This window comes from Dermochelys coriacea, chromosome 5 (assembly GCF_009764565.3).
Source record: "Dermochelys coriacea isolate rDerCor1 chromosome 5, rDerCor1.pri.v4, whole genome shotgun sequence".
NCBI classification, from domain to species: Eukaryota; Metazoa; Chordata; order Testudines; family Dermochelyidae; genus Dermochelys; species Dermochelys coriacea.
Genome location: NC_050072.1, coordinates 57485378 through 57714403, shown reverse-complemented (window position 1 = coordinate 57714403; position 229026 = coordinate 57485378). Strand labels below are relative to the sequence as shown.

The following is a 229026-nucleotide window of genomic DNA, read 5'->3' as shown; positions in this document are numbered from 1 at the left end:
CGAGAAGAAGAAAAGGGAAATTGCAAATCATTCCCAGTCTTGGAAAAAATCCTTATTGAAAATGAATTGAAAATTCTGCCTGATCTCATTGCTAACATAAGAGAACATTGCCTGAATTTGGTCACCAAGTTTAATGAATACTTTCCCGCCAGTGTGACAAATGAGAATTGGATCAAGGACCCATTTTGAATAGAAGAAGACACCCTACCAGATGGCTTCTTGGCAAAGGAATGGGAAGAGTTGATTGAACTGTCATGTGATGGAGGACTCAATCTTGAATTCAGCAAAATGGAGCTCAGTGACATTAGTTAAGTTTAGCCTGATATCAGACAGAGCTTTGACATTTTATACATCCTTCAGCACTACATGTCTCTGTCAGATGTTTTTTTCTAATCTGATAGCCATTGAAAAACAAGTACTGGATGAATCTCAATGCATAACCAAACCTTTGGCTGAAGTTCACCAATATCTCGCCTGACAGAAAAGCGGCAAAGAGACATGTGGCACCTTATAGACTAACAGACGTATTGGAGCATGAGCTTTCGTAGGTGAATACTCACTTCGTCGGATGTATTCACCTACGAAAGCTCATGCTCCAATACGTCTGTTAATCTATAAGGTGCCACAGGACTCTTTGCTGCTTTTACAGATCCAGACTAACACGGTTACCCCTCTGAAGCTTGACACCTGACTTAAAGCAACTATTGTCCTGTAAAACTAGATTAATAATATTCTTCTCGTTAACGGCACCTTCTTTGTTTTCTCTGAGAGCTACTCAAAATGTTTTGCATTTTTATTTATTTCAGTTTTGTAAAAAGATAAGCAAAGTGAATTTTGGTTTGCATTCAACAGTAATCCAGATAAGAATTAGCAGGAAATTCAGAATTCAATTAGACACGTTAAAAAGTCAAACCATTGATGTAGTTTGGCAACATGTCAAAATATATCAAGACATTATTTATGACATATTTAATTGTTTCTTGTAACACCAAAGACATAAATAATAATGGATACTTTGTTGTGTCACTTTTTGATTCACTGCCTAAAAACCTGAGGTGTTTAAAAGAGATGTAATAATCAAACATTTTAGTTTTTATTTTACTGTCAAGCATAGAAAAACTTAAGCTTATTGAAACCTAAAATAAATGTACACAAAAAGGAGAAATTTGCATGTGGTACTTCAAACATCAATTTTTTAAGAAGATGGTACATGAACCAATAAAGTTTGAGAACGTAAAAATATAAGGACGGCCATACAGGGTCAGACCAAAGGTTCAGCTAGCCCAGTATCCTGTCTTCCAATAGTGGCCAATGCCAGGTACCCCAGAGGGAATGAACAGAACAAGTAATCAACAAGTGATCCATCCCGTCGCACATACCCAGCTTCTGGCAAACAGAGGCTAGGAACACCATTCCTTCCCATCCTGGCTAATAGCCGTCAATGAACCTATCCTCCATGAACTTATCTACTTCTTTTTTTAACCCAGTTATAGTCTTGGCCTTCACAACATCCTCTGGCAAGGAGTTCCACAGGTTGACTATGTGTTTTGTGAGGAAATACATTGTTTTATTTCTTTTAAACCTGCTGCACAGGTTAATTTAATTAATTTAATTTTGTGACCCCTACTTCCTGTGTCATGAGAAGGAGTAAATAACACTTCCCTATTTACTTTCTTCACACTAGTCATGATTTTATAGACCTCTATCATATGCCCCCTGAGCCATCACTTTTCCAAGATGAAAAATCCCAGTCTTATTAATCTGTCCTCATACTGCAGCTATTCCATACCCCTAATCATTTTTGCCCTTTTCTGAACCTTTTCCAATTCCAATATATCTTTTTTGAGATGGAATGACCACATATGCATGCAGTATTCAAGATGTGAGCATACCATGGATTTATGTAGAGGCAATATGGTATTTTCTGTCTTATTATTTATCCCTTTCTTAATGATTCCCAACATTCTGTTAGCTGTTTTGACTTCCGGTGCACATTGACTGGAGAACTATCCACAATAACTCCAAGATCTCTTTCTTGAGAGTTAATTTAGACCACATCATTTCATATGTATAGTTGGGATTATGTTTTCCAGTGTGAATTACTTTTCATTTATCAACATTAAATGTGATCTGTCATTTTGTAATTCAGCCAGCCAGTTTTGTGAAATTCCTTTGTAACTCTTCGCAGTCTGCTTTGACTTAATAATCGTGAGCAGTTTTGTATCATATGCAAATTTTGCGACCTTACTGTTTACCTCTTTTTCCAGATCACTTATGAATATGTTGAACTGTACTGGTCCAAGTACAGACCCGTGGTGGACACCACTATTTACCTCTCTCCATTTTGAAAACTGACCATTTATTCCTACCCTTTGTTTCCTATCTTTTAACCAGTTACCAATCTATGAGAGGACCTTCCCTCTTATCCCATGACACCTTACTTTGCTTAAGAGCCTTTGGTGAGGGACCTTGTTAAAGGCTTTCTGAAAATCTATGTACACTTTATCCACTGGATCCGCCTTGTCCACATGCTTGTTGACCCCCTCAGACCACTACCAGCTACCAGAAAAGCATGCTGGAAAAGTGTTCTATAAAAGGGTGAACCCATGATGAGAAATTTAGTGATAATGAGGCAATTACAAAGGAAGCAGCTTCTGGGAAAAAGCCTAATTCCCAACTTTATGTGGCTAGCTATTTGAGTACAAGACATAACAAGGTTTTCCAAGCTGGGCCTGATATATTTGAAATAGAACTATTTTGTTTTCCATTGACATTTTCTACCTATAAGAAAAACTGAGGTCTTTATTGGACAAGAGCTGCTTCCTTGCTTATAATTTACTGCTTTATATACAAGTGTATATGACAAAGCTACAAAGAATTTCCAGCTGAGAGCCCAAGGCCGAAATATACAAGCTGGGGTGCTTTTAATTAGGCAGCTAAAAATCATATTTAGGCACATAAATAAATGTCGCCTGGCTTTTAGAGGTGCCAAACACTCACAGTCCCCCTGAGCTAAAAGGGAGTTAATGGGGCTCAGCACATCTGAAAATCAGGCCTCTTTTATTTAGATCTTTTACTATGAATTTTTGCCATTTGACTTTAGGCACCCATGCTTGTACATTCCTATCATATCATTCCTATCCAAGCCACCACTCATACCAAGTATGCCTCTCTTCACATATTTTTTTTCCTACCAGTGTCTGAGGACAGAAGCAGGCCTTCAAATGGAGAGCATATTCTCAAGTAGGTGCTTCAGTCATTAATATCTGGGAGAGAGGCAGCAACTAACTGGCATGTATCACATACAGATAGACACATTACTGAAAAGAGGTACCCCAATATTTATAGCCCTTCTGCAAATTTCATCACTTTACATGACTCACCGCACTTGTCCGGGCATCACATAGCGCATCCATCACATTTTTTCTTTTTAATCCTGGTTTTTAAAATTGCATTTATTGGTTGTTCAGCATCTCTACAATAGGTGTAAATCCAATACGCATGAAGAAGTCCATATGCATACTAAAGGTAATAAGCCAGGAGCTAAGAATGTCAAGCTTTTCTGTTTAGCATACCACTGCTCTGCCAGGAGTTTAATATTTTGAGGCACACCCAATCAACTTAAGTATAAACATGCACCTGCTTAAACATTCTGAAAGAGCAAGTTAAAATGAATAACTGCATAAATTACAGCTGCATGAGTGCATTTAAGGACAAGTGATTGATAGAATGAATGTGCACGTAGGAGAATGAGACAATATCAGTGTGTGAGTAAGTGTGGGGGTGGGAGCAGTAACAGAAGGGTGACAGATCTAGACCCAGGGATATATCATCACATACTGCTGCCCCACTAAACCTCCAGGGCAGAGCACAAAGACCAACTTAGGGGTATCAACACAGTGCCCACTTACTCATTGGGACTGTATACATCATGAGCAAAATTACTCACATATGTAAATATGTGCAGGAATGGGCCCTAAAACATCAAATTTTAAAACAGGCACTATGACATAAAAAGAGACTTTGTTTAGTAGCCAAGTCAGAGGCCCCAAAACCATCTTTATAAATAAACCACATTAAGTATGTTCAGGTCTGGGGGCATTTAATTATTTTTACCAACATTCCATTGGAATAGTTTACAAAGGGATGTAGTTAGATTCTTCATCTCTTGGAGTTTTTATATCAAAAGATACATTCTAGTTCAACCACAGGAATTACTGGGTGAGGTAATATGGTTTGTGTTATGCAAATCAGACTAGATGATCACAGATTCCAAGGGCAGAAGGGACCATTGTGTTGTGATCATTTAGTCTGACCACAGGGTTGCCAACTTTCTAATTGCAGAAATCTGAACACCCTTGCCCCACCCCCTGCTCCTTCCCTGAGGCTCCACCCCCCACTCACTCCGTCCCCGCTCCCTTTCCCTGACCCTGACCCTCACTCATTTGCTCATTTTCACTGGGCTGGGGCAGGAAATTGGGGTGTAGGAGGAGATGAGGGCTCTAGCTAGGGATGCGGGTTCTGGGATGAAGGGTTTGGGGTGCAGGAGGGGGCTCCAGGCTGGGGAGTGGGGCTGAGAGGTTGGGATTGTGGGAGTGGGTGAGGGCTCTGGCTGAGGGTGCAGTCTCTGGGATGGGGCCGGAGATGAGGGGTTTGGGATGCAAGAGGGACCTCCAGGCTGGGGGGTGGAGCTGAGGGGTTCGGAGTGTGGGAGGGGACTCTGGGCTGGGGCAGGAGGTTGGGGGCAGGAGGAGGTATAATTCCTAGATCAGCTCTTTTAGAAAACATCCAATCTTGATTTAAAAATTGTCAGTGATGGAGAATCCACCACAACCCTTGATAAATTGTTCTAGTGGTTAATTACTTTCATTGTTAAAAAATTACGCCTTCTTTCCTTTCTGAATTTGTCTTGCTTCAGCTTCTAGTCATGATGGTTCTTTCTGGCTTTAAGATCTATGAATATTTGCTGTGGTATGTTACGATTTTCTCAGAAACTTATCATGATCAGTTCACAGTAATGAGTAATGATAGTCATATCACTAATTTTCTAACCATGAAATCAGTGATAAGTTATAAACTGAAGGCAAATTAGAAACACATGAAATATGGCCAGGACAGAGAAATAAATAAAAGAATAAAACAGCAATCTAAATTTGTATTACCATAGTGCCTAGAAGTTAGCTGAGATTGAGGCCCTATTGTGCTCGGCCTTGTACAAACATAAACATATACATATACAAACACATTTCATCCTGCAAAGGCTTGTGCACCTCCTTCATTTTACACACTGTGTGAGTAGTCCATTGACTTTGATGGAACTAGTTGCAGTAAGTAAAATTAAGCAGGTTCATCAATCTGCAGGACCAGGATCATAGAGAAAGAGACACTCCCAAGAGCTTACAGTTTCAACAGATAAGACAAACAGAGCGATGGGGAAGCGAAATAGCTCATAAGAAGAGTGAACAGTGTGCAAACATCATTTCAGTTCCATGGATTTTTTAAAAATCTATTTTATACCTAAACAGTTCTAAATCTAAATTGTGAAAATTGAACAAACTTGTACCGTTATAAAGTGCTGGCAGTGTGCCTAACTATAAACCTATAGCCTGCATCACCACAGTATCAGAGTGGCTCACAAGTCTAAATGGCTGACAATTATTCATAAATGTCAGTAACTGTAATCAGTCTCTGGTTTATGACCTTTACATAATCATACCCTTACATGCCCTTTTAAGGAATATGAAATTGGAAAGATGGAGCATGGCTTCATAGTTTACAATTTCTCAAAACAACAAAGATGGTATGGGTTGATCAGGACAAGCAGGAGTCTAATAATTACAGAGGGATGAATTTTAAAGCATCAGGCCCCTCCTATTTACTTTTAATTTTAATGTTGGGAGCTAAACTGTCCCTCCTCTCCAAAAAAAATTACCAGTCATTTACTTGAGACCAGTATAGTATTAAATTGCCTCCATCCTATAGAACCAATATTCATGGCAGACTCCCTTCAGCCTAATCCCTAGGATTTGGCCCAATCCTGAAGTGTCTATACCCTCCTTCTGTAAGGGGAAATGTGGGTACACATAACGGATACCTCAGTATGCGAAGATTTACAGTTTCCCCTTCTTCTTCCGGCTAACAGGACCCACTAGTTAACTCTTAGGTCTCTCTCTTTTCTTTACTTCTGGGAGGTGGTCCCTTTGAGACTCACCTGCTCTGAACACTGGCTGCACATTCCCATGAAATTTCAAACTCCACCTATTAAATGCTGAGCATTTAAATTTCTGTCCTTATTCATTTTAACCAGCCCTCCAATATGCAGTATGGAAGGTGTAAAAACCTGCCAGACACCTTGTCAATCTTGCCCAGAGAAAAAAATTCCTTCCTGATACCAAACGCTGCTGATCGGTCAGACCCACAGCATCTTGGAAATGCCAGGCAAGCTATATCTCCCTTATAGGGCAAGAAAGGTGAAACATCAACCATAGCAGAATGCTTACTGCATGCCCTGAGAACTTCAGATACAGCAAGGGGAACAGCATGAGATACAGTTAACTTTCCCCATCTCGCACAGCTTGGATGATAGCAGCAGATGGAGGGGAAACCTCTATTCCTCCATAACCCTCATCACACAGGCATATGTCCACATGCATGCTGCGTTAGCAGAGGGTAGGCTCAGGAGCAGCCAAGCATAACTCTTCCTTCCCCTTCTTTTTCAGGACCTCAGCAATTGCCTCTCCACTGCCAGTCTGATCACACATTACTACACACACACTAAAACATGGGGACATTTCATTGTACTGGCATATTTTTATTAAGTTTTCACATGCTTTCCATATGCAAAATTATGTCAGAAAAATTTACCTAACTTGTCATGATTTTTCTTTTTTTAATATCCCATGTATATGAGAAGCTACTTTTTCCATTTTTAATTTTTCTGATGATATTTTTACATAACCTAGACTGTGGCGCATAAGGCAGATGCTAATATGTTAGTGTGAGAGAGTGATTAATAGATTTCCAGTGCAAAATCATTTTAATTAAAAAATAATAATAAACTGAGTATTAGTGGGGACATTCTACAGAGTGCTGCTCAAATGTCACTTTACATGTTTAAGAAAGCTTCACCATGGAGAAATGGGTTTGTGAGCATGTGCAGAATACTATATACCAGTATAAAGGGAATTCCACATAACTAAAGGCCCAATCCATCTCCCATTGAACTGCTCAATGGAAATTGGATTGGATTTATTAACTTTGTTTGCTCAGTGCTCATAGTTTTTGGCTTGTGTATTGTAGAGAGATTTATACTGATTGGGGAAATCATATTTTGTCATGTCTCTAGGTATTGACAGATGCAATGTCTCAGGAGTTCTTCAAATACATATAAAATTTATTAACACGTTAACTCTAAACAAGACTCAGCAGTAGCATATATGACCAATAGAGAATACTCGATCCAGCAAGCCCATAATATTTTCCTCCATGCTTAATACCAACTAGAATGCCTCTCCTATATCACAGTGATTATTGACAGAGGGCCAAGTCCTCAATTCTTCGCCTAGAGCGTAACTTCAATTTTACAGTGTGCACTGGGTTAGATGTGGCGTGCAGCTGCATTACCAAGAGCTGATCAGAAAATAAATTGAGACTCAAATCACAGTTCCTCCCCTGCTTCCCCTTTGCTCTGAGAACAAATAAATTAATTCATCCCTTTTGGTGGAACAATTTACATGGGACTGTGCTCCCAGCCAGATACTCTAGCTTGCAAGTAGGGGAGGCAGATCCAGTACTCCTCTCATCCCTCAACCCTCTCTGCCCCCTTCTTACCCACTTGCTCACAGTGGGAAGTATGAGTGAGTAGGCTCTGCTTTCCTCATAACACACAGAGCCACAGTCTGAGCCTGGGAGCGGGGGAAGACTTACCCACACTAAACTCAGTAAAGGCTGTAATAATCTATCTCTTTTTTTTAAGTATGCTATATACAGAAGAACTCCAATTGAAAATCAGGGGTTGACTTAAAACAAAGTGAGAACCTGAGGATTTTACCCACCTCAGTAGAAATATGCATCAGAAAGAGAAAGAAAGATCGCTAAAATTTGATTTACTGGTTCATTTATAACTCTAGAGACTTTATAACTTTTCATTGGATGAAACCTCTCTGCTGAGTAAAATCAGTGATTACTCTATTGATTAGATTTCACACTGGGCTCTCAACTTAGCTACTATAACTGGAGTCTGAAGCTTTGGGATCATTTGTTGTCACCATGTAAGTGACTGCAAAAGCACAAATCAAACTGTGCCAAAAGCTTTTGCATCAAGGACTCTACATCTCTCTCAAAGTTCTTAATCTCTCACTGCCTTAATATGCAGTAATTTATAGAAACACATTCTTATTCTTTTGTAATTGAAAGATTACTCACCCTGAGTCAAAAGGAAGATAAAATGGTATAAAGCAACAAGAAACGGTTAACCTCTGGAGAGCCACTTCACTTCATAGCTGCTTGGTCTATTTGCCTCCCTAGTTGCACCTGGGCCATCCACCTTCAACAGTTTTGACTAACCTTTTTCAGCTGAACTGAAGTCTATGGCAGAGGCAGTAATCCTTTGTTAGTCTAAGTCTACTTGTTTAGTTGCCAGTGTAACTCTCCCTCCATCTTTCCTCCTTGACCTAGCCTTTAATCATGAAGGCTTTTGTAGATACAATATATGAATATGAGCTCACATCGATTTCCTCTACCTAAGATAAACAGACCAACTACTGTTTCTAAGAAAACTTCTATAGTTATTCTGCCACAGGAGGTCAGGCCATGTACCTGAGCTCAATTTCTGAGAGTGCTAACGTCAATCATCCTCAGGAGAGCAATGAATAGCTGCTGAAGAGAGAGTGTTAGCCAGATCCTTTCTCTTCCCATTCTCTGAGGAGGTTGCAGATCTCTCTCCAATCTGGTAAAGGAGGAGGAAGCTAATTTTGCCAAATAGGGAAGAATTGCTAGACTCTCCAGGATGTTTTTTCTGCCCTGTTTTGAAGGAATATTACCAAATTACTTAAAATAAGCCTATTACTTTATCATTACCAAATGCACGTTAGGCCAGGGTACATTTAACCAATCAAAATGCAGGATTAATTTACAGTGTAAAACCTTCTCTATTGCTTGTTGTTGCAAATGTGGTCCAAAGTCTCTCTTCCCATACATACACTCTCTTTCCCATTGGGCCCCAAAAGTAGGAGGACAACATGGTTCTGTTGTACAGGGGAGTACACAATGCAGTGGTCATGCAGAATGACTCCCCACACTTGCCTGCTCTGGAGCAGTGCCCCAGGGTAGCATGCTCCACATCAGCTCACATGTGGACAGGGAACAGGGAAGAGAAATGGTGGAGATACAGCCTGTGTCCACACAAGTCCAGTGACATAGTGCCTAATGCAATGGTAAGGAAAACAAGTGCAGACACTCGTCACCCAGGGCCTGTAATATCATGCACAAAGTATATGCACTGGTACTCTCCATGCTTTCATTGGCCAGAGGAGAGTATTTTTTCAAACCAAACCCCTACTTAACACCTTATGCAAAGCTTATTTATTTAGACTTTGACAGGGAAGTAGTATGCGGGCATTTATTGGCATTCTTTGAAGTGCTGGCAATTCAAAGACATACCAAGAGTGTGCCACAGTGCTGTAGTTTGCAGTGATATAGCTGTGTTGGTCCCAGGGTGAGAGATGAGGTGGATGAGGTAATATCTTTTATTGGTCTGTTGGTAAAAGAGACAAGCTTTTCAAGCTTCACAGAGCTCTTTCTCAGGTCAGTAGAAGAGTTTGGCATCAGACACCTGGTGTGTGTGATTCAGAAGGAAATCAATTAATCCAGGTCTTGCTTTTGTCTCATCTCTTCTGTTGTCTGCAGCAATACCTGCATGTGCCTCACATTACAGTCATAAGAGCTTTACAATATTTTTAACATATAAATTCACTTCCTCACCACCCTTAAATCTCATTTCTAATACCCTGTTTTCTTTTAATGCTGAGGTAGTTCAAATTGATGTAAATATTGAGAAATTATACCTTTAATTGTGATAATACTGTGAGTGAGTAGATAGACAGAACCAATACTTGAAAAAAAATCTACATTAAAAGAATGTTAAGGTTGCAAAGTGAAGCATGCAAAGTCAGGAAATACTGAAAGATATGATGAAGTTAAGATTGTCTATGTCACTCCTTTTAGCTTCCCAGGTTGGGATTTTTGGAGAGGGCTGAAGATATGCTTCCTAGAATGATGGAGGGATGGAAAGGAGTTTTTTATAATGCTGGCTGGCCGAGTTCCTGTTTGAAATGATGACTTTTGTTTCTGGGATTTTATTTTATTATGAATTATGTGCTAGGATGCCTAGAGCCTTTATTTTCTTAATTATTATTTAAATCCATATAACTAAATACACCACAAATACATCCAGAAAAGGGATTCAGAATATCTGTCTCTCAACTTTTCCATCTTTGAAAAGTAATAATACAGTTGGGCACATTTTCATTTGTAGATCCCAAAATTGGCAACGGAGGGTACAAATAAGCATCCTCATTTATGTGTGGGGAAAATCAGTGACTTGGCCGAGGTTACATGCTGGCAAGGGGAATCCTCATGATCTGAGAGGAGGTCATGTCTATATTTAGAGCCAGTTTCTGACACCATTTGTGAAACTAATCCAACCTGGATTTGCAGGCAGAGAGGAAAAGACATAGTGCCAATAAAAGCTTTAAAAACATTTCTAAAATAGCTTGTCTGTCATGGTATGAGGCATATGTAGAATACAGGACTGTGGGCCACGCGGATATTATGGAGGTGATGGGTGGTTGTATGAGTGTGAGAAATCCCTGTGGCATGTAAAGATTTTATCAGCATCTGTTTGGGATGACTGCATCTCCCCCTCATGGATTTGGCTCTCATAGGTAATGCAGCCTTCCCCGCTGAGTCCTTTCTATCACATCATGTATCATACCTGACATACTTTATTGAAAACATTTCCAGCAACAGTATTCATATTAATCCCATTATCAAATGTGTTCATTGTGCTGAAAGACATGGTGGGTGAGCTAATATCTTTTACTGGATGAACTTCTGTTGGTGAATGAGATAAGCTTTCGAGCTACACCCAGCTCTTCTTCAGTATTTCCCAGGATAAGTACCTTTCCTTAGGGACAGGCTCTGCATGGTCCTCACATGGGTGCAGAGTAGGGAGGAAAGTACAAGGAGTGTGGCCCTCCTCCCACGCACACACAATCCTTGTGCATCATATGTACGAGTGAGCGAAACCGCAGCATATAAGCCTGAACCAAAGCTCATTGAAGATTCCCATCAACTTCAGTGGGCTTTGGATCAGGGCTTGTGTGGTCAAGGGAATGCATGGACTGCTCCCTCACTCATTCCCTGCAGATGTATTAGCCCCTAAAATGGTCGGGGAGAAATCAGAGCTATGTTCTTGTTTCCCTCTCTACTGGTTCAGGTTCCTGGCTGGCCATGCAGAGGAGGTCAGACTATACTCTGTAAAGGGGTAGAACACCCTGCACTAGTTCCCCTGCACACCAGCTCCCAGTTCTTCCTCTGGGTTGGTGAAACTCTGCAGCACCCCTTAATATAGACTGTGCCTTACAGGCATGATCTACCCCTTAGCCAGCTAATCCCTGCTCCTGACACGAGTTGCACAAGGAAAAATGACAAAGCAATTTAACAGTGATTTGAAAGCTCCTTGTGGCGCATGCCCCTAGTGGGAGCTTAGCATTGCTTCCCTCTTTAGCAATCCTATTTCCAAACTCTTAGATAAACAGCAGGAACTCCTTTCTTCTACTGAAGTAGGAACCTGTCAAAGTTGGGGAGGGGTATGATGTGTGTTGTGACACTATCCCACTGTTTGTATGATCTATAGTTCCCAAGTTTAGCATCACTGGAATGCCAGTTTTGAAAGTAATTATGTGCTTTTCTCTCTCGGTGTGGTTACCTTAATAACCATATGTTTTGATAGATCTGGAAGTAAAACCCTAGCTTAGTAATAGTCTCTATGGGCCCAATTCTGCCCTCACATACATGGATGCCTCTCCAACTGGGCAGAACAGCTACTGAAGTGGCCACTGCTGCTTTGGTAGTTGAACTAACATGTTTTTAGTAAACAGATAGCTCCCATCATCTCACTGGGTGAAATTTCTGGGACCTGAGTTATAAGAAAGTCTGTCTAAGTGATCAGAATTGTCCCTTCTGACCTTACAAATCTATGAATGGAAATATAATGATATTTTATGGATTATATTCCCTCTTAAAAAAGAGACTTGTTTTTCTGTGCTTTGCTTTGAAAAGATTTTGGGGATCAATAATAATTAAATCTGGGTTTGCACTTAATGGCTTTATAGCAAATATTCTACAGAAGGCACAAGGTATAATAATAAATAACGCATATTAAGTATCTTTATTACTTCATAACACACATTCAAAAACCAGAAATATAAATGTTTACGAGCAGACATAAATTTAATATAACAGCTCTGTCTCTGTGTAAAAACACTAGGAAATAAAAGTTTATGACCAGTGTCTGTTCTCTTATCATTGTGGTATTAGCGAGGGCACCATGTTAAAAGAACATGCCCATATCTCTCCTCACAGGAAACAGACCATATGAAAAATCCATCTGGATTCTCATCTTGGTTTTAGAATTTTATGTCATAAAATAAAACAATCAACAGAGAATGTGAATTAATATCCCCAGAAGTAAAATGTGTAAGAACATAAGGCAATGTGAGCTCATTAAAAGTGAAGTTAGGGCTTTATGTCACACTACAACAATAACCTGATTTATTTACACTGCTATGGAATTTTTTCTGAACTAATCATTTTCATGAGTTTTGAGGGCCTTACTCTCACATGTTGTATATGGAGTGACAGGATTTGAGAAGAGCCTGGATAAGAAAGAAAAAGGACAGGGGTGAGAATTGAAAATAATTCCAAGTTCGCAAACTTACGTGACTGTGAAGCTGTCAGTGGAGATGAAGAAAGTAGGGAGGGGAGATATTTTAGGTGGAAATTAAGTTAGGGCTGGTGTTAGAGTATAGAATCTTTGAATCATAGAAATAGAGGGCTGGAAGGGACCTCCAGAGGTCATCAAGTCCAGCCCTCTGAGCTGAAGCAGGACAAAGTAAACCTAGAGCATCCCTGACAGGTGTTTGTCCAACCTGTGCTTAAAACTTCCAGTGATGAGGATTCCACAACTTCCCTTGGAAGCCCATTCCAGAGCTTAACTACCTTTATAGTTAAAATGTTTTTCCTAATATCCCACCTAAATCTCCCTTGCTGCAGATTAAGCTAATTACTTCTTGTCTTACCTTCAGTGGACATGGAGAATAATTGATCATTGTCCACTTTATAACAGCCCTTCACATATTTGAAAACTGTTATCAGATCCCCACTCAGTCTTCTTTTCTCAAGACTAACTTTACCCAGTTTTTTTTACCTTTCCTTGTAGGTCAGGTTTTTGAAATCTTTTATCATTTTTAAAAAAGAAAAGGAGTACTTGTGGCACCTTAGAGACTAACAAATTAATTTGAGCATAAGCTTTTGTGAGTTACAGCTCACTTCTCAGATGCATCCGATGAAGTGAGCTTTAATTCACGAAAGCTTATGCTCAAATTAATTTGTTAGTCTCTAAGGTGCCACAAGTACTCCTTTTCTTTTTTGCGAATACAGACTAACACGGCTGCTACTCTGAAACCTTTTATCATTTTTGTTGCTCTTTTCTGTACTCTCTATAATTTGTCCACATTTTTCCTAAAATATGGTATCCAGAATTGGACACAGTACTCCAGCTGAGGCTTCACCACTGCTGAGTAGAGTGGGCCAAGTGCCTTCTGCATCTTATGTACAACACTCCTGTTAATACATCCCAAAATTGTATTAGCCTTTTTGGCAACTACATCACACTGTTGACTCATATTCAATTTGTGGTCCACTATAAACTTCAGATCCTTTACAGCAGTACTACCACCTAGCCAGTTATTCCCCATTTTTAGTTGTGCATTTGATTTTTCCTTCCTAAGAAATGTACTTTGCACTTATCTTTATTGAATTTCATCTTGCTGATTTCAGACCAATTCTCCAATTTGCCAAGGTCTTTCTGAATTCTAATCCTTTCCTCCAAAGTACTTGCAACCCCTCACAACTTGGAGTCATCCACATATTTTATAAGCACACTTTCCACTCTATTATCCAAGTCATTAATGAAAATGTTGAATAGTACTGGACCCAAGACTGACTCCTACAGGACCCCAGTAAATACACGCTCCCAGTTTGACAGTGAACCATTGATTACTACAATTTGAGTACGGTCTTTCAACCAGTTGTGCACCCACCATATAGTACTTTCATCTAGACCACCTTTCCCTAATTTGCTTATGAGAATGTCATGTGGGACTGATTTTAGCCTTACTAAAATCAAGAAATATCATGTCTATTGCTTTCCCTCTATCCAATAGGCCAGTAACCCTGTCAAAGAAGAAAATTAGTTTAGTTTGGCATGATTTTTTTCTTGACAAATCTATGCTGGCTGTTCCTTATAACCCTATTATCTTCTAGGTGCTTCCAAACTGATTGTTTAATAATTTGTTCCAATATCCGTCCACATATTGAAATTAGGCTGATTGCTCTATAATTCCCTGGATGATCTTTGTTCCCCTTTTAAAGATAGGTATTATGTTTGCCCTTCTCCAGTCCTCTGGGATCTGACCCATCCTCCACGAGTTCTTGTAGATAATTGCTAAAGGTTTTGAGATTGCTTCAGCTAGTTCCTCAAGTACCTTAGGATGAATTTCATCTGGCCCTGCCAACCTGAATACATCTATCTTATCTAAATATTCTTTAACCTTTTGGGTCCCTATTATGTCTTCTGTTCCTTCCCTCTTGTTGTTAATACTATTTATGTTGAGTATGTGGTCACCACTGACCTTTTTTGTGAAGACTAAAGCAAAATAGCCATTAGACACCGTAGTCTTCTTGATATTATCAGTTATTAGCCCTCCTTCCCCACTAAGTAGAGGACCTACACTTTCCTTCATTTTTTCTTGCTCCTAATGTATTTAAATAACCTCTTTTATTGCTTTTTATGTCCCTTGCTAGGTGTAATTCATTTTGTGATTTTGCCTTTCACTTGTCTCACTGCACTGCAGAGTCCTTCTGGGATTCCTCACTGTGACAGGGCATGCACACCCTGCACTGGGACTGTGGGGGTTAACCCCTCACTGTGGGCTGAGGAAGCCATACCCCCAAGGCCCTACTGGGCATGCTGGAAGTGCAACACCAGTGTAAGAGGGAGTAGCCTGGCTCAGTCTGGGCTGACTGCCGTAGGGGAAGGAGGTGTGCTGCCAGCTCCTGCTGAAGGGCCGTGGGCACTTTACGACATGGAGGCCAGCCAGCTGACAGCAACCCTCAACCCCCAGGCTCTGGATGCTACCAAGGGAGAAGGAATCGGGGGAACCAGGAAGCCACAAGATGTGGAGAAGTGGGTAGGAAGTAACCCAGGGAGTCCTTGTGGGGAGTTGGTTGGGCAACTGGAGGCTAACTCAGCATGTTTTGGCTGGATCACCACTGAGCTGGTGGCAGGCAACCCTGCCACCAACAGAGCACTGGATTCGGACGCGGTGGATAGGGAAGGCCCAGGTCTCCCTATCCTGGCCGCCGCCCATCCCGGGGTGGCAGCCCATCCTGACAGTGACTGACTCAAGCCATACAATTCCGAGCCTGGGGGCGGTTATTGACTCTGGTCACTAGGCTGTACAGCCCCGGCTGGGAGTGCGCAGACATGACCATGGGCCTATTCAGACTTGTGCCCTGCCCTGAGAGGGGATGGGGTGTGCCTGACTCACAACAACTTGGTGGAGAATGCAGGCAATGATTGGAGCCTAGCGGGAGGCCCACTGAAAGAGAGGCCTGCTACAGTCACCCCTCTTCTTTCCCCTGTTTTTTTTTCAGTGGTCGTTCTTCCTTTTGGCCGTGAGGGTCCTCTAGTGACCTACGGAGATGGAAGCCTAAAATGGCTTCTGGAGAGCCAGCAAAAGTAGGTGGCCCAACAGCAGCAGCATCAAGTGCAGCTTTTGCAACAGATGGTAGTTCAGCAGCAGCAGCAATTGGCCCAGCAGCAGGAACAGCAGCAACAGCTACTGCAGGAGGTGTCCACCGTACACCAGGCCCAACAGAAGCGCCTGATGCAACAGATGGCAATGTTATGGAGGCCCACCCCCACACCGGACACCCATGCTGGTGGGTTGGGAACTGAAGGGGGCCTGACTGGACTACCTCTACGTCTGGACAAGATGGGGCCTGGTAACAACCTGGAGGCATTTCTGGTCACCTTTGAAAGGGTTGCCACCATGGTGTGATGGCCAGGGGAACAATGGGCCACCCTCCTGGTACCTTATTTGACTGTCTCTGCACAGGCTGCCTACTGCAATCTAGACCTGCAGGATGCTTTAGATTACCAGAAGGTCAAAGCAGCTATCCCTGACCAGATGGGATAGCTGCTTTGACTTTCTGGTAATCTAAAGCATGGGAAGAGCACAAAAATTACAGACATCGGTTCCGCTGGGAGCAGTACCCACCACGGGCAGGACCCCCCAGGGCCATGGCCCAGAAGCTAGGGCCTACCTAGCTAGGGGTAGCCTAGGGGACTACCATTGGCGCTGGCTGGAACCAGAGAAGCATACGGGGGCTCAGGTGGCTGAAGTGTTAGTGCTGGAGCAATTCACAAAGATCCTCCCTTTTGGAGGGAGGGAGTGGGTGAAACGTCATCACCCAACCTCAGTCTCAGAGACAGTCACCCTGCTGGAAGACTACCTGGCTGCCGAAGGGTCGGAGGTGTGAGGTAAATGATCCGAGACCCCCAGGGACCCAGACCAACCTCCAAATTGAGTCACCCGCCCACACGAGCCAAGGGGTGTAAGCCCCCAACCCCCTCTGATGATAACTGGAGGGGTGCCTTCCAGAAAACAACAGAGTGACCCACCCCTCGGTCACAGGAGGAACGGGCTGCCCAAGAAGCCGGTGGGCCCAGTTGTAGAAGTCCCAGCCAAGGCGAGATGAGAGAAGTGCTACAAGTGTGTCCAGGAAGGGCATTTCCATCTTGACTGTCCTTTTATGGATTGCAACTATGGCCAAGCATTAGCTATGGGATCCCAGGCCCACCAAAGAGTGCCCGCCAAACTCCTTTTTACCCTGTCAGTGGAGGGCACCCTAGCGACAGCCCTCGGGATGTAGTCAGATGCTGGTGCAAGCTGATCTGGTAGACTTCCCCAATCCCGCAGAGGATCCCATCCTCATGCAATGTGTCCATGGGGATATACGATCGTACACCACTACTTGGGTATGGTTGTTGGATGGACACCGGGAGGAGGTGTGTCGGGTTGGTTTGGCCCAGAGGTTAGCCTACCCAGTGATCTTGGGGCGAGACTGGGAAGGGTTCAGCTGGATTGTCCAGAACTGGAGTTGCTGGGCACGCAAGGAAGACAGGGCATGTGCGATGAAGAGGGGGCTCATGGCCCAAAGGAGGTCAGGGCTCCTGGAAGGAGACACTACTTCAACAACCAGTACCTCCCCACAACCCGTCCCCGAGGCAGGGCCAGCAGGAGAGAACGAACCCGAATGGCTAGACACTGGAGGAGACTTTGTGACGGAACAACAGGAGGATCAAACACTGAGTAGGGCCTGGGAACAGGTGACAAGCCCTGACATGGATGGGGTGCCAAGAAACAGATTCCACAGGGACCCCGGTTTGAGGTCCGTGAAGCCCGTCTATACCAGGTGGTCTGGGAGCCCCAGAACTAGGAGGAATTATGGCAACTACTAGTCCCACGTAAGTACTGGAGGGGCCTGTTATGACTGGTGCACTCAGTGCCCTGGGCTGGGCACTGGGGGTTGGGAGAAGACCCTACAGTGAGTGGCCCAAAGGTTCTTCTGGCCTAGCATTCACTGTGAAGTGTAGGACTTCTGTGCAGCCTGTCCAGAGTGTCAACGGGCTGGCCCAAAGGAAGTACCAAAGTAAGCCCTTGATCGCCATACCCATAGTTGGAGTGCCATTTAAGAGAATTGGTCTGGACCTGGTGGGGCCCCTGGAAAAAAGCAGATCTGACTTCCAATATATACTAGTGATCCTGGATTGCATGACCCAATACCCGGAGGCGGTCCCGCGATGAAACACCACAGCACCAACTATAGCAGCCGAGCTCCTGAAAATCTTCTCCCCACTAGGAATACCTAGGGAGATACTAACTGATCAGGGGCCAATGTCTCATCTAAACTGATGTCCCAGTGCCCCAGGGGCAAATTGTTCCAGCCCTGGTGTTTGCGGTGCAGGAGGTTCCCCAGGCCTCTATGGGCTTTTCACCCTTCAAATTGCTGTATGGGCTACAACCCCAAGGAATACTTGACCTCCTGAAGAAGACCTGGGAGGAGCACGAGTCACAGGCCTCAGGCTCAGTCCCCTACATACTGCAGCTCTGGGAGCAGCTCCAGAAGCTTGGGGCATTTGCAAGAGAAAAGCTCCTGCGGGCACAGCGGACCTAAACGTATCACTACAATCAAGGGACGCGACTGCGCACTTTTGAACAGGGAGATAGTGTCCTCTTACTACTACCCTCTGCAGAGTCCAAGCTGCTGGCCAATTGGCAGGGGCCATTGGAGGTGGTTAGGCAGGTGGGGACTGTAGACTATGAGGTGCGGCTGCCGGGCAGATGGAAAGAAGTCCAGACTTATTACGTAAACCTCCTAAAGGAATGGAAGACCCAGGAGGGTATACTGATCACCCCATACCACCCAGAACCAGAACTTGGCCCCCTGGCCAGCAAGCTCCTGGACCCCATGGCAATCGCGATTGGAGTAGGACTGGACATGGGGTAATGGGAGGAGTTGTGGCAGCTAGTCGGGGCCTTTGCCACCATGCTGTCACCTCACCCAGGGCAGACTGAGCTGGTGAGTCACCACATTGCCATCCTCCCCAACCAGAAGGTCCGTGATAACCATTGGCCGCTGCCGAAGATGATGTGGGGGTTGGTCCAGAAGGAGCTCTAGATGATGCTGGACATGGGGATCATGTAGGAATCACGAAGCAAATGGTGGAGCCCTATCTTACTAGTCCCAAAATCCAATGGGACCATACAATTCTGCATAGACTTCCGGAAGGTAAACGCAATATCCTGGTTCAATGCATATCCAATGCTCAGAGTGGATGAACTACTGGAACGGCTGGGTAACATGGCAATTATCTCAACATAAGACCTCAATACTGGCAAATACCCCTGATACCCACATCCCATGAGAAGATAGCCTTCCCTACCCCATTTGGGCTGTACCACTTTGTCACCATGTCTTTTGGCCTGCATGGGGTTATGGTCATGTTCCAATGACTTATGGACAGACTCTTACAACCCCACCACCCGTACACAGCAGCCAGTATAGATGACATAGTGGTATACAGCCCCACATGGGAAGGACATCTTCAGCACCTCGCAGCAGTCTTGAAAGCCCTAGGAGAAGCTGGACTCACTGCTAGCCCAGCCAAGTGCCACCTTGGGCAGCAAGAGGTAACATATCTGGGGTATACAGTGGGCCGAGGGACTTTACATTCCCTGGTGGACAAAGTGCAAGCCTTACGGGACATGACTGCTCAACACCTACAACAAAAAGACAGGTAAGACAATTCCTGGGCCTGGCAGGATATTACCGCCACTTAGTGCTGAGCTTTGCTACACTCATGGCACCCCTGTCGCATCTAAGAAAGAGCTCGCAACCCCGCAAGGTGGTCAGCTGAGTGCGAGAAGGCCTTCCAAGAATTGAAGGACCGACTAATTAGGGAGCCAGTCCTATTTCACCCAGATTTTGACAGGCCTTTCATGTTACAGACCGACCCGTCAGAAGTAGGACTGGGAGCAGTGTTGTCCCAGGAGGACGAGGGAGAGGAGCATCCAGTCTTCTATTTGAGTAGGAAGTTGTTCCCCCAAGATAAGAGCTATTCGACGATAGAGAAGGAGGCCCTGGTGGTTAAGTGGACGATCGACGCCCTAAGGTACTACTTGCTGGGGAACCCCTTCCAGTTGGTCACTGACCATGCACCACTTTGATGGCTTAAGCAGTATGAAGTACACCAATGCCAGAGTCATGAGGTGGTACCTTTCACTCCAGCCATATGACTTTCAAGTCGCCCAGCGACCCGGTAAGGCCCACACAAATACAGACTTCTTTTCCTAGGTAGGAGGAGAAGAGGCAGAAGTGGGGCCACCACTGGACACCCTCTTAAAGGGGGTGTATGTGAAGGGGTGTGCACACCTCACGCTGGGACTGTGGGGTTAACCTCTCACTGTGGGCTGAGGAAGCCAAGCCCCCATGGCCCTACTGGGCATGCTGGAAGTGCAACACCAGTGTAAGAGGGAGTAGCCTGGCTCAGTCTGGGCTGATCGCCATAGGGGAAGGAGGTGTGCTACCAGCTCCTGCTGAAGGGCCGTGGACACTTCATGACATGTAGGCCAGCCAGCTGACAGCAACCCTCAATCCCAGGTTCTGGATGCTATGGAGGGAGAAGGAATTGGGGGAACTAGAAAGTCACAAGATTCGGCAAAGTGAGTAGGAAGTAACCCAGGGAGTCCTTGTGGGGAGTTGGTTGGACAACCGGAGGCTAGCTTGGCATGTTTCGGCCGGATCCCCACCGAGCTAGTGGCAGGCAACCTTGCCACCGAGAGGGCCCTGGGTTGGAATCCAGTGGAGAGGGAGGGCCAGGGTCCCCCTGTCCTGGCCACAGTCCACCCTGGGGTGGCAGTCCATCCTGACAGTGACTGATTCTGGCAGATAGACCGCACATCCCTGCAGGCCTATAAAGACCTGTGCCCCGCCCCAGGATGGGATGGGGCATGCTGACCAGCCACATTCACCATTGTGGAAGAGTGGCTGATAATTAGCCAGATAATGCTTCACAACTTCACTGTCCACATGGGTGACATATCCTTTGAATTTTATCTAGATTTCATAGCCACCAGGGCAATCATGAGGCTATCCCAGGTAACTATTGACTCCACTTAGAGCTGACCACAACTAGGATATGGTCTTCAGAAGGTGTGTGGTTCAGTGAAGGTAAGAGGGGCAGTTACAGGAGTGTTTTATTTTATGGTTATGTATTGAAGAATTATCAAGTAGTGACCAAGAAAAAAGATAGATGCTCCCTTTTAACAGATGTCTGTGTAAGTCAATATACATAAATAAATATTAGAATAAACGGCTTTCCTTTTCCCAAAACCATATTATTTGCTTTTGTTTGTTTCTAAAGGGAACATTCCAATTTTGCAGCTGGATTTTTCATTTTTAAAGGATTATCATTTAGCATCTTGACTTTGCAATCAAAAAATAACTTTTGGTTCCATCTTACCAGTTTTGTTTCTTCAGCAAACATTGCCTATAGCAGAATGCCACTTCTTCCTAACAAATGACTAACACAGATTAATCTGAACTTCACAAACTGTCTGATAAAATTGCCCCCAACTATTCTTGCTAGGGAGTTGGCATCCAAACATCCAGACAAGCATTCTTCTATTGACATCTGCTCCTGTTTCAGCTCATGAATTATCCTCTCGGGTTATCCCATTTTCAACTGCTTTGTCACTGATATCATCCAATCCAATTTACTTAATGTAATATTTCCTCCATCTTAACTGAACTCTCTGCTTCTCCACACTTGCTCCAGAACCAGCATTTCTTGATAAGCCTGCCCCACTATCACTTGTGTCAGCACAGCCTTCAAGGAAAATTTTAACTATTTTTGAATACCAGTATTAGTGACTAGGAATGCTGAGATTATTTTGCTGCACACATTGCTGCCAGATCAAACCTATATTATGAATTAATAGATTTTATGACCAGGAGAGAACATTAGACCATGTAATCAACTTCCTGTATAAAAGTTTCACCCACTTATTCCTATACTGAGCCCAAAAAGTTGACTAAAGCAGATCTTCCAGAAAAAAATCCAGTCTCAATTTGAAGACATTGGAAGACTGAAAATCCACCTCTTCCTTTGATACTTTGTTCCAATGGTTAATCACCCTCACTCTTAAAAATGTGTGTCTTCTTTCTCATTTGAATTTGTTTGACTTTAACTTCCAGCCATTGATTCTTGTTATTCCATCCTCCACTAAATTAAAGAACCCTTTACTACCTGGTATTTTCTCCCCATGAAAGTACTTATGCACCATAATCAAGTCACCTTTTGATTTTTTTGGTAAGCTAAACAGATTTGAGCTCCTTAAGTCTCTCAATGTAAGGTATTTTTTTCCAGTCCTCAGATCATTTTGTGGCTCTTCCCGGCACAACATGTCTTCCCATCATCCTTTTAAAAATGTGAACACCTGAACTGGATGTAGTATTCTAGTATCAGTCTCACCTGTCCCTATCACTACTCCCCTGTTTATACATCCAATGATTGCACTAACACTTTTTGCCACAGCATTGCACTGGCAGCTCATGTTGAGTTGCTGTCTGGAATCACCTCTAAATCCTTTTCAGAGTCACTACTTTCTGGGATACTGTCTCTCATTCTGTATGGTATGATCTGCATTCTTTGCTTCTAGATATTAGATCTTGCATTTGAGCTGTGTTAAAACATTTTGTTTGAATGGATTACCAATTACCAAACAATAAAACTACTCCATGTAACTTTGGACTCTGGATTGGAAGCGAAGATCTGATCATCTTTACTCGATACCACCAGGAAGTGACACTGGCAAGGAAAGGATAGCGTATCTAGTGCTATTGCTACAACTCTGACTCCATGTGACTGAAAGTTTTTTCATAGTATCCAAACATTGCTAAGAAAATGTGGTGCTTTTTCTGGATCTGCAGCTAACGAGGTACGTTGTTTTTCCACTCATGCTTACCTGAATAACTGACTCAAGACACTAAAAATGGATTTAAAATAGAATAGATCACTTTGGAAGACAGCTAGGCTTTCAACGATGGTTGCTTGTGTAAATCATTAGACATGCAGTTCATGGTCTTTCATAAAGATGCTGACAATGTCTTAGTGCTAATTTGCATAATGTTACTTAGTTGGTTACTGTTTCCATCACTACTACTCCCCCACATCCACTGCAGCTTCCGAGATTATCTGCTACTTTAAAGAGGGCTCTGGAAAGCAGAGGAAAGAACAGAGATGGACATGAGAAAAGCTCACCTCAACAAAAGTGGTAATTGGTAACTGAAAGGGTGGGAGCAGATTAACTCACCTAAGGGGTAAATTTATAGTGGGTGGGGGAGAAAGGACCCTGGCAACACACTTAGAGAACACCTTCAGAAAAGGAGAGGGAAAACAAGAATCCACTGAAGGCAATATTGAAGGAATGATCATTGAGCTAGAATAATCAGGAGAAGCCAGAGTCCCTGAAGCACAAGCAAAAGGGGATTTTGGGGAGAAGGAGCACAGGTGTAGTTTGAGGGAACAGGGGGTGTTCCCCGCCTAAACCTGCAAGCCCTGGGCAGGTGTGGAATTTGCCCCACCATGTGCAGCCCTGTTGGCTGACTGGGGCTTCCTTCCCAAATATAGAAGTCAAACTATGCCTATGAGAAGAAGGCTATCCGTAGTATCAGCGACACAACAAGGAGCCAAAGGTAGAGGCCATAAACTTGGTGAGGAGAAAGCTGACAGTTACTCTGTTGAAGACCAGGGGTCGGCAACCTATGGCACACGAGCCAATTTTTAATGGCACACTGCTGTCTGCCGGGGACAGCAACGGGCAATTAAAAATCCTGCCGGGCCCTGCCCATTCTTCTCCGCCCATCGCTCTCTCCTTGCAGGGCAGGCAAGCTTCCCTCTCCCCCTGCCTCTTCACCCATCATGCAGGGTTCATGCCCCTCCTTCTCTCTCTCCCTGCGGCCTATCAGCTGACAGCCTTTGCTACGGAGGGGAGAGGGAAAAGCGGAGCCGCAGCACGCTCTCTGCTCTGGGGACGTTGGAGAATCAGCATATCCCCTCCAGCCCCCCAGCCCTCTGCCCTGACCCCTGCACCCCCCTCACACACACCCAGCTCTCTGCCCTGACCCTGAACCCCCACATCCTCCTGCCCTCTGTCCTCACCCCTGCACCCCCACACACCCCAGCCCCATGCCCTTACCCCTGCACCCCCCCACAACCCCAGCCCTGATTCCAGCACCCCCTCACATACCCAGCCCCCCAGCCCCGTGCCCTGACTCCTACACCCCCCACACATACCCAGCTTCCCCCACACCCCATGCCCTGACTCTTGCACCCCCCACATCCACATCCCCACCCTGAGCACCAAGCGCGAGCTCCTGCACACACACATTCCCACCTGCACCCCTCGCACCAAATGGGAGCTGCCCAGGTAAGCGCTCCACACCCAAACCTCCTGCCCCAACCCTGAGTCCCATGCCTCATCTAGCTCCTGGCCAGACCCTGCACCCCAACCCCCAGCCCTAGTCTCAATGCACTCCCACCCTCATCTCAGTGCAGAGAGAGGAAGAGAATGGGCCAGAACCAGGGAGAAAGTAGGTACCTGCACTATGTGGACAGGGCCAGGACCCCAGACCAGCAGCGGGCTGAGCGGTGCTGGCAGCCGGGACCCTGGCTGGCAGGAGCTGGCAGACAGAACCCCAGACTGGCAGCAGGCTGAGCCACTCAGCCAACTGCTGATCTGGGGTCCCGGCCGCCGGTCCCGCTCAGCCCACTGCCAGTCTGGGGTTCTGGCTGCTGGCCCCTTGCCAGCCAGGGTCCCAGCCACATGCCCCGCTCAGCCCGGAACCCCAGGCCGGTGGAATGGAACCCCAGGCCAGCAGCAGGCTGAGCGGGCTGGCGGTGTAAGATCAGCATTTTTAATTTAATTTTAAATGAAGCTTCTTAAACGTTTTGAAAATCTTGTTTACATACAACAATAGTTTAGTTATATAATATAGAGACTTACAGAGAGAGATTTTCTAAAAAATGTTAAAATGTAGTATTGGCACGTGAATCCTTAAATTAGAATGAATAAATGAAGACTCAGTTCACCATTTCTAAAAGGTTGCCAACCCCTGCTATAGAATAACCTTTCAGAGGAGATTAGGTGAATCCACAATCTGACTGTCTTTAACAAGTGCTGCAAAACCTCTCTCTTCAAAAAGGCCTTTGCGCCATAAGATGACACCCCTTCAATCCAAAGACCCCAATCAACCCAAAAACCAACCAGAAAAGATTGGAAACAAATAAACCTTAAAAAAATCAACAACACTCAAAACAAAACAAAACTGACTTCATGCAGATTTTTTACCATCAAAAGGGGAGAATACCAGAGATTCCACAAGGGATTTCACTATTACTTTTGATTTTACATGGAAGATGCTCACATACTACAATAATGGATGGCAGTATAACACCCTAAATTAGACAGATAAAGCTGAAACAGTTATATAGGGTGGTTTTGCTATTTATTTGTTTTAAATAAAGAAGGCTTATTTAGACAGACACCAGTCCCTATATTCAAACGTTTTCTTTTCTTCCAAATATATTGTCCCTGTAGATTGTCCTATATTTTGAAAAGTGAATTTAGTGTTAATGAAAAGTATTAGTTAGGCAGCCTTGGTGAACAAAAGTTCTTAATTTATCTACGGAACAAGTATAACATTGGCAGTGGGACTGCAAGCTTTCCCCACCACAGGTGGAATACAACCCTGAGCTGGAGGGATTGTCTCTAAGAATGGAGTGGGCTGGAATCTGTGTTCATGACTGACCTTTTCATTTGCTGCAACTGATACCAGCCTTGCCAATTAGTACCAACTATGATGGAGAGGTATTGATCTCGGTGTAGGGCTTGAACTGTTCAGCAGCAAAAATGAAACGATCATTCTGAGATGGGTGTGACATACATTTTTCCTGGTCTGTAAGAATTACTGACCATTTTGCACAATCATTTCTACAGCTTTCATATTATATCTTGATTTGTTTGTACATTTATTTGATAAAACTGCCAAAAGATGGAAGTCTTGTTGATTGGCTCCCATCCCCTTTTGGTATACTTTCGGACATTTCTGTATTTCTCAGATGGTACTTGATGGTTGGGCTCTCAGATTAAGACTGCTGACATCCACATATAAAATATTCTTTCTATCATCATATTGTATTTGTGGTAAAGGCAGCTTTTTACCGCTTTCCACCATATTGTATCCAGTTTTGAAAAAAAAACATAAAGTGTCCAAACATTGATTCTCACGTTTGCTCCTGTCACTTCTAAGGTTATCATAGCACATTATGTTTAGCATTCTGTAACAGCTTTCTCTGCTAGTTGCTCACAGTTTGTCTCACAGTCAGAGGTGATGCAGACTTTGTTCTCCTAATAAACAGCTGAACACTTGCACTCTTCACTGCACCTTTATTCTCTTGTATTAAATATCCTGCTTCTTGAGTGTGCCATCTACTGCTGTTGTCTCATCTTCCTCTCACCCAGCTCCCATCTGGACTCCATTAATTAAGTTTACATCTGCCCTGCTCCACTCTACTGAAACCGTCTTAATAGCCAGATCACCCTGACCACAAAATCTTTGTCCTGTCCAGTGTAACAGTATCAGCAACCACTGAAGTCACTGTATACTGATTCCTGTCACACAGCAGTGGTAATAAATGTTTGTAACCCTGATCCATGTCAGGTGCCAGTGACCAGGAAATAGAATTCAGTTTCTTACCAGCACTCCTGTGTGTCACACCTTTATTACCAGCACCGATGTGTTCCACTGCAATAAATGCCAGCAGAAAAAAAATCAATTCATATTTTATAATATTTAGAATACTTTTAATACTTGTTGCCAATCAGTCCATTGGAAGAGTTCCACTCCCATATCGGATATTGCTCTTGAAGAGTAAATCCTGCTATCATTTCAAACTCCCTACTTTGTAAAATAAGGAAATCACATCCGATGAAGTGAGCTGTAGCTCACGAAAGCTTATGCTCTAATAAATTTGTTAGTCTCTAAGGTGCCACAAGTACTCCTTTTCTTTTTATTGATTTCTATATGTATGTGTAAATAATTTTAAAATGTAGTAAATGTTTATAATGTTTGTGTAACAACTCCTTCAAAATCATGATGATCTATTCTGTATTTTCTATCTATAAGGGGTTTGCAGGAAGAGCTAAAGGCCCAATCCTGCTCCTAGTGAAATCAATGGAAGTCTTGTCATTGACCTTAATGAGATAAGATCAAGCCATAAACCAGTAAGTCACACAGCACTCAGAAGGGGCATTGATCCTACTATATCAGCTCCAGGTCAGAATGTGAAGCTGTTATGATATTGATATAATTATGCACATGACAATTACAGTATTGCACTAGTACACACAGTAGTAGGGGAGTTTCTGACATTGTACCTCGGTGGAGCACCCTGTAAGCCCCATATTCCTCATTTACATATAATTGTGATATTGCATATAAAGCATGTCATGTGAGGTATCAGGGGAAAGGTTATGATCTGCTGAAACCCATCATTCCATATAAATATGAGTGTCACTAATGCATATAAAATTATAAGAATTGTGGTGTATGGTTTTCACTAAAATATGTTGTGGGTTTGGGAAGTGCCTAGATACTAGCTCTTCAGAGACTATGACAAGGGAAATGGTAACCAACGCCCAGGTGGGTGGTGAACAGACATCACCAGCATAGGAGTTACAATCAGGGGTGAAAGTGGGACTGTACGGGCCGGTATGGTGTACCAGTAAGAAGCTGGTACCAGCCCGTACACAGCCCATGTTAAAGCGCTGCTGTGCCAGAGCAGGAGCTCTCAGTTGAGCCAATTAAGCGGGGGCACATATGGAGCTGCTCCTGTGCTATGAAGGGTGAGAAGGTGGCTCGGTGAGGACAGAGCTAGAAAGGGAAGTACAGAGTGAAGCTGCAGGGACAGAGGGTCTTTGGCAGTGGTCCCTGAGGAAGGGAGCTGGGGATGGGTAAGAAGACTCAACTAAAAGGTTTGTTTTTCCTTTGGGAAAAGGTAGGCCAGCCCTTGCATCTTCTGTAGCTGCTTAGAGAGCAGGAGTGGACAGTAGTTCAGTGAGGAGGGGTTGTGTCATCTTGAGACCAGGTAGAAATGTGTTTGTGTTTGGAACTTCATGTTAGTAAAACCAGACCCCAAGAAGGGCTGTGAGTGGATAAGAAAGACTGGAGTTTGTTTAAGAAGCCCTGAAGAAGGGCAAAACAGAGGCAGGGCATGGCAGAGGCACCCTTGGTCACAAGAGAGTAATCTGGAGGCAGATGATCCTATTACACTAGTTCAGTGGGAACTATTTTCATCTTTAGAACCACCATTATTGTGGCCATTCTTTCTCTTCCCATTCCCCATCTCTGTGTCTCTCCTCTTTTCTTTCCACTCTGTTTCTTTCCCTGCCCCAAGTCCCAGTTAACTCTGTGTGCTTTGTTCCTTTCTCCTATTCCAGCTGATAAAATGATGGGCAATGAAATAATGAGTGCTGACAAGTAAAAACAGAGATTAATGGAAGAGGGGAGTTCACACTGCTCAGTCACTTTGTGAAGCTGACTGCAGATTCTGTAAGACAACACTGCATCAGTATCTCCCTTTGGCATTTGAAATAGTAACTTTGCCAACAGGAGGGCTAGAAACATACTTTTAAAAAAATGAAAGCTTAGATTCTGCAGGAAAGGGATCTTAAAGAGGAGAAGGGGGAGAATGAGAAAAGACCACTCCAAGTTGAGTGGATGGAGAGGCAAATAAGGCCAGTCAAAAATTCTCCTTCAAAACTTTTTTTTTAAATGGGTTTTTAACTAAACAAAGGTGTTTATGAAAAGTGTCTGCTTTCCCAGAGAGAGAGAGAGAGAGAGAGAAACAAAACCCCAAAATGTTCAGATGAAACCGCCCATCATCTCGGGCTGGATTTGGGGAGGAAGGCTGGAGGGATGTCTGACAAAAAATGGTTTTCAGTTGCTGAAAGCCATAACAAATTGGTTTTCAGATTTTCAATTAAAAGGCAACATTTCCTGCTGAAAACAATGAAAATGAACAAACAAAATCATGTTTGTTAAATTTTTCTGGAAAACAAACAAATGAACAAACTAAAATCCTCCATCCAGCTCTAGACCCAACAGTGCCAGGAGGAGGGAAAAGGAGAAGTGCAGGAGGGATGAGTACCTTTCCCAGACCTGAAGAAAAGCTCTATATAGCTGGAAAGTTTGTCTCTCTCCTCAACACAAGCTGGGCCAATAAAAGATACCACATCCCGCACCTTGTCTCTCTATTACCCTGGGACCAACTCCTCCAACAGGGCAAATAATGATAGTAAGAAACAATGGTGGATTCAGAATCAGGATTTGTGTATTTTAAGTGTAAAATTAAGACAAGCTGACTTTTAAATTAGGGGCAGTTTATAATCAGGCTAAGGCTAAAGAGGGCTTTGCAGTTTTCTGCTAATGCCACAAACTCGAAGTTTATTCTCAGTGGCAATGTAGTCTTGTAAAAGGGGAAAGATTGGTACAATCTGGGGAGAAACCAGAGGAGAGCCTTATAATTGACAGGCGTCTGTTCCCTGTTGTATAGATAATCTCCATTGATTAATATATTCCGAGTTCCGATCTCGGATGGAATTAGTTTTTCTTTTTTTTATAAAAATAGAGGCCAGGGCAGAGATGTGGGGGAAGATCTCCCATAACTGTGCAGGCTAATAGGAAGCAGAAATAGAGGGTACCTGCTTGTGTGCGTGTCAATTCACTTCTGAACTTCTTGTGGTTAAAGAACCCCATTCCAGAGAAGCAATTTGTAAACAGTGTGGCTATAACCTGTCATCGAATTTTAAACACAACTCCCCATTGTCTGTGATAGACAATTTCCATATATTTGGAAATTAGACCAGCAACTCTTATTCTGATCCACAGAACAATTTACTGGTGTTCTGCAGAGAGCTGGCTGGTCATGAGACTGAACTCTCCTTCTCCTTTCCATCTTCCAAATGGCATGAAAAGATGGTGAAAACGACCTTCGATACTTTCCTACTATGACTTCCCCCTTTAAGAAATTGTAGTTGCCCCAGTCATGAATGGGAGGGGAGGTGATCTGAACAACTGAAATTAGGAAAGGAGATGATCCACAAGACAATGTCTCTTATAAAATGAGGTCCATAGGGAAAAAAAATCGGAAAATCCTGGGCTAAACAGACAGACGGGTTATTTAATTAAGCCTAAGTATGTTGTGTTAAGCTATTTCATACATTTTATTATTATTTACTGATTATTACTAGTTACCAAAATATCTGTGCACAGAGAATAGCCTCCTCTTTTAAGATCTCCCCCTTGTTTGAGTTTTTCAATGATGTCGCAACACTAAGGACTCAATTCTGATCTCTGGTGCATAGCACCACAAGCGGGAGCACCACTGGTTTGGTGTTAATTTAGCAATGTTTTAGCAGCAGCATCCGCTCAGAACCATAGCTGTGCCAGGAAACGTCTGTCTGCTAAAAGGCAGATATGTTTGTCTAATACATTTGTAATGGAAGATTTTGAAGAGGGGTTGTGGTTTGATTAAAATTGGAAACTTTTAGTCTTATACATTGGTATATGCTTTTGTCTGAAATTAGTTCATCTAGAGAAAATGTAATCATTCCCCTGCTTACATAAACAAGATACATGAGTCTGCTCAACCGTATAGATTTTACACAATAGTGAGTTTTTACACGGTTTTGGGACATTCAGGGACACTCACGCATTCAGGGACATTCAGTGGCTTGTACCACTTTTAGGTGGGCTTTGATTCCACAAACCAAACGATCCATTGGACTCAGACGTAGTTTCCTAAAAGAAATTATAAGAAAAAACTCAATACAAGCTATTAGGACATAAGAAATAGCCATCACTATATGTAACTGTTCCAGACCGCATGAGAATGTATGAGAAAATACAAATGAATGGAAATCTCTTGTGAGGAGATATTATAGTATTTCATGGCATGGGACACCTATTTCTCTCTGAAATTAAACTTTTTCTACTGTGACATATCACAACTGAGCAACCAGTTTAGGATCGGTTCGGTCCTATCATTCCCTTTGATCCACTGTTGAAGAAGACTAGAAAGAACCTTGCTAAATACAACTCCGTAGATCTAAACTATCCTGCTAAGCGCAGGGAAACCTGTGACTTTAAAGTGGGTTAGAAATTTGCTTTTTGCCTTTGAACTTTCTCCAGAGAATGAATATCAAGGCAGGGATAATGATGATGGTGAGGGTGGTGCTTTAGCAATTCCTTCAATGTTAGCCCATGAACTCTTCAAATGCATTTCACTCTTTCATGCGGAACGTCCCCTTTCCTTCATCACACGTACTGGCACCATAATAGCGAGATCTTTTATGGAAGGGAAAAGCGAGAGGGGATCTTAATGCTGAGAAATCGGCTTCAAACGCTTGATGTGTGTGTCATAATATTGTCCACTGCTAGGAAAGTAACCAGAGACATAGCATGAAGTTCTAGAGAAGTGGATGCTTATGTCAGGGGCTATATATTCTGAAAACCCTTCAGCTGACTGGCTCTCCTGCAATCTCTGCACAGAGTGCAAGTAATTTTGGAAAAGAAGAAAATTGCAAATAATTCAGTCCTACATTCATTGTACTGAATCTGTTGGTTAAAACATGTGGATTTCCCCATGATAACCTGACAGGTGTTTCTCTGATAAATAAAACATGGATGATGGACTGTCGGTAGATTGATTTAGAGGGTGATGACTATTAAGATCTTTAATTCTAGATCATAGATTATTATTAGGCTTTAACCTCCCACTATTTGCATGTTTTAAAGAATCTCTGATCTATCCGCCTGCTCTCATTTAGTGCAGGTAAAAGATTCATGTGTCAGCGGTTCTTATCAACCCTAATGCAATTTGCCTGTAAATGGGAAAGAAAATGCTGTTCAGAAAATTCTCTACAGAGTCAGAAAAATAAGGATTCAAAGCCCACACCCTTCACTGCTGGCGTGCACGTCCCAACAAGTCTAGAATTTTTACATCTGTGGGGCAAAACCCGTTCTCTCTCCTTGTGGTAGTTCCAGACTTCACTAATGTGGGAAAGATACCTAACTACATGGATCTTTCCCCACATTGGTGGTGAACATCCAGAGTGTGGGCGGAGTTAATATATTTTGTCTCCTTGTTTTACAGAGGGTGTTTTTCTTTTTCTTTTTGTCAGATATTGGTTCCTTTATTTAAGAGCAAAAACCAGTTCTTGTCTGTCACAGTATAGAAAATCTATCAAATCTGTGTAGCTACTATACTTACTTTTTCAAAAGTTGTATCTTGGATCACACACTAACTATTTGGGTATTTCGATCAGTCTTTTCATTATACTGTTTATTAATAATAGTCCTTAATCTCTAACCTGGATCAAAACGACCCTGCCTCTGTTTAATTATTGAACCTGGAGGGCAATTTTCTGCCATGACTCGTATAAACCCTTGCTGGGTTAAACAGAAGATAAAAATCAATAAAATATGGGGAAGCTCTTCTTTTCTCCTAGCTGAGAGATTGTAAGGTTTCTAGTGATGGCTTCCCCTTCCCTCTCCGCATTCTCTATTCATCCTTTTCTTTATGAACCCATGCCATTATCTCAACAGTTTTACTTGGTTAATAGCAGTAAGAGCTCTTTGTGATTTTTTTTATGCTGAAATTGAATAAATGCTTTCGTTTCTCTAACTTTCCCCATACTTTCCCTACTTTTATTCGAGATCTGTAGTCACTTTTGTGTCAACTATTTCTGTTGTCTCAGTATTTTTCCAGGCAGCTAAGCTAACCGAAGTTTGGGACTTTTGTCCCATCTTCTTCCTACAGTACATTTGTTCACTTTTTAAGATTCCGAAATGTGTTCCGCCCTCCGAAGCGATCGGACACCTCCACTCCTTATTGGTGTAGTTTGCAAGTTTTCTCCTATACCATGTTTCCTTTCTCTACCTGATTAATTTGAGTTCCTGCTCTACTCGTCTTCTGTTTTCCAGAGCAGAGTTTTCTAAGTCAAGACATTAAAGACTTTTAATGACAGGTTTCAGAGTAGCAGCCGTGTTAGTCTGTATTCGCAAAAAGAAAAGAAAAGGAATGCATCCGATGAAGTGAGCTGTAGCTCACGAAAGCTTATGCTCAAATAAATTTGTTAGTTTCTAAGGTGCCACAAGTACTCCTTTTCTTTTTTCAAGACGTTTGAGTAATTCCATATCTAGTAGTAAGTGTACATACATGAGTCCCTTCTCATGCCCCGGCAGAAATCTCTCCTTTTTTTCTGCATTAGGATTAGCTAATAATTTACTAACAGAACGGCGCTTTTATATTCACGTTTTGAGACTGATTTTGATTTTAAGATTTTTGCAGAGAATGAATATTGAGAAATTGCCCTGGTGCTTACTTTTACTATTCACTTTACACTGGGTTTAATTTTCCACTGCGTGGTATTTTATGTATTTTCTTTCTTTCTGTCTGTCTTTCTTATGAATCTTAAAACTATTGCCTACAGCGAAAAGAAAAGTGCTAAGATCCAGATTGCAAGATGTGGGATAAAGGCACAAAGGGTCATACCTAAAAATGGCTGATTACAGTAAAGGTAGTTGTAAAGATTACCTTAAAATACTAATTATGATTTTTCCCCCAACTGTCATTTCCTGATACATTATTTGCTATGAAATGTAAATAAACTATTCAGAATGCTACATTAGGCATTTCCAAAAAGCCACAACCATGAGTTTGTTCTAAATGCCTTTTTAGAATGATTTTAACTAATTCTATCAGATTTTCAAAGTTTCGTTCTGGTTGTTATTGGGATCAACGAAAATAAAGAATTAAATAAGTGGTTAAGTTTAACACACGAGGTGTTTCATGTTGCAGATACACTCTCAACATGTATGCTCAAGCTCTAAATATGCTACAAAGTGGTTGCATCCATAAACTCCTTTCATATTCAAGATACCTCAAAGCTATTTATAATCAACATGCTCTGTAACTATCTGGTGGTTAAAATAATTTCCCATTCAAATATTTTTCTAACTTTTTAATAACCCTAATCGTTTCAATTTGGGGGAGGAAGGGGGGTTATGTTTGATAGTCACTTTTGTTATTTACACAAGTAATATTTTCCCTTCATTTTACTTGTTTAGTCAAGTATGCTCTTTACAATAAAGTCCTGACTGCTAATCTCTATTTGCTGACTGACATTTTTGTTTGTTTGTTTCCCCCAGGGTGATATTTGGGGAGGTAGCTTCTGATGCTGCAGCATGACCCTGGGTTGTGTTAACTGTGACCTCAAATGTCTTGAGCATTTCCCCCAAATGTTCCAAATCCTCCCTGCTCCCCTGAAAAAGTCAGTCAGTCAGAAATGTTGACGGTTATTTTTTTTTAACTGGCAGTGCAGCTAGATTAAGCCACTTGGGCTAAATCACATCTTCCGCGCTGGTGCTTTACACAGTTTATTCTTCCCAACTGGAGAACAGCACAGACCCTTCTACCCCACGTAAACTGTTGGAGTGGAAGGGGAAGATGCTTTGAGGAAATTTCCTGTCTATTCTCCTGTGATAGTTCATCCGAACTGTATGTCCTTGATTCTCCACTAGAGGTCACTGGCCCATCGCAGTCTTGCTGCACCTAGTTCCACCTCCATTTCCTCTTACTCAAATTAGCACCGCGTTAATTAACACTGTAGTCCATCAACGGGCGTTTCTCTGTACAGTACAGGAGCAGAGCTTATATAGACAAACCAACCCAAATATAAAAAGCACCTACCAAAACTCTTCATCATGTACAAAATGGGAAGCGCACGTCTGAGTGACCGGGGGCAAGGTACAGTGCCATCACTCTTTAACTTTTTGTCTTGTTTGCTTGCTAAGTTGCTGTGAATTCTCTTCTCCCGGTGCAGGATCACTGGCGTTTTCACTCCCCTCCGCTGTCTCTGTGAGGCTGCTGGCCGGCACACAAATTCAATGGTGCTCCCAGCCTCAGTTAAGAAAAGGTGCTAGGAATTTGCCCGTCTAGGTGTTGAAAAGAAACAGAAATCAACCGAAAGGGGGAACATTTATTAGAGAATGAAACGATGAAAGGTTTTAATGTTGGCTTTCAAATCGATGGGTGAAATCAATGCAACAAACGGCCGGGAATTTACGTCACTAAAACGAACAGATTTCTAATTCCTACTGTAAAACAATTCAAAGGGGCCAGACAAAGCGTATGATAACACTTATGGGAGCAATAGGTGCATACTTTTATTTTATTTTTATGTTCTGTCGCTGCCTGCTTCTGAATCCCCGAAAGGTCTTTAAATATCTGTATTTCGTTTGATACCTATGTTTCCAAAAGCATGTAAGGAGAATGTCCAAAGCATTTTCCACGTTCATTTGAAACAAGACCAACTGCTGGTCTCCGGGGGAATTTATGGGAGGTCGGGAGGTAAATTGAGTCATAGATTGGAATAAAAATTCCAGTGATCTAGCTTGCTTGATACAGACAAGTTTATTTAACACGTATTATTGAGTTTGATTACCTCTCTAGGGACAATAAATATTTCTGAAGGAAACAAATTTCAGCAACAATAATAAAGTGGAGTAAATTCAGAGATTACATACGAGGTATAAAGTTTGGGCCGTTGCGTTTTTCTTAGAGAATATACAGTAATCCTCTTGGATTGAGCATGACATGACCTTGAAATGTTCCACCTCTTACTGCTTGAGATTTTAAAAAACCATTTAGACTTTTTAAAAGGGACCTATGTCGTTTGTATTTAACAAATGTATTTAATTTACCATATTTATTTTCCGTGTTACCAAACCTGTTTAACAAAATGCTAGGCATATGCATTGTTTTTCTTTAGCTTTGTATTCCTCTCCTAGCAGACAGGGATAAATCTGGCTTTCCCTGCATTTTAGTTTTTGAAAAAAAGTGTTGATTACTTCGGTCTGTTTCCTTTTGTCCCTGGTTTATCTGGTGGGAAGCATTTACTGAAGATTAAGTGGGAAGTTGTCATAGGGTCCCTGTTTTAGCGGATAATTGTTTAGCTCTGTCCAAAAGAAGGAGAGTGACTTAGAGGGAGCAAATACTGATCTCTGGGTCACAGGGACCTTTATAAAGGGGAAGAGGCACTCGGATGTCAGAATCAAAAAGCAGCATAGCCCAGAGTAAAAAATGCTCATTTTTGTTTTCTGACCATGATCCTTGATTCTTCAATGGCACTTTGTGGTGAAGTTTTCGAAGTGAAACCTAAATCTGCCACATCACCACCTAGCTATAGATATATACACAGAGTTTTTAAATGTCTATATGCTATGTACAGTATGTGTATGTATCCATATATCATTTATAAAGATATATACTGCACGCAGCATACATGCACGCAATTTGTTTAAATGGTTCATTCTTCTTTTTCTGAAGATCTATCCCGCAGAACTAGCAAATTAAAATCTGATCCAGGAACATTAAAGCTTTGTTGCACAGGTGTCTGTTGTGAATAGCATTATGTCATAGATTTGCCCGAGACAGGCTCTTACCAGACGGAATTCAAGAGAATTCTCTCTCTCTTCCCCCCCCCCCCCCCACTTCCACCCTACCTCCTTTTTATGGGAATGTGCCTGATTTCCAGCAGGTATCTTTTGTTGGAAAATGATTAAGTGCAGAGTTGCTTGGGAACGTCTGTACAAGAGAAAGGACCCTTTCTTGGACGAGATGGAGGACAGCTCCTATTTCTTCACTTCTGATGCAGCGCATCTCAAGAGAAGACCCAGGTGCACGAAGGAATGGGCTCCCCTGGCAGGAGTTCTTGCAAGACACGTGCCCAGAATGCTTGCTCATTCCATCTTTGCACCTTTAAATAAGATGCTAGACGCTTAGCATTATATATGTGTGTGTGTATATATATATACACATACACATACACATATATAAAAGTGGGTTGCTGGTCTCGATCTCCCAAGTTGCTGAGCACTTCCTGCTAGACTCTAGCTGCCCTCAGTATCAACTTCAATGGATCTTAAAGGCACTAAGCACATTGGAGAGCAATTGTTTTATGCAATATCAGATACCTTTGTGGATATGCATTTTGCACAAAACCCACAGGAAAATCTTTGGGAAATGACGCTTGTCATTTCTTTCCCATGGGGGAAATCTCTTCTTCCCAGAATATATTTGGAAAGTGCTACCACCAAAAAAATTCCAACTGAAGTCTATTCTATTTAGCTGTTCACGTGCATCTAGCAATCACAACGATATCAAATAAAAGATATTAATTATAAAACTCAGATTTTGGTTTGATTTCTTCTAACATTTCGGATTAGAATGATCAGTTTGGTATTTTTCTATTTTGCAGTGTAATGTTCTCTTTTTAATTTGTTCAAACGCGGTATTTGTTTTATCTGGTCATAGAAAATCTTAATCTGTCATAAGGCCCTTTCTCATTTTCCATTCTGAATGTTATAAAGCACACCATGATTAGCAGGTATACCTCAGACACAGAAATGGACTCAACTTTTGGGGGGTAAACCAAATACAATTTAAAGGCCCTTCTTGCGGCCATTGAATTCAATAGGAATTTTGCCTTTGACTTCAGTTGGCGCAGAACTGGACCCACATGTGCAAATCTTAAAAAGTCAAATACTTACAACAAAGGAATTTTCAGAAATTCTCATTTTATTAATTACTTAACATATATATTTTATCACGACACGGAATGGCATTAACATTTAAATATATATATATAGGAGATAAATATCCTCAGCTACTCCATACATGTCCTGATTATAGCTACTGTACAATTAAGGGACTCGATCTTGCATTCCTTTCTCAGGGAAAACGTCAATTGAAGTTAATAGAAGTTTTGCGTCAGCAGAAATTGAAGGACGGAGCTCTATTTTTATTTGTGTTTAGCTACCATAGATGAAAATAATATATTTTACATTTCTAACTTATTTTTGTTTAATCGATTTAATCTTATGAAGACCGGAATAATATAGTGTCATCTTTTTAAAACTGTAGTCTCCGATGACTTCACAGCAGAGTTCTGCTTAAAAATCGATGACATGATATGACCAGTACTTACTAAGCAATACGATTTTTGCTATGGTATTTTTGCTGACTGCACATCGAGACTGTATTGTCCATAGAGAGCATCGCCAACTGCAAGCACAAATGCAAACGTACTAAGAGCAGAGTAAACCTTTCAATAGCCAAAGTAGTAATAGATAAGAGAGAACACAATTTTAAATAATTTCAGAAATAAAGCAGAACTTTAAAACTGGTTGGACTGTCTGTCTCCATCAAAACAGCTTCACAGAAAACTCATGGTAAATCTCATTCCACTTGATAAGATTCATTATACTTAATAAAAAGGTGAATAATATTATTAATGGACGAAAAAACCCAATACTATTAATGGACAGAAAAAACCGAGGTTTAATAAATCATGTAAAATTAAGCATTTTTTTCGTCTTAAATCTCGTTTGTAAACACTAGGAGGTCATTTACATTCACTTACATTTGCTTTTTAGAATCACGTCTCCAACTGTAATCATAAACTGGCTTTAGAACTACCATTTTTCAACTTAGAAGACATAAACTATTTTAGACAGAATCAAAGCAAATGGGCCCAATCCTGCTCCATTTTATTATTTTAAATGGAAAATCTCCCAATGACTTCAATGGCAGTAGAACCAATCTGATTATTTTTCTCCACCTTTTTGTCTCTTGAATTCTTAAAGATCGACAGCAACTCATTTCTCTCGTCGCTGCAGTTGACATGCCCAGAAACAGATTAGCTGTTTTTGAATGCTGAAAACAATATAGGCATATATTGAAAAGTATGATGTCGTTACTGTATATATAGGTACTGCTTTGGAGAAGAATAAACCTGAATGTGAACTACCTCAGCAAGAAATATACACCAGGCAACTGATGGTCCATAGTAAAGTTAATATAGTCATTGGGCATTTTTTATGGAACATGTAAGGAAAAATTACTCTGCTAATTCCCGGAGTTTGAATGATAATCTGTCGAAATGTTTCATGTTTCAGATTATGGCATGTTATAAAACAATATTCAGACATTCGTTATCCAGCAGTTTGCAACATATTAACATTTCTTTGTGGATTTTTTTTGGTGGGAGGAGGGGGGTTAAGCGAGTTCATCTTTAAAACTTAATTAAAATAAATTTTAGGAGTTGAGTTGAAAGACAATAAGTTAAATTAAGAGGAAATGATTAGATAACCATTTTATTTATACTCATTACGTTATGCACTTCGCATAATGCCAAAATCTGGGGGGGGGGGGAATAAAGATTGTCCTAGGTTTATAACATTATATAGAGGGTTAAATTATTTATTTCACAATGATTTAATTTTGTTTTCCTTCTACACCAAGCAAACGTCACTTTTATTTTGATATAACCAGTCTAGTTTTAAAATAAAACTAACTTCCTGTTTATCCATTTTACTTCACGATCATTGATACAATCGCTCTTTAATTTAACTCGGTTATTTTGAAATAGAAGATGCCAGGTAAATTCTTCTTAAAACATAGCGTCAAAGTCTTTGTAATTTAATGTTTGCATTCCCCCACTCTGTACAGACACATACCACTTACATAATTCGGCACGAACCACAATCTTGCAGATGTGCTATGCACACCCATCAGTTATTTGCCAAATCATATTGTGCCATAATTTGCATTATAGAGGAAAGGAGATTTTCTCTGATGGAATCACTTTTGTGTAAATTGTTAACAAACTGTGGTAAACGTAACAATTAGATATGTATGGGGTTTGTTTTCGAAGCGGGTTGTTTAGGTATTCTGTACTGTAACATCTAGGCTGACTATAAAGGTAAACAGGTTTTTGTGTAGATGAATCGTTTGTAAAAATATAGCAGTTCACCTGCAGTTCAACAAGGAAATCAAGAAGACAGTTAGTGTGTCTTTCAATACTGAAAGTTTCCACTGCTTTTTTTCTCTACCCTCCAACCCAAAAAAAGGTGTGTGTGTGTGTGTGTGTGTGTGTGTGTGTGTGTGTGTGTAGGTGAGAGAGCAAGCGAGGGAGCTATAATTCATAAAGCCTCCTATCGAATTAATGATGAGGCCTGCTTTGATTGTGTTTAACAGAGCACCGACTGTGGGTTAGCTTGATAAACAGACAGCTTTTTAACCAAATCTACAAAATTATTTGAGTCTCTGTCTATGCCCACTTTGCACTAAAAGCCCTTTGGCAAGATTTCCCAGATGTTATCTGTCTTAATTTGTTGTTTAAAGCACCCCCACCCCGCGCCTGTCAGTTTCCATTTTTAAATATCTTTTAATTTTGTGTTTTGTCTCCTTTCTCAAGACACATCTTGAAGGACTGGGAAAGGAGCGCTTTTTGAAACAACCGAGGTGCTCATTTGTTGAAACCTATCCCACCTGGACCTTGAGTGACACCTCTGCATTATCACTACAGTGCAGCAGTTTGTCTGCTGAACTCATTTGTGTGGGATCAAATCCCGGGAGGGAATGAACACACATTGTGTCGAGGTTACCTCCTCCCCGCCCCCCCCCCAAAAAAAATCCTTTAAAATAAATTCAAGAGGAAAAAGTCACTGAGCGTGTTGGGCACAATCTAAAGCTGTGCAGTGGGCCGTTTGCATGGGGCTGGAGGAACTGCCCTCGTTAGGGAGAGCATCCCCGACATGCAGGGGCTGCGGTGCCGCGGTGAGGGAAGGAGGCAGGAGAGGCGCCGGCTGCTGCTGCCCGGGATGTGGAGGGAGGCAGGGGTTGCAGGATCTCCCTCGTTAAACCGAGCTGGAGATGAAAGTGGCTCGCAGCCCCGCTCCCCTGGATTTTCCCACCCTTTCGGACGCCTGCATGCCTAATCAGTGGAACTGGCAGGAAGGGGGCCCAGCAGACAGGCTTTTGTATTTCCCCGGCCCTTGGTCAGCTCCGAGCTGACGTGCACATCAGGCTCCCCCCGAGGCTCTCCCCCCCCTTCCAGTCCAGGGGTGGGTGGTTGATGTCTGGCGAAGGGGGCGCGTCACGTTGCAGCCCGGTGAGGGCAGCATCCTGGTCCCCCCCCCTCCTCCCCTCTCCCTCGCTCTTGGCGAAGGCTGAATGAGCAGGGCTTGGCTCGGAAAGTCAATAATCTATGTGAGTGAGGGCGTGCGTGTGTCATGAGGAGAGGCTGACGAGAGGAGACAGGAGCTGAGCCTCTCGCAAGCAGGCAGCCTTGGGAGAGTGGGAGTGCAAGCGCCCCGGCCACCATTTACACTGGCATCGCTAGGGTAAGTACAAGGGCACCAGCCGCCGCCGCCATTGGGCACTGCCCATCACCTGGCAGGACTCTGATGGCCTTTCCCCTTAGTGCCCAGGCCCTAGGGGCAAGGTGTGTCCCGATCAGCAGGGTCCCCATGTGCTTTGGAGGCGGCGAGGCGAGGCTAACCCACTTGGTGGGTGAGGGTGGTTCGGGAGCTTTCCCCGCGCTGGGGCGGGGGGGGGAGAACGGAGGAGGTGGGCTGAGAATGTCGGCAGCAGCACCCCTTCCCTCCCTGCCCAGACCCCTCGCAGATAGCCTGGGTGCGCTCGGTCCCTTCGCCTACTTCGTAGGAAACGTGGATTTCCTGCCGACACGGAGAGAAAGTTTAGCGCTGGGCTCAGCGGGTTGCGCCGGGCGCAGCAGCAGCACGGGCAAGCTAGAGGCCATTTCACCAGCCGGGCTCGCATCTCCCTTTCTTTTCTTTTAATTTCTTACTGTTAATGACAAATCTTATTTACACGAAAACATACTATTGGATTACAAGCCTGATCACCTGATGACGACCTGCCTATAGGCGTATTTACACACACACACACACTGCGGGCTGTATTCAATGAGGGGCAGCACGTGTAGGGAAGAAGAATTTATACGCACACGGGTTCGGGGAGAGCTGGAACGCCCAGGATCATAGGCACACGTCGCCCATGAGTGTGAGACTGCGTGCGTGCGCATTATAAAGTCGCCATCCATCTAGCTGTGGTGTATTTATTGAAGAAATAAGGGCTGACTTTTGTAAGGGTGTGTAGCCGGGATGCCTGTGCGCTCTGGTGGGGATAAAGTTGACATTTGCCCTGTCCCTGGCATTGGCTACCTTTCTGTTAGCTGAAGGAAACAGAAACGCAACTGAGCCAAGTTCTACAGTCTCTGTGACGGTACTTCGGAGAGAAAGGGACAAAGTCGGTTCAAAGAAAGAAACGTATACCTTGCTTAGGCAAAACAGATATGGCTTCAGAAAGAACTTTCACATGAAGTGGGATGTTCCATTTTTTTAAAAAAAAATCCCTCCAATTCTGCACTGGGGCTGTTTCCCCTGGAAAGATGGGTTAAGGTGCCATGACCCTTCCTTCTCCCCGCAACATCAGCCTTTTGATCATCTGCAACCTACATCCCTTGGCCAGCCACTCCCAGGGTTTCATGCAATATGCCTGCTGCCACAATTAGCCTGCCCAGCTAGCACGCCAATTTATCAGTGGGAATTGTTAGAGGTTTACATTTTCATGTCTTGATTAATGCATGTCGACTGTGTTGCTGATCAGTAGCCCTATTTCTTTATTCATTCATTCCTACCCAAAAGCTTTAAAAGAAGAGAGGGGGGAAAACCTAATACAGAAAACGAGTTGTGTAGTTAACATATGGGAACAAAGGACAATGCTGATTTCGTGTGTTTATAGTATTTAATATCCCACGGTGTTTTCTTAAATAAAGTTACTATATTATCAGACACGACAATGCACTAAGAGATGCCAGAAAATATTTGTTAACACGCACACATACCCCACAACAAAAGATATTGTAATAAAGATACTAACATCTAGAACTAGTAAATTCTTCTGAAATGTGGAAATATATTAGAACAAGCCGATTGCTCTGCAACAGGATCAAACTTTAAATTCATATCCGTGTTGTTTCTAGGAATATTGTTAAATATGCTACAGTAATCCCCATGGATAGCTAATTTTTGGTGTGTAGGTTGGGGGAACTTGATTATTTTCAATGCAAAATGAAAGGTATTACATTTCTTAGTGCCAGATACAAAATCAACACTGTTTGGTGTCATTAAAACAAAAGAACAATAATCTCCACAAAAACATCCAGGCAAATAAACTGTTGTATTAACGGGAAAGCGGTGTGTTATTATCCATATTGCAGCAGGTGTGATCACCCAGTATTTAGATAACTCTTCGATACTTAAAGACCTATCTGATTTTCGTTTTGTTTTTGTGGGTATAGGTGAGATCCTTGACCAGATACAATATCTTTGTCAGTATCTTTCCTTTTTATTGTATTATATTTTCTAAAAAGAAAAGTTTACTATTATTATGTTATGGATATGGGGCTCATACAGACACAGATATAACGTAATTGAGAGGTAGCTAAGTTTTGTTTATTATCCTTAATGTATATTGAGAGCATACATGCTTAGGGGACCTACATCTGGATGCACAGAATGAAAGGAAGTTAAAGCCTCTGAAAGGTAGTTGTGGCACAGCCACGTTTTCAACAGCATATGTCAGCCATATTACCTTTTAAAATACATATTTAATAGGCCTGAGGCACACTCTTTCGTAATGGTTAAAGAGGTGGACGTTTTATTTAAAAAACTAAATAAGTAAGGAGAAAGAAAGAACTTTTGCACGTACATAGAAATGTCCTTGTATGACAGTAAGCTTGTTTTTTTCCCTCCTATGGTATTTTAAATATGAGCCTATTTTAAAAATAAATGCTAAAATGAAGTCTTGGAAGTCAATTACCAATCCAAACTGATTGTGTAAAGGCTCAGTTAGTAGACTACCAAAAATAACAAAAACATTTAAAAGCAATTAATCCAATCAAATGTACAATCTACATCTTCGTGTGTGTTCCCCCCAGCAGGCTAACAAGATTATCACTTCTAAACAGTGTTTACATTCGTAAACATATCTTTTTGGTAAGATTAACCTGACCCTTAATTTTAGAGTGGTAACAAACAAAACAAAACAAAAAAAGAGGCAACAAGAAACACTTCAGTTACTCAATGGACATTGGGAGTAGCTAGGATGTATTATTTCCATACAGTACCAACACAAATTAAATAAGACAAATTCTCTTTTTGAAGATTAAATACTAAAACTAGATTATTGTTTATGATATTATTGTCAAGGTCCTTCATCCCTCCTCAAATGGTTTGTGAAATATTGCAGCCTTTACAGTTACATTTACTGTTACATGACTATCTTTTGGTCCTAACATTGGAAAGCTAAAGTCTTGGGGAAATGTCCCTCCTGAAATGATTTTTAGAATATTCCTTCTTCCTTCCCTCGCCCCCATTAAAAGCAACAACCATAGCAGGACAAAGGCTCAACCTGGGCATAGTCGTGGGTGAATGAAAGGGTGAGATGGGGGCGATATGAAGGACTTGCCAGTGCTGCCCTTCTTCGGTCCTGGTACCCACTGTGTCTTTCACTAACTTCCTGGGAAGGACCTACTCCGCAGTTAAGGGTTTGAAATGATTCTCACCAGGTCAGTAATGTCTGAATAATATAATCCTGATCACCACTGAAAGAGGGAGCATTTTAACTTCAGACAATGTACGTTGGAGGTCGTATGACTATATATTACGGAGAGTAGGTGGATTTCTTTTAGAAGAGCGTTTCGGGAGCTGAATATCACAATCGCCTTTGACTCTCCAGTGCTTGTTTTTTTTTTATTTTTATTTCTGTTAAAATCTTTTGACGAGCCCCCTTGGCTTTGTTAAATTCTGAGTTTAAAGGGTTACACATATGAGCTTAGTTTCATTATTCCCTCCCCTACTGAGTGTATTCGATAGGAAAAGCGAGCCTGATGGTGGCTCTGCTTAAGCCTTTTATTTAAACTCAACCCCACACAGCCCCCCGCAACCATGTAGGTTTGTGTGGGCGACCAGTAGGTGTCGCTATCCCCCTGCTGGCCGGAGCCGTCCAAAGGCACAGATTGCCCCACCTGATCCCTTTCCCCCAGGGATCTATTAGGGCTGTAAATATTCTCCTAGTGACAGTATTATCTCACCTTTCTCACCTGCCCATAGTACTGGGGCTTTGTTGGACCGGGCCACAAAGTTGTGTCAGTTATTGGGAAGGGGCTTGAGAAATAAATGGGGTGAGGGACATGAATCCAACCTCTGTCCCACCCACCCCCAACCCCGCCACCTTTTCGCTTGATCTCTGTACAGTACTAGAAGATCAGCGGCGGACTTCAGCGACCCCGGTGGATTAAAAAAAAAAAACCAGCCAGGTTTAATCAGCATTTTGGGCAGATTATTATAGAAACCAGTGAAATAATGGGTCAGTTGAAATCTTAACTTTATTGATGTTTATGCCAATGTGTAAACTGATGAAGAAAATAAAACACAAAAGCCATCAGGAAAAAGTGGCTAATGCTTATTCCGTAAGTGCTAAAGCAACGAACACTGCGTGCATAGAAACACAGCTGCATTGGCTACTTATCCATGATTGATGCTGAAGTTAGCGTTTTGAAGCCTCACAATATTATTGACTCACTAAAATGTATCTAACAAAGAGTTTGCCGCACGTCACCCCACTCCTAGCCCCCTGGTTCCGAAAACTCTAACCATTTAGCAATTATCTGAAATGTGAATTAAATTCCCCGGTATTAAAATTCTTGTTCTCTCTTCTCCTGCCGCTGCTCTTGGTTTCTGCCTTGGGATGTCATGTAAGAGATTATTAATCAGCAAAAGGATGGGTTGTTTTGATTTTTTGTCTCCAAAGGAGAGGATTTAGCCCTAATGAGGTGTATTCACCGTAGTTAAGGGAAGCTTTTGTACAGGGAAATCACTGTCCCAATTTAGTGATGTTGTGGGGGCAATAAATTAATAAATAGACTTGTGTCTTATTGAAAAAGTGCAGGTGCTTTTAAAATGTAGGGCACTGATGTTCATTTTTTTTTTAATGCTTACATTGAGGGGTTTGGGTGTTGTGAAAAGGACAGTCCTCCAGAGCTGCATTTTTTCTCTCTGCTAAAATGAGCTGTAAAGAATGCCAAAAAATGAGTGCCCGCCTGTAAAGTGTGCCTGTACACGTCTTATTATTTACAGTATGATCGGGTGAAATACTGTATCTTTTACATTTAAAGAGCGAGCAAGCAAGAAACAAGAATTAAAGTTTCTTTTTACAAACACCTCGCTCCATCTCTTAGATCCAACGTTTATCCAGATTCTAGGCATTTTCTGCGTAAAATATGTGCAATGAGTAATGATCCTTCTGTGGTATTTTAAAAAACACAGGTGAAATGTATGGATGTGGCGCTAAATATATATCCCTGTATTTTTAGCTTGCAAATGCTCAGTATTAGGTAACTAACGTGTAACGTAATGGGGGGGGGAGAGCGATATTTATTGTTCATATTCGATTCTATTCGCCAAGTTAGTGTTAAAGTGGCAAGTGACTGAAGCAAGACAGCTGTCCCTTGCTCTCCCTGTGGCACATGCCTTGGAGGGGGGAGGGGCTGCAAGGTGCAGGAGGGCCGGGAAAGTGGCCCTTGCAGATAGAGCTGCGTGCGGAGGAGTTGGGGTTTGTGCTGGTTGCGGGGCTTATTCAAATGCCGCCCGCTGCTGCTGTGATTCGCAGGGACTCGACCTCCATATGGTAATGCAGAGCGAGGGGCGGGGGTGTGTGTGGAGGGGGGGGGGGTGTCGGGTGATGGGGGGGTGCTCAGGCACCGCTCTCGAGGCAGCCCGGCTGGGACAGAGCACCGGCACCGGAGGCAGCGCGGCAGCGGCTCTCCCCACCCTCCAGCGGCGGCACCCAGCGACCCAGCGGCCCCGGGGTAAGCAGCAGCACACGCAGCGGCAGCTAGCCATCCAGGCGCATCGGGCACTGCCCTGCACCACTAAGGGAGACCAGGCACAGAGAAGGAGATGATAGAGATATGGTTACAGCATCTATCTTCCCATATAGACATAACGTGTACACCACAGACAGATGTGTGACATAGAGAGCTGTGCATTATATAACAGTGATATATGTAACGTGCCGACCTGTGTACACGCATTCATACACACAGATGTGTGTCTATATGTACAAACATGTACCTGTGCACATACAAGTTAGGCGTGTTATTCACACACATATGTGCGTGCACGTAAGTGTGCATCTCCCTCTCTCTTCATACAGAGGCAGAGAGCTATGATTCACAGATTTTCATTCAAATCAGCCTAGAAGACTGAATTGTTTTAGCCAGCTAGGTGTCCCCAACGTTACATGTAAACGAGCGACTCTGCAATCAGTTGTGGAGTCCTACAGCTATTCATAAAAATGTGTAAAAAATGTACTTTCCTAATGTATTGGTGCTATATATGGTAAGGTAAGAACTAACCTAATGGATGGTAGTGCCTGTTTCCGTTCTTTCTTTCTTTCTTTCTTTCTTTCTTTCTTTCTTTCTTTCTTTCTTTCTTTCTTTCTTTCTTTCTTTTTCTCTCTCTCTTTTTTTTTAATGTTTTACGTGTGGCCATCTGACCACTTTTTATTGGGTGACATATCATATGAGCACTTTAGTGTAGGGCTGTAAAACTAGAGCAAGAGGCTGCGCTTGAAATACTATAAAATCGCTAAAGAATTAAAGTATACATGTTGTGAAACAGGTGCTGAATAATGTAGAACGAAAATTACACTCATATTATTTCGAAATATGTGCATTACAATCTTTGCGGAGGGCTAATTTTTGCCCTACTCGTTCATGCAGGTAAGTCATTCATAGTATAACTAATTACCTATGCATATGCTTAGACTTATTTAATTTTAAAAATGTGTGTGTACGTGCGGGCATTGTTCTTTTTATGGTACGAAATTCTACATTTTTAAAAGCATACTATTGCTAGAAAGACGGAAATATTTTATTTTTAAACAGTTTAAACTATTTGGTTGGGGGATAAAATATTTTCCCCCATTAAAATAAACTGAAAAAACCTAACATTGTTTTAACATACTTCAAGGCCTGTGGATTTTAGGATAAATAAAATGTATTGATATCGGCAATATTTAAAAATAACCTATGAAAATGCTTTTTCAATCACATAGGTGTCGGTTTGAAGCCACACAAGTTAAAAATAAAACGTAACACATTATTAATGTAGCCGTTAAGACAGAACGTACAACATGGTTGAAAATGTCTTCCTTGGAGAAAGCTGACCATACCTAAATCTACACAATTTAAAGAGAATATTTTGAAATCAAAGCTTCCTGAAATCAACAGAGAAATACGTGCGTATATAGGTAGTAATTCAGCACCGAAATATTAGAAATCGTTTGAAACAACTCCTATTACGCTCGTTATCTAGATTGCCTTGTCCCCTAAAATGGTATTTTTTCCAATATGAAGTTAATTAGGAGATCAAACTTTCCCTCGCGAGCTGCTGCCATTACAGCTGATCAAGGTACACGTCAGTAATATGTGCCTCTCCTTTTAAGACCAAACAAGAATGTTGTGCAGGTTGAATTGTATTAACAATGTGCATATTTGGTAACCTTATACAACCAGAAGCAGGGAGGAAATTGTCTATAGAGCACATACAGCAGAGCAGTCTTGCAAAAAAGAAAAGAAAAAGATTGCTTGGTTTAAATCAAGGAGGAAAATATAAAGAAAATGCGATAGCCTGTAACTTTCAGTAAATTAAAAAAATGCAAATATACCTTTACATATGCATCAGTATTAAAAATAATACACGCTGGAACCAACAGGAGCAGCAGCAGCAGCAGGAGGAGGAGAGGAGAATGGCGCAGCGGCGAAGCCCTGATTATGCATAGAGAGACGTCTGGAGCAGCCTCCTCTAACCTGTTCTCTTCTCCGTGCAGTGCTGCAGGCCGGCCGTCCTCAGTCAGCCACCGAACCGGAGCAGCAGAAACCTCTTCTCAGTGCCTAACAGATATTTGTCATTCGGGGTTTTTGGTTGTTGTTGTTTTTTGGGGGGACGCGGGGAGGGGGGTTGGTTTGTTTCTGTTCCTTTAATTACAATCTTCAATAACAGGGACGATCGCTGCGGGAATCTACAGTCTCTTCTTCAAGCAGCAGGATTTGCATATTTTTAATGCCCTAATTTCCTTGATGTATGTAAATGCAGCCGGACGTACAGTAAGACTCGAGCTGACGTCAATGGACGTGACCTCGCTGTTAAACCTTGAACGTGAAGCTGGGATGGGGAAAACTGACGGGAGAGAGAGGGGGAGATGCAGCCTTGCGGCTCCAGAACGGCACAAGCAGCAGAGGGGATATATTGCAGCGGCGGCAGGAGCCAGCCCCCAGCCGCAGCAGCATCTTGAGCTGCAGAAGCCGTGGAAAGGCAGCTGGACACGTGTGAAGAGCTTTCCTCGGCTGCATTGCTTGTCTCCATCCCCGTTTTGCAAGCCACCTGAGCCGATCAGCGCCTCCACCCCGTAAAATAGTTATAACAATTCCATCCCTCCCTCCCCTAAACAAGAGCAGACGTCCTGTAAATGATCCCACCAACACAAATGGGACACACTTGCTGCTGCTCTTCAGAAGCTAGTGAGCGGGAAATCTACAACGTCGGCATTCACTACCCCTTCCCCCCCCCCAAAAAAAACCCCAACAGTAGCAAACCCAGATATTAAAAGATAGACGTGAGTTCAATGGGTGCAGGTAAATCGGCAGCTTAAGTGATCAGTGTGCTTCGTGTGGTACCTGGTTAGTGATACAGTGTTCTGTACAGTGGCTGTAAGGGAGCTGCTGCTGACAATGTCGGTTTGGAAAGAAGAGACAGAAAGCAGAAGAATCGCCAGGCTCGTAGCGCTTCACCCTCATGCCTTGTAAACCTAATTGCTATACCCAGGGGTGGCACTGATCTGCAAGTGAATCTTGGTCATGAGCACTTCTCTTGGTTTTGCGTTCATTTCTCCCCTTTGAAGGGAGGCTGAATCTAAGGAGACCCTGAATTTTGAACGTGCCTTATTAACTAAAACGGAAACAGAAGAGAGCAGATGTCAGAGGGGCTTTCTGAAGCTGCGCTTCCCCTTCTCTCTGACTTTATCTTTTATTGCTCCCCCTATATATACGTAGGCCTGAAGAACCTTTACGGGCAGGGGGATTTCCCGAGATGAGGATTCAGAGTTAGAGACAGTCACGTTTTTGAAAATCATGGACATGTTTCCTTAATATCTAACTTTTCCTTTTCTCGTGCCACTGTGGTATGTTTCATGGCCTTTCTGTGGATTTCGACACCATCAGCCTTATAGTAAACCAGATGAAATATGTAAGCTGCAAGCTAGCGACTTCTCTCTCTCTCTCTCTCTCTCTCTCACTCACTCACTCACTCACACACACACACACACACACACAAATCTTTGTCTTCTCTCACAGGTGGGAAGCAGCACCTACGAGCCCCATGGTGTGGCTGTAGGTGTGATTGTGGCAGTGAGGTTGCAGTGGCGGCCACTGACAAGGACAGGAGTGACCGTCGTCCTTTGGCTACAGTTGGTGGGAAACCTGGGGGCAGAGCCCTCGGTGCTCTCAGCCTGCGTCTCTCATTACCGCCTCCCATCTTCCTGCAGCCACATTTCCATCCGCGATACTCATCTGGTTTTTGTTTTGGTTTGGTTTTTGGTTTTTTTTTTTTTTTTTTGTTACTTTGCCCCTCCCCCGCCCGCCTCCACTCGTCACAAATACCCAGCCCTGCACATAGACACACTCTTCACCCACACACTTCTTGACACCCACACATGCAATAAAGCAACCCACCACCATAGAGAAAACACTTATCCATGCACAGATACATTCTAAAACACACCCACCCAGAGACATATTTACACACACACACACAACCTTCCCCATCAACACACAGCCTTGCACACAAACATTCCTACAAACACACACCCTATACAAAGGTTCTGACAGCCTTCCTTCACAAACACACCTCCCCCCTACACCCCACCCCCATGTTCTCCTTCTCGCAAACAACCATGCTTCTACACTGTGAGTCCTCACCGTCTCACTAATGCATGTCCATATCTCCACACACACAATAATGCCCGGCCTTCTTTCTACACTCTCCACAAGCTCAACCCCTCCCCGCAACTTTTTAAAACACTCCCCTTCTAGCTCTCTCTCTTTGCAATGGCTCCCACTAAGCTCCATAAATCCATCCTAAAATCCATTTACTAAAACTGTCCATGCTGTCCCTCGTGTTTGAGCCAAAGCACTGAAAAACAAAACCAACCCTCCTTCCAGAAATCAATGCGATGACGAGAGGTCCCCCTGCAAGTTTGCAAGAGAAAGACGTTTTGGTTTCATTTGCTTTTGATATGGACAAAAGTCACACATAGCGGCAGTGCCTCCCGAAACAAGACGCAGAAGAAGCTGTTCCTCAAAAGTTAACTGGATGAAAACATGCTAGAAAACGCAACTTCTTGGGGCAATTTTTGTAAGTTTCCAAAGCAATGAGTGCTTCCCTTCTGCTATAGGAAAATGTAGCCATTGCTCTTCTCTAGACTAGACATTTCTAATTTGTTCCGTCTGTCAGAAGGGGACTATGAGAGGGTTTGGTGCAAATTCATTATCTCTGGCAACGCATAACATATAGTAGGAACTGAAAAAGACCATGGCAATGGATGAACAATAGGGCTTCAGTTCATCAGCAACAAAAGCGTTGGGGAAATTGGTTGAATTTCAGAGCACGTCCTCCTCAGCAGAGAGGGCTGGACTAGACCTTGGCCAACCCTCCCCCCTCCCCCCCCAAAAAAAACCAAAAAAAAACTTGCAGAGCCTCACGTACAACCCTTCACTTTCTACTCTGGGGCTTAGGAAGCAATATGGAAGAAAAACTTTTTTTTTTCTATTTCTTCCCTGTTTTTCTGGATAGAAGCTCTTTCTAAGTCTTTTAAAACCAACCATACAAGAATTATACCATGGAACTAAGCTGCAGTTTCAAATAAAGGTGATAATCTGCATTTCTGGAGACCTGAAGGAACCCGTTGTCTATGCTTTAAGGGGGGCTTGACCGTGGGATCTTTGTTTGCAGCCGGAGATTCATCCCTTACATCTAGATCGGGGGGTCAAATGTTTCTTATAAGAAAAAAAAAGTAAGTATAACTGGGGGAATATAGAGGATCAGAATTCTTTGTCAAATGGAGAAAACTGAATTTCATATCACACATGTGATTCCAGAAACGTGTCTTTATGAATCTGAGCTCGGTTAGTGTCTCTATGTCAGGTTCAGGGGCAGTAGCTGCTTCTTCTGGTAGCAGACTGGACACGTTGCCTTATTAGAACTCTCATAACTTGCAGTGATGACTGTGAGGGAAATCTGATTAACAGGACAGAGTTTCATGAGTTTACATGATGACTTATATTGGTTAACTGATTTAATACGTGCGATGCTAAACCTGTTGGTCCTGTACGTAGTTAGGTCTGTGAACTATTAATTATCAAACAGATTGACAGTAAACGGATAGCTTGAGCGTTTAAACAGAGAGAGATAAAGCTTTTTAGCAACGCCAGGATAGCTTCTGCAAATGTATCAACATAAAAATATTCTTCACAGTGGCTGTCATTAGCGCATTGTAACTAAAACTGATTGCTCTCAAATTTTCAAGTTTTTTTTAAATCTGATAATGAAAGCATATGCTTGTTTATGTAAATGTGAAAAGGGTTATTTAATGTAGTTGATAAATAAGATTTTTATATAACCGTGTGTAGTGGGGTAGCTCCAATCCGAGCAGCCATTACTTCCTGAGTTATCCAAAATGCACCCTAATCAAAATATGTATTATTTTGTGTCGGGCTGATTGGTAAAGGCTGCATGATATTATAACTATTCATATATTGGACAACCCAGCATAGGAAGCTATATTATGTTTAACACAGACTAAAGTCGGGTTCAAATCTACACCTGTCTGTAGTATGCCTATGCAGAGGAGTGAAATATTGTAGACGCCGAGCAATTAATTTATACTGGTGTATTTGCTGGATTTCCTATTGCTAGTGTAACTGTGGGTTATTGAGCAGGGAATGTCTGTGAGGGTCACTTCAGCAGCTGAATAGTTCAGAACTTGGGTAAGAGTTTCCCATAGGTCAGGGCCACGGTCAGAGGACCTTCCAGCAACTGAAGGCTGCTGCACAGGTTGCAGTTTAGGCCGAACATAGCGGACTATACAGTCCACAGGCAAGCTGTCTACCCCCAACCTTGATACTAGTAATTACAGCGCACACCCGGACTAAGAGCTCCAGTAGGCAGCATAATTGAAGGCAATACACTTATGCACTAGTGGTCATCTTCCAAAAGAAGAAAAAACACTGAGCATTCATGAAAGGGATAAAAAAAGAAATCCTTCAAATGCAAGTATAAAGGAATACATATCACTTTGCAATGAATGTCTTTGTTATTTTCTAATTTTTCATTCATTTCTTACTAATTTAACCGATATGATTACATTATTTAGATTCACACATACAATGTCTTGTTCAGTAACTCCTTAAATATAGCCTATATCTTTCTAATGATATTGATTTTAGGACATCACTGATGTAAAGCACCTGAAAATTCTGTCTTGAAAATATTGGCATAATGTGGTTTGCATATTTTGAAACTGGAGGCTAGGTGGAGCCTCTATCCTTTATCAAGTAACTGGCAGCTTACAGAATGCAAATATCTGATCTGCCCTCACAGTTTTGCCCCCTCTACTCAAAACCCCCCAAATATTTTTGCTATTCTTAATAATAAAATTCCTCCCAAAGAATTGTGGGTATTATCTCCCTATTATTAATTGTTTCCATTTAAATTTTAGTTACGTTTAACCCTTCAGATACCATAGTACACTACTCATTATATCTGCTTTATGGCATATTAGATCATCTGCAGGAACTATAGTGAGTTAAAGTATTTTAGTCAATTATTTGATTATATTAAATGTTGAGATACATCACATTTTCTGTACATATATATGTTTATCATAGTCAAACATCCTATACATACAAAATTCATGGACTGTAAGTGTTAAAATTATGATCATTTGCTTTTTTGGCTATTTTTCAGATTCAGATTAAGAAGAAGGATCACAAGGGATGGCAATCAACAAGAAATGGTAATTTTAAAATTTCATGTTTAATAAAATCCAGCCAATAGAATATACATAACATAAAAATAAAATACATATATTGGCTCTTTAACAGCCCATATAGTGTTTCCATGTAATTATTGAATGGGGTTTGGAATTTTTAAAATTATCAGTAGTGTAAGTTTCTTTCTTTCTTTTTGTAGTTTGCATTTATACTTTATAGGCCTCTGTATGTTATATATCAAACATAACAGAAATATAATCTGCAATTGCCTATAAAATTAATTCTGGGACACAATAAAATAATAGGGCACTTTTATTAGAAAGAAAATCAGTCAAGTGCCTTACTTGGGCTATACAAATAGCTATAATTGAATGGCTTTTATACAGGAAATAATTGCCTGGATTGTATTAGTGGACTGTGGTTTACATCTATGTGAATTACACACAAACTAAGTATGAAAAGGATATTCCTGCAATGACCTAATTCCTTATGTACTGCATAGAATATAAATAGAATTCCTGTATGCATCCCATACACTGGTAACAAAGTGGTCAGATTGGCATTAGAACAAAACTGTGATTCTAATAAGTACAAAATCATCAACTTTCTACTTTAATGTGAGAGACTGTTTATTCCTAAGAAATCCATGCAGGATGTTTCAACTTTATGTCACAGCCATCTGGAGACCTATAAAAAGATTAGAAAACAAGCATGGCAATCATATCCTCATCTACAGGCCATTAATGGGAATTTATTAGAGAGTGATCAGGCAAGTGTAATTGTTTGGATTCAGTATCTTCCAATATGCAGATTATTTCTAAATTGGCATTCTAACTGTAAAATAAGTTTTCTCTGATCAAGTAAATCAGAAATATCTGAAAACATGTTAACAATTGTTCTTGATAATTTACATTCAATATATGAAAGTAACTTCTGAACTGCAATTGCTTTAAACTTCTCTCATTTTAGACAGTAATACAGTCACTGAAAATGCATATGATCAGTTGATGTATAAATCTTTGTGATATTCAAAATAAGCAAGTATTTTTGGGCTAAGTCTTATTGGACATCTGTAGGTTTCTTAGAACCCTACTAGCTAACTGAAAGGTAGAACATTTAATTAATAATATGGCTAATGAACAGTGAGGTTATAATCCTCATGTTGGCTATTTTTACTTCCAAGAACTCCACTGAATCTACAAAATGTGACCTGGGTATTACAGTTTTTTATTAAGATAGTGTGTGATAAGTGAGGTGGTCTTTAGAATAGAACCTAAAGTGTTAACACTATGCTCTGTATCTTTCAGACATCTTGATTTAAAATAAAAATAATATGATGTATCATGCCTTGCATTTAATAATAATTCTATCACATGGTTACATTTTTAAAAAACATTAATTAATGTGGACATATGTGTATGTGTAGACATATACATATACATAGAAACATTATTTGAATTTTCATGTCTGTTACTTAAAGAATTCAATGCATCAGCTCACAAGCCTGTTGTATGTAATAGATGCTGATCACTGCTGCCTCTAGCCATTGGGGAAAATCTTTCTATCTGCCAATTCAGAAAAGCTCATTTGAGTTTTACATAATATCAAAATGATCAGGTACCTTTAGACATATCAAATGTCTAATTCAGTGGTCCTGTTGTTCCTGCACAGACTGGGAGATAGTGAAGCACAGTAACTACATAGTGCAGTGATCATAAGAATTCTAACTATTTTGTGCTTGATTTTGAAAAAGTGGGAAAAAAATCACAGGCATGACTAGCTCATACTGTCTTATTTATCATGCTTGGTTACCAAACAACCTTGTTTCCCATGCGATGCTATTTAATTACATATATTTAACAGTACAGTGCTCAGTTCAAAGGTTGAGAATCTCAAAAACACATGAATGGTTTCAGAAGTAGTGTTATTTCTGAATGCAATATTTGGCATATTAGTAATATATTCAGGTCACTTCTGGATGGCAGTATTTGAGTCAGTTAATTTTGGGTCTGGTCTTATTATTAAATTATTTTGATTTCCCATTTTCATGTTGTTTCGAACATGAATCTATGATCAGCTATTCAACTGCTTTATAAAGTTCTCATTTTACACTGGAAACACACACATATAGACACACACACACACACTCATATATAGATATGTATACACCTCCACATACATACACATGCACACATGAATATGCCTTACTTTGTAAGCAAGCTATAGAATTAATACAGCACGAGTTGCAATATAATTGTGCAGATTGTGACAGCAATGTTTACCCCAAATAAATCAACCTATGAAAATATAGGCTAATTTACAAAACATTTAAATTGACTCTGAAAAATTTCCTATAAATAACACTGCCATAAATAGTATACTACATTTTGTTTTATTTTACACCTTAAAAGGATAGTACCAGCATGATCTTTAACTCACAATTCATTTATAAATGGAGAGCATTCAATATTATATATCTGTGTTGAATTTTTCAATATGCATCTTATATAAACTGCAGCATGGATGAGCTGCTGAAGTACATTTTTTAATCTGAACAGTAAACATTGTAGATCTCAGTTGTAAAATTCATTGTGTCACATATAATTGAGAGACCTTTCAGAGTTTGCACTTTAGGCTTAAAAACTTTATACAATTATACTGCTACATAATTCAAAGTATAATGTATTTTTTCACAGAAGGGGTAGTTGAGAGATTTAAATGCTAAAACCGTACATAATGCATTTTAACAATTTAGAAATACTTGCCGTCCTCAGTTCCTTGAGTGATATAAGCATGTGGTTCTTCAATATATGTAGGAGGTTAAAAAACAACAATACCTTATTTTTATTAAGGCATTTCCCAAAATGATATACAATGTTAGAAAAATATTGCTGCAATGCTCACCTGTGTTGCATTCTAACAGAGAGAGAGAGAGAAAGAGAAAGAGAAAGAGAGAGAGAATAGATATTATAAAATACACTGGAGCCAGGCTGGAGTCTGCTGCTTGCAGCATTCAGAATCAACATTCAGAGCAAAAATGCACAATCGCCATGGTGCTAGTACCTGCAAATCACTATAGATACAAAACATGACTGAGATGTGAAGCCATTAAAACACAACACACCAGAGCAAATTGTCAATGTAATTACACATCGACTCACTGCCTAATACAGATCTGATTCCCAGTCTCAGAAAGCAAGGCCCTGCTTTAAGCAATAGCAAAGTGCCTCACATCTCCCTGCACAACCAGGGTCTGCCAGAAGAGAAATGCAGGCAAAGACGTTACCCAGATCTGAAACGCTTTTATCTGTCCTTAGAGAGAGATTTCTTCCAGTCTTTGGCTATTAGAGCGATCTACGCTAGCAACAAGGAAGGTAAAAGGCGGCGGGTTGATTTTTTCCTGCAGTCTGTAGTGCTAGAGGAGGAGATGTTGGTTGCGAGAATAGGAATTGTTCCAGTGCGGCTGCTGCTGTTGTTGATGGCGCGGGGCAGATTGCTGATCACTCATGCATATCAATAACCGTGTGTACTTGAGATTTCTCATGACATCATCATTACCTTGGTCTCCCGCGGTCCAGGACCTCTGACCTTGCCGGGCTGGTCCACATTTTGGCACTGAAAGCCCTCCAATGATGGCCCTTTTCTCCTTCTTTCAGACCGGGGGCAGCAGCAAGCCAGCAAGACCGCATCTTCTTCTCCCGAGCTCTAGGAGCCCTGAGAAATCGAGGAGCTTCCCCCCTAAAACGCACATACACACAAGATATTTACAATCAAGCTGCCACCATTTGGTAAAAAGCTCTATACCGTGCATAATCTAAACGGATCAGGAGCTGGATCCTCGAATCATCTTGTCACTTTCTATTGAAATGGGATTTTTTTTTCCTCCTTACACTGCGCTGGAAATTGCCGATGGCTTTACATCTTCATAGAGGCTAAAGAGTCTTTCTTGAGACTGAAGCAATTTACAACGCAAATAGAGGCCTGTGACGGGATGGATGCTTCCCACTCTTAACAGCTTCATGCACCTCAATAGCTGGTTTTGTTTTCTGATATTAACAGATGAATTGTTGGCTATCGCTGCCGGAAATTACTGGTTGAAAGAAAAAGTTCGGAATAAACTTTGAAGGCAACAGATCTCTTTTGGATGTGTATTAGCTGCACACCCACACAAAATCAGGTCACAATTGCATAAGAGGATGAATATTTTAAGGCACCGCTAGTACTTCTTGGAGGAAACAACACGTCTGTTTCTCAGAAAAAAATCTGGATTCTAGCAAAGAAATGTCTAAATAAATAAAAATCCTGTGAGGAAGCGAGTTGTTATCTTTGGTTATCTAGCTGTATGAGTGTGTTGGTCTTCATAAAGCTAGATAACCGAAAGTAAAAACTCCTTCATGATCATCGTGAAACCTGTGGAAATGAAAGACTACATCAAGAGACAGTAAAAACCGAGAAAGGTCAGGAATGCTTATTGAATCTAACATTTTTACAGCTAAAGGTGAGAGTGGAGGAAATTAGATGACATACATATTCCAAAACATGAAGTTGTCAGATGTCATAGCATGGGTAGTTATAAGCTGCAAAGAGGATATGGTACTAGTAAACAATGCATGTGCAACTTTTGCTGTTAAATAAAAAAAATAATATTTGAAGGGCTGAAGTAATTTTTAGAAAGGCATTTAGAAATGCCGAGTATCATTTTGCAAAATAATTCAACGCAATTAAAAGGCCTTAGTCGAAAAAAATAAAGATCTTAGTGCTGATGATGACAATAATATGAGGTGGACTAAATTGGGAAAATCTGCCTGGGAGGATTTTAAACAAAGCAGTTGGGGTTATATTTTAAATGATATGAAATCAGACTTTCGAAAAAGTTTACACTGGAGTGTAGGCAAGTTTAATAATTTATAGCTGCAGAGAACTCGGTGGAGCTGCACAAAGATGAAAAAAGTGATGGCCGATTTTTATTCTTCTATTCAAAATGCAAGCACAGATGCTTCTCTGTTCCAAGAGGGTTTCCTTGAGGAAGCTACTGAAGCAGAAAGACATGATGGAGAGGAGATCGCCTCCCCCCTTGTCAAAGTGTTAAAAAATGTTCTGTGTCTTACTCTGCGTCTAGCATTGGAAATGAAAGTGACATTTACTCCAAAACCCACGTGTGTGCCTCCTCTCTTTTTGTTTAAGGATGATCAGATCTATCCAGGAAACTGCTCTGGCATCCCAAACTGAAATAATTAGGACGTATATAGACCTGACAAAAATGGAAAGGGGGTGGGGAATCTGAGGGTCTGTCTTGCCTAATTGATTCCGTTAAACGGAATGCAGGAGATGTGAACGGCTGGACGCTCCCATTCCCACGCTCGGGGGCAAGTGGCAATGCCATGCCCCGGCAGCCTATGACAGACAGCCCTGTTGGGGGTTGGGGTATGAAAAAAACATCAAGTGCACCACACCATACTCATCTCCATCGCTTAAGAAAGTAGAGGCATTTCCCACCCACAGCCATCTGCAGGCTCCCAAGTGGGAACACCGACTGCTCTGGAGCTGCATACTGTCTGTTTCTGCTAATTCTATAACCACTCTTTAAGCTTCTTATAATCAAGTTTAGCCTTTCTTCTGTGGTTGAAGTTTCACAGAATATTTAGAAAAGAAAGGCAGAGAAACTAATATGAAGCAATTCTAAGAAGTCAATATATTTACAGTGTTCCTGTCTTCCACAGTCACAAATTCGCAGGCATAATGTTTTGGTCTTACAACGGTCCCACGTTTTTAATAAATGTCTCTTTATATTACATTTGCCATTATAATTCCCGCAGTTTGGGTGTCTTTTAAAAGTGCAACCGAACAGGATTAATTGTGAAGGGTAGCACTTGTGCTTGGCCTTGCCCTAACTATGTTTCCAATGGCACACTACGGTGTAATACTATATTGGAAACAGACCTTCTCAAAAGTAGATGAACATCAGATAAAAGAAAACAGTTCTCAGTCTTCTTCATAAACTGAAGGTCCAACCTTCTACAGACGGAGAATTTTTTTCAAAGTAGAAGGAACAAGTAATATATATGTGTATATATAATGTATATATATTTGCCTTGTTATATCATATCTGGTCACGTCACACATGCAGAGGGAAAAGGAGTGGAGAAATAGCAAAGAGTTCTCTAGAAATAGCATACATGAGCATACATATTGTGTTTATGGCTATTTCTATTTAAAATAGAAGATTTGCCTTAAAGGTCATTACATATTATCGATAGTTGTAAAATATATGTCATTTTATGTCTAAAAAGCGTACTAGTGTCTTTTAATTTAGTTTCAGCTAGAACTCCAGACAGACTTTATTTACATAAATTCCCACTTTGGCTGCTGCACACGTGCCAGAGTTTTACTACTGTAGTAACCGTTGAGAAGACCCTTGTTTATTTACTCTAGAAGCACTGTTTGTGAGAACAACCTTTCATTGTTAAGTGCTGTATGCCTTTCATTTACTGCATGTCCAGGGGTGCTATTTACCTAGAGCCATTGTCTAGTACAATTAACATTTACATTACAACGTGTGTGGGTTTTTCCCCCTCAAAGAGGTTCAATTAAGGCAATAAGATGTTTTCTGAGGAAACCTATTGTTTACTGAAAGCATTCAATTGAGTCAAATTACTTAAGCTTTTGCTTACTTCTTGGTCCTTTATGTAAATTTGTTAGGGAAAACACCTACGGAAAATGAACAGTTTTATAATTATGTGTTCGCCATTGTCATATCAAAATTGTTTTGTACCATGTGAATGTTACAGGACGATCAATCAATAAAATACGTCAATGTTGTATTATATGATTTTTATTATTGCTCTTCCACTGCTCCGCTGCAACGTCCCAGATTTTTCTTCGACATTTCACATTAAACTTCTGATCTGGGGGGAAAGAACTTATATTAAAATACTATAGAATGACCACCTAGTTTATGTTTACAGAAGTTCAAGTTGTAAATATTGTTTTATAAAATGATCTCTCAATAAGATGGGATTTCTTCAAAACCTAAAATATTCAAATATTATATACAATTTTAAATAAAAAGAACTGTAAATATCAGTTGTGTAGGCTTTTGAAGGCTAGTTTTAACATTGGCATAGCCCAGATCAAGTTTATTTAGCATACCACTGCATTGTAAAACAGTTGGCGTGAAGTTGCAAGTTGCGTGAGGATGCATGTTAACTAGTAGGAACCCAGGCTTATTCTTTGTGAAAAGGGAGTAGCAGATTGCTGTGCAAGGCCAATGTTAAAAAGGCAGCTGAATTTAACACCATCTGGAAGAAAAGATCCCTTCACGACTTTCTCACACCGTCAGACAAAACTAGTGTCTCTTGTTCTGAGCCCTTGTCTATGCAACCATACAATACTGAGTCATTATACTTTTGCTGAGAGAAAATTTGAGAACACAATATGGGTAACCAGTGAATGACCAAGTTTCATTGTGCCCGCTTAAGTCGATTGAAATCTACGTCTAGAGCCATGAATGGTAGTATTGTTTTCCTCACCGGGGCTGTACTAAATGTCAGCACAGTGTAAAGAAAAACTTGAAGTCTGCAAATAACTTACCAGATCTCAATTATAATATTTTCCCACACTAGAACTAATATCATTGCTAGGGTCTACAATGCACAAAATACAAAAAAGAAATGAAAAAATGAGTTCATTTACAAGTTATTTTGAGCACATACATTTTAATTTTCTGATGGAAACTTTAATTTGGCATGTAGAACTGAATAATCCTTTCCTGAGAAGTTCGAGTTACAAAACTGCTTCTTATGTAATTAAGAAAATAAACTATGTAAACAACTTGTATCCTGCAACTATTGCAACAGTCTAGCATGGGACCGTTAAAACGTTCATAGGTGTACTCTGTGTCACCCGGATCGCTTCTTCTTAGTTGAGTCTAGAGAAAGATTTATCTTTGAATATTTTAGAAATAAGGCTGAAGTTAACAAACACAATGGTGGGAAATATATTTCTGCAGATGTTGCAGAAATGCATCACTACTTCCCAGTTGAGATTCAGGTACCATAAGAAATGCTTCCAATTCTCTTACTTTCGATTATTTTTTTCACTTGATAATAAATTCTATTATAAGTGCTAATCAATTTAGTCTTGCATTTAGCATTCACATATATCAATTGGCAGCATACACAATGCAAACTGAGACAAGGAAATATTTTAAAAAGATTACAAGGAGTTATTTATATATGTTTTATTAGAATATCTATGTTTTAAATCTAATGGACTGTAATTTTGTTAGTGTGTCACAAAATGTCATACAATTCTTAACATGAAACTGGAAAACAATGAATAACTGCACTTTTGCTGAATAATACATCTTTGCCAGCCCATTACCTAGAATAAGCAGGAACATTAATTGCAGCATTTGACATTCAGAATCCAACTGTGTAATAATGAAAGAGAGACTAGTCAAAATGACTTGTAAAAAAGTTAATGTTGGAAAAGTTACATTTTCTTAACCAGTAGTGGTATCTTCTCTTGTAGCAACTTTTAAATTAAGAAAAATAGTAGCAATTATTAGCAATTATACAGAGAGCATAATGACATAGGTATAAAAATCAAATTCCATTCATAGTAGGTAGACAGAAGAGTCAAAACTTTTTAAACACTCTGCAAATCATGATGCTAATGGAACTGTTTGTTTGGCAGTAACCATAGAATAATATTGTACAAAAAATGGCGGACCATATTTTCCACTACAGAAAGTGTATGAATGGACATAATTGTAACTGTATCTACCCCTTACTAATGTTACCTTTGGTATTTATTAAAAATGAGATGAACTCATTATTAATATTTTTAACTAAACATTTCACTAAATCTGTTTAGTTGCACTGTGTAGTTAAACAGTGTGTGTTCTCTGTTAGTTGAGTTGTGGGATTTCTTGTTTGGATTGAAATGTTTGTTTCTCATTTCCTTTGGCTAGCCAGAAATGGGGGAGGGGCAGAACAGTCTTACAGAAATACTATAGAGAAAACTCCATTCATTTGTAAAAACACACACCACTTTCATAGATAGCACAACAAAAACACTTTTTTATTATTTTAACTTAGGAGAAAGGAAACATGAATATTTGACAATTGTAATTTCCTAGGAAATGCATAAGATTATCACACTGGGCCTATTTTGTTGGGAGTATAGAAGCTCTTTGACTTTGCACTTGTAATTTAGCAACAACTAACTTTTTTCCTTGAAGCTAGTACTTATTTTCTTTTACTATTAACTGAAATATGTTATAACATGTTATATCTGGATTGAACCAGCAGTGAAGATTGACAGCAAGGGCCAGATATTGCTTCCAGTGTAGTTTTGCCATTGACTACACTGGGGGCAGGACTGGGCCCCAAATCAGGGAAGTCCAACTGAAATATTTGGAACCCACTACTGCTCTCATTGAAATCAATAGGGAAATTCTCCCTGATTTCAATGAGAGCAAGACCAGGCCATTAATGAATCAAATCCTTGGGTCCAGTCCTGTCTCTACTGAAGTCTATGGGTTTCCCCCGCCCCCCCCCCCCCCCGCATTTACTTAAGCAAGAATAGGAAACAGGCTGTAAAAGTAACTGTTTACTTAACTGATTTGGGTGCCCATCCTGTATAATATTTGACAATATTAACTAGAGAAATCTGTTATAATCTATGTCTAGTTTGCTAGACTGAGTATAAGGTGTTTTTTGTTTTATTTTTCTAATGTATTGTCTTTTGCAGATAAACACTTGAGGGAGAGGAAACATATTTAGAACCCCACAAATAGGAAACAATATTGATTTGGCATATTGATTTGGGGGGGAAATCAGAATATTGGATTTTATTTTCTTTTTAAAATGTTGGTTGTCTCATAGCCTAGCAAGGAAATGAACTGACCACTGTTGCTATTATTGTCATCACACACTTCATGCTAGCTCTGCACTGGTCGGTGCAATGTCAGCTGAGTGCACTTCTTTGTGTAAGATGCTGTGTCATATAACACTGAAGGATGGGTAGACAAATGTGGCTAGCTGGCCTGTAGCAGTACAGTGGCTACCAGCAACGCTCAGGAGAGCAAAGGGAGAAGGCGAGGTGCTTCAAGTGTGTAAACAAGTTTACTCCGAAAACCTAACCACAAGGAAATGCTAAAAAAATACTGTTTTGTTCAGAACCCTATAGCCTGTTTGTCAATAAGTGAATGTATTGTTTCCTCCTAAAGCTGAGCAGGTGCAAGAGGTGCGCATGACTCAGAATGCAGGTTGCACTCAGCCTCCCACAGAGGCTGTTGCTCCTGCTGAGAGGGTTGGGGTAGCAGCAGCAGCAGCGAGCCGGTAGCTGGGCAGTACCATGTTACTGTGTGACAGGCACCAGTCTCAGCACCTCCTGGAGGAGCGATCCCCTGCCTCCCTGGCGAGAGCGCTGATTGGTGTTTCCCGGGAGACAGGATGGCTGATCTCTGGGACTCGACTTGTTTTCTCCTCCCTCCAGCGCACGCTCTGCCCCTGCAAGGGCAGCACAGTGGTTTACCAGTCCTCTGCCGCGTCAGGTTAGGCTTGTCAAAGTTCGCTCCCCCCTCACTCCTAATCTCCCACTCCCCGGGAGTTTCTTTCCACCACGGTAATAGTTTACCACTTTTTTTGGTTTGCAGGACTACGTAGTCTGCATTATTAATGACAACTATTAATTGTTGTTAGTGATCATTATTAATTATTTTCTAAGAGGCATTAACTTGTGTCTGCCAGTCTCATAAAAACCTTATCAAAGTCCCCTCCTCCTACCAGATATCGTATCGCAAAGTAATTGAGTTATTATTACTATTGATTTGTCATCATGTCAGTGTTTCCATTTGCATGTGGAAATCTCCTTCTGAGGATGAAGTGAAAAGAACAAGGCATTTCCCTGCCGGCTGCGCCTGCTCCTTATCCAATAGCCAAAGTCTAACCCCTTTCTTTTGGGACGACAAGGCTAGTCCTGACTTTCTCTATCACTCCGCCTGTGGTAACCCCACTGCAAAACTACAATTAACTCGACAAACAGTTTGCAAATAAACGATTGACAGTCTATAATGGCTATGATTCACGTTTACTGTGTGCAGTTATGCGAAACTTTGCAGACACAGTTGTGTGTTATTGCTCTGAACTGGAACATTAAATTGGGGTTCAGCGACGCTTCTCATAGAATTTCTCTCTCCTCCTCCTCCCACCCGTCCCAGCTCGTCTCTCCCTGGCATGGGATTTGGTGGAAAGATCGAACTTCCTGGTTGGTAGATACAGTATAACTTGTCCAGAGATAGCCTCTCCCCCCCCCCCCATCTGGGTCTTAAGTACTTACCAAAGCCAGTTAATAACATCATGCATGGACATTTAAACTTGTTGTAAATTCCAGAGAGGATTAGAGAGAAATCACGCTGTGCGCAGCTAATGATACCGTCTTAACTCTTTAGCTGGGAGCTAAATCCACCTCAGTATGGCAAACAGGCTGCCTTCCTCCTTGTCTGCGTGGGCCGAGGAGGACGAGGAGAAAAAGCAAAGAAGGCACCATGACACCTGTCCAGAGAGGGATAGGGAGAGGGATACTAAGTTGTTCTCAGTTCCAGATATTTAATACGCCTGTTAAATTTGCCAGTGTAAATATTGCAATAATATTCAGATTAATGTTGCGTTCTTAGAATACACCCTTAACGACTAATGTTGACTATTCAGCGGATAGGCGAAGCTGTTTCTTGTTTCATAGGTAGAAACAGTAGCAGATGGGATATATCATAGAATTCTGATTTACTGGGGTTTCGCAATAGATTGACTAGGAAGGCTAATTTTCTGCATACTAGATTGTTTTGGTTTAATTAACTGTGCGCAAGATTTGATACAATGGGAATGCTGTTTTTTTCTGAATCGTTAACAGTAACCGTTTCTGTCATTGGGTTTGCGCTGTAAGGGTAGGCCCAATTATATAGGGTGTTATGAACTTGAATTCCTGGCATACAAAAATACACATGCTCGGTATCATATAGGGGAAAAAGTAGTATTTTTCAAACGATGTATTATTGGTAACTCAGTGTTTGTAATGTTAACTATTTTTATACTGGTTACTTCTATTCTCTGAATTCGTTTGAAGTGTTATTGTAGTAGTGTTGGTTCAATATATACCTACCTTGATTCTCTGAATTTTGAAGAGAGAATTGCATTTGAGCATAAGGTCTAGATTCGAGGTATCTGTGAAATAATTTATAGTGAGATGCTTTGGAAATGATGTATACACGGGCGCGCCCAGGCAAACACACATTAGGAATACAGAACACAAACATTAATACACACCCACTAATTATACATTACAGGCATGCACAGAAAGTCCACGGTTAAAACTCGGTTGTTCTTTCAGGTCTTGACTAATTGTGTGTGTGGAGTTGGGAATGTGTCTTTCAATCCTTAGTAGTTCTACTAAAATCTGAGACACGTGCCATTGGAAAGCAAGTGAACATCATAAACTGAATTTTTTATTAGTTTATTTTACATACAGATTATGTATACATATATTTTTAAAGCGTGATATGGTACGAATAGATGCCCTTTTCTATTTGTTTCCTATTTTGGAAATGATTAGCAAATTATGGCCCCGATGATCCTGCAAACCTTTCGGCATCAAGTAAAGTTGTAATATGTAAAAACGCCTCAGTGAGCAGGATCGCCGAGCCCTATATGACAGCAGCAGCAGCTAAAGAAATTGCTCAAATATAAAAGATTTCCGTAGGGAACATCTGCTTCTCATTTATATATAATTTTAGGGGAAAATAGGAAACAGGACAAAAAGTTACAACTAAGAAACAGTGGAAAACGCACACTAATTTACCCTCGCTAGAAGGTACCTACCCCAGAAGGAAGTCTTGGGTCCTTCCCCATATGTTTACTAGAAAAACAACAACCCAGACTTTTTATTAAAAAAACAAACAAACCATTTCTTTTCAAATAGGATACGTTTACTCGGTTAATGTCAGTTTACTGAAAGGATTGTTAAAATAAAATACACTTCATTTCCATTATAATGTAAACTATCTTTGGGAAACAAGAATTTGGGGTGTTATAAAATAATATTATTATCCTGAGAGTAACAGTAATGGTTTAATGTAATTGGAATCTAAGACACAGTAACCTTATATGAGAAAGCCAGAGCAAGTTAGACCTACATCCGAAAGCCTGTAAAGTGAGGGTGGAATGTACATGTGTAATTTTTCCTTTACCTGTATAGCTCAGGAACCATTGGGCTATATCAGAAAATGTAAAATTAACACTATTTTGTACAACCTATAATTATTGTTCTGAGTCACCTTCTATTGTAGATGGCTGCTTCTATTGTAGCACCTAAGATTTCTCCATACTTGCATAGGAAGAGTATTGCCTTGTAGTATTAGGATTGAAATGGAACTAGTTCTAATTCTTGACAAATTTTTCAATGAGAAATGTGTGCTTCAAACCAGAACTTTTATAATCTTCTTCTTTATGACTTTATAAGCATTTGATGGAGCCATACATTATATAGGTTGTGCTTTGTTGATTACTAGAGATTTTATGAGGTACCAATATTTTACCAGTAACCATAAATATATTGTTAGAAAATATGAATATTATATCTTCATCTAATTATACATAATGCAAAAGTGGCAATAAATATGTTGATTTACATATTAAATCTTAGATTAATGCATGAGTATCATGGAGAAGGAAAAGATGCCTTTTTATTTTGTAAACATATATATGAACCAAATTGAAACCATCAGTTGTTGGGTGGTATAGGCATAAAGTGTATTTTCACCTTTAAAGACCCCATACTCAGTACCTGTTTGAAGGTGTTAAGAGAAATGAGTTTACAAAACCTTAGTGAATTGGGCAGAACACTGCAAATGTTGCAAACTTTTCTGATAAATTTACCTCTACATTTACTTTAGCTATTAAGAAAAGATACACAGTATGACTGGTAACACAGAGTCAGTTGCCTCCATTGCCAAGTTATATGGCTAGAAGACAGGACTTCCATTTCTCTCATGTACTGTCCTTTAACTTTCATGATCAATAGGATCATTTAAAACAAACAAACAAAATCAAGTAAATATTTAGAGATTATTACCCTAATAAAACAAATGTTTCCACTGATTGTTGGAAAAGTAAGACTTAGAGATTTTATGACTGATTATATTTAACTTTAGTTCTATTCTAGCAGAAATAATATTTTATTTGATATGGGGCTTTCTAATCTTATTTTGTACTTAAAAGTACATTTTGCATAGAATATAACTTAAAAGGAGATAACAATGTTTATAATTTCATCATTTAAATGAAAAAAATGATTCATCAACTTTAGCAAAGTTAGATATTATAACATCTTGCACATCACTACATTATTACTTTAATCTAATGCTCAGACTTATTACCACATTCATGGGTGTCTTTCTGATATCTCTCCGGTCCAATGGATTTTGAAGTGTGATTATGTAAATTTTTCACTGATAAATAAATTACTATAATTGTAGTTGAAATACTACTGAAATACTTAAGACCATTGCATCTAAATAATATATTATGCATTACTTAATTATTTATGGAGACTAATTCAAAATAACTGTAGGGCAAAGCATACATTTATTTTTAAATAGCCCTTTTTGAACCAGGTACAAAAATGATCCAGATTGGAGGGGGACATTCTTCTTACAGTGACCATAATACCAATCTGGTAATTAAAATATACATTCTGATAAAGAGATGTGATTTCTATTATCATTAGTACAAGAAAAGCACAATTAATATGGGGCATAAGAAGAGACTCCATAATCAGTAACAAAACAGTATCTGTTTTAACAGTCACACAGGTATAGTGGGGAACTGGCAGGATTTGAGTGTTTATAGATTCAGTCATAAAGACTAAATCTATAACAAAGCAAGCATTTCAAAATTAAAATGATGAGTTTTCTATATTTAAAACTGACATTCTGTACTAAGTGTGAAAAGTCACAGTGAACAGACAGACTAGTGACTATTGACAGCAGTAGACTGCTTTCAGAAAGCCCATTTCACTGCACCTTTCAAGGAACCTCATGTTTAGTCTTGTGCAAACTCTAATTCTAGATTTTATTCTAATCATCATGTAGAAATCATCATAGGTATCATAAGTGTCTAGTTTATACACAATAGTCTTTTTTCTTTTTCAGGCCACACCTTTATCTAGCTGCTAATGAAATACAGGAGATTGATTGCAGAAAACCTGCAAGGGCATATTTACTGTACCATATATAGTAAGCCCCATTTGGTGCATTAGCATTTAGCCATTTTATGCAAATTTAGTGAGAAAATAACTCATGTATATGATTTAATATGCATCAGCAATAACTCGTAACATCCTTATAAGAAGAAAGGAATTAAAAATTCATTAGAAAACTAGACTAATGTTGCTACATGGTTATAACATTATTAAAGTATATTTCAGTGTTTTGCTTACATTGGTGTTCTCATCATGGTGCCACCATTTCATGACAAAGACCATAGAGGAGAAAGCATTCAACTTAAAATGTCTGCTGGCACACATCGCTGGATTTGTGTGTCACTAAACAATGAACGAGCATAGCCTTGAATACCAACTATTTAATTAGCACTTTTGCCAGCCATGCATAGAAAATAGCTCATTTACATGCGTCATGCTTAGCGATTATTCCCATAAAAAGTTACCAATTTTTTGTTTAATGTATGTAGCATTCTACTACACCATCATAGGAAAATCAAAACATATGTTATTATTTAAAAAACCCTGAAATTCAGAGATTTAATTAAAACTTGTAAAGTCTTCATATTTCTCTTGGAGATATATTTTAATTATTTAATTTAACCGTAAGTGTGCCAAAAAAGATGGATACAACTAATAATTAAGAACTTCAAAGAGCAACAGAAACCCTCTAATGGCCCCCAGTTTAATTAAAGGCTAGTATTACAAACCTCTTGAACATACAGTTACATCTAATGACAAGTGGTGACTTGTAAACGCTGCATTTCAAAGATATGAATAGCTTATTCTAAATGCTATTGATAGATGATGCTACAACATGTATATTCACCCACTGAAATATTTTATTTTTTAACATCAATGCAACACTTTAAAGAAATTAAATATTTCCATCACTTTGAAAGTATGAGATTTTGAGGCATTTTGGTTAGAATCGTTCATTAGTTTTATTCACATCTGATTCAATCTGAAACAAACAGTATGTCAGTGAGGAAAAAATGTCATAGTTAATGTAAATGAAAGTCAGCCAGATGAGCACATTTTTTCTAATAACATTACGTATATATATATATATATATATATATGCATACACATACTGTACATGTGATACAGAATATAAATAATATATGTTTAACTTAACATTTATTTTAAAATATTGTAGCATGTTGGCCTAACAAAAATGTAAATTAAAATAGTAAGCAACTGTTTTAGCAAACAGAACTAATATACAACTTGAATACCTACAGGAATGAAGGGCAAAGAAACTGACAGATCAAAGGGCATTATAAAAGCCATTATTCAAATATAGGGCCCAATCCTGCAACCTTCAGTTACTCAAGTAATCATTATTTATGTAAATTACTCCACTAATTTAAATGGGACAGCTCATGTAAATCAATACTAAAGTAAGTACGGTGTCTAGATTGGGCCTATAGTATATCAAGTGAAAATAGTTTATTATTGCAAGAAAGGCTACATAATGTGAGGTTTAAAATTGAGTAAGGTAGCCATTTTTATCGGCTTTGTATATGTTTTCATCTACGTGGTTTTGCTATCTCAAATGAAACCCAATCCTCTAGTTAAACAGTCATTAACTAAATGAAATGTTAAAGGCAGAGAGGATATTTAAAAGCACATTTCGCAACATGTATATTCCAATTTACAATTAAATAAAGCACTATCTAATTGTAACATTATACCAGTCTGTAAATGAGCAACTGCCATTTTCAAAAACATCTATGAAATCAAATATTTATATAATATTAGATAAGTAGGAAATGTTACATTTATTTTATAGCCTACTATTTTGAATATATGTTAACATTTTTCTTAATCCCTGCAAAGGACAAAAGAGAGAATTTTTAAAGGGTGATGTGATGAATTATTTATTCCAGTGAAAGTTTTATAACATGTAAGTGTACAAAGTAAGATCCTTTAGCACTTCATATAACTAAATTATAATAGAGTGACAGTCAGTGGCTTTTGGGATATCTAGTTCTTATGATTATTGAATTTATAAATATGTATCTCCACTTATGTTGGTATAATTTACTATATTTACATCTTTATAATAATATGGAAGAGGGCATATGGAATAGAACATGAGTTACTAAATTTGGAGGCACTGTAAATTCCAGTGAGGAGATAGGCATAATAAAAACTAACCGAGAGGGGTTAGAAATATGGTCAAGAAATAATAAAATGGGTTTCAACTTGGTAAAATACAAGCTAATACACATCTGGGAGAAAATCTGAAACACAGATATTTAATGGGAGAGAGAAAGTTTGGAAGCAATAATGCTCAGGTGAAAGTGGGTAGCAAATTGGATATAAGGTTAAAATGTAGTATGGCAGCAAAACACAGACAGACACACACACACTATGCAATTCAATTTTATGCAGCATAGATAAAGGTATATATTGAACCTGGGAATTAATAAATTCCATATGGCTTTGAGACTGCATCTAGAATACCACATATAGGGCAACTTCAGGACAAATCTGAACCTGAAGTATCAACCAAATTGAGGGAATTCAGAAAAAAACCAAACCAAACCGAAAAACATAACATTAAGGGGCTGCAGGCACTGATTCATGATGAAAGACTGAAAGAACTAAGTTGACTAACTGATGAATAAAAATAGAGGGGAAAATGCCAAATCTCCAAGCCCTGGCAGAGTGTCAATTATGCCCTTGGTTGTGCATGCACATGGCTTTCTTTTGACATCAATTGAAGCCTGTTGGATTCATCTGAAAACAGAATTTGGTCTTCAAGAGGGGGAAGGAATTATGGTCTAAGAGGTTATAACTAGGACTAATATACTAGGAGAAACTGAACATAGGAAATTTAGGCAGAATATCTGGACAAATTCCCTAACAAGACAAACCTATTTGCTTTTGGAATAGCCTCTTAAAGGAAATAGTGGTGGCTCCTTTGCTTGAGTTATTTAAACCTAAAGTGAAGAAAGCTCCAGAGAATACACTGTAGGCTACAATCCTGCAGAGGAAAGGGATTGACTAGATCACCTAATAGATCTTTTCTATTTCTCATTGTTATTATTCTCTGTTAATTTGATTCCAAGTGATTTTATTGCCTACAATTAAATCCTCCAATAAAATATTGATTTTTAAAGATAACTCTTAATAGTTCATTTACATGGAGATTTTGAGAAACTCCAATGATAGAAGCCTATTGTGATAGTATTTGGTGCCCAGGTACCATCATGGGAATAATGGGAATACAAAGATTGGCCTGAAATATAAATTTAAAAATCAGAAATGAAAATGGCTGGTTTAAGATGCACAGCCTTATGCTGAAGATCCCAAAGGTATAATTATGTTAGACATAGGCACATTATTCCCATTTATTTGACATAGATAGATATGTAATGTCTTTGCCATTTTCACCATTTCCTATAAAACAGTTCCTCAGAATTATTATTTTATGTGAACAAGTGCATTACAAATACAATGTAAGAAAGATATATATTTATAAATGAAAGGAATTTAAATATACACTTTTCTAGTCAGAGTGTCCAGAGAATTTGTATTGCTCATTTGGGGCCAGCTCATGCTCTCACTGAAGTCAAGGGCAAAACCTTGCAATGGTGCAAGTTCAAGGCCTATGCATCTATATCTTCCATTGTGTTGATTTAGAAAGTTAACGTCATTCATTCTGGAATCATTTAAAAATAATTATCTATAGACAGACACTCACACAGTTCCAAGTCAGGTTAATTACAGATGCACCAGTCATGGTTCCATAGTTAAGTTTAGGTTTGCACTTAAAGAAGGGATTCAATCACTTTGTTATATATGAAGGACACAGTGTAAATGACTTAAAATTACAGCACTTCCTGTACTGCATGAATAATCTTAGAATTTACATGTAAATCACTTAATTAGTTTACTAATTAAAATTATTTTAAAAATGGATTCTGAAAGAAATTTAGCACCCTGTAGCAGATTATTTTTTTTGTCCTAATTTTCTTAATAACAGAATCACACAGACTCTTTAAACTTGCCATATATGCAAAACTCACTGAAATCACAGCCATTGTCTATATTTGAATAATTTTTATTAGGATCAATGGTCATTTTTACCTATTATTCTTCATAACTAAAGCAAAAGTTGAAAAATAATGCTCTAAAGGGAATTCAATAAAGAACTTCCCTCTTTCAGAATGGTTGCCCTCTCTTATTGTTCTCAGTGGGACTGAAGACACAGCTTTATGTAGGTGATGGCATTTTTTAGAAGAGTATTTCTGTCCCACAGTTTTCCGTGGGACTGGGTGTCTCTGCTTTCTAACTGCACAGGGATCAACATCTTGAGAGTAATTTGGCTTTACTCTAATTGAGAACACCACACAGAAGGCAACCCCCACCTTTAAAAGTCTTTACAAGTCAATTTAATCTAATCTGGGACCACAAACACTAAAATGCCTTAATCCTTTTGCATGGTGTCACTATAGAGCAGAGTTAAGGTTGTTTGGGTGCCCTAACTGTACATTTGCATACCTTTACATGTTCGAAGTTCTTTTAAATTTAATCTTAACTCTTAATTTCTGGGGTATAGAACGCTTGGTTTGGGAATAATTATAACATCACTACAATGTGCCCCCCCGGCCTGTTACAGATATGGACTCTTAAACTTAACTCCTTTATAACATAGGTTTTTTCAGGGAATTTCTATGAATAAGAATACTGAAGTCAATGGAACTACTGATGGTAATAAGTCCAATGTCCAATCGTATGCATTGGCCCAAAATCCTGGGGTTAAAAACTTTGTGGCTGAAAAGCAAATAAGCCCTGAAGATAAAAGAGCCTCAAGTTGTCATTATTTTACTAAAAAGAACAGGAGTACTTGTGGCACCTTAGAAACTAACAAATTTATTTGAGCATAAGCTTTTGTGGGCTATAGCCCACTTCATCGGATGCATGAAGTAGGCTGTAGCCCACGAAAGTTTATGCTCAAATAAATGTGTTAGTCTCTAAGGTGCCACAAGTACTCCTGTTCTTTTTGCAGATACAAATTAACATGGCTGCAACTCTGAAACCCATTATTTTACTGATATTTTAAATGAAATATTCACATTCTAAATCAAGAACAATAACAGAGGAAAAAATATAGGAGAAAAAGAAACATGAAAAATTACAGAAAAGAGTTGTCAGTCTGCTGAAAACTGCTTTAAAATGTGTTGTAAATCCACCCTACTCCACACCTTTCCCCACTGGTTTAAATCAGGAAGAGAATAAGGCTTCCCCTCCTCCTTCCATTCCTTTTATTTCCTTTCCCCACTGGCATTGCTTCCCTCCCTATAGGTCAGCAAGACTCTTATTTCCAGAAGAACTGCCGTATAATTTGTTTACATTGAGTTTAAAAAATGAATAGGGAAGGAGCGTCAGGGCTTCTCCCAATGTAAATAAGCAAGGTAAGCAAATATATAGCACTTACTCTGGGGATAAGAGCTTTGCTGACTTTGGGGACTGAAGGGAAGGGTGGGGAACAGGAGGGAGTCAAATGAAATCCCTGAAATGCAGGAGAAACACAAGTCACAGAATTTAACCTTTAAATACAAAGGCTGATCTGATCTTTCAATACTAGTTTGGTGCTGGTGTACCCTCTTTTAATAGAGATATCTTGGATTTGTGCTGATTTAAGTCAGATCAGAATCAAGCCGCATTTTTCATTTCAGCATTTCACCAGCCTCATTTTAGTTACATTTTACCCTTTTTAATTTTCTCTTCAATGGATAGTTTGCAGTTTTCCTGTTTCATCAGTAGGGAATGAGAAACTGAGGCAGCATCTCTGCTGCTGGCAATCAGCTTGAAAATTGTGTGTGCAGGAGCCAATCAAAGAAGAGAGATTGTAGCTGCCATAAGAATAGAGAGAGTGGTTATAGAAAAATAACCATACCGCTGTTATGCAAATCCCTGCTCTCTGATTGGCTAATCATATCTGTCAGACAGCATTCAGGGATTTGCATAATGTACTCTTTAAGAGGAAATAACTGTACAGTGATTATGCAAATCAGAACCCCTCAGCCAATCACAGTTCGGTGAATCACACAGCTAGGAAAAAACTGTATACAGTAGTTTAGAATCAGTAACTGTACAGCACCCCTGAACAGTGATTGCCAAATAGAATTCTATTTCAGTATAATTAGCAATAACATCTTATTCACTTGACAGCTATATGTGTATGAAAATATATTTTCATAGCTATATGTGGAAAAAAGATAGATTAAATTGTTTATTTTATTTAATTTACTGTAGTAGATAGGGCTAGACATCAGTTAATTTATTATTGTGTAATTTCTAAAGTTCTTAATCTCTACAAGTTAGTAAATAATTATAAATACCATTATTTTTTCTCTTCCCTATCTCTCAGTGTTTTAGGACTAGGTGAATTTAATAGTAAGCAGAAACCTAATTGATATGTTTTCTGTTTTTGCTTTATTGTCTTACTTCAAATCATACATTACTAATGAATCTTTGTACACTGTACATTGGAAGCAAATTACAGATGAATTAGAATGTCATAATTAAGATTTCAAGAGATAAACTGTCAAGGCCTTGTCAACAAAGATGAAAAACTAATAGGAAACAACCCCAAACCAACTAAACAAAAACAAGAGGCAGATAGACAAAAAATACTTGCAACATCTGAATCAAATGTTATGTGGTTTTGTGGGAAGAATATTGGTCTCTTTTTTTAACCTGCCCCCACGGGTCAGATCTGATGTAATATTTTAATATGAATTTTTAAAAAATATTTATTAAATTTTGTCCATCCTAAAATCTCTGCTGCATCCAAATAAAGGATAACATTACAAAGAACTGGATTATCTTCTTATTTACACTGGTGTATGTCAGGATGAGAATAAGGGCTACTGCCTTTCTTTATATCTAAGGACTTTGCAAATTATGCTTAATCATCAGCTGAACTGATGCTGAAAATGGCTAACTACAAATGTAGGTAGAACCAAATCATATTCAACTCTTTTTCAGATGCCCTAGTTTGATCCTTGCTTGGAGATGGCCTGAAAACATTCTGGTTCTCCCCAAACTTTCAGCTGAACTGTTTTTATAACTGTCTCGTTGGTACCTGTTGGTAACTCCTGTTGTCAGCAATGGGAAAATTTCAAAGTGTGGACAGGCTTATTGTGACCTGTGCAATTATGACATCACAAGTCAAGAAACTGAAAACTGAACAACACAGAGAGAAAGGGATTTTTTAATGAGACTTTTAAAAGCTCATTGTTTTTCGTTTGATTTTAAAATTTGCTTAATTCCAACAGCTAATGTACATTTCGGAAGAGATATCTTTGCTAAAATTTCATCTCCCCTGCCTCTTGAATTAAGTTACGATTGTTCACAGTACACATGCTCTTAGACTCTAAGATGTCCTTCATCAAAACCACGGAAAACTAAACTTGACATTCCTACCTTATTGATATTTCTATTTGTAAAAAACAAGCAGCCAAGTTTATGAATCAAAAAGAAGCAACAAACTCAATTCTTCTCAATTAAAGAAGCATCGGGCATCGACCTTTTAGAGAAGACAAAATACCTGTTTTTCATAGGCTTTTTATAATGTATGCAAGAAGAAAATAAATCGCTTTAGTTTCATATTTATTTCTGTGGGGTCCAATTAGATTAAGGTTTAAAAGAGCAAAATGTGATGTAGATTATAAGTGGTTCAAATGGTCCATGAAGATCTATAAAACTCTGTCAAGTTTGTGATCTTGAAATTCACTACAGAGCAGAGGACTTTAAGCCTGTGGATCCTCTTGATAGGGTCAAAAGATACTAGTGGAATGGTCATATAGAAAATAATACAGTGTATTGTACACCTTGCGTTAACAATGAAAGAAAACAGAAGTAAGGCCACAGAGGGTTAACAATAGACAAAGCATCCCAAACAACTGGTAAAAGTTAGTAGATAAAGAAATAGTAGGAAGAGTAATGAGTGATAAGTTTGCAGATGCAGCTTTGTTTACTAACATATTTTGTAGTTTGTAGACAGTTTAGGATCTGTACAGGGATTAGTTGCAAAAATTAGTAAACCAGTCATAAAATGTAATACAATGTAAAATGTAATGAGCATTCATTAGTCTATGTACATAATCGGATTTGTTATTATGTCCTTTTGGAGCTGTAGTAAATCTTTATTCCCACCCCACCTGCATTTGAGCTTGATCATCCCAGTGTAGTGTTGCTGTATGCCAATTAAAACAACAACAACAACAACCCCTAGTGTCAAGTCCTGATTCAAGCTAATTTCTTGGAAACCAAGTGGAAAAAGATTTCTGAGAATCCCAACATATACTGTCTTCTATATTTAGCTAAATCAGTTATTGATTTAGTTAAACATACAATAAAATTCTAATCTTCCTTTGCTATAATTCTTCATAAAAACTCTCAACTTTGGAGATCCCTGATATTATTTTTAAAAAAACTAAAAACATAAATAAATGAAATAAATCTACAGGGGATAATTATTCTGGAGAAATATCACCAACATCATTGAAGGAGAATGAGAGAAGCCTTAATTCAAAGGTTGTGTAAAAGCATATCTCACTTAAAGGCACCTGGAAAAAGCCTTTTGTTAGTACTTCCGACATAGAATGAAGGTTGTCAGGGACACCTTGAATGGTTGAATGGTTGTCCTCTGAGTAAGATAAACACAAGTGAAATTGGAGTTAAGGCCATATGCTGCAACTGTATCAGTAAATTAAGTAATGAAAGCAAATAACTACTTAACAGAATCTCCCTGTCACTGAAGTGTCTCACACATTCCAACAGACCTTCCCACAAAGCATGCATGGGCACAACTCTATGACTAGCTTTTCCAGGAGAGTCATCTCCCAGACCAAGAATCAAGAAACAGCTCTTCACCTATAGGAAGACTCAGGCTCATATCTGAAATGCCTTGTTTATAACCTTGAAGATCTCAACCCAGACCCTACTTTGATTTGTGAATTTAGCCTTCCTGGTCCTCAATCCCCAGCCCCATTAAGTTAATGAAGGCTAAACCCTCTAACATAATCACAAGGGGCTGTAGCTCCTAAAGTTATGACAATGAATAAAAGCATGTTATAATCAGAAAACCACCACCTAGTTCACTGTACAGACAGGACAGATCTAAAATCTCTTGAAAACATTTACAGTGCAGTAAGGTGAAGTCATTTTCCAATGGACCCTGCATAGTGTGTCTGCAAGGTACTACAGTGAATCTGCAACGGGCTGAGTATCTCCTGAGACTTGTTCACATTAATTTTAAAGAGTATTGAGGCTGTTCAGTACATTGCAATAAGTGTTCAGCACCTCAAAAGCCTTACATTGCATTCTCAAATGCAACAGGGGAAAGAAAGGGAAAATACAATCTCAAGACCAAGTCAATATGCCCCCTAGGAAATTTATTTTCCTGACCTAAATCTGGCAATCAGTAAACCTAATTGTATGACATCAGGCATCTCTGACATAGCAAACAGCATCAGAGATCCTATGAACTCTGATCTCTGCATTCCTTTCAGTTCTTTAACAACAATATGTGGCAACTACCAAATACCGATCAACAACAAAGAAAAGGGGAAGTAAGGTGAGTGGAAAATTTGCTGCTGGCTGCCAACATGGAGCTGGGATGGGCTTTTACATCTTGTCAGAAGTCTCTGTCTTTTGATGGAGGCACCTTGACTAGTTATATAGACTGGCTGAATACAAACAAATTTTCACACAGTGGTTAAAGGCTGTGTTATAGACAATGAAATCTCCCAGTAATCCCAGAAAGCTCAGCAAGTGTCCTCCCTATGGATGCAGAGAGCTAAATTATCACATATAATGCCCATTTTCCCCCAAGTCCTGAACCTTTATCCTAAACACAGCAGGGAGATCAAAAATTATTGTGCTGTGGTATAAATCCTTGCCAGAGCAAGAAGCAAATATTATGTAACTATAATTTATTAGAAATAATATGAAAATACCTAAACAAATCTATTTTATGTTTGTGATTGTTATACAATTGAATTCTTTATGTTAATAAACTGAAGCATGTTGGACACGTTTTAAATTGCAAGATCTGTATCTGATCTGCTGGTTGTGAATATTGTTCTATGGTTCGTCAAGAGCACAATAATTTCCACAATAATTTCCTTTCCCTAATACCAGAGTAGACTGCTTCTAGAGTGGGAAAATTGTGATTTTCCTAAATGTTTTTTGATTTTCCATTGGGAAAACTGACAAAGTATTTTGTTTCAGGTTAATTCAACATTCAACTGCATTTTTCTGTTATGCTTTGCCTCATTGGTGCTGTAATTTGGGACCCCACTGTATCCTGGCTGGATTACTTCTTCCAGGATGGAACGCAGTCTCCCCTCTGATCAAGCAGATACTAACCTCTCTCAAGTTGGCCAGCCAAAACTTGAAGGACTCTGAATCAGTGGCTACTTTAGAAAATGCAGGCATACGTAATTAAAAGCCAGATTTTGCCACCCTACATATAGTAATTAGTACTTTGAGATCCTACTGATTTCCATGTGAGTAAGGGTGGCAGAATCTGGCTCTAAAGGAAAAGGGTAACCTTGTCTGTTTCCTTTTACAACTAGTGTTACTCCGAGAATCCATTTTTACTTTTAACCATAGAATGGGGAGAGTCATATAAACGACTCTCCCAAACCCAGAATATGGAATCAGGCCTGCCTTTTTAAGGACATAAGAGCTGCCTTGCTGGGTCAGACTATGGTCTATCTTGCCCAGTATCCTGTTTTGGACAGCAACTTGTACCAGAACTTCAAGGGGAGTGAAGAGGACAGGGCAATTATGGAGTGATCCACCCCTGTCATCCACTCTTGGCTTCTGGCAGTCAGAGGCTTAGAGTCACCCCAAGTGATGGGGTTGCATCTCTGACCATCTTGGCTAGTAGTCATTGATGGACCTATCTTCCATGCACGTTTAAAAGTGCATGCATACTTTTGTGCATATAGTCCAATTCAGATAAGCATGTCTAATTTGTATTAGTCTGCACATTTTGCTTGCACAAACCTGGCTTGCCCTTGTGCATTGGGCATTTTGTACACGCAACTCTGGCACAAACAAAAGTGCTTCTGAACTTTTAAAAAGTGGCCTCAAAATTGAATTGGAATGTCTATTAAACATAGCCATTTTTGGTCTTAAATGCTTTATCTGCATGTAAACTTAAAATAAAAATGGAATTTTCTTGTTTATTTTTCTAGTCTACTATTTCAATAAAATGAAAAATGTTATCTGATACATGCTCACCTCACACAAAATGGACTGGTCTAAATTAAATAAGGAAAGAAAATATTTTTCCGGTTTGATTGTCATAGTCTTTGCAAACTTTATCTTGACATCAAGCAAAGAAACCAATTTGAAATGTTTAAATAAAACAAATTTTGTAGATTAAAATCATGGCTACACATCTTAGATATTAAAATCCTATTTTTAAAAATATATTGGTTCCTAGACAATGAGTTTCTGGATTTACTTTGTTTAGAAGCTAAATTTCCACCATCTTTTACATCACCAGCTTTAGGCACTGAGAAGGCCTTGTACTGGAATTGCATCCAGTGACCTGTAAAATAAATAGAAGAGTATCTTACATTATTGTGATGTTTATAAAACTTTCATAAGTATCAACAACCATTTAAAATTGAAACTGCTACCATTCTTCCACTTTTACTTTGGTTATTATTTATAAACCACAAAGAAAAGAAATAGAAAAATGATACTTACATTTTTCTCACTTCTAAATTAGGCTACATGGTTATTAATTATTAATACATAAATTATAATAATATAAAGTGATTTATACTGATTTACGTTACATATAATGTAAAATCAAATCTGGTGTGTTAAAGTGTTACAGTTGCTATGAAACAGTTGTTTTAATTACAAATAATATGTTTTACCAGCTGTAGCTCTGTCATTTTTTAATGTGAATTACACTTTCAAAATCCAGAACAGAGACATCTGTTGATGATTACAAGTACATTTTTGTGTCATAAGAAAAATTTATGGTCTAAAATACAGCAAATGATCTTCATAGGTAATTGATATTAATTTTATTTTTTGCATAGTCTTTGTTTTCTGTAACCAACTGAGGCCAAATCCAGCTTTCTTTTCTGATATTAGTTAAGCAAGTAGGGTTTGTCTCAAAAAAACTTTTAAGTATGAACACACTTTAGCATGACTGTCAGATTTTGGGGCTCATTCAAAACATCAATGTGGTCTGTTCATTCCATCTCTTTAGCAGGCATTCATTTGCTATTATTCTCAGAGAGATGTTTAGTAACATTGGACCAGATCATGCCATTGATTTCTAACCAACGCTTAATCGGGAGTTCTGCTTAAAATCAATGGCACGATCTGGACCATTGTGAGACTCTTCATAAGGAGCAAATATAATACCCTATGAAAACTAGAATAAGCTGGAAGTACTGATGGTGTGGCATCAGTCTATAGACTGAAATGAGAAAGACGGTTTGATAGCAAACAATATTTAGAAATAGAACCAAGTTAAAGGTGATGTTTTGGCTGCTGGGGTTTCTTCAGGCCATGGTCTAAAAACCAAAAATTTTTCTATTTCTTCGGCAGCCTGAGGAAGGCCTCAAAGACAAAATGTTGCCTTTAACCTTGTTCTGTATTCCAGCATGAATTTTAAAACTGGAAGAATGTTTTGGGGACAAAAGGGATTGGTTAACTAAAAGATCAGAAGAAAGCTGCCATTATTGGTAAATAAGACTGCTCCTGATTTCACTAAGCCCAATTATGGACCCAAGCATTCATCCCAAAACCTCTTTCTAAACAGTTCCCTAGTGATAATGTTTTTATACTTAGGATCTGATCCTATAATCCACATTTACACAAGCAGTCCCACTGAAATTAAAAGGTCAAATTCTGATCTCTTTTTTGCAGTGTGTAAATCTGGAATAAATCCATTAAGGTCAGTGCAGTTGCTTTAGATTTATACCAGTGTGAGATCCCATACACACGAATGATACCTAGATGAGTAAAAGTTACAGGCTTGGACCCTAACATTTTACTATTCAGATGAGGCTACTTTAAGTATATAAATTCTGAGATTAATAAATATTTTATGCTCCTACTATTTTTATATTTTTCTACAAGTTATTGATGGTAATCAAATACTCTTTAATCCATATACAAATTAGGCCTCTTTGATAAAATCTATACTTAAATGTTAAGGAAATATAGAGTGAAAACAAGGCAAAGCATTAACTCCTTAAAACAGTTTAGGACACTCAGTATATTTCCTAGGAAGGAGATCGTCATATAGACTCACTTCTGTAATGTATATGCTAACATGCGCTGCTAAAAATGGGTTTGCCTTTGACAGATATGGCCTTAGGCATGCAGAGATTGTGACATTCATGGGTATAATGTATGAAAGCCTAACACACAGAGCCTGCATCTTTCTGATTCTCTGAAAATAAAGTGATGGAATCACACTGAATTTCTAGTACATGTAACCTCAATAAAAATATATGTATTATTGTTCAGAGTTATAGGAATAATCAAGTCATTAATAATAATTCTTAGACCGTATACATTTTGTATGGTCACAGTTCTGCATAAACATTAACATATTAATCAATAATATAGATACCACCTTTTGGACCTGAGATAATCATTGCTTTTCGAGAGAATAATATACAGTATATGGCAGTGAACAAAATCATATCTCAGAACAATATATCGCAAAGGGTCTACATGGTTTTTAGTTCTGATTCATTCAGAAAATGTAGGGCAAAATTCAGTAGGCAGTGTATTATTATATAGGTGGCACACTGATTTGGGTTAAATTCTGTTCTCCAATGCCATGCCTAACTCAACTAAGTAACTGCACTTAATTCAGGTAGTTCACTGGGCACTCAGAATAAAGGGATCTCCCTCCTACCCCCTCTGTCCAGGCCTGGAGTGGCAGTGGAGTTGCTCTTTAGCCCTAAAGGCTGCCGTAATCCCAGATATTTGACAAGTAGCAATAGCTAGTAGATCTTTGTAGTGGTGAAGCCATTAGTCCTGCTCCTATTCCTCCCTCTGTCCACTCCCAAAGCCTGTGGGGTGTCGTTATGTACAAGGAGTTCCTGCAGAGGTAGGTTCCACATCATGGACAGAGGACAGTTCTCTCGGGATGAACTTCATCTGAGTAGGGAAGGAAATAGACTTCTAGGATTGAGGCTGGCACAACTGATAAAGAGAGCTTTAAACTAGGAATTAGGGGGAGATGGATGGAAGATGTCCACGAAATCTCCACGCCAGATTTTAGCATTGAGAGGGAAGAAGACGAAGTAAGAAAGGATACAGCCGTGGGAAGGAGAATGTATATAAGGAGCAAGGGCGGTGTGGATACTAGTCTAATAGGTTATACTGGCTGTAGAATGACTGTGCCTAATTGGGTACAAAATGTGAGCGAGGTCAAACAGCAAAAATTAAGATGTTTATACACTAATGCGAGGAGCCTAGGTAACAAAATGGAGGAACTAGAGCTACTGGTGCAGGAAGTGAAACCAGATATTATAGGGATAACAGAAACATGGTGGAATAGTAGTCATGACTGGACTACAGGTATTGAAGGGTATGTGCTGTTTAGGAAAGACAGAAACAAAGGTAAAGGGGGTGGAGTAGCATTGTATATCAGTGATGAGGTAGAATGTAAAGAAATAAGAAGCGATGCAATGGATAAGACAGAGTTCGTCTGGGCAAAAATTACATTGGGGAAGAAAACTAGTAAAGCCTCTCCTACGATAGTGCTTGGGGTGTGCTATAGACCTCCGGGATCTAATTTGGATATGGATAGAGCCCTTTTTAATGTTTTTAATAAAGTAAATACTAATGGAAACTGCATGATCATGGGAGACTTTAACTTCCCAGATATAGACTGGAGGACCAATGCTAGTAATAATAATAGGGCTCAGATTTTCCTAGATGCGATAGCTGATGGATTCCTTCATCAAGTAGTTGCTGAACCGACTAGAGGGAATGCCATTTTAAATTTAATTTTGGTGAGTAGCGAGGACCTCATAGAAGAAATGGTTGTAGGGGACAATCTTGGCTCAAGTGATCATGAGCTAATTCAGTTCAAACTAAATGGAAGGATTAACAAAAATAAATCTGCAACTAGGGTTTTTGATTTCAAAAGGGCTGACTTTCAAAAATTAAGGAAATTAGTTAGGGAAGTGGATTGGACTGAAGAACTTATGGATCTAAAGGTATAGGAGGCCTGGGATTACTTTAAATCAAAACTGCAGAAGCTATCAGAAGCCTGTATCCCAAGAAAGGGGAAAAAATTCATAGGAAGGAGTTGTAGACCAAGCTGGATAAGCAAGCATCTTAGAGAGGTGATTAAGAAGAAGCAGAAAGCATACAGGGAGTGGAAGATGGGAGGGATCAGCAAGGAAAGCTACCTAATTGAGGTCAGAACATGTAGGGATAAAGTGAGACAGGCTAAAAGTCAAGTAGAGTTGGACCTTGCAAAGGGAATTAAAACCAATAGTAAAAGGTTCTATAGCCATATAAATAAGAAGAAAACTAAGAAAGAAGAAGTGGGGCCGCTTAACACTGAGGATGGAGTGGAGGTTAAAGATAATCTAGGCATGGCCCAATATCTAAACAAATACTTTGCCTCAGTCTTTAATAAGGCTAAAGAGGATCTTGGGGATAATGGTAGCATGACAAATGGGAATGAGGATATAGAGGTAGATATTACCATATCTGAGGTAGAAGCAAAACTGAAACAGCTTAATGGGACTAAATGGGAGGGCCCAGATAATCTTCATCCAAGAATATTAAAGGAATTGGCACCTGAAATTGCAAGCCCATTAGCAAGAATTTTTAATGAATCTGTAAACTCAGGAGTAGTACCGAATGATTGGAGAATTGCTAATATAGTTCCTATTTTTAAGAAAGGAAAAAAAAGTGATCCAGGTAACTACAGGCCAGTTAGTTTGACATCTGTAGTATGCAAGGTCCTGGAAAAAATTTTGAAGGAGAAATTAGTTAAGGACATTGAAGTCAATGGTAAATGGGACAAAATACAACATGGTTTTACAAAAGGTAGATCGTGCCAAACCAACCTAATCTCCTTTTTTGAAAAGGTAACAGATTTTTTAGATAAAGGAAATGCAGTGGATCTAATTTACCTAGATTTCAGTAAGGCATTTGATACCGTGCCACATGGGGAATTATTAGTTAAATTGGAGAAGATGGGGATCAATATGAACATCAAAAGGTGGATAAGGAATTGGTTAAAGGGGAGACTGCAACGGGTCCTACTGAAAGGCGAACTGTCAGGTTGGAGGGAGGTTACCAGTGGAATTCCTCAGGGATCGGTTTTGGGACCAATCTTATTTAATCTTTTTATTACTGACCTTGGCACAAAAAGTGGGAGTGTGCTAATAAAGTTTGCAGATGATACAAAGCTGGGAGGTATTGCCAATTTAGAGAAGGATCGGGATATTATACAGGAGGATCTGGATGACCTTGTAAACTGGAGTAATAGTAATAGGATGAAATTTAATAGTGAGAAGTGTAAGGTTATGCATTTAGGGATTAATAACAAGAATTTTAGTTATAAGTTGGGGACGCATCAATTAGAAGTAACGGAAGAGGAGAAGGACCTTGGAGTATTGGTTGATCATAGGATGACTATGAGCTGCCAATGTGATATGGCTGTGAAAAAAGCTAATGCGGTTTTGGGATGCATCAGGAGAGGCATTTCCAGTAGGGATAAGGAGGTTTTAGTACCGTTATACAAGGCACTGGTGAGACCTCACCTAGAATACTGTGTGCAGTTCTGGTCTCCCATGTTTAAAAAGGATGAATTCATACTGGAGCAGGTACAGAGAAGGGCTACTAGGATGATCCAAGGAATGGAAAACTTGTCTTATGAAAGGAGACTTAAGGAGCTTGGCTTGTTTAGCCTAACTAAAAGAAGGTTGAGGGGAGATATGATTGCTCTCTCTAAATATATCAGAGGGATAAATACAGGAGAGGGAGAGGAATTATTTAAGCTCAGCACCAATGTGGACACAAGAACAAATGGGTATAAACTGGCCACCAGGAAGTTTAGACTTGAAATCAGACGAAGGTTTTTAACCATCAGAGGAGTGAAGTTTTGGAATAGCCTTCCAAGGGAAGCAGTGGGAGGAAAAGATCTATTTGGTTTTAAGATTCTACTTGATGAGTTTATGGAGGAGATGGTATGATGGGATAATGGGATTTTGGTAAGTAATTGATCTTTAAATATTCAGGGTAAATAGGCCAAATCCCCTGAGATGGGATATCAGATGGATGGGATCTGAGTTACCCAGGAAAGAATTTTCTGTAGTATCTGGCTGGTGAATCTTGCCCATATGCTCAGGGTTTAGCTGATTACCATATTTGGGGTCGGGAAGGAATTTTCCTCCAAGGCAGATTGGAGAGGCCCTGGAGGTTTTTCGCCTTCCTCTGTAGCATGGGGCATGGTTGACTTGAGGGAGGCTTCTCTTCTCCTTGAAGTCTTTGAACCATGATTTAAGGACTTCAATAGCTCAGACATGGGTGAGGTTTTTCATAGGAGTGGGTGGGTGAGATTCTGTGGCCTGCGCTGTGCAGGAGATCGGACTAGATGATCAGAATGGTCCCTTCTGACCTTAGTATCTATGAATCTATGAAGACTCAGCACAAACAAATCCCATCCTGAGACAGCAGAACTGCTGCCTCCACAGCAGCTGTACTGTACAAGAAGGAGAAAGATATGGAAAATGTGGATTATATTGGGTAAGGATTCCACCCCTTTCTTATGGGCACGGATACTTACTGATAAAGAGGTAAAAGATCAAACATCCCAGCGGAACCAGAGTTCCAGGAGCCCAAGATGTGATAGATCAGCAACTGAACTACTTGAAAGACCCTAAAGATGCTACAAAGATGTAACAGGCATTGGCAGAGGGCTAGTCCTGCTCCAGTTGAACCCAATAGGAATTTTGTCTTTGACTTTAGTGGGATAGGAATAGGTCCTGACTATGCAAAAAGGAGCCAAATACCTAAACTGGATAAAAAAAAACCTTTACAGAAATAAATCTGGCTCTTGAAAAGCTTGAAATCTGCTTTTTTTAAGCAGTGGGAAAGAGGGAAGAGTGTTATGATATGCAAAATGAATCAGCAGAAAAAATAGAGGTGAAATTTTTCACACTTCCTACTGCATCACACACACCCTGTATATCACTGTAGCATTGTTCAAGACCCATAAAACTGCTGTAGCCAGTCAGGGAAGAATTCTCCCAACACAGGCATCATGTAGGACAGCCGAAGGCTTACCATAGATGTACCATAAACATAAATCACAAACATTTGTACATACTAGTCTGGAGTGTCCAGACTAGTCTGTACAAACATGTTAATTAACTCAAGTTGTCAACTAATTAACTTGAATTTAAAAACTGTTGTGTAGACATACCCTTGGGATAAATGACTAACAAAAAGACAAGGTGGGTAAGGTACTATGTTTTTATTGGACCAACTTCTGTTTCTTATTTCAGATGTGAATAATTTTCAACAATAAAATTGAGGGGGACACCACATTTGAGTGGAATGTAGATACTCTGGGGACAAAAATGAGTGACAGTATTTGAAATGAGGAACATTTGGGGTATGCATACCTCTGAGGGATGTTGTGAATCTTAATTGATTTAAAACACTCTCTGATCCTCAGAAGAAAAGATATGATAATACCTTGCATTTATTTTGTCAGTTTTATACTGCTATGAATTACCTGTAAAACTTAACAATTTTCCCCCATATAAATCTTCAGTTATGGTTTCCATAAAAAATGTTTTTATATTTTTTCATTTTAAACTAAAATATGGCCTTCTAAATGTAAATTTTTACTTACAGAAACAGGGTGTTTCTATCTACTTTGGACTGAACTAATTGTTGAATAATGGGGACTCAGTATATTTCTACAGCTCGGGAATTATTGCAAATGTTTTCCATTATATTCTCTTGAATTTTTAATTAATATGTTTGCATCCCTTTATGCAAATACTTTAGGAAATTTTCTTACTGGTAGGGATGATCTCGGAAGCAGTGGGTTTTAAGCAAATATGGCAGAATGTTTGAAGTAAAGCAATTTTAGTCTGTAATCTCAAGCATTTGTACCAGAAGACTAATTTTAAGAGTTGTGTTCTTTCAGACAGGAAACAGAAACATATCACGGGACCTGTCCTAATGAAAGCAGCTCAGATTTCAAATATTCACAACTAGCTGTTCATAGAGCTCTCACTTGTGCCAGCTAGGCACAGCCCTTAGTAAAGGAAAGTGTGGAACTTGCACCTCCCCTGTGGGAACTCAGAGATAAATTCTGTGTCAGACAGTTTCTTGTGATTTCTTTTCTTATTTGACTTTCACACATCTCTTTCTTTCCAGTTCCATTTCCCCTATTATACTCCCCCTTATATTTTTCTTTTTTACTGAGACTCAGTGAAGCACATGCTTCCTTGTCCCCCTCTCCTTTGATCTTTCTCCTCTTCCCACTCAAGCTTGAGACAGAGGCCTCATCAAGATGATCCCTTTCTCAGTTTGTGAAGTATCTTTGAACCTAGATCGCCTACTCCACAAGGTTACATGGTGATCTGCTGTACCAACCACCAAATCCTAACATCAGTCTGTTAAAATCAGACCATTCTACACATGAGTAGAAATTGCTGGAATTATTATTTGAAGATGTTTCCAATTGTGACAAGAATCACAAGACCAAAAATCACAGTCTGTTTTATGTTTGCTTAACTGTCAGACAAGAAGTAAAAGGAGAGACAAATGTACAATCCTACATAGTACAAAACATCTCAAGATCACTTTGACATGTTCATATATATTCTAAAACTACAGAATATGGAGAATTTAAAGATGGGCTAAATCTTTTACCTCATTTGCTTTGTTATCCAAACAATATACTTAATTGGGAGTAATTTCATAAAATACTTTTCTCCATTCATGATTCTGTTGTGTCCCAGTTTAGTGGAAGCCACTTAAAGGAGAGATCCAGTAATGAGAAGTTATTTTACCTTTGTATTTGGCACTGGAATCTGTGAGTAAAAGGATAGCTAAATATGGCCTTTATTAATCTTGTCTGCTTTGCACAAATATTGACATTAAAGCTTTAAGAGGACCCTTCCTTATATGTTTCAAAGCCCTGGTCATGAATCTAGAGAGGATATCACCAGCACATTTCAGTTTCCAATTTCTAATAGAAATGGTTGAACCTCTTACTTCCCCCCAACTGCCCAAAATAATAGAAAAAGAGAGAATATTTTCTTCTCTCTTTCTCATCAAATTCTGGACAAAAATATTATTGAAATTCAGAACATTTCAATCAACTCTCTCACATTCACTACCAGAACCATGGAAAAAATGGATTTACTTTCATTTGTTAACCCAAATGCCAGTTACTTTTTATAGTCAGAATTTTGAGAGTCAAAAGACGTCTTTGCTCAGCAGAAGACGAGAGGAAGGGGGACAGAGGTAGCCACTTTTCTATCACTCTTATCCTGGGGGTATCTGAGGTTGGATTAACCTCCAGAGTAACTCAGGGCAGGCTGAGGGCCCCTAGGGAATCACCGAAACACAAAATGCTCCAGTCAGACCCATTCCCACTCTCTATGCAATGGGGGGAGGAGGGGAAGAGGGGAGAACAAGAATAAGTGGTGTAGTTATGTACACTGGCCTTATGCTACCCAGATAATCCCCTATGCAACGGGAATCCCCAGCTAGCTGTTTAAAATAGCTTGCCATTCTCACTGAGCTGCTCTGGCTGAGGCCCTACATTATGTATGCTATATGCATTCTGTTGGACATATCAAAGACATGGATTGAAAATTCCCCCACATATTTTGCACCAGTATAATTTTTAAATATATAGTAAAATGGGATTCCAGAGATTAATTTAAATATAATAGAACGTTAAAAATAATCACATCCTGCAATAATTTTGCCCTGCAAGACCTAGTTCTAGAACCATGTTGAGATCATGGATGAAATTATTAATGATGTTAATTATGCTAACAATAACAAGAAAGCAAGTGTGTCAAAAACATTTGAGTTTGGGCTCCATTGTACGTTATCTTTCCTTGATTGTGTTTTGCATTCTTTCTTATGTCGTTGCTCACAATAGTAACAAACTTAGGGAGAAATATCAAAAGCAAGAAACTAAGGGGAAAAAAAGTAATGTTTGCCAAACTGAACACAACAACACTGCCAGGGAAAGCAATGCTGTTTTCAAGCTTCTGAGTGAGAAATGAAATTCAAAAGATACAGAAGAGAATTTAATATTGTCTTATTAAAGATGGGTTATACCAGCTACAACTGTAAGATGTATGATGAGGAAATGTGCTACATAGTTAAGATAATTGCATCCCTACAGGAATGATCCCTGAAATTTTCTTTGTGGTAATTTAAGAAATGCAAGTGCAAGTATTATAACAATGAATCAAAGTGGAGTGAATGGCATGTACAGTACTATTGTGAAATTTTTCAACTACAATAGCAATCAAGACCTTGTACTGGTTGTGTGACATTTTAAATCCTGGCTATTGATCATAACCCTTCCCTTCAGTGAAAACCAGGATGGCCCAAATGAGTTTTGCTGAGCAGTCATATTATTCTAGAGAAGAGTGGCATCATGTGTTCAAAATAAAACCTGGAACTGAAGAACAGTGAGGAGAATATATGTTCCTCCACATGTGCCTTCCTTATGGTATGATAAGCTTTCCTTTTTAGAGAATGGCAGACAGAGTTGACAGAGTTCAACTTTCCTTCTGTAGGTCAGGGAGTTATGGTTATGAAAAGCTGCTCAGTGAACAATGCCATTTCTTCTACTTTCTCAGATTAAGGTTCATAGGTCTAAATCTGTAAATCCAGAAGTGATAACAGGTTTCAGAGTAGCAGCCGTGTTAGTCTGTATTCGCAAAAAGAAAAGGAGTATTTGTGGCACCTTAGAGACTAACAAATTTATTAGAGCATAAGCTTTCGTGAGCTACAGCTCACTTCATCGGATGCATTTGGTGGAAAAAACAGAGGAGAGATTTATATACACACACACAGAGAACATGAAACAATGGGTTTATCATACACACTGTAAGGAGAGTGATCACTTAAGATAAGCCATCACCAACAGCAGGGGGGGGAAGGAGGAAAACCTTTCATGGTGACAAGCAGGTAGGCTAATTCCAGCAGTTAACAAGAATATCAGAGGAACAGTGGGGGGTTGGGTGGGAGGGAGAAATACCATGGGGAAATAGTTTTACTTTGTGTAATGACTCATCCATTCCCAGTCTCTATTCAAGCCTAAGTTAATTGTATCCAGTTTGCAAATTAATTCCAATCCAGCAGTCTCTCGTTGGAGTCTGTTTTTGAAGCTTTTTTGTTGAAGTATAGCCACTCTTAGGTCTGTGATCGAGTGACCAGAGAGATTGAAGTGTTCTCCAACTGGTTTTTGAATGTTATAATTCTTGACGTCTGATTTGTGTCCATTCATTCTTTTACGTAGAGACTGTCCAGTTTGGCCAATGTACCTGGCAGAGGGGCATTGCTGGCACATGATGGCATATATCACATTGGTAGATGCACAGGTGAACGAGCCTCTGATAGTGTGGCTGATGTGATTAGGCCCTATGATGGTATCCCCTGAATAGATATGTGGACAGAGTTGGCAACGGGCTTTGTTGCAAGGATAGGTTCCTGGGTTAGTGGTTCTGTTGTGTGGTGTGTGGTTGCTGGTGAGTATTTGCTTCAGATTGGGGGGCTGTCTGTAAGCAAGGACTGGTCTGTCTCCCAAGATCTGAGAGAGCGATGGCTCGTCCTTCAGGATAGGTTGTAGATCCTTGATGATGCGTTGGAGAGGTTTTAGTTGGGGGCTGAAGGTGATGGCTAGTGGCGTTCTGTTGTTTTCTTTGTTGGGCCTGTCCTGTAGTAGGTGACTTCTGGGTACTCTTCTGGCTCTGTCAATCTGTTTCTTCACTTCAGCAGGTGGGTATTGTAGTTGTAGGAATGCATGATAGAGATCTTGTAGGTGTTTGTCTCTGTCTGAGGGGTTGGAGCAAATGCGGTTATATCGTAGCGCTTGGCTGTAGACAATGGATCGAGTGGTATGATCTGGATGAAAGCTAGAGGCATGTAGGTAGGAATAGCGGTCAGTAGGTTTCCGATAGAGGGTGGTGTTTATGTGACCATCGCTTATTAGCACCGTAGTGTCCAGGAAGTGGATCTCTTGTGTGGACTGGTCCAGGCTGAGGTTGATGGTGGGATGGAAATTGTTGAAATCATGGTGGAATTCCTCAAGAGCTTCTTTTCCATGGGTCCAGATGATGAAGATGTCATCAATGTAGCGCAAGTAGAGTAGGGGCATTAGGGGACGAGAGCTGAGGAAGCGTTGTTCTAAGTCAGCCATAAAAATGTTGGCATACTGTGGGGCCATGCGGGTACCCATCGCAGTGCCGCTGATTTGAAGGTATACATTGTCACCAAATGTGAAATAGTTATGGGTCAGGACAAAGTCACAAAGTTCTGCCACCAGGTTAGCCGTGACAGTATCGGGGATACTGTTCCTGACGGCTTGTAGTCCATCTTTGTGTGGAATGTTGGTGTAGAGGGCTTCTACATCCATAGTGGCTAGGATGGTGTTTTTAGGAAGATCACCAATGGACTGTAGTTTCCTCAGGAAATCGGTGGTGTCTCGAAGATAGCTGGGAGTGCTGGTAACGAAGGGCCTGAGGAGGGAGTCTACATAGCCAGACAATCCTGCTGTCAGGGTGCCAATGCCTGAGATGATGGGACCTATTCATGATGACGACAGCACCTCCTTTGTCAGCCTTTTTGATTATGATGTCAGAGTTGTTTCTGAGGCTGTGGATGGCACTGTGTTCTGCATGGCTGAGGTTATGGGGTAAGCGATGCTTACAGCAGGATTGTCTGGCTATGTAGACTTATATAATTATAATTGTAGAATTATATAAGGCAAAGATGGTAAAACCCCAGTTGTTCATCTAGTCCATTTCCTTGCTACTGAAGGATTATTCCTTTCAGTATATTCAATAGTAATTTTTCTGGTGGTGGTGTAAAGTCTCAAAGAATGGGAGTCCACCACTTTCCTTAGAGTTTTTTCCACACTGTAATAGAGCTCACCATTAGGAAGTGTTTTCTTTTGCACAGTCTAATTTTTTTTGCTTTTTGTTATTTCATGTTGTTACTTCTAATTATTATTAATGATAATCTAAGAGTTATATAGCATCTTATTTCCAGGTATATCCTGAGACACTGTGTGCCTGATCCTGCAGCCCTTACTAATGTGAGTTGTTCCATTGATATTGAAAATCACTAACGCAAATACAATCGTGCAAGGTGCTGAGTTCCTCACAAATGAGAGCCCCTCCACATTTATTAACTTCAATGAAAATTCATCATCAAATTAAAACTTCTTGCCCTTTGCAGCCAAGCATCTGCATAACATTGTCCCACCTTATTTGGCCTAGCCTCTTGATCTGTCCCTATCTCTTCTTTTCTGCCACTTAACCTTGATGCTGTTTGCTTCTCTCACAATCTCTCTGCACCTTTTCCCTTGCACCCCTCTGCATAAAAGAACCTCCCTAGACTGATTCACCAAACCTTACCCTTATTCAGATCTCTCCTTAAGGCCCACTTATTCCGCAAAATCCACCAAGTCAACCAAGACCATTTTTTTTAATCTTGGTAACTTTTTTATTTTGTAAATTGTAATATAAAATATAATCAGCCATGTTGTGGAAGTGCTTTTTCTGAATAATCACAATCTTTTGCTATGCACATTGTTTCTCCTCCTGCATCCTATCCTGACACTTTTGTCATCTTTTTGTTGCAGCATATATCAGAATGCAAACTCTTTAGGAAGGGACTGTGTTTGTTTCATGTAATTGTATGATACATAACACACTTTTGTATGCTCAATGAATATTAATTATTAATTATTATTATTATTATATTATTATTATTAATAGCCTGATCCTGAAGTACCTAAACAGGAGCTGTAGCTCACGAAAGTTTATGCTCAAATAAATTTGTTAGTCTCTAAGGTGCCACAAGTACTCCTTTTCTTTTTTTCTAAACAGGAAAAAATCTGTAGACTTTACTGGGCATTTTGCCTCAGCAGAGAGTTAGGTTAGGGCCTAATAAAGTATATTCTGATTATTTTGTTCATCACTGCAGTGCAGCTACCTTGAGGTGATATGTAGCAACTATTTTACAGTACACAGTAACTGTACACAATATTCTAGATATAGCATCATCAGAACTGCATAGATAAAAATATCACTTCCCAACTCATTTGATTTAATGACATTTTGTATACAGGCCAAGATAGAAGCAGCTTTCCCCCCACCCCACCAAACTGTATTGAAAAACCTTATTTCCAATTTCTTGTTGATTGTCAGCTGTATTTTCAGAGATGTAGGCACCCAAACCTTCTACTGAAGTAAAGGGGACCACCCAGAACTTTAGAAAACCAAACCATACATCTCTTGGAGCATGACTGCTTTCCCCATGTTTTATTTCCCTCCCACCGAATATCTGTGCTTCATTTTGTGTTTCTTATTTATAGGGCCGGGCCAATATTGTAAAAAAAATTGAGATCATCCATGCAACTAAAACTTGAAAATTTACTTTGATGATTGTATGTTCAGTTTTTTTTCTTTCCATTAATATTTGTATGAGCAAAGCTGCAGAAAGAGATCCATGGATATTTGAATACATATGTATTTATGTAAGTATTTGCAGTGGAAGTGCTTGCACAGCCATTTTGAAAGAAATGTGGGTTTGGAAAAGTGGGAATGGGAAGGAGGGAGGTTTTCACAGAGGACCTGGAGGAGGAACAAAAACATATAAATATAAAATGAACAGCAGTCTTGAAGAGGTGTGGGAATTGTTGAGGGCTGTGACAATAGTGTTCCTGCAGCACTTCTGGGATAGAGAGATATTTAATCCTCCTGTTGTTGCTTGGAGTACATCCTGGCCTTGTGATGGAATGATTGCCTCATAACTGATATTCTTTGGTACCACTTGTGAAGGAGGCATTTAAAGGGATGTGCTGTACTGTGTCCAAAACGGTCACTGCTCTAGTCACAAAGAGCTAGACAAGCTCCTTGCAATGGCATAGTGTGGTGGGAAAACAAGCAACAGCAGCACCAGAGTAGAAAGTAGGTGAGAAACCACATCAAGTGAATGTGGTGGAAGAAGATATACATGCTATGCTTAATGCCAGCATGTCATGTGTAACAGCACTCACTTGGCTATCAGTCTCATTGGAAGGCAGTGGAAACTTGGATGAACTTCAATGAAATTCTGAGGCTACTGTCACTGCAAAAACAGGTTCCAAAAGAGGTTCAGTGTCTGCAGCAGAAGCAGCAGGAAGTTGACATACAGGAAGGTATCGAAGAGGCCTTTCCTCTGAGGATGGCGATAAGGGATATATAACTCTGTCCTGAACTTGCTGCTAAGGAGCTCCCCTTGCTATGCAGGCTGGACCATATACCAGGACTGATTTAGCACTGTCATTGAAAAGGGATAATTTTATTTGTTTAGTACTGTTAGCTTTCCATTTTTATTCAGAAGGATTTTTTTAATTAAATTATTTTGCAAGATATTGTTTAAGTAGTTATAGCTCTACTTTAATATTAGTAGTTGTAGTTTAATGCTTTCCAGGAACTATTACACATCATTTGAAGTGATCTTTTCATGTGATCCATCTGCTGCAAACAAATTTTTTCCTCCTTTTTTCTTTTAAATATCAAAGGAACCTTTTTTATTTAGTTAAAGACATCCAGAATATAAGGGGTATCAGACAGACTGAGCACTGGTGTTTGCAGTATTTCATTTTCCAGGAGCTTGTGGGTTTCTTCTAACAACATATGAGAGAATGGGACTTTTCCAGGAATTGTTTTCAAGAAGTTAAAGAAATAGGATTCCTAGAATCTTTTGTATTTCTCCAGTCATTTAACTAACTAATAAAAACATTATGTATATGTGTGATAAACATTTTTAAAGTCTGTTAAATAACCTGTAAGTCAAATAAATCTTGTTTCTATTGAAGATATATATCTATTTCTTTCCTTCTGCCAGGAGGAACCCTAGTTTTTTTAAATCTAAGATCTACATACATAGCTAAGTATAATGCTCTTCTGTATGGAAAAGATTTAACATTGCCCAGAATTCCTTAAGCTTATTTATCTCCTGCTTACTTTCAAGTTCCCTCCCCCATCCCACCTTCCTGGGAGATTTCAAACCCCAATCAGCCCATCATCCTGTTTATAAAGATTTGGTCATCCAATCAGGAAATAGAAACAATACTATGTGAATTAGTGACAAAAATAACCTTTTATTCTTTTAGTCTTGCAGACCCAACATAGTTAAGAGAGACTGAGCTGGAGTCTATTCCTTCTTGTATATCAAAAATAGAGTTAAGCTCTGAACCTGCAAACACTAACACCTGTATTTATCTTTATAGAAGTTAATAGTCTCATTGAAGTCTATGCATAAAGTTAAGCGTATATGTGTTTGCAGCATCAAGGCCTTGTTTACTAAATTTCAATTGCAAGATCAAACAGTAACACCTGTGCAACCTTATTAAAGGCCTTCAGTTTCACAGGTGTAAATGAGGCCAGATTTTAACTTGTAAAACTTTTATTACTGATGAACAGATGTTATCCTATCCACTCTTAACTTTGAGATCCTAAGACAGAGTTTGTGAGAATGGTAGTTAGAAAAATGTTCCTTATAAACTGACTACATTTGATATTGAATAATTTGGAGATAATAAATAAGGAACTTGGGATGCTATGCTTATAGTTACGTCTCAAGGTAGAATTACATTTTAACTCTTTCCAAGTTTTTCTCTGCTACTATCAAGACCCATACCAAACCCCTATCTTTATCCGCAATGGTAAGTCTGGAAATCACTAAGGGGTGGCCTGTTTTTGAATATTATACACTCTGGAGCTTTTCCTATATTCATTGTTACCTTAAATACATTAACATGCCTCTGAGCAGAGGTACCCTTAGAGCACATAAGCTCTGAAAATAGCCGCTGACCCATCAAGTTATTTAGATAGACCTACTGAGATCCTGCACCATGGATTTTGTGAAATAGAGAGACAACTTTTAAAAAGAGCTTCTAATGCTCTACTCTTAGGCAAACAAAGACTTCAGGGGGGAGCTACGCGCTTGAGTAAAGATATGCATGAGCCTAAGTGTTATCAGAATCACCTAAGTAGCTGAAGGCTTAATTTTGAACTTAGAACCAGCTGAAAGCATAAAATTAGAAGCTGGACCAAGACTCTTTTAAACTTTTGGTCTATAACAGAGTAAAAACAACCCTTGGCTCAAAGTATATGGTGGGTTTGATAAAACTGCTTTTGAAAAAGCTTCTATTCTAAAATATGGATTACTGTATGCACAAAGTACCATGTTACATTGCTGATTATTTTCTTACAAAATAAATATTCCAACTTAATCATTTTTAGCAATAATGTTCTTGGGTGCTTCAGAGTGATGTACCATGTATGTGAATTGCAAAATGAGATTTTGGTCATTACATAATTACACAGGAATTTGTTTTGTTTCCTTCTGCTCCTCCTGTCTGTCTGTCTCTATATATGTTGTTTCTTCTCTCATAGTTGGATTGTAAATTCTTTGGGCAGGGACCATCTTTTTTTCTGTGTTTGTGCAGCACAGAGTACAATGAGTCCAGTTCCACAATTTCTTAGGCACCTGAGTCCACTGACTCCAGGCAACAGGTTCCCATTTTTGGATCACTAATCAGAAAGAGGCACATTCCAGCAGCCTGGACGTATGTGCCTATCTCTGAGAAAGAGGTAGGGTATAGCGCACACCCCATTATTTGGTATCTCCTTCCAGCTAATTTAGGTGGCTCCCCATACAGCATGCTGGCTTTTGTGGATCATGTCTAAGGAAGCTGTATCTCCCCATTTATAGGTTAGGGAGCACCTAACTCGGGCTTTGTAGATCACAGTGTTGCTCTTGTGATTTTTCTAGGCACCCTGATGCTCAACTTGCCAATACTTAAGTACCTTTGTAGATCCTACCCTGGGTCCATGACTGGGGTTCAAAGGCGTATCACCAGGGGTGAAAGTAAGGCGGTACGGGCCAGTATGGTGTAACGGTAAAAAGTGGCTGCCAGTACCAGCCTGTACAGCTTTAACATTGCTGCCCCTTTTGCTCCCCCCTCCCTTGTTGGTGGCCCTGCCGGATCCCTAGCGGCAGGGTGGTAAAAGAGGCAGCGACGTTAAAGCGTTGCCACAGCAAAGGAATGCTGGAATCCCGCAAAGGAATCCCGGCTGCTGATGGCAGGGGCAGGCAAAAGGAACAGCTGCCCTGGGGCCAGTAATTTAAAAGGGCCCAGAGCTCCAGCCGCTGCTGCAGCAGCCGGCTCCCCGGGTCCTTTAAATCGCTGCTAGACCACAGGTACCATAGGCCAGGCAGTGCAGATGGGCTGGCTGGGGGACGCTCACACCCAGCCCTGCCCCTTCCGCCTGAGGCCCCACCCTTCCGGGGGCGAGGGTGAAGCTGGCCCCCTACCAGTAAGAGATCAATTTTACTTTCGCCCCTGCTTGTCACAAAACAAATAATAGTAATAATAATGAGAAGATAGCACAGAAAAGTAGCTGAAAGAAATCTCCATTATGCTTCCGTTGGATGAGTAATCAAATTATATATCAAAATAGTACTTGGAAAAAGTAATCCTCTATTGCAAACAATTACTTAAAAAAATCTGATTACATTAACATCCTTAGTCAGCATGTTACTTCATTTAACTTACTAGAACCCTCCCAACATTTTGGGTTCTGTTAGGTGTTTGGGTGGAGTTCAGACCAATTCTTATTTTTTTCTGAGTTGTCTGATCATCTACGTAGATGTTTTATTCCTATCATTAAAATGTGCAGGAGAAAGAAAACATCAGCAATTTCTCTGTAACTGATAGTATTTCAAGAGGGAGAGTCAAATGGCTGTTTCAGTGTAATTAAATGTATAATCAGAAAAAATATCTAATTATATATTTTTTTAAAATTACACTAGTACAAAATGAAATAAAAAGAAGAAATCCTTAGTTTAATTATGGGTCAACTAAAAAGCCCTAGCTGAAATTACTTTTGTTTTAATGAATTGTGAAGGTGCCAATCCTGTAAACTCTTGGGCAGCTCGGCTGCAACTGATTAGCATGAGGGCAGACTATGTACCCACATGGAGTCCCAATGAAATTAGCAGAGATCTGTGTGGATTCAACACAGGAGTATGCCCATATGTTGTCACTTGCTGGATTAGGACCTTGCGCACATGCTTAACTTTACACACTTGAATCATCCCATTGAGCTCAAATGGGGGAGATGGTCTTATAAAATAGCTATGGCTGGAGTATAAATTATTATTATTATGGGCGTTATGCAAACACAGAAAAGACACAATCCTGGCTTTGGGGGGCTTACAATCTAAAATACACAACAGCCAAATTAGTGTATGAAGAATTCATACCAATTTTTTAGTTACATGTGTTGTTGGGGTTTTTTTCATCTCCAATTTACTTGCCAAAACCCACAAAGAAAAATATTTTAAAAATAGCTAGGATAGCGCTACAATTTCTAAGAAATATTTTGGATCTCTTGTTACTGTATTACATACTTTGTGAATCAAACTCACAGTACATAAATTTTGTAGAAAGGCAATATTTTGAGTGTGCAACATATTCCAGAGCAAAATGGTGAATCTTTTTGCATAAAACCTTGGTTAAAATATTTTGCCTTTTTCACACAGTGTATGATAGTAGTTAGGAAATGTTAACACTAATAATATAATAAATACAATTTATCTATTCTGTACGTGACTATATAAACCATTATAACCAAATGTTCTTATGTCAAAACAGTATTCAAATGCAATATTGTATTATGACTTTATTCAGTGATATATAATAAAACATTGTTAAATGAACATTTTTCTTAAAGATGTCCTAGGCCCAGGTATGTGTATTTTCTGACATTACTCAGACTATTCAAACCCAGACAAGAAAGTGTTTGATGAAAAAACTTAAGCTTTCCTTCATATATATGATTTTTGTAGTGCTACTTCCTACTCTCAGCTGTGGACCACAGTTAATTGTCATAATTTGCTTTTATTTTGTATGATGATTCAGTGTGTGTGAAAGGGTCTAGTCTATTTGACCAAAGTAGTAGGAGGAGCAACCCTCAAAGATGGGAGGGAACACACAGAGTTGTAGTTAGTCTTCTGTGGCCATAAGGAAGGAAGGCAGGATTTCCCCTTTGTCAATACAGTACTGTGCACTATCTTGTGCTATAAAATACTGCTATGGGAAATTTTTTTAAAATGCTTGACTTTCCTATATATACAAATGTTGTTCATTTACAAATCCATCTCTAATCTTTTCAGAAGTATTAAGATAAATAATCTTTAGCTCTGATATAACACACTTTTGTTTGTAGGTCTCAAAGTGCTTTACAAAGGAAGGTATCCTTACCCCTATTTTACCAGTGGGAAACTGAGACGTGATTTATTTCCCCCGAAGTCACAGCAAAATAATACTACCTTGCTCTTATATAACATCTTTCATTGGTAGCTCTCAAAGTGCTTCAGAATCTTTACATGTATTTCTCCTCACAACTCTCCTGTGTGGTAGGGAAGTGCTATTATTGCCATTTTTACTGATGGGAAACTGAGGCATGCAGAGCCTAAGTGACTTTGCCCAAGATCATACAGGAAGTCTGTGGCAGAGTAGAGAATTGAACCTTTGTCTCCCAACTTCTAGGCCAGTGCCCAAACCAAGGAAGAGAGCCCAGGTCTAATGGCATAGTTACTGGACTTCACTGCCTCCCATTTAAGAGGCCTGTTTTGTACAGAATATGTTACATTTTGGGTTGAGACACCAAAAATTAAGTGATTTTACAGATTTATTTCTGCAGTCTTCTTTCTTTCTTGTTACTCTGAAGTGTGCTACCTATTTAAGCCCAAACACTCCCCTATTGACACAGTAGAACCATGTGGTTCCACTGCATGTGTAGTGAAAGGACACAAAGGGTCAGATTTTTTGAAGAGTTGAGGTGGGTAAGGTGAGATCTTCTATTAGACCAATTTCAGAGACAAGCTTTGGAGTTTACGCAGAGCTCTTCTATAGGTTTGGGAAAAGTAATCAGAGTATCACATTAAATACAAGGTGGGACAGATTGTTAAGCATAATGGGTTAACACAAGTTGCTGGTGGCTAGTTAGAGTGCAGTAGGCAATTAACACCTTTTCAGTCATAGAACAAAGGAAGGTTACAATTTGTTGTAATGAGCCATAAAACCTCTGTGTCTCTGTTGAGCCCTTGTGGCACCTTAGAGACTAACAAATTTATTTGAGCACAAGCTTTTGTGAGCTACAGCTCACTTCATCTGTAGCTCACGAAAGCTTATGCTCAAATAAATTTGTTAGTCTCTAAGGTGCCACAAGTACTCCTTTTCTTTTTGCGAATACAGACTAACACGGCTGCTACTCTGAAATCTGTTGAGCCCATGATTTTTGGTGTTTAGCAGAGTTATCAATTGAAATTCCCAGGATTACTTTTGAAGGTGTCTTCCTTTTAAGACAAGGAATGAGAGGTCAGATATGGATGATCAGTTTTTAAAATGGGCTTGCCCATGGATGAAAGGGTGTTTTTGTCTTTTATAATTATTCTGTGTGAGTTTGTAGAGAGCATAGTGATTGTCAGTTTTATCAATACAGTTGTTGATGGATTATTTGATGCACTGGATGAGGTACACCATGTGTTGTGATATGTACGTGTAGGACCCGTGGATCTTGAAAGTGGGTTAAGGGGTGTGTGGTAGCAGTGGAGATGTGTCTGCAGGTTTTGCTTTTGTTGTTATGGTAGGATCTGCTGCTGCTTTGAGTTTGTGTGTTCTGGTCTGTGGGGAGATTGCTTCTGATGATCAGCTTGGTGAAGCTGGGGGGTCCATTGAAGACCAGAGGAGAGGGTTCAGGAAAGATTTCTTTCATGATGTGGTCCCCATTGAGTATGGATTGTAACTGTTTAATGATACCCCCATATAGATTCCAGTGTGGGATGGTAGGTGTAAATAAGATGTATAGGGTCAGAGGGTGGGTTTTATTTTTCCATATTGAAGCAGGTTCTTTTGGGACATCTGGGAGGCTTGTTCCACAATGTGATCTACTTCTCTGGTGGAGTATCCTTGCTTGGTGGAGGCAATTTTAAGTGTGTTATGGAATATATCCCGAACTTTCTCCTTGGAGCATATTCTGTGCAATCTGAGTGTGTGGCTGTAGATAACAGATTTCTTGGTGTATCTGAAGTGGTTACTGGATCTGTGGAGGTAAGTGTGGTGATCTGTTTGTTTCTTGTGTATAGTGTCTGTAGGGTTCCATTGTTGAAATTGATCATGGTGTCCAGGAAGCTGATGCAGGAGTATTCTAAAGAGAGTTTGATGGATGGATGGTGGTGGTTAAAGTTGTGGTGGAAATCTCTGAGGGAGTTTAGGTTTTGTGGCCAGAGGATGATACTATTATTAATGTATCTCAGGTATATCATTGGCATATCAGATTTTTGAAGGTATGTAGGCACCTCAAGATACAGATAGGTGCCTACTGTTCCTGATTCCAATCAAAACTATTCTAGCCCTTTTGCTTAGATACCAACTATTCTGGGACTTCATTTGATGATATGGTAACAGACACCATATAGAAATCTAAGACAAACAGATTTTGCTTGCCCCTCCAGAATTCCCCAGCACCCAGCAAAGTTATTTAGATGGGGGGCTGTAGGAAAGACTTGGAGCTTAATGCCATCTTTCATGCCATTGTTCCACATATAGAACTCCCATATCTGTCAATGGGAGTTTTGAGATGGATTGATGGCAGGAAAAAACTGTTATATTAACAGGTTCATTCTTTTATTTACTAATTATTCACTTCACTGCATTTCAAATTCTCATTTGATTTTTGTGCACACTAAATGTATTTTTAAAGAAGTCTATTGTGTTAACCTTTATTTAATAGAATATCTAACTTACCTCAGTGTAACTATAACCTTTTTTATTATGTTAATATGCTCCACAATAGGGAATGTGGCAGGGAGTATATCATCATTGTTTTCCCCATTTTACAGAGGTAATGAGCCAAAGAGAGGTAGAATGATTTACCTGAAGTCTTGGAGTGAGTCAGTGTCAGAGCTGGGATTAAGATCTAGGATTTCCTGGTGCCCATTCCCACACTCAGACCATTTGATAATGCTACTTCATGTGCTCTCTTACTACTATATAGTAGTTTGTTATATATTTGTTATAACAACTATGTTAAAGAGAAAATTACCTGAAACATAAAATATGTAATTATTTTTGTGCCCTGCTATCTATAAACTGAAAGATATATTTTCTCTCAGTAGATAAGCACATATATGCATTAGTGTATTGCACATAAAGTGAAAGAGAGAGGATTCTGTCCTTTAAAGTTATTTTTTACTCAGAAAAATGAATATGCTTTGCAACAAGCAACTTTTTCTAATACAGTTTAATAATTCTATGTTTCAGAATAGAAGATGGCTTGTGAGTTATGTAGAGGAGAATGACTGAAATGACTGTTTGGAATTATTCTGGGATTAGACTAGAATGGGGTCTACTCTGCCAATCTAAGGTAATATTACTGAACGGCAAGAAATCCAAAGTGATATATGTCCAGCTGACTGTGTGTTGACAATGTGAGGCCTGACAAAAGTTCCATACGCCTGAAGCCAAAAGAACCAGGAAACTGGGTAAACTTGGGGATGTCATCACTCTGTGAGACATGGGAAACACAAACCTCTTTCTAAAAGGTATTTAGTCAATGGGATCAGAAGAAATATTAAAACCTTCTGCATATCGTCAGGTGATATATAGAATTTACTTACAATTAAAGTTAAAAGTTCCGTCACAACAAGCTAGCATCTTGAAGTTGAAGTGAAAACTGCTAATGAGTTATTTACCAATCAACCGATTATAGAACATGAAATACAATCACATGCTAGTTTTCAGTTCATTTGTAGAGAAAACCTTTCCAACATCACACATCCCATTTAAAAAAAAGAAGTAATTTTTAAATGAAAAAGTGGACAGTTAATCATAGATGTTCCGATCCTGCAAGGGCCTGAGTGCCCTCTTGGAGTCAGTGAACGTGATTCTGATCCCCCTTATCCTGGTGTAAATCAGGCCTATGGTGTTAGCTTGGTATAAAATGAGAACAGAATGAGGCCCAGTGGGTAAAGCAAACAGGATTTGGCATACAATATGCATCAAAACTAGTGTGATTTATTTAAAACAATGTTTTTTCTTTAAGTTGTATCTGTACAGGAGCAGAAAATACCTTGAAGTCTGAGGTATACCTTGTTCTGTCTGACTCTGCTTCCTTGAGGTTACATAATTTAAATTATCTACTCACTTTTCACTATAGATAGCAGTCTGGTCTGTAAAAGATATTAATTATTATATAATAACTTTCACTAATTGTTTCTCCCCATTGAGTATTTAAAAACTTGGTTGTGTTGACAATAGTAAAGGATAATGAATGGTTAAGTTGTCAGCCGTGCAAAATGAAGTACTCAGTCTCTGCTAATCATTTTGGTGAGATAGTCAATATGATTTTACTGATATTATGCCATTATGCTTTTGTCATCTTATAAAAACCCCTTCACAGTAATAAATAAATAATAATTTTATTATTTATAAAACACCCCCACCAAAGTGCTCAAATTGCTATACAATAATACATTTAAAACATTCATAAAAAATATTACAGACAATACTGCAAATCCTTAATTTTCAGAAATCCTATTTACTTCAGCAGGTTTGACTTGTTCTATAAACATAGGGCTAGTAAAACTGGGTCCTTAGTAATACAAAGCACACAATACAAAAAATGCAATAGGCATGAAAATAGGAACAGTTAGATGAATTTTAAAAATTGGTTTGAATGAGAGAGTTTCCCACAACTTTATCAGGCACTTTAAATTAAGTTGCATATACATGGATATCTAAAGTTAATAAATGTCCTGTGCATTAGAACTCACCAGTAAGATTTATAGGTTTTCCTCTCTTAAAGACAAATGCTGTACACATATGCACAAAGTGTCCTTTTGTGGGAGTTGGGTGCTTTTAACTGAGACAGATTTTGGCCCAATCCAAGTATGGAATGCTTATTAATGTTGTTGGGAATTAGGCATATGTTGAAAAGAGAAATATACTCTCTAGCTTTTAGTGGGCTGTAATTTTAGAATCCACTTAAATGTTTAGATTGTTTTGAAGCACTTCTTTAATGTTATATTATTCTGTGACACCAATGCCCTGCCCATCTATTACTATCAGAGCACTTCACTTAAACAATATTTTATTAATTTAGAATACGAAAAGATGCTTACTCTCTTTAATATTTTTAATCGTAGCACTAGTATTATTCTTTACAGTTTTTAATGAGATCTCAAATTGATTTTGATGCTATTATGCATCTTAGTCTTTTGTTCATTATGCATAACTCAGGTGCTGATGATTTATGGTGCAGCCTAAAACAATGGAGGCTGTTGCTTAGCTTCGAAAGGAAAATCTCCTTTAAAGTTTAGTTTCTTGGAGGCTCTAAATCATGTCTTGAAGACTGAAGTCCTTTATTAAAGTCCAGAACACGTACAGCAATGGAAACTTTCCTACATTGCTCCACCACAGCTCCTCAGGATGGTTTGAAGAAGTGTTGTCTCCATACCCATTCAGTCCTTGGTCTTTCTGCTGACACTGCCAATGGTGATTTGTATTATAATGTGGACATCTGTCCACTAGGAATTCCACTCAGACCACCTCCAGGTTTTATACTAGGATCATGCAAATCTGTGTGCAAGCTGTTTGGATTTTTTTTTCATAATTTAATTTTAGGCAGTTTTGTGTTTGAAAAATGTAATTTTTTCATGAAATTTTGTGAATGAGGTGTTTTCACATCTAAAATATAGAGACATGTAAATTTTGCTTGTTTTTTAAATTGTCAGTGCAACTTTGATTGAAAATGCTCCTAAATTTCACCCAAAATATTGCCCATATTTAAGAAAATTTAACTTTTTTCAAAATTAAATGACCTAACTCCCAGGGGTATTATGAGGATTAATGAACTAATCAACAAAATCCTGTTTGCCGTATTCCTATAAGTAATTCCTGCTTGTGTCAAATTCTGCTCTCGGTTATAGCAGTGGGGCTACTTGCATGAGTAAGGCAAGCTGGATTTGATTCAGTGTTTGTACAGACTTTTGAAGAAATTTGAAAGCACTAGGTATGTAAGTGGGACAAAGGCTTTTGGATGTGATCCTCTAAGGTACTCATGTGCCTGAATCCCATTTTTAGGCACCAGTGAGACCCACAAAACTCTGGCTTGGCTGCCACCTAATCCTGTGAATAACTAACCTCACTTGGCACTTAAGTTTTTACAGAAAAAGCTCCCAAGGAACCTATGTTTCTGCCTCTGAGAACGTGTATTGCATCCTATTCATGAACTGGGGAAGATAAGTGTACAGCCACCTAAATAGTGTCTGGGGGCCCGCTATGGTAGGTGAGCTCAGAATCCACCTATTGGATTGAGCCTCTCACACAAAACATCTGGGGGAGGGGAGAGGAGGAGGAGCTCCCTTATACTCTTTAGCGTAGTGGTTAGGGCAATTCCCTGATCAAATCCCCTCTCCCCCTCATGAGGAGGGGATACTTGAACTGGGGATCTCCTACATCCTGGGTGCGTACCTGTCATGTTCTGGATTGCATCCCAGACCAGTGAGGACCTGTGTCACCACCTGCCCTGTAACCCTGAATGCCTTCAATGCTCTGCTGCTGTGGCTCACAGGTTGGATGCTGACAGCCCACAGACAAGCATGCCCTGAGTGTCTGTGTGACAAGCAGCTTTGAAGCAGCAACTCTGATTCCAGCAGCCTGCTTGTTATATCCCAGCAATGCTCTAGTTAATGCCAGCATTGGTTATACCTGGCAATCAACACCCCAGACATGCCATTTTTCTGAGTTGCCAAGGGGTGCTTGACTCCCACTCTACCTTTTCCTTCAAACCCCATCCCTGCCCTCCTGTTCCCACCCTTCCCCTGCGCGTGCTCTGCTCTCAGCCCTCCCTTCCCCCCTAGTGGCTCCTGCCCGCCATTGAACAGCTGATCACCAGCAGTTGGGAAGTGCGGGCAGGGAGTAGGAACTGATCAGGGGGGCTGCTGGTGAGTGCTGAGCACCCACTATTTTTTTTCCGTATGTGCTTCAGCCCCAGAACACCCACAGAGTCAGCACCTATGCCAGTCCTGAATTGCTTGGCAATATCCAGCCCTCTCCTGGACCATTCATAGGAATAATTAAGTTTTTCTCCTCTAAAGAGACAAAATCTCAGGTTATCACTTTGGCATTAACTAGATCACTTTAATTCAAACACATCACTGGGTTGATTTACATTAAAAGTAAAACAAATTTATTAACAAAAAGATTTAGGATATTAAGTGAGTTCAAGTATAAAAGATAGTGTTAGAAATGGTTACAATTAAATAAAAGTGAAAAAACACTTTCTAATGGCTAAGACTTAACACAACAAGCCTTTGTTTAAGGTAGTTTCTTTACCAATCTATCTTCCAGCAAATGGCTGACCAACCCTCTGGTCAGGATCTTCCACAAGTCTGAAGTGCTTGGTTCTGTTGCCATCTTAATTTGGGGTTCTTTGACACTTGATTTTATAGTCCAATTAACCTTTGAAATGGATTCTTCTGGTGCTTTACTCCCCCACCCCCGCAGTAAAGTACCTTCAAGCTGTGAGAAAGGAGACATGGAGTTTGCTGGAGAAGGAGTTTCTATGCTGATTTCTCCCCATACTGGTGTTTGCTAAAATGCAAATGAATGCATCTGTTCCTGTAATTGCTTACTCTTGCCATGATGCTGAGTGGTTATCTCCTCCCCTTGTTAGCTTGATGGGTTTTATGTAAAAGCATTCCCACTGTCTCTTAATGTATGTTGGAAGTACCATCAAGGTGGCAGAACCACATCCCTTTGTCTAGGTGGGGTAACTTCAGTCCTGTCAGGCAGATACTTGAACAAGATAATTCCCAATATGTTTGTAATTTTGAATTTGTCTTCTGCCCATGCACCATACAACAATATTAATGATCAATATGTTATTAGCTTTTTATTGATATCTTACATGACACCTTTTAGAAACAGGTTATGACATTACTGAGTTGGGGTACACTGAATTGATCAGACCAGCTGAAACTCACTACCAGATACCAGTGAACCCCTTGCCTTCTTGTACTGGGATGTTATTAGGGTCACAGTACCCTATTACCTAAGCTAAAGTTTATAAGTAAAGACCTCCTCCCTTTCTGCCTACTCCCGGCTCTTTTGTTTCAGGCCTTGCATCAACTTAGGCAGCTGAATGCCCCCAGTTTGTGGATCACTAAGCAGAGACAGGCACCTCCCTGGACTTTGGCATCTATCTACAAAAGAGGGGCAGTGCTTAGCACAGATCCCTCTCATTGGCATCTTCCAGTGGCTAGCTTAGGTAGCTCCCTGCCTAGCATGCTAGCTTTTATGGATAAATAGGTCAAGGTGCCTAATTCTCCATTCATTGTGTAGGAGCCTAAGTGCCTCGCTCAGGGTTTGTGGCTTGCAGAGTTGTTCCTGGGATTTTTCTAGGCACCCAAAAGGCATTCAGTATCATAATGCTTAAGTCACTTAGTGTATTCTACCCTTTGTACTTCCCACAGGTGACGAGTTTCTATGTGCCGGGGGGGGGAGGGTGCTCCGCCCAGGCCCTGCCCCCACTCCACTCCTTCTCTAATGTCCCACCCTGCCCCACCTCTTCCTGCCCCATCTCGCCTCTTCTCTGCCCAGTTCCACCCCCTCCCCTAAGCGCACTGCACCCTCGCTTCTCTGCCCTCTCCCCAACACCTCCAGATGCTGTGAAACAGCTGATCCGCAGCAAGTGGTAGGCACTGGGAGGGAGGGGAGGCGAGGCACTGATAGGAGGGCTGCTGGTGGGTGCTAAGCACCCACCATTTTTTTTTTACCATGGGTGCTCCAGCCCCGGAGCACATCTGCACTTGCACACTAGCGACATTTACAATCTGTCTCTTACTGTATTCTTAATGCGTTATTCCTGTTAACATTAATGCGAATAACTGTGTAAACTCCTGTTCATGGTAATGAAGCTCTTTGTGATTGGCAAATTTAGTTTTAATTTCAGTCGAATTCCTTTCCTTGGGATTGGTTTTATTTGGTTTTTGAATGATGTGCCCCTCTCATATTCATAGCCTCCTCTGCTGGTCAAATGTCTATACGGTTATCTCTCATTAAGATGCCTCCTCTTTTTATGTCCCACCGAGACCATCCTACTGGCATCTGGCTCCCATCTCTTCCTTGGTCCTTTCAAAACCTTGTTATGAGGCCCAGCTGTATTGTTAGTCTTAGGGGATCAAGCTCAATGAAACTGTCTTGTCACCACCCAGAGGTAACCTTTTGTTACACAGCCTATCCCTAGGTTGAAAAAGGACAATTACTATGAGGTTGCTGCTCTCTGATCTAGCATCCTGGCTTTCAGACTACCAAATCAACAGTTACTTTCCCCTTTTCCTTGATACTTTTTTCTGGAATTGAAGGCAGGCAAATAACTCTCTCTGTAGAAATAAGTGGTCCAAACAAAGTGGTGCAATTGCATCCAAACTATATAAAGCAAAAGATGTATTTCTTTTAAGGTACATCACAGAAATATGTACAGAAAATATAAGTGATTATTTGTTTAAACACCGAGAATGATGGCTAAGGAAAGCTTAATACAAACTAGTGACAGTCTTAAAAACATCTTAGTTACAATGAATGAGTCTAAAATTTTACAAGTTTCTGCCTGTGTCAGGCTCCTTTCAGATTTCCATAGTGGTGCAAAACACGCTCTTTACTTTAGAATGAATTCTCTCCCAAGACTGACCTTTCTGAGTTTTATCCCCCTCTACTAAAATGAACAACTATAGAAGAAATGGGCCTGAATCACAAAGTTCATATGTAGACCCAAATTTTCTCGAAGTTCAGACTTGAAGTTTTCAGTCAAGTTTGCATGACATAGGGATGCTACAGCTGTGAACTTAAGATCCAAATCTGAACATCCTTTGGGAGGAGTCTGGAACTAGGATTTTGGTTTGGGCCCATCTTTGAAATATAGAGGAGGGTGAAAACCATTCCAATAATACAAACACAGAATCAAAATCGTAAGAATGAAATAGGAAAGTTTTATCAAAACAATATACCACTAGGCAGCTACTGAGTGATGGGGAAACCTCATGGGTTTTGGAGGTTTCAAAGGCAGATAAGGCATATAACTATGCAAAAGTTTGTTTGCTGATTTCAATAGTATTAATAGAATTAATAAAATAAAATAAAAATAATAATAAAGCGATTACAATCACCAGTACTAAAATATTTAAAATCTTCAATTGCAGTTGGTTTATAGGCTCATTTTTAAAAATGATGTATGCAATTATGCAGTGTTGGTCACAGGCTATTTGAGAGACAAGGTGGGTGAGGTAATATCTTTTATTGGATCAACTTCTGTTGGTGAGAGAGACAAGTTTTTGAGCTTACAGAGAGCTCTTCAGGTCAAGAGCAGAAGAAGAGCTCTGAGTGAATCGAAAGCTTGTCTCGCTCACCAGTGGAAGTTGGTCCAATAAAAGATATTACCTCACCCACTTTGTCTCTCTAATGTGTGCAATTATGCACACAAAAATGTATGCAAAATTGCATGCCTGATCTGTACTTGCCATTACCATAATTAAAAGTGAAAATCAGTTATTTGGCGCACAAATGTGTAATTTAATTGACCACTTGTATACACAGAAACTTTGTGTATATAATCATGGTACTGGCATATGCAATTTATGAGCCAGATTATGCCTGACTGCTCCAAAGTGTGCAAAGGGAGAGCACAAGAAGACTTCTCTCCACTTTTGTGCCCTAAAACCTAGCACAGTTATGGTCCTTGCAGCCCACGGGCTATTCCTTAGAACCTCTGAAGACTCCTGAAGGTACAAGACCCCTGGAAGCATGTAGGAGGCAGAAGGGGCATAGTCTTGCCCTGATCTCTGCATTGGTCAGCAGAGCTGGCTAGCTACACAATAGGGAGTATATTATTAAACTTTGTGAAGCTTCAACTTTTAATGTTTGAAAATAATTTGCATACAACTACACATTTCAGTTTACTCTTTGTTGAGGATTTAGTGCTGGTGAAAGTATTGGTTTCAAAGCTGCGGCGTATGGAAGTCCTCTGTTTAACAGGAGGCTGAGATTTCCATACACACTGCACTATCAGCATGCCTCAACTTTGATCTCTGTGGGAATTTCTATGGAGATAAAATGGGTATTTAATTCTCCACGGCCCATGCAGTTCTTGACCTATCTTCTGAATCTGCCAGTTAGTGCAAAGTATGGTGGTGAATTTGTGACATAGGATCTGGAATTGAGACCCACTAAACTCATATCATATAAAGCTACCAAGCATCCATAGGTTGAGAACAACTTGTAATCTATACTAAGATAGGGTGAATTCAGACTGGTGGCCTACAGATCTCTAATGTTACACATTCAAAAATAGATGTGGCTTTATTGAAATAAGAGCATTAAACTGAGTTGTGACCTCTCTGGCGCTTACATAAGTAGAGAATTCCTTTCTCTGAATACACGGGCAAACCTATCGCATGTACTGTTCTCAGGCTTCTTCAAGCATACTCTACAATTGTGTCCCACCCATCTACAATTAGTATTCCTGCTCTTAAAGAGAGAGCTCCTATTAACCAAAATGCAGACAAACAATAAAACAAATGTGAATACAAATCAAAACTCACTTCTATGTGCAGTATTTTGCAATCTAAAAACAATTATAATTATTCAAGGTCCCTAATACTAATTTAGGAGGAGCACCTATCTCACTTGCTTTACATATAGCTAGCTAGCTATTATATAGCAGAGAGAGGACCCCAGAACCCCCTCCTAAGTTAGTGGCAGGACCCTGAAATAATTGCAATTTTATGGAAAATAAAAGAGACAATAAATTACATTAAAAGAAGAATTTAAAAAAGTCAAGTTCCCAAATTTGGAAATGCAAGAATTAAGGTTACCTGTACAACTTAATTTGGCCTCTTTGTATGCATTAGGGTACAGTATTTAATTATATAATCAAATACTATTTTTTCTCACATGTGGGATCAGCATAGTTTGAACAAAGGACCTTCAGAAATACAGCAAAGCCTCTTCTACTTGATCTAAAGGAGTAACTAATAGCAGAGGTAGTGTGTTTTCCTCTGTGGATCAACTCGCAGAGAGAGACATGACACACAGTTTGTCAATGTGTTACATATCTTTGTGAAACAGCTGTGAAAGGTTGGATATCAGGGTTGCGCATTATATTTCTAGTTCTGAGGGCAAAGTTTAGTCTAGAAGTTAGAGCAGCAGTTACAGATCGGATAGTGAAGAACACAGATTTGACATAACCAGTTTGAAAGGCAATGTATCTGAGTAGATGAGATCGGGGTTCTATTTCCAGCTCTTCAACAAGTGAGCTTGCATAATCTCTGATTGACTTTATTTGTAAAATAAATAGTTGCCTGCTTCCTGAGGTCTTGGCAAGGAAGGGTTGTGAACTGAACAGAAATACAGAACTAATTAGAAGAAATTAGACCAATTCCTGTGGACCAACTAAGTGCACCTTGCTTGCTTAAGGGTATAATGGTGGAGAATCACTCATAAATGTTTGACATTTTATCTGAGATGTGGGCAGGCATCACAGGGTTGAGTGTCATCCTGGGGAATTTGGGAAAGATTCTTCCTCCCTTTTCTGAAATTCATCTTGTGCCTGTACAGCTCTCCTCAGCTCCCAGTGCAGGCCAGTACTTTTGGGACACTATTGATCATCATGCACACAATTGTGTGCACAGTTTTGAGATTCAAGCCCTTCCTGGTTTAACTTTCTAAACTCAAAATTAAATGCACAAAACCAAAAAAGTGATGATGATAGGGAAATTATGTATTAAACAAAATCTATACCTTGAACAATTCCATACCACGTTTTATTAGCTTGAAGTAATTTAATCACGCTTTTATCGCACTTCCAAAAATAACCCCCAGGGTTTTTATAAGTCAACACTGTTAAACTTTTATTGGGCCCAGTTTTGCCCTTGGATGCTGCACAAGACTCCAGTTAGCCTCAATGGGAGTTCTGCATGTAGAAGAGAGGAAAGAATATGACCCCATTGTTTGTTTAGGTCAGCCAAAATATCCATTGACTTTAGTGAGAGGTTTGCCTTAGTGAGGGCTGCAAAATTAGACCCTATAATTGCAGCTACTGTTCTAAATGTTAGCTTTGTGTTTGTGCTAAAATATTTTTATTATAAATCTTTTGTTTGTGATATTTTATATTTTAGTTTTGCTTATGTATCTTGTTCAAGGCACTTTATAAAAAATAAAAACTAATGACTTAGGAAGTAATTTATTGGTGCATGCAATATATGAATCCATCTGGTGTCCATACTAACGTAGCACAATCCTTATTACTGACTCAACCCTCTCCAATGTGAACTTCTGAAGAATGAGATAGTTTAAAGTCCAAGTTTGTAGCCAGGCCTATATTTGTGCATATACATAGAGATACCAGCATTTTGCAGATGCAAACACCAGCCGCTGCAATTAAAAAAAATCCAGCACCTACTTGCACATAAATAGTATAATTTGCACCTACAAAACTGTTTTGTTTCAATGCATTTTGTGAGGAATACTAATAGTTGTGCATATTTTAGAAATATTGAAATAGACATTCAGGTAATTGCACTAATAAAGTGTGGAAGCATATGTGTCTGCATGGAATTTTGCACATGCATAAATAGAGGTTGGATGTTGACAATTTAAACTTAAATGTCACCAAATAAAATAGGATGAAATAACTTGCAGCCTCAGAGCTGCACAAGCCAAAGGTATTGGCTTCACTATAGGCCAATCAATTCAATAATAAGGTTGACCTGACCTGAAAACCAACAGCAAATAAACAAACCTAGCTCCTTGTTTTCAAATTGCAGAGTTGCATAGGAGAGGACCATGCTCACACAGAGGACACTCAGTTCTCGGGACTACCCACCTAGTCCTTGCAGTAGAGCTTGGTGAATACTGCACATCACTTTCTGAGAATGTTTGTTAACATTTTTAAACTACTGACTTTAATAGTGTTTGTCCCTCTTTTATGATTGCTTTCTGTGAATGTTCTGGTGGACAAGTTTACTGGCAGAAATGGTCATTAAAACAGCAAATTTTAAGCAAATATTACAGAATATTCATGGAGAGAGAATTTCCAATTCCTGCTCATCAGTATTTGCACCAAGAGCCTGATTTGAAGAGTTATGTTAAGCCAATCAGAGAATAGAAACACCATGTCACCTATGTGCCCAATCAAATCAGGTTATACTTTGACTAAGATCACCAATAAAGCTATAGACAAGAGAATTACGTGAAGAAATTATTCAGCAAATAATTATGAATAACAAATATATTTTTAAATGTCACAATCAGTTTGCACACAGTTGAACTAAAAGTGAACAGAAAGAGGTGAAATAAATCAAGTGATTAATTTTAAAATATTTACCCAGCTCTACCTCCCCACACTGGGCACAGCAGGCTTCATAACTTACTCTAGCCAATTTACCTATAAAACCCTGAAATGGAGGATGACACAGCTCTGCATGCTCCATTGAATCACTATTACCATTATTTATTGATTATATGTATTGCAATAGGAGGATCTCATTGTGCTGGACACTGTAAGCAGAACTAACATTTCCTGTACATGAGAGACTCCCCAAGAAAATAGTTTACTACAGCTGAGATACCCACACCTAAATCCCACAACTGCCATTCTTTTGCAGGATACTCTTCCTGACCACAGGTATGCTGCTGGGACTGAGGTGGAGTGTATGGGTGGATTAATCTTTGGGTTTCTGGCCCATTTCTACATCTCTCTGGCTCATCTTCAAAACAAAAACTGTCAGCTAGGAAAAGCTTGAAGACTCATGGCCACAGATTCATTAAAACACTTCCTCATCTGATTGATCTTTCATCCGGGGAATAACTCATTGTGGAAACCTACCCACTCAGTGTAAGTCCCAAGAGCTTGTTTACCCTAAAGTTACAGACTGGTCCTGGGTGCAGGATGTCTGTGAAAGGCCCCAGGCAGCATTCCGTAGGCACTACAAAAGTTGTACTTCCATCACGGAATAGGAGTTGACCTCAAAGTCCTGGAGTCCAAGTCCCTACTCTGTTTCACCAGTTTGATATTGGTGTAACTCCATGGAATTACACTGGTAGAAAACTCATCTAACTGAGTTGAGTCCCAGCCCACTGGATGTACACTGCCTGCAGAGTGAGTTTTAGGCTGAATTAGGCACTCTAGAATGGTTCTTTGCAAATTTCGAAGACAGGTCATAATGATGAATAATTGCAATGTTATAACCTTTAAAATTAAATATATGGGTCAGATCCTAAGTGGTGTAAATTGCATACTGGTATTGAAATCACAGCTTTACCAATTTTCACCAGCTGAGATTCTGGCCCATGTATATTTAACTATAAGGTGCTCAACAGGAAATTTAGCACTTATCATAATTAAATCATTACAGGCCAGGCTCTGCCCTCAGTTACACTCTTATAATATACTTGCATGTACACTGATCCATTGATTTGCTTCAGATTAAAAAAACATTTAACTGAGAGCAGAATCTGACCTTGAAACTCAATCCTGATAATCTGATCCTACATTCCTTATCATGCAAAACATCTTGTTACATCTGCCTTTGGGCTTACCCATGTCTGTGTCTTGCAAAGTGTGGACATAAGTGCTGGAACTAGGGGTGCTGAGGGTGCTGCCGCACCTCCCAACTTGAAGTGGTTTCCATTATATACAGTGTAATGCATCCGATGAAGTGAGCTGTAGCTCACGAAAGCTTATGCTCTAATAAATTTGTTAGTCTCTAAGGTGCCACAAGTATTCCTTTTCAGTTTGGTTTAATGGCTCTCAGAACCCACCACTAAACAAATTGTTCCAGCAACCCTGAGTGTGAAAGCACACGGCCATGTGGCTAGCACAAGGAGGCATTCTGGATGCACAGAGGCAGAACATGTCCACTTTATGAGGTACTGATTATTCCACCTACCTCACATAGCTGGGTAGGCCCACTAGCCAGTACATGAGGAGGTGGAACCATGCCTCTTTTCCCCTCTCTTTGGAGTGTCACATGCTCTTGGCAGGGAGCAGCAGTTTTTGGGCTCTCCTGAGTGAAAGGACTTCAAATCTGCTTGGTTTTTTTATGTGGGCTACACAAGGTTTGGGAGAGACTCCTTGTGCCAGGTTTTTCAAACTCTTTAAGTCCCACACACAGCCTGGGACTTTGATTGTAAGCTCTTTGGGGCAGAGATATTGCCCTTGAGTCACATCTCAGCTGGCGTAAATTGATTTTAGCTTCATCATTGACTTCAATTTGATTTACCACTAGTCAAGAATCTGGGCCATCATCTTTTATTTATCTTTCTATCACCCATGCACACTTACAGCAAAGTAGGATGATGATGATTATTTATTTATTATACATGCCTTTAGGATTGAATCGCTAAATATTATTAACTGGTATAAATTATTGGCATAGAGAATAAGATTCCAGTCCTACAACTGATTGCACATCATGGGGCTGGTGCACTTGCACAAAGCTCATTGAAGTAAAAGAGGCTAATTGCAGGGGCAGCATTCTGTTTGTGTGCTATTGGTTGCAGAACTGGAGCCCAAATGTGCATATTCTTACATTGTGAACTCTTTGGGGCAGGGACTGTAACTTCCTGTTTATGTGAACAGCGCCCAGCACATCATGGGTGCTACTAGGATATAAGGATTAAATAACAACATCATACACCTCACATATGATTTTACATAATCAAATGTTGTGAAACATGGTAAAATTTCACCAGTGCAAGAAACATTTGAGATAATTGAAGATAGGAATTAATAACCACAATAGCACAGACAATAAATTGTGCATTAGACAATATACAATGAATGTAACTCTCTTGGAGCCAAATACTCATGGTAGCACCCAGTCCAAATTGGTGACTAGGTAGCTGCATGGGAGTAATCATACAGAGGGAGGGATTTTGCCATTCTACAGCTTAAAAGGCTGTGGATCCACTTTGTGAGGCAGATCAGATCAATTAATTGTAACCAATTCCTCTGCCAGGGACCCTCTGAAGCCATGGAGGTGGGGGCAGGAATGGCCCCTTTATGAACAACATGAAAGAGATTCTACTTTCAGAAACAGCTTGCTTTTGTGTTTGTGTTTTACCATAGCAGAATAGCATTAGTGCCACTAAAAAGTCTTCGTGTTCAAAAAGGAGTTTAATTCGACTATAGTTGATTAACCTAATGCCTCCACAGATTGTATCAAATCAAAGAAAAGGGGCTGATTCTTCAAGATGAGGACCACTTCTTTAAATAATTTCACTGAAGTGGAGGGTGCCAAGCGCCTTTCAGGATCAAGGGACCTGACTTGACATTCCCTGTGCAGTCTAATCATCCTCTGAACACAAAGGAAAAAATGTTGTTGTGTATGTTTCTACGCTAGGGGCCCAATCGTGCTCACACTGAAGTCAATTGGAGTTTTGTCATTGTCTTTAACAGAAGCTGGCTCAGACCCTGTTATCACTTTCAGTTGTATACTTTGTTAATAGAGAAAACAATGACCTGATCTGGGAAATCTTACTCATGTAAATAATCGTTCCTCCTGTGAGTAGGCCCACTGAAATCAATGAGTAAGTTTTGAAGAATCAGCCCCAAAATTTCCATAAAATTAAAAAGTACATGGTACGCCACAACATGGAACAACCTGAAATTTACAGGACGCTTATAGAGTCAAATTCCTTTGTTTCAAGATCATGGGAAAGAGATAACCCTTGAACTTAAAGGTTAGCTGTCCACAGTGAATTGTATTTACAGAATATGAAATACATTGTATAAGGCCATTTATCCAAATCTATAAAGATAGATGAACAGTAGACACCCCCACTTGTCATAAATGCAATATTACTGATTACCTATCACTAGAATATATGTTTAAACTACCTGGAATAGTAAGATTTTTGGAGGGGCTTTAAACAATAGCATTCACTTTTAAAAATAATTGTAAATCTATTATTATTTTACGAGCAGAAGAATGCCTCCGGTTTAACTAATGAATCATGTTGATAAATGAAATGCTAATATCAGTAGATGAACAAATCCCTCTCTGCATGTAGGTTTTGCTTTGTCACTGTACTGTATTCCCTATCACTAGAACAAAGGCTATATGCATAATGAGTCCATGCAAATGAAGTAAAATCAGCAAAAGTATAGTGGGGGAGGGGAAGATGTAAAATATGGCAGTCAGTGTAATGACCAAGGAGTAGAAAATTTAAATGTTTAATGCCTGCATATTCAGGCTCATTTTTCTGTCATCTCTTTGAATGGGTAGACTGAGGTTCTTGAAAGGCCAGAATGAAAATGTCTCCCTTTTGGGCCAAAAGGATTATTAATATTATTTAACAGAATGCATATTGAAGAATGTTCATATATACCTTCACTGCCACAAATATTTCTTTATTTTTAAATAAAAGAGGCATGGTTATAATTAGCACTTGGGGTGAAAAAACCCTGCTACTTGTGTTTTCAAAAAGCTTTCCTTTTTTTTTTTTTTTTTTTTTTTGTTGCCCTGCTGCACTGCTTGCATGCCAGCTTCCCATCTCTCAGCCATGATGGAAGCATAGAGTACAATAGAAACACAGAACAATATGACTTACAAATACATTTATATCTTACTGCATGACCTTTTTATGGACTCTTAAATGAACATCTTCTAAAAATATTCTCCGCTGTAAATTACTTTACTACTGATGACAGTGCCTTGCAAAGGTACTTTACAAAACAAACAAACAAATGCACAAAACCACTAGACAGTCATGTTAAACTGAATGGTTTAGCTCCTTTCTGTGAATTAACTTTTTTTTTAAAGGATGTGAATTTCATTTAATAATATATACTGCATAGCATGTGTTTTAACTGCCCATCCTAGTAGCTTGAGTATTTTATATATAATGAATTTATATATAGTGAATAGATGCAACTTAGAATCAAAAGAATACAAAAATAATGTATGTACTGTACATGCTAAGTATACCTTCCATTTTTTTATATTACTGTAATCTGGTTAAACTAATACCTATCCCTAAAAAAGTTGTTAATTAATTTTTAAGTGTGAATCTCTGGAAAAAGAACAATATATGTGGAATCTATATTAATATCAGTTTTTGTATTTTAGGGTCTTGTTCCACAAACACACATGGGAGAAACTGTACTTATATGAATAGTTCACTTGAGATCAACTGGGACAATTCACATGAGTAAAGTTATTCATATGTAAGCATTTGCAGGATCAGGCCCTTATTCTATAAATATTTAGAAAATAGATCATTGATAAAATGTATCACTCCCTTATGATTAAACAAGGAAGTTCCTTCAGAAATATCCATGTGGTACTTGTAAAATGTACTATTGAAAGGCTTTCTTACATTTAAATTTAGCTGAATACAAATGGTTTCTTTTGAACTGTTTAAAACCTTTCTTTAGTTGATACCACATGAAAAACTAAAATGAATAACCCTTTCTTCAGCTTGTTAACTCTTTTGTGAAATATCTTAATGTTGTCAGTGTGAGAGTACTGAGCTTAATCAGCAAAATTGACAGAGATTTATGAACTTCTTTCCAAATGCATTTACATATACACAAGCATATGTATGTACATAAATTCACTTTATTACAGCCATTTTACACAAACTGAACCTTAAGTAGTTGAAGACTAAAAAGCCAATCAAAATATTCTTCATTTATCCATAAGTCTACACACCTCTTAAAATTGTTTCTTTTAAAAAACGGCTAAATTATGGAAATGCAGACTACATTACAGAATATTTGCCAGTTCTATCTTGATTCTTATTTGAAATTCCCACAAGAATATAGGCGTGACAGTAATATAAACCATAGAAACAGGCAAAAAGTAGAACACAGGGACTTGTAAATAAATCCATGAATATCAAGAAGCAGAGATGCTAAGATTATGCATTTTACCAGTACAGTTTCTATGCTTGTAAACCATAAGGCCAGACATTTGTAAGATGTAGTATTGCCAGCTCTGCTGAGAGAGAGAGAGAGAGAGAGAGAGGTGGGGACAGGCAGACACAATAAAGCATAACAACATTCCTGCATGTCTAATAGCTTAAATATGCTATGCCTCCCTCTATCCACACATTATGAGTAATATCAAAGGATCAGTTAATATTTCATCAATAGTTCATCTCTGAACCAAATGCCTTTTACAAAAAGAGATTTGTAGCTTGAATGGGTGGGGGGAATGAAATTTTTAGAGTAACCATATTTTTAAGACACAACATTTGTGTATCACACATTTAACACAGTTCATACCAATCATAGCACATTAGCATTATATTATTTATATTTTAGCATTGTTAGCTTGTCTTTTTTACTAGGTAAATGAATATTGATAGTTCTAACTTCCCTTTTAATAATATAAATGTAATATATAATTTTAATGTAAAAGAAAACCCTTAAATGCCATATTTTTATATTATTTGGATTTATGGGGGATGTTTTGTAGAAATATAGGAAGTTTTTGTTTGTTTGATGAATACTGTGGCTTAAACAAAGAGTGACTGAATTGTCTTAACAAAGAAGATGAAGGCTGTATGTATCGGTTACAATACAATAACCACCTTCCAGATCTCTTAAATCCACAATATATGTAGTATGTGTCCTGAGTGGCTTTTGTTTTCAATGTCTTTTGTAAGCTTTTAGGGTTTTTTCTGCATCAAATGTCAAGTTAATTTACAGGGCGCTATTACTGATATGTTTCCTTGGTTTGTGGTTTTCTGTGAAAGGCAGGCAGCTGAGACCAAGTCTTAGGATGGAGGGGGAGGGGCAGAAGGAGAACCCATAACACATACAGTGTGCCAGTGTCTGTAAATTGGCTGCCTATATGACAGCGGGCCAAGGGGAACCTCTAGCATTCATTTGCATGCTGAAGAATATCCAGGATTAAACTGAACTGATTTTCATACAGGATTTAGACCTGACATTTATTATTCAGTTCGCAGACCTCTTGAAGGAAAGTTTGTTTTCTACTCATAGATGAAAAATCTTCTAAGATAAATAAATGCTGGCTTAGCAGTAACAGTAAATAAATATCTTTCCTATATTTCATATGAATTTATCTTATATGATTATTAGACATATGTTCTCCACCAAATTATTGTATTTTGCTCCTTAGTAATTCCAAAGAATAATGTCTATCACATCCATTATGTGGCATTTATAAAATGCGTCCATTTAATTCTGGAAATTTATTTTCCATAAATAAAAAATAGACAGTTGGTTTTAAAACCAAATTAAAACAATTTTTGGAACAAAAGCTATAAATAAATATATGGACACATTCAATTTTACACCTGTCCCATGTCTTTCTGTAGATTATTTTTTCTTCATACTGTATACATCAATTAGTAATTTTATACACAACATGTAAAATGTGAAAGATTACTACATTACTACATGTACTGATGTTATACCATGTAACTCATTCATTTTCATCACTTAACAGATGCATAAAATATTTCAGTAATGTTTAGCATTGTAGTCTTAACCATTGGTAGTGATAAAAACTCATAGCCCTATATTTTAATAAAATGTTAAATAAACCAAGCCTTTACATTTAATGAACAAATGTAAAACGATTTGACTTGTCACCAGTCTGAAGAAATATATTAAAATATTTGGGCACAATTGTTCAGGATGCTGTGCTCCACATATCCTTCCCAATTATTTTGAAACAGGGTACTCAGCACCTTTTGTGAGATGCTCAGCATCCTGGAGGACCAATGACTTTGTAAGTATAGCCAATGGAAACATTTGTCAATTTTGAATGTCTACTGAATAATAATTAAAACATAGGCCAGTCTGAGAACTGAAAATAAATGGTTAAAATAGACCCAATTTAAATGGATGATTCCACAAATATTGATATGCAGTAAGGTTCCAATATACATTGAAAACATATAGGGGCAAATCCTCAGCTGGTGTATATTGTAATAGCTCCATTGATTTCAGTGGAGTTCTGACAATTTACAGCAGCTGATAATCTTTCCCAGAATATGTGCTTTTTGGGTTGTTCCTGTAAGGCACTGAGCACCTCAATGTAAAACCAACATGGGTTGAGAATACTCAGAACCTCCCATGTTTGGACCCCTTCCTAACATAGAACTGAACAGTGTAAATGTCAGCAAGTCCATGCATGACTGTTTTATTCTAAATATATGTTCAAAGTAAACTGGGAAACCTGTGACATATTTACACATTTTGATATTTATAATTTGTGAAAACAAATTGTTAGGACAGCTGCACCAATGTTTCATTTTGATGGATAGTATGACAGACTGTGAATTATTTTACTATTTAAAAATATAGCTTTACTGAGATATATTATTTTGTATGGATATAACACATCGAGACATGTATATTACTCTATATATTGCTTTCTTAAGTAAGAGCACAGGTTTAGGGTCATTCTGTAATGTGTGACATTCAATTTATATAGTGATATCTATATATCACATATAAAACAAATGTATATAAAATATTACACTTGATAATGCCTACTTTATATAGCATTGAGGTTTTTCTCATATTCAAATATTTCATTACCTTCTGTCCAATTTCTACTTTTAACACTGTAATTTAATACAGTGATGACAGAATCCAAGAAGAACTTTCAGGGAGCCACACCTCCACCACATTAACTTAGATGTGTTCATGTGAGAACAGGATTGGGTTTATATACCTTTTGGAAATGCTGTATTTTAAATCTGTAGGACATGAGGAGTAAGACAAAGGATGGAAAAATCTTTCAGTTGAAGTGTAGCTGCAATGGCACACTATGCTTTATTATGTAATGAACTGCACTCTTTCATTTACTGAAAAATTAATAAGCTTTATTCAAAACATTCAAAATTACAGATTAGAACTATTGTTTAATCCTTTATCTTGGCCTTCAACATGCTAGTTTTTTTAACTTAAAGATATAGCATTGAATCATCTTTTTCTGGATGAAAGGCCTTATACAGTATTGATTTGCATGTTTTTAAGTGTGAACATTTTATTAAGGTGTGTGCTTGTCTAAAGATTGTGTACTTTTTGCAAAATAATTAATTTTAAAGCAATATACAATAATACAGTATTAGCAGTGTAATAGACAAGTATACATTTCTATGATTCTGTGTTTTGTAAAAAGCTAGGCTCCTCAATGCTACTGTAGCATACTAATGTATAGTATTATCCATTAATACTCTGAGGCCTGATTCAGCCACCATTGCATTGCACTGTACCTTACCATGTGAATAATTTCACTGATATCAAATGAAGTCAATGGAGCTGTGATGATTTATACCAGCTGAGGATCTGACCCTATAAGTTATTCACAACAAATCTATAGAAGAGCAAAGATTAATCATAATTGGTAATCTAAGCATGAAACTGTTAGACTAGGTCCTAATTAATCTCTGAATTAAAAATCATATACAAAACTCTAGGAGGTTCAATAGAAACAGAACAAAATTCCAGTATGCCACAGTTGCCAGTAGATAATTTAATGTTATTGTTCCACAAAGCTATTCTTAAAATACAATGGTAGGGGATGCTTGCTAAATCATTCTGTCAGGTGGGCACTCAGAATATTGCAGCAATTAGACAGATCAGATTCATTTTAGAAAACCAAACATATGTTGAAAATTTTACTACTGTAGCTTTGTAGCCTTAGGTAACATAATGTAAAATATCAACAAAATTAGAGCTTTAATTTTTTTAAGTAAGTAAATCATCCTTCCTCCTTGTGTATGACAGGTTGTGATATATATATATATATATATATATATATATATATATATATATATATATATATATATATAAAAGACTCTATCAAAAAATGGAGCTTTAAAAAGTAGTATGCTTTGTATTTGATTTTTTTTTAAATTCAAATTCCTACTAGTTCTCACTGCTCCCAAGAGATATCAAGGAAATATTAAAAATACTATAGAAATAAAAAGGATAAGATATTTGTCACTCTCATTTAAATTGAGGTATGCTGCTGTCCTATAAACGTCACATCGGATAACTCTGAAAAATTACCATGAATCTCCATAATTACGCATATTCATGATGGTGTTTTGCATAGCACTAGCAGCAGACTGTGTGTGGAGAGATGGAGAGGGGTGAAGAAAAACTGAATGATCTGACAGATTAAAATTATTACCAGCATCCTAGAAACAGACACAGCAACAGTTCCATTTGGTTTGGTTTATAAAAATAAAACAAAACCCATAGTAGTACTCATAGAATAATTACATAAATAGAAAATTTCTACTACATATTTTGTCATAAAATGTTAACAAGGATAAACTGCTGAGACATGCCAGTGCTAATTTGAAGGGGTTTTTTTTTAACTATTGACAGTTGTAGACAGAACCAGCAATGAGAAAAGCAAAGGAGTATTTTTCAAAACTGCTTTGTTTGTTGCACTTCCAGTACCAGACCAAGGCAGAGACTTCTTATTTTTTCACATGATGCAGATGAACTGAGTGCGAATTATGTAGGTACATTGTTGTTTCTGTGAAAAGGATGAGGCCCGAGCAATATTCAGTAAATTGTTAAAAGGCTATGAAAGATAGAAAGGTTGGCCTGTGTCTAGCTCAACATTTTTTTGTGCTGAAGCGAAGAGCAGAGTTAATCAGGGGCTCTAGAAGTAATTATCAACAGAGTTTGGGTAGTACAAATGCTTGGGTAAACAGCGATTGTTCTTTCCACAAGATTCCGAATAGAAACAACAATACTGGTATTGTCCTCCACTTCTCATTAAGGGGATTCAGAGATGGAGCTGAACACTCTGAGGCGGATGGGAAACTGACAGGCAAACTGTGCTCTGAACGAATCTCTCATGATCCCACTACAACAGGCTCTGGCTTTTGGCATCAGCAGTGCCAGCTGCATTGGGAGAAGCCAAGCCTGTCATACTACCTTCTCATCAAATCTTCAATATACAGAGGCAAAAGCATAGTTAGAGCTTAATGAAGAAACAAGTACAAAAGAGAAGATTAGGCCTTGTTAACACTTGCATTCATTTGTCCTTATAAAAACTGCAATAGATGGGTTGCTTTACAGAACTCATTTTTTTTTTAAAGAGGAGAGTTACGTTGATGAGGCGTTGTTTTTGTAAATACTTTTTTTAGATCATGCCATTGACACATAATTATAAACTAGCAAATTGCTTTGTCAAAAATCCCATTTGAAACAGTTTTGTAAATAACTGTCTGAGTCCATAAACATATACTTTAAAAATGTTGATATTAATAATATGGTACCTCATTCCAATTGAAGTGTTTAGTTACATACTTTACTAATAAAATTGTATGCTTCTGGAAAGTAATCTCACAGCATTTTGTGCTGTTCAAGACAATCAGTTCTTCAAGGCTAAATGTTTACATTTTGATGGTTCCAGATTACTATAGGGCCAGATTATGAGCCGCTTATTCAATTGAACAGAACCTTACTTCATGAGTAGCCCCGCTGATTTCAGTAGTACTACTTGTGGGATAAAATACTTTTCACTGTGAGCAAGGGGCTCATAATCTGGCCTCCTGATTCTATTTTACCTCAGTGAGCTAAATTTATGATGCCCTTAATCAGGGTCCAATCCTGCAATCCTTTTGCATGTAGAACTCTCACTGAAACCCATGGGTATTCAGTATTAGGAAGGTCTGAAGAATCAGGGCCTCAGTCTTTAATCATAGAAAACTTCATTGCTTGCAACTGGAGTTTAGCCGGCATAGGCGTAACAGACAGAAACCTGCCCTCAATCGCCCTCAAGATCAGGCTTTCAGAAAGGACTTCAGGATTTGGTCTTCTGTTAATTGCATTTGAGAAAAAGGAAATATATAGTTTTACACTATATATAGGTTTACACTAAAGTAACCAGAAAGTTTGATGAGCATAATGCTACAATTTTTTATTGTTGTAAGCAGTCATACAATGAGTACAAAGGTGAATTGTATGTAGATGCAATGTAAAATGTATATTGGTTAATGCTACATTTAACTGCCTGTCAACCACAAATATTGGTAGGGTATATTTTAAATCTAATACTGTAAAGAAATCAAGATAATTTTCATTGAATAATCTGTTTACCATGTTGCACAGTGTGCATGTAAGACCTGTACAAGAAAGATCCATAATAGATCTATAGCTTTAAAACCTTAGATGCATGTTTAATGAAGACAATGTTTCTAGAAGACAATGATGCAGAATAATGTGCACATTACCTTGTTCTGAGAAACATTTGATTCTTATAAATTTTTGCACAATTTATGTGTAAATTCCATAAGCAAAACACTTTCTTTTCTTCTATTTGCATAATGACAGGCTGTGTCTCAGCAAAATTTGTGTAAGGGACACTTAAGAATTGTTTCCAGTAAGCAACTTCTTTCTGCTATGAAAACTATTAAATAAAATACACTGACATTTACATATATTTATATCTATCAATCATATGCATAGTTTGATGTAAACATATAAAAATATAAGACCCTAAAAGCCTAAAGTGTTTTTTAGGCAAAAGCAGGTTTTGTGTGTGTGTTTATTTTCATATACTGACTCACTGCTGCATCCCTGACAAGAAGAGTAAGAAGTGCTTATTATAGATGAAGCAAGTGATTTGCAAAAATAAGGCCCCATATCACAAGGACTCTAGCCCCTAAGTTTTCAGTAAATGTATGTTTATGATTTCATTACCAATTTTGGGATATTATTATTTGACATCATTATTCTTATTATAACTTCTATAAGAAAATTTTGTCTTTCTGTTAAGAAAATGAGCTACATCTACTGAACCACAGAAAGTACCATCATTTCCAAAAGGTTTTTATGATTGAAGGCCTATTGAAGTGAATCATCTTTATCTCCAAAATACTTTCATAGACCCAGAAAGACCTTGAGCAATGAAAGCATGCTTTTAGTAATTGTTTAAATGACATTATTTGGTATTGCAGTTACCAGTCAACAGCCCACTGTTGTGATCACAGGAGTTATATTTGTGAAGCTGCTGGTTTTGTAATGAAGATGTATATGACTTTTTAAAAAATATTTATTTGTTCAGTTTTCAATTAAGGGCAACAGAGTTTCACATGATGTTTCCAAATGTCAGTATCACTGCATAATAGCATTAAAATCAATATTGCTGCAGTTAGCAAGTAAAATGAGGCTATGTTTTTTTCTTTACACCAAGAAAAATATGTATCTAACATTGTTACTAATTACTTAAATAAAGATATCAGCTGAATTATAGCTGATGAAATCATTTATGTATCAAAATTATACAAAATACACTGCATCAGTAAATGCTTACCTCTTAAAGTCTTTGTGGTTTAAACATACAATTATAAAATAGATAAATACACTACCTTAAAAGTACTGTTCATCCAACACATAATATATTAGATTCATGTTCTGAGGACATAACATGCTAAAAGCACATAGAAATAATGCTTACAGTACTGTTACAGTACAGTACTATTATCACATATGTACATCATATATTTAGATACATGATTAATGAAGATCTATTTAGAGAGAGGATATTAAGACACCATAGTCATTTTTTTAAACAGGGTGTTGCTGCTAAATGAGTGGTACTGCCGCTCTCAAATTCCAGGGAGCAGATTACAGCACTCTTTTTGTAATGTTTACATTTTAAGTAATTTTTGCAGAAAATTAAATTAAATAGGCAAACCTATCTTTCTGAAGAACTGAAAAGCCTTTTAAGGAGGTTGTAAAAATGTCTTCAAAATAAATGAGATGACAGTAAGCCACATCCTAATCTCATTGAAGTTGGTGGGAATTTTACCACTTGCTTCAGTGGGAGTAGGATCTGGCCCAATTTGTGTTAAAAATTCAGAAAATATGTTGAAAAAATAGAAGGGATATATTTCTGCATGTACCTTCAAAGAACTTGTATAATAAGCTACTGTACAGTGTTTTTCATGTACCAATACACTACTACCACCATAAAAAATTGATGATTTACTACAAAAAGTCAGGCATGATATATAACAATGATCCCATATTTACAGGCCTGAAAAAATTGGCAAAAATTAACAATAATTTATAAGATTCATCTGTGTTTGCATGCCTCTTTTCAAATAAAATAGCTAAGCAATAAAAAGGCATAAAATGGTATTGCAGCCAACCATTTAATAGAGTCTTGAATAATCCACTCTTACTCACTTGTGTAACACTTACATTAATAGTCTTTAGGGGAACTACTTGTGTGAGTAAATGCTTCTCAGTGTAAGGGTTGCTGAATTGTACACTGAGGGCATGATCCAAATCCTAATGAAATCAGTGAGAGTCTTTCCACTGGCTTCAGTGGAAGCTGGGTCAGGTGCTAAAGTCTTGATTCTGCAAGGTGTTGAGCAGTTGGGCCCCAATCCAGCAAAACACTTAAGAACATGCTTAAATTTTTAGGCATGTGCATTGTCCTGTATATGCGAAGTTAAAGTTAAGCACTTGCATGATTAAACTGAAAGTGAACAGAACTTTGAGCCCTTGTACAATGTATCTTGTACAATGCATTAAATATTTTTAACTTGTAATCAGAAGGAGTTTCTTGAGATGTCAGATGTTTTGTGTAATACGTTTTTTCCAGTATAAATAATTATAATTTTTGGATAAAAATAAAATTTCTTTAGGATAGGAACAAGGAAATTAAGGAATGGGATTGTGAGTTTGTTTGGGTTTTGTTCCCAGCTCTGCAACAGATTTCTGTGTGAAATTTGGTATGTCTCAATTACTACTTTAAACAGATGCAATTCCACAAAAAATGAATGGGATAATATCTTACCTGCTTCACAAGGGTGTTAAAGCCCTTATTCTGTTAATATCTATATGCCACTTTGAAAGTCTCTATATAAGTATTAAGTATTATTATGATGATGATTTAGATCTTGTGCACCTTATTTACAGAAGTAATCTCATTGACTCCAGTGTGACTGTATGAGTGAGCTGAGCTAAATTTGGCCCAGTGTGGGAATGAGTATGTGAGTTGCTTAGCACCTTCTGTGAAATGCTGAGCTCCCGAACTCCCAAAGTTCAGTACCTTACAAGATCTGGCCCTGGGAGTGTGTCTGCTTGTGTCCATGCATGGACTGTATGTACACATACACTTTAGCAGTTTTCTGTTGATGAAATTCACTCAGTTGTGGAGGCCCTCAACAAAATTTAAGATGCATGGGATCTGCTGGATGCAGTGACATTGCCATGCAGATGTGGGTGGAGTGGCCATGTTCTACCTAGCATATAATGGAGGAGAGGCTCTGTGCCAGTTTTGAACAGGCCAATACTGAGTTGGTTGTAGGAGAATATGTAAGGGGAAGGAGTGATTGCAGGTCCAGCCCATTGTGTGGAATAGTGGCCGTACATAACAATTCTACCACCTGTGGCTTGCTAATGCATTAGGTATGTATGAATTGCTTCCACACAGCCCTTACAGAGTTCCCAGCACACAGGCATCATAGGACTGGCAAGTTCAAGAAACCTGGACAATATCTTTTCAAGAGCACAGAAATTAATGTGCAGGGATGGGGAGATTCCTAAATCCTTGCACAAAATTCAGATTTTCTGCTTTCAGGAAATATTTTGGAAATACCTGCTATTCAGTGTATTCCAAAGGCAAAACAATCACTCTTTATGAACTAGGAAAAAAAGTCAGCTCTGTCAGGGTTGGTTTAGCAATTTACAGAGAGGGGTATAAACACCAGAAGCAACAATATCTTTATCACTCCATTCCCCCCTTCAAGTTGAACATTGGTATAGAAATCTAAATATTAACACACTCAGTCTTTAGACTGTCAGCTCTTCTGGCAGGAACTTTTTTTTATTGTTTTGTTTCTTTTTTGGCACAGTTTGCAGTAACTATTGTACAGTCCATGTATACTTTGTATAGTGCTATATCTATCTATATGTTATACAGTCAGTCATGTTAATTTTATTGTAATATTTTGACGCTCAGCTTTCTATTAAATCATTTTTTGTAAATGTAATTTACTATGTCTCCTTTGATTTTTTGTCCTTTTTCTTTTCCTTAACTCTACTGTTTCTGTGTATCTTGAACATCTTTTCCTTTTCTGTTTTCAGTATTGTTCTTTCTTGTCTCCTGTTAACTCCCTTTTGTTTCCTGTTCTGTTTTCCTTTCCTTGCACTGTGTCCTCTCATTGCTTTCTACATTTTCAATCTCTTTCCCTGTCTCTCACCTTCTTACTTCAATAATATTATTTTCCTTCCTAAACACTCTAAATCTGTTGCTCCTTATCCTACTTCTAATTTCTAAAATATTCCCTCATTCTTTCCTTCCTCTGTCACATCAAATCTATTCATTCCCCACTCATCCATCTATCCATCCCAATTACTCACCCACAGTCACTCATAATCACCCTTTCGGATACCTCCCTTCATACAATTACTCTCTATACTATCACACTGTCCCATGGTCTTCCATAATCAATATAGCCTATTTGCTCCTATACATTCGTTCATTCATCTGTTCACCAGCATTCACTGACCCACTGTCATTCACCCACCCTCACTTACCCTCAGGCATACTCAGAACGGAGAACCCAAGTGGGCCAGCCTGTGTTCCACCCTGGTCTCAGGGCCTGCCGGGGATATTAGTTGGCAGCTCCTTCATGGAGCAGTGAGCATGGGTGTATACCTGGTGTGATTCACCTCCCTCCCCAACAACTATCCCTTCTGTGGCATGAGGAAGACCCTGGTGCACATCAACCTCACCCCTTTTCAAGCTCCGTCACAACTGTCTTCTTAGGTTCTGGCTGCACTTTCCCCCACACCTGCTGATTTATGCAAACCCTACCTTTGGCCTCACAAAGTCGCAAGACCTCATCAAACTCCTCCTGGAGCTGGCCAAGGTGGCCATCTATTCCACCTGGAGGAGCATGATGGGGAGGTGCTTTGTGCCTGTGGGGCCTAATTCCGCTCCTCCCTTTGATCACATATCCGGGTGGAATTTCTCTGGGCCATGTCCACTGGCTCTCTAGACACCTTTGAGGAGCAGTGGGCACTGGCTAGGGTTCTCTGCTTGGATCCTTGATTTTGGCCTTATGACCACACTACTGTCCCTGTTTTTCATTTGTTGTCCCCCAAGCTTGCCTGAGGCCTGGGCTTAGTAGCTCCTCCCCTTAGGCTGTGGGAGGGGCCTTCAGATGTGAACTCAATAGGTGGATGGGGGTGGAGAAGTGGGCCCTAAGAAGAGCTACTGCTGCCTTTGCAAACTCCCTGTACCACCAGAGTTGAGATAAGAGGTGGTACTGCTGTACAACAGGCAAGCTCATGCCCAGTAGCACCCAGAGCCTGGGAGAGTTGCAGAATGAGAGGAAAAATGTTCAGCTTTCAAGTCCAGATCTTCGCAAAGCCCAAAGAGGCTTTGTGCTTGGGTTGTTGAATTTTCTCCCACGTGCTTATTTTCAAAATATCATTTAATATATATTTTCTAGTGTTACTCTATAAGCTTTCATGCCCCCCCTTCCCCTACATTATGAACAGTTAAAAAATTGTGGGGCACATTTTTCTCTGCCTTTAACTGTGACATCCTATTGACTTCTGAAAAAGATTTGTGGATCATAGTGGATAATCTGCTGAACATGAGGTCCCAGTGTGACATTGTGGCCAAAAGGGCTAATGCAATCCTTGGATGTGTAAAGGAATCTTGAGTAGGTGTAGAGAGTTATTTACTTCTGTATTTGGCACTGGTGCTACTGCTGCTGTAATACTGTATTCAGTCTGATGTCCACAATTCAAGAATGATGTTGATAAATGGGAGTGTTCAGAGAAGAGCCATGAGAATGATTAAAGGATTAGTCAACATGCTTTATAGTGATAGACTCAAGGAGCTCAATCTATTTAGCTTAAAGAGAAGGTTAAGAGGTAACTTTTATGTCTATAAATAGCTACATGAAGAACAAATATTTAATAATGGGCTCTTCAATCTAGCAGAGAAAGATATAACATGATCTAATGGTGGGAAGTTGAAGCTAAACAGTTTCAGACTGGAAATAAGGCAAACATTTTTCAAAGTATATAGTATATGTACCGGATGCATTGGGAGCGCTGACACTTTTATTATTTTAAAGGAAACTTCCTGGATTTACTTGGCCAGTGGTATCCATTTATGATTTTCTGACCCAAAAAACTCTGCCAAAATTGACAATTTGAGAGTTGCTTGGAATAGAGACTTGGGTACACAAGTATCTCTGATCCAGTAGAATACAATTTTACCAAATGTTTAAAAAGTTACTGTAGTCCTGGGACTATGGCTCTTTCATCAAAAAACACTTTTTCGAATATATTTGTGCCCACATAGGTAAGGGTAATGGACCTCCATAAATGTTGATCACTATTAGAATTGTAACTGCATTGGTGCTACATTAGCTCATACATTTTGGGAGTGCCCCTGTATCAAAAATTCCTGGTATGAGTTGGGTCAAAGGACCACTTAGATGTTGGATGCTAAATTGGAGTCATCCCCCTTATATTTCATTCTTGGATGTATTCCTAATACCTGGAGATTACCGTGTAACAAGGCAGCATGGTTCCAACATGCAGAATTGGTTGCTAAAAAATTAATAGTACAAAAATGGAAACATTGATCCCCAGGAAATATTGATGCTTGGCTCACTTATATGGCTGACCTCACAGCTAACAAATAACTGGCATTCTGCAGAAAAGGAATGCCCAGAAAATTCAAAGCAAATTGGGCTGACTTTTTAGAGGTCTAGTAACATAGACTCCAAAGATAGATATGTTGCTTCCCTTCCTCTCCCTTTATCCTAACTCTCTTTATTTACTTTGTGCATTATGATGAATCTGGTATTTTGGTTTATATGTTATATTTGGAAAAAATCATTAAAATTATAAATACATAAAAAGTGAGAGTAATTAACCATTGAAAAAACTTACTGAAGTTTGTGGTGGATTCTCCATTACTGACCATTTTTAAATCCAAGATTGGATGTTTTTCTATAAAACACTGGTTTTCAACCTGTGGACCGCAGACCCCTGGTAGTCCGCAGACTGTCTAAGATTTCAAAAGGGGTCAGACCTCCATTTGAAAATTTTTAGGGGTCTGCAAATGAAAAAAGGTTGAAAAGTACTGTTCTAAAAGATATGCTGTAGGAATTATTTTGGGGAAGATCTAGGTACTGTGTTTATAAAGGAGGTGAGATTAGATGTCCACAATGGTTCCTTCTGGCCAAATTCTGCCCTGATAGGCACCCTGCACCACAGAGTCAAATTTTGTGGAGGTCCTGTGCAAGGCTCTCCATGCTGCAGAAGTCACACTGAACTCTTGAATAGTCCATAAAGCAAGGCCTCCGAGCTTCATACACGCAAGGAGGTGCTCTTCAAACTGCTTTTCATGTAAACATGTATGTATGGAGGGGTTATTCTGTTCATATTTATGTGGAACTAGTGGCCAGGATGCCTAGCATATGGGGGAGTGGTGGAAAGCCTCTCATAATCTGAAATAGCAGTCCTGAGTGACTGGTATATTCCATCCTAACCAACCTCCATTCAGTTCCCAGTACAAAGCCTATTTATTTGGGCTTTCTGCTAAGGGAGGGGTGAATTTCATCCCCAGTTATATGTGTGTAATCATATACTTTAGGGAAGAATTTGGTCTACTAAGCATTCATAATAACAGTGAAATATTTTGCAGCTCTATATGTTTTTTCTAGGTAAATGTGTCATATAAGTGCATGAAAAATGCTTCTTTACCATTTTATGAAGGCTGGTGTATTTTCAGACATGACCACACACATTTATGTTAAATCAAATCTGTTAACTGTATGTAGACTAACAAAAATGAATACTCTAGCTGTAGGTGCTATGGTGACCTGTTAGCCTGAATTTCATTTCTAAATCTTTCTGTATTTAAAATTTAATTTAGTTAGCCATGTGCATTTGAGCAATTAATTCTTATTTTATTTATTCATTTATCTATGTATTTTTGCAAACTTCTACCCAGTATAAAAATAGGTGACACATTTTAATGGAGATTATCACTGTTGTGTGTAAATTCGCCAAGTGAAAATGTATTACCCAGAAAATTCTCTTATGTAAGGAGACTACTAATGTATGTAAATCTTTGCAGGTTTGGGTCCTAGGAATGCAATGAGACTACTTGTATCGGTAGAAAGAAAAGGAGTACTTGTGGCACCTTAGAGACTAACAAATTTATTAGAGCATAAGCTTTCGTGAGCTACAGCTCACTTCATCGGATGCAACGAAAGCTTATGCTCTAATAAATTTGTTAGTCTCTAAGGTGCCACAAGTACTCCTTTTCTTTTTGCGAATACAGACTAACACGGCTGCTACTCTGAAACCTGTATGGGTAGAGTTACTGATGTAAGTACCTGTTTGCAGGACAGGGCCCAGATGCAGTAGAGCAATTTGTAGACATATTGGTTCAGGATTAATGCAGGTATTTTCAAAAAAGCCATTTTGCTCATTGGTATTCATTATATTTATGTCATAACTATATATGTTTCAAATGCCAATATAAATATTTTTTAAAAATTAGATATATTTTTGGAGTAAATATAATTCAAATGAACTTCTGGGATTCAGAATAAAAGGAGGTGGGGCCAAAATTGCAAACACTTAAGCATGTGAAAGCACTATTGATTTCCATGGGATTACTCCTGTGAGTAAACCTACTCCTGTTCTTAAGTATTTGCATATTGCATCTTAATAATGTCATCTCTCCCATACAAAAAAGAATCCTAGCCCCCTCAAAAAAAAGATAAAGATTATGAAAAGCTAAGTGATGTCATCAGTCACAGAGATCCTGCTAAAGTGCCAATTTATGTGAATTTGCAAATTGCTAATGAGCAGACATACAAGTATGTTATAAAAACAAACACTTGTTCACTGATGACAATCAAGTGCTCTTCTTTTAGGGCTAGATAGTGCTTATACAACCAGCTCTGTGTAAGTGGTTTTGTGTAGCTGATTCCCCGCACTCCTTCAAGACCCTTGCTTCCATCCTGTCTAGTAATCTCCATCTAATCTCTACCAATAGCAGATTACCCCCTGCCACAGCTCAGCTCTGAGTTGGGGGCATAGAGACAAGATTCTGCCCATTCTCCAGACCTCTCTGTCCATTCCATGTCCAACATGCAAATATTAAATATATTGGACCAGAGAGTCCATTCACAAAGAAACAACCAACCAATCAACCTTGGAAGGGGAAAACTGAGTAGAAATGCCATAAGGTTCCTCTCATAGTTTCATATGAATTCTCCATTCCAAGAGAAGGAATCTGTGGCCTAGTGGAATAAGGATGGATGAGACTTTTAAATTCAGTCAATCCCAAAAAGAGCTGTGAAGGCAGAGAGCAAATGCTTGAATACAGGAAGTCTCAGATTGACTGTAGGACACTCTACATGAATAGCAGTATAACTTTTTTAGGAACCATGCTGTCACTGGCAAAACCTCAGCTGGATGTGCATTACTCCACTTGGAAAAAGATGCAGAAGCAATGGCAGAGTGTTAATGCTGATAGAAGGAAATTTCTGAGCAAAATTCTGCTGAAACCACCAGGGGAAGCATTCCTTTGACAGTAATCTGCTCATTAGCTTTAAACCATTTTGTGGAGCCTGTTGAAATGGATTTGCTGCAGAGAGGCTCCTCATGTACTGCTCTCTCCTTTATATGTCTCCCTTGCCCCTGGATTTACTTCTCCCTACCTAAAGGGAGGGGAGCATCAGATTGATTTCTGTTACTTTATGCCCTTAGAGACTTTTGATCATTGTTGCATCTTATATTTTGGTCTTCTTGTGACTAAGATGTTTTGTCCTCTTCATCTCTCTGAAGTTTACAGTTGTGTTTGCCAAAGCAAAACTTCTAGCTAATGTGTGTTATAAATAGTGCTGGTTGAAAAAGAGAAAACTTCTTTTCCAAAAACTTTTCATTCCTATTTTTGTTCAAAATTTAATTTTAATTTCTATTTTCTAATGAGCTCTAGCTATAAATAAGTATTCAAAATAAAAAATAATAAGGTCCCTTAAAAATTCCTCTTATGTACTTGGGGTCCAGCCATGCAATTTTTATGTGGAGAAGACTCTCATAAAAGTTTTCAAGTTAAAAGGAGTTTTGCCTGAAATAGGATGGCAGGATCAGATCCTTGAGCTAAGGATAGCTACTTATACATTTAATCATATAATGCTTATAATTGAAGTAGATTATATTACTGTACATGAATAAACAAATTTTATTGTATCAATACAAACAGCAAGAGAGAACTACATCTGCAATATTTTGGCTAATATTTCTCAATATTAAAATAGTTATATACAAATTGTATATTTTGGATTGTATCCATTTCTTCCAACCCTTGTATGTCACTTAAATTATAAACTGTTTGGGGAAGAGATGTTAACTGTGTACTTATAAAGCTTGATGGGACCTACTGCTGAATAAGTGGCTGGGTGCTATTATAATATAAATATTAAGTAATGAAAAATAAAAGTCTAAAACATACTTCCATGTTTCATTTCAACGTATAGCAAAGAGCTTTATTTTACTGGCAACTCAATTGTTAAGGAAATACCAGTTCTAAATTAAAACAAAATTGTGTGGCCTTTAAAAATTTGTATGGCAACTTGCCATTATTGACCATAATTTCAGAACTTTGTTGATATATGAACCTTTCAGCATATATTCCAAACTGTTTAAGTTACAGTACCTGACAAAAAACTGCATACGGTTTGAAATTGATTCACACCATTTATGCATATAGATGTATGGATAAAAGACCTTCAGTTAGCAGCCAGCAAGCTCATGTTTTTTTGTTCTTTACTATTTTTAAATTCTGGCACTTGAAGTACACAGTCTATGTAATCTGTTACATAGTATTATTTGCTTAACATCAATTCTGTTTTTCTTAATGCACCACCATGTAATATTAGCAGTTAACATTATGCAAAATTGCTTTGTCACCGTCATGTGAGGTCAGAAATAAAGATTCCACAGTTTCCTGGTGCAAACCCAAGGTTTCAGTTCTTATATATTTATTCGATAAGCCTGTAATATTATGAGAGCTGATAAAATATTTTTCATTGAAACATTTTTTCAACATCTGGTTGAAACTAATTTTTTAAATATAATAAAATTCAAATCAGAACTTTTTTGTAAAGATGTTGATGTTTCAGTAAACATTTCAGTTTTAAGTTTAAAAGACAAAACAAAAAAAAACCCCAAAAGATTTTTACCAATAACCAAAAACTTTTACCAGATATGGTTTCCTAACACAGAAGTTGTTTCAGTTTTTGGTTCTTCAATTGAAAAACAAAAAAAGTCATATATTTTTGAAAAATATATAAAATAGTTGAAATTTCCCTCAAAAAATAATTGGCATTTTTTCCAACCATTTCAAAATATTAATCTCTCCCTCTTTTTCTCTAACTAGTGGTGCTGGAACAATTTGTATAGCAGGGTGCTGAGAACCACTGAACCAAACTGTAAACCCTGTACATGATGGAAACCACTTCAAGCCAGGGGTAAGGCACACCCCCACACCTCTTGTTCCAGCACCCCAGTTTCTAACTGCTGACACTTCCTGTTCTCTAATTGGAAGTAATTTTTGCCTAGTGGGTCCTCCCCCCCCTTTCTCTGGTTCTAACAGTTTCATGGCCCAGTGGGACTTGACTTTTTTCTCTATAACATTGGGATTTGGTCCCAATTAAAATTCCCCAACTAACTCTTTGTCTGTGGAAGATCTGGGCCATTACAAGGTAGGATCATGATCTGTGATGGATGTCAAACCACATTCCACTGTCCCACCCCTTCCCCCCACATAAGCTGGCCTCACTTACTCACAGCCCTATGCAGAGGGTTGGGATTGGGCTCTGGCCATGATAAGCCACCATTACTACAATGGACTAAACAAATACACCTGGCCCACTTGGTTTACTTTAAATTGCAGACATACAACCATGCTTCTTGTCTGGCTAGCTGGCTTGGCTGAATCTACTGACTCCTCAAGAGAAAAAATCCATGTGGCAATCTGCAGCCAGGAAAAATTCTTTTCTGACATCAAGTTGGCATCAAGCTAAGATTCAGAGCAAACCCGAGATCCCAACTACATTAAACCTACTCCCCCGCATAAGTTAAATTTAATGTTGCCATGTCATTCATATAAACATAATCAAATGAGGAGAGTGGTGAGAGTCAGGAACAGAATGCCCCCTGCCTTTTGCCCCACAGGAAAGTGAGGACAAGAGCTAGTGGGATTCAAACCCATCATCTCCCATGGGAGAAAAAAGCCTTCCAAGTCTATTTCTTCCCCTTCTTACATGTAAAAGGGAAGGTTGGGGTTTGGGAATTAGTTCAATTCCCTCCCCAACAGCCATCCCAAAGCCCTTCCCATATGTGAGACATTCATTGAAATTCCCATTGTACTGAAATTTCAACATACGGTATTTCAGCCCTCTTGTGTGTACACCTGGTTGAAAGTCTGCTACCAACCAATGTTCCTTCTTTCTTGATTCATCACTGCCTCTGATAGTGTATATGTTCTGTATGATCCTTGGGTTGCCGTAACCTTGCTCAACTTGAGCATTAGCAAAGGGATTCCATTATTTGCAGGTATTAATAGTGCTTTGCCACAAAAGGCTTTGTAGTGCTCTGCTGCACATTAAGCCTCTCTTAATAACATACATTAATGCTAAAGTCATATTTAAACTACAAACATAACCTTTAGGAGAATTTTTGTTTTTCATTAAAGAAATACTGCATCCCAAATACTAATTAATCTTCCCTTCTGTATTTTAAAAAATCACGTGTTATTTACAGCAATAAAAAGTACATGGTATGTAAAGCAACACTCAAATCAAGAAAAACATTGTTTCATAACAGAGCAGCTTGCACCTTCTTTGGCGGCATATGCATATATGAAGTATTTGATCAGTGGTGACTGGCTTTGTTTTGCTCTGTGCTTTATGTTTTGTAAATGCCAATGAAAGCCTGATTAGAATGCTGAACATATCGTTAGCACCGTCACTAATAAGTGAACGTTCCCTGATGCTTATTAGCAAGGTCTAGCAATGTGGTGAAATTGTCAGTTAAATGCTAGGATTCTGAACAGAGGAAATGACAAGCAATGTTGAAGGTCCAGCTGCAGTGAATATCTCCACTGTAGCTGAAATCACTGGAATGGTGAAACCAGTTTAGGTTCAAGGTTGCTGCTGACATTCAGCTGTCATGGCTTTATTGTCTGCATGCCTTCCCTCCATTGACACATTCAAGGGTACTTTATAGCAACCACAAAGAGCCAGTCAATTGATACCATTACACTTCATGCACACACAAACCACAAGCTTGTTCAGGTCTGTTGATACAGTCTAACATTTATTCATTAATGGAGCCATTGAAATCGCAACTTGCCCAACCCCACTTCTAACAGCGTATACTTACTTTGTTTAGTCCAAACATTTAGCTATGTCTTTTTCAAGTTTTGCATAGCACTCTCTAATTGAGGTAACATTATCTGCATTTTAATGCTCGGCCATTTGTGTCCAATGAAAGATTACCTGAAGAATCCTGCCATTTACAACACCAGTTTAAATACAGGCAGTCATAGAGGGGGAAAAAATACACAGGAATGTAAGGCAAAGGGAGATATTTATTTGTTCTGAGACTGCCCTGGAAATCTAGAAATGCTCAGAAATGAAATAAGAGTCTGTAGTGAAAAAGGGAAAAACATAAGTTTGGATCAGGGAAGAGACAGTGATTAGATCCATTGTTCAGGACACTTTGAACTTCAATAGTCCTACAGAAAAACTCACTAATGAATCTATTGAAGCTTGCCAGAACTTTGTGTGGAAGACAACTTAAGTTATGGTGCTTATCTAAGGCCTGGTAGTAAAGCATGTGGTTACAGAAACAGCAGATATGTGTCTTTATTAACTATTTGCCTATAAAAACCAACAAATGTTTAAAGAATGTTTATGCCACAGATGTACTGCACTTCTAAATGCTGTTCTTTTATTTAAAATGTAAATGTTTTGAGAAATAATCAAATTAAACTAGTATACGGTGGAGCAAAAAAGAAGTAAATACAAGATAAATTCAACAATCCAGGCCTACTGGTAGGTATTAAAAGGGAAATATTAAACTCCTGAGTGCCTTCTATTGACATTTGCAGAAACAGGACTTTACTGAATAAAAGTTTGGGCTTATTTTCTTTAACTTCCTTTAAATATATTAAATATAATTTGTTTTAAAAGTTTGGCTTGACAGTTGATCAAAGCCTTGAATTGTATGCAGACTCTTAACTTTGCAACCACACTTAGCTTTGCATACACAACTCAGTTTCTCCATTTGAAAAAATAAAATTTGTACATTTAAAAAAAAATCCCTTAATATTTTTGTATGCTTTTATTGCTTATGAAACATACCGGCTTGACAGCTCTAGAGAATGACATCCTTTATTTATTTACAGAACAAGTGTAGCACAGGCAGAAGCAAAACAAACTTACCCCACATTGCACTGCCACTGGGCCTCAACTCTGATCTGCAGAGACCACTTCTAGAGGTTACAGCGTTGTTGAGACAGCGACAAGGATACCATTGTCGTGGTGGATTTTGTGATAGGGACACCGGTCCACTGGGAACCAGGCTAAGACCACTAATTTCACAGAAGCCACTGAATAGACATCAGATAGTAATTACCTCAGCTCACATAGTCCCAGATCCACAAAGGTATTTAGACTACTAACTTCCACTGATTTCAGTGAATTCAGTGAAATTAACGGAAGTTAGGAGCCTAAGTATCTTTGTGAATCTAGGGCATGCTGGCTATTTAAACTAGCCATTTTAGGGCAAGTCTACACAGGAAATGAAGGTGTGAATGCAGCACAGGTAGGCTGGGGACCCTGAGTATGTACTCAGGTTGCTAGCCTATGCTTGAAGACTGTGCCAACACATCTTATATTGTTACCAGTGTTAGCTAGGTTAAAGTGACTGTGGGTGTACTTACCTGCTCTACAATTACACCTTCATTTTCTGTGTAGATGAACCCATGTTCATTACACTCCTATAGTGTAGTTTGAAAATTATTTTTTAATATTTAAATCTGTGTAGATGGATCCATGTTTATTCAAATAGTTACCTGGGGCTTCCACCCCTCCCACCCCTTCACTTTCCATCCAGGTCCCCCAGCCAACCCCTGGCTTGAACCTTTCCATCCACCCACCCTCATAGGAGGGTTAAGGTGGGCAGTAAGAATGGGGTGGGGTTGGCTCCCTGCTGTACCAATTATACTAGTCCACAACCCTCCTCTCCCATTCTGTTCCTTTATCCAGCACCTCCTTTTCAGTCCTTCACCAGACCATTTATCTGGTCACTGGCTGCCTCCCCTATGGAGTACCTGCATTGGACATCCGCCCCACACTTACAAATAAGTTACAACATATAGCCTACCACCTTTTCTTCTTACCAGAAATGGTCCCCCTGACACCTGCTGTGGGGAGGGTGAAAAAACCTCAATCCACTGAAGCCAATATGGTGGTGAGGGGAAAATTCCTTCCTAGCCTCCTAAAAAGGAGAGACTAGCAAAATGCCCACAGCATGTCCTAAAACAGCCTGATATTTGCCACCTCTAGGGGAGGGAGGGTGAATGCTGAGTGGAAAAAGGGCTTCCAATGCCCAGGGCTTGCACCTTTATAGCCTTCCGACCTCATATTCCTGGGGGGTGAGTCAGCGCTACAAAGCTGACCACCACTCACCTTTTGCAGCAGTTTCTGACCTCCTTTCCCCTGACTCCCCCTTGCAAGTCTGAAGGCAGCATTGTAAGTAGGCTTGGCAGAATTCAATTTTTGTTGTTGTAATTTTGACTGACTGTATTGATGATTTTTAAGCATTTTTTCCAATTTTTATCTATTTACATATTCACATTTGTGGAAGATTATGGGGTCGGGGTGAGGGCAGACAATAATTATTTAATGACAGTAGATCTTGAGACCCAAAAAGTTAAAGCTGTTATAACACAAATTGTCAACATCACATGTCAAAGTATGCAAAGTAAATATCTTTAAATCAAACTCTAATGAGTTCTGAAGCAACATTTTTCTTATTTTGCCTATCAGTAAATTTCAATGATTGTCAATGGAAATATTTTTTCATTGATTTGTGTGTGTATGGTGAAATTGACATTTACCAAAATTTACTGATAAAAATCTAATCCTTCCAAGCCTTTAAGAGTCAGAATAGCTGTATTGTCTTGTCATAGTGACCTAAATTGTACCAAAACCAAGTACTCAAACTCCTCCTCTTTTCTGACTAAGAGGCTATATATACTTTAAATGGATTACTGATTATTTTTCTTTCTACTATGGCCTACTAATTACACCAAGTCTTACTCAGATATTGTTGGAGGAAGGTTAATTAACAGTGGTAAAAACCAGACTTCTGAAACTCAAACTACAATTAGACCAGATTGTAACAGAATTTCATTTGTAATAGTAGCATTTTGTGTTGATCAAACCTAGACATTTTAATTACATTATCTGGTTCTTTAGAAAAATAGAAATAATTTTTTAAAAGAAATAAAAGACCCTCTGGTATAATTTTCTTTTACCTCTCAATAACCCACAGCCAAATGGAGCAATTTGCAAGGCAGGCCTCCAAATGATATTTCTCTCTTCCAGATTACCCCCCCCCCCAACACACACTCCCCAGGAAGAAAATAGCAGAAGGGGAGAAGGACAAGGGAGAGAATGACTATCATGATATAAACTGTTTTATGGAAGGATTGTTGAAATAATCTTTGAGTTAATTTTTAATTCAAAAGGAGACTCATTTGATAGGTTTACCTTGTAATTAGCAAGAGCAGTAATCAAGGCAACTGATTTATTTTACGGAGAGATCTAAGAGACTGAATACATCAGCCACAGGACAGATTCAGAGTAGTTCACGACTTGCTTTGTTATATGAATACTAGTAGTGACTGGTAGGAAAAAAAAGAAAGCTAGCACTGTATTAGTATCTAAAGTATCTACATTGGGTCAGAATGTAGCTAGCAATAGATGTTATAGACTATTTTGTTCTATTGCTAGTATATAAAACTGATTTATGCTGTCTTAAATAGTTTGAAAATTATTTTTTTTATATTTAAACTTAGCCAATTTTAAGTTTAAAGTGGGGTTTGTATAAATCTTTTGTAACAGATAACTGCTGACAATGTTAGTGTTTTAGGGTTATTTGTTGTTTAGCTTGTTGGTGATGCTTAGCAAAGGAGACACTTCCTTTCAGATTCTGTTCTAAAAACCTCAGGGCTTTCTTTTAGGCAGTTCAGCCTAATGGAATTAAGCCTGACATGGTTCAACTCTATTTCTTTATAAAATAAACATAAAACAATGGTTTAGATTTCTAATAACACTCTTGAACCATGTGAGACTCAAACTTTCCCTGTACTTTACACATCTGTAAATAAAGATCATAAAAGAGGAGTACAACAGGATAAATCAACATGAATCTGAAATCCACTGCAGCATATTAAATGGCGCAGTCTCACTGAAAGAGAGGGTGACCCCACGGCTTCTTGCAGTTTGAAGCTAATTGTTTTTGTCAGGATGGGAACGTCTGGAAGTCCACTGCAGTGTCCCACCAGCAAGGCTTCAGTAACTGAGCTGGCCTGCAGAGAATGAACCCACTTTGTAGCGACACAGCGGGCTCAGACACCACCTATTCTGCTCTCCAAACTGTCATGCATAACAACTTTATTGTGCTAAATTGAACTTGAAAGCAACCAAAGGCTATGAGAAGGAGAGGCTATGAGAAAAGCGTGCTGTCAGCGCTGGCAAAGTCTGACCTGGAAAGTAGGCTCAGAGACAGGAGAATAAAAGACCAGGGTCCATGAACACAGCATATTGTTTCATTTTAAAGTATGATTCCCATACCAGAGAAAGTACCAAATGTGATGTAAATTTATTTAAATAGATTCCACTGCTTAAAAGTTTGCCAGCCGTTCATATCCAACTTTCCCAGCTCTCTGATTCGTTACTTACAGTGGGAATATAATGACATATAGTCATCATTGTAACAGCTTCTTTGCAGGGACACAATGATGATTAATAGCTAGCAGCAAATTTTCACATGGGCTCTGAAGCACTATAGCATTAAGCAGCCAAACACTCCCAAATCCCCCTTTTCTGTTCCACTGAAAAGTCCTCTCCTTGTACCTTGCAGATATGAACAAAGCCTATCTTAATTCCAATCAGCTTTTCCTTATTCAAAGAGACCTTCTCTTTTTCATAATTGATTCATGTGCATTTTTTAGTCTTTCACTGAGCCCGAGCCATTTTTTCCCTTTTCTCCTCCCCCCCCCCAGGGAGACTCATCTAAGCAATAATTTGTTGGGGGGAGGGAGGGGGTTCTTCTAAAATATCTGTTAAAAAGATTTCTTAATTAGTTGAATTTTTTAAAGAGAAAATAAACTCTTTACTTTCTAAGTCTTTTGCAATTATCAATCAGTAGCACTGATGTATGTGCTCATAGAAACACTGATTTATCTTTGCCAGAGTTTTTTCTAAAACGAGAGAGAAACAACAATAAGCTGGTTCTATTTATTGTATCAGCTCTCATTCCCATGAGAGACTTACAGCTGAAACTGTAGACGAGATCAATTTTTCTCGACAGAATTATTTTTATAGACAGACTATACTAAAACTATTTCCAACATTTTAATTTTTTAAAACTATTCATGAATGTTTCAGAATCAATGGCTTTTCCACAAATATTCAGTTCACATGTAACAGGCAAAAATATATACAGTTAAGGCTTGCTTCCGCTCTCACCTTCATTAGTTTGCTACAGGTATAAATAACTCCATTCAATTCAATTGGGTTATTTCTGATTTACATCAGGATGAGATCAAAATTAGATCCTTAGGATTCAATTTTGATTTGTATTGGAAAAACAACAACTTCAAAACAAAGGTGTAAATTATATAAATTAGTGTTGAAATTATACATTTGGATTGGTTTTCTTCTTAGGCACTACTGTCTACTGCATTGTCTCTTTCAAATACAGGATGATATTCCCTAGCTATTTCATTATTGCATATAATGAAGACAAGAATAGTTTCTGAGATTAGCATAATATCAATGAAATCATAGCTTCCAAACATACAACATGTATGACAATGAAACAAACTCTATAATATTCTCAATCATTATTTCTCATATCCTTCTGGTAACAGCTTCAGTCAAACATTATATATAAGTTCATTGAGGCTATATGCTAAAACTGACTGAAATTTTTCATTCACACTTTTTTTTTCCAAATAAAAATGACCAAATGTCATGGACAATTTTCATTTTGGTCAAAAAATTTCAGTAAAAAGCTATGGTGATTCATTTTCAAACCCAAAACTTTTTACTTAACAATAAACATGGGGGGGGAGGTTGCTTCCAGTTTTTCATCAAAACTTAAAAAAAAATTGAAGGATTTTTTTCCTCAAAATTTCCCGCAAAAAATAGAGCATTTTTTAACCAACTCTATTTTCAACTTCAACATGCTTTGCAACATTTTGCAGTTAGGTTTGTAGTACTTAATTTGCTTCTCACAGAGATTTTACACTGATTGATTTCAGAAGAGCTACTCCTAATTAACTGTGATGTATCTAAAATTAGAATCAGATCCACAGAATTTTTGTCGGGTGGTATAAACTTGGTGCAGTAAAAGTCTTATTACAAAGCTGTTTTTTTGGCTGCAGCATGCCTCCTGAAAAACTGGAGTGTGACACGCTTTTCACTTCATTGAAAGGTATGCTATGTGCCTGAAAATATTATAATGCCCTCTCATGTTTTCAACAAGCAATTTCTGTTTTGTGTGTTTCTCATTTTGGTGTTCTGAAAAAAATAAATACAATTAAGGAGTTTTTAAATATATTAGTAACTTGTATTGAATAATGCTTGCATTAGTTATTAAACAGAGAATATCACTCATAGTATATCTGGTAGAGGTGGAAACCTAAAATTGCATAAAGTTTAGGGCATCCATTTATTGGTTTATGGATCCAAAGTTTCTCAGCTAGAGTCACAATCTAAATTATGTCCCTTAGTGCTGAATTTAGCATTTGGAATCTTATGTAGACAAAAAACTCTCTATTGATTATATATCTGAGAAGGCTTATGTATGTTGTTTATTTCAGAAAACACTTTGAATACAAGTACTCTTGATACTGTTAGACAGCAGTATGCAAATAACTGGCATGAGGGGCTAAAACCTTCCACATACCCTTTCCAGGATATGTCAGCACAAGCACATTTAACATGTTTGGGCATCCTAACGTACCTTTAGAGGACAGCAGAATCCCAGCACAGTTAGGGTTTTGAGCAGAATCTGCTATTAGCTCTGTCAGTGCATACTTCATTCCACTTTTTGGTGCTATGTATGTGTGGGTACGACATCAGAGCTGAGCTCTTTGTATTTGAAACCAAAGATGTGACTATGATCTGAAACCTCTTTCACCAATTGTCTTGTGTGATTTCTGGTGTTTGAACATATTACATCATTTACTCTAAAAACAATAGATGGTTCTGAACTAAAAGCATGATCCAACATGCCTGATCTTTGGAAAGTCTGTATCGGGATCTAGCCCTGAACTCTGCAGCTCAGGCCCATTTCTCTAGTGTATATTATTCCATTTCTTGCGATATATTGTATGTACATTATCTGTAGATGTGATTCTGCAATCCTTTCTCACTTTGAGGAACATTTGTTCACATATGTGGTTCCAGTGGCAATTTAATAGAGATTTTGTCATGGACTGCCTCCCTTCACAACCTCCCAAGTACAAGAGCAACCTAATTCTTCCACCCTTACTCACCCTGAGTGGTTCTTTACTCCACGATTTCAATGGGGCTGCTCGTGAAGTAAGGTACTATCCAATAAGAGACCATTTCATGAAGAGATTTGCCCATAAACATAATGTACATTCTTCTTCTTCTTCTTCTTCTCCTGAATCTTTGAGGGAGACAGTCATCCAGGAAGAGAAGGAGAAATTTGAGTATGTGACAGATTCTCAGAGGAACATGGAGACCAGCCTTTCATTCATTATGGCAGACTATTTCATTTTGTGACTAAATGTCCAGATTATTGTAAACTGTTTCAGTAGCTATTTGCTTATCTGAGGGAAGTCTTGCCATTCCAGAATTACCAGTTGGATAGAAACTTGACAGTATCTTTAAAATGCTGGTAGTGAAGGACAAGGGATGATTAGTGATGCATATTAATAATGGAAAACAAAGCAAAACAGCTATAGATTATATCTGCTTCAAAACCTGATATAGCAAAGATTTGACTGTACCAAATGACACAGCATTTCTTAAACTACCATCCACTGAGGTCATAGAATCATAGAATGTCAGGGTTGGAAGGGACCTCAGGAGGTCATCTAGTCCAACCCCCTGTCAAAGCAGGACCAATCCTCAATTTTTGCCCCAGATCCCTAAATGCTTCCCTCAAGGATTGAATTCACAACCCTGGGTTTAGCAGGCCAATGCTCAAACCATTGAGCTATCCCTCCCCCTCAATCATCTCAGTTCCATCAGATAGAGGGGCATTCATCACGTCTCTGGATCTTTCCAAGTTTTCCTTCAGAAACAGGGATTGCTCCTTTTGATTCCGAAGCTGGATTTCATCAGAACAGTCTTCCAGGAAATTGCATTTCTTTTTAGGTATCCCCTTCATAAGGATCTCCTAAGATGTGCAGTTGCTTCATTTATCATGTGAGATGCAATAGGAGTCCCTCAGCCATATTTGGAAAAGAATTTCTATTTTTTTATAGTTTCTAATCGCAAAAGAGAATTAAGAAAGGAAATCTTCATTGCATATTAGATTAAAATCTATCTGGAGAGTCCAGCACAAACCTAATTTTTTATTTAAAGTTTACACATGTACATTTTTAAATCAGTTCTGAAAAATGACACATTTTCAAATTTCCTGACTAATATGCATTATACCACACTGAGACATATTAGTTATAAGATACCACTGAAAGAGAGGTGTGATTAGTGGTTAGACCACAGCCCTGGGAGCTAGGAACTTCTGGACTGCAATCTAAGCATTTACACTAACTCTCGGTGGTGCTGGGCAAGTCATTTAACTTATCTGTCTTAGTTTCTTATTTGTTAAGAAGGAATAATAATACTTACTTCACAGAGGTGTTGTGAGCATTAATTAATGTTTATAAAGGGCTTTGAAGAAAACTGCTTATTATCATATTATTTGTACAATAACACAACCAGGCAATTGTGTGAGGTAGAATATTTGAAGCTAATTATGCAGATTTATAGGGTTTTGACAATATTTATTGTAGTATCTAAGATATCAGTGCAATATAGTTGTGGAATTTTCAGTTTAGTTTATAGTTTTCTATAGTTGTATTCTACCATGACCTTTGTCATTACACTAGTTCCTCTTCCTGCTTCCTCTCTGATGTCACCTTCTTATTCTCCCTCTTTCCTGCTTCAAAGCTTCCCTGCTATCATCATTGGTCACTTCACCTCCCACATCAAAGATCCCTTCCATTCTGCTGCCTCTCCTTTCTTATCCCTGACTTCATCATTTACCTGTTACTGTGATCATATCCAACATTCATTACCATAGCCAGCCTTTCATGGACAAGAAACTGCTCCCTCTCTCTGATCACTTAAATTCCTCTTCTACCTCTTGCCCTGATTCCTTTCAAGACTTACTACCAGTCAATGTCACCAATTACTCTGCATTTTGCCCTCCCTTTCTTGAACTAGTGTCCTTCTGGGTTAGTTCCATAATTGCCACCTACAACTGCATCCCTTCTCCTCCTGCCCTAGAATCCTTTGCTCTCCTCTCTATCCATTTTTTTGCCTCAAAAACCCACAAACTTTACCCATCCCTTCCATCCCCTTCTTGTACTTCTACTCTTATGCCGTAGAACTATATATTCCAAGTACCAAGTGGCCTTCCTCTACTGCACATTTATTCACACCTCTTTCAGCCAAGCCATTATCTTTGTAAAATAATGCTTCTTATGTTGCCTGATCAAGTGCTGCTGCTTCTCCACCTTCATGTCTCTTTTAAGAGACCACTCCCATATCTTTCCAAGATCTCATCACATTCTTCAAAGAGAAAGTTTTCTGCCCTCTTCACCCTTCTTTTTCTTCTTCCACATCACATTTAAAATCCTTGTTCTGTCTTTCAAAGGCCCAGAATAATCTAGTTCCTCCTTAACTCTCTTTTTCTCATCTCCTTTCACTCCCCACCTTAACACCTTTGCTCTTCTCAAACTTGACAACTTTATGTCCTTCTCTCATCTTCATGCATACGTTGCAATCTGGATCAAAAGAGGGTTGGGAAACAATCACTTGAGAAGCAGAACAAAACTGCACCGAAACAGTCTCTTTTACAGTAACTTATCCTTGTGCTCCTTCCCTGGGCAAGATCCTCCTTTCTTCCAAATCCTGATTCACCCTGAATCCATTTTGGAAAGAGCTTCTCTGATAATCCAAACATTTACTCAATGAAGAGGGTGAGTCCTCAGTAATTCAAAAGGGCCACATGCTCAGTGGCCCTTGTGTCTCACACTCTTTTTCCCTTCTTGCATCAGCTTTATTTGCCCCCACCCATTCTCCTCTTTCACCATATTCCAGACAGAGGCTTAGTGGAGACCTCCAGCAGTGGTCCACTTTGGAACCACATCTTCCATTTTAACTTTCCCTTTGAAAGAAATAATCAAGGCCTGATCCTCACCTGCACCAAGTGTGAACCTGACATAGCTAACAAGAGCAGAGGGAAAGGTAGCTCTAAGCTTGGGCCATCTGGGAACCAAAAGAGCAGTTGAAAGGAAAGTGATCAGAATTATGCTTGTTGCACTGGTCCCAGAGAGACTGTTGCACAGGATGAGGATCAGGCAGAACACTATATGTTATGTCCCACCCAAGTGCCCCTTCCTGTCCTTGACATGAGTCCTATGTGCAGGGAAGAGCTAGCAGGTAGAGTACAGCAGCAAAGCAGCTGAAGCCAGAGCTCTCAATTTAACATTTTTTAACATTCTTCTAGGATAAGAACATCACCACACTCAAAATAACTAAACACTAATAACAAAAATAGTATCTCTTTCTCCCATGGCTCTACACACGCACAACTGTAGCCCTACAACTGCTCATACACCTTTGGTTTTGCATGTGGGTCTCAAGTTTTTAAAATTTAGTCCACTGTGTTAGTGTCTCTCCACCCATTTAGGTCCTAAGGAGGCCGGGCCGGCTCCAGGCATCAGCTTTGCAAGCAGGTGCTTGGGGCAGCATTCAGAATGGGACAGCAGTCTGTGTCCCATGGCGGCAATTCCGCGGCGGCTTTTGGGTGGCAGCCCTCTCTTCCGGGCACGGCGGCAATTCGGAAGGAAGGCAGGAAAGTTTGGATGAACAAATTGTGATAGCTGTCAGCCTTCCGGGTCCAAGACCAGGACTTCAGAGAGCCAGGTGGACTAGTGTATCCCCTTCACCCCACATCTCTCCCTTAACTCCTGTGAGTCTCACTCTGATGTCACAAAAATGAGATATCAATGTAAATATCTCCTTATAAAACTCAGGGATACTTATGTCAGGCTAAATGTAAAATACAAATATGATGGTTCCCACAGGATTTACATAAGATAATAAGTGTAGTAGGTCACTGTGTACCAGATTCCAAACAGGCACAATGGGCTAATTTCAGAGAGTTGCACCAAGGATGAACTTGGTCTAGGGGGTAGAAATACAAGAAAATTAATTTTTCAGGGTTTGCTTTTGATTGTTTAGTGTTGACAATATGCTCCGTGTCATACAGCACACAAAATTAAAGATAGTCCTTTCCCCAAATTGCTTACAATTATATAAATATGGGAGGGGTTATTATCAAACTGAAAGGCAGATTAGAAAATGTTCCAGAGACAGGATAACTTGGTGTTGGGGAAAAGGGATTGTTTTTCTCTCTTCTTGTGAATATTGCAAAATAAATGAGTTTTAAGATGGAGTTGAATGAAAGGAGATTTTTCCAAGAGGATCATAGATTTCAGCAGAGCTGCAGCCCCCCCTGAGAAACCAACTGATGGGTAGTTTCTGTTGAGCCAGCCTGGCTCAACCAGTCAGAGAGACAAGAGTAATACCATGTGACTTCTATCATGTGACTAGCTCTATGGCATTTGTCTCAAACCAGGTATGAACTTGAATTCACTGTGAACAGCAGTGTGTGTATGGGTGGGGGGAGGAAAACCCAGAGATATTCAGATAGAGCAAAAAGCTTTTAAAGACAGTTTGTCATCACAAACAAAACTTGAGCCAGTCTGTTCAGTGCTAGTTCATGGATGCAGTTCAGGACACAATTTATACAACACTTATTTTAAAGCCTTCATCCAATGGAAGATAAGGCAGACTAAATTGGGCTGCGATCTGGCAATGAGCTGTGAGTGTGGGTTGTTTAAAGAGGTTCTTTACATATTGTTTATGTTTTCTGCTTTATATTTATAAATAAACCTTGAAGTCATACCTGACCCACTCTGGTTTTCCAATATGAAAACCTGTGCTCTGTCTCAAAGATTCTAGTGGTGTGTATCTGGCATCTACAGGAGAAAACTTATAAGAAACACCTGAAATAATATAAAATCTAGTATCATTGTCAAGCTATCAAAAAAGAAATCAAAGAACTTGCAGCATGCTATAATCTAGAAAGGTGTCTTAATATATTATACCTAAGATTGTTTGTTATAAACCCACTATTCTTTCTGACCAAAGAATCTTTTTTTAAAAAACAAAACCTTTCAATGGAAGTGTTGGTAAACTTACATCAATGAACTTAATAAAATTGGACCAGACTCTATTCTTAAATCTCATAAAATTGCCTACATTTTGATAGGTTTCAGACTAGCAGCCGTGTTAGTCTGTGTTCGCAAAAAGAAAAGTAGTACTTGTGGCACCTTAGAGACTAACAAATTTATTTGAGCATAAGCTTTCGTGCATCCGATGAAGTGAGCTGTAGCTCACGGAAGCTTATGCTCAAATACATTTGTTAGTCTCTAAGGTACCACAAGTACTCCTTTTCTTTCTACATTTTGATTTTTCCTGTATTGGTTCACATTTCCCCATGGAAATATATCAAAGACAGAAATAGAAGTCTTGAAATCTTTTTTATGCTTTTGATAAGATATTTTCTTCAAATAATATTTAACTTGAAGTAACTCTCCAAGCCATGTAGAACAGTACAGAGGATTTGTTAACTTCTCTTTCTTCGTTTTCTTCCCCCCACCCTCGAAACAGTTGTTAAAGGAAAAAGAAAGCAATTGAAATTTCACCTACATAGTAGACAACTCAATTCGTTGTTTTGCTGCAAGGTAATCTATACTTGCCAGGGCATACATTGAGGTCTCTATGATTGTTATGATAACTGAGTTACTTCATGATGAAGTTTTTAATTGCAGAATTTAAAGTTTCATTCCTTTTGGATGGAATATTATAATTTCTTTACTAAAGTTAACTGTTAATTTGATCTCAGTTGCATATTTTGTTTCTTGAAATAATGACATTCCTCTGTTATGTAAAATACTTAGATGTGACAACTGTCTTTTCTGTTCAAACCAATTTTTCAAGTGAAGTTCATGTGAATAAGCTATTGGGTTATCTTGTAAATTCCATAACTATACTTTCTATTTATTACATTTTATAGTTGAAAAAAGTATTTAATATAGAGATATTTCTAATTATTATATACACTAGAAAGCAATTTTTAAAAAAATTGGTAAGGGATAATATTTTTAAACTACTGAGATTTTTTATCAGATTAAAAGAGAAGACATATACCATGAAAAATAAAATTACAGTACTATTTGAGAGAGGAATATTTAATCCTTAGGTAAGAAAAAAATTACTATAAATATTTGATGGCTATAAAAGACAGATTTCTTTCATCATCATTGTCGTTGTCTTCTTCTTTATTTCCATTATTTTTGTGGTGTTTATTTTTTTCCAAATGTTTACTTTTCTTTAGATTTTTATAAAGGAAAAAAAGGGGATAGGGCTATGTCTATGCTGAGAACTAGTTTCAATACTCTTTATTGTTAGGGATGTAACCAGATGCTTACCTAAAATGTTTGATCTTCTGTCTTTCAATGGAAAGCTCCTACTTAAACCATAGATAAACCTAGGTCAAGAGAAAGGCATTCTTCTGCTTTATGAACAGAGGAAGTAATCTGGGTGCATGTTTTAGAGATATCTTACTCCCCACATAGGAATAAAGCTAAATCTAGAGCTGGTTGCAGGTTTAATATCTTTCATTGAAAGCCAGACCTTCTGAAATCCAGTGCAAGGTAAAACTCAAAAGTGGGGATTTTGTTTTGTGAGGGGCTAATTTCACTAGTCAGTTCAGCTCTAAATCCATATTCCTTCCCCATTTGGCCTATATCTGTACAATAGCTATACCGCAGTGATAGAGTTTTATGAACACTTCGTATACACCTTTTACATAAGTTTAAATCTGATATAAATTAACTTTACTGTACTTAATGTGATTTATACCAATCAAGAATGAACTAGAAATTCCTTTCTTTGGTTTACAACTGCAGGAAAATTTTACATTAAATGATATTTACTGTGTTGTGACAACTTTTATGCAGGTGCTGCTGTTAGGGTACAATGGTTGTTGTGGTGTATATGTTTGTTTTTATGTTTAATCTCTATTATAGTGTAGAGTTACTACTTTTTTCTTATTGATCTTTGATCCATATTTGATCTGACATATATTTAAACCAAAATAAGATATACTGTTGATAAATGTTTATATAATACCTATTAGCAGCTATTATTTTATGCCTCCTTCATGTTATGACTACATCAGTGACACACACCTGATAAAATGTTTTATCTATTGCACATCTGTTCTCCTTTTTAATCCTTTTAGCTTTGATTCAAAGCAGAAGATTTCCATTGACTTCAATGTTTTATTGGATCACCCCCTAGTGCATCCACCCTAGGATCCTAAATCTAACATTTAGAAAGACGAGGTGGATGAAGTAACATCTTTTACTGGACCAACTTTCTGCTGATGAAAGAGACAAGCTTTCAAGCTACACAGAGCTCATCTTCAGGTCTGGGAAAGTTACTCAGTGTCAGAGCTAAATACAAGGTGGAACAGATTGTTTAGTATTCTAAGGGGACATTCAAGGTGAAGTGACATGTTAATGTCTCTGTAGTCACAGGACAAAAAAGGAGTGGTTAGTGTGTTACAGATTGTTATAACAAGCCATAAATCCAGTGTCTTTATTAAGAACATGATTTTTAGTGTCTAGCAAAGTTATGAATTTAAGCTTCCAGGCTTGTCTTTGAAGGTGTTGTGCAGGTTTCCTTTGAGGATGAGGACTGAGAGGTCAAATATGTAGTGATCATTTGGGGAAAAGTGTTCATGCACAGGTGATAAGGTGTTTTTTCTTTTATCATTTTTCTGTGTGAGTTCATTGGAGAGCCTAATGATCGAGTGTCTGATTTCACTCACAAAGCTGCTATTGAGTCATTTAGTGCCCTGGATGAGGTACACCACATGTTGTGATTAGGCATGTGTAAGACCCATGGATATTAAAAGTTGTGTGATCAAATGTGTTGATCATTGTAGCAGTAGAGATATGTCTGCAGGTTTTGCATCTGTTGTTATGGCAGGGTCTGATGCTGGTTTGAGTTGATGAGTCAGTGGGGAGCTTCCATCTGATGATGAGCTTGGTAAAGTTGAGGAGTTATTTGAAGGCCAAAATAGGAGGCTAGAGAAAGATTTATTTCAGGATATGGTGCCCATCAAGTATGGATTGTAACTGTTTAATGATAATCCATATGGGTTCCACTGTGGAATGGTAGGTGACAACGAGGGGTGTACACTTGGACTTTTTTTTTCTGTATTTCAAAAGGTTCTCTTGGCAGATATGGGTGGCCTGTTCCATGATGTGATCTACTTCTCTGGTGGAGTGTCCTTGTTTGGTGAAGGTGGTTTTAAGTGTGTTAAAGTATGTATTCTGAATTTTCTCCTTGGAGCATATTTTGTGGTATCTGAGTTCCTGGCTGTAGAGAACAGAGTTCTTGGTGTTTTTTGGGGTGGTTACTGGATCAGTGAAGGTAAGTGTGGTAATCTGTGGGTTTCTTGTATATAGTTGTCTGTAGGGTTCCATTGTTGAAGCTAAACAATCTGTTCCATCTTGTATTTAGTTGTGACACTGAGTATCTTTCCCAGAGCTGAAAAAGAGCTCTGTGTATCCCAAAAGCTTGTCTCTTTTACCAAAAGAAGCTGGTCCAATAAAATATATTACCTCATCAATTTTTCTCTCTAATATCCAGGGACCAACACAGCTACAACAACTCTACACTTGTAGAAGATATTTCCATCTTAGTCATTGCAGGGATAGTTTGTTTTCTAATCTTTTACTTTAATGCTGCCATTTTAGATCTTTTTGGGGTTTTTTGCTTACACTCCACAATTTGTACAATATGCCAATAGAATGAGTTGCAGCTTCCTTATGCTCAATCAGACAATTCCTTACCTCCATATTAGCATTGTCATGAAAATGTGAAAGAGGGTTTCCAGCAGCCTACTCTGTCTTGCTCAATACCCGGCCAGAGTGCTACCTGTGGGAAGATGGTATTTATACCGTAGAAGCTCATACTTCCTTCAGGTCATTAAACTTTTAAGTGCTTCAGATAATCTAGCAATGTTTTAAATTGATTCTGTGCCATTCTGAAGCTTCAGAAAGGCCACAAGTCACTATAAGTACTTTGAAGACAATTTGTATGAGGCAGTGAGGTCCAAGAGACTTGTTATCATCAGTACAGGCTAGTTCTTAATGCATAAGGCACTACTGTTGCTGTAAAAATAACCTTCAAGACTGCTGAAAGCACCTGAAAAATGTCTAGCCTGTGAAAAGAATACCTGGAAATTTAAGCTGCAAACAGTGCAGTTTACCATCAAGAAACTCTGCAACATGCATAAAACAACATTTAGGGTGAGAATTTGTTACTATTAACCATTTAATTTAGTGTATTAAGTTTAGGTTGCATGTTTTGTTTTATTTGCTCAGTAATCAGCCATAAAGAGGTGACTATTTTTCTCTATTTTATTACCAATAATAATAATAATAATAATAATCAAATATTATTATTTGAGCACATAAAGGCATAGTACGAGCTTTACATAAACAAATAAAGACACTCTCTATTCCCCAAAGAACTTACAAACAAAATTCATACAGGGCACAAATGAAGGTTGTGATGGGTCGGACCCCCTGTTCCAAGATGCCACTTGATGTACTGGGGTCCCACTGAGCCTGCCTGTTCCACCAGCCTGGGCTCCCTCATGCTGTCCTGCTATGCCAGGCCCTCAAGCCTCCTCCAGCACACACACAGGTAGGGCCACACCCAGCTGCAAAAGGGCACACAGATATTGAAATAAGCTCTGTTGGGAAGACTCAGCCCAGGGATTGCCCAGCACTCAGGTGTAAACACCCCCCCCCCCGGAGGGTAAACGCAAGATTGTATTGTCGTTTGCTGTATAGAGATCTATATAGTGTAAGCTCATGAAATTCGCTCCCTCCATGTAGAAGAATATATGCACAACTCTCCCCCGCCCCCCATTATGAATTACACAAACTGGTTATAGAATAAACTAAAAACAAGTTTATTAACTACAAAACGTAGATTTTAAGTGATTATAAGGGATAGCAATTAGAACAAACCTGATTACTGAGCAAATAAAACAAAACATGCAACCTAAACTTAATACACTAAATTAAACGGTTAATAGTAACAAATTCTCACCCTAAATGTTGTTTTATGCATGTTGCAGAGTTTCTTGATGGTAAACTGCACTGCTTGCAGCTTAAATTTCCAGGTATTCTTTTCACAGGCTAGACCTTTTTCAGGTGTTTTCAGCAGTCTTCCTTCTTGGGTGAGAAGGCAGTGGAGAAGAACCTAGATTAACTCATTCCCCAGCCTTAAATAGGATTTTCATATGGCGGGAATCCTTTGGTTCTCAGTTTGACCCCCAACCCCTCTGGGTGGAAAAACACTAGAAGTCCAAGATAGTGTCTAGTACCAGGTGACATGATCACCTGACTCTGAAGTGTCAAAGCAGCATTCCAGGAAACTTCCCTGGAAAGAGGGAGATTAGCATCTTCGAAGTCCTATTGTCCTTCCAAATGACGCATCCAGGCTGATTGCATACTGTCTGGTGGGCATTCCCCAAGTGTAAACAGTTATAATTGTTACATAGTCAATATTCCTAACTTCAGATACAGAAATGATACATGCATACAAATCTGATAATTATATTCAGTAAATCATAACCTTTCCAATGATATCTCACATCACCCCTCTTGCATAAAATATTTGTTAGGTATGCCATATTTATATCATAAGCATATCTCTCTGAAGAATATGGGCCATAGGGTCACAAGGGTAGTAAACAAACAAAGGGTAGGGAATGGAAGATGTATGACAAGGCTTGCAGTACAAAGAACACTCAATTGCTTAGCTGAGCTGTACACATTTTGATGATTGCCTTACATTTGTGCTGTATTTTTCCTCCACGCAATTCAGGGGTGCAAATACATGTGCTCCATATAAAGAAAAACAAAAATATACTTTCAGCTTCAAGCTCTTTGTTTTAGATTTACAGAACAAACAAGAAAGAACGAAAGTAAAATCTCCATGAAAGAGCATACAGTGTGTGTCAACTCTGCACTGTACACAAAATGAAAGCAGGGAGAGGGATTTGAAGGGGCGGTATGAACACACACACAAGCAAAAAGCCACTACATACCAAGGTACAGACACCACATCAACTCATGTGGAGCTTTGTTTAGGTGTGCAAGGCAATCCTAAATGCCTATGAATGGAGGAAGCACCAGATATTTGAATCCCTGCAGTTGTATGCTGGACTTAGGGCCAGATTTTCAAAACAGCTCAGTACCAGTCATGTCCCACTGTGATGCTTCTGGCTGGATTTTTAAAAAAGAACATTTGAAAATCTGGTGTCCTATTTTGGGGGCTAAAGGTAGCTGAGCTCCATTGAAAATCTGGACCTATGAGGCTAAAACTTAGTTATGGTGGTAGGATGAAGCTAAAGGAACACCTGCCAATGCCTCATGACAAAAAGTAGATTTTAATTTACATAAAAGTACACAACTTCGTGAAAATTAAGCTCATGTGCATAAAGCTCTGCTGGACAATGCAAAGGGTTCCTGCTTCTCCTCAACCCCCAATTAACAATTTCTGTGCCACTCCAGCCTCATCTCTATCTGTTTCCCCAACCCCACATCAGTTCATTTGGCACCCATGCCATCCCTACATCAATTAATTATATACTTCCCAGCCCACCTCATCAGCCCAACATCAATTTTGAGCTCCCAGCCCCAAATGAATGGTGCACCTTCCTGCCCATCTGTATACCCTGCATTCCAGCCCCCAAATCAATTAGTTTTGGCCTGGGGAACACATCCAGGGGTTTTCACCCCCAATTCCCAGGCTGGGGGGCAAGTTCCATGGGCTTTTAACTCCCTTCCCCTCTCCCACACCTGTAGTGACTTGGAGGAGAACAGGGAAGTGGGGAAGAGCAGAGGTGTGCTGAGCTATTGTTCACAGGAGGGGCTGGGGTAGGAGGATTGGAGCTGCCCTAGTCTTCTGTGCTTTTTCTGCTTCCTCTCCCCCCTCCTCTACATAAAAATCCCTGGAGGTTTTTGAGGTGAGGAAGGGGATGGGGGAAGATCTTTAGCTGCCACATCTGATTGGTTGCATTTCCCAGAAGGGAGGGCTGTTTGGAAGACACTCAAATCATTGGCAGTCTCTTCAGATCCCATCAACTGATGCATTTTTCTCACAAAACTGTAGGCAGATCTGAAAACCCCCTGTCCACGGATAATCAACAGGTGGACCGTGGACCAAATCCGGACCACCAGATGCTTTTGAATGGACCCCAAAATCTTTTCATTTACTTATTATCATTATTGTTTTTATTATTATTATTTTCTCTGGAGGCTGAACCTTGACTATACCTTTAACCAAGAAATGTGGACCTTGACAAAAAATAATTGACTACCCCTGCTCTAGTCTGGAGAGTTTGCAGATCTGGGAAGGGGAGAGTTATTTCTCAATATTCCCAGCACTGTAGCTTCAACAATCATGAAATCAGGTCCCCCAAAATCATGAGATTGGCTTAAATGTTATCAGATTTTACAAAGGAATAAAGGTTGAGTTCTGTTTGTTTGCCTTCAAGTGTCTGAGCCTTTAGAATGCAATCAGGTCACATTTTCAAGTTTTTCTCCACAACCATGAGGGCTACGTTATTTTAAATGAAACTTGAGATTCTTACACAATCCCTTGTCTCCAGGAGCAGGGGCTTTAAGTAAAGAATCAAACATTATCAGACTCGTAATAAAATTGTGAAAGTTAGCTATACTGTAGCAACAGAAGCAATTCATTGGGCCAGACCATGGAGTATGGCTAAATTGCAGGTCAAGAGGTGCTGTACACAAGTGACTTGTCCTCCCCTAATCCTGCAGTAGCTCTGTGTAGGGCTGTATAGCTTACCATGCTGCAATACCTGCAAGCGGACAAAATGAATCCAGGGACCAGTGTGGTGCAGGGGCATCTGGACCTCATCCCCTTTCATCTATAATGCCTTTTTTCTCTGCTATACAGACCACACTGTGGGAATGTAAGAGCTCTTATATGGGCTCTTGACCATGCGAGGATCACCCTTACATTAGGTACCAAATTACAAAAACAGCAATGTGTAAAGCGACCACATGGCACAGGAGAATCTGGTTCATTTAGTTTTCAATGCAGTACAGACTCCAGAAAAGCTGTGTAATATGTACCTCTCATGCCACACAGATGTGACACCTCTTTTCTAGGCTCGAGAAACAAAAACTCCATTCCTGTTGTGCATTTCTGGCAAAACAATTGATGTCACATGACTGCACAGAAAAATAATTTTTAAATGTGTTCCAGTGAAACAACTTTTTTTTCCCCTGAGGCAGAGAGAGAGAATAAGCTATGAAACAGAGTTGAAATAGTTACCAATTTCTTAAGAAAAAGAAAGAAAGGAAAAAAAAACATTCATTCCCTTTTGCCATCAAAACAGACACAACATTTATTTTATTAGGTCCCAGTCCCGAGGTTGCTAGCAACTGGGTGGATTGCTGAAGCCCTGTGAAGCACTACTGAAGATTAGGCTCACTGAAGTTCACCATTTAAGCTCAGGTTCACTGGTCTTTCTGTGTGGATCCAATGTAGCATCAGGCCTTAATTAGGTTTGTGATGAGCTGCAGCCTGCATAAAAAGAGGGAAAAATGACAGAATTTAGCAAGATCATTTACTATTTTAATTTACTATCATATATTCAAGGGCAATATTATTTTTTACATTTGTATAACAAAAGCTCTTTCAAAATACTGTAGTCTTAACATACACAGTAACTAAAATACAAAGACCAGAAACCTAGTGCTGCAGAACATTGACCTACAGTGATGCTACTACAGTAGTATCCCACTAATATACTGCTTAAATCAGAGGATTCTGACTTCTTCAGAAAAACATAATACAGATTATGTAAAGCAAACGTGCCAGCGTTTAAAAAGCTGCTACCTGTAGAAAAGCAAAATGCTCAAATTTTCCAGATAATTCTGCCTCTCAGTTAATCATGAACATTGGACATAGAGCAGCCAAACTGAAACTTTCATTGGAAAGCAAGATTAAAATTTGGAAAACATTTTAAAAAACAAACAAACATGTAATTTTCAGAATTCATAAAGAAATAAAATTATATGGTTTTCCAACAATGCCTTTAAATACTGAAGAAATAGGACTGGTATCCTTGAAAATATTTAAGTAGTGTGTTGAAATCTCATAGCTTCTTTCTTCTTTTGCTTACTCCTTCTTACCCCTACTGTCATCAGTGGAAATGATATGGGGTGAAATAGAAAGCCTGATTCTGATCTCCTTTATGCTATTTTTCTTGTGTCTCATGCCTGTACACACATGGGCCCTGGCAAGTTAGGAGGTTTGTCCCTGATGCCAAGACACAATGTTGTTTGTCTCATGGACAAAAAAAGAAAATGTAGAAAGTGTGTGTGTGTGTGTATCTGGGAGCATTGGAGGTGGCTTCAGAAGCAAGGAAATTACTTATTTTAAGTAGGAAATATTTTTCTTGTCACTGTTGTCAGTTCAGAGAAGCACCTTCAAAAAGTCAGATTACCAATAGTAGAGAGGAAAATATCCCTACAGACTATGGATACCCTATATCCCACTGTGTTTGGAGATGTCTGATTTGTCACAAACCATCTCTCTATTTTGTCTTTGGTGGATGAATCTCCACCAGCCCTGCACCACTTCAGCAACAGCACTGGGAGCAGAGGGTATTTCATGGCAGGACGGCCGAGAGCACGGAGGGGGTTAGATGTATGTTTGGATGAGGCTTGGCTGGGGTGGGGAGAGAGGCTGTGCCAATGAAATTCTGCATTCCTACAAAGCCCCATAAGGTTAATTCAAGCTGGAGTGTAGCTAGCTTGTTGAGGATCCACACTGGCCCTTGCAGCTTTTGAAAACAGAAGGCACAAATTGTGTCCCTCTGGTCATGTGCAGGCACCTGCATCGGTGCAGGGATGAATCTGGCCTAGAGAGTCTGATCAGCTGCTTTATGGTCAAGATGTGTGGAGGGCCAGAAGAGGCTGAGGAGTTCCCTTTTCCCTTTCCTACAGAGGCACTCAGATACTACAAAGGCACTTAGAGATGTGGGCTACATAAGAACCTAGATAACTTGATCATGGCCTCTCTATCTCCGCCCTGCCTGTCCCCCCTCCAGTCTGTGGAGGCAGTTGTAACCATTGGATTACACTAGCAGAAACTGAGCCTCTTGTATGAGGAAGAGAGAAGGAACTAGAAGGGGAAGAAGCTCAGTCAGAGCCCACTACAATAGGAGGGGTTGAATGGAGCCAAAAAACCTTTGTGACAAACGTCATCCACAGGAAATTAAAATGACAAGTGGGAATTTTGGATCTGATAGTTCCCCATCCTTGATGGCTGACCAGCTCTGTCACAGTGGGGATATGGCTGAGCAGCCACAGAGCAGCCCTCTGGCTGCTGCTGAAGAGTATCTCATTTCCAAATCTGATTCACATGGATTATACCCAAACCTAAACTGACCCAGGTTTCACTCAAAAATTGGCCCAGGCTTACTCAAAATTCAGCCCAGCTTCACTGAAAGGTTCACAATCCTTGGCAGAGTTTTGACAACCCTGACCCAAATTTCAAGTTTCTAATGACACCTAGTAAATTTCACTTGGTTTGGGGTTTCATTATAAAATTTTTGCATAGCTTTATGTATCTGCTTGTTGTGTTGGCTGCCTCAAATCCCTCTAAACTGTCATCATATTACGATTACTTACAGGAATTACTGAAATTACGTAAATGTACTTTACTCTTCAAATATTTCCTTTAGAAATTATCTTCTACTGTACTTATGCAAAACTTGTAAGCAGGTCTATACACCATAAAAGAAAAAAATATATATACACTGAACACACAGGAAAACCAAAAGCAACTCTAGGCAAATAAAAAGTTGTCCATTTCTAGAAATAAAATACATTTCTCTCTCTCTCTTGCTCTCCCATCCTCCACCAAATCTTCAGTTCCTGGAAGCCATTTGAAACAGGAAATTATAGGAAGATAGGCACTGATTTCCAGTTCTTACATATTCTGATTTGTATAGATACTGTATCACATTCACAAGCTACATTATGTTCACCAATAGCACTTCTAATCCTACAGCATATGTTCAAAGTTCGGTGTTTTGTTGTACTGTATAAGGCTGATAATTCTGAGCTGGTGAGCACCCAGGTATCCTGGCAATGGAGGCTGCACACAGACAGGTAGATTAGTTTAGAATACCTTAGATTTCAAACATTTTTCCTGCTTATCTGGAGTTATCTTCCAGTATCTCTATCTTGAAAAATTAAATACCTGGTCCTGTAGTGAATAAATTACATATTATTTTCTTCCTTTGGGATAATAAAATAATCCTCCACTTAAAATACATTAAACAGTTTATCTCACACTGCAGTTTACTACAAAACCCAAATGCAGTTATGGCTAACTGTTCACAATATCAATTTTTTAATTTTGTATGACCCAATCCTGCAACCCCATGTGAACAAGGACTTCAGGATCAGGCCTGGATCATTTAATAAACATGAACACTAGAAATTTAGGCATAAAGAAAATCTATGGAATCCTATAGAATTAGGATCGTATCAGAGATTTTGCTGAAGTCACCAGAAGTTAAGTTTTTTTATTTGAAAAGAAAAATAAAGTTTTTATTCTTCTGGTTGAAAAGTTAACCTTCACAGTGAAAACTGATACAGTGCCATCTTATTGACTCTCCTGTCTATATTGAGGCTATAACAACACCAGGAGAGGTGTGAACTTTCACATTCATTTTAACGGAATGTTAACTTTGAATCTTAATAATGGCCTCCTAAATGTCAGCACTATTAATTATACTTTGCAAATCCTGTCTGCCCCCTCCAAGGATTAGAACCTCAACTAGGTGATAGTTGAGTTGAGAAGATCATTACTGTCTTATGTTGTGGGACAGTTACTTGACATTGTGTTGTCTTAGAAATAGTTACCAAATGTATTTATATTACGAACGGTACATGCATCTAGCATATCTTGTACAGAAACAATATATATTTTGAGTAAATAAAAATAAACAGACACTTTGCTGGAGAATGACCTGACAGATACATCCAGTGCAATTAGATATACCTTGCATGTTTCATTTATCTGAGGGTGATCTAGCATATCACATGCATGTTTCCAGCAGCAGCAATAGTATAGGAAGATAAAATAGAACTTGGAAGATGTCATTTCCATTTTTCTTTTGATGATGAGTGGAAAACCAAACAAACTAAAAAGCTATAAAAGTCACAATCAATTAAATTTTTAAAAACTGAGTATAATGTTTTGTATTTTCTCTCTGTTTTACAGGCAAGCTATCTAAATTGATACAAAAGTTCTTAACTTCCCCATCTGAATAGGCCAAATAGAATTGTTATTATCACATCACAAATTATAAGACTGTAACTACTGGTTGGAAAACAAGGTCACCATTATACATAGTAATAACAGTAACCAGGTGGGAGAGGAAGGGCAGAATGTCATTGTCAAGTTCTAATCTCACTGTTTTCCATGCAACCCTTCAAAACCCCAACCATCACCTCAGAGACAGCAATGTTACTTAGGGTATGTCTACACTGCAATTAAAAACCCACGGCTATCCCATGTCAGCTGACTTAGGTTCACAAGGTCCAGGCTGTGGGGCTGTTTAATTGCAGTGTCGATGACTGGGCTCGGGCTGAAGGCCAGGCTTTACAACACTGCAAGGTGGGAGGGTCCCAGACCTCCTACTGCAGCCTGAGCCCAAATGCAATTAAACAGCCCCACAGACTGAGCCCCATGAGCCTGAGTCAGCTGGCAGAGGCCAGCCACAGATATCTAATTGCAGTGTAGACATACCCTGCATATATGTCCATACATATGTCTCGGTACAACTACATGCTAGACGCCCTTGCAATGGAACAACCAAGTCCAGAGTGTAGCCCAGTTTAGATCCAGAACAGGCCAGTGCAGAGGCATGCCTACAATCCCAAGCCAAGTAATTAGCTGAGTTTTATTTTAGCCGTATCGTTGTTCTATGAAAAACCAGAGGTATGTTGTATCCTATTTGGGAACAATTGTAGTTGGCAGATGCAGCGCTCCAAACTTGTTGCCATAATTGTCCATCAGATCACTGATCTGGAAGGCTGAAGAAAAAGGGCTTCCATGAAAGCCATGTGGAATGTACACTACTTAAAAAAATCTTTTGTGCATCCAGAGAAGCGACTGCGATAACTTAGACATCTTTGGTGCCTGTTCTTTTATATCTGATGCCATTCCCTGACCATCTTCCATCATCCTGTCTATGGCAAGACTATCTGCACATAAAGGGAAATCTCAGCCAAGTGGAAAGGGAGGCCATGGTCACAGAAACCTCAAACTTGTCCACATTGTACCAGCCGAGTGCATAGTTACCTGTTTTATCTCTGAAACAGACAAATAACTGTATCCCATTATTGGGTCCCAAGCACTTTACTGTTGCCTGGGAAAATAATATTTTCCCTCCTACCAAAAGTTAATGGTCAAGTGCCCAAGTGGTGTCAAGCAATCAAATAAGATCTCCACTGCCCTTCAGTAAAAGTGTTCTAAACTGTCTATCTGCAAACAAGATATCGTCAAAAATATAGTTGTTAACTGCAAGGATCTGTACAGTGCTTAATACAGTATAATAGGAATCTGGTCCTGACTGAGGCTTCTGGTTGCTACTATAATATAAAATAATAAGAAATTATCATAAGACAACATATCTTGCGTTAAAGTAAATGACATTTAAATCTCAGGCATTACCTGTTCTGGTTGATGGGTGCTTGTTGATGATGCCTTGCAGGCTTGGTTGCTCATCCTGAGCCCATTTGTTTTTTAGTAATGCAATTTGCCTAGACTATGACCACTACCAGAATGGACAGAAATTTCAAGAAAACTATAAGAAGCTGACCAATCTGTATACCATCATTAGGCACTTTACATGTGTACAAAGTACTCACTGGAAACCAAGCCCCTACTAAACAGCCAAAGCTGTGTTTATCTTGTCATGTTTGTCTGTTCCAGATATGGGCTGGTCACGGAGCTTGCTTATCCACACCAGATATGTTCATTATAAAATCCTTTAATGGGTGATTATAAGTCCCTGTGATGTCAGCTCCTGAGTCAGTTTTGAAGTCAATAGTCTTGCCATGAAATTTCAGTTTCACTCTCCAGGCAAGCTCTGTGTCTTCACAAATGATAAATCCCAGAAACAAAGGCTCTTGATTGTCTGTAATATGAGTCAACTCTCTGACTGCTTTGGTGTGTCAAACAGCTGCTAAATGTCCATATTTCATGCATTGATATCATCATATGTCTCTGGCTGGACATGCATTATCTCTTGGGATATGCCTTTTTTCATATCTTGTGCATGTAGGCTGGAATTTGTCCCTCTAGCCTGGGAGTTCACTCTCCTTGCTTCAGGGGTTTATCAATAATGACTTTAACACTCAAATATCTGTTTATAGCTTCTAAGCTAGTTTTTCAGGTTTCAAGTTGCTCCTGCCTTATTTTCTGTTGTTTGACTAATTCTGTCTGCTTTGTTATTTGTATAGCTGTGGCTAGGGTTAAATCTCATTCACTTGTAGCTGCTGTGAAAGATCTTTATCTGTTAACCCAATAACCAGCTTGTCTCTGATATTTTCATGTTTTGCATTCCCAAAATCACAGTTTTCAGCCAATGTATGTAGCACTTTTATAAAACATTCATAAATGTTTTTCCCATAAAACTTCTCTGGTTACAACATACTCTTTCATAAATCACATTTCTCTGAGGGTATAAAGTGTGCATCAAACATAGCCAGAACCCTTTCATAGTCATCTTTGTGACAGACTTCAGTAAAGTCAAAGGATACAAAGATATGCTTTGCTTGCTTCCCCATAGCATAAATTCATGAAGATATCTGTATATCTCCTGGCATTTGTTTGCAATGCAAAATCTTGCAAAATATTGTTTCCAGTCTGTCTATTCTGAAGATTTGCCAAAGCTGGGATGATGAAGTGGTTCTGCAACCTTTGTTGCTATTTTAATTCTGTTTCTGTTCTTAGTTTACTCCTGACACCATGTCATGTTCTTTTGTACCAGATATGGAGTGGTCACAGAGCTTTCTTAAACACATTAGATGTATTCATCATAAGCTCATTTAATGTTCTGCAAGGTATTGCAGAGGTTCCTTTCAATAAGATATTTTACACATAGTGTCACCTAGTGGCTGAATGGTATTATACATTTTTGCACGCCATTACACATCTGTTCTTAATTCATGCTGCATTAAAGAGCAGGACTTCAATATGTTGCTTCTATGAAATATCTCCATGAAGGCCCAAAATTGTGTCTCCAATCATCCCATCTGCTGGACTAGAGCAGTGTGATGGATGTATGCAGATCTATCAGGGAGTTCCAGGTTGTGCTTCTTGATGCGCACCCACAGCCACACTGTGAAGATGAAGACATTGGTACTTGTAGTTCATGTGGGTGTTCCCCTAACTAATGCTTATACTCGTAGTTCAAGAGAGAGGAGTTGAATTTTGATTACATAATCAACTGGGGGTGTGGGGACTTAGTGCCTTCTTTCTGGGATCCAGACCGCATCCAATGAATAAGGACAGTTCCCTCATCATATCCATTTTAGCTTGTTGACTCATGACTACAGTAAGGGCTTGGCATACTTCCTGCAAAGGGTTGCTGGCCACTTGGGTGTTACAGAAGCTGCAATGCTCCTGATGGCTTTTGTTGGGGGAGATGCATGGTGTGACATTGGCAAACCAGGCGCCAGCTCATGCCAAGGCCCCTAGGGCAGCTGAATCTTGACACTAACTGCACTAACTAAATACTAACTGCAACCAGTCTGGCTCACCTGTATGCTGATATTGTTTAAATAGCTATTTGAATAATGAGAATGTATTCAGACTTATGAAATCCTTGTAAGTTGTTGCATGCATTAATCTCACTTATAATAGAATCATAGAATCATAGAATCATAGAATATCAGGGTTGGAAGGGACCCCAGAAGGTCATCTAGTCCAACCCCCTGCTCAAAGCAGGACCAAGTCCCAGTTAAATCATCCCAGCCAGGGCTTTGTCAAGCCTGACCTTAAAAACCTCTAAGGAAGGAGATTCTACCACCTCCCTAGGTAACGCATTCCAGTGTTTCACCACCCTCTTAGTGAAAAAGTTTTTCCTAATATCCAATCTAAACCTCCCCCATTGCAACTTGAGACCATTACTCCTCGTTCTGTCATCTGCTACCATTGAGAACAGTCTAGAGCCATCCTCTTTGAAACCCCCTTTCAGGTAGTTGAAAGCAGCTATCAAATCCCCCCTCATTCTTCTCTTCTGCAGACTAAACAATCCCAGCTCCCTCAGCCTCTCCTCATAAGTCATGTGCTCTAGACCCCTAATCATTTTTGTTGCCCTTCGTTGTACTCTTTCCAATTTATCCACATCCTTCCTGTAGTGTGGGGCCCAAAACTGGACACAGTACTCCAGATGAGGCCTCACCAGTGTCGAATAGAGGGGAACGATCACGTCCCTCGATCTGCTCGCTATGCCCCTACTTATACAACCCAAAATGCCATTGGCCTTCTTGGCAACAAGGGCACACTGCTGACTCATATCCAGCTTCTCGTCCACTGTCACCCCTAGGTCCTTTTCCGCAGAACTGCTGCCGAGCCATTCGGTCCCTAGTCTGTAGCGGTGCATTGGATTCTTCCATCCTAAGTGCAGGACCCTGCATTTATCCTTATTGAACCTCATTAGATTTCTTTTGGCCCAATCTTCCAATTTGTCTAGGTCCTTCTGTATCCTATCCCTCCCCTCCAGCGTATCTACCACTCCTCCCAGTTTAGTATCATCCGCAAATTTGCTGAGAGTGCAATCCACTCCATCCTCCATAATATCTGTATCCTATGTTATAAGATGATATTTAAGTGTTTGTGTAATCCACACATCTCCTGTGTGTGGTGTTCTGTCCCATCTAGTGGCACTGAGGCGATTTAGAGAGAGAGATTAATGAGTCTGCTCTACAGCCTTAGCTAAGGCCCATATGGCTATAAATCTGCCCAATTTATAAAGAAACTGACTTTATAGAAGAGTTCCTGTCCACCTTTGAGGAATTATGTGGGATACATAATATCCCAATTGAAGTATAAAAATCTCACAATGTTTGACAATAACATTCATGTTGAATATGTACATAAAATGTATAATTTTATGAGAAAATGGATAATGGGAGTGGGGCTGAAAGTGATTATGGAAAACTGTTGCAGATGATATTAAACTGCTCAGGATGGTTAAGACCAAAGCAGACTGTGAAGAACTTCAAAAAGATCTCACAAAACTAAGTGATTTGCAACAAAATGGCAAATGAAATTTAATGTGGGTAAATGTAAAGTAATGTACATTGGAAAAAATAACCCCAACTATACATACAATATAATGGGAGCTAATTTAGCTACAAATAATCAGGAGAGAGATTTTGGAGTCATCGTGGATAGTTCTCTGAAGATGTCCACGCAGTGTGCAGTGGCAGTCAAAAAAAAAAAAAACGGGATGTTAGGAATCATTAAAAAAGGGATAGAGAATAAGATGGAGAATATCTTATTGGCTTTATATAAATCCATGGTACGCTCATATCTTGAATACTGCATATAGATGTGGTCCCCTCATCTCAAAAAAGATATACTGGCATTAGAAAAGGTTCAGAAAAGGGCAACTAAAACAATTAGGGGGTTGGAATGGGTCCCATATGAGGAGAGATTAAAGAGGCTAGGGCTTTTCAGCTTGGAAAAGAGGAGACTAAGGGGGGATATGATAGAGGTCTATAAAATCATGAGTGGTGTGGAGAAAGTGAATAAGGAAAAGTTATTTACTTGTTCCCATAATATAAGAACTAGGGGCCAACAAATGAAATAAATGGGTAGCAGGTTTAAAACAAATAAAAGGAAGTTCTTCACTCAGCACAGTCAACCTGTGGAACTCCTTGCCTGAGGAGCTTGTGAAGGCTAGGACTATAACAGGGTTTAAAAGAGAACTGGATAAATTCATGGAGGTTATGTCCATTCATGGCTATTAGCCAGGATGGGTAAGGAATGGTGTCCCTAGCCTCTGTTTGTCAGAGGGTGGAGATGGATGGCAGGAGAGAGATCACTTGATCATTACCTGTTAGGTTCACTCCCTCTGGGGCACGTGGCATTGGCCACTGTCGGTAGACACGATACTGGGCTGGATGGACCTTTGGTCTGACCCAGTATGGCCATTCTTATGTTCTTATGTTTGATCTTATGTCCCAGCAGCAATTGTTATGGGTAGTTACAGATGATGTAAAGGCAACCATCTGTGACAAAAAAAACTCCCACAATTTTAGAGGCTGCAGAAATTGCAGATGAACACATTGAATCAAGGGGACCGCGTGCAATTCCATGTTCAGGCAGTTATAGTGCTTGAGGAGCTTATGCTTGCTAATTGGTTGGTGACATCTAAGTATAGAACACCCAACCAATTTGAGGTTTGCACCCTGCTTCTTAACAGTCTGCCCCGCAGGTTGGTAGTCGCACTCTTGAGCCACTGCAGGACAGCTCAACACATAGTACGCTACATGATGGTAAGTTACAGAAAATTTTCCACTGGTGTTCCACTCCTGCTTTCTGGCCCTACTATTATGAGAGTGGTGGGAATTTCAATCGCTGAGCTCCAGTCAGGCTGCCCACCTGTGTTCCCCAGTGTAGCTCATTAAACTGCGAGTGGCTGATCTGCTAGTATTCGTATTTGCTCATAGGCGCTAGCAAAATAGTTCCGATGGGAGGGGCAAAAATAATGGTAATCAATTGGCTCAAATAACCTGGTAATCAAATATTGATTGTTGTGCTTATAATGCTCTAGGTGCTCCCCAGACATTCAAGAAGGCATGGTCCCTGGTCCTAAGTAATCATCATTTAAGGTCAAATGGACAAATGTACAAAGTTTATTGCCATGCATTCAAAATTATGAGTCAGGACCCAAGCCCATGAGATTTCAGCCTGGAAGTCTATGAATCTATTAAATTATTTTAAAAATTATGAGATTTTTTTAAAATAGTAAATATTTTTTATTTGCTTTCTGGTTTCTGAGCCTTCAGGGTTAACTCAGTGCATGCTTTAAGGATTTTCTCATCAACTATAAGGGCTAGAAACTTCTTCTTTAAATAAAAGCTGAAATTATCCCCTAAACACTTATCGCCAAGAGCTTGGGCTTTGAGAAAAACACCAAATATTGTAAGACTTTTGATAAAATCGTGAGAGTTGGCAACACTGGGAACAACAAATATGAATATTTTATACAAGTCAACCAAATTCACAGCAGGCAGCATGGCAGAAGTGGGTCTTTAAGTGGGACTTAAATGTGATCAGAGTAGAGACTGTGGATGATCTCGGGGAAGTCATATCTTTCATAGTGCATACCTATATTGTTTATTTTCCGCTGATGTGACCTTGGACTACCAATTTCAGTTGTATCCAAACATTACACAAAATTATTTCATATTCTGCTAGTGACATACTTATAGCAAAGTGAGCAGAGACTATTACTGAGAAATGGAGGAATCTAGAAACAGAGGTTTGGGAGTTCTGTCACTCTGACCTTCATAAGTATAATCCAATCCAATTTATTTTTTTCATTCAAAAGTATCACAAAGAACTTCCCAGTATATAAAATTAAAGGCAAATATAAGTAATCTATATAGGTTTAGATATCATTGAGGTAGCATCTATATAGGGCAGCAGAGTAGACAGACACAATCAGGGGTACTGGAACAATTTTTATAGTGGGGGTGCTTATGATGGAAACCATGTATTTGGTGTTTGTTATTACTACTTCAAGCCAGAGGGTGTGGCAGCACCCTGAGCACTCTTAGTTTCAGCACCACTGGCATAATGGTCAAGTTTCAAGGAGGATGATTTCTCATAGGAAAAACTCAGAGGTTCAATACTTCTCATTTGTCACTATTAATAGTTGTTTCTTTCATTTCTCCCTCACATATAGAATTCACACTGAAGTAGGCTGAAAACTTTGTTTTTTCACAAAGTGTCTAAGAGTTTCAGAGTAGCAGCCGTGTTAGTCTGTATTCGCAAAAAGAAAAGGAGTACTTGTGGCACCTTAGAGACTAACAAATTTATTTGAGCATAAGCTTTCGTGAGCTACAGCTCACTTCATCGGATGCATTTGGTGGAAAAAACAGAGGAGAGATTTATATACACACACACAGAGAACATGAAACAATGGGTTTATCATACACACTGTAAGGAGAGTGATCACTTAAGATAAGCCATCACCAACAGCAGGGGGGGGAAGGAGGAAAACCTTTCATGGTGACAAGCAGGTAGGCTAATTCCAGCAGTTAACAAGAATATCAGAGGAACAGTGGGGGGTGGGGTGGGAGGGAGAAATACCATGGGGAAATAGTTTTACTTTGTGTAATGACTCATCCATTCCCAGTCTCTATTCAAGCCTAAGTTAATTGTATCCAGTTTGCAAATTAATTCCAATTCAGCAGTCTCTCGTTGGAGTCTGTTTTTGAAGCTTTTTTGTTGAAGTATAGCCACTCTTAGGTCTGTGATCGAGTGACCAGAGAGATTGAAGTGTTCTCCAACTGGTTTTTGAATGTTATAATTCTTGACGTCTGATTTGTGTCCATTCATTCTTTTACGTAGAGACTGTCCAGTTTGGCCAATGTACATGGCAGAGGGGCATTGCTGGCACATGATGGCATATATCACATTGGTAGATGCGCAGGTGAACGAGCCTCTGATAGTGTGGCTGATGTGATTAGGCCCTATGATGGTATCCCCTGAATAGATATGTGGACAGAGTTGGCAACGGGCTTTGTTGCAAGGATAGGTTCCTGGGTTAGTGGTTCTGTTGTGTGGTGTGTGGTTGCTGGTGAGTATTTGCTTCAGATTGGGGGGCTGTCTGTAAGCAAGGACTGGTCTGTCTCCCAAGATCTGAGAGAGCGATGGCTCGTCCTTCAGGATAGGTTGTAGATCCTTGATGATGCGTTGGAGGGGTTTTAGTTGGGGGCTGAAGGTGATGGCTAGTGGCGTTCTGTTGTTTTCTTTGTTGGGCCTGTCCTGTAGTAGGTGACTTCTGGGTACTCTTCTGGCTCTGTCAATCTGTTTCTTCACTTCAGCAGGTGGGTACTGTAGTTGTAGGAATGCATGATAGAGATCTTGTAGGTGTTTGTCTCTGTCTGAGGGGTTGGAGCAAATGCGGTTATATCGTAGCGCTTGGCTGTAGACAATGGATCGAGTGGTATGATCTGGATGAAAGCTAGAGGCATGTAGGTAGGAATAGCGGTCAGTAGGTTTCCGATATAGGGTGGTGTTTATGTGACCATCGCTTATTAGCACCGTAGTGTCCAGGAAGTGGATCTCTTGTGTGGACTGGTCCAGGCTGAGGTTGATGGTGGGATGGAAATTGTTGAAATCATGGTGGAATTCCTCAAGAGCTTCTTTTCCATGGGTCCAGATGATGAAGATGTCATCAATGTAGCGCAAGTAGAGTAGGGGCATTAGGGGACGAGAGCTGAGGAAGCGTTGTTCTAAGTCAGCCATAAAAATGTTGGCATACTGTGGGGCCATGCGGGTACCCATCGCAGTGCCGCTGATTTGAAGGTATACATTGTCACCAAATGTGAAATAGTTATGGGTCAGGACAAAGTCACAAAGTTCTGCCACCAGGTTAGCCGTGACAGTATCGGGGATACTGTTCCTGACGGCTTGTAGTCCATCTTTGTGTGGAATGTTGGTGTAGAGGGCTTCTACATCCATAGTGGCTAGGATGGTGTTTTTAGGAAGATCACCAATGGACTGTAGTTTCCTCAGGAAATCGGTGGTGTCTCGAAGATAGCTGGGAGTGCTGGTAACGAAGGGCCTGAGGAGGGAGTCTACATAGCCAGACAATCCTGCTGTCAGGGTGCCAATGCCTGAGATGATGGGGCGTCCAGGATTTCCAGGTTTATGGATCTTGGGTAGCAGATAGAATACCCCAGGTCCTGGCTCCAGGGGTGTGTCTGTGCGGATTTGTTCTTGTGCTTTTTCAGGGAGTTTCTTGAGCAAATGCTGTAGTTTCTTTTGGTAACTCTCACTGGGATCAGAGGGTAATGGCTTGTAGAAAGTGGTGTTGGAGAGCTGCCTAGTAGCCTCTTGTTCATACTCTGACCTATTCATGATGACGACAGCACCTCCTTTGTCAGCCTTTTTGATTATGATGTCAGAGTTGTTTCTGAGGCTGTGGATGGCACTGTGTTCTGCATGGCTGAGGTTATGGGGTAAGCGATGCTGCTTTTCCACAATTTCAGCTCGTGCACGTCGGCGGAAGCAGTCTATGTAGAAATCAAGGCTGCTGTTTCGACCTTCAGGAGGAGTCCACCTAGAATCCTTCTTTTTGTAGTGTTGGCAGGAAGGTCTCTGTGGGTTAATATGTTGGTCAGAGGTGTGTTGGAAATATTCCTTGAGTCGGAGACGTCGAAAATAGGATTCTAGGTCACCACAGAACTGTATCATGTTCGTGGGGGTGGAGGGGCAAAAGGAGAGGCCCCGAGATAGGACAGATTCTTCCGCTGGGCTAAGAGTATAGTTGGATAGATTAACAATATTGCTGGGTGGGTTACGGGAACCATTGTTATGGCCCCTTGTGGCATATAGTAGTTTAGGTCACATAAACACCACCCTATATCGGAAACCTACTGACCGCTATTCCTACCTACATGCCTCTAGCTTTCATCCAGATCATACCACTCGATCCATTGTCTACAGCCAAGCGCTACGATATAACCGCATTTGCTCCAACCCCTCAGACAGAGACAAACACCTACAAGATCTCTATCATGCATTCCTACAACTACAGTACCCACCTGCTGAAGTGAAGAAACAGATTGACAGAGCCAGAAGAGTACCCAGAAGTCACCTACTACAGGACAGGCCCAACAAAGAAAACAACAGAACGCCACTAGCCATCACCTTCAGCCCCCAACTAAAACCCCTCCAACGCATCATCAAGGATCTACAACCTATCCTGAAGGACGAGCCATCGCTCTCTCAGATCTTGGGAGACAGACCAGTCCTTGCTTACAGACAGCCCCCCAATCTGAAGCAAATACTCACCAGCAACCACACACCACACAACAGAACCACTAACCCAGGAACCTATCCTTGCAACAAAGCCCGTTGCCAACTCTGTCCACATATCTATTCAGGGGATACCATCATAGGGCCTAATCACATCAGCCACACTATCAGAGGCTCGTTCACCTGCGCATCTACCAATGTGATATATGCCATCATGTGCCAGCAATGCCCCTCTGCCATGTACATTGGCCAAACTGGACAGTCTCTACGTAAAAGAATGAATGGACACAAATCAGACGTCAAGAATTATAACATTCAAAAACCAGTTGGAGAACACTTCAATCTCTCTGGTCACTCGATCACAGACCTAAGAGTGGCTATACTTCAACAAAAAAGCTTCAAAAACAGACTCCAACGAGAGACTGCTGAATTGGAATTAATTTGCAAACTGGATACAATTAACTTAGGCTTGAATAGAGACTGGGAATGGATGAGTCATTACACAAAGTAAAACTATTTCCCCATGGTATTTCTCCCTCCCACCCCACCCCCCACTGTTCCTCTGATATTCTTGTTAACTGCTGGAATTAGCCTACCTGCTTGTCACCATGAAAGGTTTTCCTCCTTCCCCCCCCTGCTGTTGGTGATGGCTTATCTTAAGTGATCACTCTCCTTACAGTGTGTATGATAAACCCATTGTTTCATGTTCTCTGTGTGTGTGTATATAAATCTCTCCTCTGTTTTTTCCACCAAATGCATCCGATGAAGTGAGCTGTAGCTCACGAAAGCTTATGCTCAAATAAATTTGTTAGTCTCTAAGGTGCCACAAGTACTCCTTTTCTTTTTGTCTAAGAGTTATAAAACCTGTATTCAGCTTCATGAATCTTTAGGGTCATAAACATCTATGTCCCTCATTCTTTTCTTTTTTTCCTTTTTGTAGTTTGCCATAAATTGGAAATCTTTCCTCCAAGTCATTGGCTATAAGTTTCTGCTGTTTTGTAATTAACACCTAGAACCTGCACTTTTTTGAGGCAAGCAGACAAAAGCCTTGTTTTCTGCAGTCCATAACAGTCTCTCAGTTTATTATACTCTCCCTCCTATTTGTTTTTAATTGAGACCTATGTTATAATGGGTACATTGTTGTTAAATGTAGAATTTTGCTACATTACCACAGATTAGTTTGCCTGGTTTTCATGTACATTAGTAAATTATGAAAGATCAAATATCTCAGGAAGCTGACACATATTGAATTAATCCTGAAATAACCTTGTATTTACTGTTTCAAGTTCACGGTAGTATGTCAAACCACCACGCTTAAAAGGCAGTCCCAAAAGCAAACTACAATGGTGCTTGAGGGTAAAATGATAGATGAGATGTGAGGTAGGTGATAGAGGTAAACTTGCGGTTGACTCATCTATTTTTGAATAAAGTGCTAATTGCACTAAGGACTAGGAATTTGAAAAACCCGCATATTGTAAATGCATAACCCTGAATGAGGTGTAATTATATTTACATAGATAATGAGACACTAAATGAAAAAGAAACAACAGATACAAAAAGTTATTCATTTCATCTTTCATAATTATCTGGAAAATACATAAATTAATAGCATTCATCTGAGAAATGCGGTAGCTGTGACAGATGTTATATTTTGAACTAAAAATATAACATTCTTGTTGTGCGTTCTACTTTGTTTCATTTTACAAAATAATTTAAGTTCACTTCTGATGTGAGTCCCAGAAAACAAAAGATGACACTTTTTCCCTTTCCATCTACCATAAACTAATCCTTTTACTCTAATGTTCAAGTCATGATAAAACTAAGACCAACATTTTACAAATCTATTTGTAACTTAACCATTTGTAAAAGTGTAAAACAAAAACAGAGCATAAGAAAATTTTAGATATTTGATGATGTGGTGCTTGGAAGACATATTCTGGAGATCTCATGCAGCCACTAGTCTTCTTCTTAGCATATGCACAATGTGCCTCAGGTGGCACATGACCAGGATGCATCACCGAATTTGGTCCATTGGTTGGATCATTAGCTTTCCTGGCTTGGGCCGGGTACTGATGGGGAATGTGACTTGAACACTGATCCATCTCCCCCCAGCCAGTAGTAAAACATCATTAAAGATTCTATACATTATAGATAATAATTATCTAACATGAAAAGTATTGCAGTTAACACAAGGTAAACTCCATTTTGGGTACATCATTTTGATGGATAAAGATGAATTAATCATTGGACTGGCAGTTGGTGGCCCTTACACCAGCCTCAGGGTTGGTCTCTTCAGGTGGGTTGGGGAGATGTTTGACTGGATGGACCCTTGTAGTCATGGGTTCTAGGGTCCTACACTTCCTTTGGTCTGGTCCCACCCTCATAGTCTCCCTTCTGTGATAGGGCTTCATAGAGGCATCTGCACCTCCTGTGTGGGCTCCCCATATATTGCCGGTCCTGAGCAGAGTTACCACACAGGTCTGTTGCAAATGGAGCCTTCCATACTTGCGAGGGTGTGGGCAACAGGTAATTAGTCAGCAGTGTGAGCTAATAACATTCTGTAATTTGTAAAAAATATAATTGATTATGGCATTTCATCTTAAAAACAGGGTAGTCACTGAACATCTACAATCAGGTTTTCAAATGAAAATTTCACAACTATTTAGCATACATTGTGTCCTCACTGACCTGCTACATCTCCTTTTGAGTCATTTATATTTACTATCTATCACCTTAAAAGTCTCTAAGTCGTGGTGTGGCAGATCTAAAAAACAACTCCTAAGAGACTCATTTTAAAATTGTTCTGTTAGAGGTCACAGTGGAACAGGCCATAGTCTAGCGCCAAATCCAATGGAGTGCATGCCATGGGCCTGGGAGAAGAGAGGGACTTCTGCCATCGAGGCTACCTTTTGTAATGGGGAGAAGAGAACCACACACACACAGGGTCCCCTCCATGCTCAGATCTAGGGTGTACTATCTCACCCTATTTATTTACTGGATCCAGTTAATAGTACATATTTCAAATGCTTTTTAGCTATGTATTTCCCTGATGGCCTATGATATTTCTAAAAGCAGTAACATAGTTACCCAATAATCCACAATGTCATACTGTAAATTATGGAGTTTTCAAATGCATGCTGTTGATACTTTTCTTTAATATACTACCTAAGGGTCTGATCAAACTCCCACTGAAGTCAATGTAATTTAGATCAGGCTCTAAAAGAAATTAACTATCAAAAAACTAAATGATAGTCTTTGCTTCTGTGGACACTATTTTTAAGGTTGCAAAATGGTTTCAATAATAGCCCCATGTTTTCACTTCCTCATAATTTACTGAAGAATTCTCCTTTTGAGATGAAATTTTTCATGCATACTTTCATGCACAGAGACAAAGATTTATTTTTATTTTTAACATGTTTGAAAAAATCGCTTCAAGCTGTTTTTGAATTCTGAGTGTCTGAAAAAATACAACATTCACCCTGAAAATTGCTTACTTTTCCCCCTACATTTTTGTTCCCTCCTCACCTCCCACTCCGGCATAGTTAACTCAAAACCAGCTACACTTTGAAACTAGAAATATGGCATGTAAATAGTTCTTATTGAGTAAAACTTCCATGGCCAAGTCTGAAAAATAATATGCTTGATGTTAGTTTTTCTAAGTGCATCTTCATCATACCAGGACCTTGATACTAGTTCTTAATGTTAGGCTTGATATGCTGGCAAGAACACACCACTGTCATAATAAGCTGTTGCCATTGATTTTCATGGGTCTGCTCACATGGTTAAAGTTAAGCATATGTGGAAGTGTTTGGAGGATCAGAGCCTTAGGAAACAGGCTGTGTGCTCATTTGCAAGTGCATAGGATTAGCACTTAGTGAATCATCAGTCTCCGGAAGCTCATGTAGAACTCCTCCATTGCTGTTCTGAGGAGGTTTAGGGGCTGCAAACCATTACTACGCCCAAACAAAATGTGGGTACCTCACATTGCTCTGCAGTCCTTTCTCATCTCTAACCCCTCTCACCATGGAACTACAGCAATTCTTCTGTGTTATGGCACTTCCATAGCAAAAGAAGTTGAGAAGTAGCCCGGAGGGCTGTCTTTGACTTCAGTAGGTTTGCCTGAGCAGGACAGCAGGATTGAGTGCTAAATATGGTTAATTTTAATTCCATTTTGAGATTCTGATTTAGCACCATATTAATTTGAGAGGAGACATCTAAATAAAATGGCTCAACTTTTTTCGGAAAAATTGGCAAGAAATTAACAAAGTTATGAACTTTTACATATTGTACAGTACTAGCCAAGTACAGCTGAAAACTTTCACTGAATCTGAGAATTCTCTTTTTTGGATTGCTACATTGCACAGGTATGCATCTTTCCAGGAATGTACACTTTTTTCAATGATACATAGTAGCTGCTGGTTTCAGAGTAGCAGCCGTGTTAGTCTGTATTCGCAAAAAGCAAAGGAGTACTTGTGGCACCTTAGAGACTAACAAATTTATTAGAGCATAAGCATTGGATGCATCCGATGAAGTGAGCTGTAGCTCACGAAAGCTTATGCTCTAATAGTAGCTGCTGACTCTTAACTAAGCCAGTGTTCACTTTTTTAAGGAACTGAGTAGGTACTAGTTGACTGGCCAATGAATATTTTTGCCTTCTTCCCCCCGCCCTTTTGCCTTTCAGTTTTCATTTATTTAAAAACAAAAAAATTCCTTGTGCCTAAAATATTAAATTCATAAACAAACCCCCAAGATTAATGCAACTTAAAAGAGTGTACTTTTAAAATACGAAAGATCAGGAATTTCCTAAACTTAAACATTACCCCAACACAGAGAATACATTAACTTAACATATATCGTATTTTCTATTCCTGGTTTTTCTGATTTTAATATGTAGCTTAATGTAATACTGTTTATATTGCTAAAGATATACTATAAACATACAGGACAGTACAATATGGCTGGACTTATCTTGCTGTGGGAACAACTTTGTATTACCTAACTTTATATGATTGTAACAGTACAAACTTAACATTGATTAACACAGCTTTTTGCATTTGAATTTAGCTGACATTCAAATTTAAAACCCACCAAGGCAAGAAAATGCTCTCCTATAAGAGTTTCTCCAGGCATGGTATAGTACATAACCAACCTCAGCCCCCTCACAATACCTTGGCACAATGTGAGGATTTAAAGAACAAGGCCAATTGACCAGTACAGTGGCACCTACACATAACAGTGGTTAATTTAATTAACAGTGTCTGTCAGTCTGGACTCCTAGTGTTTCTCTGAATTACCTTACATTTATGGATTGAATTTACAACCACATGGTTATGTAAATACATTTTTGTGTCTGGACTGAGGACACAAATATGATCCTTGACTGCTGTGATGTGCAACTCCACCTTTTTTAATCAGTAGTAATGCATGCTCATTTTTTATGTTGATAAAAACAAGTGCCTATTGATATAAAGCAAGTTTGTTTTGTCAGTGCTGTATTGTTGTTCATATTGATTATTTCAGCATTATGCCTTTTTCTTTTCCTTTTGCATTTATAAACCATAATTTTGTGAAAATGTTTATATTTTAATTTAGAAAACAAAATTGAACTACCTTTCTTTTTTACATACCTTTTAGTTGTTGACTCAACTTACACATTCCAGCCAAACAGAAGCTTTTTGATTTTGTTCTGGCTTCTACCTTAAATTACATTCAGGAAACTCTTTACTAATGGCATTTTTAAACAGAATGATTTGGGGGTATGTTATGGCATTTTTGTAAAAATGGCAGGAGAGACAGTCTACTCTTAAAATCCTGCACATTACAGGGTTTTTTTTTAAAAAAATGTGAATGTTCTATGTGGGAGAACAATATCCGTTCCAACCACAAACTTTCATCGCCTGTAAAAATTGAGTAAAAAATGAAGTTCATGTCATGAAACCACAAAGCAAATTAATGGAATCATGTCGTTTGTATCAAGTCTGGCTGTATCTGCTAAATATTTTCTAACAACCAACGGGGGGAAAAAACACAGAAGGCAAACTAGCAATAAATGGAAACAATAATGGTCAGCAGCATGTGTTGCATGTTATTTGAATGGAAAGTAATTTATCACTTTTGAAATAAACATTGTTTATTCTTGTTTCATTGTCTGTAACAATCTTTACAATTTATCTGTGAAAAAAGTGAGAAACTGTACCATTATTAGCATATGAATACGTGAGCACATCAAATTGGCTATACAATAACAGAAGGACATTTGCTATTGGTGTATGCACACAGACAAAGCAGCCATTTTGAAAAAAAATGAAACGGTGTGGATGTTTAACTGTTTGTCTATCTGTCTGGTTTCACACTACTGCTTTGATTAGGGCAACTTGGAAGCATGAGCTGAAATTCTTAAAATATAAGCACACACATTAAGTACTGGGCCATCGATTATTTCTTTTATATTTTTATTCAGACATGAGCCATAGAAAAAATATAAGAAACAGGTTCAGAATAAAAGATTTTGTGTGTGTTTGCGTGTGTGCGCATCCGTACAAGGTGGGGGAAGGGGGCAAAGCCTGCCTGTGTGAAGAGTGTACAGAAATGAAACATTGCCTTCATACAGTTTTATTTCATGGCAACAACATAGTGGGCCTTGGGTCAGATGTGTGAAACTATTTCTCAAAGAAGCTGCATACATAATTGAGGCCCTATGAAGGGTTCTCAGTTGAAGTTGCCAGGCTACATTCATTTCAAAAGCAGAGCCATTTGTTATCAAATTTAAATTAACTCCCTCAGCACTGAACTCCTCATTTAAAGCACAGCTTTTCAAACAGTACTCAAAGTATCTAAGGAAAAGAGAAATTGTGGCTACTAAATGACAATAACATCATTCCCACAAAGAACAGAACTGTTACCCATATTTAGGCCTGCCAAGTAATAGTCTAAACAGATTAATTTCTGAAGGAGCTATTTTGATGCCTCGTTGTCTGTTAGGAAGCACAAAGGTATTCTTTTAAACAAAATCTCTACTGTAGCTTTAATTTGGAAATAAATCAGTATTTCAGATTTTTCCTGCTATAATCCACAAGGTGTGAAGGTTGCTTACATTAAATGTCTCTTTTCTACAAGACTGCAAATGCTTAAATACAGGAATTAGTGATTCATGGAACATTCATAATATGTTTCAGCTGCTCATGTTTCAGCTTACATTTATTGGGTCTGATCCTGTAACCTTTACTGACATGTAATTCTTGCACATGTGAATAGATCCTTTGACTGCAGTATGACTACCTGCATGTGTAAGAATTACCCATGTGAATAAATATTGCAGGATTGTACTAATTATTATTATTTATTAATTTTCAGCAATGCCCCCAGTGTGCTATGTGTTTTCCAAACACAGAAGAAGTCATGTTCTTGCCCTCAAGGAGCTCAAAATGCTGTGCTGGTATCTTTTAAAAAGCAATCCATATGACTTATTATGCAGTATCTTAAATAGTAAGTAATGCAAACAAACAACAAATCACAAATATTCATTCCAATTATTTCATGAATTCACTATGGCTGTGTTCATGACCCTTTTGTGATCACTTCTGGCAAACATTTTCACAACTGAGTTTTACTGGCAAAATATTTGTGGAAAGCAAATTTTATATTCTATGTGGAAGAATTTTTACTGTGTGCTCACCCAGGGCTCAATCCTGCAGGGTGCTGGACATTCTGGGTTTAATGGGAATGTGAACGTGCTTAAAGTTAAGCACTTTGAACCAGATTTTAAAGGTATTTAGGCCTCTACAGGGATTTTCAAAAGTATCTAGGTGCCTAATGTCCATTGAAATCAATAGAAGTTAGGCACTGAGATGCTTTTGAAAATCCCGCTAGGCACCTAAATATTTTAAAAATCTGATCCTTTGTGCTTAACTGGATTGCGGGCAGAGAGCTCAGCACTTTGCTGGATTGAACCCCCAATAAGGGAACAGAAACAACGCCATATGTCTTATATGGCCAATCACAACAAACCAACATAGCTCAAAAAAGAAAAGGAGTACTTGTGGCACCTTAGAGACTAACAAATTTATTTGAGCATAAGCTTTCATGAGCTACAGCTCACTTCATCGGTGCATCCGATGAAGTGAGCTGTAGCTCACGAAAGCTTATGCTCAAATAAATTTGTTAGTCTCTAAGGTGCCACAAGTACTTCTTTTCTTTTTTGTGAATATAGACTAACACGGCTGCTACTCTGCAACACAGCTCAGATTTTGAATATTCGTAATCATATCATAGATATAGATATATAAGCCCTGCTCAAAAAAAAAAAACAAAGAAAACCAACCCCTAGTTTGCAATCTGCTTGCAGACATGATAAGAGTTGAAAAAATGGCTAAATTTAACAAATTATTAATTGTGAATTATTCACTCTGTCTAGTCCTAAATTAGGTTTTCTCAGTCCAAGCAAAATTATGCCAACAATTAAACCCAACAGAACATTCTGGCCATATACATACAGAGTGTGTGCCTGAATGCATCATTATACAACGCAGGCTTTCTGAATAGGAAAGTTCCATGAATTTTACATAAAATACAATTATGTTGTTTCCTTCAGTGAATTTTATTTAAAATGCTAAGGGTTTATATTTCTAAAGCTGTAAAACCTGAGTTTTTTACCTGATTTAATTAAATATTTCTGTGAGAAATTGGAGAGTCTAGATATGAGTCAGACTTTTGCTATTGCTAAGTTTAATACACAGAACTAAATATAGCATTCTTAACAATCTGTGTTTTTCTTTCTTGAAACATAAGCTTAAGGCATCTAATCTACATACCTTCATCAACATAAGATACTGATTTGTTAGAGTCAAGTCTGTTGTAGCTGTTGACATATATGCTAGTAAGTGATTGAATTTCATCTCTGTAGTCTGTGAATGGAAAGAGGACTTTGTTTTAGAAAAGACACAATTTTAATATCACCTAATACTGTTCTTTAAATTACAAATATCAGTATCTGCTATAAGAATGATCAATGTGTTCTTTATAAATTACACGTGTAAACATGTTGTGCAGCTATTTAAGCAGTTATTAGATGATTGCCACAAATTGTAAAGAATATTAGAAAATGGTCCCATATATGTGCAAATATTTTATGAAAAATATAAGATAAAGGCAAATTAAATTAAGAAGCGAGGACAGTAAAGTTACACAATTTAGCATGTACCTTATGATTATTAAAGAAATATATATAGCATACATGTGCTTCTCCTCAACACTGGATATTATTCAAAAACTACAAACCATTTGTTTATTTAAAGCTCTGTGCAGGTAACAATACTACAGGGCTAGTAAATCCTACCAAGCACTCTCTGAGAATCTTGTTTATTTACTGGTGGAAGTAATACACCATACTTGTGTATCCATGACAACACTGTAACATGCCAGAGCAGTACTAGGTCTTTTCTTGCAATTGCAATATGAGATTAAAAGTAAGAGGCTAAATCTTATTAAATAGCAGAAGTTTCTCAAAAGATAAAACATAAAGTTTATGGGAGCATATGATAGCTGTTCATGGTAATATATTTGTGCTATTTCAATGCTTTAGTTGGGTTCATTCATTGATTCTAAATAGTACTGAATAGGGAACATACCAGAAAAGATAAAACTTTGCATTTCCTGTTGGAGTTTTCCATAATAGAGAAAAGTGATTCAACAGTGTCAAGAATGAGTCGTTAACAAAATCAGTTTTATAGAGTATTAAGTTGGATAATATTGTACTTTTTGTTGTTTTAGGATGTTTCAGGTTCCTTAATTTTTTTTTCATTCTCATGCCAAATACTTTGAGAATGTTGTATGATCCAGTGGATTAATGATGTAATTGCCTAGTTATATTTATAACTTCATGTCTTCTCTATATGCATTTGTGTTTGCTATGCCAAGGCCACCAAGATACTAGACTGAGATGAGATGCAAAAAGTGGAGGGGAAAAATATACACACAAAAAGGAAATTCCGTTCTCTATTATCCATTATTTTATCTATTTTCATTCTTGATTATCTTACTGTTTTCTTGACAAAATTTGTGAAAATTCTCAAGAGTTAGCAAATCAACTTTAAAAACTTAAATATTTCCCCCTGCCACAAATTCAAATTAATGCAAAAAGAACTGACATTTGTCTAGCTGCAGGTTGCTTATAACCTGAGCTAACATTGTAATACAAAAAATACTGTGCGCCAAATTCTACCCTAATTTTTATTGTTATTATTTATTATTTTTATTATCATAGCACTGACAAGTCCTAGCACCAGGACCCCTTTGTGCTAGGCTCTGTATTCCTAAATTACTGAGTTTTCATTAGTTTAAATGAAGCAAGAGTTTGTCTTAATATATTGTATTTTGTCTTTGGAAGTCTTTGAAATATACTGTATTACCTAGAAATGTCAGTATTTAAGCAAAGATCTGAAGCATATTTTGATGTTTTATCTATTTCCTGATCTTGGTAAAAAAAAAATCTCATTCTTGCCATTAACTCAGGATCCTGAATCTGGCAAATGGACAGGTACCTAAAACACCCAAAAAGCCTTTGCTGATACCCAATCTGCCTCGTACCACTAAAACAAGTGGGTTGGGCATACAGTATCTAGAGAAAATATCTTTAAAATGACTATTTGGGATTGTACCCACTGTTTTCTCATTAGGATTCAGAATGGAGAAAGAGATAAAACACAAAAGGGAGATAATGAGAAGAAATAAATAATTTCTGTGGATTTATTCTGTCTCTACTTTATCCTCCACCCAATATATTTTAAGTCAGTCAACTTACTTGCAATATGTTCTGGTTGAGCAATGACACTCATACAGCCACAAATGTTTGATGGGAGTGATAAATGTTTTTACAGGCATTTGATCTATGGCCAGGAATGAGAAATTTGTCCGGTTTGTGTTTGGGGGGTGGAGAGGTTGGTTTTGTCATCATATTTTGAGAGTGGGGTGGCTACTTACAGGTGTTTTGCGAATGTACACACAGACAGACAGGTGTCAATGTATAGGGAAATAATGTATTGTTCTTTCTGATTCCCTGATCAGCTACATTCATGTTCAGTGGCATATGGTAGAGGAGTGGATTTATAATTTGAACATGTTTCAGATTTTTTTAAAATAAGAAATTCCCATTCCATTACAAGTCTTCACCTTTTGTGGGTTTTTTTTACAAATATTTCCCAGATTTACAATAATTTGCCTGGGTAGTTCTGCCCTATTCTGTAGAAATGTCAAAAGAAGCAAACCCAGTTTATCAACCTGCTGCACAACAGAAAGATGTGGGAATGGGAGTTACCAGCTTTAGATGCTGTTGTTCATCTAGGTCCCACTGATATACATGAGGAAGTAACTATTTTAATACTGTGGAATTCAGTTTTACTGATCACTACTTGAGGTGGTCATTCATCTCTATGGTTTAAATCTTACCTTTCAAAAGATATATGTTATGTTGCTTTTGTTATATTGCCGCATTTCCACTGATTTATTGATTGGCATTCAGTTGTAAGAAATAGATTGGAAGTGATTTCTTTGATTTTTCACATAGGAAAGAATGTTTTACCTTTTTGAGTTGCAGGGAAGAAGGTTATATTTGTTGCCACTGAGAGACAGATAAGGAATATTACAACTTCTGGGTGTGCTAAGTAGAGACAATAATAATGTATCTTACCTGCCATGGTAGTAAGATCCCCTATTCGAATTTGCTTGGTCCTTGTAAAATGTAGATTTTTTAATTCTGACCACAGACCTGATCTAGGAAATTCAGTATTTCCTGGATCTGAATGTCGTGATCATGTAAACATACAGAAATGATCAAAGATGGGTGGGGGGTGGGGTGACCAAATTATTCATGGTGACAGTGTTATGTAGAAAGAAAAGGAGTACTTGTGGCACCTTAGAGACTAACAAATTTATTAGAGCATCCGATGAAGTGAGCTGTAGCTCACGAAAGCTTATGCTCTAATAAATTTTTTAGTCTCTAAGGTGCCACAAGTACTCCTTTTCTTTTTGCGAATACAGACTAACGGCTGCTACTCTGAAAAGTGTTATGTAGTAGTTTCTTTTATTGTCTCAGGATAAAATTTATATCTAGGGTCAGATTCATCTGGGGATTACTCTGGTTAAATGACAGCACAACGGTCATACTAATATTTTATAATACTGTCAACTTCTTGAGAGGACAGTTGAAATGGGCAGAGGATATTCACTAAACTAATACCTGTATTCTAGTGAGTGGAGCTGAAGGTATATGCTTTCCTGATCTCCTGTTTACTGAAACAAGCATATACAGGTTTTTGTGATTCCAGAAGCATATAGAATGTGGAGTTCTGATGACTTACTATTTTGTAATATTATTTTCATCCTATAACTGAGTCTGGACTTTCTTTATCTTTCTTTTTTTAAGCCTTTATGAAATTGCTGATTTGCCCACAGAACTTTTGTGCAGCCTCTCTTATATTTTCAGTAATGTTTATCCTACATGGCTCCAGCCGGTAGGAGCAGAAGTAGCCAAAGCCGGGACTGCTGCACTGGAGGGAGGAGGTTAAAATGGGGCCCAGATGGGACCAGCCCCCTTTCAGCAATACCCTAGACAAGAACTGTGTAGGGAAGGACCCACATACACACTCTGAGGGCACTAGGTTCGAGATGGTGCCTACCTCCCTTTTCCCTCGCCATATGGCTTTTGGGGACAAACTGCACAGAGAAGCAGCCCAAAGCTCCAGTTGGTTGGAACAGAACTAGTCAAAGCAGGGTCCTTCTGACATTCCAGTCAAAACTGTAGAATATTCTTTGACTTTTCTCTGGCTTGTGCTGATGGGCTATTTGCTCCAACTCTCCATCTCTCTCTCCATCACGGTCTCTTCAGCATAGCCTCACTGCAGACCTGCCACTCTTACTCTTTCCTCCCCTTCCCTGTCTCCCTTCCCTTCCCTTTCCGTTCAGCTGATCCCCTCCTAAGTAACCCCTCCCCCCCCATAGGTGAACTAACATGGCATTTGCTGCTATCACATTGCTCTGTTGTGTGTTCTACCTCTTATCCCACCCTGTGTCTGTCTTGTCAATTTGGACAATATTCTCATATGGTTTCCCTGTTGCCTCTTAATTTATACTTAGATTGTGAGCTCTTTGGAGCAAGGACTGTGTTTTTGTTCTGTGTCTGAACAGCACCTAGCAGAGTGGGGGCCTGGTCCATGACTGGGGCTCTTGGGCACTGTGATAACACAAATATAGTAATAATAATAAAATAATAATAATATCATTATTTAACAAATCTAAACAGTGGGGGACACATGACACTACATTTACCATCATTCACTGCAGGGATTGTTGACACCATTAATAAGATATAATACATTTTAGATTTTTCTTTTCATTAGCCTTCAGTGGCTTTATTTTCATTTTCTATATCTGTTAAGCTGAGCTCCTTTTAGATTTTTTACTTTTCTCCACAACAATACAGTAGTATTCTTTTAGCAATTATATCTCTCTCTCTATATATATAGAATATATATCCTGAAATTAGATATCCTTAGGTTCTGTAACACTTCATTACAACTTTGTGCCACACCTACAAATTCTTTGCTATTACTTATGCTGACTGAAGTGCTCTCCAAGTTTCATTAGTGATTGAGTTTAAAATAAAAAAAACAGGGGTGGGGGTGGGAGTAAGCCTTACAAGTAACTAATAATGTAAGCTCCGGCAGCTGATTTCAGAATGTGTATTTCTAATGATTTATATCCCCGTGACACTCAGTGTCAAACAGCAGTTGCAGAAGAAATGATAACACTCACTCAGGTTTGGCTGATTGTCCTTTAAGGGGAGATGGGACCAGCCCCACCTGTGCCATAATTAGCTGCTTCCCAGCCTGGTACTAAGAGTCTCATCTGATACTTTAATGGACACCTGAGCCTTATAAAAGGCCTGAGAGAGCTCAGTCTAGGAGTAGAACTGTGCAATGCAGGGGGTGTGAAGGCCCTGAGCCAGGGTCTACAGGTGAATGATATTCCAGGGGAATCAGTCGGAGGCTGAGAGATCTATAGCGGGTCAGGGAAAGATACAAATGTGGCTGAGAACAGGGCCCAGAGGATGGTTTGAAAAGAAGCACATGAAGGGTTGAAGAATCTTTGTTTGCTGGTACGTTTTAGTTGGACTTTTGTTACTCCTAGAAGTGGTTAACTTTATGACTTCGCTGAGGAGCTATCTCCAGCACTAAACCATGTGTGTGGAGTTTATTAAGGAGCCCTAAAGAGGGAAGCTCTGAGGCAGGTGCTTGGGAGGTGGCTGCCCCATTACATTGGTGATCAAGATGAATATTTCTAGGGTCCATATTCTGCTCCCTGATTCAAGGAGTTTGAAGTCAATAAACATTCCACACAAGGACTGAATGCAGAATTTGGCCCTAGATTAAGACTCACAGAAAACTCTGAGCATGATTAAACATTTTGTTACGATTGATATTCAGTTACCACCACACCCCCTTCTACAAGTTATTTTGGCTATTTCAACAATACTCAAGTATGGTGGTAATTGAATTGTTAATTTCACTACTAACTTAATTTTAAGGTAGTTATTGTTTTTCAGTGATCTAGGCAAATGACCTGATGCACAATATAGCTAGACATGGGGCCAAATTTGCTAGCACAGAATGTGACCCATCATGTTTAAGTGTTGAAGAGATGTGTGATTATTAGCTAAGGAGCTAGTGCTATTGAAGTACTAAGGAGGTAGTATGACTTTGTACTGTAATGAATCTCAAACTCCTGCCTAGACAGAGATGTGGAACAAGAGAAATATATATATTTTTTAAAACTTTGTTTTAAAGATGTGCCAATTCTTTGCTGTTTACCTTGTTACTGATAGAGCAACTAAATCCATCCTCAATATGCCTAAACTGACCATTCAAATGACAAACTATATATATTTTTCCTTCTTACTTTTATGTTATGGGTATGTGACTTATTTGCTGTCAGTACTGTTTGTGATGTTCTGTGCCTTATCAACACTGACAGTACAGGTATAGGGCTCAATCTGGCAAGGATTTACACACGTGAATGACTTCATTCAGACTACACACATTTTCTATTGGCCTAGACAGGCATAATGTCACTGTGTTCCTACAATATCCAGACTGGTGAATTGCACTCTATTATGGAGCAAATTCTTACTTTGCTATATTTTGCCTTAAACAAACCCTCTGTGCGGTAAATAAACTCTTTAACAGAAAATTACATATAGCATGATTTTAAGCACAAAGGGAAGGATATATCGTTTCTTTAAAGGAAAGAAAACAAAGTTCAGCCTGAATAAAGACTGGTAGTGGATGGCTCATTATAAAAACTAATTTTACCATACTAATTTCCCCCTACTGTTACTCACACCTTCTTGTCAACTGTTTGAAATGGGCCACCCTCATTACCACTATAAAAGTGATTTTTCCTCCCTTGGTATTCTACTGTTAATTGAATTATCTAGTTAGACTGACATCTCCTCCCCCCTGCCCCACACTTGGTAAGGCAACTCCCATCTTTTTGTGTACTATAGTGTATATATAGTATACTATATATAGTGTGTGTGTGTGTGTGTGTGTGTGTGTGTGTATATATATATATATGTGTGTATATATATATATATATATATATATATATATATATAACCCACTTCATCAGATGCATGGAGTGGAAAATCCATGCATCTGATGAAGTGGGTTCTAGCCCACAAAAGCTTATGCCCAAATAAATGTTAGACTCTAAGGTGCCACAAGGACTCCTCAAAGTTCATTACATGTTCCAGTTGTTCCTTGGTGTCCATCCTGGTGGGGAGGAAAATATGCACTGTCCCAAACACCCCCATTTTGTCCTCTGTTTTTGTGACCATCTCTAAGAGGAGAGAGAGATCCCAAGCTTTTCAACCTATCAACAGCAGTAGGACACTGGAGCCATCTGAGGCAGTAACATTAGCTAGACTGGAGCCATCACTAGCAAGTTACAAGGCAGTAAAGTCACCCAGATTCTTTTCTTAGAGCTAATTGTAACAGAGACCTTCACCCCACACTTAAGTCCCAACCAGTTGACAGTCCCTCCCTGTCTCTGGCTACCATTGAGCCTTTACCTCCTTGCTCAGTTGAGCAAGCTCATTCTAGTATGAGTTGACCAAATGTCTGCCAGGTCTCTTCTCCAACAGAGATGGAGCCAGTTACATTTGAATACAATGCTTTGTCTCACTGACTAAAGATGGCTCTGAGTTCACCCAAGGTGCTTCAACATGGTGTGCAGGCATACATGGGGGTAGGCAGCTGCATGACTGGTATTTGGATCCTAGATAATATATGGGGAATCTTATGTAACATCCCAATGTCCATGTGCCAGTGATGTATTCAGGGCACCTTTAGAACAACTGATCTTGGGCCCATCAGAAGTTCACCATTGTGTGGTATTACAATTAAATGCAGGTAGCAAAAACAGACATCAAACTGAAGTGAGAGAGAAAGAGAGAGACGTGAAATGCTTTAAAAATGCAATTTTAAAACATACTTTTCAAAGACGTTTATAATTTTTTGCCAAATAAGAATTAAATAGAACAATATCCTGGAGTGTCGTGCATGTGAAATTTGAGACCTGGATGCAAATAGGAAGACTGACTCCTATTTATAGAACTAAATAATCCCTGCAAAAATCCCCCAAATCCAATCTTTCCATTCTGGATTTACAGCATTTCACTTTTCAAAGCTCTAAAACTTGAATGCTTGTTCATCAAAATGCACATGCTAGAGGAGCACATTAATTTATTTTATAAGGGGATGTCACAGGATGCACGGCCAGCCCCTCTTCTTCTAGGCCTGGTTGCCCTCTCAAATAACTCCAGGTAGACTTCAACGCTGTGCAACACCTGTGTCCTTTAATCTTTTAGTGTTTTCCCACCACCAGTGTCCAACTATATACAATCCTTACAGGTTTCTTGCCTAGCACAGGCTGGGTCAGTAACCAGCTAGAGGACTTCCACCGGACTGACTGACCTCCCTCTCTGGCTGTCTCTCTCCTTCTGGCTCCTTCCCAGACTTTATAGCTCCTGGCCTATCAGGCTGGCAGGTGTCGCTAATCTCCAGGCAGACATAAGGCTTTTCAACCAGTCCCAATCTATCCCCCTTGACTGGGGCTGGCATGGCAGGGGCTGATTAAGTCTGTTTGAAGCATCATCCTAACACAGGTGATAATAAAAATTTGGGAAAAGATGAAGCTGTGGAATAAAATAGGATATAATTGTGCACATATAGTAAAAATTATAAGTGCCATATTGGGCAAAATTAATTTGGATTGCCTTGTTGTTGTCAAACTGTCTGTAGTCACTCATGAATGTGGTTGCCAACCTCAGGCCAGACTGCCACAATTAGGGCACAAACGCCAAATCAGTTGTGTGTTCTGTAGTTAGATTTCACCAACCAAGCATCCAGTTTGGACACCTCAAGCTCTATATCAGCCTTAGTCACAGACAGTCCCCCTTAGACATTCTAGTTTATCTTGCCACCCTGGCAAACCTGCCTTTGTGATAGATGGTCCCTTACATCACAAATCACAACATTCAAGTTACTCCCAGTCCCAAAGGACCAGTCACTTGTGCCAGTTCAGTTGTACCTCAGATCTCAAACCAAAGACAATGCTTGCAGCCAGTTTTATAATAAACTAACTAAAGATTTATTAAAAATGAGTGATATTTACAAGATTAAAGCTGGTAAACATACACACACAAATGAGATACAGACTTAGGTTCCAAAAGGTAATAGCAGCTGCTATAATGTGCAAGCTGTAAATGTTCTTTAAGGCTAATCCAAGCTAAAAGTTGGGGACCCCTTGCTAAGGCTGTTGGATAATCCAAATGTTAATTAAATGGCTGTTTTGTGTGTCCATTAGTACTTATGTGTCAACAAAAGTATTGTAAAACTTAGTATATCAGTTGCAATTATGGTGTAGATCTGAATGAGCTTAAAAACTAATTTTACAAACGCTTATGTGAAATGGTGATTTTCAACTAATGGTTTGACTGTGGGATGAGGTAGGTGAATCTGCTAGACAGAGTGAATGATCTCATAAAAAAAGGCAGGCTGAAGAGGATTTGTTGAACATGGCTACTGGCATCATTGACTAAAAACATAAGTCACAAGATGGTACTATAAATTAAGTTGTCATTATTAGCTCTGGGCAGCAAACTAGACAGCTAGCAATAATAAATTGTAAAAGATTTATAGATTCTATTTAGTTCAGATAAGCATCCAAAAACATTTAGAATGGATGTTGAAAAGAACTTGTGAGTAAAGGCCAAGGCACTTCAGTTAATATCCAGAGGCCACAGTGGAGGCCATGTAGGGACTGACAGAGGACTCCAGAGCCTTAAAAATGGCATATGGTTGATTCAAGAGGTTGTTTTTAGTAATACTGACTCTGATTCACTCTGCCAAGATAGATTCAGATATATGAATTGCTATGCAATATTCAGATATTGATACAATGGTATTTGTTAGATGTGACTTGCACAGTGTTAATCTGGAAACTAAAGGGTTAATTTTTACAGAGGTCACACATGGATAAAACTGGAATCCAGTGAGCTATGGTGTCCCTCTTGACTAGACATACCTTGAACAAGTGAAAGGTGATATATTGTTGTAGGCAATGTTCCAACCTGCCCTTAGTGTAATTAATGGAGATAGCACAGAAGGGCAGGTTGAGAAGTATGTTTTTTTCTATATGGTTAGACCACTGTTTTGTTTTCTTAAGGTCCAGTCTTGCAAGGTATATTGAGCACCCTGAAACCACTGTTCCTCTGATATTCTTGTTAACTGCTGGAATTAGCCTGCCTTGCTTGTCACCATGAAAGGTTTTCCTCCTTTCCCCCCCCTGCTGCTGGTGATGGCTTATCTTAAGTGATCACTCTCCTTACAGTGTGTATGATAAACCCATTGTTTCATGTTCTCTGTGTGTGTGTATATAAATCTCTCCTCTGTTTTTTCCACCAAATGCATCCGATGAAGTGAGCTGTAGCTCACGAAAGCTTATGCTCTAATAAATTTGTTAGTCTCTAAGGTGCCACAAGTACTCCTTTTCTTTTTCTGAACTCACATGTGGTCAACAGAGATGATCAACACCTCACAAGAGCAGTCCTTATACACCTTTGCCATGTCCTTTTCACATTCAAATAAGAGATAAGTATTTTGCTAAAGAAATTCTCGTGTTTCATTGTTCTTCTATACAAAATAGTAACTACAGAGGCAAAGCTTAAATGCCTCATGGTGTCATGAGAATCCCAAAATATATGTAGCCAAATAATAGCATCCTACAAAGGGTTGGTAATACAGTATAACCATACAACACACATGAAACTTGAAGCCAAAAGTAGTTGTTTTCAATCTCTTAAAATATACAGGAAGGAATCAGTATAACTGTACTTAAGCTCACCATTGCTGTTAATAAAATGCTTGCTGTTCCATTTTTGTATGGATGATAGTCCTGTCCTGTCCTGTGTAGTTATTGCACAACAACCTTTTTCATTCACACACATTCTTGTTTCCAAAATGACCATTGTGTTAATGTTATATATTTGATTATATAATAGGATTTCAGTAAGAATTTTTAATGAAATTCATAGGCAAATTGTTCCCTTTTCCACTTGTTTGTTTACAATTGCAAAATTATATTTAGTGGAGATTTACTCTTACCAGGAATCATTTCTAGGTGCTTTTTTATATTTGCAGTTTGGTTTCACATTAATTATGGGAGAGTTTATTGCAGGAGTGAAGGAGAGCCTCCGCCAATAAGAATACAGTATACTTCAGTTAATATATGTACATTAGTCATATTTCTTAAAAAGCCAGAGGCCAAAATGTTCTAACTTGGGTGCCCAAAATTAGGCACTAAATCCATAGCGGACTATTTATAACTGGTCTGATTTTAAAGGTGGTGAATTTCCCTAACTCCTATTTGATACTTTAAATGCATACATCACTTAAGTATCTTTTGCTTAACTGCATAATTACTTATTGTCTGTCCATAAGAGAAATTTAGTCTTGATCTGATCCCATTAACTGAATGTGTTGCTACTCCATTTAATTATACATTAGCAATATATAAATCAATAAATAAACAACAAAAATGGCTAATTGCATAATTTGACTTTATGCATTCTGAAGAGGTGTAAATATTGAACTTTACAGAGCAGTACATCCAGATAAATTAGAAGTTGGAAAACCTCATAAGATTTAGTCCACTCACCAGTTTATTTCAGACTGTGTAGTAAACATAAGGGCTAATTTCATCCCTGGTTAATGACATTTAGATGCCAGTGTGTTACTTCAGTTTAACTGCAGTGGAATTACTTTTGATTTACATGAGTGTGAGCTCAGAATCAGGCCCCAGGATTGTGTGACATGAATGTTTTCTTTGTATTAGTTTGAAGTACTTAGTATATAAACATTCAGTTCACTCAGATTCCAGCCATGCAAAGTGCTGGGAATCATGTGATTGACTTCAATGGGAGCAGAAGAACCCATCACCTCACATGTAGTACTCTGTACTTTTCAATATTAGGCTCTAAATGCTTAATTGTAGAAAGCTACTTACTTCAGGGGCTGATCCCTTGTATTGTACATCAGTAAAGTGCTGTGTATATATTGCCCATTCTGGCAGCTCACCTGGCACATCTGTTTAAAGCTATTGTTTTACAATATACTTATCCAAAAGGAGGTAAATTATGGGTACTTTTTTATACACTGCCCTTAAATATAATTATATCTCTTCAATTTTATAGGAAAAATGAAGTTTAGAACTGATTCTTGACGTGTGATGCACATTTGGTTGGAGGCCAAGGCGAAACAGAATAAGCAACCAGAAGAAAATGCCAAATTCAAGAAAATAAAAGTAGCTTAATATGATTTAATACCAATAAAGTGGTTAAGGTTAGTGAAAACAATCTGTGATCTTTTCTTTTTCCCATAAATTAAAAAATATTTTGTAATACATTATAACGCGTGTAGCTCATTCTAACTAGAGCTATCTGATATGGCCAACTAGAAGCTCTAGCTTGTCCAAATCATAGCTGTCAAACTCTTGAGCAAGACTAGTCACAGAATACATGTTGCAATGATGCTTTACATCCTCCATTGGCACCAGTTTGAGATTCTGGTCCTGTTTTTTAAAATCCTTACTAGGCAGGGATCATTCTACCTCAGGAACCATCTTTGCATTCTTGAGGATGAGGATAACTTCACTCACCAAGCATATGGAACCTAGACCTGCCCAAGGTGAGACTGCAGATAGCAGTGGAAAGAGAACTTCATTCCGCTTGCAGAGGTGATCCTCAAGACTGAGCCATGTTGACAGAGCAGTGTATGGAAGTTTGTACCGTGGCTCCTTATATTATACTTCTTCTTGATTAAACCAGAACTTCTCATAATTCCTACATTTACTTCAAGAAATTTAAAAAACAAAAACAATCCTCTTCCCCATCCCGTGCCTTCAATTTCTTAAGAACCATCTACTCCACAAAAGTTCTGTATCTTGTATTTAATTGACTGATCATCTTAATGCAATGAATCTCAAACTGCAGTTTGTGGAACGCTGGTTCTCCATGGAGAACTTGCTGGTGATGTACAGAGAGAGAGCTAGTCTCAAAGGATTTAGGTACCTACTTGGCACTTTAGGCACCTAAATCCAGAGTCTATAAACCCTCACTCGGCTGCTGCCTAACCATGAAGGAGCCTACATTTCCCTATGCTTCCACAGGTAAAGTCCCCTTGGAGCCTAGAACTTTGCCAGTGAGCATGTGAAAAGCCACCTAAGTTGTGGCACCCTGTGCCTAGCTCATGCCTAGCCTCTGGCAGGATTTACAGGCTAGCAGTACCCCCCACTTATCTCACCTGTGGGTCCTGATCCGATAGGAACTCTAAAAGGGTACCTTAGAACATGTATACTAAATCAGGCCCTGCACAACATGTAGACAGAGATGTCCCATTATAGCAGTGGTCACTGGTGAAACTATTCCACTTTGTATAACTAAATAAATATTCATTTGGTCAAAGAGAGAGAGCAAGGCTGACTATAGCCTAGTGGTCAGGGCAATCCCTGGCAATGTACAAGCACCCATTCCAGTCCATGTCAGGCAGAGTGGAGAATTGCCTGGGCCAGTGTTCTAACCACTTCGGTAAAAGGAGAGGCTCTGCTTCATTTTATTTGTTTTATGATCTGGCTTAGGTACCTAACTCTAGGAGAGGGCTCATGGGTGTGATTCCCAAGTGGAGAGAAGTGCCTCCTTCTAGCCTGTATTTAGGTGCCTGAGTCCCTTTGAGGTGCAGGGTTTAGACCACACCCCTACTATCACCATTTTCTATTGACTAATTTAGGCCGCTCCCCACTGAATGTGCTGGTTTTTGTAAATCCCATTATTAGGTTCCTAATTCTTCCCACGCATTGTATAGGTAGTCTGGATGCCTAACTCAGAGTGCTGGATTCCACTAAGGGACAGTTGACCTAAAGTTATTGGTTGCAACATTGGGTCTAAGGCCCCTCTGTGGATCTAGCCCAAGATGCTAATTATTCTGTCTACTTACTAAATTTAAAAAGATAAAAATACATTAGATACTTTACTAATATTGCTTTTCCCTGTAAGCAATTGCTGCAATTTCCGTCAGGAATATTATGTGACAATGAATGGGCAGGGGGGAGGGGCGAGTTGGTCATGCAATAACGAATGGATGAAGATGTGTCCATGAGACAATCTTTCTAGTTCATGCTAAGAAAAGGTTTGAGAACTCCTATAAACCAGCTCATTCAATGAGGAATCAAACTTAAAACTCCAAACCCCCTTAACTTAGATTATGTGCCCTGTCTCTTCAGGAGACATAATCTGTTTGACCCTCAACGATACAAACAGCCAGAAATATGACTACAATATAAATTGTATTGCCCTCTTTTTGTAAAGGAGCAATAATATGATAACAATAAAGAACTGATACTAAGACCTACCATCCCAGATTCTTGGATATCTATGTAATATAATAAACCCTACACACAGTGCATTTGGAGATTAACATGACTACTGGATAATTATGTCAGTGCTGCTACAATATCAACATTATGAAAAAAATCCAATGTAATTTACTCTCCATTTGAAGATATGGTAAACAAATTTTAAATTCTTTACATTTAGTTAACAAATTAGACCTTCAAAAGCTACTTCAGTTTCCATTTAGCTCATCTGATGTTTAAGATCAGATGACAGGCATCTGATTTCAAAAGTCTACTTCTTGTTCTTATCATCATCATTTCACATGAGCATAACTGCTTTTATGTAATGTATAATTTTAAATACAAAAACTGTAATGGCATTTCAGCAACTCTTTGAAAGTAGACAGTTACTTTCCCTGAATTGTGTTAAAATCTGTTACAAATCAGAGGATATATCCAAGAAGTAAGGGTGGAGATTTTTACTGCATAGCATGCATGGGTTAAAGAGGAGGAGGAAAAGAAAAGAGCATTGTTGGCAGTATTCTGCCAAACTTTCAGAATTAAACTCAAAGCCAGACAAAACTTTCCTGGGTTATGTTTCATTACAGCCTTAAAACTTGGACCAGCATCACTGGTGTTTAAGTGCCTGAGCCTGTTTCAGTTAAATCTGATCTGATTTATGGTTTCAGATGTAAATAGGTGTAAAGCTTATTCGCCTTGACATAAAACTAAATTTAGCAGTTTGGACTGAGTTCTGCTCTGAAGTTTTAGGATGAAGTTATGAAAATTTCAAAGTGAAATTCAGGCTGTGAGAACCAAAACCAAGAAAAAACCAAAACTTCTGAGCTTCACATGGGGCTGATAATTATCTAATACGATACAATATGAGAAGTAAGACAAGCACATGGGAAGGAATGGAGTTTCCACAAGACAGGCCTTTCCAAGTGCAAGCTGATAAAACACTATCAAATTTAACATGCCAATAAAAAAGAGTTTTTCGTAGCATGTAGTAAGTTTTAAGGAAATATAAACTGTAGCTCTGCATTACAATTATACTTGCTTTTTAAGATGCACTGTAACTTCTATGACAATACCTTACTGAAAGGATAAGTGGACCTTTATTCTGCACAGGGTAACTACAGCATTCCAAAACCTTCCTGTATACAAGGCCACAAGTGCTGGATTTGCCTCTGACCAAACTATGCAGGAGAAAAACAGCTTCCAGTCTATCCAAGGCCGAAAACCAAAACAAATGCCATGCCACCCATTCTCTGTAGTACTGGGCATTGTGGAAAGCTCCTGTTGATGTAACATGCTTCCTGTACTCTACATTTCCTTTTACTCAGTCAGTCTGTCTCCCCTTGCTGTGACTGCGCTGCCTGTAGGAGGCTGGGATGGAGTAACCGCAAAGCATATCTTTACTGAGTGGGCGACTGACCAATTTTCTGTTAAAGAATCTCCTTCTGTTGTGGAAAGGAAGCGCTACCACTCCAGGTCTTGGGAAAATGGGGGCCTGAAAGAATTAGATAGGGAGGCTCTGAACCAAATTGCAGGAATCAGATGATGGGAGACTCGGAGAGAAAAAGACTTCCAACAGTCTCCCCTCAAATTTTTGTTCCCTTGTCTGGATGAGAGATGCCCTCATCTTGCTCTGGGCCTCTCTTTTTCCTGGGTGACTGACAGGGATGAAGTGGAATGTCAGCTAGGGAGAACCTGCCTCCATATTTGAAAGTCAGACGACACACTAATCATACACAGTGCATTTCCCAATGAGCCCAGTTGCAATCAGACTTGGTGGCGTCTGTGACTTTCCTCCAGGGGAAGGGACAGTCTTGAGTGGATAATGTCTGAAATAGCACTGTGAAGCTACCACCAATAAGGAAGTATCCTCTCAGAGTAGGGAGCAGTGTACAAGTCACAGTAGCCACAGAGGTTCACAGAGCCTCTATTGGCCACAAACCACTGAAGCTACTTTTCTGCTGGACAGATGCAAAGAAAAATAAAAAATTTTATCTGTAGTGATAATTGTATGAAGTTGATCTTATATACCATCATTGTGGAAGAGGTTATTAGTTCTACAAAAGCTATTGTATTCCAGCACTGAGACATTTCCTATTGCAGCAACATATTTGTATTAAATTATTTTTGGAATAAAGAATTAACTGAAGGAGATTTTGATAGACAATATTTTAGTCAATCAAAAGTTTTAGCATTCTGAACTCCACTCTCTCTCCTTTTTCAAATGATAAATAAAGAAGTACTGTATAGTTCATTTTCCATCCTTTTGTTTGTTCTGTAAGTAACTATATACATTTCGTAGAGTTAGCAGCAGCATCAGTAAAGGTTTTCCACACTTTTATGTAAAAAAATAATATAAAGATGTTTGTTTTTTTTCTTTCCTAAATATATGAAGAAAGCAAGAAGAGAGATAACACTTTAGCCATGGATCAGTTCTTTCACGTGTGTAGAAAACAGTAATTTACTTCTCAGTATTTGTGTTTTCAGTAATAAAGGGTAAAATGCTAACTTTTTTCTCTTTTGTTTTACAGATGAAGTTTCTTAAACTCTTTTATGGAGTCTGGTTAACAATTACATGGATTTTTGAGGAACAAATCCAGAGCTTTGACTGAATGAAATATACTGAAACCAAAAAGAAAAGCTTGGTCTTGATTATCAATATTACAGATTAGCTTGAAGGAAATAATTATTACCAATCTGTACCATAACAGCTATACTTAACTGCAATGTGACATTTAAGGTCTGTGGAGCAGGGGATGTCTTTTTGTTCTTGGCCTGTATGGCATGCAGCACAATGAGGTTCTAATCCATGATTGGAGATCCTAAATGCTCCCATAAAATAAACAATGATATATTAATAATAATATTTCTATTATTCTATTTGGATTGTTGCTTTAATTTTATTTTTGAAGATTTATCATTTATCTTTAGCTCTTGGAGCTAAACTGCCAAAGGCTCATGCATCAGGCCACTCCCAAAGCATATATAGTCCTAAGGCCTGATTCTCATCTTTTAGAAATGTAAGGTCCCAGTCTGGTAGTCAGATCTATGTGAGCAGTACCTAGGGACTGTGCAAAGCCCACTGACTTCAGTGCAGGTCCAGGCAGGCATAAATGTCAACCCACACAGCTCTGATCGCAGGAAAGCAGCCTTCAAACACAAGGGACTCTGTAGAAGTCAGATGTAGTTAGACCTAGGTAAAATAGTGATGTTAGCAAAAGGAGAATAGGACCCAAAACACATTTGCATGTGCACATTCAACCAAAGAAATAAAACACCTGCACATGTAACCCACACACCTTCTGGGTGTGCTGTTCTGTCCCATCTAGTGGCACTGAGACCACTTAAAGAGAGGGGTAAAATGATTCTGCTGTTTTAAAATGAGTCTGCCAGCTGGCTTTTAGCTCATGCATTAGTGGCTCATGCACTAAGCTCAAGAGGTCCCTGGTTCAATCCTGATGACCAGGGTTTATCGCGTTACACATACATATGCAGATGTGGGCTTTGCCGGTGCAATGGGTGGTGCACATTTTGTGTCCTTCACCTCTTGCACTGGGCTTTGAAAATATGGCCATTTTAATCAATCCAGTTGTTTATAGCCATCTCTTAGGTGTAATGAACAAATAGATATCAAAGAAATTGAAGTTGGTTCATTAGAAATCTTTTCATTTTTTATAATTTTAAAATGGAAATCTACAGGGAAAATACCAGATTCATTGCTAATAGGTGAAGTGTGACTTTTCCAATATGTTAAGATTATATTTTATTAGTTCAAGAAAAATATGGTTATAGAAAATTATATATTTACCACTCCTTAAAAGATTTTGCAGAATTTTCTGTCTTCTCTCTGTTTCTTTCACATGATATTTTACCTTTTCTGATATTTATGCTTTTTGTTTCACATGTTCAGCAATCACAATATATCTCTTATACTCATGGTTTTCAATCAAAATATATTTAAAATTGCATTTAATAAATACCTTTAAAATAGTATCAACAGAATTTTATTTTTGTTGATATTTCTGGCTTCACTATATGTCAAAATGTAATTGGTTTGTTAAGGACCAATCCTACATTCCTAATTCAAGATAAAACTTCCATTGAAATCAATGGGAAGTCAATTGTCTTGGTATGGATTTCAAGGTTGAGCCTTTAGCTTAGTTTTATGAGTGTAACTGAGCCTTAAATAATTTTTCTTACCATTGTCTGGCAGAACATTTTTTCCACCAGTCTAGTTTAACTGGTGGTGTAATTAATATGTATAATTCCAAATTTTGTAATAAAATAAACTGCATATATTGTTAAGACAAATCTCTGTTCAGACTTTTCCTTAACTGAAGTCCTGGAGTCCCCAGGCTTTTAACCCAGCTCTGGTCTTTTGCTGCAAGTTAATTTGGTGATGAAGTGGGAGGAGTGGTTAGGTATATGTAGTCCTGATTTTGAGAAAAAGACTATTTTGAACTTGATCTAGCAAATGGAAAATGCATCTGGATATTATGGTGATGAGATAGAATCAAATAGATACTACAGTGATGGAGGTATTAAATATGGATATAATAGATCGGGGTGGCCAAACCTCTGAGCCACATACAACAATCTTCAGAAGTTTGAGAGCTGGGGCACATCTGGTGGGACTCGGGGCTTCAGCCCCTCTCCTGCTGAATCCCCAAGCACTGGCAGGTGTGCCCCACAGGGCTGTAGCTCTGAGACCCTCCTCACTGGGCAGAAGCCTCTATCCCACCACCCCGCTGAAAGGCAGAGGTCCCGAGCTCCCCCCACCAGTCTGATAGGTAGAGAATGACGGGTGGGTGGGGGGGCTCTGTGAGCTGCACTTTAACTATAAGAGCCACATGTGGATCATGAGCCACAATTTGGCCACTCCTGTAACAGATTATACTAAGTAAAGCATTTGTAAGATACGCAATGCACAAGATAACCAGTTTGACATAATCATGTTTATTGATTCGGGCAATATATATTGATACAATATAAAGAACATACTGAAGTTCTACCTTTATATCAAAGTATGCATTAAATTCTGATGTATCTTGCACATATATTCATTTCAGAAAAAATAGTGTACAAGCCTGTGTTACGGCAGGAGCACACAATGGAATATAGCTGCCTCCTTTCTGGCTCTCCTGAAAATAAATGGAGAAGCACAGGGTCTTCCCAAAAAGGGCATGAGTAAGGGGTAAGGAAGAATGGTCCATAGATGTAGGCAGGCCATGTACATTGACCATGCAAGGTCTCACTGTATGGATGAGACTATGGTGTTCAGTGGAGGGATTTAGGTTTATTAGGCACTGGGCAATCTTTTGGGAAAGGAGGAGCCTATACGGGGAGGATGAGCTCTACCTAAATCAAAATGGAACCATTCTGCTGGCATGTAAAATTAAAAAGGTTGTAGAGGAGTTTTTAATCTAAGGGCTGAGGAAAAGCTGACAGGCACAGAGGAGTACATGGTTTGGACAGAGCCATCCCTTAGGGGAGAATTTATTAAAGGGGATGCTCTGTATCCTAGTAAAGAGGAGAGGATGGAATTGGATAAAATATAGGCAGGAAGTGAAGAGAAACAATCAAAATGAAAAGGAGTCTCATTCAATTACATCACATGAAGACAGACACCAAAATATTGACAAGTTTTATAAGTGTTGATATACCAATGCTACAAGTTTAAATACTAAAATAAGTGAATTTGAGTGCCTGGTATTAAATGACGATATTGATATAATAGGCATCACAGAAACTTGGTGGAATGATGATAATCAATGGGACATGGTAATAACAGGGTACAAAATATATAGGAATGACAGAATAGGTTGTGCTGATGGGGGAGTGGCGCTATATGTGAAAGAAAGTCTAGAGTCAAATATATAAACTATATCATAGAATATCGATGGATAAAAATTCCATGCATGAATAATAACAGTACAGCCATCGGGACACACTAACGATAACCTCAGCAGGATGGTGACAGTGGTTGTGAAATGCTCAGGGAGATGAGAGAGAATACAAAGACAGAAAATGCAATAATAGTGGGGGACTTAAAATTTCCTGATATTGACTCGGTACACGTCCCCTCAGGAAGGGATGCAGAGATAATATTTTAAACAGCATAAATTACAGCTTCTTGGAGCAGTTAATCCTGGAACACACAAGGGGAGGGGCAATCTTTGATTTAATCCTAAATGGAGTACAGGATCTGGTCCAAGAGTTGTGTATATTTGAACTGCTCAGTAATAACAACCACAATGTACTTAAATTTAACATCTTTGTTAGGGGGGAAATACCAAGAAACCCACCACAGTAGCATTTAGCTTCAAAAAAGGGAACTACACAAAAAAGCAGAAGCTAGTTAAACAGAAATTTAAAAGGAACAGTCATAAGCATGAAATGCCTGCGAGCTGCATGGGAACTTTAAAAAATGCTATAGTAGAGGCTCAAACTAAATGTATATCCCAAATTAAAAAAACAAAGAGCATGAGGACTGAAAAAACAAATGACACCAAGGCTAAACAGCAGTTTAAAAGAGGCAGTTAGAGATAAAATGACATCCTTTAAAAATTAGAAGTCAAATCTTACTGAGGAAAATAAAAAGGAACATAAACTCTGGCAAGTCAAGTGTAAAAGAATAATTAGACAGGCCAAAAAAGTATTTGAAGAACATCTAGCAAAAGAAACAAAAACTAACTGCGATGCTGGCAGAGCAGATGCTAGCTCTTTCCAAGGCTTTTGGCCTCAGCCGCGCACTGACAAATCCATTGCTGGAAACCCGTCTGTTTCACCAGTGTGTTAGTATGGTTAAGATGGGTTAAAATGAACTTATAACAGTGTGTTTAGACTTTATGACATGCTTGTACAATGTTGCATGCATTAATCTCACTTATAATTTCTTTATCACATGCTATAAAGTAATATTTAAGTTTTTGCTTTGTAACTGTAAAACTTACTTGCCCTGAAGCTGTGAACCCAGTCACTCAGTAGGGATCGTCTCCTGCCCATCAAGAAGGCCTAGCAAAACAAATTAGGCCATTGTGGGACATCACAAAACAAAGACTTTGTTAATTGCCCCTTTATACTCTTGAAGAGACAGGGAGAAAAAGGGCTCATCCCATCAGGTTGAATTTGGAAAGAAGGAAACAAAAATATTTGACAGGAAAATTTTTCATCTCTTTTGCTGTTTGGACTCTCACAGGGATGGAGTTAATAAACAGAAGCAGAGATCCCCAAGGTCAAGCAGGGTTAGCCCTAAAAGACATTCAGAGCTGACCAATTACTACAACTCTGTCACTTTTTGAAACCACTGACTGTAACTCATTTGTGTATACGTTTTCCTATTTTAACTTTGTAGTAACTCTCTCATTTATTTTCTTAGTTAATGAATCCTTAGATAGTGTACTATAGGATTGGCTACAAGTGTTGTCTCTGGTGTGAGATCTAAAGTACAAATTGACCTGGGGTAGGTGACTAGTCTCTTGGGATTGGGAACAACCTGCATAGGTGCCAACTCTGTGGGTGCTCAATATGCAGCAGCAGTCAAAAAAGTGAACAGAATGTGGGAATAATTAAAAAAGGTTCATAGAGGGATATATAATAGGACAGAAAATATCATGTTGCCTTATATAAATCCATGGTACTCCCACATCTTGACTACTGTGTGCAGATGTGGTTGCCCCATCTCAAAAAAAGATATATTAGAATTGAAAAGGGTTCAAAAAGGGCAACAAAAATTATTAGGGGTATGGAATGACTTCCATATAAGGAGAGATTAATAAGATTGGGACTTTGCAGCTTGGAAAAGAGATGGCTAAGAGGAGATATGATTGAGGTCTATAAAATCATGACTGGTGTAGAGAAAGTAGATAAGGAAGTGTTGTTTACTACTTCTCATAACACAAGAACTAGGAGTTACCAAATGAAATAAATAGGTAGCAGGTTTAAAACAAGTAAAAGGACATATTTCTTCACACAACACACAGTCAACCTGTGGAACTCCTTGCTAGAGGATGTTGTGAAGGCCAAGACCATAACAGGGTTGAAAAAAGAACTAGATAAATTCATGGAGGCTAGGTCCATCAATGGCTATTAGCCTGGATGGGCAGGAATGGTGTCCCTAGCCCATTAACTGTGACTGTAAATCAGTGGTGGGCAACCTGTGGCCCCTGGGCCACAGGTTGCCCACCACTGCTGTAAATGCATACTTCTCTTTACTCAAGATGCCAATCTAACCCTATGCAACTGTGAAAGGAGTATTCACATGAGTAATGCTAGGATCTGGCCCTATACTTATTTATCTTTGTGCTATTATTAGGTGAAAAAATGAAAAGTCTCACCTCAGATACATGTGCATGGCCCCCTTTGTAAATGAGAGTTATAGGAATGGATCAGAAAGCAAAATTTGCCCTATTTCATTTATCATAAAGCCATAAAGCGAATGTGTATTGGTGTATAACATTAATTGTCAGCATGCTAAGTGGATAAAGGGAACACCAAACAATGTCTAATCTGTTTAATGAGAACTTATTTCCTTTTCATGTTCTTCTCCATATAAGGCAACCTATGAAGCATACGTTTTTGTTTTTCCCTTCTGTTATTTTCATCTAGGTGCTAGTAGATCAAAGAGTTAATAAAATCTTACTGCTATAAAAGGTCATTCAAAACTAAATGCAGCAATTCAAAGTGGAAAATAGAATGAGGGCCAAGGAGATGTTTAATGAAGTAACATTTTAGATGTATTCTTTGAAGAATATTTGCAGAATTGTTTGATTGCTTTAGAGCACACGGGAAACAAACCCCACACAGCATTAACATTGACTCTCTTGGTTATATTCTGCTGAAATGTTGCCAGCCCAATTTGGAATCACAAGTATACTTGATATAGAATTACCTAATATGATGGAAATATTCCTGTGTAGTTTGCATAGCAAAATGTTTGAGGAAACAGATCTTTCTATCAGGATATTGAGGCTTGAGTTCCCTCAACTGAGCCTGAGGCTAGCTGGCTCAGCCCTCAGGCCAGTTAATAAGCCCAGCTAGGCTGTAGCAGAATTGCCTGATTGTCTGGCCCACTGATTGGCTGCAAAGAGCCAACCAGTCCGTATTTAAGATCAGCAGCAGTGGTAATCACTATCTGGCCCAATGTGTCTGTCTGCAGCTGTGATCGCTTCTCTGCCTGCTTTGTTCTAAGCCTTCCTCCAGACCTGCTCCTGCCTTGTTCTTGTCCTGCTTCAGTCCTGTGCCATTGTTCATCTTCTGACTGCAGCTCTGATAAGTGGCTTGCCTTCTGGTTCCTGATCCCGGCTCTGACTCCCAGTTCCTGTACCCAGCTCCAATCACTAGGCCAACTTTTGGCTCCAATAGGTCAGACTGTCAACATCCCAATTCCTGACACTTTGGCCTAAATATTTAAAGCATAAGAAGTGAATAACTAATTTATATTAAAAACAATTGAGAGCATCACCAGAGAAAGTACTTCTAAGAGTTTGGACCAAGTTCTAGTGAAAACAATGGGACTGTAGTTGAATTAAATTTCCCTTTAATTTGTTAGAACTTTAGTTTTTTATCTCAGTGCTCTTATAATGATAGCAACTGTAGAACTGTATACTTGGAAACGGTCAATATTACATGTATTGATTTTATTCAAAAGAGACAAGCTGGTGTACTGCAGTTGCATTTCAATGTGTAGATTCCAGTGTCTGCTACTCAAGGACAGGGTTCATTTCAGCATCTAAATTGCAGTATGCCAAATATGGCATTGCTTTTTTGGTCCAATTTTTCTTAGAAGAAGAAAAATCATAGCTACCTAGCCACAGTGGAATTGACTGTACAGCTGGAAGAAATGTGCCTGTATGTCATTGTGATTATTAGCCTAAACAGAAATGGAAATAGAAATATAGAAAATTAAAAAACAGATAGTTACTCTGTTTTACAGAAATTGGCTTCAGGTGAAACAAGGAAACCCAGCCCTTTCATTGTTTCAGCCACTATAGGGTATAGAATAGGTTTCTGAGCTGGCATGCAAATAGTCGTATTATGTAGGCATTTGTAATGCACCTATTATGGTAGCATTACTGGTACTACACTGAGTGCACTACTTTTCATAGGGAGGGACTAACTTTAAAAAAAAGACTTTATACAAAAAGCAGTTTATTTAGCTAATGATTTCCTGATTTCCCTTTGCTAATATATCAATTATTTGTATTTGAAAAATAGTCTCCCTGTTAGCCCAGATGCTCCTCCTGCTTGATCCTATCCTGCAGTGAAGTCATAATCCTGTGTGTGACACATCATAGCCCATACTGTAGCATTTTACACTCCCTTTTCATGAATGTAAATGACTGCACAAGAAGCAAGGCAACAGAGAATCAGGCCCAATGTGTAACTGTCAACCCGTTGCTCCCACTGGATCCAGTGGAAGTTCCGTGTACGAATAAGGACATTTTACACACACCCAAGGCTTCCCTCCAGTAGCAAGCAGGAAAAAATGATGAGCTGAGAAGTAATTTCCATTGTCCTAAGATGACTGATTTTTTAACTCAGATATGACAATAAGAAAACATAAATCCCAAGCCAATATTTCATCATTTCCTTCATTGATACAAGGGGAGTACTTTGTAATCTCCTACCGTAAGATTATGCACCAAATTTAGACATAATGAACATCAGTGAACTTTTTCAGGTTTCTGAGGTCTGCATCTCATCAATTATCTCAATATGGTCAGCCATCAGTGTGAAATTTCATAGACATAATTGTTGCACTTGAACTGGGAAATTATATTCAGTCTTCCATAGATCCCTAATTTCCAGAAAATAAAAACAAACATTTTTTCATCATGAACACATCAACAAAAGATGGATTTCACACACATTTAAATCTTAGGAAAATCTGATTTTCATCTCAGCCTCAACGCAGCCTCCTTTGTTTTGTAGATACAACTGTACTATTTAAACAACTGGCTACCTGATATCTCTGACATATAAGGCGGTATGACCACTAAATGATATCTGCATTTTGTGATACAGCATGACCAGAGGACAGCAGGAGAATGTTAGAAGGGAGCCTTATTCCCTGTAGAGGGAAGAAAGTTTGCTATAGATTAATTAAAGCACCTGAAGCCAATTAAAGCACCTGAAGCCAGTCACCTGATAAAACCCCCCTGCTTCAATCAGACAAGGGAAGGAGTTGAAACAGAGTGGACTGGTGCTATAGTAGAGAGCAGATTAGAGGAGTTGAAGCAGAGTGGATTGATGTTGGAGTAAAGAGCAGTCTGGAGGAAAGCAGAGGAGAGTTTGGAGAAGTGCTGTGGTGGGTTAAGAAGACCAAGACCCTAGGTAAAGGGTCAGCTGGTTTGTGCAGAGGGAAGGCAGGAAGCCCCACAAGCTCAAGGGCAGGAGAGGGAAGTAGCCTAGGGGAAGGAACCGTTAGTTCAAGCAATTTACCACTATCCCTATGACCCCGGGACTAGTAGCCAGTGTACAGGGTAGGCCCAGGTCCCTCCTTCTCCACTCCCTTCCTTAGACACTAGTGGGGCAGTTAATGCCCCAGTTCCGGGTGAGAACCGGTGCCCTGAACCCTTCCCCAAGAAGAGAAAATGTGAGACCCATCAAAGTAGTGACGGCAATTTGCCACAATATGCAAATGACTATGGAAGGAAATTAAGATGATGTGATGGAAAATATAGCCCACGGAATGTGGGTGGAGGTACAGCAATAAAGAATTCTAAGTGACATGATAAAAATATTTATGTTTAGGGCTGGATTTTCAACCTCCAACAGCATGTATGCAAAATTGCACAAGCAAATACATGTACACACACTTTGCATGTGCTAATACCTTACATACTGTTGCACTATTCTACCACCTGCAAGCACTTTCAAGTGGTGGACAGATGGGTTTTGAAGGTTCTATTACTTCATTTCTGTGGGTGTAAATTCTAAGGCTTGTGTGGGCACAGATTTTAGAATTTTTCAAGAGTACACACAGGTATTTGCATCTGCAAAGTGGGGGTGCATGAGGAGAATACCTAGATGCAAAATGTAGCCATTAAAGCATTGTAGAATTATTTGCTAAGAAAACTCCTTTTTTCCACCCACAAAAGGAGTACTTTAAATATGTAACATTAAAATTAATATATTTATTTGAAATAAGCAATATTTCAGCTTCTTCACTCATATAAAAAGCCTCCACCAGTGCATTATATTCACAAATAATTTGGATTTGCAGCCTAACGATAAAAACTCTTTCAATACAAACTGCTCATTCATTATTTGTTGATGTCCCAAAATACAGAGAGTCAATGTCTATTGTGTTTGAAGCACTAATACTCTCAGATGTTGGGGTCAAGGAAATGTTCCAGATCTTCCTCTACTAATGGGAGACAACCCAATGTTAACCTGCTATGAAAGAGTTAGTCCTGCAAAGCAGCAGTATGATTATTTCCTATATAACCTAAGAGGGCTTTAATTTCCAAAGATGTTGATCTGGCTCCTTTCATAAGCACTATAAGCAAAAACAGACAGACCATTTATTCAGGGATCCTTTAAGTGAGAGATTATTTTAAAGAGCTCACACATGGAACAGGATTCTGCGTTTCATCTGTTGAAATCGTCCTGTATAAACCAAAAAAAAAATCTGATTCTCTACGTAGATATTTTATACCATCTTCATCACCATGGTATTACTGCCAAAGGCCTAATAGAGTGTGAGAGGGTTATCTCAAACAGAATTAAAGAATGGAATTTGGTTTGCATTAATTTCTAATAATTAAGAGAAAAATGATGTGCACATCCGATTTGTGCATAACAATGGAAATATTGTTCAGTTCATCCCTTGAAAATTATTACCCAAGTGAGGCTGTGCACATCAGTGTAACCAAAGTTGTTTGCTATGCACATTCCAGATGTAGAACATAAAACATAGTAGGGAGCTTGCCTTTTCCACACATTTTTAGAACTGTATATTGGCTACATTTCTGGCTATTTTTAAAACCGCTTTTGTCCTTACCTGCTGTATCTTTTACTTTGCTGTGTAACTTCTGAGGAGTGATCATGCTGCCTGGTATTGTGACTTTTTTTGTCACACTGCATAAGGCCATTCAGGGAGGATTTTGCTCAAGGTTTTTTTTTTTTTTTTTTTTTTAAAGTCCTGAGCTAGCAATAGCCACATTCACAGTATATGGTGACAGCATGAGTCCAGAGATGGATTTTAGGCAAATCCTTATGGGCTAAATTTGTAGCTTTGCCACAAGCCCTGTGAATTAGGCAGCACTGTGTTGCACCCCACCAGGAGCAGCCTATGAAACACATGATGACTCAGAGAGTCACAATCTGCCCCCAGATTTCCCCCTGCTCCAGCTGAGACATACCTTGCACCAGCCCCTATGCTTAATGCAGCATACATCCACAAGTGTGCTGGTACAGTTGCATTGTCTGGTGCATTGAGAATATTGACCCAAGGCTCTTTCCACTTCCTATCCACCTGTGTTGCATAAGGAGTAGAAGCTCTACTATGGCCTCTTCTTCCTTTCCTCTGTGCCCCCTGCTGCTATCCACAGTGTGGGTGCAGAAAAGTGAGGGTGCACTTTTCACCACTTTATTCCCCTGTGTGGGAGTGTTACATCATAGACCATTAATTTGATTCCTTTATTGGCATTGTCTACACTGAAAAAGTTGAGATTGTGTTCAATTTACCCATGGTGCCATGGGTTAGCAAAAGATCCTTCATGCCACTTCTAACCTGCATAGGGACTAAGCAGAAGATCTTGGGTACAGTGGCCATGTAGAGGAATGGATTACAGCCTCCATGAAACCTCTGTTCTTATTCTTCCAACAGTATAGTTTACATCACAAGAAAAATGCCTCTTCTATCTGTACATAACGGTCGCCTGAGATGACATCCTCCCCCCTTTTTGTACTTTTCTTTGCTCAGCATAGGGTTTGATACTCCCTTGACAGGCAAAGATGCTGTCTTCAGCATGGAAATATAAAGAATGTCACCATTTTATGTGCAATTATTTTTCCGCACATGGAAAGTATATGCAAGTTTATATTGTTTGTTCCCCAAACAGCTGTGCAATTGTAATTTGGAAATATTGCATTATACACCTCATTCACACACAGGGTCAGCCTCAATATTCAGTTATGCCTGCACCTGCACCCATTATGTACCTAACTACACTGGCAAACAAGACAGGTAGGTATCTAAAGAGATGCCGTCATGCCCATAGTATTAGAGGCTGGATTAAGTCCTGGCTAAAAATCAGACCTTTTATTTTAGAATTAAAAAGATGTTTAATAGTGCATTACATACAAACATTTTCTAACATTCTAGGCATTTATTAAATACCATATTTTGGAACTGTTAAAGCAATTGATCTAGCTCTGTTGCGACAGTGCCTGGCTGAAATTTATAAGGATTAGAACCAGGGACTTGATTCTGGCATTTTCTCTTAATCACCATGAAGCTAGTCAAATCATGGTGACTGATCACTTATGAAAACTGGCAGAGGTTGGTAAAGGGAGCCATTTACTTCATATGCCATGTTTAGATGAAGCCCAGACAGACTTGCAGGAACAGAAAGCTGTATCATCTGATCATTGTTAGGTGTCCTGTGCAAATCATTCATGAGCCAATCAAAGCCCTACACATCCAGATACTTTGAATTTTTTGTTCACTAGATTTAATAAGTCACGTAATATCCATGGGCCTGCTCCAGTTCTAAGTCCATGGGATTTTAGCCACTGACTTCAGGGGGAGCAGGATTGGGATTCAAATTTGCTTGAATGTCTTTAAAAAAGGTACGGCACTGGGCTTTAGAAAAGAAAACAGGGAATGCTTTTATTAAAAACAGTTTTGTTGGGGGGGGGAACCCATTCTTTTTATTTTCAGATGTGTGTATCATGTTTGGTTGATGATCTCATGTATCTACACATTTAAAATGCTTTTGTACTATCCTAAAAATACTTCATAATGAAAGAATAATTTTCTGTAAGATCACATATTAATTTGCTATGTTCGCCATACAATGCCCATCAGTTATACATCATTATTATAAAAACATACAAATATTAGGAAGAATCCAGGAAATGATTTAATTTAAACTTATTCAGAAAGCTAATTTGAAATTAATGGGACTTTTCTATGGCCTATCGGTATCACTGATAACAAGAGACTACTATTTCTCCCATCTACTGGCAACACAGGAAATACAGTTTGTATAAATGAAAATGCTAGCTCAGTCAATGGCATTTCACACAAGGCAGTAGAGGTTGTATGCAGGAACTGTACATGAACTAAACCATATTTACACCATCATTTGAATTAATGACTCACAAGTCTCACAATGTTTTATTTCTATTAACTCAATAGCACACAGGACCCTATTGGTTCATTACTCGGTACCTTTTTCATCCTAAAAGTCATCCAATCTAGTCCCTTTCACCGTCATTTTTCACATCAAGCACACATCTGCTGCTATACTAGGAGGAAGTAAAATCTAAGGATTCTTTAAAACACTTCATTATTTTTTATTCTACACTACAGCACATTAAAACTAAAATGAAAAGCCCCTGCATCTTATATTAATTGATGAGCTTTTCAGAAATTGTCATAATTGTGTGTGGGGTTTTTAATGATTGCTTCATGTAAAATATCTTTGGTAGTATGAGATCAAAGCAAAGCAGAGATGTCTGCTACAAGATGATAATTCAGGTAAACACACTCAATGGTAAAAATGCAAATGTTCAAATGTGATTGACTTTGCTTCTATTTAATGTTTATTTTCCCCGCCAAGGCAACAACAAGTTCAAACTAATTCCATACTTGCTATAAAATAAAATAATTTTTTAAAAAATCGAAACAACTATAAGTCAACTCATTTCAATTTTTTTTAACTTAACCTAGATCTCAAATGATGAAACACTCCTCAAAGGTTTCATTTTAGTCAGCTTTCTATTGTGCTCCAGGAACATAAGAAGGAAACCAAAAGAAATTAATCCAACAAAGAGTATTTTCAAAATAATTCAATAGTTAATTAAAGCCGTAACAGATCATAGCATCCCTGCTACCTACCCTGTCTGACAACTGCAGTTCTTTCTATGCATACTGTACACCTCATCACATTAATTGGTTTCCACTAGCTAGCCCCATCTAGATATTCCAGAATCAAAGTGAACTTTTAAGGCATTAAATGTCCTATTCGGATCACACTTGTGCCCTAAATAATCTGGATTTTCACATAATATAAACACAGCTATGGTATGTCACTGCTCTCAGCTGCTTACAAAAGCTCATCATTATTCATATTTCAGCATGCTCAGAGGTCTCTTGCAGGATTGGGTCGTCTTTCTGCTAGACACTGCACAAGCCCAGAAGCAGACACTGTCCCTGTCCCAAACAGTCTACAACCTAACAACTTGCAGCGAGTGCAGTAAACAATATTAGACGGGAGGAGGGGAGTGAGGACGAGGGTAACATATTCCAATAATGCACCCCCTCTCTGTGCCCGTTGGTGTTACCGGCAGTGGCTGCTGAGCTCAAAGACCTCTTTTTCAGGTCAGTTCTTCTTCCTGCATGGTGTGTAACAAATGGTGATGACCTATGGCAATAGAGAAATAAGAGATAATAATGGTATAACTGATCATGATCACCACCCCCATTCACACCTCATGTAGTTCTAGTACCATAGCCAGAACTGCAGTTTATCTTACAGGATGCTATTTACAGCATTTACCATTCTGTTATACCCATTGCATTCTTGTATCCCATAGAAATATTATTATTCTCCCTGATCCAGGATTCTCTCTGTACGGGAGTACATTAGCACGAGGAAATGTCAAATGCTCCAATTCAACTGCTTTTAGAAAACAGACATAAAATTGAGACTATAATAGTGTAAATAGAGAGGAGAAATTACATTCTAGCAGAGAGAGAAATACATAGACACTGAGACTGAGTTATAGACAGCTAGACATCTGTTACGTCTGTACTGAAACACAGTTATTCACAATAATTTATCCACACAGTCACACATAACATTATACTAATTTTTATTTGTGGAAAGCACAGAAATGGCAGGAACTGTCATCCTTACCTTGCCATCCTATATAAAGGACAAAATGTTTCCAAAGGGTAGTTGAGGATGTCACATCTCAGATGTGACAAGATTCCCATTTGATACCTGCACACCATGGTAGCACACTTCAAGAACAACCACAGGATGTCTGAAAAGGCTTCTGTGTCACTGACTTTCTTCCAACACCCTGATTTAGTTGGGGATTGGTCCTGCTCTGAGCAGGGGGTTGGACTAGATGACCTCCTGAGGTCCTTTCCAACCCCGATATTCTATGACTACACATATGTTGTCCTGTCACTGCATCCACAGACATTTCCACACAAAAGTATACAGGCTGTGAGGGACACCATACCAAGAATTATAGCAATAATGTTCTTGACACTTGACCTTAGGTTGTTACAAGGGGCCAAAATGTTGGCCCCTTGTATATGCAAGTCACACAATCCGTGTGTGTAAGCTCAAGAAGCTTCCCCCATGTTGCACTCTGCACATATAACAGCTACAGATGCAGTTCCTGCATTCTCCTGCACACAGTTGCTCCCTGCTAGCACTTTCTTCACCTCCTACACAAATATGGCATAAGATGTAATAAATAAATAGATAGATCTAGATTTCACAATCAGTCAGGTTTGCACAAGTCATCTTCCACTAGCACCCTAGATGTCAACCTTCTTGTTTCATTCATCAGAGGACATCTATAAATCACAACAATCTGTGCAGATGAAGCTGAAGAAAAGGGCATTGGCCACTATTTCAACAGTTAAGCACAGAGATCATTATAATATTTTACAATGCCAATGATAGAGCGATCTGCTGGCCAGAGAATATTCACCATTCAAACTATCTGCAAATATACCAAGGGAAAACACTAACCTCCACGGTGAAACGTTAAACAACTCCTGGTTTCCCTAACAGAAAAGGTGCAACCTGACCATAAAGCAGTGGCCATGACAATGATATAAACCCACCAATCCCAGCTCAAAATATAAGATATAGAGTGTGGTCAGTTTCAGAATTTGAGAAACCAGCTGCAACAGTCCAATGGTTGTCATGCAAGCCAAAGAACTTGGGATAGACCAGAAGAGTCTCAGTTACGAGGACACTGATTTCACTCAGAATAATAAGCCAAGCAGCTAGTGCTACCCTAAATCTCAGATAGACCACATCTGAGCAGCACAGTGATCTACACAAAATCACTAGTCCCACTTTAACCCCATTCCAAGATTCATATACAAAATGGTCACACTTAACCATTGTACTTTAGATGTAGGAGACTTCCTTCATTGGAGGCAGTATGCAAATACCACCTTCATGATCCTTCCTCACTTCAAGCTGAATTTTGCCTCTACCTAGCTGCAGACACCTGTGTCACCCCAAGCCTTACAGTGTCATCCAACAAGGTTTTAGCTCAAAAAGCTTGAAAGTCTATCTCTGTCATCAGCAAAAGTTGTTCCAATAAAAGATATTACCTCACCCACCTTGTGTCTCTAAGGTTTTAGTTACACATATAAACATGGGGCTTTATAAAAGTTACCATCATATCTGTCTTCATAACCAGTGACTTTGCATTAATAAGCATAATCTTAAAAGAATCCATGCTGACACCCAGCACTGCCAAGAGGAAATACATCACAAAGTCTTCTGGACTGAAACTAAACACCTCAATGGAAGTTTGTACAAGATACACAATCTTTTCCATTTATTAAACTATCGCCTTCCAAAGGATAAAACTTTTTGATTACAGGGAAGAAATTGGGAAAAGATTGTCAGTTATATTTAAATTGTCACATTTAAATTTCCCTTTTTTTGTCTGCTCTGCTAAACTCAACTGGGTGGGAGCAAGTCAATTTGAATTTAAGTCAAATGATTAAATCAGTAAATAATGGAGAAGGAGGTCCCACTCTTATGGATTTCACATAGATCATATTTAGTAATAATGGTGTGGCCAATTTTTAAAATTGTATTATGTCTCCCATGTTGCTTGTCTTAAATCTGCAGCTCCTGGAATCATGTTGTTATCTCAGCTTTCATTTAAAAGATTAAAGTAAGTTTCTAACTCTCATGATTGCAGAAAAGGTTGGAAACATGACTCAAGTGGATTTTAAAGGATCACAAAACAAAAGACAAATAAAATTAACCCAAAATGTTTATCTTAAAAATCATGAGATTTTAAAAAAAAACAACAAGCCATCTTCTTATTTTTGAGGCCTGACATGTGACTTTTGAATACTTGAGGTTGGCAATGCTGCAACTAGCTCTTTTCTAAACCTACTTGGAACTGGCTAAGCATTGCTATTATGCTGTTCAGCCTCTATAATTGTTTAGATGGGCTAAATCCTTATGTATTAAATCCCACATCATATTAACATTTTATTTATTGTATTGTGGTCTAGAGAAAATTACTATAAAGTGGGTGGATCACTGGTTGAAAGACAATACTCAGAGTAGTTATCAATGGTTTGTTGTCAGAGGGTGTATTTAAGTAGGGTCCCACAGAAGTCTCTGCTGGGTCTGGTACTATTCAACATTTTCATTAATAACTTAGATAATGGAGTAGAGAATATGCTTATAAAATGTGTGGGTGACCCCAAGATGGGAGAGGTTTCAAGCACTTTCAAGGACAAGGTTAGAATGCAAAATGACCTTGGCAAAATGGAGAATTGATCTGAAATGAACAAGATGAAATTCAATAATTACAAGCACAAAATACTACACTTAGGAAGGGAAAATCTTCACAAATACAAAATGGGGAATAACTGGCAAGACAGTAGTATAGCTGAAAAGAATATGGGGTTATTATAGATCACAAATTAAATGTGAGCCAACAGTGTGATGCAGTTGTGAAAAAGGCTATTATAATTCTGGGGTGTATCAAAAGGAGTGTAGTACGTAAGACATGGGAGGTAATTGTCCTACTCTACTTGACACTGGTGTGGCCTCAGGTGGAATACTGTGTTCAGTTTTGGATGCCACACTCTAAAGGCCTGGCTACGCTTGCAAATGTAGAGCACTTTGAGTTAAACCAGCCTTCGTAGAGCGCAGTAGGGAAAGTACTGAAGTCTGTCCACACTGACAGCTGCAAGCACACTGGCATGTCCACATTTGTGGCACTTGCAGCGGCATTGGGAGCGGTGCATTGTGGGCAGCTGTCCCGCAGAGCACTCTTCCTATTCTGGCGCTGAGGCTTGTGGGAAGGGGAGTGAGGTGTGTGGGGCATTCTGGATCCTGTCCCAATGCCCCGTGATGCATTGGTTCACATCCCAGCAATCCCTCTGCTTCCATCCACAATTGGCACCATCTTTCAACATTTTTTGTACCGTGCTCTCTGTCTTCCCTTTCAATCTGCGGGAATGGAGCCCTAACTGCTGAGGAATATGCTGATGAGTCTCACCAGCACATCACATTTGGCAATCAATTTACTCCTTAAGATCCAAAGTGACAGTGAGGACTCCAATGATGATATCAACGCGAGTAACGCATACGACATAAGATTGCTTGTGGCATTCACGAACATGCTCACCACTGTCCTGAACATCAAAAAGTGCATAAGGATAGTTAAGCACTGGAACAGACTTCCCAGGGAGCTGTGTTTGACAATGATCTAGTATACTTGGTCCTGCCTCAGTGGGGGGGATAAACTAGATGACCCTTGTTGTTCTTTTGCAGACCTATATTTCTATGATACATAACAACAGGAACAAAAAACAGACGATTACAAAGTAACTATAGACACTAAAATATCAGTTACAGAATATGAATGTATCAGGATGGCCTGCCTTTTTAAAAGGCCAGGAGGCCTAGGGGTAGCTCAACCCTGTTCAGACATCTCCACTTATGCTATAATCAACTGCATCCAGCCTGAGAAGGCAGACTAAACGGGTCAGATGTCAGTATAGTGAACACCTGGGCCTCATGCTAAAAAGACTTAAGAGTGCACAGCCAGGAGGAAGCTGGGATAGGAACCACACAGAGCAGCGTAGGCTCTTGTGGGAAGGCCTCAGATCAGGCCTACAAGAAAAGGGAGTTTCCTGGGAGAAGCTGCTCGCATCCCTGGGAAGCAGTGGGAAACCTGTCAGGCCCAAGAGGAGCAGAAGCAGGGTTGGTTGGATGTTTTGTCTGGTTGTTTAATTGGACTTTTGTTACCTGAGAAGGGGTCTGAACTTTAAGTGTGACCTGGCTGAAGGGCTTCGTAACCCAGAAGAGAAGGATGGAAGAACCAGACTGGTTGACAAAAGGGGCACTACAGTGGAAGAACCTTGCAATACTGTGTCCTAATGCCAGGAGTGCTATGGCGATAAGTGGAATGTTTACAGTAATATATTATCAAAATCACAAAAATCATCAAACTTGAAAAGAGAACACAAGATAGTAGTTGACTATTCTAAAATGAAAGAGAATCTTCTTGCACCACTATTAGTTTTTACTGCTGGAACTTGAACAATGGGACAACAATGCCATATGAAAAGGAATGCAAACATTTTGCTAAAAAAGGCAGAAGTCTTCCAAGACAATTACAATATACAAAATGTACCCAATATGTTTGTTATAAAATCAGCCAGTACAAAGCATTTACTATTATATTTCAGTTAGATCTGGCTGAAATTGACACTTGAAAAAAAATTGCAAAATCTTTCCCCTTATTTTGGTCCAGCTTTAATTACAACGTGTTTACAGTGGTCTGCTTCAAAAGGGAAGAAGGCAAAGTTATCTTCCCATTTTAACCAGCTTTACTTTTGTGTCAAACAACTTAATGTGAGTCCTTTTAGCAATCAGCCATAATATTTTTATTACATGCTGTCATGTGGTTTTGCTGTTCTTGCATCATCTTGAATTTTTAACTCATGCTATATCTGGGACTCTCGCTGCATTTCCAATGCTCTTCTTCAAGTTCTTTATTTTATTTATGTATTTATTTTTAGTGCTCTTGAAAGAGATCAGATCGACAGTCTGGAGACCAAAGACCTTAATTTGCAGAGCAGCTAACTGTGCAAGATCTCCTATACTATCCTTCAACCCTGCCCTGGTGGGAACCCTTCTAGGAATGTGATACAAACATTTACGGATATACCTACAGTAAGAGGGGTAAAGAGAATAAAGGAAACTGACATAAAGACAGACACAGGGACCTGAAAGGAGAGCAATGGAAAGGACCTGCAAGAAGAAGACAAGAGGCAGGAGCAGAGAGTGAAAAGGCGTTGGAAGGAGGCAAAAGACAAAGAAATATTTCTCCTTGTTTTCTTTTAATTTTTACTAGTGGAATGTATTAGGTAAAACAAATGACAGAAGGACCTTACATATTTCCTGAAACAGACACACAGGACACATGATGTAGTCTTGTATAAAGATTTAATTCAGTTAAGTTTGAGCTAGCCACATTACACGTGAGTGACAAAACCATGAGTGACTTATATAGGGCACTGTGTACGAGTGCCACTGAAATCTTTACACTGCACCATACCATCTGGTATTCTGTATATACAATCAACTATTATAAAAACCTATTTTACAGATATTTTTACTACAAAAATAGTCCTAATTAACATTTTTATACCTAAAAAGCCAAGTTTGTTAGATGACCATCAGCCCAACTATAGCAGGCTCAGAAACAGCCAGGAAAGCTTCTAAAATTGATGTAAGGTAACTTTTCTGGATCCAAAAGTTTGATGTCTAGAAAGTCTTACCTTAGGCTTTTCCAGGATTTAAAGCATGTGCCAGCTCCCATTGGGAATCCATATTTTTCAATGATATACAACTCCTGTTTGGTAGAAACAGCCATATGCTAAGATATCCAACATTACATTCATAATATTGTTCATAAAAAATATGTTACTGTCTCCCAGATGCATCCTCTTGGGAAAGTGTTAATCTGCAGGGGAAGGAGGAGGAAACATTTCTCTAGCAGATTGGGTTTTTGTTTGTTTTTGTTTGTAAATGATGTCTGTTTGGATTGTTAGAAAAGGTCCTAGAGGAGATAGATCAGTGGGCAGCATGAAGGTGAGGTGATCAAAAGGGCATATTAAATTAATTTATCACATGGTTATTGTAGCATATAGGTATTTACTAGGTCAGGCATAGGCATAAGTTAAGGCATTAAAGCAATGAGTCTACAAGCCTGAGGCTTGTAAAATAATAGCTTAGCTAAACAGGGATAAGCAGTTAACCAGGAATAACCCTAGATCATAAGTTATCCCAAAATAGACTGTACTGACTAAACTGCTGACTGGTAACCACAGATGCTAGTTTACACCAGCTTTAGATATTTTTAAGTTAGGAAAATAAGTAGATGTCTGTCCACAAGAATGCCATGATAATCAATGGACTATATGCTAATGACCTTGAGGTAAATTGACTAGTAATCTGTGGGAAAAGGGCATCCCAACATTAGTAAGGTCAGGAAATACAAATAAGGAAAATACCCACTATACCTAATGCATATTCAGTATCAGTAGAACACATTATAGAAGTTGTATCCCAGCCTTTGTGCCTTGGAAGATGTAACTGTTGGAAGGACCAGGATGATGACCATTGGTGATGGTGATAAGGAAGATGATGAGGAAGAGGAAGATAATGACTAACACTTCTGGTTGTTCAGGGGACGGTGTGAGTATATAAATGCTCAGACACTCATTCTGTGTTATCTCTATCTACCTTGCTGGGTTGTAACTTTGCTAACTGAGTTAACAAAACTATCACAAATACAAAGGGTTTTCCTAAGTGTGAGTGTTGCAATTGTGCATATTAGGGTTCCAAAGAGAACAGTAATTTTAATAATACTGGGTTTGATCTTAGGATGAGAACCTACTGAACATCAAAGTGTTAGTGGGGAATTCTTAAGTAATCAAAATAATTAATACACAATTAATAGACAGGCAACATTATATATGTATAGATAAACACAGACACACATACAGGAACACTCTTTCTGAAGAACCTCTGAGAAATTCTGGAGCTTCCCCATAAAGAAAAAATGTATGTACATATTTTGGAGATTGAGGAGACCTGTGTTTATTCCTGGCTCTTTCACTGACTAGCTGTGACGTTATGGAGGTCACTTGGACGAGTAATGGGCTCTGTCACTGTCTGACCTGTTACCTTTTGTGTCTTAATGCTATTGTCATAAATATAAAGGGAAAGGTAACCACCTTTCTGTATACAGTGCTATAAAATCCCTCCGGGCCAGAGGCAACATCCTGTTACCTGTAAAGGCTTAAGAAGCTCAGCTAACCTGGCTGGCACCTGACCCAAAGGACCAATAAGGGGACAAGATACTTTCAAATCTTGGGGGTGGGGGGGCTTTTGTTTGTGCTCTTTGTTTACGTGGTTGTTCTCTCTTGGGATTGAGAGAGGCCAGACAGAAATCCATCTTCTCCAACCCCCCATCCTAATCCAAGTCTCCAATACTGCAACCAGTATAGGTAAGTCAGGCAAGGCAGCTTAGTTTATCTTTTGTTGTATGTGAATTTTCCTTGTTTTAAGAGGGAGGTTTGTTCCTGTTTTCTGTAACTTTAAAATTTTGCCCAGAGGGGGATCCTCTGTGTTTTGAATCTGAATACCTTGTAAAGTATTTTCCATCCTGATTTTACAGAGATGATTTTTACCTTTTTTTTTTTTAAAAATAAAATCCTTCTTTTAAGAACCTGACTGATTTTTCCATTGTTCCAAGATCCAGAGGTTTGGGTCTTTGATGATTTTGTAATCAATTGGTTAGGATAATATTCTCAAGCCTCCCCAGGAAAGGGGGTGTGTAGGGCTTGGGGGGGATATTTTGGGGGAAGAAATCTCCAAGTGGTCTCTTTTCCTGTTCTTTGTTTAAAATGCTTGGTGGTGACAGCATACTGTTCAAGGACAAGGCAAAGTTTGTACCTTGGGGAGATTTTAACCTAAGCTGGTGAGAATAAGCTTAGGGGGTCTTTCATGCGGGTCCCCACATCTGTACCCTAGAGTTCAGAATGGGGAAGGAACCCTGACAGCTATGCTCCTATGGCTTAGAGCCCTGACACCAGTAACCAGCCTACAAATGACTTCCACCAGCCTAGTTATTTCTTGAAGAGTGACCTCAACAACTCTTCCAGTCCTGTGTCTTTCCAAATTTATCTACCCTAAGTTCTTAACTGCAAGACACTCAGACTTTTCCCCTCTGGTTCATCCCCCGCAAAGGAGTGAAATCTGTCCCCTGCTATCAGTTCACTTTGGGACACAAACTCCATATAGTTTGACCAGGAGAGACCTGTTTGCCATAAAAATAAACAACGGTTTATTTAATAGAAGAATCACAGATTCAAAGATGAAATAGCAACAGGAAGCAAACACAAGTTACACAGGAAATAAACATAAAGATGCAACCTCAGGTCACTTACACATTAGATAAAAATCCCTTTTCTAATACAAGTTACCTATTGCCTTTTCTCAGTCTCCCAGCACGTCTCCTAGCTGTACCAGGGGATCCAGTGCTCAAAGACAGCAACTCCCAGCCCTGGCCTTCGAGACTATCCCTCTGTTCTGGACACCTTTCATTTCAAACCACTTTCCTTTTTTTTTTCTCTCCAACTTTGGTGGTTCAGGTTGGGGGAAATTTCCTCTTTTCTTAGGCCTGTCCTACACTAGAAAATTAGTTTGGCATAATTACATTGGTCAGGAGTGAAAAATCCATACCCCTGAGTGGTGTATTTCAGCCAACCTTAGTCCTTGTGTAGACAGCACTAGGTCAACAGAAGAATTCCAACCTAGGTACCACCTCTTGGGAGGGTGGTTTACCTGCATCAATGGGAGAATCCATCCCATGGGCATAGGTAGTGTCTACACTGAAGTGCTACAGCACTACAAGCTCTTAGTTTTCCTAGACAGTGGGTTTCTTTTTGGTTTCAAGTTGCTTCAATGTTTTCCCATTAGCTTTAATGGCTCATTACTTGTGTTTTCCTAGTTGTACAATGCTAGGTGCTTGGAGCTGACCACCTCCCTGTTGTGAGGCGAAGCTAAATGTTGCAGCACAAATTATGAGCATGGTTTTAGATCTACACAAATACATGAATTCATACATGTACAGTCTGTGTACATATCCCTAAGCTTCTGACTGCTAGAAGCTGCGACTGGACAACAGGGGATGATCACTGGTTATTTGCCTTGTTCTATTCATTCCTTCTGAAACACATGCATTGGCCACTGTTGGAAGACAGAATACTGGCCAGATGGACCATTAGCCTGACCCAGCATGGCCTTTCTTTATGTTCTTATAACCAGGGTCAAAATTACACTGCAAATGACATCTTGTTAGTGCTGATCCCTAGCTCATGGGTTCCTTCTCCACAACTAGGCCTTGAAAGCAGAAGCCAGAGACAGTCAGTTGTGCAACAGGTTTGAATTTGGTTCAGATGACTGAGGGAAAAGTGAGTTACCCCTGAGTAATGCTTGCTGGGTTGAAGAGACAATGTTTAGACTCAGTGTGGCTACATTCAGTCGAAGAAAAAAGGGTGAACTTAGGGGCTATCGCTCTCTAATATAACAGTCATTAATGCCAGCTAATATTGTACAAAGTAAGCTGGTCATAATACAAAGTTGCCTCACTCCTCCTCCTTTCACCTGCCCTGCCTTTGCCAGACTTAGAGTGCTGGCCTGAACTCCTGCTCACTGAGTGCGCCAATGCAAGAGAGGGCCCAGGACTATACACTTAAGAGACAGTGTGCACTCTGTGATGGGGTGGATGTGTGTATAATGCTAGGAGTTTTGGTTAGGTTTATGTCGCCATTGAAAGCTGAAGCCATTAACTGAACTATTGTAGCACCACCCTACTGAACTGGTACAGTTATAACAACTTAACCTATATTAATCTGTCGCATTTTCTATTGTCTGGTGCTAGAATAACTTTTAAGGAAAATTGTGTTGGTTCTGGTGTGGGTGGTTTTTGCATATGTAAGATCCATTATTTATATTTTTGTTCCTGGAGGCAACTGAGGTACAGGAGGTGTATACAGTGCCTGTCCAGGTGGAGGCACCACCCACACTAGAGTAAGGGGACTATTGCAAAGGGGATTACTAGAGGATTTTCCCCTAACACTCCATCTCAGCTGGGACCTACAGGTTCTCCCTTGTCCTTAATGAAGTAAGGAACAGGTGAGAGTTGCCTGCTTTTGAGTATTCTGGGAGGGGAGAGGCAGTCAGACAAGCTTTCATAAACTACCTTACTTGATACACATTTATAATGCAATCACTTTGTATACAATCAGTTGATTTAATTGTTTATTATTTGACCCCCTGTTCTCCCCTGGGGATATCTGCACCCTGATCGTCTCACCACCTGAGTGACTTTAGGATGGGATTCAGTTTTCTCATCTGTAAAATGGGGGTAACAATACTTACTTCTTGTCTAAAGTGCTCTGACATTTAAGGATGAAAAATACTATAAGAGCTGGTACCAATTAATTGTTGTTACTCTGTAATCTATAGTCTATCATTTTATGTCCCTAATCTGCCAGGAGCTAGGGGTTTAACACCCATTGAAGTCAGTGAGAGTGCTTAGCTCCCAACAACTCCCATGAAGTACTCAACACCCTGCAGAGTCAGGCCCTACATTTTTAGGTACCAAATTAGAAAATCTCTTAAGTACACTTTATGTATCTGGTTAGTCTCAATGACTTCGAAGGGAGTTAAACACCTGGTTAAAGTTAAGTGCTCTTTTGGAATAGGAATGCTTTCCTGAATTGGAACCTTAAATACTACTAAAAGCATGTTATCTTCAAATAGACGTTAATGCCATTGGGCAGATGTGCATATGGAAGGACATGTGTAGTGTTTTAAAAGTAGTTACTGTTTTTCTAAGCTTAACATATTAATGGGTTGCTTCATTTTCTCAAAATATCCAAATCAGGTAGGCCAAACCACAGCCTCATAATTTCACAACTGTAAATTGTTTAGATATGGGACTTAGTTGTCCATGTTGTCTTGAATTATGAAGGTCTTTCCACGTATCATGTGCAGGAAACTTATGTTAGAGATAGAAAAGACGTCTTACAGTTCATCTCCCGAATAATGGAGGATAGCTTTCTCGAACATTTTCTAGAATTTGTTTTTGTTTGAGGACCTGCAGTTTTTGTGTTAAGTACCATAAAAGCTTTTAAAATGTAATAACCAACTTCCATTTATTTTCCATCTTGCTTTTAAAAATGGAGTTAATTTTGCATTGTAGAATTTATAAATAAGAAAAATTACTTTCTTTTTAACATTTTTCAGGACAACAAAATGTGCTCCTAGTTGAAATTCTGGATGCCAGGGAATGACCTTCTCCCAAAGCTTCCAGTTATCTCAAATTTAATAAAGTGAGTAAACGTAACATTTTTTTTCTGATGTAAGATAACATTTTGTTCCTATAAGTTAAAAGGTGCTAAAGTATTTTTAAAAGAAGATTGGAAAATATTTCTCTGCATTGTCATCTAATTGATTTTTGCATTTTGAAATAGTAACATGATACTAAAGTGAGCCAAAAGGAACTTATTACACAGTGCCCCACCACCCAAAAACATCTCCAATGTAGGTTTAATAGTGATATATTTTATACTGACAGAATGCCAGAGAAACCGTGTGTGTGTGGTTAAAAAAAAAAACCCACTCACACACAAGATCAATAAAACATACCTCCGGTGCAGATGATGACAGTCTACAAGCAAACAATACACTGTACAGTGGCCAGAGGAGGGCATTTGGGCAAAAGACATAGGAGCAAACACTTTGTCTTACAAATGTCTATACCATCTTGAATGTCCACCCAGCATAGAAAGGTCTTCAGTTTTTAGACTGTGGGAGTTCTAACAAAACATGATTTAAAAACTCCCTAAATAAAGGTCTTCAAAACACACTTTTTTAAAATCATTTTTGTTGCAATCTTTTTTTATTTATCTAAGACATGGATGATAGATTCAATTTGTATAAGTATTTCCATATGAATTTTATCAGGTGCAAACAGTATTGGCTGAAATAGCTATGGAAGGATCTGTGATGGGGGAAATAACCATATAGTCAGTCCAAATGCTGAAGGGTAGGCCTAAAAGAAGTACTTAGCCCTAGTCATATGTATTTCCAAGAGTGTAAATTTGCTTGCAACTGCCCTGGTTTCCTGAAGAGCCATTATTATCTTGTATTGTGACAACACTTATACATTTTGAGTAAGGATTTTTTTTTCCCTTTTGGAAAAAGTACTATGAAAGGTCATTAAAACTAAGTTCAGCTGTCAGTAAAGTTGTGACACAATCCATCAAGAGTTAAGCAGTTCAAAATTATGGTTGATACACAATCCTTGCCTCATTCTTATGAGCCTATATATTGTATGAATATGATATTAAGTTCCAAAAATATGATATAGTTATATAACGATATGTATCTCTATCTCTGTCCATAGATATATTGGTCCAGATTCTCATAAACACTCAGGCTCTTTTACATCACTGACGCCGGTAGTGTAAAAGAGCCCTAGAGTGTGAAGAAATTATTCTTACACTATCAAAGTGATGTGTTAATGAGAATCTGGCACTTATATGCAGTGTAGTGGTGGCTGTTTCAGTCTCAGGATATTAAAGAGACAAGGTGGGTGAGGTAATATCTTTTTTTGGACCAACTTATGTTGGTGAGAGAGACAACGTGTAGAGCTCTTCTTCAGGTCTGGGAAAGATGCTCCCAGCTTCACAGAAAAATGCAAGGTGGAACAGACTGTTTAGCATAAGTAGTTAGCACATATTGTAAGGGACCATTCAAGGTAGAATGTCCCATTCCAAACCCAGGGGGAGCTAGGGATACTAGGATGGCTCCCCAATATGCCAACCTCTTCATGGGCCACCTTGAAGAAGAATTTCTGGACAAATGCACCTAGGGTGACCAGATAGCAAGGGTAAAACATCGGGATGGGGGAGGGGGTAATAGGTGCCTATACACAAAAAAGCTCCCAAAAATCGGGAGTGTTCCTATAAAATCAGGACATCTCGTCACCCTAAATGCACCATGAAACCAATGAGATAATGGAGATGTGTCAATGACATTTTCATTCTCTGGACACAACTTCAACAACCAGCACCTATGCATTAAACTCTCTCTGGAACATTCCCATGTGAGCATCAACTTCCCCACCACCAAGTCAGCTTCAACAATGGAGCCCTTCAGACAACTATGTACAAAAAAACCTACAAATCACCACACCTACTTTCATAGGTTTAGTAACCACCCGAAACACACCAAGAAATGTTATTTATAGCCAAGCCCTTACATACCACATAATATGTTCTGGGGAGAAAGCCTGGGATATACACTTTAACACACTTAAAACTGCCTTTACCAACAA

At 39.0% G+C, this 229026-nt stretch overlaps 2 long non-coding RNA genes across 3 annotated transcripts; one reads left to right on the top strand and one right to left on the bottom strand.

Moving 5' to 3' along the window:
• Positions 1–27064: 27064 nt before the first annotated feature.
• Positions 27065–49435, bottom strand: LOC122460281. The gene is made up of 3 exons (XR_006281506.1): positions 48698–49435; positions 34787–35031; positions 27065–30834 (listed from the first exon to the last, which is right to left on the bottom strand). It is a non-coding gene; the product is annotated as an uncharacterized LOC122460281 (long non-coding RNA).
• On the top strand, positions 34002–202938 carry LOC119856246. Of its 2 annotated transcripts, none has more exons than XR_005293219.2 (5): positions 34002–34843; positions 54052–54100; positions 104005–104107; positions 196421–196568; positions 201165–202938. It is a non-coding gene; the product is annotated as an uncharacterized LOC119856246 (long non-coding RNA). The 2 variants fall into 2 exon arrangements; XR_006281505.1 differs by lacking the exon at positions 196421–196568 and adding an exon at positions 115404–115633 and having other exon boundaries at positions 34006–34843.
• The last annotated feature ends 26088 nt before the right edge of the window (positions 202939–229026 follow it).